Source organism: Lynx canadensis, chromosome B2 (assembly GCF_007474595.2).
Source record: "Lynx canadensis isolate LIC74 chromosome B2, mLynCan4.pri.v2, whole genome shotgun sequence".
NCBI lineage: Eukaryota > Metazoa > Chordata > Mammalia > Carnivora > Felidae > Lynx > Lynx canadensis.
The window spans coordinates 113963785-114252142 of record NC_044307.1 but is presented as its reverse complement, the minus strand read 5'-3'; the positions used below and the strand labels follow the sequence as shown (position 1 = coordinate 114252142).

Here is a 288358-nt window from a genome sequence, read left to right as displayed (position 1 = left end):
CTCTCTGCCCCTCCTCCTCTCATGCTCTGTGTGTCTCTCTCTCAAAAATAAATAAACATTAAAAAAATCTTCTCAATTAAATGTTTCATATTTTGATTTGCCATTCGATTTCTTGATTTCTTATTTGGGCCATTGTGCAGTAGTGTGTTGTTTAATATTTACATATTAAATATTTAATATTTTTAAAAAGTATTAAATGTTTAATAATATTATTAATATACTAATAAAATAATAAATTTTCCAACTCAGCAAGCATTTTTTGAACATGTACTAAGTTCAAGACATTCTATTAGGCACTGTGGAATATACAGGCAAGAACACAAGTATGTGACTAACAGAAATAAGAGTGTTTTCTTTTCAGAATAAGTGCTGAATATAACTACTGGGCTTCCCTGTCCTATGTTATGGCTTCTACATCTATATGAGGATCAGACTCAGAGGGATGCTTTGCATCCTGAAGAACAGCATTAGTTCTTCTTCAGAGCTCCCCAGAAACAGAAAATCCCCACCAATGCTTCAGGCAAAGCAGATCCCACTCAAACTGGAAGGGACAAAGAAATAAATATTTTTCTTAGCTGAGATCCCAGCAGACGCTATTAGATATAACACAGTGGTTCCTAAACCTTCACTGAACTAGGTACAGGAGATTCATGGAAAAAAGACACTAAATAGTGCTCACGTCACATAGCTGGCTAGCATTGAGCTGGGGCTGCAAGTCAGACTCGAATTTTGGTACATGTCCCAGCAGCAACAGCAGCATCACCTGAGAACTTGTCGGCAGTGCAAATCTCAGCCCCATCAAGACCTACTAAGTCAGAAAGTCTGGCCCAGGGCCCGACAATCTGAGCTGATACATGCTGAGGTTTGAGGAGCACTGATATGCCATGACATGGAGAATTTTAGCTAAGACGGGATTTTCCCAGCTGCAGCCATTATGTACTGAACCTGCCCCGATGCTATGGCTTAATACTGAAAGCCAATTATAGTGTGACTTCTAAGCCTATATATTTTCCCCTGACTCTTAGAAAAGCTCACTTTAGTTTCTGAGAAAAAAAAAAAATTCTCCTTCACTGATCAGTATGCCAGCTTTTATTCTTAGAACCAGGCCTGCATTGAATTATTTGCAAAGATCTCAAAGATCTTTAATATCCTACCAACACATGGGAAAAGAAACCACTGACAATGTGTCAATGCTTTTTTTTTTTTTTTTTTTTTTTTTTTTTTTTTTTTGCTTTGCTTTTCTGTGATTGAGTAACTGAAAACAATTCATAGCTTTTGCAATCCTGAGCTCTGTAGACTCACAGGAGATCTACTAAAAATGTCATAAACTCAAAGCAATTTGATACAGGAAAATAAAAATTCAAGCTATCACACGAATACCAATGGCCCATTCGGTTTATGATTAAAACATGACGTGTACTTTCATTATTTTTACAGCTAATTAGAAAGATTTATCAGCAACCAAAAGAAGCCAGAGGAAACAGCACTGCACACTGTGATTAATGATAACCAGTCCCTACTTAGAGTGGAAAACTACTACACTCCAAACACTCATGTCTGGCAATGAGAATGACTGTAGCGGCTGAAAGCAAAGAACTGATCAGAGCTGAGGACATATTAAGGCCATAAATGATACTCATTTACCCATTTCTTCCATATATCCTTCACCAGTTCAAGTCCTGTCAACCCCACAAAGCTTTCTTCGCTGGCATTTTATTTCCTTCTCTTACAACCCAAATTACCGTGGCCTGTGCGGTATGGGTAGGGCTGAATTATCAAAGTGGTGGAAGCCGGGCCAGCTTGGCCTTTCCACTTAGATGGGTGGCACTGGGCAAGATCTTAGTCTAAGCCTCGGCTTCCCTATCTGAAAAATGTGGTGAATAATACTACTAAGATCACAGAACTGTTTTAAGGATTAAATGTGACAAAAATTATAAAATGCTCAGCATGTTGTTTAAGTGAATGCTGAATGAGTGGTGGTGTTATCTTGCATTATTGTTCAAATTTGGTTTATGTGTGATGACGTCACCAACCAGAATATAAATTCCCGGAAGACAAGTACTAAGTCTATCACCTCTAGCAAAGAAGGTGGGAAGGAGAAAAGGGCAGAAGAGAAAACCATTCAAACTCTCCCACCAATTGGCCAGTTCCTAGAATTCTACCTTTAGAGCTTCATTCCTTTATTTTAGGCTTCTGACCTCATAAATCCATCTGATTTTGCAAACGTCTCTCCTTTACGACAAATGCAAGATCTGAAAGTCATTTTTTATTCAAATTTCGGACAAAGAGAACATGTGAGAGTGCCAGGTATATAAAAGGGGACAAAGAAATAAAAAGAGAGTAGGTGTCTGTGCCAAAAGGACAAACCTCACATGCTTCCAACGTTCTCTAGACCCCAACCACTAGCAGCAAACTGGAAACCAACTTTCTCTAATTCTGAGATGGGAATCCTAGACAGAAAGAAAAAGAAGTGAAAGTCCTTTCATTCTCTGATGGGAAGCACATCTCCGTCACTGTCTCCAGAGATCAGTCTCTCTTTCCTGATTAAGTTTCTTTCCAGAGAATTCAGAAAAGGAAAGGGTTGGGGCGCCTGGGTGGCGCAGTCGGTTAAGCGTCCGACTTCAGCCAGGTCACGATCTCGTAGTCCGTGAGTTCGAGCCCCGCGTCGGGCTCTGGGCTGATGGCTCAGAGCCTGGAGCCTGTTTCCCATTCTGTGTCTCCCTCTCTCTCTGCCCCTCCCCCGTTCATGCTCTGTCTCTCTCTGTCCCAAAAATAAATAAACGTTGAAAAAAAAAAAAAAAAAAAAAAAGAAAAGGAAAGGGAGTCCATGGCCACTTAATATGGCACCTGTGTGTTTGGTTTTATTTTGATTCATATGGTTCTGCTTTGTAGGACCCTCTAATTGTCCCAAATCCCCCCCAAGGAGACCAATTGGGAAGTAGCTATATCTTAACTCCTCTATTTGATTCTTTAAAAATAAAGGTAATTCGGGGTGCCTGGGTGGCTCGGTCAGGTAAGTGTCTGACTTTGGCCCAGGTCATAATTTCATGGTTCGTGAGTTCTAGCCCCACAGTGGGCTCTGTTCTGACAGCTCAGAGCCTGGAGCCTATTTTCAGATTCTCTGTTCCTTCTCTCTCTGCCACTACCCTGCTCATGCACTCTCTTTCAAAAATAAATAATTTTTTTTAATTAAAAAAAACTTAAGATAGTTCTAACAGGGCATTTTGACAGACCTTTTTGCTTCAATGAAACCAGAAAGATACCTCCTTCATCTACAGAAACCAAAAGTATCACTATTATCAATCTCTCCCCTCATGTACACAATGATAGCCTTGATAAAACAAAAGAAAAACTGTTCTTTAGAAGTCTCCAATAACCAGAGAAGATGATGCATCTGAATGCCAGCAGGTCCTGGATGACAGGTTCTGAAACAAAGACACCCTGCTGGCAACAGCAGACGGATAGTTCCCATGATGAAACTGTTAAAAAAGGGGGAGTCTGGGTAACACACAGCTTTGCAGCTTGATAGCTGTCTCCGGTTGCAGGTCTTGGACAAAGGTCCAAAGCAACTAACCCATCAAGAATACCTAGGAAAAATTCAATATTGGAGTTTTGTTGTATTATTTCAGAAGTTTGTTTCGTTTAGGAAAATAAAGAGGAACCAGAGAAACCCAAGTGATTATAGCTTTGGGGATATTTTCAGAATTCTCTCAGAAATAGTAAAGCTAAAACAAGGCACAGTCACACTTGGCATTTTAATGGCTGCTAACGGCTTTATCTCTATGGCGTCACAGACATGTCTGCTCAAAAGAAATTCCCTCTCTCTGATCACAAACTACCAAGCCATTGGTCTACTGCCGCTTTAGCACACTGCCTAATGTCACAATCTAGTCCCGCTGTGTGTTCACCTTACAGGTGGTTAGGGCAAAGCAAGGGAAGGAGAAATGTAACTCATGTGCATTTTCTGTGACTTGGCATTGTTTGGGGTAATAGAAACCCTTCACTTTTTCAGTCACCATGGAACCAGAATGACTGGATTTCTCCAGCTTCCAGGTATACACCTTGAAACCTTAAATTGCAATGACTCCAGTTTCTCCCTCCCCAAATCAGCAGACTCTTGTCTTTTCCAAAAATCCCCAGATATCCCCCAAGTGGTCCTGGAGCTCCCTTAGGTTAGGAACTCTGATGGCTCTCGAGCCTTGACAACTCTGCAACTGCTGTTGCAGAGATTGGTTCCTACAGAAGCCAGTACCAGACTGCTGCCGCGGCCATCAAAGCTGCAGTGCACTTGAACTGGGTAGACCTAGAGTACTGTCTCTCACAAAGTGAGAAGAAATCATTCTTCTGGGATTCACTTCATAAAAATGGGGGGGGGGGGAAGGGAGAATGAAAAACGTCTTCTGGCCAAAATTCTAGCAGACCTTTTTGTGGAACCTGACAAGGTGATTTAAAAACTTATAGGGAGGGGTGTCTGGGTGCCCCAATTGGTTAAGCGTCCAACTTTTGAGTTTGGCTCAGGTCACGATCTCTCAGAGCAGGGAGCTCCATGCTGGGTGTGGAGTCTGTTTAAGATTCTCCCTCTCCCTCTTCCTGCCCCACTCCAAAAAAAAAAAAAAAAAAAAGAAAGAAAAAGAAACAAAAATTATAGGGAAATGCAAAGAGTTAAGAATAGCCAAGATGCTTTTGAACAAAATGAAAAAGAAAAATAGGATGACTTTATTTTCTAGACATAAAATATCAAATCACGAAGTGCCTGGGTGGCTCAGTCGGTTGAGCGTCTGACTTCAGCTCAGATCATGATCTCACAATCTGTGAGTTCGAGCCCCGTGTTAGGCTCTGTGCTGACAGCTCGGAGCCTGGAGCCTACTTTGGATTCTTTGTCCCCCTCTCTCTGCCCCTCCCTAGCTCACGCTAGCTCATTCTCTCTCTCTCTCTCTCTCTCTCTCTCTCTCTCAAAAATAAACTTTAAAAAATTAATTAATTAATTGATTAATTAAAAATCAAATCACATTCTAAAAGTTAGTGATTAAGACAGTGTGGTATTGGCACAAACATATACGATTATGTGAACAGAATAGAATAGAAAAGAAAGCCCTAAAACAGACCCATACATAGTTACTTGATTTGTGGCAACAGTGGCACTGCAGAGCAGTGGGGAGTCGACGATGTTTTTGATAAACAGTGCTAGGAAAACTGGATATCCTCATGGAATAAACATTAAATTTGACCTCCCTAACTCACACCATACATTAAAATCACTTCCAAATGGATCAGAGATCTAAATGTCAAAGGCAAGATAACAGAGTTTCTAGAAAATAATATAGGAGAGTAATTTCATGACCTGAGGCAGGAAAACATGACATTCTTTTAACCGGACACATAAAGTTCTCACCATAAGGAAAAAAAAATTGTTTAGTTTACAACAAAAATGAAAACTTCTATTTATCAGACAGTAATATTAAACAAGTCAAGAGCCACCAATTGAAGAAAGACTCAAATTCAGAATATTTTTAAGGACTCCTATGAAGCAATAAAAAAAAAAAAAAAAGATAACCCAATAGAAAAATAAGGCAGAGACTTAAAAAGACACGTCACAAAGGAACACAAATGATCCGAAAACATGGGAAGGAGTGGTCACCTATCAGAATCAGGAAAATAAAAATTATAAACAGTATGTGATGGATACACAAGTCTGGATCCACTAAAAGCCACTGAATTATACGTTCTAAAGGAGTGACTTACCTAGTATGTGAATTATATATCAATACAACTGTTACTAAAAATTTTTTAACGCAACAAAATCAGTACACACCTACCAAAACGACTAAATATTAAAGAGTCTGTATTGGTGAGAATATGGAGCGATTAAAATTCTTAATCATGCCTGGTGGGGAACATAAATTAGTACCACCACTTTGGAAAATAATCTGGCATAATCTGTTAAAGTTAAAAATATTCATGCCTATGATGTAGCAGGTCAACTCCAAGGTATAAACCTAACCAAATGCCTGTAAATGATCACCAGGAGACTTGTAAAAGAATGTTCACAGAGGCATTATTCACAAACGCCAGAAACTGTAAATATTGCAAATGTCCATCCTCAGTAGGATTGATAAACACTGTAAACTATGGTATTATGCATACTTCCAAGCACATGAACAAACTTTAGCTACGTGCAACAATATAGATGAATCTTACCAAAACAAAGGAAGCTACTAAACTATCATGTTTAAAGATGCACTCTTAGGCAGCAACACTATAAGGTAAGAATGAAGTGGTTCCTGGAAGTCAGGATGTTGATTACACATGGCAGGCACCGTGGCAACAGTGTTGAGAAGGTGGTACATGGAGAGCTTCCTACTTGTGCAGGTTTCTCTTTCTTGTTTCAAGTGGCAGTTACATGTTTACTTTGTGACACTTTATTGAGCAATATATTTATGTTTTATGCATTTTGCTATCTATATTTTACAAAACAATATTTTCTTTAATTGAAAAAGTGAAGTTGTGAAGGGAGTTGCTCAGGCACCCCAACATTCCCACCATTAGGCAGTGCACTCTCGTTTTTGCCGTGCTGGTGTAGCTGACGTCCTGGCTGTCCAGGGAGAGGGCACCTGGAGCAAGCCTTACCCTGCTGCACCTTGCCCTCTGCCTGCCCTCGGGGCACACCTGGCAATTCATCTAGGGCTTCCAGCATCTCTAGGCCAGAGAACTGAGTATCCAGACAGCAGGATTATACTCCATCCACAAAGGCTCAAGCCTGGACCTATGATTCCCTCATAGGGTGAGGCTGGGGAGGGTGAGTTCTGGCCCCAGAGCACCCCTTCCTCACTCCAGCATAGGACAGAGGCCAGTCTTGATCCTGGCCTGCAAAGTGCACTTCTTCCAGAGGTCCTGCTGTCGCAATCTGGCTCCCTGGAGCCATCAAACAAGGAAGGGGTTCAAATCTGAGCCCACTTCCCTCAGAGGTTCCCATTCCCATGTAAATGTCAACAGCTGTACAGGCACAGGGATCTATCTCCCCAACTCTGCCCAGCAGCTGGTAAGCTCCAGCCATCCACAATCTGAGCACCTATCTTGGCATCTATCCCTTTATACCCGTGAGAAGCTCATGAAATAGGGACTATTATCCTCATTGTAAATAAAAGGAACAATTTCAGAGAAACAATGCAATTAGCTCATACTGTGTGGCTGAAGCAGAAGAGGAATTTCTATTATTTTTTTTCTTTTTTTTTCTTTCTTTTTTTTTATTTATTTTTTTATATATATATATGAAATTTATTGACAAATTGGTTTCCATACAACACCCAGTGCTCATCCCAAAAGGTGCCCTCCTCAATACCCATCACCCACCCTCCCCTCCCTCCCATCCCCCATCAACCCTCAGTTTGTTCTCAGTTTTTAACAGTCTCTTATGTTTTGGCTCTCTCCCACTCTAACCTCTTTTCTTTTTTTTTTTTTTTCCTTCCCCTCCCCCGTGGGTTCCTGTTAAGTTTCTCAGGAATTTCTATTATTATCTGTTGAATACGTACAGTGTGTCAGGCACCACTCTAAGCACTTTATTGATTTTATAATGCTCACAATAACTCTATGAGACAGGTACTTTGATTATTTCTATTTCACAGTTAAGAACACTGAGACACAGAGAGGACCAAGTAATTTTCTCAAGGTGTGAATGGAGGCGTCACATTAAACCAAATTTGCCCCAGCCTCAGTTTAGCCGGCAGGTGCCCAGAATTCAAGGGTGAGCTAACCAGTGTTCACTTTTGGAATCTTCAAATGCATCAGGAGAAGGGTGCTACCAGTGAATGAAGAAACACTAACAGGAAATGCTTTACACCACCTGATGGCTGGGCTCCATGTGGGCACCTCAGGCCAGTGGGACTCAGCTCTGCTCCCACCCTGCCTCCACGTTGGAACAGCCATGTAGCTTCCCCAGGTCCTTCACACTAGTCTAGCTAACAGATTCCCGTTATAATAGGTCATCTCGAGCTATTTATTAAACAATTAAAAAAAGAAGCTCCTGATTCAATTACTCAGTTTTTTAGAGCTCTTTTTATGGGCACATTGTTCATGTTTTTATGCATGGGATGTTGTGGGTGGTTTCTGTCTTTGCAAAGCACCCTCCCTAACCTTTTGCTTTCTCCTTCGGTATCTTCTTCCTCCTCTAATCTAAGTGATGACTCTGCACACCTCTGCTGGTGACAATCTCAGCATGAATCTAGATGCTCCTGGACTCAAAGCCGGGGCCCCATGGCTGCCTGGGGGATCAGCCTCCACTTCTAAAGTAAAAAACAAGTTCTGTTCTAGTATCAAGTAATTACAGCGAATTATCCTTTTTAGCTACCCCTGCTCTGCACCAAAAGTACTAAACAAACATAAAACTAGGCTGTTAAACAAATGATTACGAGACAGAACCTGAACCACCAGACCTCCTAACTTACATGATTTTTTTGGCCTGCAGAAACCATGTTTCTGACCTTGTGTTTGCTCTCAAAATAGAATTTGCACTTCACGGTTTATTGAGTATTATTATCTTGTCAGATACTGTCACAGCTTATTAAATACACAGTTTCAAAAGATTGCTTCTAATCATTAATTGCAACTTTTATTGTATATGGAGGCAAGTTAATTCTTTCTTATGAGACTGCCTTTCCACCTGCAGAAAGCAAGTCAATTGGGAAACGAGATCTAACAGGTTCTGCCTCAGTTTCCCCCACACAAGATCAATCCAGAAGCCCACGGCTTTGAGCTACTAGAGCAGCAGTGTACTGAAGGTATTCTCATTTCCATTTTGAGAAGAGGAAGAACTAATCCTCCTGGAACTGTTCACATGTTCTGAAAAGGGGTCCAGAGAGCTCTGGTTTAATCCAGGTATCAGCGGGCACACAAGCGGATTTTCAGGTACACCAGAGCCAAGGATCCCAGATTGTTGCATGGGCCCTTTCTCTCTCCACCGCTTGCCCACTTTTGCTCAGGGGCTAACACCAGCACTCAGACCTCACCCCGCCTTCTCCTTCCCCTCATGCTCACAGACCACAACTTCTTCCAAAGTGTCCTCCCCAGAGGCTGCCAACATTTCTCTCTTTATAATCCACTGGCTAAAGGAGACCAGCAGTGGCATCTTCAGGAAGATTATAGCAAATAATACAGTAAACAACAGTCAGGTCACGGGATGAACTCCCTCCTCCCGGGGTTCCCCCTCAGCCCACCTCCATATGCTCTGACCTGACATTCCAGCCCACTCCTACTCCTACATCTCTAACCTCTGTCCTATTCTCATGCAACATTTAAGTCCCAGACCCAGAAGGTTCCAATCCTCCCAACTTTCTGCCCTGGGCTGTAAAAGCTTTTGCTCAGCAATTAGCTACTTTTTCCTTGACTCAGAGTGATTTCTGATGTCATTAAGAATGGCAACTTCCGTGTAGAGACCTTTGCCCCTCAGAGCATGGCCCACGGACCAGCAGCATCCAGCTCCACCTGGAAACATGATAGAAACACAGAATCTCAGGCCTCATCCCAGACCCATCTGCATTTTCACAAGATCCCCAGGAGACTCCTCGGCATGTTAAAATTTGAAAAGCTCTGGTCTAGAAAACAGAAAAGTCTGTTACAAGTTCAATTTATTCTTTTTTTTAAATCCCCAACTACAGAATGTTTTTACAAAATTAAACAGAATTGTTACAGAAATCTTTTCTTAATTTAAGTTCCATTGAGTTGGGTTAATAAAAAATAAAAGCTAACAAGACTTTTCCTGCATTCTCAGGGAAATATAGTATTTCTGCATAGTATAACAAGGTTGAGTCTAGATATCTAATCTTTGACATATATTCCGATATTAATTTACACACAAAGTCCATAGAGTCTCTAATATATTTTTAACTAAAAATAACCTTTTCCATTTTTCATGTTATAAAAGCAAAACATATTTTAATAGAAAAATTAAAAAAAAACATATAGCTAGAATGAAAATAAAACAAATCAATAAAATAATGGGGCACCTGGATGGCTCAGTCAGTTGAGCATCCAACTCTTGATTTTAGCTCAGGTCATGATCCCAGGGTCGTGGGATTGAGCCCTGCACTAGGCTCCACACTGAGTGTGGAGACTGCTTGGGATTCTCTCTCTCTCTCTCTCTCTCTCTCTCTCTGTCTCTCCTTCTGCCTTCCTCTCTCTCTCTCCCAAAAATAAATAAATAAATAAATAAATAAATAAATAAGTAAGTAAGTAAATAAATAAATAAATAATCAATAAATAAAAAATACAACCACGCAGAGATGACCACTGTAAGACATTAGAATACTTGCATGTGTAAGTAATATTACTATAAATAACATAAAATGTAATCACATGGTACATACCCTTTGTTTCTCTATCGTGAATACATGCGCATTAAATATCAAGCTATAATATTTTTTTAATGGCTGAAAGGTACTGTTCACTTATTTAAGACATTAAATCAACCAGTGTTGTGTTAGAATCCATTTCTACTTTTTTTTCCAATGTCACTTTAAAAATAGAGCTATATTGTTAATTATGTCCTGGGCTTGATTTAATCAATTTTTTATAAGGCAGTATTATTTACTATTTGATCAGTCTCTATCGCCTTCAATCCTTTGTGTTCACTGATAAAATTAAGAGATTCATTTGTGGGAAAGATATGTGAATTTTTATACAGTTCTCTAATTAGATAAAACTAATCTGATAGATTGCTAAGTTATACATATGTTCTTTCTTGTCCTGGGGCTAATTTTCAACTTGCTTAGGCTGCACTAAGAGTACCTGAAGTCCTAAGTCCTAAGTTTAAAAACTAATAATACACTGAGGTTAAGGTCGAAGTTGCCACGGAAGTGGCAAAAAACTACCTGTATTCTGATAATGACTGATCACAGATACACACATATATAAGAAGTATAACAAGGCAAGGAAGAAAAATTATAAATAACATTTGAAAACCTTAAAATGTTTCATACCTGGCTACAGACACAATCCAGCCAATAAAACAGAGTGGAAGGTTGTGGTGATTCATAAGTGCCTTCTCTCCTCATTAAGAACAAAATTAGTTTTCCACAACATGAACCATATTTGGATTCCTTTGCTCAGCTGGGAGCTTGGGTTTGAATCAACAGAAAGGAACTCTGGCTACCTTGGGCAAATAAAAATAGACTCTATTATAAGAAGATGGAAGAGCGACAGAAGAAAAAGCTAAAAGCCAGGCCTCAGGCAGGACAGCAATCCAGAAGCTCTGGGATCTAGGTAGCAATGGTCCTTGCAGCTAGTATGATAGAGTAAATGAGTTCCAGCCTCACAGTCTGAGAGCATCCCATTGCTGTGGTCACATCCCGACCCCTGGTCATTGGAGGGGAGAGCACCTTGAATGACAGTCCCACTAACCTGCAAACCTCTGACAAGGAAGTTATGAAGTGAGGAGGAAGTAGGTGTCTGGGCAGGTAAAACCAACAGCTGCCCACAACAGCCACTGCCTTCCAACACTGGTACAAAGAAGGACACTAACACACTTGAGTGTCAGACTGAACTGGTAACAGGCATCCGTGGCTGAAAAAACTGACTGACCTTTAGTTCATTCTGAGAACTATGAAGCAGAAGAATAAAAAAGCCTGTGATTTACTGATGCACCATAAATGGATTCAGAGAAAGCAGACCATTTTAGTTTATATAAACAAACGATTAACCTTGATAACAAAAGTTTAGGAACTATGTTAATGACTTTGGTCATCTTTCTTCGCTGCCAGCCAACAATAGTTGTAACATGTGTGATATTAATGGAAGTGCGTTTTGAGTTTGAAGCTGTGCTTATCAAATTTTAATGACCATATTAATCACTTGGAGACCTTGTAAAGATGCAGATTCTGATTCTGCAGGACTGGTGTGGGGCCTGAGACTAGGCATTTCTAACAGGTGCTGGGGTAATTCTGATGAACAGCAAACTAGCAAAAGCTTGGGGCTCCCTGCCCCCTTGTGGATCACCCGTGGCCAAGATCTCCTCTCTTCTCACTCAATCCCTCATTCAGCCATCCCGCTTCTCCCTAGCAACAAGTAACTCTAGCTTCTCTACTCAAATACTCTAGTTTCTCTCTAGTAACAAGAGGCCACTCTTTAGGCAAATTTAGAAAGATTTAGTGAGAAAGAAGATTAAAACTGCCCACTAAAATGAGCCTTGTAGATTTCATTTATACACGTGCAGTGGGCTGAATGTTTGTGTCCCCCTAGAATTCCTATGTTGAAATCCTAACCCCCAGTGTTTATTAGGAGGTGGAGCCTTTGGGAGGTAATTAGGTTATGAGGGTGGAGCCTCACTTATGGGACTATCGCCCTTGTAAAAAGAGTCCCAGAGAGTTCCTTTGCCCCTTCTGCCATGTGAGGACAACCATCTACAAATCAGGACCAGGCTCTCACCAGACACCAAGTCAGCCAGCATCTTGATCTTGAACTTCTCAGCCTCCAGAACTATAAATAATAATAATAATAATAATTATTATTATTATTATTATTATTATAATGTCTGCTGTTTATAAGCTACCCAGTGTATGGTATTCTATTATAGGAGCCCAAACAGACTAAAACACCAAGTGGTCCCATTTCCCTGAGCACAGAAACTACACAAATAATGCATCAGTCTTCTGATCTGAATGAAAGTAGACAAGTGGTCTGTGTTGCATTCTCAAAATGCTGCTATACTCAGAAATCTAATACACTAACTTAGCCTCAGCCCTTAAAGTGGGTCATTGTCTGTCATCAGAGTTGGGGGATCTATTTCCAGTCAAAAAAAAAAGGAAAACTTTGAAACGAATCTATTGTATGCCTTCTGGACAGAGCCCAGGCCTTGTCCTCGCCCCCAGCAGTGACTGGCCACATCCTGTAAGCAGGGCCAACCCAAAACCTCTGGATGCCCTGAGGTGCTGCTATCTGCACCTTGTCACAGATGCCCTGAGTGATGGAGCAAGAAGTGAATAGCCAACCTGTTCTCCTATCTCCCTTGGCCTTTCTCGCCTAAAAGGAGAGGTGGGGTCACCGCATACACCCCCTCTGGCATTTCACTTCCCTTGGTGGACGGCTTGAGCTGGAGAGCCAGCGATAAGATAAAAGTAAAACAGAAACAGCAGATGTCGGGTCCTGGGGCAGAGCCTTATTTTTAGAGCCTGTAGGTAATAGCGTAGCTAACCTTTAGGGGGAAATAATTCCTCAAATTTTTAAATTTGAGTTCTTGACCCAAGAAATTGAATAAAAATCCTGCAACCAGGTCTAGGTTGGGTCTACAGCATTCAGAAAGGAAGAAGAAAACAAAACCTGTTCAGAAGAGTAAGAGTTACAGTGCATTTGAAATAAATCCATAGGGTTTACATAATCTTTCTCTGGTTTTTGATGGTCATTTTACGATCATTTTTACTAGAATGCTCATGAGTGGAGGACTCATGAAAAGGCTACTGTCAGCACAAACCATTCCCACATACATTTCCATTGGCCATGATTTCTTTTTCCTTCCTTTCCTCCAGATAAATTTTCTGAACACTTTTAAGAGCTGTCTTTGGACAAGACAATGTACAATTCCATGTCAATGGAGGCCTTTGTAGTTTTGTGAGAGGAGGATTTAATGCCACACAACCAGACACTATGATTAGGCACTGAGAACACCAAGAGGAAAGGGCCAGAGGTCTTATTCTGGAGACACCTACAAGAGGCAAGAGCTACTGGCTACTGACAGTAGAGTAATGGTCAGAAATGCAGACCTCATCAGTCAGATGTGGATTCAAATACTACCTCTAACATTACTCACCACTAAACTGCTCAACTTGCTTATCTCTATGAATTTCCATTTCCTTATCTGTAAAGTGACTATAATTCCTAGGGCACAGAATGGTTATATAGATTAGGTAATATGTAAAAAGCATTTATCACAATGTCAGCCTATTAAATATTTAGTATATACTGTAATTATCATCATCAATAGTATAGTTCATCGAATCCCCTTATTCCCAGCCTCTGACTTCTATTCCCTAACTGCTTTTCCTACTATTTACAAGAGCTGTCATGGCCACATAATGCCTCGTCCAAAATATATTGAGAGGATATAGATAAGCACCTTGAACAATATAATATACTCTAGGCTTACACCACCTCGGGGATCTTTCTGGGTCCAGTCTTAGAAGTGAACAGGAACTTAGAAATCTAGTAACTAGGGGCACCTGGGTGACTCAGTCAGTTAAGCATCTGACTTCGGTTCAGGTAATGATCTCACGGTTCATGCGTTCAGCCCCATTTTGGCTCTGTGTTGACAGCTCAGAGCTTGGAGCCTGCTTCAGATTCTGTGTCTCCCTCTCTGCCCCTCTCCTGCTCATTCATTCTCTCTCTCTCTCTCTCTCTCTCTCTCTCTCTCTCTCTCTCTCTCTCTCCCAAAAACAAACAAACATTAAAAACAAAACATGAAATAAATCTAGTAACTAACCCAATTGGGAGTAGAGCTATTAACTGTCCCATCTTTGGACATCGACAGGGAGACAGACTAGTATGAATAGAGAGCAGAGGTGCAGGTGCAAAGAACTGACACATCCAGGAAAGTATACAAGACACAAGGCAGGCTCCTAGAGTCACAAATTCCAGCCAGCTCAGTCCTCTGCATTAGGCCTATCTTTTTGAAATATCACTGGGGTGATGGAACTGCCCAACTAAGCCACTCAATCCTTGCCCGCCCTGTAGCAAAGATGCTCTTGTAGAAACACTTTTAAAGACAACCAAGGCAATAATAAGGAGGTAATCTCTTAGGCCATTAGGTCTTGACCTAGGTTCCTTGAGTTCCACTGTTGTCAAAAACCTAAAACCATCTCACATACAGATGGTGGGTTTGACTGACTGAAGGAAATGGTGTAAATGACATATTTGCTATGTTTTTCCTGGAGACTCATTGCTACCTGGACAGAAGGATTTTAACCATTTTAATAATTACCAAACCTAATACAAAGCTCCTGGTGCCTGTGCATTTTAAGCAACTTGTTTAACCATGCTTGTTTGGTTCATCAGTCACTGTGATTCCTCTTAGAAACCGACAAAAAAGCCACCCATCCCTTCCTGTCAGTGGAGTACTACAAACTTCTCCTCTGATAGAGAAACTAATAGAATCAGTGTCTCTACCCAGACATCCCAATATAATTCACTAAAACACACTCTTAAAAGTACCTGATTTTTCCCTGATACACGGAAGATAAGTAACTTCAAACACAACCTAAGACATAAGACTTCAATTCCCAGCATCCAAAAGTCAAGATGACCATAGACACCATTATTAGATAGTTACCTGTGGAGTAACCTTTATTTCTTGCCCCAGAAGAATGAAGAAGAGTGAAAAGGGAGAGAGGAGGCAGGAAAAGCTTGCCAATTTGGATACTCCACCTGGTTTCTTGGGGCTTTGCTTAAGCTACTTTATAAAGGAAAAACAATGCTCACAAGTTTATCATTTACTGAGTCTCTGCAAATTAATAATTGTCTCTTTAAAAAGGAAGGGCCTACAAAGGGCATAAGCTTAGGATTCCTTTGCTAAATTGCACCAGAGTTCACTGACTAGAGGACATTGGTCTTTTCCACATTACTACAGGGCTCTCTATCTGGCACCACACAAGACTCAGTGGGCCAACCAAAAATTCCTATCTGCACTAGACACAGCCTTTCCGGGGCTAGGTGTGGGCACACCCAAGTGAAAGCCTGCCTTATCTCTACTCCTTGCTTCCTATCTTCTGTGGATAAACAAGGGCTCCAGCCCCAGGCTATCAGGCCAGTTCCCCTTCACACTTGCACATTTAACTGCACATGAAGTCTGCATTCCTTCCCAAAGTACAACTTCCTCTGAGGTAAACGGCAAACTCTGCCTCCAGGACGATGTGGACATTAATCTTGAAGTAACAATCCTACAGCAGTCTTGTATGTTCTCCCAACTCACACATTTTTCAAAGTAGCCTTGACCATATCTTTCTTTGATTGGAAACCACTCTAAGAACCAGAAAGGAATCAAGCAGCCCAAAAAATAAGCCTCAGATGACCCCAAAGGTGGCAGATCAGCAGCTACAAAAAGAGCCACATTCTTTGCTTAGTTATGCATCTAGGAGAGGCCATCCCTTCAGGGAGGTGACGGGAGAACTCAACAGAGGATTTGAAAACTGACAAGAAATAAATCCACCTTTTATCCTCCCCTATTGGGCCCAGTACCCTGTTCACATACATCTCTTCATTGGAAGCTTTGAAATCAAATGAAAGAGCTTCTCAGGCAACATCCTGCATGATTCAAGTCCTTCCCCTGACAAACGTGCCTGATGGGTTTAGCTTTAGGTTTTGGGCTTTCCCTCCCCTTTGGGCACAATTTTCCCAAATGCATTATACACATCATCGCAATGGATTCTCATTCTAAGGGAGATAGCTAAGGAAACATTACTATTATTATTTTTACGTTAACAGTGAGAAATAGACACAAATGAATTAAGAGCTGTCCTGATAGGGCTGGGATAGTCCCTCTGACTCCTGGTCCTTTGTTCTTGTCATTACTCCACATGGGTGTTGCAATTATGGCTTCACATTTGGACCATCCTATGTTATCTGACATTGAGCTAAGTCATCTGTGGCAATGGTTGTCTTCAGGGCAGGGAGCTGGGCAGCTGAGGGACCCACTGAGAGGGAAAGCGGGGAGAGAAGGAAACTTTTCACTGGATATACCCTTTTGAACTGCTTTGAATCTTAAACCATGTAAATTTATTGCCTATTCACAAAATTTAAATTAAAATTTTTAAAAAGGGCTGCAGAAATTTATAGAGGAAGCATGAAAAAGATGGCTGTAGGACTTTATAGGCAGAAACACGAACATTTAAAGAAAATGGCTAAGACATGAAAAGAAATAACATGCACTAAAGGAGAAAATTTTTCAATTCCTTTAAGATTGATTACATCCCCTCACCCTGCCTCCCCACCATTCCCAACCTTGTCAGTATGTCACCCAGAGAACAGTATATTGAAAGTGTACAGTCTTGTGGGTTTTTTTTAAGGTATCAGAGACGGGGACTCAGAATAAGTATGATTGTTTTTCATAATTTAACAAAAATTCCTTTAGCCAAAGACTATGTGTAGCTTTTCAGCCTAAGAAACACACCTGTATCATCTTTGTATCCAAGGTAGTGGGTATACATCAGGTATGCAGTAAACGTTGAAGGAGAGGAAAGCAAAGAATAACAAAGGGAGAGGGTCAGAGAGGAAAGAATGACAAACAAGGGCTACAGGCATCCCATCCTTCTTTCCCTCTCGCCCTCATTATTGGTGAATTCTTTTTAAGGTCATCAGAAGATGGTGACTTAAAAAAATGCTGGATGCTCTTAAAACTTCAAGGACATGTTGAAAGGGAAGTGCAGGGGTTCTGAGCCACTTTCCTTCAGGGAACACTCTGTGTCTCAGAAGACAGAACAATGGACCTCACTGAGAAATTCTGAAATAAGCAACAGTGTTCAAATCATGAATCATTTTTTTTTTTTTAATTTATGACAGATTCTTTGAGGTTGATCAGTAAAATATCCTTTATGTATATTGCTAGGGATTTCAAAATCATGACACTTCAACAGCTCATTTGTCTTGTAGTAGAGAAGCAGCTCCTGGAGACGGGGCTTGTGTTTGTCCTTGGAAATAAGGACAAACATGAGTTGGCAGCCCACCATCCTTATTTTCGTCAGCTTGCTCTTCTGCAGACCTATACCGTCAGCACTATGTGAGGAATGAAATCAATAAAAATCGTTTCCTTCATTGCAGGAGGCCAACTGGAGACTGTTTCTTGGCTCTGGAGCAAGTATCTGTCAGTCAGGGTCAGGAAGGTTTCTGCTGCATTTATCCAGGAAATCTCTTACACAGTGTAACTGGGAACCTAAGGCGGCTTTGAGATGAGGAAACTAAGGCTCCGGGGTAGTAATACTCAGGCAGCATAAAGCATATGGCTCATCCAACTCAGTCATTAACTGAGACCCAGAACCAAGAGAAAAAACAGACCCTAGAACAGTGGCAAAGCTATAAATCCCAGGACCCTATTCTCAAGGAAGTCAAGCAGGGCACCATTTTGGAAGAAGCTAAAACTTCCTGAAGAGTCCTTGATGTCATCATCATAAGAGATCAAACATCATGGGGAGGGAGATCCTCCTATGATCAAGTCCAGACTCTGTAGCAAGGCACAGAAGTCTTATATGATCTGGCCCTCATTTTCTCTCCAGCTTCATTTCTTCTCTTCATCCAACACATTTAGCTGCAGGCATATGAGTTACTTGAATTGTATCTAAATTGTGCTTTTTCAGATGCTAACCCCTCTGCCCAGAACCCCTCCCTCCCTCACCACTGGACTTCATCTGGCAACTTCTACTCCTTCCTCAGGAGTCTACTTAGATGTCATCCTCTCTCAGAAGTCTTCCTTTACCCAATCCTCTCCCAACTATATGTTTTAAATGTAGCTTTTATAATTATTCAGGTATGGAAAGACCAACATAACAGAAGACAATTGCCACTAAAAAGACAGTTTGTTCCTTGAAGTTCACAAAAGTAGAGGGCATGCCTTGCGATGCATGACCACAAAGGGTTAGCTGGGAGACAGAGTGGGGCAAAGAGAAAATGTGGGCAAGAGCCTTTACTGGAGTTCCCATGGGAAAGGATGGGCAAGGCCGGGGAAGTAGGTTTGGGATTGACTAGTTTGAATCATTACAGTGGGCTCTGGGGTGTAGGGTCTGTCCCTAGTTGCCTGGTACCTGTGCCTGGAGTTATTAGGACAGAGGAACAGTGGCCAGAGTAGAATAGAAAGGAGATGGTAGCTTTTGGACTGCTTAATTTGCACAGGAAAGGCACTCTTGCAGGCGTCCCTTTCTACCTCTAGGAATTGGCTGGTCCTAGGGGAGCAGCCTCTCCCGGGTCATCAAGGTCCCCCAAATCAAAATATCAGAAACACACGGCTAATACATACTACCACTGTTAGAAGTGGTTAAGTTCCTCTTATACTCATCCTAGGCTTACCCTCTGAAAAGACCGACCACTATTTTAACTAACTACTTACTACCTCTTTGTTAATCACCACCCCTGGCCCCTGGACTATAAGGTCACTGAGGACAGAGGCAGTGTCCTTGTCATTGTTGAGAAAGGCAATGAAGTACACAGAGATCAGTTTTACAGTATTCAAGGTCTGGCCCTTGGCTCTGACACAGTAGGTGAGATCACCTACTGCAGGGATGAGTCTCCTGGGCCACTTACCGCTGGTGGAAATGTCAGGTCGTCCCCCCAGAAGCCTTATTCATGACACATTACTTGCCCTTCATCTTTCATTAGGAACCCACTTAGCGTCATGAAAGGTCTTCTCTTTGAGTTCAAAAAAGCCAGACTGAAGGCAAAATAAGTTCTGTTGTTTTCAGGTTCTTAATCTGTTTCTCCAAAACTACGTGAAAACAAGTTACCAAAGATAAAATATAAAAATAAATTTTTATTCATTTTAATTTATTTTGCTCCAAAAGATAAGACTGTTTGTAGAATTAAATGTCAAGGGACTTTATGACATTTCCTGGCAGAATTTCTGCGTGAGGCTTTCAACCAGTTTATTCCAAATTAGTAGGAGCTTCAGAAAAGGCTTTGGTGGGTCCACAGCTGGAAAGAGGTTTTGTCATGAACTCTGCCAAATGTATAAGGATATATAAAAAGGGGCAGGGGGAAATTAGGAGTTTTGGCTCAACATTTTTTAATAAATGAAAAAACAAACAAAACTCCCGATTTAATTAAGATTTTCCCCATATTCTGGCCTACCCTGTAATTTTTATGTCGCTGCCCAAAAGCTATTATGTAGTTACTTAAATAAGAGAAAGGAAGGGGAAGTATTTTTAATTTTAAGGGATAAGGAGAAGAGAGAAAAAACTCTGAGTTTTTCTTTTTCCACATCCTGAGTCCAAACAGTAGTTAGCCTGGGTATTTCTTTAGCAGGTTTTCATAGAGGCAACTAACAACAGCTTGTCAGCTTCTTTAAGGCCTAAATTTACCACATAATATGCTAACTTCGACAACAAATGGAGTACATCTACCCATCCAATTCGGACAGAAGCACATCACCCCAAAGCCAGTACTGTTCTCTAGAGCTTCAAGTAACGCAACAGAGTAACTTCATCTCATTAGTATTTTGAGTAGAAATTTTTTTGTAATAAACTTGGAAGTGCCTGATTCAGTCTCATGAACATTGGATTGTGCCAATTCTTTTTGCTAAACACATATATCATGCAGAGGGAAGAAATACGACAGAATGAACTTCAGAGCTGTGCGGTGTATCTTAAGTGGTTATTTGTCCCATATAGGAGTCTTCTGCTCCTCACATATGCCATCACTGTCCAACTTTCGTTGTTCATATTTCACAGCCTGCTGTGCACTTCTCCAGGTCTGTTCAATCAGCTCCTCATATTCAGTATGTCTAAACCTAAAAGTATCCTATTTCTGCCATTTTCTATTCCATTGTGTATCATGCCATCCACTGAGTCCCCCACTGGAACTCTAGACATCATCTGTTATTCCTCATCCCTGTACTCCAATCAATCACCAGGACCTGCTCATTTCACCTTCTAAATATTCTCCAATCAACCCTTCTACTGGTACTCAGTGATCTTTACATCTCTAACCTGGATGACTGCATCAACCTCCTGACTAGCATTGCAACGTCTAAGATTCTCTCTCTCCATTCCAAACCACTACCACTGAAGTGACAGTCAGACCAAGCCTGATAATACCACCTTCTCACTGAAAATCCTGAGGTAATTCCCCGTCTTTCCTCAGTGTGGCGCAGGGGCAGGGAGAATACTGAAATCCTCCTGCCACACTTTCCAGCCTTACTTTGTTGGTTCCCAGTTCACACTTCACACTTCAGTGGCTCTGAATTATATGTAGCTCCCCCACATACCACACTCTTCCTATGCCTTGGCATCAGCCAATCACCAGCAGGCAAGCCTTACAACATATATAGCAGGAAAAGTAGAGTAACACATGCAATTTGTACAGGGAACAGCAGTTACCACTAAAATAAAATAGAAATTTTGTTGTTTTTTTTTTTAAACGTTTTCTGAGATCTAGAAGAAAATGTAAAGAAAATTAAAGGTAGTAAGAGTTGGAATTTTTATTTTCTTGCTTTAACCAGAAAGAGGAATCCTTTTGGACTAGATTGTCACAGCTCCCTCTTTGGTACTGGTTGTGAAAAACTTTCCCTGCCTGAAACTCAAGTCAGTAATTACCAGAGACAACTGGTTAAGACTTTGGTGTCTGACATAGGACAAAACACTGTACTATTCAGAGCTAACTTTGGAGCAATATACTGAGCCTTTCTGAGAAGGCTTGGTCAAGGACTGCCAGAGAAAACATGGAACAAATATAGAGAAAATTTCCAAAGCTCAAAAATTCCAGATGTCTCTGGATGGCAGGGAGCATGGTAAGTCTATCAAATACCTTGACTATCAGCCCATGGTTGAGTGGCTTTTGCAATAAAAGGTATACCACCATTGTCATACCAGATGGTCCAAAAAGCCAAACACTTGATACAGATTACTTTGAAGGGCTAAAGTGGTATGGCTGGAGTCAACTGATTGGACTGGAACAGCAACACCGTAACCTGAGAAAGTGTCAACAGCAGTGACGCACAACCAATAGCTTTCTCAGAGTGGGGCAAAGATCCGAAGTAATCAATCTGCCAGGAACATGCTGGACAATACCCCATGCAATGTGGTCTCCTAAACCTCAAGGCAACCAGGTCACTTTTGGCCAGGAGTCACAAGTCTGGCACCAAATGGTAGCTCTGCATCAGAAATACAGTCCTTCATTTTATGTCCCATCTATAATGGTGGATGTGTTTGAGACAATGACAGATCCAGACAACAGTGATAGCCATTTGGTTGGTGCCACCTCAACCAATAGTTTTATTCTAGTTGGGTCTCATCAGAAAATGACCCATATAGTTCTGTTAGCAGCCACAATCTGTTTCCACTATTTGTAGCTCCTAAGAAAGGTATCTTTAATCTACCAATTTCTAGTTTTCCAACTGACAGACCAAACCAAAGGTCATTAGCAGTAGCCTAAGAGTCAATAAAAATATAACAAGGCTCAGCAAGGAGGGTAGTAACTGGAACTATGAGAACAGCTTTGTGTTCTGCCCACTGACCTGGCCAACCACATCCATTTCCATTTCTGCACATCTAGCACTGAGATTAAGCGGCCTTGGCAGCCCACTGAAGACCACTGGGCTACAGCTGAGCCAATCCAATAGTGAAAGGGGTAGCAGGTGTTTGAAGGAATCTCCTAAATGCAACCTAAATTATGAATCAAAGATGACACTGGGCCAGCACCTTTGTCTCAGGCAGTGGTAGGAGAGAGAAAGTTTTCCCCAAATGTATAGCTGCCACTTTTTCACATAAATCCAAGATGCCACTGGGGCTAAGCCAGTTGCACTTCTGAAAATACCAATTATCTGATGAGCTAGGCTTGTTGGGCCCTTCTCACCTTGGTGAGAGTCTCCTTCATCTGCTCCACAATGGAAACAGGAGGTTGATGGCTAAGGTGTTTAGTTTAGACAAAAGTACAGTAGTTTGCTAATAGTTTTTACAGAAGGGGGAGGGGCACAGGAAGTGGAGATACTATCTCTGTTTTTCAATCGTGCTCCCACATCCCCAGAGACAGTCAGTACCTCCTTAGATATATAGAGATGCAAGATACCTATGGAGAATTATCTCCCCATAAGTAGAAGTTGTAGAAAAATGAAACGCAAAAAAAAAAAAAAAAAGAGAGAGAGAGAGAGAAAGTTCTGATGTTTGTGCTGGCAGAACTCAGACTTGTGTGAGATCCTCCAGTCTGTGATTTATAAATAAATACATATTTAAGGAGCTTTCAGATTTCTAAAGCTCACCAATACTGGTTTTGACCATCTTGATCCACTTCACAAACTTATAACACATTAAATATTTGTACAGTCCATCAAAACCCAACTCAAGTACCATTTACAGTCTTCAATTCTTCACAAAATTTTCTTCACAACATTTTTTTTTTTAATTTGGCCAACTTCATACATAAGCCCAGTTAATCTTCACTGCTGAATATTAGACAAAATAGAGTTCTTCCAGGAAGGCTTGATTAAAGGAAAGATTTCAAAGTAATAGAGGTCAAAGCAGATTCCTTTTTTAGGCAATTCAGTTTGACATCACTGCAATATTATCTTAGTAGGAACATTCAAATTCTAGGAGAAAAATATACTGAATACGTCCTAATATCGCAAGAAATAAGGCTAGCAGTTACGGAAAGTGAAGCTGGCTTATCTTAACATTCATCTGTTAAGCTCCATTTTGTTTCATGACCCAGGCTTCTTAAGAAACTGCCATGACAATTTAGCCTCCATTCCCCTAAGAGCCTGTCTTCAATGGCTCAGAAGAAAGGGATAAGAGCCAAATTCCAGGTTGGTCTCAGTTATGTCTAAATGTCAATTTGCTTATCCCACACAGTGAAACATATGAACATCCTGAGGCAGACCTCTGTTAAGGGAATAGGGTCAGGTTCCCTGGTAAGCTTTTTCACCCCAAAGGATAGACAGGAATGTGCTGTCTCTATGATTCTATGGCTAGATAGAATCACAGATATGTTTATCATTCCATTACAATTCTTTACACTCTAGACCTTATGTTCTCAAACCACTCTGTTTTAGAGAAGATCTCAATGTTTTAGTAAAGTACAAACATCATCAGTCTAGTGTTATTGTGTCCATGTGTATGTTCTGGATTAAGGCACTTTTTTTTGTTTGGATTACAAACCACATTACTTGATAAATATCTGAGAAAAATGGGAGTGGGTGAGTTGGAAATGAAAGTAAGATTTCACTTATTTTATGAATACAATCCTTCTAAGAAAAAAGATTCTTACAAGTGTTTAGTTTTCTAAATAACTTTATAATGGAGCAAAACCATGCTTTTGTAAAAGGAGCCAAGGTCCTTACTCTGGTATAATTTATTCCCTTTTGGTCAAACAGGAAAATCAACAATGAGGTCACCAATTTTCTCAGCAACACTCACCTCCATTTCCACCCCTATAGTCCATTAATGAATTTATTTATTTATGCCTTGCTTCATCAACAAAGAATTTTTTCTTTTCCTAGAAGAACCATTAACATCAGCTTAGTTCCATTGTGCTTTTTTAGGGAGACTAAAATGGTGTAGAAAGATCATTTCCCCCAAAAAGTGCCACATCCAATTTTCAACACATAAACATCATGTTTAATTCCATATTTCTTTGGATTAGAAATACCTGATAACACTTCCCGCATAGGATGTCAGTTCTTCTCACTCAGAGCAACTGAGGTCTTTGATTCAAGAGCCAGATTTGCTTCTATTGGCATCTAGATAATATAACATTGATATCTAATTTCCTGATGTTAAAAAAAAAAAAGTCAACCCCCTGCCCTGCTTCTTTAATTGAATTATAATAAGAGTATCTCAAAAGTTGTTTGTAAGTCTCAAACTTTTAAAGCAAATTTTTCATCCAGTAATACAAACATATTCACTATGATGCATCTGGTAATGTTAACTCACACTCGACTTTCCCTACCATACCTAAATAAGGTTCTTTTTAGTTATAATCACTGTTTTTAAATATGAAGGGAATCTCAAATTTTAAGACAGTTTTCTCCATAAGAAAACAGTGGTAACACTGACTTACCTCCCAGAATTTCATAGAGTCTGAAATATTTTATTGCTCAATCTTTGTATTTAAAGAATTAGTCATATGGACGTTAGAGGCAAGCTGGCCAAAACCTGGGTCACAATGGGCAGGAAGTGGCTAAGAAATTTGTAGCAAAAAATTTTTTTTTTTTTTTTAATATGCTGGCCACTCTGGGTAGACAAAGACCATCTGCTCCACTATTTCCTCCCAGCTATCACAGGAAAAAAAAAAAAAAAAAAATCCCCACCAGAATGGAGAGGAAAGAGGTTACTTCTTGATGAAACACCACCAAGGTACCCATCTGGATTTTATGGATATTTAATATATACCAGAAAAAAGTTACAGATTGTGCCATATTATAAACATTAAATAGACCAGCCAAGGGACCACCTAGGGTTCATACACAGATTACACTGCAAATTCATACTACAGGACTATCCAAAATGCAGGCACTTTTCTAGGTGACATTTATGCCGGTAAGTGCATAAGGAACACACATAAAGCAAAGCACTCCTGGAGACAATCTGATAGAACTTATGCAGAAAGGAACAAGATCCTGACGCCAGAAAATGAAGTCTCTTTTTTTGGCAGAATAAGAGGAGCTGGGACCTCTGCTCTAAAATCAAAATTGGTTGAAATTTCTACTTCTGGGCACCAACTTTAAAATAACTACACACATTTAACACTCTGAGCCGAGTGACATTTCAAGAATAGGACACTGAACATGATGATAAATATGATGAAGAATTAAAGATTAGAAGACCTCCGTTAGTAGTAATAAGAAATAATTTGAAGTTTCTTTTTTTTTTTTAATGTTGGATAATTTTTAAGGACAAAGTGACTAAAATTCATGTTGTAATTTGCCAGAACTATTTGGGCTAATTTTTGTGATAAGCAAAAAAACGGGGCAAGGCTACAATCTCATGTTCCAAATTTAGTCAGCTACCAAGTTGCAAACTCACCCTCCATATAACCTCAAAAAATTTTAAATAAGATGGTTTATAACAGAAATACTGAAAATAAATTATCCTTGAATACTTTTAGATTTTCCCCAGTGTACCACAAATCACATCCAGAAACCCAAACAAAACAATCGCTGAAATGTTTGAGATCTGCTGCTGAGATTCAGGGTAGCGGGACAAGAAAAGGAGAGAGAACTACAAGAAAAGGAGAGAGAACTAAGTGGATGCCCCCCACCACCCCCCACCCCTCTGCTTGGGCAGCACTGGTCTTTTGGAGGTCCTAAGCCATGCAAATTCAAATGGGGAGTCCATAAAAGCCTGCAGTAATACTAAAGTAATAATAATAATAATAATAATAATAATAACAATAACAGCATAAATAAAAATAGGCTATGGTTAGAGGGGAGGATCAGTTTACTGTCACCCTGCTGAGGTACATTTGACCACCAAAAGCAGAAAAGCTATTAGCATCCTGAATTAATGGGTAGAGTGGTTTTCAAACAAGATATTTTCATGATGGACACACTGTAGACTCAGCAAAGTTTCTCCTTCAAGAAAAATATAGCTTCTATTTCAAAGAGCTCTGATTAGGCCTAATACCATTAGGGAACCATCAAGGATTTGTGTTGTTGTTACTGCTTTTAACTATTGGTTACTTTCTAAACCAAAAATTGTGGGTAGTTAACTTGACCAACAGTCAAGTTCTAGGAATGCAGGAGCAAGTCCAAGGTACAGACGAGCTTCAGATGTGGACAGGCCTCAAGGAGTTGGGGAGCTTTTCAGGTTGCCAGGTCTTAGCCTTTCCTCTCATCACCATTATGCTATCATTACATACTAGTCTGGAACTTATAAATAAAAATTCATTTCCTTCATCACATCCCCCTTCCCCAAAAGCACCAAATACACCACCATTTTAGGGATCCTCAGTAAACTTTATTAGTGGCACTGTAAATCAATTACAATCAGAAACCAAATTAAACAAACCTACTAAACGAATAAATTCTCAACCACGGTTAACTGCTTGTAACATATCTGGCAAGTATCTGTTTAAAAAGTCAACAGTATCAGTTCCCCTTGCAAATTAATTACCAAAAATATAACTGTTTTCAATTTCCATAATACTTGAAAGTACAAATATAAATTAAATATGGTTCCAAAGACTACATACAACAAAACAGTCTATAAAACAAAGCTAATTGTAAAAGAATTGTTCAATTTACTTTGTAGCATTTATTTCGTTATATAAAAGTATTTAAAACAGTATATGTTTTCTATATCATACATGGAAGTTCACATCCAGGTGTCTTTTCTGTTAAATCCTTACTCTTTTTCCATTGTCAGAATCTTCATTTTCACTCTTGGCTACATTTCTCTTCCTTGGCAATTCTTTTTGTTACGCCACTGAAATATTTCTCACGGAAGGAATTATGACCTTGGTATGGGAGAAAGTGATCACTTAACAGATGTGAATACTGGTCCCGGTTCTGGTTGGTTGGAAAATATAAAAAACAAAGATGTCTGAGTTATTTCTTTAGTTAGCTTGAAACCAAAGCAGCCATTTACTTTAAGCAAAATCCCGCTCTCTGGTGCATGCTTGTTTTTCTTTATTATCTGAATTAGAAATACACCACCATTCTATATCTGTATCCTGCTTGGGTATCCAACAGTGTTCTCAACTGCTTCACTTTGTGTGATCTGTACAACAATCCTCTGCACAAAGAGAGCAAATACTTTCACTGGGAAAACAGAGATCCAGGGAGGGCACAGAGAACAGCCCCAGGCAACACAAGTTCAGACAACCACATACATCTTCAGATCCACAGTTCAGCCGAAACTGAAATCACCCATGACAGTAAGAATCCTCACACATGGAAGCTTCCACTCCAGAGATATTTAACAGCAGTGATTTATGTAATGTCCTACAGATAGAGAAAACTATTTGGAGGCAAAACCATATTCAGTTCATGAAGTAAACTATTTCTGGCAACTTTACCACAGTAGATGAAGATAAAAGTTAAACAAGCGATTTCCACACTCTCAGACTTCAGAGGTAGGTAAGGACTAGCGCTCAGACTGATGTTTGGACACTGGAAATAGAAATCTGGGTCGGAAGGTTATATTTCAGCTTAGAAAATTGAGGGCTAATTAATCTTCTCATTCAATTTCACTAGTCATCTCAAACTGTGAAAAAAAATCTAATTAGAAATAAAATCTCTCTTCCTATGTACTGTAAAATCAGATTCCATTGCATGTAAATTGATGTGATTTTGACAACAGATATAAAGACATAATTAGAAAATATGAAGCCTAATTTTTTATCCTGGTTTCGGTATCAGAATGATATCTACAAATATATCTGGAATATAACAATCTTCATATATTTTTATATTTTTCCTTATTCCTGTATGAAATGAGTATCTTCATCCTTTTCTTCATACCTAATATTTAATAAAGCCTAGGTGTAGCCAAAATAAAATTATGTTGGCTGATTTGTTTATTCAGAAACTATTTTGTCACAGAATTTCTTTTTAAATCACACAAAATCCAAACTATTAAACATGTCCAGATTTCCTGATTCATTAAAAAAAAGGAAAGAAAAAAGGCCTTCATTGTGGTCCCCTTCTGCCATTCTGTGCTGCAGCCTGCAGGGTTCCATTTCACGTATCCATTGGATTCTGTACACACTCTGTTCCTAGGAATTTTGTTGGTTCATTTCTCTTGCTCTCTTTGCTGTGAGGGCTTCATTCTCTTGTGAGTGTCTTTATTATCTTTTTCATGGTCTCAGGAAGAAGGTGGGACAACCTGTATTGTCAGCCCATCGCCTTGGACTGGAACCCCTTTCCCACACTCCTGCTGTGCACACTAGCTCCCCATTTGCTGAGTACTTCAGCAAGCTCTGAAGGGGATTATTGTACAGAAAATACTACCCTATAAGATTGTAAAAAGTTACAACTTGTGCTTCTCGGCACAAGCAGAAAAACTACCATGCCTGAGGCACTTTAACTGTGTAACCCAATAAGAAGAGGTATAGGGCTACTTATGTGCAGGCACTGTTCCAAGTACTTTATATACACTGACTTATTCAATCCTTACAATAACTGTGTAAGAACAGTACTGTAATTGTCTCCATTTTACAGATAAGGAAACTGAGGCACAGAAAGGTTAACTAACCTGCCCAAGGTCACACGACTCGAGTAAAAATAAACGAGATTCAAATTTTGAGCCCTTAACCTTTATGCCTTCTTGCTTATCAAAAAAACATAAACCATAAGAATAAAGGTGGAGTACCAAATTTAGAAAATAGTAGCTACTTAAATTTTATGACACTAAGTACATTACATACTTCTGCAAGTGCATGAAAACATGCCAGTGGTTACTAACTCCAGGCTATGTAATTTGCAAAAGATGAAAGATAAAGTTTATCAGATCAACCTGTAGGTACATAATTAACGAACACCTAATGAAACGTGGCATTTACTAGATATTTATTATGGGCCACAAACTACACAAATGCTTTATATGAACTACCTAATATAAACTCATCTTCTCTAAGAGATAAGTACACTATTAACATCCCTTACAGCTGAGGAATTATAGAGTACAGGCCCAAGATAACAGAGCTGGTAAGTGGCAGAGTTAGGATTTAAACACAGGTCCATTTGACCCCTGATACCATACTCTTAACTATAACATAATGAGGTTTTCTCCAAGAGTTAACTTTTTCCTCAACTCGAGAAGGAGTATCTCTGGCAATAAATAGGCGATAAACTAAGGCTTTGATAGCTAAGCGGCCTACCCACAAAGCAATAGAACTAGATCAGAAGTACTATTAACTTCGTTCTGGCCACTAAGAGGATTATTTCAATGACACAAAATCTTTATAGCAGGAGGACAAATAAGGAGCCACGAGGATGCCTGAGGGATACTATACCCCCAGGGGCACAGTGGACTTCAGAGGAGGACTCTGGTCTGGTCCACATCTCAGGACTGTACCCGGGGCAGCAGCAATACAGAACAACGTTCCAGCATTTAACCTTGGCTTGTGCATTTCAACTTTCATCAAAAGTCTGACTGAAGGGTCATCTGAAAGGAAGGGACATGCCATTCAACTACCCTCCAACTTCTGTCCTTCTATCAAGAAAGATCGCTAGAAAACCTGTCCACTTCCTGAGCCACACTAGCTCACTCCTGGCAGAAATGTTGCTTGGCTATTTAAAACTCTGTCCAGATGTCGACATCTCCTGCTGCTTTACTCCTCCCCACAGCTCCCTGCATCACTCTCTACCTAGACATGGAAATCAGAAGCCTGGGTCAAATGCCTCTCCCTTTTCCTGTCACATTCAGTCAGTCCGAAAATCTTTGATTCTCCACCCTAAATGTCTCAAATCCACTTCTCTTCACGACAACTCCAGTACTGGCATCTAAACTTCCTCATCTCTCCTTTTTTTCCCCTCAATGGCCAGTTGCCCTCTCTCCAGTGGCTCCCTCTCCAGTCTATTTTCCATACTGAGACTAAACTCAACTTGTTAAAATGCAAATTTAATGTGCCAGCATTCCTGGTTAAAATCCACATGGGTTCGAACATTCCCCAATTCTGAGGCTTTCCCCTTAATGTCTGGGAGTTGGACTCAACTGCACATCAGTTTGCTGAACGTCCTCTCAGTTTCCTCTCCCACACAGGAGGAATCACAACACCAGCTGGCAGTGAGGTCCTTCCCAGCTCTGCCTTCTGTCTTCTCTTATCCCTGTGACACCTCCAGGCCATGCACGACCACCTCTATGTTGAAATGCACGGCAGACTACTTTGGGGAATGTTCTGGAGCACACAGTGGTGAGGAGGACAAGATAGATTCCAGCATGCGGGCTCAGCAGGCAGCTGAGGACGGGCTGGAGACTGACGCAGGCTCCACTGGTAATGGGCCTAGACAACCATGCTGCCAAGGACGCAGTGCACCTGAGGAAGCAGAGTGTACAGAACACAAAAGCTGAAACACAGTGGGAAATAGGCTTCCTCACAGACCAACGAGACAGCTTAACAAAACAGCTGGCCTTTGACCTAAAGGATATAAAAAAGACAAACTGGTGATAAAGAGCAGAGAATATGATGATCAGAGTAAGGGACTGGAAATGAACAGCAGGAGCCTGGAAGATCCCATAGCAGTAATTAAAACCTATACTAATTAATGGCTATCAAGAAAACATATACTACCTATGACATACTTATCTGGGTAGTTTAGATCACAAGATTTCCTCAGAATAGAGTAAAAGTAAAATAAGCTCCTAACAGACCTTGTGTTCAGTGGTACAGAGACCCAGTGGCAGAGAAATATGTGCGACTGGAAAAGTTAGGAACGTCTATAACCTTAGAAATGCAACCTCTGGAGGGGGGAAAAAATCCCTATTCATCTTTATCCCTCAGGGAGTAGGGAATAATTGGTATAAGGAATGTGTATGGGTCCTGTGCTGGAATGCCTCCTTCTACAAGGCTGATTGTGAAATAAAACATTTGTAACAAAAACTCCTGGAGAACCCAAAAATTCCAAATCCCTTGTGCAGTCAGAGATCTGGGAAGAGCCGTTCCAGTAGCGAGCAGCCTAAGTCCCGCTTCAGGGTAAGCGAGACACTCCAGGGACTTGGGCTACCGTTTTCACCTAAGTGGAAAAGTCATGGTTCATAAATGTTCCATATGAAACATTTAGTATATCTATAGTCTACCACATATTATATCAGACATGTAAGTATCATATACCTATGAATAATACACACTTAAAATATACCCTTTCCATAAAAAATATACTATTTGCAACTGCTGAGAATTTAAGTTACCTTGACGCTGAAGAAAACGGCAAACTCGGTAGGTTTTTTTCTTTTTTCTCTTTCATCCTATCTTTAGTTTATCAGGGCTCACACTTGAGATGATGATATTCAACTCTACATATTTTTCATCACCTTTTCATGCTCTTCTCTATTCACATTCCCTGCCCATCTCAACCAAGAATATCTGCAGATTTTTTTTCAACTCCGTATCTCGAAGGTCCAAAGTGTTTACTTAAAAGGAGAAGAGTATCCTCAAGCAACACAACCATTGATGTCCCTCATAACTCAAGCTTGCGACAGTGTCCGACTTCTGTTTTCTCTAACACTTTCAAACCTGCCTATCGCTATCAGTCATCATATCACCTAAGTAGCATAAAGTCTGAGTCCTGCCAATTTTTAGTAAGCAAGAAATGCTTCATGGAAAATTAAAACACACAAAGAATTAGGAAATGCCCAGAGAGAAAACTATGGCAGTGAATGATTACAGATTACCTTTCCCAAATTTAACTAGTAGTTAGTAGTAACCTACTAGTAGGTTAGTAGTTACAGGAGATATGAATAAATTATTAAGATTATTGATTACACTATGTTTTAGACACTCACCATTTTTAAAATTTCATTATTGAAGCACAGTGTATATACAGTATCAGGTGTTTCAGGTTTCAGGTGCATGAGTTTCAGGTGTACAACACACTGATTCAGCAATTCCATATATTACTCAATGCTCATCACAATAAGTGTAGTCACCATCAGTCACCACAAAACATTAACAATATTATTGAGTATACTCCCCACACTGTACACGTCCTCACTGCCATCTCTTACTTATATCTAGAAGTTTGTACTTCTTAATCCCCTTCACCTATTTTGCTCATCCCCCCACCCACTTCCCCTCTGGTAACCACCACTTTGTATGTTTGTTTTTTGGATTCAACGTATAAATGAAATCATCTAGCGTTTGTCTCTGACCTATTTCACTTAGCATGATACCCTCTAGGTCCATCCATGTTGTTCACAAATGGCAAGATCTCATCCTTTCTTATGGCTATCCATTGTGCATATATATCTTCTTTATTCATTCATCTATTGATGGACTCTTAGATTGCTTCCGTGTCTTGGTTATTGTAAATAATGCTACAATAAACACAGGGGTTGCATATACTTTTCAAATTTGTTTTTGTTTTCTTCAGGTAAATACCCAGTGGTGGGATTATTGGATCATACGGTATTCCTATTTTTAATTTTGTGAGGAACCTCCATATTGTTTTCCACAGTGGTTGCACCAATTTACATCCCTACCAACAGAGCACGAGGGATCCCGTTTCTCCACATCCTCGCCAACACTTGTTATTTCTTGTCTTTTTGATACTAGCCATTCTGACTCGTGTGAGGTGATATCTCATTGTGGTTTTGATTTGCATTTCCCTGAAAATTAGTGATGTTGAACATCTTTTCATGTGTCTGGTGGCCATCTGTATGTCTTCTCTGGAAAATGTGTATTCAGGTCCTCTGCCCATTTTTAATCAGATTGCTTGCGTTTTGTTTTTTTCATTTTGTTTTGTTTTGTTTTTTTGTTTTTTGGTGTTGAGCTATAGAAGTTCTTTATATACTTTGTATATTAACCCCTTATTGAACATATCATTTTTTATAACAGAGTTTCTACAGGAAAATTTGTACTAGTCTCAGATGGCTACATAATGGAAATATACTGCTTTCAGACCTATCATTTAACCCTGTAAGACAAACAGCATAAATATGACAATACACAAATTCTGATTCAAGAAAGAACTTATATTTACAACTATGTGTTTTACAAAAGTGAATTATTTTTTGCATCTTTTCCTAGAAGATTGTTATCTAAATTTTGCAGATAAGGAAATGGAGGCTGAAAGAGTTTAAATAATCTGCCACCGATAAACCAGTAAGTAGCATTTGTAGAACTGTAGCCTAGACCAGACTTCAAAGCCCATGCTTTTTCCATTACACTTCTTTTCTTAGTGGAAATTATATCAAAACAATGGCTAAAGAGTTAACTTCCCACATGGTAGATCAGTGGGTCATTCAAAATGGAATTTGACATTTAGAAGACATTCTTCACAGAACAGCAACATTATGGTAGCACATATTTCTGATCTAAACTTTTAGACAGAACCCCTTTAACCACTGTCCCACCCAGCCAATTTCCTGTCCTATCAGTACTGCTAATTCTAAACATAAACCACTTGAAGAATTTTAACACACTTGCCAAAGAAACCAAAGGAAGACTTACAACCGGTAGTGTACTTTTATGTGTACACTGCCCTCTGCTGGCTGAAGTAGGTAAATCCTTCTCTAGAGTACTTCCTAATGCGGGTAATGGCAGCTTAAAGCCCAGCTGACAGTCAGTCCCTCACTGTGAGTTCTGCTTGCTGTAAACACCTACAGTCACAGAGCACCAACATGATCGGGATGGCCATTTTACTTCAGGAAACATCAGCATTTATCCACACCGTTTCATTTTTTAAAGAATGATGTGGAAATATAGAAATACATATCCTCTTTGGTGATTCTAAAATGTATCACTTTGTCATCTATGCCCGACCTAGAACTGCAAATTATTCTCTAATAAAAGAAAGAAAAAGTACATAAACTAGACATTGTTCAAGTTAATCCTTATTCAAGTTAATTATTTTTTACAACTCTACATCAAAAGGAGTAAAATAACAAAAAAGACATTGAAAGTACTTCAGCCACTTACAATTTATTTTAATCTAAATGGGAACAAATTCTCAAGAAAACAAAATTGTATGTTTTGCAGTAACTTTTGAAATGGACACTTTAAATGGAACTAATGACACCCTGAATTATACTGAGAATACACACATGTAAGAGTATTTCTCAAACGGAGCCTCACAAACTGCTCAGACTTTAAAGGAACAAAAGTTTCTTCACTGAGAAGTCCACATAGGTAACACTACCCTTCTAGTTACTGCTTTCTCCCCGAAACTTGCCATTCTTTATTATCATCTCCTCCGCAAACAGCACGAAGGTGTAAGGATTTTCCACAATATGGTGATTCGGCTGCTTGTTTGGTTTGTTTCTTGTGAGAAATGAAGCCTAGGTACCAGGGGACTGAAATGTTTTTGTAACACTGATTTTTGAAGAGTGATGTCAGGGTAATGACAAAATCCCATGTACTTTCAAAGAGAAAACTTTTAGTTAGCCATAACTGTTCTTTCTCTTCCTTCAAATGGATGATTTAAATATTGCTGAATTGGATTGTTTTTATTCTAGAAGGGCCCCAAATAATCCCTGAACAATTACTATTCATTAAGTATTTGTTGAGTTGAGCAAAACAGGCAAGATCTGTGAATTCACAGGGCTTATATGCTAGTAGAAGACAGACATTAAAGACTGTCTACCCAAACATATACTTACAAACCGTGATTAAACACTGGGAAGAGTTACCATAATATGAGACACCCAGCTAGATGGGGTGAAGATGGGGTGAAGAGTATGGACAAAAAAAGCTTCCCTAAGGAAGGAGCATTTATCTGAGACCTAAGAGTCTCAGGTGAGAGGGGATAAGAGAGGAAACACAATGTGAGAAGACTCTGAAACTAAAAAGAGATAAATACATTCTGGGAACTGAAAACAGGCCAGTGTGGCTAACGCCTGGTACACAAAAGCGAAGGTGACACACAATGAAATGGCTGAGACAAGCCAGAAATAGATCAGGCTGGCCTTAAGGTTATGTGAAAGATTCTGAATTTTATTTTAAATTCCACAGAAAGTCATTGATGACTTTTAAGCAGGGGAGCTCCACTATCTATTTACATTCTGGAGTCAGACACACTACCAATGCGTCATGAGATCACAGGTAAGAGCTTACCTATTTACATTCTTAAAGATCCTCTGGCTACTGCATAGGAAATATAACAGCAGGAGAAATCACAGAAGCAGGGAAACCAGTTGGGAGACTATTTCAATAGCCCAGGAAAGCACTGTCCTCATGTGAAAGGGGGAAAAAAATTCAAGAAAACTATCATCCACTCATCTCAAGCCAGATTTCTGGACGCTACCTTAACTCCTGTTGCCCTCAGCCCAATTATACAATCAGTAATCAAATTCTGTCATGTCTACCTCCCTCCAAACTCTTAATTCTATTAACTCCTCTACAATCTCCGCTTCTACCCTTCTTAGTTTACAGCTTCATCATCTTTGCACCACCATGTCAGAAGCCTCTACATTGCTACCACAGGTATCTTTCCACAACTCAAACCTACCTGCATATTAAAGCCCAGGTGACTTTCATAAAGCACGAACTTCTGCCACTCTCCTAGCATCCCTCATGGGCTTGCCATCACCAAAAGGATCAACTCGAAGTTCTTTAGTATGTAAAGACCTTCAACACTAAGCATTCTTTGGTTTTCAACTTCCACTCCAACCATTCCTCCCCCAAATACTTAGTATTTCAGTCGTGCTAAAATACTTTAGGGCTCCCTGAATGGTCCACAACCCCTCTCATGCCTCTGTACCTTTGCTTAAAATGTTGGCTTCCTCTCTCTCTCTCTCTCTTTTTTTTTTTTTTTTTATGTTATTTATTTTTGAGAGAGAGAGACAGAATGAGCAGGGGAGGGCAGAGAGAGAGGGAAACAGGATCTGAAGCGGGTTCCACACTATCAGCACAGAGCCTGGCGTGGGGCTCGAACTTGCAAACCTTGAGATCATGACCTGAGCCAAAGTCGGAGCCTCCCAGGCACCCCAACTGGCTTCCTCTCTTGACAAGCACCATTTCCTCAGGTAGATGCTCTCCGGTGTTCACATAGCACCTCACACAGGTCACTACAGAACCGAACATATGAGATTGGGATGGGTTGGGTGCCCACTTCTCTCACTGTGCAAGTACTCTAAGGATAAGTACTATGACTTAGTCTCTTTAGCCTCATCACCTTACACAAATGGTCCCATAAACACAGGCTGAGTGATGAAAGCCAGGGCTTTCCCCTTAGGGAACATGTAATCAAGTCCAGAAAAGAAAACATACAAAAATATGAGAAGTACATGAATATAAAAATCATTAAAAGGCACAGTTTTCTTACTAATTTCTGACAGCACCTTTTCCAAAATTTCACCTGTCCTCAAGACCTTAGATTACTATGTTTATTCACTCCCAGCAAAAACTTAAAACCTCCTTTACAGAGAAACAATGAGTCATCAGGTATGAGTTTCTTCAACTTCCTTGCCCCACCATCCTCTACTATAAACAATCCCCTAACTTTACCTCTCACACCATCCCCATCCACATTCTGAGTAAAGCCAAAGTTCTCTCTCACTGTGTCCTTTTACTGCCAAAAGAGTTACTTTTATAGAAACCCCCAAACTTTGATGAAAATATCTGAGAGGTAATCATCAATGTATAAAATTACCATTTAAAAATAAGGGATTTCCCCTAGAAAAGTGTGAGTTTGGAGATGAAATTGCAGAAATTCTACAGCCATTCAGAAGAAATCCAAATGGCTTCTATTATAATTACAGGTTAGGTTCAAGTTGTCCTTTTACTTACTGACAGTTCCTGATAATGAGATAATGATTTCTTCTACCTCACTAGTATTAACCTTAAGCCATTTATATTCTCAGAGTGACAGTAGTTTATACAAAACAGCAGTTTCATTGCAAACAACAGAGTACAAATGGCTTATGAAACTTATTCTATGATAAGTGAAAACCAACAATGCTGTCATCATAGTGAAAGCCACCAAACTAACAATGCTCATCTGATTTTGTCAAGAAAGACTCACTCCTGTATTCCTGAAACAGATTAAAGCTATGATACACATTCTTACATAAGGTGAGAGGAAGAAGGCAAAGAGATGGAAGAGAAAAACATTGGGTAGATTTCCTTTCTTGTAATCAGTAGAGTGAAATGAAAGGTAAATGACAGTGTTGAATCTAACAGGCCTCAGTTCAGCTTCGGGGTAATTACCCATGTCCGGCTTTTGTTTAAAAATCCTGCTCCCCTTATCAAAGCTTCCCACTGTTCTACATCTGGTACTGGACAGTAGCTATAGAAACCACTTGTGCTAAAGTTATACAACTATAAACAGCACTAGGCCATTTCCAAACCAAGGACAAGCAGGTCAAAAGTCTGGCATCCAATACTATTAAGAGAAACCTCTAACATTATTCTTAATGGGAACAAGGTAAGGTTGGAAATCTTCATCCCTAAATTAGGTATTCATATATAATCTGTACTTGTAAAAAATTCCATTACTTTGCAAGATATTAAGTTACCTAAAGTCTATTAAAATACTTTAATGCATATTAAAATATTCACTGAGTTCTGAAAATGAGTAACATTTAATGATTCAACTTTGATATCCGGCACTCAACACATAACTTCTTTCTAACTGTAAAAAGACCATTATGGATATTTAAGCTATTAGGATGATACAGCCCTATAAGTACTTTTTTTATTTAAAAAAACTGTTTAATGTTTATTTATTTCTGAGACAAAGAGAGAGAGACAGAGTATGAGCAGGGGAGGGGCAGAGAGAGAGGGAGACACAGAATCCAAAGCAGGCTCCAGGCCCTGAGCTGTCAGCACAGAGCCTGACATGGGGCTCAAACTCGTGAACTGCGAGATCACAACCTGAGCCAAAGTTGGACACCTAACCAACTGAGCCACCTAGGAGGCTCTAAGTAGTTTCTACATGCCTACCACTAAAAATACATTAACTTTATAAAATTCAAAACTTAACTTCGAATGTTAAAATAATACAGGGCCAACACACCAGGTAAAAATGTTATGACAACTTACTAGTTACTATATCTAAAATACTTAATAAAAACTAAGGGGCGCCTGGGTGGCGCAGTCGGTTAAGCGTCCGACTTCAGCCAGGTCACGATCTCGCGGTCCGTGAGTTCGAGCCCCGCGTCAGGCTCTGGGCTGATGGCTCAGAGCCTGGAGCCTGTTTCCCATTCTGTGTCTCCCTCTCTCTCTGCCCCTCCCCCGTTCATGCTCTGTCTCTCTCTGTCCCAAAAATAAATAAACGTTGAAAAAAAAAAAAATTAAAAAAAAAAAAAAAAAAAAAACTAAGTAAGTCAGTAGCAAAGGATGAAAAATAGAGCAAAATATGCATTGGCATGCACACACATACTCTTCCACTTTAAACTGGAGACTATTCTTCTCCTAGTTGATTTTTTTAAATTGTCACAACCCATTATGAGAAAAATTAACAAAAATATACATGCATTTATGTAAAGATCAAAAACAAAGCAAAATTACTTGGCTTATGGATCATTTCAATACTAGTGATAGTATGATGGAAAGCAAGAAAGTGATTACCATATTAGTCAGATTAGTGGTTATACCTGCAAGCAAGGTGTTTAGGATCAGAAATAGAGGTGCTGACTGCTGTTTAACCCTAACCTTGGTGGTGGTTACACAGATGTTCACTTTATAATTATTCATTAAACTGCACACTAAGGTTTTAGGCAAAAAAATATGTTGAAAATCTCACAGTTGTATTCCTCATTGGTCATGGAAAGGGAAGAAGATGTATGTTCATGTTTGAATTTGAAAACCACTAGGAAGATAATTCTAAGTTACGCATATAATAGAGGATAAAATACACACACACACACACACACAAAATACCAACTAGAATTGCCATTCACCAATTTTAAAGGAAGCCAGAGGATCATGCAGATTCCACACATAAATTTCCCATTTCCCTAAACCATTCATACCTTAGGACTCCCAGATTGTATTTTGCAACTGATTGCTAAGATTCTATAATATAATATCAGTATGTTAAAAACTGTTTTACTGTCATAGCTTGAAAATATGATCATTACAGTCAGAGCATAATGGCAGATGCTCTACCTTTAGAGAACTGCTTTTTCCTGCAAATAAAAGAGACATATCCTAGAATCCAGATATCTTAAATGATTACCCTCCTGGAGCAGGTAGGGGATAAACTTTTGCTTTTTCTTGGTTTACCAGAAACAATTTAAAACCATTATGAGAGTATTAACAAAATATCCAATTTGTTTGGCAAAATCACTTAGTTGCAGAAGTGGAGAAGAAAAAAATCAAATGATGACCTTTAACATTTAAATTCAAGGAAAAGTACCATTAGCAACTAACGTAAGTCATTCAGAACAAGATAACATGAGACACGTAGATGACCATCGTCCTTAAAACTTAATTCAACATGACATGCAGCATCACCAGGCTTTTATCTACTTTTACAAGCCTTTTTCAAACATCAAGTCTAAACATAATTTATAGATAACCCAAATAGTTTCCTTCTGACTTACTACAAAAAATAATTTTTAAAAAGACTCTTCTTTCTTGGTCTTTCTCTCCCCACCCCCTCTCTTACATATGCATTTGATGGCAATGAACACTGTATCTTATTAATACAGACTTAAAGTTCATGTCTAACTGCCAGATTCTTACCAGATTCTAATTACCAGTGTCACCTGGTCTTATTTTTCCCACTGATAAATGAAGTAGTGTCTCCTTTCTACCAAGCATTATATGATTGAAATACTTCACACCTAATCTCTAATTTTTCATAGCTCTAATCAAAAGGAAAATATCCACTTTCCTGGCATGAGATAGGCAAAAAAAAAAAAACAAAAAAACAAAAAACTAAAGTATTTCAGAAAGAAAGGCCAGCCCGGAGAAGCCATCTTTAATTCAAAGAGCTGCCAAAACAACTAACAGCACTAATCCTGAGAACAGATAAAGCATAACAAAATATGCACAAGCATTATGTCCGCAAAACACCAGTTTATGATTAGCAACACTATTAACCATTCTAATATGTAGACTACTTATGGCAAAGACTAATTTCTTCTACGTCAAGCCATCCCTAAGTCATTTTCTCAAAGAAGTGACCTTGGTGTCTCTTCCCTTCCTTCCTCATTTAAAACATGTTATATTAATGGTTCTCTCTCCATAGCTCAAAATTTCTTGGTACTTAAGTCCCTCAGTTTTGGCCACCCTCCATTCTGATTAATGAAGCATTCATCAGCTTCCTGTTAGTGGACTCTTCATTCAATCCAAAATTTAAAAAATGAACATTAACCCTCAGCACCTGTCACTATGACCTCCCAACATTCCCTATTTTAAATCATCTGAATTACACTGGCTAACTGTAAAATTACAGCTGATATACATAACTTTAGTCTAAATTAGTGTCCATATATCTATACTTCAGTACTTCCCAAATCACTATAAGGTATCAATCATGTCAGGTAAAGAAGCCACAAAACAAACAGGGCACCTGATGGCCCATTTAGTGCAGTGGCAACTTAAGATACTCTTTTTTTTTTACACTTAAACATACTATAGAATAGACTTTAAAACCTGCATGTTTAAAAAAAGATTTCAAGGAAGTCTCAAAATGGGCTACTTGGGTACTCTTTCATCTGTCCAAGTATACTGGTAGAAAAGGCGGACAGTGTGCTGTTACAGGTGACTTTCACTGAAGATATAACTATGACACTGCTATTACACTGGTCCGCTCTGGACACGTCTGAAAATCAGCATTCTTTTCCTAATGAGTTTTGTACGAGAAAAATGTTTTATAGGAGTAGCCACTGTGACCACAACTATATATTGCAGCATCAACTACATGCTGTATCAACAGGAAAAATGAGTTCTAGTAAAACAAATCACATTCTACCATGGCCCCATGAACAGTGAGGAAAAATGATCTTTAAAAGAAACTAGAAATATGCCACTCAATAGTATTTGCCTTTTAACCTGAGCATATTCCAAAGGTAGAACCATGTTTTGGTAAAGAGGCAACATGATGCATAACAAAGGACAAAGAATTTCAAGTACAAAGAGGAGTTTTGGTCTCAACTGGGCCACTTCCCAGTCTCTAAAATTAGCAAAATAATGTGCTTAAATGGATCTGAAAGTTTTGTAAACAATAAGCAGCATAAAAGTGTTGTATATACATATGTGTTTATAGATACATGTAAGTATGTATATGTATATATATGTATATATACATACATAAGTGTATATGTACACATATATATAAACACACATATATACACACACCCTTTCAGAATATATCAACTGGTAATAATGGCTTCTCTTATCAGACATCTTCATTAATATGGGCAGCGAAAATTTTCTTCTTTGTTACTAATGCCCAATAAGCAAGTCTAAAAATTATAGTCAATAATGAAAAGACACAAAGTTTTATAAAATACCCACATTCTTTAGACAGTTTTTGCATTTATAACTTGTTTACATTCTAAAAGGGGAGGGGGAGAACACTTTATAACAAAATGTATTAAGTAGGCCAAAAGTTAAACTGAGGTTAAACCTAACAAGTGACAAACCAAAAACACAGAGAGACAGTACACAAGAGTGTAAAAATCTACAATTAAGTCTTTCATTGCCAAAATCAACAACGCTGAACAAGACTGAGAATAATTTGTTAGATGCATATGAGAACAGTTTGACAATTTTATGTCATCACTTGCATTATAAAGGACTAGGATCTTGCTGCAATTATACACAGTCCTCTTCGTACAAACAGAACGTAGAAATGAAGTGATTAATTAAAAACCAAATGATTAATTTAACATGACAAAGTATTTTCAGTTATAGTACACTGCATACGAGTTAAAACTCACTGATCAAATTTGATCTTATAAAGTGAAGACTGCTTCAAGGCACCTGAGTGGCTCAGCTGGTTAGGCATCTGACTTGATTTCGGCTCAGGTCACAAGTTCGAGCCCTGTGTCAGGGTCTGTGCTGACAGTGTGAGCCTGCTTGGGATTCTCTTTCTCCACTCCCACACTCACATGTACACATGCTCTCTCTCAAAAGAAGTAAACATTTTAAAAAATAAATAAAATGAAGACTTTCAAAAAATTACTTGAGCATTAGGCTTTTCCCTTATTTTTTAAAATAAATTTGGAAAGGACAAGAGTAAAATAATAAAAACAACCAAAAAAAATTAACACTGCCTTTATAGGTTTAAAAATATCTAAGGTGAGTGCCTTTATTTATCGTTTTTATGTAGAAGATTGTCAGAAACATCCTTAGATCATTCTTTATTTCTTCTTCCAAGCATCAAATAAACTGCTTAGAAAAATATTATAAATCTGGTAAAAAAATACTGGAAAAAAGATTTTCTTAAATAAATTAAACTTACAGGAAAGCAAATGTGACATTGTTGACAACAGGTCTCAATTTTGCCATTAAGATAGAAATGAGTGGTGGGGCACCGGGGTGGTTCAGTCGGTTAAATGGTTTCAGCTCTTGGTTTCAGCTCAGGTCATGATCTCACAGTGTGTAGGTTCAAGCCCTGCATTGGGCTCTGCACTATCACCTTAGGATTCTCTCTCTCTGCCCCTCCTCTGCTTGCTCTCTCTTTCTTTCTGTCTCAAAAATAAGTAAATAAATTTAAATAAAAGAAAAAAAAAGAAAAAGAACATTTAAAAAAAAGATAGGAATGCAAGCTGGTGCAGCCACTCTGGAAAACAGTATGGAGGTTCCTCAAAAAACTAAAAATAGAACTACCCTACGACCCAGCAATTGCACTACTAGGCATTTATCCACGGGATACAGGTGTGCTGTTTCGAAGGGACACATGCAACCCCATGTTTATAGCAGCACTATCGACAATAGCCAAAGTATGGAAAGAGCCCACATGTCCATCGATGGATGAATGGATAAAGAAGGTGTGGTATATATATACAACAGAGTATTACTCGGCAATCACAAAGAATGAAATCTTGCCATTTGCAACTACGGGGATGGAACTGGAGGGTATTATGCTAAGTCAAATTAGTCAGTCAGAGAAAGACAAAAATCACATGACTTCACTCATATGAGGGCTTTAAGAGACAAAACAGATGAACATAAGGGAAGGGAAACAAAATAATATAAAAACAGGGAGGGGAACAAGACAGAAGAGACTCATAAACATGGAGAACAAACTGAGGGTTACGGGAGGGATTGTGGAAGAGGGGATGGGCTAAATGAGTAGGGGGCACTAAGGAATCTACCCCTGAAATCATTGTTGCACTAATTTGCATTGCTAACTAATTCGAATGTAAATTTAAAAAAACAAGTCAAAATAAAAAGAAAAAAAAAGACAGAAATGACTGGTTTATTATGTGACCCCATTAATGATTAAAGAATCCTTTCTCTATATTTTCCTCTGAACAATGTTTCAGGCCATCATAACCATTATATGGTCCAAGTACTATTTATGGAGGCCAAAAAGAATGCTGATGTCATTCATTTTACTTTCTAACATCAAGACTTACAACTATAAAATCCACAGATAATATTTCTATTTTTTACATGTATTACTCATGTGCCTGGCACATAAATGTTAGTTACTATTACTATAATTAGTAACTCAAATAATTATATTAAGTGCTGTGATTTCTAAGAGCTGCAGTGTTACTAATTTATCAAATGCCTTACTTCCCTCACAATACTAAAAGACAAACATATACATGAGAACTGACTGAGACAGCATGAAAAAAGCAGACTCTAACATGCAACAGGCATTTTATTCACTGTGATAGATACTAGTAACTGTTAGTTATGGATGGAATTGTGTCCCCCCAAACTCATATACTAAAGCCCTTACTCCCAGAATAACTATAGTTGGAGACTGGGCCTTAAAGGAGATAATTAAAGTTAAAGGACATGGGAAGGGTAGGGTCCTAACCCAACAGGGCCGATGTCCCTGTAAGTAGAGACAGACACCAAGAATATACACACAGAGGATACAGCAAGAAGGAGGCTGTCTGCAGCCCAGCAAGACAGGCATCATCAGAAACCAAACCCGCTGGCACCTTGACCTCAGACTTCCAGCCTCCAGAACCGAGAAAATAAACTTCAGTTATTTAAGCCACTCAGTCTGTGGTATTCTGCTATATCAGCCCAAGCAGACTAACACATAGTTCACTGAAAAAGTTGGTAAAAGCAGGAAAAAAATAAAAATGCTCTGTAAATATACTGAATATCTTAACTTGAAAAACTGTATATTCATTTATCAATCTTTTGATATAGAATCAAAGATTTCCTACAAAGATTTCTAGTTTTGGCTTCTGTAAAATGATGCAAGAACTTAAAGACTCTTACAAAGCAATCTGGGTACAAAAACCTAGATTCGGATAGGTTTCTAACCTTTTTACTAACCTTTTATACTCATCTCACCCATTCCCAGTCCAAGAGTTTTATTTAGCAACTCACTTTATCCCATCTTTCTAAAGTATTCCACTTAGCTTTTATAGAAACGACAACTTTATTCTCACACTCACACTTCACTGGAATAACTAGCATTTAATTACATCACATAATTACCATAACAAATATAACCAGCATAAACAACTCACAAAACAAACACAACTGGCTCATAGAATACAGACAACTCAGCTGGTAGGTACAGAAGCATAAAGATATAGTAGAGATCAAGCAACTCACCAGCTGGAAGTATGCAACATGTTACAGGCATAGGTGCTGGTGTTTTAGGACAAAAATGGCCAGTATTAGACAATCAATGGAGTTTGCCATGGAGGTTGGTTAAGAGGATTTCTATTGTATATCCAAATACATTTTACCCATCAAAAACTGTCACTTCGGAATGTTGTCATTGTGCCAAACAATATGGAAACCCCTCTTTTAGAATTTCTGAATCTGCCTAATGTTTTAAATATTCAATGGTAGATCATCAATCTTGGAACAGGATTTGATTTCCAAAAAACAACAATTAGGTGATGGGTCTGCTATAAAATGTGAGCACCAAAGTCCAGTAATAAAATTCAAAGAAAAGCAGTGTCACTATATAGCAAAATAACTGTTTAATATTATTTCTTTAAATGTAAATCTAAAAATTTCAAGAATATGCTGAATAAGTACAACATAAATATAACAAGTACAAGATGCCACCCCAAGAATATCTATCATTTCAATATAAAATTCTGTTGTTTTAAAAATGACAACCACTTAGGGGCGCCTGGGTGGCTCAGTCGGTTAAGCGTCCGACTTCGGCTCAGGTCATGATCTCACGGTCCGTGAATTTGAGCCACGCGTCAGGCTCTGTGCTGACAGCTCAGAGCCTGGAGTCTGCTTTGGATTCTGCGTCTCCCTCTCTCTCTGACCCTCCCCCATTCATGCTCTGTCTCTCTCTGTCTCAAAAATAAATAAACATTAAAAAAAAAAAAAGACAACCACTTATATTAATTATATCGCATTTACCTATACATATGTATGTATGTAAACACACACATATAACCCCGTTCCTGAGTGAACACAAATCAACTATTTATATACATAAATAACTTCACTTTCTGAAATGCCCCGATACTGAAGCCTGATTGATGAAGAAACTTTATGTCACACTGAACCTTATTTAGTAATTAAAATAAATCACTAAAGTTTGTGCATAAAGAAGTAACATAATGGATGCAGTGTTTTAGAAAGTCATTTAACAGTTAAGAACTAGAGGTGTGAAAAATGGAAAAGATAATTTAGGAAACAACCAGAACAAACGAGGTATATGATAGTAAGAGTCTAAATTAGAGACAGATAGCAAATGGAAATTAAAAGGACAAAGGACAAAAACAAGAAGTCTATAATAATATATTCAAAAAGCACTTTACAAATATTAGTTTTCATTACTGTGAAAGAATCTATAAGCTGTAAATCAGATGAAAAAAATCAAATGCAGAGTAGAGGTGAGTATGACAAAATCTTCGGGCAGTAACACTGTTCTTTCCTGCTTATTGTACAGATCAAAAACAAAGATGGGACACACTCAAGGTTAGTGAATTTGGGAAAGCTGTGGTTGTCAATCCAGATAAGTATAGCTGAAGGAGCATGTTGTAGATTTAATTAAGCTTCATTATGAGGCATTATTCATATCAATTCTGATCTGGATATGAAATAACAGATGTTTTGTTCTTCTCAAGAATTGTGTATGTGTGTGTCAGAAAGAGCACATGCATTGAGTCCTAACAAATGAGAGAAAATGACTTTGTCCATTATATAAAGTGACTTTTTCTTTGCAGAATAGTCTTCAATCAAGTAGGTTCTGCTTTGGAGGAAAAACAGTAACTAGTAGATTGCTAGTTAGACAATAGTTGTTTAATTAAGTGTGCTGTTTTTCTTTGTTTAACTGCATTCGTGACAAAGATGAGAAGTTAAAGTCAACTTCTATTTCTACTCTGCTATTTAACTTCTATATCCAATTCCTACCCTCTAAATCTCACCAAATGTCACAAAACTCTTGAACTTCAAACTTAATTACAGGAAAACTAGAAAATTCTCTTTTGGATTCTTCCAAAATTTATCCAAAAAATACTAGGATAATTTACCTCAAATGTCTTCACCTTTTCCATGGTTATCAAGCGCCTTGATGTGTGACTGGAAAGCTTCTGCTCACAGTTGCTAATGAGTTGCAGGCAAGGGTGCCAGGGTACCATCTCCTCAGTGTATCTGAAGAAAGCACAGCTGACTTTTAGGAACACTCATATGTGCACCCCACACAGGATTGTCACGGGGTTATCCAGTGTGGTATGGATGTCCTCCCACTCCACGCTCTACATATTTTATTTTACATATACTGACTATATAATCCATAAACAAACATTTTACAAAGTACTTTAATATTACATCTGAAAAAAGCAGTTTAATTTTTTTTTTTTACCTGTGGCCTGAGACTAAGAGACAGTGAAAGAATGTTTTACAGAAGAACACAAAGCATTTAACAATTTGATGTTAACAAGACAAGGATTCCACCCTAAAGGGTCCCACAAGAGCACATAAGACAGAAATATATTCTGTAACAAACAATCCCTTGATATGCATGAGGGACTGACTCATCTGGAGATTTTTATGAATTCCCAAAGAATGAAGTCTACTCGGCATATATTTTCCCTATAAAATGAAGTGCTCCTGCAAAATTTTAATGGCATCTTGAGATCTCTATTACCTTTGTAAATACAGGAAAAGTTATTTGCAAGATTATTCAAATAAACTAGCAATAAAATAAGCACCACATGGTCACCTTAACCATGGAAGAAATCAAAGCCACAATAATGAGCAGTGGTGATTGCTGCTATGCAGCCCAGGTACCACGTGTATGGAGGTGATGACACCTAGAAAGCAGGATAGTCAGGCAGCAGTAGTTCTGAACCATCTGACAGGTTGTTGGCATCACTCTTGGCAGAAGAAACAGGTGACAGATGAGGGGGAAACAGCTATGGAAGAATGCTGAAGAACAGCAGGGGAGGCACTCATTAGGTATGGGTACCATTAAGAACACTGTGATGCCTAGTTTTTATTTTTCCTTTGCACATCTTTTGCCTTTCTAGATAACCTCTGCAAACATTTATTATATGGGAAATTTTCAAGTTCTGGTCCAAAGTGGGAAAGGTGCCAATTAGCACTTCCCATAAAGGACACCATCTCAGCTAGCCCATTCCAATGCATCAACATGGTCTTCACTACCACTCTTTTACTGACTTCTCTAGTCCCTCTGACCTTCAATGAGCTCTCCCTCATTACCTCAACCACATGCTCAAAACCTTCATCACCCACTTACAAAGCAACATTCATAATGCACTTCACTGTATTATCAGTGGAAGGAATTCCCTTGAAGTCATTCTCTGCATCCTTCCTTAGAGCTCTCCAGTAGGTAATGACCATTTCACATTTTGCCTGATCTAACAATTCTCTAAAGTTCACTATCTAGTCAGAAATGTTGTCTTTCTCCTAAGATTAGTTAATATCAAATTTGGGAGTCTTCATACAAAGCATTTATGATATGGAGACATACATTCTACACCATGGTTAACAGAAAAAAAAAATATAGCCTTGACCTTAAGCTTGAAAAAGCAGAGTTTGTAGATGTCTAAAATAGTATTTGTCAAACTTAGTCATGTACCTTTTTTTAAAGGAAAAAAAATCTTATTTCTTGGCAGAGTTAACTTAAAGTATTCTTATTAAAATGTAACTTAAAGATATATAAGCATAAGTTAGATATAAAGTCCATATGCTTACATTCTTTAAATACCTATAAAACCAAAACAAATTTACAAATCAAAAGTACAAAACCAATACAATTTTAACTAATACTGATGACACGAATGATGCTAAGCTTGTGAAACTAAGTCACCAGGCCTTTAGCTTAAGAGCAGAAAAACATAGTTATGTGTTTTATATTACCTTTTTGACTTGATCTTTAAGTTTAAGCATGAAAGAACGTCATTTGGGTTATCATTATCATTAACAAGCTCGTTTTTTTTAATTTTTTTTTAAGTTTATTTATTTTTGAGACAATTTGTGAGAGACAGAGTACAATCAGCAGAGGGGCAGACAGAGGGAGACACAGAATCCGAAGTGGGCTCCAAGCTCTGAGTTGTCAGCCCAGAGCCCAACGCAGGGCTTGAACCCACAAACCATGAAATCATGATCTGAGCTGAAGTCGGACTCTTAACCGACTGAGCCACTCAGGCGCCCCGCCCCATTAACAAGCTCACCTTGAATCACTACCCTATTATACTAGGACCAGTTTAGCTGTATCCTCCCAAAATACCATGCTAAGAATTTTAAAATATCAACAAAAAATTCTTTTTTTTTTAATGTTTATTTACTTATTTTGAAAGAGTGCATGTGAGCAGGGGAGGGGCAAAGAGGGACAGAGAGAACCCCAAGCAGGCTCCGTGCTGTCAGCACAGAGACTGACACAGGGCTCCATCTTATGAACCATGAGATTACAACCTGAGACAAAATCAAGAGACATTTAAACTGACTGAGCCACACAGGTACCCGCTAAAATTCTTTACTATAGATTTACTAATATATTTTATACCAACATACTTCAATGAACTGTTTGCAAAGTGTTAAATAGAAGCCATAAATCTGTACTATGCCTGGGTTATTATGATAGTATGGTATGCTATCTTCGTTTCATTTCTATTACTATACCCCTACAATCCAAACATCTATTTAAAACCTAAATCAGCCACAATAGACAAGTCCACAGAGGTAGATAAGTGGTTGCCAGGGGCAGAAATAGTGGTGACTGCTTATGTATTTGGGGTTTCTTTAGGGGTGATACAAATGTTCTGGGATTAGAAAGTGGTGATGGTTGCACAACTTTGTGGATGTACTAAAAACCATGGAGTTGTAAACTGTAAAAAGGTGACTTTCATGATATACAAATTACAACACATTATTTTTTTAAAAGCAAAACCAGGGGCGCCTGGGTGGCGCAGTCGGTTGGGCGTCCGACTTCAGCCAGGTCACGATCTCGCGGTCCGTGAGTTCGAGCCCCGCGTCGGGCTCTGGGCTGATGGCTCAGAGCCTGGAGCCTGTTTCCAATGCTGTGTCTCCCTCTCTCTCTGCCCCTCCCCCGTTCATGCTCTGTCTCTCTCTGTCCCAAAAATAAATAAACGTTGAAAAAAAAAAAATTTAAAAAAAAAAAAAAAAGCAAAACCAACTGTGCATAGGCCCCTAGCTTTTCCATAAATCATGACACTGATTTTCCTATGAATCTTCATGCCTTAAGCTATTTCCAAATGTCACTACAATTTCACTTCCCATTTGAGAAACAGATTTTGCACTGATTAGAGCACTCACTGAAAATAGCTCAAGGTATCACTTTTTCTTGTTTCCTAGTTAAGAGATGAAAAACATGTTTTCTTTGCTGCTCTGAGCCACTCCAAAACTCATTTTACTAGAGTTACTGTTTATTCCCAATATAAAGCAAGCCATCATGCTATATGCCTTAAACTTATACAGTGACATATATTAATTATTTCTTCAGTAAAACTGGGAAGAAAAATGTATCCCCAAATCCTACATTGGGGCATACTTTATAAAGCTTCTTTACTTTATCAACATTTTTATCAGAAGCATTAGCAGCGGGATTTCTATTAAAGGGCATCTTTTACAAAGAAATGCAGTTTGTGATCACCTCAAGAAAATTATCTGTGTGTAATGCCACTAAGAAAACAACACAATATGGAGACATAAAGCCTAAGCAAACAGCTGAACTCTGTAGCTTAGCAATTCCTATAATATCAAACACATGAGTTGAAGTTATGTCATCCAAACGATATTAATGACATAGATCTTCGGGGTCACTTGCAAGTAGCTGCAACTCTGAATAATAAACCCATAAATACCAACAGTTTACAGTAACTTTATGTGGTCAGTCTCTAAGAGTGATAAGAATAAACTACCGAGAGCACAGATGAAAGATTAATTCTACTAAGAAGGGTTGGAAAAGTATCACAGAGATGGTGACAGTTAAGTCAGACCTTGAAAGATTACTAGAATTTTATCAGCAGAGGAAAGAAGAAATGGTTTATCAAGCAATGGGCACAGAATAAACAAAGGTGAAAAGATACGAAGTGTACAGAGCATCTTGATGCTGGCAAAAAATCCGACATGCTAGAGTGGGGGAAAAACTATACCCAAGGAAATACAGCCAGTCTGTTGAGTAGCAATTTCTTCACTGCAAATGGAAAATCCTTTTTCAATCATCAGCTCTGACAATTCCTTGCAAATAACTAAACTTTCAAAGGTAGCACTTTATTTTTATCATGTCTTATACTTTTAAAATGCCCTGGATTTAAACAGTAATACCTGAACTTGATTATAATATGTAATTCTTATTTTTAAACTTTAATCGTGTAACAGAATTTGATTGAGTAAATGAATTCAGTAGAACTAAAAGCCTGTATTCAATAGACCAAAAATACAAACATTTTAAAATTAAGCTGTGCTCAGGGCACCTGGGTGGCTCAGTCGGTTGAGCGTCCAGCTTCAGCTCAGGTCATGATCTCACAGTTTGTGAGTTCGAGCCCCGCGTCGGGCTCTGTGCTGACAGCTCAGAGCCTGGAGCCTGCTTTGAATTCTGTGTCTCCCTCTCTCTCTGCTCCTCCCCGACTCATGCTCTGTCTCTCTCTTTCAAAAATAAATAAAAATATTAAAAAAAAAATTTTTTAATAAAAATAAAAAAAATAAAATTAAGCTGTGCTAATGTATTTTAAAATGAAATCTTTATTCTTAAAAAGCTATATTTTCAATACAATATAACCAAACAAATTCTAAATTGTTTAATTCGGAACCAAGAACATTATTTCAAACATTTCTAGATGATTTTGGTCTTAAATTCATCATAATATTGTGCTATTTTAAAAAGAACAAAGATTTTGGATGACATATAGTAAAGAAGTAAAAATAATTTATTTCCTAACACAAGACAAACTAAGTTCATTAATAAGTTAACAGTAATAATAATTAATATTTCATTAGTAAGGTCACTTTAGGCTAAAGAGAAGGAGATCTTCCTCTTCCCAGATGCTGCTTGAGGTGACCTCTGAGAATGGTTTTCTATTCACTTGACCCAAAAAACCCCTACAAAATCATGCAAATCAAGAGGTTCAAATCATCATGTTCACTTTAAGAACACATGTGAAACTTCCCAGGCCATCAAGGGTTTGCATATCTGAAAAGCCATCGAGTATTTGAAGGATGTCACTTTGCAGAAGCAATGTGTGCCATTCCATTGCTACAATGGCAGAGTGGTAGGTGTCCCCAGGCCAGAGAGTGGGGCTGCACACAGGGTCAGTGGCCTAAAAAGAGAGCCGAATTTTTATTGCACATGCTTAAAAATGCAGAGAGTAATGCTGAGTTTAAGGGTTTAGATGCAGATTTTCTGGTCATTGAGCACATCTAGCTGAACAAAGCCCCCAAGATGTGGCATGGAACTTACAGGGCTCACAGTCAGATTAACCCATACATGAGCTCTCCCTGCCACACTTTCAGTGAGATGATCTCTTTTCAGTGAGATAATCCTTACTGAAAAAGAGCAGACTGTTCCCAAACCAGAAGAGGAGGTTGCACAGAACAAAAATATACCCCAGAAGAAACTGAAGAAGGGGCACCTGGGTGGCTCAGTCAGTTAGGCAACCAACTTCGGCTCAGGTCATGATCTCATGGTTCATGAGTTCAAGCCCTGCATCGGGCTCTGTGCAGACAGCTCAGAGCCTGCAGCCTGCTTCAGATTCTGTGTCTCCCTCTTTCTCTATGCCCCATCCCCACTTGCATTCTATGTCTCTCAAAAATGAATAACATTTTTAAAAAAATTTTTTAAGAAGAAACAAAAAATTATGTCCCAGGAGTAAATTCTGCATAAAATAAATGCAAATAAAAGTAAAAATAGAAAGGAAAAAAAAGTACAGGGAGGGTAAAACAACAGAAGCCTAATTATGAACATTAGAGAACATGGACATAAATTTCTTGAGAGATAAAGTCAGGGAAGTAAATACCATAGTAGTCTTCCCATGTGTGCATCAGACACATACCTAGATGAGAGCTTTCCCTTGATAAACATCTAGGGTAAAAAAAAAAAAAAAAAGTGATAAAAGCATGTATCCCTTTTCTACTTCTAAAATATCCCTTTGGTTATATGCATTTGGAAATTTCTCATTGTTGAAAATTATTAAAATTGAGAAGTCACTGAAAAAAATATCCAATGTCCATTTGTAAGGTCTTTAGAAATATTAAAAATACTTAAAAGTACCTCCAATTTAATTTTGTATAAAGAGAAAGGAATAAATAAAAGAACTACAAAGATATTCTTAAGCACATTCAACTTGAATTATAATTAAATACAAAACAACAAAATAGTGGGCAGTCAGAAATGCCAAAAAATAATAAGTACACAAAAACTAATGGGAATATTTCAAAAGGACAGAGGAACCACCTCAAAGTAACTCCCACTGATCAAATCTGAGACAATTTGAGCAACAAAATAGTGACAATAATAAATTATAGCCCAGTGAATAATACAAGCATCCATAAAAGTATAAATTAAGCACTCCATAAAAATATAAATTAATAAATTAGTAAACAAATAGGGGAAGAAGGGAAAACTCTTCCTTACTGTAGAATGCCAACTTAGAAATGTAGAAGGAAAGATGGAACAGAAAAGTCATCATTGTGGTGGTTGTAAACAATGGAGTTGACAATGTGAATAGTGACTGGATGAACAAGATAGTGATGTAATACCGGGATATCTCCCCTGATGAAATACTAATCAAAGGAGAAAATGATGGCTCACAGTGGAGAAACCTGGCAGAGAACAACAGGACTAGATGATCAAATTTAAGATCTCTAGTAGCAGTTAACTCTGTGTGCCCCACGATGCAGTGCATGAAAAACACAGTATAATTTTTGTAGTATTCCTACCAAGATCATTACCTGAATCTGGTCCTAAAAGAAACATCAGATGGAGGGAGACATCAACAGGAAGATAGCAGCATAGGAGGACGCTGGGCTCACCTCATCCTGCTGATCCCTTAGATTCCACCCACATCTGCCTAAATAACCCAGAAAACCGCCGGAAGACTAGCAGAACGGACTCTCCGGAGCCAAGTGTAGACAAGAGGCCCATGAAAGAGGGTAGGAAGGGCAGAGAGGCGGTGCATGCTACACGGACTGATGGGAAGGAGCTGGGGCCGTGGAGAGGCAGCCCACTGGGCAAGGCAGAGCCCCCAAAGTCTGGCTTGCAAAAGCGGAGGGGCCAGAGTCTGTGAGTTCTGACAGCTAGCGGGACTTAACATCTGGAATGTTAAAAGTCAACAGCTCTGCTCGGAGAGCAGGAGGGCTAGAGGACACCGGAGGGAGAGTTGTCAACCCCGGGAGACAGAGCTCAGCTTGGCAGGGGAACAAAGGTGCTGGCAAGCGCCATTTCCCTCTCCCATCCTCCAGCTGAAATTCCAAAAGGAACCAGTTCCTGTCACCAAACTTGCTTACGCCGTGCAAATGCCCAATGCTGTGCTTCTGTGGATCCATCCCTCTGATGGGCCTGCCTCCCTCCTGGTGCTGCACGGGACCACCATCAGCAAAGCTAGCTAAACCTGCCCCTCCCGCCCCTGCGCACCTTGCAGATCCACCCCAGCTAATATGCCAGATCGCATCGAAGCAGCACCACAAGCCTGACAGTCTGCAAGTAGCCCAGACAGAGGCCACACCACTCCACAGTGAGTCCTGACCCTGGGAGAGGGGAAGATAAAGTACACACCAGTCTGACTGTGGCCCCAACGGTGGGCTGGGGGCAGACATCAGGTCTGACTGCGGACCCGCCCACCAGCACAAGTTTCTCTGGACAGCACAGGGGAAGTGCCCTGCAGTTTGGAGCTACCGCAGGAACTACCAAAAATGCTGAAACGTAAGAATTCTCCTCAAAAGAAACTCCAGGAAGTAGCGACAGCTAACGAATTGATCAAAAACAATTTAAGCAACATAATGGAACAAGAATTTAGAATAATAGTCATAAGATTAATCGCTGGGCTTGAAAAAAGCAGAGAGGACAGCAGAGAATCTATTGCTATAGAGATCAAGAGACTAAAACCTAGTCATGGGTAACTAAAAAATGCTATAAATGAGGTACAAAATAAAATGGAGGCAGCCATAGCACAGACTGAAGAGGCAGAGGAAAGAATAGGTGAATTAGAAGATGAAATTATGTGGGGCGCCTGGGTGGCTCAGTCAGTTAAGTGTCTGACTACAGCTCAGGTCATGATCTCACAGTCCGTGAGTTCAAGCCCCGTGTTGGGCTCTGTGCTGACAGCTCAGAGCTTGGAGCCTGCTTCAGATTCTGTGTCTCCCTCTCTCTCTGCCCCTCCCTTGCTCATGCTGTCTCTCTCTGTCTCAAAAATAAATAAAAACATTTTTAAAAATTTTTAAAAAAGAAGATAAAATTATGGGAAAAGAGGAAGCTGAGAAAATGAGAGATAAAAAAATCCAGGAGTATGAGGGTAGAATTTGAGAACTAAGTGATGCAATCAAATGGAACAATATCCGTATCATAGGAATTCCAGAAGAAGAAGAGAGAAAGGGGCTGAAGCTGTACTTGAACAAATCATAGCTGAGAACTTCCCTGATCTGGGGAAGGAAACAGGCATTGAAATCCAAGAGGCACAGAGAACTCCCTTCAGACGTAATTTGAATCGATCTTCTGCAGGACATATCATAGTGGAACTGGCAAAATACAAGGATAAGGAGAGAATTCTGAAAGCAGGTAGGGATAAACAGGCCCTAACTTACAAAGGTAGACACATAAAGGGCAGTAGCAGACCTATCTACTGAAACTTGGCAGGCCAGAAAGGAATGGCAGGAAATCTTCAATGTGACGAACAGAAAAAATATGCAGCCAAGAATCCTTTCTCCAGCAAGTCTGTCATTCAGAATAGAAGGAGAGATAAAGATTTTCCCAAACAAACAAAAACTGAAGGAATTCATCACCACTAAACCAGCCCTACAAGAGATCCTAAGAGGGATTCTGTGAGTGAAATGTTGCAAGGACCACAGAGTACCAGAGACATCAGTACAAGCATGAAAGCTACAGACATCACAATGACCCTAAACCCCTATCTTTCAATAATAACACGGAATGTAAATGGACTAAATGCTCCAACCAAAAGACATAGGGTATCAGAATGGATAAAAAAACAAGACCCATCTATTTGCTGTCTACAAGAGACTCATTTTAAACCTGAGGACACCTTCAGATTGAAAGTGAGGGGATGGAGAACTATCTATCATGCTACTGCAAGTCAAAAGAAAGCTGGAATAGCCATACTTATATCAGACAAACTAGACTTTAAATTAAAGGCTGTAACAAGAAATGAAAAGGGCATTATATAATAATTACAGGGTCTATCCATCAGGAAGAGCTAACAATTATAAATGCCTATGTGCCGAATATGGGAGCCCCCAAATATATAAAACAATTACTCACAAACATAAGCAATCTTATCGATAAGAATATGGTAATTGCAGGGGACTTTAATACCCCACTTACAACAATGGATAGATCATGTAGACACAGGATCAATAAACAAGGGCCCTGAATGATACATTGGATCAGATGGACTTGACAGATATATTTAGAACTCTGCATCCCAAAGCAACAGAATATACTTTCTTCTCAAGTGCACATGGAACATTCTCCAAGATAGGTCACAAACTGGGTCACAAAACAGCCCTTCATAAGTATAAAAGAATTGAGATCATACCATGCACACTTTGAGACCGCAATGCTATGAAACTTGAAATCAACCACAGGAAAAAGTCTGGAAAACCTCCAAGAGCATGGAGATTAAAGAACACCCTACTAAAGAATGAATAGGTCAACCAGGCAATTAGAGAAGAAATTAAAAATATATGGAAATAAATGAAAATGAAAATACAACAATCCAAACGCTTTGGGATGCAGCAAAGGCAATCCTGAGAGGAAAATACATTGCAATCCAGGCCTATCTCAAGAAACAAGAAAAATCCCCAATACAAAATCGAACAGCACACCTAAAGGAAATAGAGGCAGAACAGCAAAGACACCCCAAACCCAACAGAAGAAGAGAAATAATACACAATACAGAATCTAAAAAAATCTGTAGAGCAGATCAATGAAACCAAGAGTTGGTTTTTTGAAAAAATAAACAAAATTGATAAACCTCTAGCCAGGCTTCTCAAAAAGAAAAGGGAGATGACCCAAATAGATAAAATCATGAATGAAAATGGAATTATTACAACCAATCCCTCAGAAATACAAGCAATTATCAGGGAATACTATGAAAAATTATATGCCAACAAACTGGACAACCTGGAAAAAATGGACAAATTCCTAAGCATCCACACACTTCCAAAACTCAAACAGGAAGAAATAGAAAACTTGAACAGACCCATACCAGCAAAGAAATTGAATCAAGTCAATTCAAGAAATTGAATGAAGTCAAGCTTTCACTTTTTGCCGATGACATGATATTATACATGGAAAACCCGATAGACTCCACCATAAGTCTGCTAGAACGGATACATGAATTCAGCAAAGTCACAGGATATAAAATTAATGTACAAAAATCAGTTGCATTCTTATACACTAATAATGAAGCAACAGAAAGACAAAGAAACTGATCCCATTCACAATTGCACCAAGAATCATAAAATACCTAGGAATAAACCTAACCATGCTGAAAACTATAGAAAGCTTATGAAGGAAATTGAATAAGATACGAAGAAATGGAAAAACATTCCATGCTCATAGTAGAAGAATATTGTTAAAATGTCAATACTACCCAAAGCAATCTATACATTCAATGCAATCCCAATCAAAACTTCACCAGCATTCTTCTCGAAGCTAGAACAAGCAATCCTAAAATTTGTATGGAACCACAAAAGACCCCGAATAGCCAAAGTAATATTGAAGAAGAAGACCAAAGCAGGATGCATCACAATCCCAGACTTTAGCCTCTACTACAAAGCTGTAATCATCAAGACAGCATGGTATTGGCACAAAAACAGACACACAGACCAATGGAATAGAATAGAGACTCCAGATTTGGACCCACAAAAGTATGGCCAACTAATCTTTGACAAGGCAGGAAAGAATTTCCAATGGAAAAAAAGTCTCTTTAACAAATGGTGCTGGGAGAATTGCACAGCAACATGCAGAAGAATGAAACTAGACCACTTTCTTATACCACTCACAAAAATAAACTCAAAATGGATAAACGACCTGAATGTGAGACAGGAAACCATCAAAACCATCAAAACAGGAATGTGAGAGCAGGAAAAAACTCTCTGACCTCAGCGGCAGCAATTTCTTACTTGACACATCTCCAAAGGCAAGGGAATTAAAAGCAAAAATGACCTATTGGGACCTCATCAAGATAAAACCTTCTGCACTGCAAAGGAAACAATCAACAAAACTAAAAGGCAACCAACAGAATGGGAAAAGATATTTGCAAATGACATATCAGACAAAAAGCTAGTATCCAAAATCTATAAAGAACTCACCAAACTCCATGCCCAAAAAACAAATAATCCAGTGAAGAAATGGGCAGAACACTTCTCTAAAGAAGAGACTTCTCTAAAGACATCCAGATGGCCAACAGGCACATGAAAAGATGCTCAACGTCGCTCCTCATCAGGGAAATACAAATCGAAACCACACTCAGATACCACCTCATGCCAGTCAGAGTGGCTAAAATGAACAAATCAGAAGACTACAGATGCTGGAGAGGATGTGGAGAAACGGGAACCCTCTTGCACTGTTGGTGGGAATGCAAACTGGTGCAGCCACTCTGGAAAACAGTGTGGACGTTCCTCAAAAAATTAAAAATATATCTACCCTATGACCCAGCAATAGCACTGCTAGGAATTTACCCAAGGGATACAGGAGTGCTGATGCATAGGGGCACTTGTACCTCAATGTTTATAGCAGCGCTTTCAACAACAGCCAAATTATGGAAAGAGCCTAAATGTCCATCAACTGATGAATGGATAAAGAAATTGTGGTTTATATACACAATGGAATACTACCTGGCAATGAGAACAAATGAAATCTGGCCTTTTGTAGCAATGTGGATGGAACTGGAGAGTGTTATGCTAAGTGAAATAAGTCATACAGAGAAAGTCAGATACTGTATGTTTTCACTCTTATGTGGATCCTGAGAAACTTACCAGAAGACCATGGGGGAGGGGAAGGAAAAAAAAAAAAAGGGTTAGAGAGGGAGGGAGCCAAAACATAAGAGACTCTTAAATACTGAGAATAAACTGAGGGTTGACAGGGGGTGGGAGGGAGGGGAAAGTGGGTGATGGGCACTGAGGACACCTGTTGGGATGAGCACTGGGTGTTGTATGGAAACCAATTTGACAATAAATTTCATATTAAAAATAAATAAATAAATAAAAAAGAAACATCAGATGGACCCTGGTTGAGGGTCAACCTTTAGAATATACGCTGTATACTCTACAAAACTATCAAAGACACAAAAGAAAAGAATGGGGACATATCCCAGACTGGAGGAGAATGACAAGATGGGTTAATAGAGCACATTTTCTCAGATGGACTGCAACTGATGAAATGTGAATAAGGTCCATGTACTGAACAGCAGTGTTATCCATACTGATTTCCAAACTTGGAGGGTTGACTGTGGTTTGACAAGAGTGTTCTGGTTTCTGAGAAGTACAAGTGATGGGGCATTACTATCTGCAACTTCTTAATTAGTTTCAAAAAGGATGAATGACAATGGGTATGTGATTACGTAATGAATGAGAAAGGAGGATACACTAGATGACATTAATGGTTCGAAACTCTGGATGAGGGGAATTTTTTGTGCTACATTTGAAACTTCTATGTAAGTCTGAAACTATCTCAAAATAAGTTTTCTAAAAATTTACTGCTGGAATTCAGCTTATCTAAGGCAGGAACCACTTTTGTATAGAAACAAATAAATGTGTTCTTCTCTGAAAATATTAATAAAGATCTGGTACCTGAGATCTGGTAAACTGTTAAATTAAGTGAACACAGCCCTGAGAATAAGGAAACTAATTAGCTAGCTAGCTAGCTATTAACTTTAGACAAGTCACTTCACTCCTTGGAAGTAATTTTCCTTATTTTTAAAATGAAAAGATTAAATGAGACTATCACAGGTCAGTGTTAAGAAGTCTGGGCAGGAATGTATACAGTCTTATCAGCTGATAAACAAATGCATGACTTAAGTTAAGCCATGGTAACTTCCAACACATTTATAAAACAAAAACCAGCACAGCTTCCAACAGCTGAAGGACCATCCGCCATTTTGAAAAGACAGAAAGTTAACACTGTTCTAAAATGCTTTCTATATAATTATGTATAGCAGATACAGGAACTACATAATTTTTGAAAAATATTTCTATGGCAGATTGAAGAAACAGCCAAATTTTGAACCTAATTCTAAACTATCTTTGAAATCTAAAGATGCTGTCTTATTCAAGATATCTTGTGTTTCACTGTTGTTATATACAGCTGTTTATAATTAATAATTACTGAATAATAAAACCCAAACCAACAATATTGAACATAATCAGGGCTTTAAACATATGCACAACTTTTATTTTGTATTAGCTTTTAACAAAGATGTTGTGCCTGGGTGGCTCACTCAGTTGAGCATCCAACTTCAGCTCAGGTCATGATGTCACAGTTTGTGAGTCCAAGCCCCACACTGGGCTCACTGCTGTCAGCACAGAGCCTGCTTTGGGTCCTCTGTCCCTCTCTCTCTCTCTTCCCCTCCCGGCTCACGCATAAAAAAATACAATACAATACAATACAATACAATACAATACAATACAATAAAAAAGATTTATTGCAGGGAGCCTGGGTAGCTCAGTCGGTCGAGCATCTGACTCTTGATTTCAGCTCAGGTCATGATCCCAGGGTTGTGGGACTGAGCCCTGCACGGGGCTCCTCAATGAGCATGGAGCCTGCTTAAGATTCTCTCAGGGCACTTGGGTGGCTCAGTCTGTTAGGCATCTGACTCATGATTCAGCTCAAGTCATGATCTCACGGTTTGTGGGATTGAGCCCAGTATTAGGCTCTGCTCTGACAGCATGGAGCCTGATTGGGATTCTCTGTTTCCCTCTCCGCCCCTCTCTCTCTGCCTTACTCTCTCTCTCTCTCTCTCTCTCAAAAAAAAAAAAATATAAGATTCTCTCTCTCTCTGCCTCTCTCCCATGCACACATGCTCTAATTAAAAAAAAAAAAAAATTTACTGCATTTAAGGTGATCATAATAGCCAATAGATATTTAAAGCTAGCTAGTAGTAGATGAATCACTCCACTAAGCTGTTAAAAATTACCTATGTTTGTGGCCTGGCAAAACAGTTACTGAAGAGCTATGATTTATCAGACACTGAGTTAAAAACGGTATAAAACAGTGGTTGGCAAACCTTTCCTCTAAAAGGCCAGACAGTAAGTACTTTAGCCTTTGTGGACCACATATGTTTCTGTAACATGTCTTTCTTTGTTGTTGTTTTTTTACTTTTTAACAACTCTTTAAAAATGTAAGAACACAGCTCAAGTGCCTTACAAAAATAGGCTGAGGACCACATCTGGCCCACAGGCTATAGTTTGCCAACTTCTGATATAAAATAAAAAGGTTAAAGCAATTCAATAAGAGAAAAGGGCTGGTTTTATACACATATGTAGGTAAACAAAGACTGTTATAAACATTAAACACAAATATATTTACCCTGAATACAACTGGAAATAGGGGGAAAATATACTAGATATACAAATACCATAACGAAAGTGAAATTAAAAAATAAAATTATTTAACATTACATACTCTGGTGTGTATACTGGTAACCAATAGACTAGTCTTCCACCTAATACAAGGGTCTCCGCTGCAAAGTTTAACAGGTCAAAAAACATGTCACTCAGATGATAACTCAGGGAAACAGGAACATGGCTTTCTGGACTAGAAAAAGAAAACAAAATTTCAAAATCAATGAAAAATCTTAAGGCTTAAACTATGCTAATTAAAAAGAACAACATGCTCTTTTCAAAATAGTAACCTATTGCATTTAACTGTCACTTACCATTTTTCGATCCCCTTTGGTATTTCCTTCTGAGAACCTGTTCTTCTTGTAGATTCTCTGATACCATATGGGGCTAGGCAAAAAACAAGTAATGTGGCCAAAAGTCACCTAATCACCAATGAGGCGCAGATGGACATCATGGGTCTCTAGAGTGACACTCAAGGAACTCATTGCTGCCTATAAAATATTCCAGCCAAGAATACACAACACAAGGAAGATTCTACTTAAAACCGTGGGAGGGCCAGCAAACCAATGTGTTCTTCAAAAATGTCAGTGTCATAAAAAAGAAAGGCTGTGAAAGTGTGACAAACTAAAAGAGGCCTAAAAGAGATTACCAAATGTAATACCTGATACTAGACTGGATATTATTGTCCCAGAGGGAAAAATAAAGAAATATGAAGACAGTAGAGGTAGGGAGAAGACAAGGCTGACATTTTTGTGTGTGTTGATAAGTTTTGTATTTTAAGTGTAAGTGACTTTAGGGAACTAATTCTACTCCTACTTTTGTATAAAAATAAACTTACGATCAGTGATGATTGCATCAAAATATGTGCCCTTCCTCCAGGAAGGTTTAGATGCATCTGAAACCAGGACATCAAGGTAATACTTCTCTAAACCATACTGCCGAAGATTTGCCCTAATGTTTTCATCTGGTCCTCTCCATTTCTGGTTTTTCCTACTAGCCTTTCCTGAAGGGAAAGAAAAAGGAATACAGAAACTACTAAATCAAATAGAACATTCTTCTTGTCATTTAGCTAGAAGTAATTTTTAACTCCTTTACACCTATATTTACAATAAAACTTGTTCAAGTTATTAATTTTATTTACATAAACTTATTTTTATTTCCATTTACTACAAAAAATATTTTGAACAGTAAAACATACTTTCTACCTGATCTTGTTCTGTCACCTTTCAAGTGAAACTGCCTTAAAACACTCATTCAATACTTACCAAACTCAAAGCATATACAAGTAAGATACAGAGCTGAAAAGAACATGGTCCTTTTCCTGCAGGAGCAAACAGCCCCATATAGAAATAGTGATGAATCAGATAAATGATAAATGAAGAGAGCTAACTTGGGAAATATGGAGCTCTAGGACCATGTAGAGAGGAAGCAAAATGGAGACATTACAGAAGAAAAGTTAAAATGAGGATTGAAGGAAGAAGTTCAAAGTTCTGGTTTAGGCATCACAAGTGGATGATGATACTGTTGATTAAGATCAGAAAAACCAAGAGGAAAACAAGCTTAAGGGAAAAAATGAGATTTACTTGAGATGTATCAACCTTGCTTACCAGCTACCTATAGATCATTCAGAAAGAGCTATTTAGTGGGTACAGGCCAGAATATATGCACTTAAAGTTAATCCTGTAAGAATGAATGACATTTTTATTGACCTAGGTGGCAGTTATGTGTTTGTTCTATAGTTATTCTATTTTTATACACTCTTCTGCATCTTGATCTACTTCACAATAAAAACAAAATTTAGGGGCGCCTGGGTGGCGCAGTCGGTTAAGCGTCCGACTTCAGCCAGGTCACGATCTCGCGGTCCGTGAGTTCGAGCCCCGCGTCAGGCTCTGGGCTGATGGCTCGGAGCCTGGAGCCTGTTTCCGATTCTGTGTCTCCCTCTCTCTCTGCCTCTCCCCCGTTCATGCTCTGTCTCTCTCTGTCCCAAAAATAAATAAACGTTGAAAAAAAAAAATTAAAAAAAAAAAACACAAAATTTAAAAATCAAAAGAAGAAGAATGACATGACTCTGAATAACATGCACTGTGATAGGAGAAGTGGTCAAAGAGAGATGCCTGGAGAAAACAACATGTTAATACAGGTCAAAGAAAACTGCAAGGCCTTAAGGAGCCAGAGACAGAACAGTAAAGCAAGTACCACCTGATGAGATCACTGTCTAGGAAACCAAGGGAGGTTTACAAAGTTCAACACTGCCAAATGCTGTAGATCTGTGGTCCTACTAAGAGATTTCAGTAGGCACAGAAGTTAAAAAATACTGGGCAGAAGACAGTGAAAGATGAAGAAAAAGAGACAGCAAATAAATACCAGCTTTCAAGATACACTTTGGCAAAAGGAAAAGGAAAATAGTGGCAGCTAGAGGGCTCCTACAGGAATAGAAAAGGTTTTGTATTTTTAAAATAGCAGAAATTTGAGAATATTTCAGAGTATAGAAAGAGATTATAAGCATAAGAAACAAAGGGCCTATTTAACAGCATCTGGGATAAGCTCTGAAAAAATTCAACCTCAATCAGAATTCTATACAAGTAAACTGAAAGGTTATAAATAACTTTAAACATAATTTTCATAAATAAGAATTCTATTAAATTATACAGGACAATCCCCTTAAAGCAAACATATTGCTTCTACTAAAAGCTAACTGAAATAATTCTTAGCACTCTGTCTGCTCTAACATATTGCCAAGAATATCTTTTTCTGGATAGCCCATTTAGGTGAACTTAATATAACCAATTTTCCTTATGATAAATATACTAAATTCCTTATAGTCAAGTTAGGAAAAAAGACTGTTCATCAAGCACAATATGTCAAATTTTTTAGGGGGGAGAAAAGTATGGTAAATTCTTACCAATACAATAACTTGAGAATAACTGGGTGACAAACAGAAAAAGGGTGTTCAAAAGGCTGATTCTAGATACAATAATTGAATACCAACATGAACAGAATTTCAAAATCATCAGTGAAACTTGACATTTTTAGTACTATTCAGGTAATATGGAAATATTATGGAATATGGAAATATAGAAATTTTTCCAGTTTGATTCAATTCCATCCAATCACATACATACATTAGCAAAGTGTCTAGATTTCAAAATAATTTCCAAAATTGCCTCAAAAGCAAGCAAATATTTGTCTCAAGTTAACCTCAGTCTAACACAGAATCTTCTAAGTTACTATCACCTTAACTGTTGCAAAGATATTTTGGTTGGTTATGAAATTAAAATCGATATAGTATTCAAGGACTAGAAATTAATCTAGTATTCACACAATATATGATTACTGAATAAAAAAATGGTGACAATCTTTAAAAAGAAACTGTATGTTTTATTAATATGGACATGCTGATTAGAAAATGGCTTCTCTGGGGCGCCTGGGTGGCGCAGTCGGTTGAGCGTCCGACTTCAGCCAGGTCACGATCTCGCGGTCCGTGAGTTCGAGCCCCGCATCGGGCTCTGGGCTGATGGCTCAGAGCCGGGAGCCTGTTTCCGATTCTGTGTCTCCCTCTCTCTCTGCCCCTCCCCCGTTCATGCTCTGTCTCTCTCTGTCCCAAAAATAAATAAACGTTGGGAAAAAAAAAAAAAAAAGAAAAAGGCTTGTTTTGGGCGCTCGGGTGGGCTCAGTTAGTCAAGCATCTGACTTCGGCCCAGATCATGATCTCATGGCTCATCAGTTCAAGTCCCACATCAGATGAGCTTGAACCCTGCTTCAGGTGAGCACAAGCCCCGCTTAGGGTGAGCCCTGCTTCTCTCTAGCTCTTCCCTCTCTCTTTCTCTCTCTCTCTCTGTCCCTTGCTCACTTGTGCCCTCTCTCTCTAAAAAATAAATAAAATGGCTAGTCCCTCTCCAACTTCTTTCCCAACTCTAAAGTTCACAGCCTTGTAGTTTGCCAACTTTTTAGAAATCTCTTACTATAAAACAAAGGGGAAAAAAATCTCTCTTAACTAAAACCATAAATACCTCTGAGGGGAGAGCTCTCCCTTAGCCATCTTTGTGTTACCCAGGAGATCACTTTGTACATACTGGATCACTTCATAAAAAGCAGATAACCAATGAAATCTTACTGTTTGGAAAAATAAGTAAAACTACATTATATCACAACACTGTATCTTAACACTAAAGATAGATGTATAATACCATATAAACCTGTTTAATTATTATAAAGGCACATTTGGTACAAGAACAAAGACTGTAACACTGTCTAGAACCTCTACTCACCTAGGCCATGAACTGTATTGTAGTCTATGTCTGTCCCACATACATATGCACCAAAATGAGCAGATGCTATCAGAAGGCCACCTGAAAAAATCACACAATTATGGTCTTTTAACCAGAAAGTCCCAGACTGTTGTTTCTTCCCCTATTTAATTTGATCCAGAGTCTTACTGACTAGCTGTAGGCAGAGTACCATAGAGTAACACTGGTCCTGACTATATTTAGCAGGCCTCAGAACTAAAGAAACAAACCCCAAAGCTGTGCTCATTACAATGGTCACAACATAGGGAATTAATGCATGTCCTGGGATCATTATTACTCTAAATGCACTACTTAGGGAAAATTACTTTTTGATCAAAATAATGGATGTTTAGACATCTTCATCTGACTTTGAGACGTCTATACAAAGCATCTTGATCCTTGCTTACAAATGAGCACAAAAGGCTGCTACATAAAGAGTTGGCAATAAATAAATTCTGACATTTGGGCTCAATTCCCACTGAAATCAGGGTTTCAAATAACTAAATAGGGCATAATTAATATGTAAGACATTAATCCCTACAAAAATTAAAATGTTAGGACAAGAAATAGTTATTCCTGTAACCAGTGAAGCGATAATCTCTTTTTTTAAACTGTAAAAATGAATTTCTGAATAACTATTATCAAGCATACACATAAATAATACAACTTTTCTGTTTACTTCGTGCTGTGATCAAAGTCAGAACAAATATCCCAATGCAATTTGACCGGACTAAATAACTTGTTAGCTGTGACCAGCTCACATACGAAGAAAATCCTAATAAAGATTTAAAAATTAACGGAAGTCTTTAAAAAGTAATAACATTTTTAAATTGTTTAAGAAAAAAGTCACAAAGTTAAATATTTTAGTAACTGTACTTCTCATTGAACTTTACTTTTTAATCATCCAACGTAAAATGCTCTTTGTCCTAATAGCTATACTGTAGAAAGGCGTGTCAGTAAAACGGACATCAGAAATATATTCTTAAACTATGCACCAACTCAGATAAGGGAAAATAACTATGTATTTTCCCTTATATCCTTTACAAAGGTCATCTCTAACACGAGGATGGGTAGTGCCTCCAGAGGGTCAAGATCTATAATTGAATGGTGTTCCTTCCATAGCCATTTAAAACACAGTCTGGGAACATGTACTTAAATATACTTTGCTTGTGAAAAATACTGTAACTGACTGCTATTATTGAAGTCCATGAAGAAGAGAAATGAAGGACTAAAAGTACAGCAGAAACCAAAACCTAGGTTCCCTCATACTAACTACCAGAAGCATTTGCGTGAGAGGTAAGCTATGACCTTACTACTCTTGCTCTATAAATGGAACCGTCCATATTTAGGAAAGATACTGTATTGTGATGGCTTGGAATTCTCACAAAATCACCTCACCCAAATTATGAGGAATTACTACAATTCTGCCAATTAAGGCAGATACTCACCTAGAAGAACTAGTTGCCAAGGGGAACAGAAAAGCTTTCCTGTGCTTCCTTAAACAGAACCTTATCCATTTGGTTAGAGTGTGTTTTGAGAAGAGCCAATTTAGAGCACACTGCTGGAAGGAGATGGATAATCCGTTAGACGGCATCTGTTAACTCCATGCCCTTTAAGCTTTCAAATTTTAAATAAAATCATTATAAATTAGTTTCTCTGAACTGGTCACTGGGTAATCACTGTTAATCATCTAGTTGTTTTCTCAATTAAATTGAAGCTTTTTTTTTTTTTTTTTTTTTTTTTTTTTTTTTTTTTTGCATTTAGTTCTAGTCCAGTTGGAGTTTCCTTGATGCTTTCTGGTGGAAGGGGTGATAAAGGAGGGGTGAAGTGGTGAGGGAGCAGGTAATATGACTCACCCAATTTCTTACTATGCTATCAAGTGTACAAATACCACAAACTCAGTGTTTTAATATTTGCTTTCTTAAACTGTAACCACTTTAAGGTTAGGACAATATCTTATAGGCAAAAGGACACAATAAGTGGAACTTCTTTATAATACAGAAACTAATGTATGACTTTCATCGTTAGAGATTTAAGTGAAAAGCCTCATAAAAGTGTAGAAATGAGAAATTGGGATTTGGTTTTGCTGAAAGAAAAGGAGAGAAGGAGGAAAAATGAAGTGCAATTATATCTACTTTATCCTTTTTAAAATAGAACTCAAGTCACACCAGCTGCCTGAGCAAAAGGATATCGCTAGAAAATAAAAATTTTACTAGGTGAGCTATTCAGTCTACAAGGAAAAGGAAAAGGAGACTACAAAGTGTTGTGGACAAAAATGAGAAGGAAGCAGAGACTCTTCCACAGGTTTATAGGGATCAATTATCTCTTCCCTCCTTGTCTCTTCCCATGACCAGGACAGTCAGTTTCCCAACACCTGGGACCTGTGTCTATCATTCTGCAACGATGAAATTCCAAAAGGAGCTACACCCCTTTCCCTATACTATGGGCTATCTGAAGGTAGAAGCAGCCAAGGAATACTTAATAGTCTCTTGGCTATATTCTCAATTACCATAACAGCTGACTTACTTGAGATGGAGGAGAAAAGGAATCAAAAGTGTATCTATGAAGCTCCATCCTAAAATCACACCACAGCTACCTAGAACAACCGGCAGACACTTGTACCAATTATTTTCATTACAAAGAATTAGATGTTCGTGATTTTAACTCACTTTCCTTGCCTGTTGTCACAATTGTCAACAGTTGCAAATTATGAGTATCTTGGAAATTAGCCAAAGAAGGGAATAGAAAATGAGCTCATGGCCAAATTGTTTATCATCACCATTCAATACTGGCTATATCTAACATCTTTCACCAAACAGGCATCCATGCTTCTAACAAAATAATAATTTAAAAATAGTGATAACCATTACAGTTCACTGAGTGTCTACATACATCAGGCAACTTCCTAAGAATTCCATATACATGTATTATCTCACTTAACCTCACAATGTATTACTATTACCATTTTATCAATGATGGAACTGAGGCTCAGACAAGTAAAGAATGCTGCCCAAAGTGACATAATGACTGATAGAGTAAAGATTTAAACTCATCCTATTTGCTTTCTCTATGCCATTTAATTTCCTTTGGGGTCAGCACCAATTGAAATGACATATACACTTAGCTTACCAATTAGATAAACAAAATTAAATTTGTTATCAAACAAATTAAGTAAGTAAAGGGGCACACTCAGTTAATATGACTTGCATACCATTCACAACTCTTATATATCACAGGCAGGCTGGTACCATTATAGTACTCAACATATTCATTCTCATCCATCCTGTAGCTGTGCTCATATTAGAACAACAGGACTTCCTAACTTCCTAAATACTAAGAGGATTGAGCTGGCCAATGATACATACCTTCTCTCTTGGGGAAAAAAAATGGATACACACAACTTTTAAAAAATCTTATTAAGGGGCATCTGCGTGGCTCAGTCAGTTAAGTGTCCGACTTTGGCTCAGGTCATGACCTCAGAGTTTTGTGAGTTTGAGCCCTACAGTGGGCTCTGTGCTGACAGTTCACAGCTTGGAGCCTGCTTTGGACTCTGTGTCTCCCTCTCCCTGCCCCTCCCCCCGCTCAAGCCGTCTCTCTCTCTCTCTCTGTCTCTCTCTCTCTCTCTCTCTCTCTCTCAAAAATAAATAAACAAAAAAAATTTTTAATCTTATTAAAGTTAAACTCAACATATTCACTAAAATGAAAAAATAGTGTGTTTCTGCAGTTCATACTGTCATCCTAGACAACAATAGCAGACTGTCTCAAAGAAAAAGGAAAGGCATTTAGGCAGAAAAAGATTATGCTCTCCTTTCAGTTTCCCAGAAACCTTCTACTCTGTAACCTTGAGAAAATCACAGGTCATGAGAAGTCAGTGGATAAAGCATTCGGGAGTGCAATACATTTTAATTTTGTGCTTTTAAAATGAGAAAAGATTGAATGCACTTGACTTTGTTTTTAATACTAGAAACGGAAACATAAGGATAAAATATCATCAAATACTTTGTGAAAAACTATGGCCATGGAAGAGGGCACTAGGCTACTATTTCTGCAATCCTTCAGAAGGTACTACCCATCAGTGAGACAAAGGCCCAAGAAAGAAGACAAATGATACTTAGAACTGTGTCTATTCACAGTTATGGACTATCACCAAGTTAAAAACCTAAAGCACCAAAAACTAAAGCTCGAAAATCTATGCTTAGATTACAAACACAAATTACAAAAATATATTTTAGCAGCATTTTTTGCAAAGATCTTCCTCTTTGCAAATTTCCATAATTGTCCTATGTAAACAGTCACATGACCAAGATATCCTAACCACTCTAAGGAAGCTGCTCTAAAGCAGCTTAATTAGAGGCAGGTCTCTTTGGCCTCTTAACAAACACTGAAGGTAATCAATATTTTGATTGCTGTGGCAGTTAGCATTTCATTATACACCCAAACCTCATATACATCAAGGGAAAGGAAAGAAATTTTACGTACATAGGAACTCTGTAACCTTTATGGTGTTGTCTACATATTGTATACATATTATGTACATGTATGTATCTCAAAGACTTCTCAGTTCACAGGAAAAGTTGTTAAAGTTCAAGAACAAATTAAGGATTAATAAAGGGTTTAACATTTGGAAAAAGAAATTGGATCCATTCCTCATAGTATACAAGAAAAATTCCAATAAACCAGAGATTTAAAAGAAAAAATTAAAACATAGAAGCACGAAAAGAAAACATAGCTAGATTCCTCTATATAACTTAGATGCAGGGAAAACTTCTGAATGGCAAAAAAGCAATTACTTGCAAAGTTAAATGGCAAATGGAAAGAATATATTTAATTTTGTATGTGTGTACATATATATGTATATATTTAATAATTTATACATTTTATATACATATGGAAAACAGGGGTAAATAAGGAGGGTGCCTAAGTGGCTCAGTCAGTTGAGAGACTCTTGATTTTGACTCAGGTCATGATCTCATGGTGGTGAGATGGTGACCCCCTTGCCTTGGGCTCTGAGCTGGGTGTGGAGCCTGCTTGGGATTCCCTCTCTCCCTCTTCCTCTGCCCCTCCCCCACTCGTGCCTGACACCCCTCTCTCAAAAAGAAAAAGAGAAAAAAACAAAAGCAAAACCAAAACAAAAACAAAAAACAAAACAACAGGGAGGGCTAATGTCCCCTAACATACAAAATACTTTCAAAAATAAAGAACAGGGGCGCCTGGGTGGCGCAGTCGGTTGAGCGTCCGACTTCAGCCAGGTCACGATCTCGCGGTCCGTGAGTTCGAGCCCCGCGTCAGGCTCTGGGCTGATGGCTCAGAGCCTGGAGCCTGTTTCCGATTCTGTGCCTCCCTCTCTCTCTGCCCCTCCCCCGTTCATGCTCTGTCTCTCTCTGTCCCAAAAATAAAAAAATAAACTTTGGAAAAAAAAAAAAACATATTTAAAAAAAAATAAAAAACAAAATGTCTACATAAAAATGGACAAAAGAGAGGAAAGATAATTCAAAAAAAGTTAAAAAAGTGCCCCCTAAAAAATCAAAGATTATTAGACTTCACTCATAAGAGAAATACAAAATAACACTACATCAAGATAACATTTTCATCCAACCGACTGGCAACACCTGAAAACCTGGACAATGAACCGTGCTGGTGAGGCTGTGGGAGAACAGGGACTCTCATATGCTGTTGGCAAGAATATAAAATGGCACAATGGAGAGGAATTTGGCAGCATTTAACAAAACTACACGTGCATACATTCGTCAACCCAGCAATCCTACTTTTAAGAATTTACCCTAGAGCCACATCTCCAACATTATGCGAGTATATATTCAAAAGATTATTCATTGCGGGCATGATTTATAACTGTAAAACACTGGACACTCCCCATGTCCAAGTATAGGAGACCATTTGAATAAATTATAGTACATACACCCATGGAGTACAACTATAAAAAAGAATGAAGACAATCTCTGTGAATTAACAGAAAGTGATTTCCAGGAAATACTATTAAGTGAAAAAAAGCAAAGTTGTGTAAGAAAAAAGTAGAAATAAAATGTACATATATCTGCTTATCCTTAAAAAAAAAAATGGAGAATCAACTAAAAAAGAAGTTGGTTATCTACAAGGGATTAGGCGGGGAGGAAGGTGGAAGAGATAAGGAGAGGAGTGACATCTGTCTGAGTACACCTCCTGTATAGTTGACTTTTGGAAGCAAATTGAGCTTCTACGTATTTAAAACGAAATCAACAAGAATGGAAGGAGGTAAAAATCTAAAACTGAGGGCAAACAGAAAAAATGAACTCCGAACTGATTTGTAAATGAAGGGGGAAAAGAAGCACAATATTTGACTTTACTGACAGATGAGGTAGAGAACTGAATACATACCCCAAAAACGTATCATTTTGATAGGGTTTTGTATTGTTTTGCTTTGCTTTTAGAGGTATGGACAAAGCAATTTTGAAACTATTTTAGATGCATGATAGGAATGAGCAAAAGAATAAACCTGTGCATGGTGAGCAGAAACAGGATTCTCACTGAAGAAGAAGGCACATGTAAAAATGGAATAGGGATAGGCAAGAAAGAAATCTGTCAGCATAGACCAGAATTTGCAGTGTACATGAACATGTAGGAACATGTATCTGCATACACATTTATACACATAATGTGCTCATACACACACAAGTGTCCTAGCTTCCCTGCTGAAAGAGTTGAGAAACAAAGATGTCTAGCACCCAGACCTTGGTGGTCTCTAATCCTATTTTCACTAAAAGAAACAATGGTTTCTTAGAGAAATGACTGATTCCAGGATTTGGGCAGGTAAAAAGATAAGCCAGAAAGTAAGAAAGTGCTCAAAAATAAGATAGAAACGTGTCACAAAGATCCAGTGCAAAAGGGCTCTCACTTGGCATATGTGGGACAATTTGAGCAACAAAATAAGTAATGGATTATAGACCACTAAGGAGAAATAAGGGAATCTACAAGTTTATATTAATAATAAATACATAGAAGAGAAGAAAGGGCTCTTGCTTATAATAAAATGAGTGTCAAAGGGTTATTGTGGGGGGAATGCTGTTATTGGAAATCATCCCTTTGTAACCATCAAAGTTAAGACTGGTTCAGGCAAGAATCATCAATGAGTGCTAAACGTGACAACCTGACAGGGGTGAGGGTAATTTAGATGTGGAATAGAATATTTATGCGGTTTTAACGTGTCTCCCTGAAAAAACATAAAAAGAAAACAAATAATAAAGCAAAATGAGGCCAAGCGTTAATAATAGTTTAATCTGCATCAAGTATATGCCAGTGTTCTCTGTTATATTTTTATTCTTAGATCTTTGCTATAAGTTTGGTATTATTTCCAACAACAGTTTAACAAAAAAGTGGGGAGAGGGAGCGCCTGGGTGGCTCAGTCAGTTAAGCGTCCGACTCATGATTTCAGCTCAGGTCATGATCTCACAGTCATGGGTTCAAGCCCCACATGGGGCTCTGCGCTGACAACATGGAGCCTGGAACCTGATTGGAATTCTCCTCCCCCACCCCCTATCTCTCTTCCTCCCTCCCTCCCCCCCCTCCCATGTGCTTGCTCTCTCTTTCTCTCTCAAAATAAAATAAACTTAAACAAAAAGTGGGGGGAGGCACTTAGGATAATGAAGAAAGAAACAAACAGATAATATGTTCGATGTGGGATATATGGAGACACTGGTGGAGTGGGGAAGACAGACTCACTAGCAGATTAATTCAACAACAAACACAGAAAATCATTCCAAGTTGGAAATCTCTTGACTTTGATACTATTTCTTCCTAATCACATGTGGAGACATTCTTCAAGTTAGTTTATGGTATAATAGTTGGCCGACAGATCCTAATACAGATAGGATAGCAGTCAAGGGCATGAGCTTTGGAGTCAGACTGCTTAAGTTTGAATCTCATGAAATTTATACACTGTATAACCTTAGCTAAGTCACATAACCTCTCCCTGTGCCATAATCTCCTCAGGAAGATTTTTTCTTTCTAATTCAACGTTAGCTATTGCATCAACACTGCTTCCCAAGTTTCTGATGAGGAAAGACAGCTACAGGGAGAAACTCCAACCACAAATATAATTTGTTCCTACATAATCTGAATTACAATGAATTTAGCCAGACAATCCTAAATGCTAGTATCCCCTAGGCATGAATAAGACCCAGCAAAACATGGGGTGAAGCAGGAAAATGTCTTCACAGAGCCATATGAGGTAAATTTGGAATTTTAAGTCTTCTACACACAGTTAATTATACGGACATCTAATCAAGTGTGTACAGAAAACCCAGATTGCAGCCTCAGCAGCCAGGCTCTAGCCCATCGGTAATTAGTCACTTTTCTTACTTTCACACTTACTTATAGACCTCTATAAACCAAACCAAAGATAAGACACATTACCCATTTTTTTCCATGTAAATATATGGTTATCGATTTTAAATGATGAACACATTTTTTTGTCTTGTCACTCAAGTCTTTTTTCCACCCAAGAGTTCTCCTACTTAAATAAACTATATAGTTGCAAAACACTTCCACAGTGCATGGTATTGCAGTGGACAGTATGCTTCTCCACCTAGTGGCTTACCTGGGGAAAAAGTTCACAAAATTGTATCAGCATTATCTTTGAAGTGGTGAAAGTGTTACATACAGGGCTATTACACAAATATGTGGTTGTCTCTTAGCCACTGTCTTATGATAATTATGATTATTGTCCAAATGTACTAATCTTTTAGCAAAAATATTACTATGACCTTGACTAATATAGACAAGTAACATCTATGCACTATTTTAACAGTTAAATAAAAATACCTGTTCCAACAAACGGATCAAAGACAATATCATTTTCTTTCACTTTTCCATGGTTGGCCATGATAAATGATAAACCAGCATCCATGCTTGTATTTCCAATAAAGTGTCTCTTTTTAACACTGTATGACTCAATAAGCTCTCTCTGTCCATCTGCAATCTAGATCAGAGATTCTTCAAATTAGTGTAACTGCATAACAGAGTTAAGATCATTATTCACAATAAAACCACAGGATCTGAATGATAAGAACTTCTTTCCACTTACCATTGCTCTAAACTTGTTCCTTTAAAAACTGTGACTGAAGTGATTATGGACAATTACCTTGTATTTCATAATGGTTGCAAATGACTTCGACTTTTCAAACTAAATTTGCATTGAATTTGAATGCAATAATTCCAGGGGTTGATGGTGAATAAACTTTAGCCACCTCTTTTTTTTCTGCTAAATAACAATATTCTGTAACATAAGGCTCAGCTTCCATTACCCACTTACAGCCTTAGGGGAAGTGGGCAGAACTGCTCTGCTGTAATCTCATTTCTTTTCAGTAGGCAAGCTCAAATTCGAGAGCTCCACAAAGGAGATCCCTCAGCTATCACAGCACTCTGCCTTCTCTCTGCTTAAAAAGCAATTCAGACTTTCAGACAAGTCTTACATTATTTTTTCCCCCATATACCATCTCCTACCTAGACCCTGTATCTAACAAGCCTCTTGCACTTCACAGGAATCTCTGAAAAAACAAACAGAACACATAACCACATATTTCCCACCGATTTTAATTCACACAGTAGTTCTGAACCTTCGAAGGTCGAACATTAAGCTTTTAAAGAAACGATCTGAAATAGGTAACAAGAACACCTGCTTACCCATCTACCAAAATAAATATTATGTGGATTCTCAGGGATGCAGTTTGGGTCCAAGCCATAATCCTCCAATATAGAGAATATATGCTGTGGCTTCTTTAAATTCACTTTTCCTTCAAATGGCAGAAATTCAAGTGCCTAAAAAATAAAAGTAATTCTCATGTCTCATTAGAATAGTAAAGGAAAAATAGTGCTTACAGAATAATACCTATCTTGTAAGTTTGGTATCAGCATTAAGACAAAACATGAAAATGACCTAGCACACAGTGTACTACAAAACAAGCACTTAGCAGAGCTGAGTACTATCAACTATCAACAGCAGCCAGACTACATTTGATTTTGATTTTAGCTAAATTCACTTACATCTATTCGTTTGACTTTTTCTTCTTGTGACAATGTTTTATTAAATGTGTGAATCTTTATTTTATATGTAGAATCTGAATGTAGGAATGGAACCTAAAATAAAAGCAGATAAATTCTTTTAAGTTTAGTAGTTCTACAGTATATGTAAATATACCTATATAAAACCGCATTTCACTACGTACCATCTTCTCCGCAGGGTAGTTTTTAAGAGAACTATACAGCTCCTCCGGAGATTTTCCATGACCCCATAGTTCAAATATGGACCTAGGAAATAAATGATTAGTACTAAATTCAGTAAAGAAATCAGCTCGTGCAGTAATATATAACAATTACTCCCCTAGTTCGTTATGCTTGCTCCACTAATACAATACAGTAATACTATCACCTGTATTTTCTAAGCTAGAAATAATGTGTCCTAAAAATCAACATAGCTTTAGTTCAAATTACACAGAGAAGTTTCACTTTACACAGAAGGAGGGAAATTTAACATGAGTCAAGATTTTTCCAGGTTTTCATCATTGTATTCTTATACTAGAATACAAATCATGCAGTAACATCATTTATTTTAGTGAAACAGGTGAAAAGGTGCAGTAAATCCAATTTTCCCAAAGTCTTCTCCATAAGACAAAAAGAAAAAAGACCAGCTAAAATGTTACTATTAATAATACTTAGCTAATACTAACATTTAGTAACTAGTAGTTACTCTCCTAACGATTACAAAAAGCAAATTACTATAAAAAAAAAAAAAAATCCAGGGCACCTCGGTGGCTGTCTGACTTCATCTCAGGTCATGATCTCACGGTTTGTGGGTTCAAGCCCTGCATCAAGCTCTGTGCTGACAGCTCAGAGACTGGAGCCTACTTTGGATTCTGTGCCTCCCTCTCTCTGTGCCCCTCCCCCTCTTGCGCTCTGTGTCTGTCTATCAAAAATTAATACATGTTCAAAAAAAATTTTTTTTAATCCTAAAGCTTCCACCAATTTCCAGGAACATTTAGACAATTACAAGCAAATTTCATACAAACATTGCAAGCAAGAATTCATTGTAATGGAACTGCATTCTACATAGTAGCACAGTTTTGTGCATCTAAATTCAAACTACTTTGTAACTGTAATTAATGCTGCCATTAGGATTGAGAATATTATCCTTTGAAAACGAACTCTTCCTTTCCTTTCCACACAAGAGATGACAGTCAGGATTCTGCTAACAAATAAAATATCAAAACATATTTTATGGCAGTCCTCACTTTTTGTCATTTCAACTTGAATCAGCTCACCCAACTAAAAGCCATCTAGATTTTGTATACTTTGGTTATAATTAAATGTGGCATTTATCCTCTAAAATAACAGCATTTACATCTTATACCATATTCCTGTTTATACAGAAGTTTAAAAACATTATCCCAAAACAATTATTTATGCATTCCACCACTAAGATTCCCCCACCCTGCTTCAGCAGAGAACTCCCTGTTCTACCACCACCATCCAGTGGCAAATTCATGTAACTGCAAGCTACAGTGAGCTCCTCACAACTAACCCCTTCTATTCTCTGCCACTAGAGCAAAAAAGGACAGAGTAGTATAAGTATGGTGTACAACCTGCAGGAAAACATTATAAGTTTCTCTTACTTGGCACACACTGTCCGTTTCATTAAGTTTCTGGCAATATCTTCAGAGGGAATGCTAAGAATCCAAAAAGGAGACTGAAAAAAAATAACAATATATACAACTTACTTGTAACTGGTTTTATGGCCTCATATGCTTCTATTCAAGAAGTCAATAAGGAGAGATTCCTATCTGCAACGTCTATGTAAGAATACCTGATCTGACTCTAACCAAAATAAAAATTGCTCCAATAGTAAAAAAGTGAATTATTTTAACAGGTTATTTGTTAGGATACTAAACTACAGCATCAGAACATTTTTATAAATGACTATAAATGCAAAGATCAGCAAATACACAGTTAAGATTAATTCTGTATGTGTTCTCTTATGTATTTTGACCAAAATAATTAATGCAAAGGATGCATATTTTACCCCAAAGTATAATCTCGGAATTTTTTTATTGTTATCATTCCTTATAATGCAGCTATTTTATTTTTAACTTCTAAGTAATGTATTTCTTGAATGATCCCTCTCTTTTAGGTAGTTGTGGCCATCTGAGTGGGTAGATGAGGAACTCTGAAATAACTATGATGGAAAATCATAGGGTACGTTATTAAATTATCATTATTTATTATTTTATCTAAGGAAAACAGTTCCAGGTGCCCCAGGAGGGTTTACCAATCCCCTGTCTCAACCCTCAAGATTAAGGCACTTTTATCTCCACCCAAATAACACCTTACCAGAACACATAAACACAAAGCAGCCTCCTGACCTCAGTTCAACACTTTCACCCAATTATATCCACAATCTCCCTCTTTTCCGCCTCCCTCAATACACGAAAGTCAATCAGGAGTAAAGTCCAACCGTAGCCGACTTTCAACTAAGTTCTCTCATTTTTTGGAAGAAATCCTCCCTTCCATACCCTGTCTTTCTTCTTCCAATATTTATACTAGTCTACAGAAAAATTTCAATGGAAATATTATATAACCCTGTTAGTGATGAAGGCTACGTAGCAATACGTGCCTATTAATAATATTAATCATATGTTAATAATTAATATTAATAATATCAAGTGAAAAAGAGACTGCAGAAGTTCATAGTATTGGAACTGAAGGGGAAAAAGCATACGAAAAGAGACTGGAAGGCAGTACCCTCAAATTATAAGTCATGTGAAAGAATTGTCAATGACTTTTTTCTATTTTCCAAACTTCTCTAATACACTGATAAACTATCAAATACAAAATACAAATCTCATCAATTCACATTCTCATAAATGCACAATTTTAAATTTTTAAATAATTCTCAATATGAGTCTGAAATTCCACTAAATTCTAAATTCTAATCATACCTCATCAACGGAAAACAGCCCTTTTTTTCATTTAAGGGACAGATACCCATTATGGTACAGATGCTGAGCTAAAAATCCTAGTGAACTAAATGAATATTGAAAATAAACTTGAATGACTTTGCAAAACCACAACTTTTTTCCCCAAAAATATACTTTTTATTCAATTTCCCCTAGAAACAGATACAAGCAACTATACAAATATAAATTTAAGATTTGCAGTTTTTCTCTTCAAATACAAGGTTCTACTTATAAATATGTTGCACATGGTCTAATGAAAAATATAAATTCAACTTACCTTTCCATAAGTTTCCTGATTACTGGTGAACTGACCTCCAAAAAGTGAAAGCAAAGACTTTATTTCCTATATTGAAAATATTATAGAAAGAACACATTTTAACACAGGGAACTCAAAGCCTATTAACAGATATAGGTATAATTAGATCTTTTTAAAGAGTGGGTTGGTGATCTACCTGAAGCATTTAAGTTTCAACACCAGACAAATTACAACTCTAAGCTCTGAAAAAATTTTACAGCCACACCATGGTAAATAATTTCTGAGAAATTTTAGACAAGAGGATTGCTAAAAGACTTGGTCAGAAAATGCCCTGATTTTAGAAAATATTAGATGACAAAAACTATAGATTAGCAAATCTGACAACTGATCAATAAAATGAATTAGTAAACAAATGAGTTGAGGATTTTCAGACAAGAAGTAAGTGATTAACCAGGAAGCATCACTGTGGATTCATTAAACAGAAGTTAATAGCAAGTGAACTTCCTCTTCTCTCTGGATAAAGTTATAGAACTAGAAAGAGAACGCAGTAGCTACTTTAAAAACATCGGGAATGCAAAGCTGAAATCTGTTCAGATAGTATGTATATTCCATGAAGCAATCACTTTGTGTTGTTAAATACAAGAGGACTATACACATTTTACAATTTGTACTGCTAACAAATTTACTCTCCTCAAATAACATAAAGCAGGTAGAATCCCATTGGTCTCTGTAGGTCTTATGGAGGTAACCTAATTAGAGATGTGTCCCCTCTGCTGGGTGCCTACAGTCCCCTTTCATCCCAACTACAAGGAGCCTTGATCACCAAGCTCATCATGAGCCACAGCCACCATGAGACAGTATACCTAGACCACCTACATCCTCTACTTCAAGACCAAAAAGAATGGAAGGTTTGAGCAACTCATGCCTTTTCTGTTTTTCCTTTTGTCTATGAAATAAATCTTTTTTTTTTTTTAATTCCTGGTAGTAGAAGGAGCTAAATTCAATTGAATTATATGGAGAGACTAAGAACTAGCATAGTCTATCAGTAAATCACTGAAAGTAACCCAAAAGTCATTTTGCAACATGGGTGATACACATTTAAATAGGAGGTATCACTGGACTTGGGAGTCAGATGGGACCACAATTTTATTTTCACCTCTTCCAAATAGGGACCATGTGGTTTTATACAAGACACTTCAGTCCTCCAACTCTTAGTTTTCTCACCTGTAAAATGGGAATCATAGCTACCTCACAAAATAAGGAGGTCTGGGCAACAGGCGCACAGAAATGAGGGTGTTAGTAAAGGAATCAAGATGATGATGACCACAACACTGAAGTCCAGTACCTCAAGAAATCAAGCAAGACTGACAGTTATAATTCTTAAAAGAAAAAAAATGAAGTTCTAGATTGAGTTACTTTGATCTAGAATGATTACTGTTCATTCTATATTAAATCATATTGTGAGGTCAGCTTTACATTTTTTTTAATGTTTATTTTTGAGAGAGCGAGCAAGAAAGAGGGAGACACACAATCCGAAGCAGGCTCTAGCCTCAGAGCTGTCAGCACAGAGCCCGACGTGGGGCTCAAACTCAGACTGCAAAATCATGACCTAAGCTGAAATCAGACGCTCAACTGACTGAGCCACCCAAGCACCCCAAGATCAGCTTTACATTTAAAACATCAAAATTTGCTGCTCCTGAGATATCTTGTTAAAAATTAGTAACAGGCTGGGGTGCCTGGGTGGCTCAGTCAGTTAAGTGTTGTGAGATCATGCCCTGACTGGGGACTCTCTGTGCAGAGCCTGTTTAAGATTCTTTCCCTCTTTTTTCCTCTGCCCTCCCCTGCTTGTGTGTGCACTCTCTCAAAAAAGAAAAATAAATAAAAATTAAAATTAAAATTAAAAAAATTAAAAATAAATAAAAATAAAATAATAAAATATAAAAGTAACAGGCCAAAAACCCACAAAGGTTTTAAAAAACACTTAAAATTCCTACTTCGGAAAAAAAAAAGTGAAGGATTATTGAAGTTTAGGGCATAGCATTAGCTCTACTACCTAAAACTTAAGCAATGACTTAAAAACGAGACATGATGACCCAAGTTTCAAATTTATGAGCAAAACCTGTATTAAACTACTCAATCCACTTGGAAAAAGCAAAACACAAAATCTTTACTCTTCTTATGGCAAATTGACTTTTCTAGTTGGGAATTTTTCTCCATTAGGAACAAAAGAATTTATATCAGATATAAAAATACAGCCTGATCTGGGGCATGCCTGATGCATTAATTCATACGAGATTTTCAGTTCTTTTAACCACTCACTTTTTCATACACTTAGTTTGTTTCAGAGCCAGCAATAAAACCCAGATGTCTACTTTTAGTACAATAAGGCAGGCGCCAACTAAAATTGGCCCTGATTAACTCTACAAAGGTAAAACCGGACCACACGAACATTCCTAATCGCTCATTTTAAATCATAAAGGCAGCTACTCATTGCAGCTTTCCTTCTTAGCAGTTCTCATACAGAAGACTGACTCAAAAGTGTTGACAGCCTTTCTGATTCCCTTCCCCAAAAGGATCCTTTCACTCAATTCAATACTTACTGAAAAACTAACATGTGCAAGGCACTAAGCTATGTAAAGATAAACACACATTTTATCCTCAGAGAGCTTACAGTCTAGTAGAACAAAACATTCAACCTAGTAACTGAAATGTGAGGTGTAAAACAGTGAGTGCTCAAAAAGGTATTATGTCAGAGTTCAAGAGAGAAAAGATTACTTCAGTTTTAGAAGTTTTCACGGAAACTGACTTAAGCCCGTAATACAGGGAGAATCGGTATAAATGAAAGAGGACTTCCACTTCCACTGATGGCAAACTAGGTAATTCAGATTAAGCCTTCTGAGAAGAACTAGAGAAACCTGGCATCTGAAGGCATAGAGACGTTATAAGAATTACCAAACCAAACTTCAGGAGAAGCCAAAAATCCCAAGGTGCAGCCACTTGCTTCCTGGGGCATTTATCAATTCCAAAAGCAGCTGTGAGGGTGGAAAGTGTTTTTGACAGCTTAATGGAGCTAGAGAAACAGAAGAATATTGGGCCATCCATGGAGAAGGAAGATGGCTTGATAAACCCCTCAGTCTGGATTGAGATCCCCAAAAGCTACATACCAGAGGAGCATGTGTGAATCAGAACAGAAACAAAACTTAACACCAGAAAATGAGTTCAAGTCACTCTAGATCATTAATGTTGCTATCTTTAAGAGGATTTACATCATCCCAGTCTTCATGTTATTTCTTCAAATAACTTTACAAAGACATCTAGCATATATTTAAAAATAAGCCAGCACCCATATGAAAAAGAACCAAGAGAAACAATACACAAAGGTAGCATACCCACAGGACTCCTTTTATCATATTTAACTATGCTTTCTATATTGAAGGGGATAAAAGACATAATTAAGAATTTTATTAAAGGATAAACACCCATTAAGGAAATTGCGAATTTGAAAATGAAACAAGTAAAAAAATAAACCTAAAATAGACTAAATACGTGGGTCAATCTCAATGAATACTGACTATGTAAAATCAATAATAGATCGAACATTGAAATAGGAAAGGGCCACCAGACAAAAGTCAGCACAGACCAAAGCACAAAACTGAGGGCATCATTCAAGGAATGATAGGGATTCACTTCAGGTCTCACTGTGGTGGGGAGCAGGAGAAGTAGGAAGGAGGGGACGTGGGGAGGTGGGGGGAGACAGAGAAAAGAACCATGCAATGGTAGGCTAATGCCAGACTAAGAAGTTTCAGCCTTGGGACAATGAAAATGTAAAACAGAACTGAGCTTTTTGGGAGATTAAATTGGCACTAGGGTAAGACAATGACTAAGAATAATTTAAGAGAAAGAAAAGAGGTAAAATGTGCAAGTACTGGGGATGCTGTTAAGACTGCAGCCTAGCCACCCATTCTCACTGCACTGCCTGCCTATGGAGCACGTACCCTCCTTGGCCTCTATTTCCACTTCAGTATCCTCTAAGTGATATCCTCTGATACTCCAGAATTCTCTAAAACACCAATGATTACTGGTCACTTACTGGTTTTAAAAAGAAAAAAAAATTGTCATTTCCTGCCTTAAAAAAGAATCAATGGCTCCCCATTAAATCTAAAAATAAGATCCAAATCCCTTGTAATAGTTTCAAAACACTCCAAAATCTGGATCCTACCCATCTCTCCAGCCTCACTGCCCATTACTTCATCCCCACTCCCACACACCCCACACCACCAGCATAATCAACTCCCTCCATGCCTTTACACCTGCTTTTGTGTCTTACTGAAATGGGCTTTCTAGTCCTCTTTACCAACAAAACAACTCTTTATCAATTAATATCTATTAAAATATTACTTCCTCCATGAAGCCCTACGCCCTGCACCCCTATCTTGCCAATGCACAAGCCCAGCAAAACATCAATCCTGAATCGATGCCACAGTCTCCTTCATAATTCCTAAGGCCAGTGAATTGAGCACAACTGAAGAAAATCAGAGACTCTCAGGCACAATTATAAACACATGATCTTCACCCTCAGCTGGATTTTCAGCATTTGCTCTAACAACTGTGTTCACAATTTTTTAACCGATCAGCTCCCTATTTTGCTCTCAATGACTATTTTAAATTAAACTATTTTTCTCAACTTCTCCACTCAACTGCTTGGTCCCTAATCTCTCAAGAAATAACCCTGACTCATTCATTACCTAGAAAGCAGACCTTCTGGCAGCCACCCCACATCCAAACTAACTCTCCTTTGTAAGCTGTCTCCTTCTAGTGAAAGGCCAACACCCCCCACTGTGTCCTTATAGCCATTCTCCCCTTCTCTTCAGCCTACAAACTTTGCTTGACCCTAGGCCTCCCTCAACCTGTTAACCAATCTCTTACTTTCCCTTCTTACGCTCTAGACTGCTCTGGAGCAGTCTATCTCTTCTTTTTTCTCAGCGACCATTAAACCAAGCAATCTAGCTTACCCTCCTAAAATTCTACACAACAGCTTTAGCAAAATTCCTAAAAATTTACCCTCCTGATTTCTGTGCCCTCACAGTCTTCCTATTCTGATACTTGCCTATCCTCTTCATGACCTCCTTTTCTCACTTCCCCTCCATATCAGTGCTTTCAAGCACCTCCATTTGGCCCATCACTCTTTCGACACTGTGCTTTCTCTAAATAATTTCACTTTCCCTCCTAGTATCCATTTACTACCAGTATTCATATGCAGAAGCCTCCCAAACATTTATTACCAGTATATTGTACTCTGTGCCTACTCATATATTCACTGCCCAGTCATCTCCACTTATTACACAAACACATCAAATTTGGCATAACCAATATTTAAATCTTTTATCTGCCTGTGCTCTACCTTTTAAATGGAGAAGCTCTTATAGGCACCCCAGGAGTCATTCTTAATTGGCCCCTGTTCCCCCCTCCCCCCATATTCAATCATCAAGTCCTGATGATTTCATCACCTAAATATTTTCTCAGTCTATCCCATCCTCTTACCCCCTGCCAGTTCAGGCCTCCTTGATCTATTAATAAAACTATGCCAACAGACTCATAACTGGTCTCTGATTCTAGACTCAAATTCCTCTTAAATCTGTCCTCATTATTGCTGCCAAAGTGATTTTTAAGGAAAAATCTATTGTCACTTCCTAGCTTAAAAATTTTCAGTAAATTTCCCTTACAAGCTAAATACATTTTCTCTTCCCTTCCAGGGTTTTCAAGGCTTTGCATTTTCTGGCCCCTATTTGCCTCTCCTGCTCTCTTCTTGTCACTCTCAGCTACATATTTCATAATCCAGTAATAATAAATTGTAATCCTAATTTACTTACTTCTCTGCTTGGCCTGGCTAACTCATATTCATACTTTAGTTCCTTTCAAGTGTCAAATGGAAGCGATCTTAAAGACCAACATCCTTCACTCCACAGGTGGATTAGATTCCCCTTCTATGCTCTCATACGTCCCTAAGCATCTATCAGTGCACTTACAAATGTTATTTCATAATATGTTTTCACATCTGTTCAGCCCTTAGCCTAAACAGTAAGCTCCTTGAAGACAGAAATAGTCTTTTTCATCTTTATATCCCCAGCGTCCAGCAAGTGCAATTACAAGTACTCGGAAAATGTTTCTTGAATGAATAAAACACTTTTTCCAACTTCTCCATTATCTAACTCCTACCACCTACTACCACCATCAGCAATCCCACCCTGCCACACGGGCTCTGACCTACATATTTGCCACTTAAAACACCGCCCTGAGCATTTCTATCGGCTGTCTCTATTCTCCGCTAGACGAAGAGCTCCCGAAGCAAGAGGACCGGTCATATTCACCTAACTCCAATACCTGGCGCATGGGTAGAAGAATGAATGAAAAGATTTGGCAAGGCTGAGAGAGTGCGTCTTGGACTTCTTTCTCACACATCCTCCGCCAAGCTCAGATTCTTCCTAGGGACCGAGGGACTGGGGACCCGTGATATCCCCGACAAGCACACACCCCCGGGTCCCTGCTTGCTCAGGCTGGGACGATCGCCGCCGCCCGCACACCAACCCCCACCGTGCCGTCCTCTCCCGTCCTTAAGTTGTGGAGGTCGCTGCGGGCTCACCGGCAGGCGGAACTCCAGGTGCTCTTGAGCCATGAGCAGCAGATATCTATTCAGGGAGCACGACAGCGCCATTGCAGCCATCCAAGGTGCGCCTGCGCGGCTCGCGCAGTTTCCCACCTTTACTCCTCCCCCTTCTCACAAAGCCTTTTCCGCTGAGGCGGAGCCTGAAGGACCGGAAGCGGAAGCTGGGAGAGGTGGGCGCTGTCCCGGGGTTCCCGAACTGGTACTTTGAGCTCGACAGCTGCTGGAGGAGCAATGTCCGCTTGCGAGGTGCTTTCTGGTTGAGTGCCGGAGTACGAGTAGCTGGTGTGATGGGCCGTGTTGTGCTCAGGAGCAGGTTGTGATAACACAAGTAGTTTCCATTGATCCTCCCACCAGAAGCGAACTTTCAACCTTCTCTACAACAATTCCAATCCTCGTTCTTCGAAACTGGACTGGAATTTCACCTTATTACTTCAGACTTCTCTAACCACTCCAAGATTGGACGACCTGGACCACTCATCTAACGTGCAGTATACTTTTTGTATTTTTTCAATAACTTCTAAAGGATACATAGCATCTGCGCCAACTACAATAAGCTCTCGACCTAGACCATCTTTTATGGTTCATTCTGTACCTCCCCAGAAAACACAATGTCATCCTCAGAGGAAGTACTCAATAAGTAGGAGGTTGTGATGTTAAACTTACAGGCTCAATCCACAGCCAACTCTATATTAAAACGATGGAAATGCTTCTAACTATTCACACTGGCACAAATTTCATAGTAGCACATAAAATAAGTAGTAGCATATTCACAATTTTTTTTAATTTGCATAGTCCATGTATATGTGTATTGCTTTTGAGAGTACTGAATCCTTTGCCTTATTGAGAGCAATTTATTTTGCCTCCCACCATAACGTTGTGCATAATACAAGAGTACTGCATATCCTGAGCACCATGTGCTGGGAATATACTAGATACTTAGTAGCAGTGATTAAGAATTTAGGCTGTGGTGTCAGTCTTAGGTTCAAATCTCAACTTCACTATTTACAATCTATATGCTCTTAAGCAAATTTCTTAGCCTCCTTTGACAGCAGTTTTATCTAAATTGGAGTACTACTGCCTCTGTCAAGGGATTATTAGGATTAAGTGGAATAATGTACATAAAGTGTTTAATGTTAATACCTGGTATATTGTACAAACCAATAAATGGAATTTAAGGAGACTTTTCTCCTCTTAAAGTGTGAAAATTTTCTCTTAACAAACAATCTCTTTGCTAGGAAAATGTCTTGATAAGTCCACTTAAGTGATAAAGTGAGTCTCTGAGGAACACAGATGTCTCTTGGCTCCAAGGCCTCAGAAAAGGAATAAAAGTGCTGTGAGACATGAGAAGAGAGGTCAAGGTAGGACAGAGAACCAATGAAACATGAGGGGAATGACATGCAGTGCTTGATATGTCCCATCACCAAAACTTGTCAGAATCACCAAACATTAAATTTTGATGGGGCAACTTTTTAGGGGATATCATGCCTGGATTACGATGATGCTGTGTAGAGACAGCAAATGAGAATACACAGTCTAGGAGAACCCAGACAAATTCAAGTTTCACTGGTTCTTCACATGAATTTCCTTAGCTTCCTTTAAGCTAAATCCCCACTAATTCTCCATTCCATAAATGAGCAGACCATGTACATCATGAATCTCAAACTGTTGGGTACATGGTCTGGGAAAGTAGAAATTAACCCTGCACAGGCCAGGCCATTAGCAGTAGTGTGGAACTACTCATTAAACAGCCTTTGAGGAAGTCACACAGCTGTTCCATGTTTTTGAGCTTAGAGTCCTTAAGAAGCAGCAAGAGAGTACAGACTTTGAAAGTTGGTGTTTAAACATCTGGAGATTTGCAATTTTTTTTTTTTTAATTTGTACTGGAAGGGGCAAGAGAGTTCATAGTCTGTCTTCTGGGAACTGCTCTAAAGCTCTGTCCATGCTTCCTCTACCAGGGCAGACTTCTTAGAAACTTGGCTGCTTCTGTGAGATTACTATTGTGCAAGCATTGGAGTATGTGGTAATAAGCTGATGATGATTGGAAAACCATGGTTATTCCTGAATATTTGGGACCAGAAATTGGAGAGAAGGATCTTGAGTTCTGGTTATAACATGTTGCTATACTGCTGAGACTAGTAGGGCAGAGTCAGTGAGGAAAGGAAATGAGTAAAGAGTTCATAGGTCCCAGCAGCAGAAGTTATATGTAATGTTAAAACTGTCCATACATCTGTCTCAGGCTGAGCATCTAACCCTTGAAAAGGGATTGGGTATCACAGAGAACCGTGGAGATTTGTGTACCAGTGAGGGGTAGCAAATTTCTTTACAATATGTATTAAGACTAGAAGATTTTTGCAATGAGGAAAAAACAGTTTGAACAGTTTGGAGAATAAAGTTTTGTTGGAAGAAGTTATGTAACAACTATGGAAACTTCACTATAGTGAAGTGAAACTTCCTGACAGAGTTTCAGTTTCATGAAATGCCAGAGGGTCTCCAGCAACTTCAATCTTAATGAAGATAATCCAGGAAGAGGGTAAGAGAGAACTAACACTGGGTTCTCTTAGGAAATAAAATAGTAGGGACGAGGCACCAATTTAAACTTATGCAGCTGCAGTTGATTTAAGTATGACTCAAGATCTCCAGAAGTGGAAAAAAGTAGAGCTTGTCATCTGGTCAAAAAACTCCCCAGAACATGGGGCGCCTGGGTGGCACAGTCGGTTAAGCGTCCGACTTCAGCCAGGTCACGATCTCGCGGTCCATGAGTTCGAGCCCCGCGTCGGGCTCTGGGCTGATGGCTCAGAGCCTGGAGCCTGTTTCCGATTCTGTGTCTCCCTCTCTCTCTGCCCCTCCCCCGTTCATGCTCTGTCTCTCTCTGTCCCCAAAATAAATAAACGTTGAAAAAAAAAATTTAAAAAAAAAAAAAAACTCCCCAGAACAAACCTGAAATGCTGATTGTAAATTAGGCCTACTAATTTGCTACCTGTGAATTGTTGGTTCTGTGCACAGAAAAAAATGTGAAGGAAAATGGGCTGGAGATTCAGCCTTCTGTCCAGGTCATCCTTAAACTCTTAATGCTGCCACAATTCAAATAATCAAAAGCCATGCACTTCCAGACATATGATCGAGCTAGGCTAGAGAACAACTTTTCCCATATCTTAGCAACTGGCTGCAATAGAAACAGGTTTCCATAAGGAGCCTAACCTAGGGCCTACCAAAATTAGGGATGCCTTCCTTCCTTGGGCCAGTCCTTAATTTGGTTCTTTTGTTTGCAATGAGGTTGAGATTGTAAGATACCAAAAAACGTTTTACTCTACTTGTATTCCACTCCAAATACAAGGCAAGGCAAGACCTGGATATTATCCACACTGCACCAGGCTTCAACTTTGTAGCTTAGGTAGCTTTGCACATTTTTGAGTGGGACGCCATTTAAATACTTCTCTTGGGCAGAACTTTGTGAACCAGAGGTAATGTAAATTCACAGTGCATTTGCCAGGTTTGAGCCAGGCCTTTTGTCCTTCCTCCTTCCCTGCTTCCCACTTTCCTTCTCCCCTTCCTTCCTTCATTCCTAAAATATAAGAAGCAAACATGATTTCTAAACAAAGAAAGGCTTTTGGCAAGTAATATGCAAATATTAACATTCCTTCCTGAGAATCGACTGTAACGGCACTAGAAGGAGTTTTACGGGGCGCCTGGGTGGCGCAGTCGGTTAAGCGTCCGACTTCAGCCAGGTCACGATCTCGCGGTGCGTGAGTTCGAGCCCCGCGTCAGGCTCTGGGCTGATGGCTCAGAGCCTGGAGCCTGTTTCCGATTCTGTGCCTCCCTCTCTCTCTGCCCCTCCCCCGTTCATGCTCTGTCTCTCTCTGTCCCAAAAATAAATAAACATTGAAAAAAAAATTAAAAAAAAAAAAATAGAAGGAGTTTTACTCAGTCCTACAGGACACGGGATCTTAAAGTTGGCTGCGTGTTGGAATTACCTGAGGAATTTTCAAAAATACGGGGCCTGGACTCTATCCCTAGGGATTCAAATTGAACTTGGGGTGTGGCATGAACATATTTTTAAAAACTCCTCAGTTAATTTGATGGCAACCACCAGCAACTTCATTACTTGAGAACCACTTAGAAATGCAAAGTCCTGCCTACCCTCAAATTTGCTGAATCAGAAACTCGGGGGAAGGATCCAGCATTCTGTTTCAAACAGTCCCACCAGGTGGTCTGGTGCACACTGAAGTTTGAGAATCCTTGCCTGGGAAAGAAGAGTATGGATAGATAGGCTTTGAGTCCCAGTACTGCGTACGCCTGCTTGGGGAGAGAACTTATGTGATAAATTGGCAAAATGCTGCAAATATTTTTCTGAGAAGGTGTAACAAGAAGAAAGTATTCCTCTCTTAGCAACTTGATTGAGAATCTCAAGAGAATCTCCTTAGCTGAGACAAGGTGATTTCCTGTGGGCAATGAATGTTGGCTAGAACAAAGGCTTCAGAGACAATTTTAAAAATTCTAATGTAAAGAGAAGAGAAATATGTTCTAGTGGCGCCTGGGTGGCTCAGTTGGTTAAGTATCCGACTTCAGCTCAGGTCATGATTTTTCAGTCTGTGAGCTCGAGCCCCGCACCGGGCTCTGTGCTGACAGCTCAGAGCCTGGAGTCTGCTTTGAATTCTGTATCTTCCTCTCTCTCTTCCCTCCCCTGTTCTCTCTCTCTCTCTCAAAAATAAACATTAAAAAAAGAGAAATATGTTCTAAAGGCAAGGGGAGAAGTAGAGGAAAAGTCAGCAAGATGGCAGGAACTAGATGACCCTTTACCATTGCCTTGCCAAATTTGGTTATTAAGTGCTTGAAATGCTTGGGGTGGGTTAATTCTTCAGAAACTCAAAGAGGTTTTACACCTAAATTATAGTGGTTGTGTACACTGCCATTAAGAACATAAGGCCAGGGATATCCAGCTGATATCTAGGTTATACTCTTGATTTTTAGATTGAAAGTAGTTGAAATGAAAGTTATCATAGTACTCAATTAGATTTTGATTTGTTGTGGTAACATTTTAAGGGACTCAGAGATTAAAATAAAACATTTATTGACCAGTAATATAAATCAGTCATTGAGCTAAGGCAATGGGGGCATAAGATAAAAAATTAGATTCCCCAGCTCAAAATCCAGTGGCAAGAGATATCCTATTATTCCCCAGTTAGACTGTGTATAAGGTTCATGCTAAGAAAAAATATCATGGATTAGAGCTGAAGAACCAATACTGTGGTTGTGGATTGGAGTATTAGGGAAGACTTCCAAGAGGCAATAACCCAGTTATGAAAAGTAAACAGATTTCCAAGGGTGTGCTCAGTTTAGTTGGAATAGTAAAAATGGTTGGCATATGGGATACAAGTGCAGGAGATGAAGCTGAAAATGCTGATGAATAATTCTGAGGGAACACAGTGAGGTTTTCATAAGCAGGAAAATTGCATAATCAGGTCATAAGGTAGAAAGAACTCTGATGGAGACTGTGCTAGAAAGGAAGCCAGAGGGGGCATGGAGCCCAGTCAAGTGATTCTAGAAATGTTCAGAGCAAGAGAGGATGGATGAAAAGGCAGACAGACACTGGACACTGAGAGGAATGAGTTGATTTTTGTTTCAGGCCCCTCAAGGTAACATCATGTCTGAGGGCAAATTGTTTGGGACCAATGGGCTGAGAGAATATTCAGGCATACATGTTCTGTACACTGAATGTACAAATATGTTGAGAATACACTGGAGGGTGGACATGGACAAAAGCAGGGAGATAGTGCAGAGGCCAACTGTCATAATCCAGACAATAGATGATGAGAACTTGGCCAAGATGACAGAAGTATGAGTGGTGGGAAGTGGTCAAATTCTGAATATATTTTGGAGAATACTGCTAAGGTTTGTGAATGGGTCGGATATGAAGTATGAAAAACAGGAGTCAAGGATAACTGCAAGATTTCTGGCCTGAGCAGCTGTAAGATTGCAGTTGCCATTAACAAAGATGGGAACGATGGAGAGGAATGGGCAGGGTAGAGGGAAATAAGCTTAAGGTGCCTGTTTTATATCAGTAAAAAATATAATACATTTACCTAAAAGAAAAATTGACTTAGGGATTGGTTTTGATTGTGGATTCATCCCTACCTATGTGATTTGAAATAATCATACAAGAATCTGATTCTTATTTTTTAAATTAATTAATGTATTTTTTATTTTTGAGAGCTGGGGTAGGGCAGAGACAGAGGGAGACAGAGGATCCAATGCAGGCTCTGTGCTGTCAGTGCAGAGCCCGATGCAGGGCCTGAACTTATGAACCATGAGATCACGACCTGAGCCAAAGTTGGACACTTAACCAACTGAGCCACCCAGGTGCCCCCAGGAATCTGATTCTTCTCAATTAAAGGTAGACTTTTCAATAAGGTTATTTAAACTGAATCAGAAATACAGGGTTTTTTTGTATTTATATTGCTATAATAAAAGCTGATTCACAAGCAGATAATCAACAGGTAGCTTCATTTTAGTGAATTGGAGTAGTGGGCACTTAATGAAAGTATGGGTATCAACTTTTGTAGATGGTCTTTTGATATCAAAATCTAGAAATGTATGAGCATAGCAATAATAAAGGCTGTGCTCTTGACCTCGGATTCTTAGAAGAGGTATGTCTACAACTCTGTCAGTGGATCTTTCATATATTAGGATCAATTTATTATACATCTTTTATTTCAACCTCTGTTTTTAGTACTATTTTTAAAATTTCAGATGACTTGTTGGGACCTACCCCAAGTATCAAGGTTGGTGCAACATTCAAAAATCAACTAATGTAATCCATCACATCAACAAGCTAAAAAAAATCACATGATCGTATCAATAGAGAAAAGGCATTTGACAATGCCCAACACCTATTATGATAAAAACTTTCACTGAACTAGGACTAGAGAGGAACTTCCTCAACTTTGATAAAGAATTTCTTTAAAAAAAAAAAAAAACAAACCTACAGCTAACATCATACTTAAAGTCATAAAATCAAAGTTTGCCCACTAAAATTAGGTACAAGGCAAGGATGTCCTCTCTTACCACTCCTTTTCAGCATCATAATGTAGGATTTAGCTAGTACAATAAGACAACAAAAGAAAATAAAAGGTATATAGATTGGGAAGACATAAAACTGTTTTTGTTCACAGAGCAAATGATCATCTAGGTAGAAGATGCAAAACAGTAATTAAAAAAAAAAACTACTGAAACCAATAAGCAAATAAATAGTGAGGTTGCAGGATAAGTTAATACGCAAAAGTCAAGTGACAGTTGAAATTAAAAACACATTACCATTGACATTAGCACTCCCAAAAATGAAGTACTTAGGAATAAACCTAACAAAATATGTATAAGATCCTAACTAGGAAGACTACAAAACTCTGATGAAAAAAATCAAAGAACTCAATAAATGATAGCCCATGTTCATAGGTAGGCTCAATATTCCATATTGTTAGGATGTCCATTCTTTCCAAATTGATCCGTAAAATCAATTGGATTTGGAATGCAATCTCAATCAACAATCACAGCAAGTTATTTTGTGGATTCTGACAGAGTCTAAAGTTTATATGGAAAGGAAAAAGACCCAGAATAACCAACACAAGGTTGAAAGAGAAAAATGAGGTTGGAGAACTGACTCAACCCGACTTCAACACTTACTATGATGCTTCTAGTATAAAGACCGTGGAATTGGTGAAAACAACCAGATCAATGGAACAGAACAGACTGCTTAGCAATAGACCCATATAAATATAATCAACTAATCTTTGACAAAGCAACGTAGGCAATAAAATGGAGTAAAGATAGTCTTTTCAACATATGGTGCTGGAACAACTGCATATCCACATACAAAAAAAATGAATCTAGACACATACCTTACAAACCTCACAAAAATTAACTCAAAATTGATCACAGGCCTAAATGTAAAATGCAAAACTATAAAACTCCTAAGATATAAGAGAAAACCTAGATGACCTCAGATATGGCAAGATACAACACCAAAGTCATGATCCATTAAAGAAATAACTGATAAGCTGGACTTCATTATAATTAAAAATTGCTCCATGAAAAGACAATGTCAAGAAAATGAGAAGACAAACCACTGGCTGGGAGAATATATTTACAAAAAGGCACACCCGATAAAAGACTTTTATCCGAAATATACAAAGGGTTATAATTCAACAATAAGAAAACAACTCAATTTAAAATCAGGCCAACCCAGGGGCACCTGTGTGGCTCAGTTGGTTAAGCGGCTGACTTCGGCTCAGGTCATGATCTCACAGTTCGTGAGTTCAAGCCCTGCGTCAGGCTCTGTGCTGACAGTTCAGAGCCTGGAGCCTGCTTCGGATTCTGTGTCTCCTTCTCTCTCTGCCCTTCCCCCACTCGCACTCTGTCCTCTCTCTCTCAAAAATAAATAATCATTAAAAAAAATTAAAAACGGGCCAACCCAGACATCTCTACAAAGAAGATACACAGATGGCAAATGAGCATATGAAAACATGCTCCATATCATATGTCATCAGAGAAAAGGAACTTAAAACAATGAGATACCACTGCACACTTAGTAGAATGGCCAAATCCCAAACACTGACAATGTAAAATTCTGGCAAGGATGTGGAGCAAAAAGCTCATTCATTGCTGGTGGGACATGCAAAATGGTATGGCCACTTTGGGAGACAGTTTGGCAGTTTTTTATAAAACTAAACATATGCTTATCATACAACCCAATAATCATGTTCCCTGGTATTTACCCAAAGGCACTGAAAACTTATGTCCACACAAAAACCTGCATACAGGTGTTTACAGCAGCTTTATTCATAACTGGCAAAACTAGGAAGCAACCAAGATATCCTTCAGTAGGTGAATGGATAAACTGTAGTACATCCAGACACTGGAATACTATTCAGTGCTAAAAGGAGATGTGCTATCACACCATGAAAAGACGGGGAAGAACCTTAAATGCATATCACTAAGTGAAAGAAGCCAATATGAAAAGGCTATATACTGTGTGATTACAACTATATGACATTCTGGAAAAGGCAAAACTACACAGACAGTAAAAACATTACTGCTTTCCAGAGGTTGGTGGAGGTAGGGATGAATAGACAGAGCACAGAGGAATTTTAGGGAAGTGAACATACTCTGCATGATACCATAATGATAGGTATATGTCATTATATATTTGCCCAAACTCCTAGAATGTACCACACCAAGAGTGAACCCTAAGCTAAACAATGGACTTTGGGTAATTATATGTGTCAGTGTAGTTTCATCAATTGCAACAAATGTACCATTCTGATGGGGAATGTTAATAATGGGAGAGGCTATGCATATGTGTTGGGGGGGGAGCTATATGGGAAATCTCTGTACCTTCTGTTCAGTTTTGCTGTGAACCTACAACTGCTGTAAAAAAAATAAAATCACTAAAAAAACCCACATACATTAAAAACTCCAGAGGCAAAACTTGACATAGTATTTTCCCATATTTATTTAGCCTTCTTTTATATAAGTAAGAACAGTTTGAAACAGGTCACTAATAATTTTACAATTCTGCAATTACAAATAAGTAAAATCATAACATGCATAAATAATGCTCTAGATAGTACTTTAAACATTTTAAAAACAAGTTATGAATTAGTTTTGTGCTGAGCTAATGTTATGGATAGCTACTAAGTTATCAAATATTTTACTGAAAAGGCTCAGTGAATTTTAACTGTAGTAACCTTATTAATCTTTACAAGTAAAAGACAAATGCTGCTAAGAATATGAGGATCAATGGTTTTCCAACAAAGAAGGAAAACAACTATGAGAGGGTATAAACATACATAAATTAAATCAGTTGGCTAATCATATTTTTGAAGAGTCCATAAGGCATTTGAGAATTCCTTAAATACCTTACATGTTATTATCATCATACTGTGTCAATTATACCATTGCAAACTCACATAGTACAACATGTTGTACATGCAGAAAATTCCTTTTCTGAAAGTGGTCATATCTGATTTCTGCAAACTTGCAACTGCTTATCCGTGTAGGTGCTCAGAGAGCTACTTAACAAAGCTGTCCTGGAAACCCTGGAAATCTAATTTTGAGAGCCTATAACCCCTACTTCCACTTTCAGTGAATAAAATGGAATGTGAACATTCATTTCAATTATAAAATAAATAATAACAGAAGCAGAACTCAAGAAAAGTACATGTGGGACTCTTGGCTTAACTGAACTCTCGCTGTCTACCTGCCTAACACTGAGTCTTAAATATTCAGTTCTACTGACAACCTGCTCTCAAAATTGTATTCCTTTCCACAGCCTCTTCTGAGAACTTTATAGCACTTAACACACTACACTATGATCACTGGTTTTGTCTTCAGATTAGCATTTGAAGAAAGACTGTCCTCTCTCACTTCTCTATTTCCTGATCCTGGCAGTGTCTGGTAAATGCTAAATGCTCAACAAATGTTTGTTAAATGAATAAATGAATATTTATTTCAGATGCTGTAACTAAATAGGCCAGATGTTGTAACTAAAAATTATAATAATTATTTCATTACATAAAACTACGTTTAATATCATGCCAAAAATAAGAAAGAAAACTAATCATCACAGCCTGTTTCTAACATCAAAACTTTAATCCTTGTGTTCATTTATATTCATGCACATGGTATTATTATATGCTGGCACAATGTAGGATAAGCTTTCAGTACCTACTCTTCATTCACATTCGCTATTGTTAGTGTAGATCAGCACAATTTCTAAAGATATAGGTCTCATGAAATGATAGATCAATAATGCTAACTCTGTGCTATTAAAATAAATTTTCTCACCTAAGCTTATCTATCACTACTTTCTAATCAGGATTTCTTCACGATAAAAGCTAAGCATAACCACTTTTGAATGCTACTTTTCCTTTGGTACAATAAACAAACCATAAAACAACAGTTTCTGTCCAGTTTTAATAACATTATTATAACCACTTTGTATTTCTTCCCCATTTATGCTCTTATAGGTAAAATTCCATTACAGCGACTTCTCTTGGATAACCAAGTTGATTGTTCTTGTAAATTCACCATTAGAAATTATTTTATGTATATTATATAGCTTTCAATTTATTACAAAAACATTAGGCTTTCAGAAGTGAAAACCAGTACCCGAAATCTGAGTAAAATGGGATACATATACAATTCTTTCCAGCAACAAGAACAGAGCTCACTATGTAGTATGGTACTATTTGTTTTTAAATTTCGTGTGTAAAATTACAGAACTGTCAAGAAATGGTTACTTTTCCCCCCTTTATAATAATAAAGGCTCCAACAAAGTCGACAAAGTACTTTCTGTATCAGTTTATTCTTCATAAATAAATCATGATTATAATTGGCTACTGGAAAAATGAAAACATTTGAACTTTTAAAAAAGAAAATAGAACCCTCCCTGATTAACAGAACTTGTTTTAATGGGATATTATCTACAGTATCTTATACCTTAGACATGTAACCATTAAAACAAAGAAGTTAGTGACAAAGTATCCATGTAACTGTATCACAGATCTCAAGAAACATTCAAAAAAGATTTAAGGCTACCCAGTAATAGCCTCTCATAAAACCCAACAAACCTTACAATGGTAATTAGACTTCAAAGGGACCAAAATATTAGTTTATGTTTGAGCCAAGATTAGGAAAATCTTCCACTGTTGACATTTCATGTTCTTAGTTTTTCAATCAAACAATCAGCCTGTAATTTTGAAAACATAACATATTTTTAAATTCTAATTATTATAGCCCTACATGAAATAATTCTACTGGCATCTCTATTATATAAGTCATAGCAGAAGAGGTGGAATATGACATATTCTGTTCCTAAAAATATCTTAAAAATTTTCTCAATATAATGGTTTTATAAACTATAGTAAAAGGATTCATATTGTATATAAGTAGGCAGATTTTTATCCACATTGCATAGTTGTTAAAAAGCTTCAATAAGAAAGGGAAAATAAATATAATACTGACATCTTAAAAAGTAAACTAGATGTGCAAGAATCTTAAATGCATAATACTAAGTAAAAGAAGCCAATTTGAAAAAGGCTACATACTATATTTTTCCAGCCATAAGACATTCTACAAAAGGCTTAAAACTGTGGAGACATTAAAAAGATCAGTGGCTACACAGAGGATTTTTTAAGGCAGTGAAACTATTCTGCATTATACTATAATGGGGGATACATGTCATTACACTTTGTCCAAACCCATAAAATATACACTACCAAGAATGAACCCTAATGTAATCACGAACTGTGGGTGATAATGATGTATCACTGTATTTCATGGGTTATAACAAATGTATCCACTGTGGTATATAGGATGTCTATAGTATGGGGGGCAGAGGTTATATCGGAACTCACTGTACTTTCCATTCATCTGCTGTGAGCCTAAAACCACTCTAAAAAAAAAAGTAACCAAAGTCTTCTGATTATTATTTCAAATACTTTTCTCAAACATCTTATATATCTGAAACATCATATAAGAGATTTTGAATAAAACCTTAATATCTTTCTCTTAATTTTCTTCAAAAGTCTCATAATACATACTGACAGATTTAAGAAGAGTTCGATTCACAGGATGAACCATTACAGATCCTATAACTTACAATGTTCATTCATTTTTTTCTAACTAAAAGTCATGTAAGGAAGTATAGTTAAAAACCCTACAAGAATATATTTTAATGAGTTTTTATTATAAAGCATGGATAGTGTAGAAATCATAAATACAAATAAGGAAAAACATTCCTTTTTTAATCACACTGATTTTTTTAAAGAGACCACACCAACTGCCCTGTCAAACATCCACTTTTTAAATTTTGAACACATACACACACACATACACACACACACACACACACACACACACACACACACACACGTATCTTAAATTATTTTTAAATTAATCATCTGGACAAGTTAATTAGAGGGATAAGTTTGAAATATGAAGTTTCTAGGAATCATGCTTTTTAATTTCTTGTGTACCATGGCTATAATAATAATATGCATTAACTAACAGTGATTATTTAATTTGTAATTCAGTGATAATTTGTATATGGCAACTACAGGTCACCTTAACATCATGGACACAATAGCAACTGTATATTACTTAGTCAAGTGGCCGCGAAGACAGTTCACTTATCAACTAGGCTTGACTGTCTAGCAACAGGCCTATAATCAGCTGAATTCTATTCTACTTTTGCACTAGCAAACAGAATTCTGCATTTTTTTAGGGCTCAAAGCTTCCACCTCAGATCTGATAGGTGATGCTACTAACTGCAGTCCTTTTCTAAACTAGAAAATTACAAAAATTCATTTCTATAATAATATTGATGATAACAAAGGCAGCAGGTAATATTTACTAGCACTATTTGCAAGGTAGTTTTAAGTGCTTTACATACAAATTATTTTATCAATCCACTCATCAACTCTACAGGTAGGCAGTATTCCTTATCGGTAGGTAACAGATAAAGAACTTGGGCCTTAAAAAGTTTACGTGACTTGCACATAGTACCTCAAATAACTAATGGAGCCACAATTTCAATCCAGATTGGACCCTGGATTCTAAACTATTAATGCCATGGTTCTTTTATATCATACCCACTGCCTGCAATGGAGAGACTTAGCCATAGCTTCTCTTCCTACAGATACGATAACCTGGAAAATCCCTCAAATTAAAAATATTATTTTGCATACATTCAAGCAGTATGTTAAAAGAGATGATCAGGTCTATGAGAGCTGTAAGTGCCTAGTGTTGCCAAGAAAAGAAGATCTACAACAAAAAGGACAAATATTTTAAATACTTTTGTATGCAGCTACTACAATAGTAACACTTACTGTGATAAACCAATAGGAATTCACTTTATAAACCAATTTTGATAAGAAGCCAAGTTGATCGACAGGTGCCAGAACATGAAGGTGCAAGTGGGAAATGGAACAAAAAGGCGGCATATGGAAACCCATTCTAAAACAGAAAGGTAAGAGATACTTGGCAAATCAGTTCTACAATAGTTTAAAACTATTTTTTTTACGATAAAACACATAAACATTAAGGATGTCCCAAACAGGTTACCACTCAAGTATCTTTTACTGCCTTCTTTCTATACTTAAAAGTATTCACAATTCCTCCTCTTTTCATGAAGTTCATAGTAACAAACTCTTCATCAAGGAAGGGCTTAAAGGCATACTATGCCTCAGTAAAACCTTGATGAATTCTAATTTGGCATTATGTTTTTATCACCTTGGTCCTTACATTTTAACCTTTAATTTCCTAAGATATGGCTCTGCAATGAATCTTTAAAAAAAAAAAAAAAAAAATTACAGGACACTCAAGTAGAAGCGTTCCTTTATTCCAGGACATAGCCAGTAGATGGTGTGCTTTCTCCTTTAATAGTGATTTCCTTACCAACCAATATTTCAGTAATGAGATTAATTATACCATTATTTTAAAAATTTTATCATCACTCAAGTTTCTTAATAATGAAGATAACCTAATTATTCACAATTTATCTGCTTTATAAAAGTCATAAGAGAATTCCTTGGACTACTAACAATTTCTACTAAGAAATGGATTCTACGTCTTAAAAATAAGTTCACAGTTTTGTAAGTCCACTTAGCAATTCTGAGTGGAGCAAGGCATACCTGTAAGAATAATCCAGCCTAGGAATATTTGCCTGCTCAAATATTTGTGAGTCTCCATTAAAAAACAAACAAACAAACAAACAAAAAACTCCAGTGGGTGGAGTGTAGAGAAAGGCATGGGAGACGGGCTATGCTGCAGCAACAGTATAGCTGACAATGTGGAGTCAGATACACAAGACAGATTGAAAAGCTTCCACCACTACTGAGAAAAGGAGACTGGGTCTTCCCTCCATGAAACAGGAGCTCACAGAATATAGAATCAACTAATCTAAAAGGTAGAAGCGACTCAAGGGTTCATTCAACCCTTTCATTCAAAGATGGGGAAGCCAAAATCCAGAAAGTGGGAGACTTCCCAAGGTCCCCAGTAAGGAAGTGGTAAAGACAGGCTTGAGACTCAGGGCTCTTGACTCTCATGGTGCCGTTCATTCTTCTAGGACACACTCCTGTGACTGGAAAGGCAATGTGCTGCTTTTGGCCAAAGGGTCTCAAATACTATCTGTTCCTTGTCATTATCACTCTTGAATGGTGCTTAACAGATTTCAGAGCATTTTCTCACACGCCATCTTATTTGAGCCCATAGGTAGGCAGAGCAGGTGTTTATCTTGGAGAGGTTAAATGTCTTCAGGTAGCACAACCAGTACAAGCACAGTACTCAGCAAGTAGCACAGATAACATCAGAATTCAGATCTCTTTCACTTCCAGTTCTGATGTTAGACGTGATCTCTGCTACACCTGCCTTGCTACTCCTTTGGTCACACTAGGCAAAGTCCACAGTCTTTTAAAAAGGAAAAAAACCCACTATTTAGATTAATTAAAATAATTTGCCAAGTTGAATATTTTTATTACATGCGTTTTTGCTCAAACTTTGGCGAATGCCAGAGTTCAGTTCAGCAGAGAAAAAACTCAAGTAGTTTCACATGACAAGTATAATAATACACTTTTAAATCACATAAAATATTTTCTAAAGAAATTCAATTTACACACAATTTTATAGAAAAACACATCTTGAACAAAGAAAGGTAGACTCAACTATTTACCTATGCACTGCTTAATATACTTGTCTGTCTAAACTATGAGTGGCAATCATTAGAAAATCTTGAGACATGACAGGAAGAAGACTTATTTATTAAATTTACACTACCACTGAACATGAATGCTTCACTCTCAGGAAAACTGCATTTAAACCAGGCTCTCTGCCGCCTCTGCTCTCAGTTCCCACGAAGAAACAATATTTCAGAAAAAACAATTGCGTATATTGGTTTCTATCTGCAAGTACACATACCTCGCATTTTTGAAGTCAGTGAAATTATTCCTTTCAAGAATGCTTTTTCCAACAGTTACCATGTTCTCAACTATAAAACGGAAAAGAATGACATTACACAGCAGGAGACATTACTAGTTGTAATTAATATTAATTTTTAGGGTCCCAGTCAAAAGTTGTATCAATGGGTAAACATTTAAAACCACCTGTTTAATAGTTTTAAGTTAATGAGAAGTTTGCCCATCAGCACTGAAATGAAGGTTCAACCTATCACAAAGTTGTCATGTATAGGTGACTTTGAACAACTGTTAACGGGTACTATCAAATGACTACTTAGGACATCTGATCCTACTGAAGTCTAATTCAAATCATAAGGAGACCAAGTAATAAAAAAAATACTTGAATTAAGAAAGACAGACGGGAAAACTTTGAATTTGTCCTTTCAGTCAAAATTAGAGATATGATAGCACTTTGTGTCAGGCCACCTGTGACTAGCTAAATGTTTGTATAATTGTTTTGGCTTCCAAACTCTCTCTGCCTTACTGTCTTTATTATCTTGGTCCTTTATGGCCTTTGGATGGAAATATGCTTCCCATGAGAAAAAATTTGTAACCTGCAATGTCCAAAGCACAATGCCAAGCTTTAGACCCCTTTTATTTCTGAATGGTGTAGTCAAGTATTTAGAAGAGGAAGAAATGAGAATCTACAGAAGATGGTTATCATAAAGAGGGTTAAACATTATTGCTAATTTTTCGTCTCTAAGTCAGGCTTGAGTCCAGGAGGATGACAGTAGCATATCTCCAAAAAAGCTCATTACTTCAAGCAAGATTGTATCTTGTTTTCTTTAAATATTCCCAAGATCCTAGACAGGGGGGTAAAGAAGGTTTTTTTTTTCTTTTAATTGCTTTAAAGCATGCTTTTAACAGTACCATATTATAAGGTGTGTAGATGTAATATATATGACAACAATAACACAAAGTGTTGCAGTTACATTTTTCATGAATTGCTACAACGTGAAGTCTAAGTAGACTGTGATAATTACACATGTATATTTTAATCTCTCTAGAGCAACATTTTTTTAACATGAAGAGGAATACATGAAAAGGCACGAGATAAATTACAGTGGAATTGTAAAAAAAAATATATAGATATCTGATCAACCACAAGAATGAAGGAAAGAAACAGAGCAATACAAAAAAATGGGGCATAAAGCTCCTGGGTGGCTCTGTTGGTTTAAGGGTTCAACTCTTGATTTTGACTCAGGTCATGATCTCATAGTCATGGGATCCAGCCCCATGGCAGGCTCCATGCTGAGTGTGAAGCCTGCTTGGAATTCTCTCTCTCTCTCTGCCCCTCCCAGCTCATGCTCTCTCTCTTTCAAAATAATACATTTTTTAAAAAATGGGACAAACAGAAAACAAATGGCAAGACAGTGGACCTAAACTGAACTGTATCAATAGTGACATTAAACATTTATGAACTAAACAATTAAAAGGTCAGATTTCATATTAAATTAAAATATCATTATAAATAAGCAAGACCCAGTCTATTGCTATCTTCAAGTCTTTAAATAGTAATATGCAATTGGTTGAAAGTATAAAGATACGCAATGTGAAACAATAAGAAGTTAAAGTAGCTAAATTAATATCATACAAAATAGACTCAAGAAAGTACTCCCAGAGATCAAGAGGGACATTTACAATGATTAAAAAAGGCTCATTCATTGAGAAGGCATGACAATCATAATTACGTAGTCACTTAAAATCAAACTCAAATACATGGAGTAAAACCTATTGTCTCCTTCCATTTCACTGTTACGTCCTCTGTCCTTTCTTTATACTTGGTTTTGACTGATTCACCTTTCTAGCATCCTAAGGCAGAAACTTAGGTTATTGGTTTTAAACCTCATTTTCTAACATAAACACAGACAGCTATAAATTTCCCTGGAGGCATTGTTTTGGCAAATTCCCACAAATCTTGATATGTTGGATTTTTGTTACCAATCAATTCAATATTGTTTTCTTGACCTATTTATTTAGAAATTATTTAAAAGTATGTTAATTTAAAAATACTTAGTGCTATTCTAGATTTTATTATTTTTCTACTTTAATTCCATTGTCATCTGAGAACAGATGCTATAAGATTTCAATCATTTGAAATGTATTTAGACTTAGTTTACTGCCCGAATATGGCCTACCTTGGTGAACATGTGGTCTCAACAAATTGTGTATTCTATAGTTAAGTGGAGTTCTATAAATATCAGTTATAATCACAGTGCTCGTGACAGTGTTATTGAACTCTTCCATATGCTTATTATTTTCCCAACTTTATAAACTGTATAAAAATATTAATTGCAAGATCTTTTTTTTTTTAAGTTTATTTACTTTGAGCGAGAGAGAGAGCAAGCTGGGGAGAGCCAGAGAGAGGGGGAGGGACCTAATCCCAAGTAGGCTCCACACTGCCAGCATGGAGCTCGATCTCACAAACCACAACATCATGACCTCAGCTGAAATCCAGAGTGGGATGCTTAACAGACTGAGCAACCTAGCACCCTGAAAGACTTTTAAACTTTATTATGAACTATTAAAATATAAACAAAATCAGAAAGAACAGTGTAGTGAAACCTCAAACACCTACCATGCTGCTTCAAAATTGGTAACATTTTATTTGCAACAATTATAACAACTTCAATAAAATAGAAGAAATATTAGAAAAAGAAAACCAAGCATGAACATATTTTTCGCTCCTTAAAAACAGTATAAAAAGGAAATACTTAAGGCCTGGTAGCTGTTGCTTGATACTAAATATTGCATATATATTGGCCTTTACCTGCTGGAATGAGTATGAAATGTACTCATAGAACTTAAGATGACTAAGGCATTTGGCAATATGGAGAAGAAACAATTTAAAAACGGGTAATTCAGTAGTCTAAACACTAATGAAGTACACATCAAAGTTTTCCCTCAAAGATATTTCTTATTCACCTTCAAAAAAATCTGGCCCAGGGGCGCCTGGTGACGCAGTCAGTTGAGCATCTGACTTCAGCTCAAGTCATGATCCTGTAGTTCATGAGTTCAAGCCTCACATCAGGCTCTGTGCTGACATCTCAGAGCCTGGAGCCTGCTTCATATTCTGTATCTCTCTTTCTCTCTCTGCCTCTCCCCTGCTTTCTCTCTCTCTCTCTCTCTCCTCTCTCCTCTCTCTCCTCGTCTCTCCTTTCTCTCTCTCTCTCTCCTCAAAAATAAATAAACATTTAAAAAAATTAAAAAACAAAAAAAAAACACCAAAATAATCTGGCCCATTTATCTATTTTAATCGGCTACTTAATTACTGACCAAACTAATCCCAGACCCTGTTGCAAAGGCTATCAAAACATATATGAAGTGAACTTAGAAATGTCTTAGTAAATGATAACTGGTAACTCACAGAAATCATGAGTAGGAAAATACAGGATAATCCTATAAGGACAAGATTCAAAATCTTCTTGTCAGAAGTGAAAAATTCATTGCTAAACCTCATAACTAAATTTTGGTGTCAGTTCATCTACACCAGAAGCTTACAAGGGAGGTACCAATATGGTCTCACTCCCAGGCAATATGAGCTTCTAGGCCATATCACAACTTATTTGCTTGTTATTTTTTAAATAGCATCTTCCATTTCCAGAGTCGAGAAAAGCCATCACTTAAAAAAACATAAAGAGGCATTATCTTTTAGAGATCTTAAAGATTAAATAACATGATGTCTGGAATTTCAAATCCAGTGGGAGAAGGTTAACAGATGAAAAAGATTGGCCACGAGTTAATAAATGTTGAGCTTGGGTGATGATATATGGAGACTACATTATTCTTTATTTTGTATATAATTTGAAAATTTCACAGAGGAAATTTCGAAGAGTCATAAATGCTCCTTTTCATAATACCTGCCAGGTATTTAAATGTCACGGCCATCACTGATGCCAACTGAAAACGATATAACCAAGAAGAACACTACTGTCCTCTTACCCAGTTCTACGTGATCTTTCTTAGCTCTCTGCAGTTTTCCAATATGCTTCTTGGCACCACAAGATAATGATGAGGTGCTGCTGGTTTGATATCTTTGAAGCAAACTAGGTCTTCATTCTGAAGGAGAAAACATATCATTGGTTAGTGGATTTTTTTTTTAAGAACTTCCTAATGCTGTTCTGGCATGTCTTGAATACCATAAATCCTCAGTCTGATAGGGAAATAGTACTTACGTTACAACTAGCCCACCTGGGCATTTTGTGACTATGCATTTAGTCCACAACGACAAGCCTTACTGCCCTTCATGACATGCTCATTTATTCCAGAAAATGAGAAGATTTATATAAAGCTAATTTCAGGAAAAAAATTATCAATGAAGTTAATTAAAACTTCATTACCACAATGATAGAGTTTTAATTTTCATAGATATTTCTCCATCTCTACCTACCTAAGGGTCTTTCACTCTTAATATGTACTTCTAAGTTTGACTACAGAAACATAGCGAGATTGATAAATTCTTTTTCACATACAATTTTTTTACAAAATAGATATTCCTCAATTATAACAAGAAAATCATCTAGCATCTACAGAGATTACCTTTTAAACATTTTTCCATAAACTGTATATAAATACATTTTATTTTATTTGCAACATTAAAAAGCCTTTGAAATGCTAAAACAAACTCCAGTTATATGGTACTAAGTGTCCGATCCATTATATCAGAAGGTAAATTAGCGCAATTACTGTGGAAAACAGCATGGAGTTTCCTCAAAACATTAAAAACAGAAATATCATATGGCCCACCAGTTCCACTGCTGTGTATTTACCAAAAGAAAATGAAAACACTAATTCAAAAACATATATGCACCTCTGTGTTTAGTAGAGCATTATTTACAATAGCTAAGATATGCAGGCAACCCAGGAATCCGTCATAGATGAATGAATAAGAAGATGATGTATACACACAATACATTCAGACATTAAAAAAAGGACATTTGTGACAACATGGATGCACCCAGAGGGCGTTCTTATGCTAAGAACAAATTGGTGGTTGCTAGAAGAAAGGGGGGGGGGGGCAAAATAGGTGAAGGAAATTAAGAGGTACAAAGTTCCAGTTATAAAATAAGTTATGGAGATGAAAAGTACAGCATAGGGAATATACTCAATAATATAATAATGTTATATGGTGACTACACTTACCATGGTGAGCACTGGTAATGATAGAAATTACTGAATTATTATTTGTACAGCTGAAATTGTCATTGTGTGTCAACTACATTTCAGTAATTTTTTTAAGTCAAAATTAAAATCACTATCAATCAGTATATCAACAAGTTTCCCTCAGAAAAATTCCCAGAATACACTGTTGCTCATTAGTTCTCTGTTTCAAGATCAAAAATTCAATTTAATGAGGGCCTCATATCCTTACCAGTAATCTTGGTTTCAATGAGAACATTGTGAAAGTCCATTGTACATATTATACCATGAACTTCCTTATCAGGAGCCATACTGCTCATCACCTAAGGTTCAGGGGACTGACAAGTCAACTTTTGATAAGACCACACTTCAGAAAATGAGACTTTTTTGTCTACTTTAGTCCTCAGGAGAGCCATGATTGAAATGGAAGGCAGCAAAAACAGGGTATTATGTGTCCCTTTCCTATCTCAAAATTTCTATAAAATGCCCACAACATCATGTTATTAAAACAGTGTTTGGGGTGCCTGGGTGGCTGAGCTGGTTAAGCGTCTGACTCTTGATTTTGGCTCAGGTCATGACCTCACAGTTCATGAGTTCGAGCCCTGTGTTGGGCTCTGCGCTGATAGCATGGAACCTGCTTGGGGTTCTCTGTCTCCCTCTCTCTCTGACACACCCCTGCTCGCAATCTCTCTCTCTTTCAAAAATAAACATTTAAATAATAATACTAATAATGTTTAATTATTGACTTTGTTGCTGTCCTCACTTAACGTACCTTCAACTCAGATTTGCAAAAACGAATAGGCACAACAACATGAAAATCTTGAATATTATCCAGCTTTTAAGAGTAACTTGTCTATGTATCCCTTTGAATTAGCATTTTTGTATTCTTTGGATAAATACCTAGTAGTACAATTGCTGGATCACAGGGTAGTTCCTTCTCTTTTTAACTTTTTGAGGAAACTCCATACTGCTTTTCAGAGTGGCTGCGCCAGTTTACATTCCCACCAACAGTGCAAGAGTACCCCAATGTCTATAGCAGCATTATCTATAATAGCCAAATTACAGAAACAGCCCAACTGTCCACTGACTGATAAATGGATAAAGAAGACGTAGGGCGTGTGTGTGTGTGTGATATATATATTATATATATAATGGAATATTACTCAGCCAAATCTTGCCATTTGCAATGATGTGGATAGAGCTAGAAAGTATTATGCTAGCAAAATAAGTCAGAGAAAGACAAATACCATATCCTTTCACTCATATGTGCAATTTAAGAAACAAAACAAATGAGTAAAGGGGTAAAAGGAAGAGAGAGGCAAACCAAGGAACACATTAACTATAGAGATCAAACTGATGGTTACCAGAGAGGAGGTGGGTGAGAGGATGGGTTAAATAGGTGATGGAGATTAAGGAGGGCACTTGCTGTGATGAGCACCGGGTGATGTATGGAAGTGCTGAATCACTATATTGCATACCTGAAATTACTATTATACTGTATGCTAACTAACTGGAATTTAAATAAAATCTTTTTATTTTTTTTAAAGAGTAACTTGTCGGGGCACAAGGGTGACTCAGTTGGTTAAGTGTCCAACTTCAGCTCAGGTCATGATCTCACAGCTTGTGAGTTTCGAGCCCTGCATCAGGCTCTGTACTAATAGCTCAGAGCCTGGAGCCTGCTTTGGATTCTGTGTCTCCCTCTCTCTCTGCCCCTCCCCTGCTCATGCTCTGTCTCTCCTGTCTCAAAACTAAATAAACATTAAAAAAAATTTTTTAAGTGTAATTTGTCTATAAGATGAGGATGGGGAGGAGGGGGAAATGGTTACTTTTAAGATCCTGTAGTAAACTTAGCCTATGCAATCAATGATTGAATTAGATTTCCATCAAGCTTTCTAAAATATTGAAATTGGCCCTCTGATGTTACCCTCTCTCCCACTGCTACTACTGAACCAGCCATTATTTAGACTTTTTTTTTTTTTTGAGAGACAGCACAAGCAGGGGAGGGACAGAGAGAGAGGGAGAGAGAGAGAATCCCAAGCAGGCTCTGCCCTGTCACTTGCAGAGCCCGATGAGGGGCCCAAACTCACAAACCATGAGATCATGACCTGAGCTAATAAAATCAAGAGTCAGGCGCTTAACCAGCTGAGCCACCCAGGTGCTCCTTTTAGACTCTTCATTTTAAGAAAAACTTTCTCCCATTACAAAGATACAATGACAAAAAAGTATGAAATGATGCATGTACAAAGCTATCCTTTACAGCATGATTTGTGATAGAAAAAGAAAGAAAGAAAGAAAGAAAGAAAGAAAGAAAGAAAGAAAGAAAGAAAGAAAGAAAGAAAGAAAGAAAGAAAGAAAGAAAGAAAGAAAGAAAGAAAGAAAGAAACAGGAAAGAAAGAAAGAAAGAAAGAAAGAAGAAAGAAAGAAAGAAAAAGAAAAAAAGAAGAAATAACCCAAGGGTCCATAATTCAACTAGGAGACTGGTTGAATAAATTATAGTAAATACATACAATAAAGTAATATATAGCTATAAAATGGAATGATGATCTTTATATACTTGTGAAATGATTGCTGAAAAATATTTTTTTTTGAGAGAGAGAGAGAGAGAGACAGCATGCATGCGCAGGGTAGGGACAAAAGGAGAGAGAGAATCTTAAGCAGGCTCCGCACTCAGTATGCAGCCCAACGCAGGGCTCAATCCCATGACCCTGGCATTGTGACCTGAGTAGAAATCATGAATCAGAAGCTCAACCGACTAAGCCACCAGGAGTCCCTGAAATATACTTCTAAGTTAAAAAAATAAATAAATAAAGCAAGAAGCAGGAGAATTGTTAGGCCATCTCTCATGTAAGAAAGAAGAATACAAAATTAAACATACACATACATATTCTCACAATGGAAGAAGGATAAACCAAAAATATGTTTTTTAGTTTCTTGTGAAGGAAGAGCAACAGGGTAAAAATGACAAGAGAATGGATGCTACATTTTTCCGAATGTACTTTTCTTTACAATTTTGACTTTAAAACATGAATATTTAACATACTTTTTGGACTTAAACAGAAAAAAAAAGGTAATCCCTAAAAACTGAAAACAAACAGAAACAAATAATCCTAACTGTTTGCCATGTTGATAACACAACTACACAAAGAAAAGATATTTCAAGTAACTCTAAAACAGAATTTTGATTCTCCATTACTGACAACCACTAAGTGAGAAGTTTTCCTTTATGCTTTCTTTTTTTTTTAAAGTTTTTTTTATTTTTGACAGGGAGAGAAGACAGAACATGAGTGGGAGAGGGGCAGAGAGAGGGAGACACAGAATCAGAAGCAGGCTCCAGGCTCTGAGCTGTCAACACAGAGCCCGATGCGGGGCTCGAACTCACGGACTGCAAGATCATAACCTGAGCCGAAGTCAGATGCTCAACCGACTGAACCATCCACGCGCCCCTTCCTTTATGCTTTCAACGCAGATCACAGCGAGCTTGTCAAGTATAGGACATGCCATGTTTATCCTTGAACTTCAAGTGAATAACACATAGTAAGCCTGAAAAACTGTTTAATAAATAAATGTGAATAAATGACAGAAGCTTAAATACAAAGATAAAGCTATCAATGTTCCCTCCTCTAATCCTCGGAAGAAAGAAAGAAGAAAAAAAAAAGAAAAGAAAAGAAGAGAAAAGAAAAGAAAGGAAGAGAAGAGAAAAGAAAAGAAAAGAAAAGAAAAGAAAAGAAAAGAAAAGAAAAGAAAAGAAAAGAAAAGAAAAGAAAATGGTGTGGGGGCACTTGAGTGGCTCAGGTGGTTGAGTGTCTGACTTTAGCTCAGATCGTGATCTCGCGGTTCTTCAAACTGATCCTCACATCGGGCTTGCTGCTGTCAGTGCAGAGCCCACTTTGGATCTTCTGTCCACTCTCTCTCTGCCCCTACCCTGCTTGCTGTCTATCAAAAATAAATAAACATTAAAAAAATTTTTTTTAATGATGTCATTATAATTTTTACATACTTTTCCAATAAGAGATGGACTTTCCATGATCTTTCAGTCTGTCCTTGCAAAACACCTTAAGTTGGAATTTTGGCCACTGTTTGATTTTAACAGTGTTTCTCAGCCTTTTTGCATTATCATCCCCCTAAGGAAACTTTATAGATTTTTTTTTTCTAATTGCTCCCCTCCTCTGATATTTTAGAACCACAGCCATTCGGACATCCGTTTATATCCTATATGCTATGCCCGTATTTCATATATATAAATAATAAGCTTTTTGCCCCTGCCCCAGGCAAAAACATCAATTTTTAACACTTTTGAGAATGCACAGATTAGACAAACAGCTAGTCTCTCTTGACCTCATTATACCACTGAATCTAAGCAATGTAGGCTAAGCAGCCACTTACATACAACAAATAAACTGCGGTGAACAGGGTAGGTAGGTACTCAACCTCCACTGCAAATACTTCTGTGTCTTTAGTACTTCAGAAATTTTCAAAAGCCAAAATCCCCAGATGGAACTCAGCTCTTGCCAATTAGATGTACTTCAGACCTAGGTGCTTTGACGAGCTAACCTGAAGCAAAGCCATCTTTCTGTTGCTTCGGCTAGTTCCAGCCGGCGAACTGATCAGCTGTAGGACTACCCAGTTTCCTTTTTCTTCCTTTCCCCTCCCATTCCAATGTCTAGTCAACAGTTTCCTGGGAGTCAAGAGACACACAGGAGATACCCCTTGTTTTGTCGCCATGGCCTACCGGTGTGGAGCTAGCAGGTGCAGTAGAGCTCTGCCGCTGTGTTGTTGCTCAAAGAAGAGTAGAAATACGTAGGTGCTACTGGCCTTCGTTGTCCAGAGGTCAGAAATGCAAAACATCCTGCAAGAGGCGGAACAGCCGTGCACAACGAAGCAGAATCCAGCCCAAACTGCCAACAGTGCTCTCACTGGAGACACCGCTCAACAGTGGCAGTCACACTGCTTCCTCACCTCTGGGTCACACCTCAAGAGACCTCTTCCTGACGTCTCAGCTCCAATGGCAGTCACCTTCCTGACTGTGGCACAGGAAATGGCTCCTCAGGGCTCCAGTTCTGCAAATGCTGTTCTGGATGTCATTCTTGAAGGCTTTTCTAGATCCTGTTCCTTCAGCCCTTGCAACGACTTTTTTAGCAACTAATTCCCTATATTAAATCCATTTCTGCTTTAAATAACTAGTTTTTATTTCCGCAACTGACCCCTAATATCTAAAGCAAATTAAGAAGAAATAACATTTGAAGGAACATTTCAGTACCCTGCCATCTGAGGTTTGATTTAAGAAGGGGGAGGACATCAAAGTTAAACTAGTATTTCCTCAGTGTGGTCTCAAGCCAAGGTGAAAATAAACATCTAGCCTTGTGTTTCTCAACCATTTCTTCACTGTCACCCCTCAAAAGACATTCTTAAGACTTTTTTTCCTGATTCCACTGTCATGATAGTTTAATACCGCAGATTACGCTTTTTCTGTTTGTGTTCACTATGTCTATCTTTGCCTCATACAAAAAGAGTAAGATACCGCACCCCAAAACCAACTTTTATCCTCTCAGAAGTGATATCTCCCCCACTGAGAATGTGTGGTCTAGTATTTGTTTAGTCTCTTCAGTATACAACAAGAAAACACTATATGGATGCTTATGGAGTGAGGAACCTTCTCTAGCTTTTGCCAGAAAGGTTTCCCAGACTGACCCACACATTATGCTAGTACCTCCAATGATTCCAAATCAATGTTCTCCTCTGTACTTAATTATAAATCTACTCTACTTTATATAAACCCAATAGTTTCTAAATATTTATTTCTAAAAATAAACATATGAATTAATATAGGAATATAATGTGTATAATACAAAATACATAGGCTAAAGATTAGGTTCTCTTTTTAAAAACATAAATCTTTAACATTTAATGAACTCTGATATATCAAATCATTCTAGATTCAATTGTAAAAAGATCTGCACCTTTTTGAGGCACTATTGTACAAGCATGTGCATCTTGCTTATGTTCTGTATTGCATGGACTAATGTCTATATTCATCGTGTGCCCCCTAGATAGGGTATAAAAGTAAAAAGTGTTTATTTGTCTAATTTCCTCTATAAAAATTCCCCAGGCTTTTCACATAATTTTCTCTGAAAATGTTCTTCACAAAGAAAAAACCCTGACCTTTGGCCAAGAAAAACAACAACAACAAAACCTGTGATACAAGTTTGGGCCATCCCACTCCCCCCCCCCCCAACTATTTGTAGACAAACTTTTTACACTACTAGTATCTATTATCTCCTAGTTTTCCTCAACATCGGTGCTGGAGTGTGCAAAATTTAAAAGCAGTCTCTGGAAATCTACGAAATACTGAATTCTGTGAAGTTAAGAACCTCACTTTACCTCTTGCTAGCCTAGTTTTAAATTTAGTAAAATAAGGAGTGAATGAAGGAGGAGAGTTTGGTGGTCCCTGCTGACTCTATGGATCAGCTCAAGAGGCCTACTTGGCAGACAACTGACTACTGGGTCTTCCCCCCAGTCAGCTGCTGCCTGTCTTCACTCCTTCCCCCATTCAGCACAGATGTCAAGGTCCATCACTTCAGCCCTCTGTCCAGCCATAATTTCTTACGTTTGTTCCACTGCCCTTCCGTAACACCCACAGAGCCAGACCCAACCCTGGGATGACACAACTGACCACCTTGTCTAAAACTAGATTGGGGCTGTGGCTGGCGGGATCAAACCGAACCAAACCCACAGCTCAGCAAAATACTGCAAGCGGCAGAACCACCTCACCAAGCACAGAGCACTGTCATCAGTTGTCTCCTCCGTATTCATGCCACCCTTTAGATTACAAGAGCTGAACACTGACTATCCTTTATCCTATTCGCCAGTGAATCTCCGACACTAGGTGCTTAGAACAGATTCCAGTTCACTTTTAACGAATGCATTAATGATTACTAAAAAGATACCAGAATCTCTGGAGCTGATCCTCTCCAAAGGCTGCTTCTTTAAAGGCAAGTAGAACCGGTAGAAGAAAACGTGTAGCAGGTATCTGTGTGCAAGCATCTGAGCAAAATCTTAGTGCTCTGAAAATCTGCATACATTCCAAATGTCGACACCTGTAGGAACTGTACCCTGCAGTGGAAATCTGCGCCGGCTAAGAAATAGTTCGACCTCTGCCCCGCTCCCCGCCACCCCCAGCCTAATTCCAGTCTCACAAAGAAGCTTTCCCCAATTACCATTGTCTCTTTCCCACCAGTTTGCTCCTCAGTAGCAGTAGCAGACTGCGCAGAATTTAAAAGCAGTGTCCAGAAAGGCAGGCGGTAGGGGACACGGCGGAGGAATCCCTCAATTAAAAACAGATCACAAATGCTATTTTCTGCCAAATACCTGGTATCAGCAGACAGAAGCCGAAGTGTTCGGCTTTATCACTACAATGTCCTCCCTTCGGCACAGCAAGGATACTGCTGGAGACAGTCCCCACTCCGAAAGAAGTCCGTCATTAACAACCACGACACCCAGCCTCCCCAATCCCGGTCCACACCTGCGAAGCCTCCCTCCTTCCCGGGAGCCTGACACGACCGCACCACGGTCCGCCACGCGAGGCCTCGGACCCGGGGCTCCCGCACCCACGCCCCGTCCGCTTCGCAGCCCACCTCACAGTCCAGGAGCTCGGTGCCCGGTTCCTGCCGCCCCGCGATCCGGCAGAACACGCACTTGCTACTGTAGTCCTCGGGCTTCGACGGTCTTGAGACAACTTCGGCGGTCTTCGATGAAGACACCTTAGGTTCCGCAGTCGCCGCTGCCTCAGAGCAAGGCTCGGACCCCACGCTGTCGCACCTCTGATCCTCCGCCATCGCACCCGCTCCGGGTGGCCAAGAGCTATGACGGCTCGGGCACCACTGGCCCTGCGCAGAGTCCGCCTCCTGCACCTCCTCAGTTTTACCTGGAGGCGTCGCCCTTCGCCTGGCGCAGAGAAAGGCAGGGAGTTGGGCGCACGCGCTGACCCAGGGTGACGATAGACAAAGGGCGACGCAGGGATGGTCCTCAAAGCCAGGAAACACGAGGGGGCGTGCGAGTACGCACATGGGTGCTAGCGGGAAGAGCCGATGGTGGCTACGGGAGTCGCCCCGCCCCCTGCGTCTCATTGGTAAAGACGCAACACGTCCTTCGAGACGCAGGAGCGCGTACCGTCGCGATGACGTCACCTGCGCGCCCTCATGTCTGGCCAAAAGGAACTTGGTGGGTACGTTGGACTTTCTTTTCCGAAGGTGGAAGTTCGCTTTATTTTGAAGAAAAAAAGAAAAAGAAAAAAAAAAAAAGAGAGAAAGAAAAAAGCGTTAAAAATTGCGTACGTTTTAAACGAATGAGCACAATTTCTAGAGCTTGCTTTTCAACATAGATTATGTTTGATCTTTTCTTTCGTGTGTGCATTTTCAGCCACGATGGTTTGCTAAAGCTCAGAATATCCAAAACTGAACTTCATATCTCTGTCTACTTTTTTGTTGTTTACAGCACCAGCTAGATCAAAATAGCGGCTTTTATTTCACATTCCTCAATACACAGGTAAATGTGGAGTCTTGTAGTTTATAGTCTGTAATAGTCCAGAAATTCATTGCTCCTGCTTCATGCTTTCATGCTACAGTAACCCTCTAATTAGTTTCCCTCCTCCATTCTCCTGTTACTCAGTAATTATCGCGCCCCCCCCCCCAAAAAGCCCCAATTTGTTAATTTGATACTCAGGGTGGACTCTGATTTGACCTAAGCTTTTCATTTTGTAATACTTGGCATTTACTGAACGTCTAAGATGTGCCATATATTTCTCTAATTGTTAAAATAAACAAGGTTGGTTTAGACCACTAAGATAAAAGTTGGTCTAACTCAGGAATCCACCAGAATTTATTTTTAATTTTTTAATGTTTATTTATTTTTGAGAGAGAAAGAGAGTGAGCTGGGAAGGGGCGGAGAGAGAGAGGGAGATACAGAATCCGAAGCAGTCTCCTGACTCTGAGCTGTCAGCACAGAGCCTGATGTGGGGCTTGAATTCACGGAGAGACCATGACCTGATCTGAAGCTGGATGCTGAACCGACTGAGCCACCCAGGTGCCCCCACCAACCTTTTGAACACAGAACTCCTTTATTCACACTGAAAAATTTCTTAGACTAGCTTGTTATAGTAACCTTGTTATTTGTTGGCTTAGAAAATACGTAATACCAAAGCCCTATTGTGAATGCAGTCGTTTTTGAATGATTTCTGTTGTATTATTTGAAGACATTTAGGGGTACCTGGGTGGCTCAGTCAGTTAAGCCTCTGAATCTTGATTTCAGCTCACGTCAGAAAATCACGGTTGGTGGGTTCAAGACCCCCATGGGGCTCTACAGAGCCTGCTTGGGATTCTCTCTCCCCCTCTCTCTCTCTCTGCTTTTCTCCTGCTCACTCTCTCTCTCAAAAATAAGTAAACTTAAAATATATATATATATATATTTTTAAGTAGTTGTACATATGTGTTCAAGATATTTTTCATTCCTTTTGCAGTTTTCCAATGGTTTGGGGGACCACTATAATAGCTTCCTAGCCTCTCTCGGGAGTCCAAGGCAAAGTTCAGAATCGATGCACTACTTTGCCTTACTTAAGTATCCACTATTTTCATGCACTGTAATATACACTTTGATATACACTTTCACATCACTTTGTTTTTATCCACACTTTTCCCTCTGAAATATCTTAGTTTCCATCTCTGCACATCCACTTTCCAATCCATTCCTCAAATGCTACTGTGGTAGCTACTGTGGTCCCCTCCCTAAGGAAAGAAAAAAAAAAACAAAAAAAAAAAAACCTCAAGGCAACCTGGCTATATATATGCCTACGTGACAGCATGCCTCACAACCTTGTAACATGAGACCACTTAATCAGGCTGCATGTTTGTGTGTTACCATATACGGGAAACCAAGAAGTAAAAAATAGATAAAAAAACTATGCCACATGGCATTGGGGGCTCAGTTCTTTGTGTACAAACCCAACTGAGTGGTGCTGGCAGGAATAAAGTTGCTTCCTGGAAAGAAAAGCCTTAGTGTCATGACTCCCTGTGTGAGAATCCTGCTACACTACCTCCTTCATGACATTTTTCTTTAAATTAACCAAACTGAAAATAAGTACTTCCTCTTGTGAATTCACATAGCAGTTTTTCAATACTTCTCTTGTAGAACTAAACACTTTGTATTGTATACTATTTATGTAGATATCTTTTTTCTTACTAGAAATTATGTTCCTTGATAAAAAGAACAAGTGTCTGAATCTACTGTAGTGCCTCCTATAGCCCTTTGCTTGTAGGTAGACACTTAACAATTGTCTAATGAATAAAAGTGTCTAGGAATAAGGTTGCTGCATGGAAGTGTTCAGATTGCACACTGTACAAGTGTACCATAAATGCAAATGTGTTAATTTGCATCATAGATAAATATCCTCTAAAATCACAGGCAGGCCTAAGAGTTCCAGAGCAGTGGAGAGCTGGCTCCTACAAACACCCACATTGGGGGGCGCCTGGGTGGCTCAGTCGGTTGAGCATCTGGCTTCGGCTCGGGTCATGATCTCACAGTTTGTGGGTTCGAGCCCCGCATAGGCCTCTGTGCTGACAGCTTAGACTGGAGCCTGCTTCAAATTCTGTGTCTCCCTCTCCGTCTGCTCCTTCCCCCACTCATACTCTGTCTCTCTCTCCTTCAAAAATAAATAAAAACATTAAAAAAAATGTTTTTTAAACCCACATATGACCACACACACACTCAGGAGACCATTCACCTGCACACTGGCACATACCTGCACAAGGTGCACCTATCCTGTCTTAGTGACACCTGTGATTGGTCCCTCCCCTACCTGGCAATTTTGAAGACTCCCTTCCCATTCTCCAACTTTGAGCTTGATAGAGGTGTCTGCCATGGAAGTGGGAGAAGCAACACAAACTATTTAAAACTTGTCTGCAGTCTTGGTGTGGGATCACGCAAAAGCATAGGCAGTTGTGTGCACACAGAGCTGCTACCAGTTGGTGCTCTGGTTAGCCCCCCTGGGAATCAGCCATTTGGGTTTTGTGACAATAACTACATTTTACTTGTGGAAATGGAGTGTTTTCTGATTTCACAAGGGCACCATATGGGCTAGTAGCAGCCTGGCTTCAATCATGCTCTGGAGTCAGAAAATTCTCCAACTTACCATCTGTGAAGATGTAGGCTAAGTTATTTATCTTTCTGTGTCAAGGCTTTCTTCATTTATAAAATGAGGATAATAATGTTTAATGCAAACATTATTTTGAGAACTAAAGCCTGGAAGCCTGGCACAAAACTCTCAATAAATGACTCTTAAAAGTCATTACCAATAAATAGGTAGTGATGGTAAGGGATCATATGGTTTACTTGCATTTAAATATAGAAGGTTCAGTGCTCCTATTTAACATAGAAACTGAATTAGACTTTTGTAACATCGTTTCCTCTCCCCCATTTTCCCCTCCCCTCCTTTGTCTCCCCCTGACATACAAAAAGCTGTACATATTTACTAAGGTTCTTCTTTTTGGCTACGCTCACCCCCTTGGTAATCTCGCGTCTGTGGTTGTGAACACATGTATGCCAGTGACTCCCAAATTTAAATCTCTAGTACAGACCTCTTCCCTCAACTCCAGACTTGGGTAGCCAACTGCCTATTCAACTACCTTATGCACATGTATAACATATATTATAAACATGTCTGAAACTAGGCTATGGGGAAAGCTCTTTCCTTCCCAAATCTGCTACCATCTTACTTGAGGGAAAACTCCATTCTGCCATCTACTGAGGACAAAAATTTTGAGATCATATCTGATGCTTCCCTTTAACTCCATATCCAATCCATCAGGAAATTTAAAGTACATCCAGAATCTGATGTCATCACTACTGTCAACCTTGGCTGAGCTACCATCACCTCTTATGTAAATTATTCAATAACCTATATGGTCTCCCTACTTCGAACCTTCTTCCTGCCCCCTTTACTGTGTAGTCTTAACACAACAGCCAGAGTGACTCTTTTAAAATGTGAATCAGATCGTGTCACTCCTCTGTTCCACATCCTTCAATGGTTCTATATCCCACTGAGAGTAAAAGCCAAAGTACTTACTTATGAGGATCCATAAGTCTCAACATAATAAGCCACCTGCCCACCTCCTCACATTCTGACATCAGCTACCACCACCATTTCCATTGCTTACTCTACTCCAGCCACACTGGACTCCTTGTTGTTACTTATGCCAGCCAGGCATGCACCCACATCTAGGCACAATGGTTGTCCCTCTGCCCAGAACACACTCCTTTCTACTACTGGCAGTGCAGATTTCTCCTCTCACCTTTTTCAAGTCTTTGCTCAAATGTTTCTTCCCTAATGAAGTCAATTCTGACCACCTTGGCAACCTACCCCTCATTCTCACCCCCTAATTCTCCCTTTCCCTTTTTCTGTCATTTCCATCCTGCCCATTACCTTCTAGATATTTATATTTAAATATTTAAATATTTAATATTATTATATATTATTATTGTCTGTTTCATCCTCTTTGAATGTAATCTCAAAAATTCTCAGGAATTTTTATCATTTTTGTCTGTTTTTAGTTCATCGAAGTATCCTCAGGATCTGCATGTGGAGTATAGATACCAAGTGTAATCAAGGACAACTCCCAGGTTCTTAGTCCAAGAACTGGAAGGTCGAAGCTGATATTTACTGAAATGGAGAACTCTGCAAGAGCAGGTTTGGGAGCAAGGAAGCCTTGGAATTCAGTTCTGGGTATATGAATTTGAGTTGCTATATCAGGCTCTTTAGAGTAAGTCTGTTGCAGTAAACAACTCCAAAAATCTTAGTGCCTTAAAACAAAAAAGTTTATTTCTTGCTCACCTGTGTGTCTGCTGCATGTTGACTCTGGCTGTGTTGACTTCATCCCATGACCCAGGCTGAAGGAGCAGAGATGGTTCTGATTTTAGAACAGAGGGAAGAAAGAGCACAGTGGAGCCACATCATGGCCCTTAAGGCTTCTTCTCAGGCTGGCACAAGTCACTTCTACTCATATGTCATTGATCAAAGTAAGTCACCTGGCCAACTCTGACATCAAGATTAAGTATAATCCTAGGACTGTAAAAAGCAGAAGGCAAAAAATATTTCAAATAATAATACAGTACACTGCAGATGCCTATTTGACATTTAAGTGGCAATGTCACTAGGTAGTTGGATGTATGAATCTGAAGGTCAGGAGAGAAATCCAGGCTGCATATATGAATTTTAGAATCTTTAGCATGTAATATTTACATTCCTGAAGTTAGAAGAGATCACCAAAGGAGTAAGTATAAGTAGAGAAAAGTTCAGAGGACTGAGCCAGGGGCACTCTGGCAATTTAGAAATCAGAAAAGTGAGAAATAATCAACCATTACTGAGAAAGAGTGGCCCTGAAGTAAGTGGTGTGCTGGAGGTAAAGCAAAGATGATCTCGGATAAGAGGGGGTGATGAGCTCTGTCAAAGCCTGCTGATAGGATACAAAGAGGACTGGCAGTTGAGTGGAAGTTGTTGTAAAGCTGAGAAAAGCAGTTTTACTGCTGGGGTTGGGGAAGAAGCCTCATTCTAGTGGGTTTAAGAGAGAATGGTAGTAAATGAAGTAAAGGGAGCAAATGTGAACAGACCAAACAAATTATTCACAGGAAGAAAAAAGAAGGTACTGAAAGAATGCCAAAGACACAGCTACACTGGTAAAGATCAGAGAAGCAGAGATGCTGGAGTTCTGAGTACAGGAGCAGAGTGGCTGTTGCCAACTCAAATACACATCATTTAAGTGCATCTACTCAGGTGTCTCCATTCCTCACCATCTGAGGAAGCTACATCAACCCACCACCCTTTCCCGATCAATTAACTCCACCTTTATTACATTTAAAAGTTTCTTTCCTTGTACATCTTCTCTAAACCCCTGGTCTTGGAGTGCCCCAGATTTTACTCCTTGCTCTTCTTCTCTATCTGCATTCACTTCCTTGATCTTATCCAGTCTCAAAGCTTGAAACATTTATATGCCATGACTCCCACATTTCTAACTTTATTCATCCTTTTCTTCAAATCACAATCCAACTGCATACTTGGTATTTCCATTTGGGTGTCCAATAGATTGAACTGCTGCTGATAACCCTACTATAAACCTCTTATTCACAGACCTCTGACCTCGGCTGATGGCATTCTGATCCTTCCACTTCTAGATTCTGTGACTCCTCTGCTCAAAACCTCCAATCCCATAGGCAGAATGATTAAGAAACTTGCCCAGTGTCATCCCATTAATCAATGACAGAGGTGAGACCCCAACTCAAGCAGCTTGATGGGAACCTGTGCTCTGCACCACAGTACTTTGACACATGCATATGCTCAGTAGGTTACACGATGTTACGTCTAGTATGAGTCCCTGTTATATAGACATATGGATTTGTAAGAAAATGCGAAAAGGATATATACCAATATATTTGCACTGTGATCTCTGGATGGATAAGTTATGGTTTGATGTTTTTCCTTGATTTTGTTTATGTGTATTTTTTACATCTTCAACAATGAAAATATATTACATTTACCACAAGGAAAATATCCTTACAGATTTTTTTAAAATTCAGGATTCCAGATGAACTTCATTCCCTTTAATCATTCTGTTTAATAAATAAACATCTCATTCCATAAATTTTTGAGTTGCTCAACCCCGATATCAGAAAGTACAGGACATTTTCAGGCAAATTTTCGTATTTTTGGCAGAGATGGACTATAGAACTGGTACAACTATACGTCGGATACAGTATAGTGTGTCTCTTCCCTTTTCAGTGAGATAGGGAAAGTGTGTGGGTGGATTTATCTTAATCTCACACTGTGTCTCCACAGTAGACACCCTTCTCCACATCCTAAATAGAAATTTCCTAAACATAAATACAAAGACCTTCCCTGGCTTCTATTTTGTAAATGGAGATAACTTTTTGCTATTTCACCAGTGTCTCAAGAATATTTGATTTTTCGGGGTGCCTGGGTGGCGCAGTCGGTTAAGCGTCCGACTTCAGCCAGGTCACGATCTCGCGGTCCGTGAGTTTGAGCCCCGCGTCAGGCTCTGGGCTGATGGCTCGGAGCCTGGAGCCTGTTTCCGATTCTGTGTCTCCCTCTCTCTCTGCCCCTCCCTCGTTCATGCTCTGTCTCTCTCTGTCCCCAAAAAAATAAATAAACGTTGAAAAAAAAAATTAAAAAAAAAAGAATATTTGATTTTTCTTTTCTTTTAATTTTTAAAAAATATTTATTTTTGAAAGCTAGAGAGAGCATGAGTGTGAGTGACTGAGGGGCAGAGAGAGAGGGACACAGAGAATCCAAAGCAGGCTCCATGCTGTCAGTGCAAAGCCTGATGCGGGGCTTGAACCCAGGACCCACAAGATCATGACTGAGCCAAAATCAGACACTCAACTGACTGAGCCACCCAGGTGCCCTAAGAAAATTTGATTTTTCTGAAGGTAAGAGGAAAACAAGCATCAACACATTTCTCCTTCCCTAAGAAAAGCAGTATAAAAGGAAATATTTCAGGCTAAAATGGCTATTGCCTGGTACTAAATATTAGATGTGAACTGGCCTCCATCTGTTGGAATGAGTGACGTGTCAGGCAAAGGAAGGGGAGGGAGGAGTGCTTATCTGTGGGAAAGGAGAGAAATTTCCAGTTTCTGGTTACTGGGCTGCCTTACTTAAAACTCTCTTTGAATAAATATTGGCAAGTGGCCCAGAGTCCCAACTTGTGGCTGTTTGAGCTTTGCTAAAGTGCTTGAAGGAAAGTCCTGAATTGTTGTTCTTAAATGGAAACCGTGTAAGTCATTTGTAGTGGAAAGGATGACAAAAGAAAAAAAAAAAATCCCTTCTTACAACAACTTTGATTCCAGCCATTCCCCTGATGAATTATTTTGTTTATTTGTGTAGAGGTGTAATGCAAACATTTCTGCTTTTTTTCCCCCATAGTGCTTTCCTGAAAGCCACGTCTTCAAACAAATTGTTGAAAGTAATTCTTACTTTATCAGGAACAAGGTTACACTTGGACTTTGTATTTTTGATAAAGAATTCAGCATAAACAAAGTTTGATATAACCAACACCCTAATCAGTAGTACTAACTTACCTTTGTCTGGCATTTATAATTTTCTAAAGCACTTTCTTGTATGTACATTAATTTGATTCTCTGACAATGCAGAGAGGTAGATATTATTGTCCCTAGTTTAGAAGTGGATAAAATGGGACCCAGGAAGATGAACCAACCTACTCAGGATCAATTTAATTGGTGGTTGATAGAGGGGGCTATCCTCCACCCCTTCAGTAGGACCAGAGGTACTTTCTGTTGCCCCCAATGGACAGAAGACAGCTACTACGTAAATTAGCACACCCCACCATCTTGAAGTTAGTGTCAATTTTTAGTCAGATCCACACTTGCATTTCTTTATAACTTCAAGGCCAAATAACTCATCTACACCATTCATTCCTGTTCTTATTACTTACCCTCAAACTCTTTACTCGTACATAAATTGCCTATGCTTCTTTCCCCCAGCTTCTTTCCACCGCTGACCTCTTTGAAACTCTTTCCACTGCAGAAGCCACAGTTTCATCGTAAGCACTCTCTACAGCCTCAACATCCTCACAGAGCCATACCTTCACTTTCTTGCCTCAAGTGAAACCTGGCTTTTCCCCCAAAGACATCACTTCCCTTGAGCCCTGACAAACAAAAACTGCTTTTTCCCCTGCCTTTCAACATGCTGAGAGGTATGTGGATGCAGTGTTGATATTCTCCTAGCTTCTAGCTGCCAGTTCCAGGTGATTCCATTCTTACCTGTATGAAACTCCCCACTTTATGCCCCCTTTTGAGTCTCGTGCTGTAGCATGAAGTGTAATCATCATCATCCACCAGCTCAAGGTCACTCCCCCAGATTCACTGAAAGCTTCAGCACCTGGCCCACACAAATGCTGCCAGACTCCCACTGTAATCTCAGACAGCCTTTATGCCCATGATTCACAGCTCCTCAAGCACCTGGATTCCATTGCCCTTTGCCTCCATTCCTCTTTAACACAACTCATTCCTGTGGCAAAATCCTAATTTTATGTTTACTCACGTGCTCTGAAAACCAGAACTCTAGTGACCCTTCACACCTCTGCAACTTTGACACTTTCCTGACTTCTTAGTAACTTCTGTTCTTGATCTTTCTTCAATTCTTTGAGTTGCCCTCCCATCTTCACTTTCATCCTTGCCCAGCATAGACCCCAAAGGCCCATAAGTTCTCCGACTGTGGCTTCTGGGTACCCACCGTGCCCTCCCTCCATCTTTGCTATACTCCCAACCAACTCGCTCTCTTCTCTGGTTATCTGAGTGGTTAAAGGCATGGGCTGGGGAAGCCTGTTTCTATCATTTGAAGACTTTTTCCACCATGTAATAATTCTACCTTGGACAAGTCATTAATTTTTCAGGGCTTCCATTTCCTCAATTGGGAAATAGTAGTATCTTACCTCCTGACCATCATAAATTATTGTGAATATTAATTGAGAATATATGTAACATGCTTAGAATAGTACCTATCTCATAAGTACTCAATAAATGTTTAATAAACTGCTTTATGATGTTTCTTAAAAAAAATCATGTAACCAGATTAATAAGTACCAATACATGCCCAAATCTGCAAAGCAAAATGTAATCCAACAAACATCCTCTTTTTTCACTCCTTCCCTAGATACTGCCTGCTTCAGGGAGACTTTTGAGACAATACCTTTGTAGGGCCTGAGAACCTCTGATTTCATATTAATTATTTGTCCTCCTCATCAGAAGTAGATAGGATTAGCAGGCTGACTAATGTTTATTATTTGTAAGGCAGGAATAGCAAGGATTTCATGTGACCACTTCCCAGAAGACAGACTAGAAGAAACAGGCAGAAGGCATAAATAGGCATCTCACAAGAGAGAAAACATGGATGACCAAGAAACATATTAAAAGATGTTCATCCTCATTAGTAGGGAAATGCAAATTAGAACTACAATGAAATAACCTTGCACACCCTTGAAAATGGCAAAAATGAAGAAATTTAACAATATCAGATGTTGGACTAGGTATTCTTATGGTGGGCATGTAAATGATACAATTGCTTTGTGAAACATTGTGGGGTTTTGTAAACCCAGTATTCACCTACCCCAGGGACCAGCAGCTCCATCCATTGAGAGTCTTTCACATTTTGTCGACCAAAAATAACAAAAAGCACAAAGCTGCAAATAACCCTATCCACTGACAGGAGAATGGATAAATAGTGGATAAATAGTGGTATATTCACCAGAGGAATATTTAACACACACACACAGTAAAATATAGCTGCAGTAACAACATGAACGAATCTTAGAAACACCGTTGAAGGGTAAAGAAAAAACAAGTAAATGTATGTATTATAATAACACTTTAAATATATTAATCTATTTAATTCTCATAATATCTCTTTGAGGAAGGTACTATTGCTCTCATTTGACAGATAAGGAAACTGAGGCACAGAGGAAACAGTTACAGATAAGAAACCAGCTAATAAGTGGAGGTTGCAGGATCTAGTTAACATTTACTACATGCTTACATAGTATCAGACACTGTATTACCTTGCCCATACCCACATTATCTACTTTATGAAAGATGCTCTTATAAAATGTCCTTCTTCGTTGTTTTTGTATTTGCCTGATAAATCTTCCTAAATAAACATAATAAGTTAGACTAGAGAATCCAGTTTATCATTTGACTTAGCACTCTTCTCTCAATCCCATAACCTAAGTGCAAACTCAATGGATAGTTTCCTCTTCATTTAAATGGTCTTCAGAACCATTTTCTAGGATTTGCTTTTGGAAACGAAATGTAACCCCCAGCCAGTGTCCTAAATCCCTGAGGCCCTGGAATTTCCCTACAGCCTACATTTTTCAGAATGCCAATAACTAAGAGATCTACAAGTGAAGGAATTCTTCTCCCAAGGGCAACCACACATGCCACCACCATCACGACCACCACGCCCCCAAAATCTCTTCCCGTCTTCTCTCACTTATACCCTAAGACCTAAAGGAAAGTGCCTAAGGAGCTAGAGGAAGGATCATTCTTTCCTGCACCACAATCTTAAGACACATGCTTGGAAGTTTGTGATTGAATATTGTATAGGGTGGAGGAGGGGGAAGAGAGCCAGGAATCCAAAACCTGTGGTTCAGTCCCAACTCTGATGCTTAGTTGTGGAATGTTGGGCAAATCCATTAACTTCTCTGGGGCTCACTTCCTTCAGTAATGCACTTCAGTTAAACTTGACAAACATTTATTGAATGCCTCCAGGGTACCATGCACCCTGCCAAACATTGGGGTTATAAGGATAGATAAGACCTGATTGGCCATAAGAAGAGCTCCCAGCCATTAAGGAGCTTTCTGTCTAGAGTAGAGGACTGTGGATTTTGTTGCCTCAGTTGGTGAAGCAGAGTGTGGGTAACCAGGTAGTAGAGATATTGCAGAGACTATACAATGTCAGTGTACTGCTATGGTTAAGAGCTCAGCTCTGGGGTCAGTCATAACTAAACATATCCTGGCTATAACCCTCAAGAGTTCTGTGACTTCAAGCAAGATTTCTTCTCCTGAAGAATCAGTTTCTTCATCTTTAAAACAGAGGTAATAATTATACTGTCTTCATTTTGAGGATCAAATAAGATAACACATATAAAAATGGAAGGTGAGTCATGATCAGTAAATGTTACCTGTCCTCCTCATTCTTCCCTTAGCACTGTTATTACTGTTATCACATCAGTTGTTCCTTAACAAGGCATTGTGACACGGTTTGGAGATCCAGGAAGTTGTTCATCAACACTGCTCAGCTCCAGCTAACTCACTGGGGGAATAAGATGAACATTCAGTTCTTGTCCCAAAACCTTTCCTGAAGACATTGACATGCATTAACAGGATGATTACTGGCTAGTGCAAAGTGGAATTTATCTTCAAGGAGGTTATTTCTAAATATTCTGAAGTATGAGAGGGGTGTGTAATTTAGCATAGCATAAGCAAGAGGATAATTTTAGATAAGGTGAAGGATTGTGTTGATACATACTTTTGGAAGATGTTTACGTGAGGAGTGGATATCATGCTAAATAAATTTGATCTAATAAATTAGGGCCCAGAAGTTATAATGAAAGTGATTAATAAATATGACTACAAAGCAATTATAATTAAGAAACTCTTGGGGCGCCTGGGTGGCGCAGTCGGTTAAGCGTCCGACTTCAGCCAGGTCACGATCTTGCGGTCCGTGAGTTCGAGCCCCGCGTCAGGCTCTGGGCTGATGGCTCAGAGCCTGGAGCCTGTTTCCGATTCTGTGTCTCCCTCTCTCTCTGCCCCTCCCCCGTTCATGCTCTGTCTCTCTCTGTCCCAAAAATAAATAAAAACGTTGAAAAAAAAAATTAAAAAAAAAAAAAAAAGAAACTCTTCATGTATATTAAAAATATAACCCGAATGAAATATATTTTTTAACATTTATTTATTTATTCTGAGAGACCGAGCAAGCACACGAGCAGGGGAAGGGCAAAGAGAGAGGGAGAGAGAGAATCCTAAGCAGGCTTTGTCTGCACTGGCAACACAGAGCCCAACTCAGGGCTCAATCCCACAAACCGTGAGACCATGACTTGAGCTGAAATCAAGAGTCAGACGCTTAACCAACTGAGCCACCCAGGCTCCCTCTGAACAAAATATGTGTGTGTATATATATATATATATGTATATATATATGTGTGTGTGTATATATATATATAGTGTGTGTGTGTGTGTATGGCTGATTTTGTGACTATGCAAAGAATGCTTACAAATCAGTAAGATGATGAAAACTTAATAGAAAAAAATGCAAAGGACTTGGACAGAACATTCAGGAAAAACACAAAAATAGCCAATAGATGTGGGAAGATGTTCAACATCATTGATGTGAAAAAAAAGATAACATTTTAGCAAAGATTAAAAAGAGGAACATAATCAGTGTTGGTGAGAGTGTGAGGTAACTGGCATACTCATATATAGTTGGCGTAAACAAGTTAGTGTAACTTTTATGAAGGAATAATTAATAGTATCTTTTTAAACAAAAAGTGTAGTATAACTCTGACTCATTGCTAAAAATTATCTAAAACATATATCATTCATAAAGGCACTATATACACTATATAGAAGGATCTTACTCAGAATTATTTGTAATAGCCAAAAAAATTCTATCAATGACAAACTGTTTAAAAATGACAGACCCATGCAATGAAGAATGAAGTGCATATACTGATACAAAATGTTCACAGTATACTGTTAAATTTGAAAGACAACTGAAGAACAGTATGTACAGTATGCTTCTGTTAATGTGAAGAAGATATAAATAAGTATATGTGCACAGAAATGATCCAGAAGGAAACACAAGGAAGTTTGATGCTTTTTACCTCTGGGAATGTAAGGGAGAAATGTCTGCCTTTTACTGAATTGCCTTCTATACTGTTTGAAAACTTTATCATGAACATGTATTACTTTTGTAATAAAAAAAGGAAACAAAACCTTAGTAAAAATATCTAAAGAGCAAATAGGAGCCATTTCAATGTGTCTGAAAATAGTTTTCATAAGTAAGTTGCTCTCTTAGAAAATGAATTTTCCTTTGCAACTCACATCATTAGTTTTTTTTTCTCCATTTGAAGGAAGAATTCCTTTATTATTTAGTAATGATTACTTTATGCTGAGCACTATTTTGAGCGTTCTAATCATCACGGTGGTCTACAATCATGGGTGGTCATTATTATTCTCACTTAAAGAAAATGAGGCACATGAAAGTTAAATTACTTAACGAAGTTCACATAAATAGTAAGCTCTAGAGCTGAGATTCAAACCCAGAATGTTTGGCTCCAGAATCCATGCCTTAGGCACTATGCCTGCTCCTTTTGAAGTCCTTAGAAGCTTTGAGTTCTACCTGGATGATCTGATAATGGGACCTATGCCTTATACGGTGAACTCTCCCTGTGGCACCCCAGGTCAAACCTATCCACTGTTCTGACCCTTTGGAGAACCTAATAGAGAAACAAGATGCTGCAAGAGGACAAGACGAGGCCTTGTTGGGTATGGAGTAATAATGGGGCCTTTTAACAACTCTAAAGGTTGACACAATACCTCAACACAGAATATCTTTGTAGAAATATCCTTACTGTTAACTGGAGTCTTCAAAGATGAAAGGGCTGATCTTAGTCAGCTGTTACGTAAAATGCTGTTGATCCATCAGCTAGTGGAGATTGAGGTTAAGCCAATAAGGATTGCTGTAGGGAATAAAGGCTGAACTCATTGGCTGAATTCCATTGTTTTCAAAGTATGTCAAGGTAAGGAGGATTATTTTTTTAGCTGCCAAGACATGAGAAAACATGCCATGTCATCCAAGTTTATTGAATGTGAATGTGTTTCTTGGTGTTTCTTGTTTAGTGTTTTCCTCAAGGGTTACTAAGAAGCTAAATCAGGGTTCCTTTTTGTAACCCTAGAAGTGGAGTGGTTGATCAAATGATGGGCCCTTCCTTGTTGACGAATAAATAGGACAATAAGATCATCTAATGGTCTTTAATGCTTTTTGATCACCCTTCATTCTAACATGTTGATAGTGAAATTTCCTCCACATGCAAGGTTCTCTGGGTGTGCATGTTGCTAGCGGGCATCCCAGCTGGCAAGCTTAGTAAAGAAGATTGGTCACCAAATAGAACTTATTTGAGGCACTTTTTTTTTCCACCAGCCATTTTATTATTCTTTTAAATTTTTTTCTGTAACAATGGATTTTTTAATTTTTATTTTATTTTTAATTTTTGATTTTTAAAAATTTACATCCAACTTAGCATATAGTGCAACAATGATTTCAGGAGTAGATTCCTTAGTGCCCTTTACCCATTTAGCCCACCCCCCCCCCACAACCCCTCCAGTAACCCTCAGTTTGTTCTCCATATTTATGAGTCTCTTCTTTTTGGCCCTCTCCCTGTTTTTATATTTTTGTTTCCCTTCCCTTATGTTCATCTGTTTTGTCTCTTAAAGTCCTCATATGAGTGAAGTCATATGATTTTTGTCTTTCTCTAATTTCACTTAGCATAATACCCTCCCAATTCCATCCACATAGTTGCAAATGGCAAGATTTCATTCTTTTTAATTGCCGAGTAATACTCCATTGTGTGTGTGTGTGCGCGCATACACACACAACACATCTTCTTTATCCATTCATCCATCGATGGACATGTGGGCTCTTTCCATACTTTGGCTATTGATAGTGCTGCTGTAAACATGGGGGTGCATGTATCCCTTTGAAACAGCACACCTGTATCCCATGGATAAATGCCTAGTAGTGCAATTGCTAGGTCGTAGGGTAGTTCTATTTTTAGTTTTTTTGAGGAAAGTCCGTAGTGTTTTCCAGAGTGGCTGTACCATCTTGCATTCCTAATTGAGGCACTCTTGGCAGTTCATTATTCTTTGATGATTCTGATACTGGATGCACAATTCTGTGTAAGGAATAAATTGTTTTTCTTTCCTGTGGTTCATCATGCATTGTGGATGGGTGCCTGGTGAGGGATATGGCATCCTACAGGACTACCATTAGCAGTAGAATGTCCAGTGTAGGAACAAAACACATGCTGATGGCCATGGCAGAAAATCTTGATTTGAAACAAGGCCTGGGAGAGGTTTTCAGTAATCCTATAGAGATTCAAGTTTTCAGTGTGGAAGGATTCAGGGAACTCAGCTCCCTGGTTGCTCACCTAAACAGTAAGACACACACTGTTATTTTAGGTGGTGCCACACATGTAGATAATAGCATAAATGAAAGGACTCAGAACTAAAAGTTCTCTTCTGGTGAGGAAATAATAATCTGAGTTGATTGCTGATGAATTGCTGATGAAATACAATTAGGCTGTGTCAAATCTTCATCTAGAACTGTGCTGTTCAAAATGGCAGCTGCTGACCACATATGGCTAAATTTAAATGAACTAAAATTAAAAATTCAGCTCCTCAGTTACCCAAGTCCCATTTCAAGTGTTCAACACTATTAATGGTAGCTAGTGGCTACCATAAAGGACAGTGAAAAATTTACCTCACTGTAGGATGTTCTATTGAGCAGCACTGATCTAGAAAATAAACAATAGATCCTCAAAGATATTTTATCAAGAAACACCATTTTGGTGGTTTGATTGACCACGCCAAGGAGACCCTATCTAGTTTTTATTCTGAACCACTAGAAATTTGAATTAGAAAGGAGAGTAGTAAGACCTTAGATTTTGGTGTGAATTGTAAAGACTAATTTTCTCAGTAAAGACACTTTTGTTAGGGAATCACTATGGATAATAGTCCTAGGCAAGGAGGTGGGAGCAGAGGATGTGATGCTCTGAGGTTAGGGTTTCCTCTGAGAAAAACTGTGTGACCCAATTGGGCAGAAGGAAGTGGTCAGAGGAACTTTTGATATTTGCATAAGGGGTAAGTGTAACTGACCTAGAATTTCTGGAACTCCCTTTGGCTTAGACCTCCTTTTCTTTCTTTGTATGCTTATATTTGTAAAAATAAGTTAGGCATCTTAAAAAGAACATGAATCTTAGCTTCCCTTTCTTGTTTAAGAGACTCTCAATGCCTTCCTCAAAAGCAAGGTGTTATTTTGTTAGTCTTGTTTCACAAGGCTTTAAAACTTTAAAAGTAAATAAAGAAAAGGACATAAAATAAAGGGCAATAATACGTCTCACACTCATTCAGGATGTCCCTGGTGACTTGTAGCATGGGCATAGACCTAAACCATTTTCAACAGAGCCTAGTGAGACATTAGTTTGCCCCCTTGCACCCTAGTCTTTTGATGTAGATTCATGAACTGAGAAATTGAGAAGCAATGAAGACTGACATCTTCATCTGTAGGACCTAGGGGGCAGAGACAGGATAGCTGGGATCAAAAATAATTGATCGGAGGGTAAGATCCTTCATTGATATTAGGAAGTAGGTTAAGAGAGATGTTAAAAAGAACTATTCAAAGAACAGCTAGAAGGATTAAGAACAGAGAAACTGGTAGGTAGAGCCAAGAGTTATCTCTAGTAACTGTAACGGGTTTTCATGAGCTGATGAGAAAGTAAGAGGGTGGCTACTGGGGACAAAAAGGGACTTTCCAAGGCAGCAGTAAAACATGAATACTGGACCTTGTTTAATCTTGCATATTTCATCATCCTCTCACACAAGTAAAACTTCTAGCATCCAATAAATACCTGTTGAATGAATCCTCGGGAAAGAAAATCACACTGGATGCATAAATTCCTTTATTGAAAATATTGGGCTAGCACTGCATTACATATACTCAATATCCATAAATGAAGGGCCACACATTTCTGATTGGACAATACTGTTTTAAATAGAGAACACAGCATCTGGATATGCTCTCACAAGTATAATATCATGGACTAAACTAGGTAGGAGTGAACTATATGCAAAATGACCATTTTGTTCATTAATAGCATATGGTTGCAAATGGCATAAATGGTAAACTTGATCATCATGAGACATTCCTGATATCTCACACCAACACATCATTTAACGAGCAGATTAAGGTTAAACTGTCAATATGTTGTTAATCAAGAGTTCTCAATAAGAGAACCTGGGTGAAAGCACACCAGGCTATATATTTAAGATTTAATAGAATTCATTTCAACTTGCATGGAATGTGAGTAGGGTAAAATAATTGCTGATCTGACAGGAGGCCACTTGGCATTTGTTCTCTTTTGTAAATATTCTAATAAGAGAATAATCTAAATTAGGAAATATTATGCCAGCTTAAGGCTACATTCTAAAGATGGTTTCATTTTTTTTAAATGCAGGTATATAAATACTACTTGTTATTTATGTTCCCTTTCAAAGATCACAGGGGGTGTAATTTATGACAGACCACTTCTCAGCTTTGGCTATTATTTAGAAATTTTTTCCATTAGCAGTCTTTGGCTTTCATAAAAGTTTGGCAATCAGTAATATTGTTTAGTTTTTACCAAGGCTTTATTAGCATTTTTAACAAAGAATATTTTATGATGTGAAAATGGGTTGATGTTAGAAATAGTTTTTACTTTTTATTCCAATTTTTGTAAGAATGCATTTCTTTGCATTGCTTTTTCTCAAATGAAAGAGTCTAGAAACCAAGACAATTGGGCTAATTTGACATTTTTCATTTGGTATAAAATATGCAGAAATGAAAACATTCAGTCTCTTTGAAAACAGAGGCCTGTTCATTAATTTAAGAACTTGGGGGAAATTATGCACAAAACACTATGAAAATAAAGTTTTTGTTATTAACACACATGATATTATAAGAAGCAAAACACTTTCTGTTCAAAGCAGGGTTTGTTCTAAGTCTAGATTCAGAAAGGTATCCATTTCTGTAAATATCAATTTACAACTGTGAGAAATGGCTTCTTCTTTACAACAATTATGTTCAGAGTAAGTAAAAATGTATCTTTTTAATGGCTAAATGGAAAGATGGCCTACAATAGTCAAATCAATAAACATTGGTAATGAGTTTTTAAAAATTCAGAATATGCTGCTTAAGACCTATCACCCTAAACAATCAGGGCAAAAGAAAATTCAATATAAAACTATATAAATCAAATGGGTTTGTTGCCAAAACAGCACAAAATGTATACATTTCTTTATTTCAAGATTTGACACATTAAAAGAAAAACTGCCAACACATTTTAGACAATATTCTAGAAATAATAAATAAGACAATTAAAAAAATCATATATTCCCTTTAAGTGCTGAGCACTTCCAATTTTTCTAAGTGAAACTAAGCTTTTCCATGGCAAACAATAGTATGCTGTACATTTTGGTAATGAAAATTATGTTGATAAATACACAAGGCATGTATATATTTCCACAGTATCTTTTTTTTTTCACAGTTACCAAAAATAAAAATAGCATTCAACTCATACATCTATAAATATTTTGATTCCTCACTGCATGGATTTGAAGGAAGTGGGAGCATAAAGTCTTTCAACAATCCGGACTTCAAAATTCTTTCTTTGTTGTCTGCCCTCCACATGGACCTTTCAGAAACTCTCTGCAATGTGACCATGCTCTGAGATGATGGCAGAAAGAAAGCGTTATGGTGCGATGAAGCAGTCTGGGCTGCGGCTAGGTCTTCCAGCCAGCTTTAGGAGGGCTGATGGAACCCAATCTTTTTAATGTGGTATTTTAAGGCAGTCTGAATTTCACTCGAATGTCCATACCTCGAGGTCTTGAACTATGAAGTCTTCCTTTTTGGAAAGAATATCATTATTGAAAGTGCTGCAGGAGTTGCTTCGTCCATGGTATAAATCAGCATCTAGCCATAAACCAAATCGTCCCCTGAAAAGATCAAAAATACAACAAAGGTGAAAACATTTCAATCTCACGTGGCATACCTTCTACCCTCCCTTGCCTCATCTTTCCTTTATGCTGTAGACAGACAAAACCCTAAACTGCTTGTAAAACAAAGTCTACATTTCCTTTATTTCATTTAAATGACCCATCTTTCCCAAAAGACAAGTGATAGTAGTCCATCATTTAGACACATAAATCATTTCATCTCTGATTCTTAGCATCCTATGTTAGGCCACTGTCCTAATTACTCTAAGCACATGGCCTAGCTAAAATCACCGACACAAGGTTTTGGTTATCTGGGTCAAAACAGACTCTCACAGGTCAGGTGGTAAATAAATAACAACAACAAAAACCTTACCCTCCACCACCAAGTTCCAAAGAACTTATGTCTCCATTAATAAAGTATGAGTTTTCTCCACTCCACTTAAAGACCTTAGGATAGAAACACAAGACAGAGAACAGACATTTCAATCTGGAGAATCAGTGAAGAGGGAATTATTAGGATAATACCTCTGTAGAGAAGGAAGCTGCCCACTAGCTGAGGAAGTTCCTAATTGGCAGATCTTTCCTACACCAGGATGAGAGCTTAAAAGGGGTTATGAGAGGAAAGACCTCTCAAGCACATGTTGGCTCTGACTTGCTATCCCTCCCTGGGTCCCAGAACATGCACAAGAGCAGTTTCCAAGGCCCAATGAGGGGCCCTAAAAGCACTTTGTGTGCTACAACCATGAAAAGCTGACCCAGGCTAGAGCGAGTCCAAATGAGGTTATGGGACAGCTGCTGCTCCCATGATAGTCCCCCACCTCCAACCCCATCCAGACTCCTGACACCGGGACATTAGGAATTTAGGTATTTCTCTCATTTACATACCTTGAAATTGGGGCTAAATGTGTAGAGAAAAGTTTCGCCTGTGCCGTAATAGTGGTCACTGAATTTGAAAGGATGAGTTGCATATGCTCCAAAAATCTGTCAAAAGAAAACAGAAACATTATCTACTTTCAAACCTAAACGTCCCAAAGAGTGGCGTTCTGAAATATTTTAACATAATCCTGCTCTAAGATATCATTAACCCTCTTTCAGCAAAGACCATTACTAAATTTGAGTTCTTAAATAAAAAGCTCACCCCCAACAAGCAGATAAATAAAATATCCCTAGTTCTAATCGAAACTCAAGTGGCTCAAGGGAAACTTATTTGACAAAGGCCAACGATTATTCCAATTTTAAAGGACTTCCAAAGTCTACTATGGGGTCAAATTTCCTTTAGTGAATATGGATGACATACTGGGAACATTAAACAACAACAAGCACCTTGCACACTGAAATGAGTGGTTGAAAGAACAAAATCATGTGTCTTAAGTGTTTTATAAGTGGATTCAAGGCCAGATATTTACCCAGAAATAATAAATGTCTTCTCTTTTGATTTATAAAAATTAGTTCTCAATATGCTTATTAAAACTGTATCCTTAACATAAGTGATCTAATATCTCTCAGCTGAAATGCCTTTTAAGAAAAAAATAATTCCATAATACAATGGGCTTTAGGGGTGATTTAGATGTATTTGAACCAATAATTTGTCCATTTTTCCTTACTGAGGGTTTGAATAAGCAGTGTTTTCAGGATTATGTGGGCCCACTGTCCCAGCTTCCTATCCTCCTCACATCCTGAGCAGTGCTTGCAAGGGTGAGAGCTGGCAAGAGTGAACATTATATTTTGAAAATGTCCCTAAGTGATTCTGATACCTTCTACTTCAAAACCCACTTGGGAATCACTGCTTCAAATGGAGGCTGTGTTAGCACAATGCACTCTAGTTCCATCCATGTTGTTGCAAATGGCAAGATTTCATTCTTTTTTGATTGCCAAGTAATAATATTCCATTGCATATATATACCACATCTTTTTAAAAAATTTTTAAGTGTTTGTTTTTGATAGAGACAGAGCATGAGCAGGGGTGGGGGGGGCGCACAGAGAGAGAGGGAGACATACAGAATCTGAAGCAGACTCCAGGCTCCAAGCTGTGAGCACAGAGCCTGATGCGAGGCTCGAACTCACAAATGGTGAGATTATGACCTGAGTCAAAGTCCGATGCTTAACTGACTGAGCCACCCAGGGGCCCCACAGACCACATCTTCTTTATCCATTTATTAGTCAATGGAGATTTGGGCTCTTTCTGTAATTTGGCTATTGTTGATAATGTTGCTATAAATATTGGGGTACATATGTGCCCCTTCAAATCAGCACTTTTGTATCCTTTGGATAAATACCTAGTAGAGTAATTGCTGGGTAGTTCTACTTTTAGTTTTTTGAGGAATCTCCATACTGTTTTCCAAAGTGGCTGCACCAGTTTGCATTCCCACCAACAGTGCCAAAGTGCTCCCCTTTCTCTGCATCCTCACCAATATCTGTTGTTTCCTGAGTTGCTAATTTGAGCCATTCTGAAAGGTGTGAGGTGATATCTCACTGTGGTTTTGATCTGTATTTCTCTGATGATGAATGATATTTAGCATCTTTTCATGTGTCTGTTAGCCAGCTGGATGTCTTCTTTGGAAAAGTGTCCATTCATGCCTTCTGCCTGTTTCCTCACTGGATTATTTACTTTTTGGGTGTTGAGTTTGGTAAGTTCTTTATAGATTTTGGATATTAACCCTGTATCTGATATGTCATCTGCAAGTATCTTCTCCCATTCCTCTGGTTGTCTTTTAGTTTTGTTGATTGTTTCCTTCACTGTGCAGAAGCTTTTTATCTTGAGGAGATAAACAGTTCATTTTTGCTTTTATTTCCATTGCCTCCAGAGGCATGCCCAGTAAAAAGCTGCTGCAGCCAAGGTCAAAGAGGTTGCTGCCCATTTTTTCTTCTAGTATTTTCATGGTTTCCTGTCTTACACGTAGATCTTTCACCCATTTTGAGCTTATTTTTGTGTATGGTTTAAGGAAGTGGTCCAGTTTCATTCTTCTGCATGTTACTGTCATTTTCCCAGCATTTGCTGAAGAAACTGTCTTTTTTGCCATTGGATACTCTTTCCTGCTTTGTCAAAGATTAGTCAGCGATACATTTGTGGGTCCATTTCGGTTCTCTATTCTATTCCACTGATCTATGTGTCCGTTTTTGTGCCAATACCATATTGTCTTGATGATTACAGCTTTGTAATACAGCTTGAAGTACGGAATTGTGATGCCTCCAGGTCTGGTTTCCTTTTTCAACATTACTTTGGCTATTTGGGGTCTTTTCTGGTTCCATAAAAATTTTAGGATTGTTTGTTCTAGCTCTGTGAAGAATGCTAAGTAAAATCAATCAGAGAAAGACAAATATCATAGGATTTCACTCATTAAATTTAAAACAAATTTAAGAAACAAAACAGATGAACATAGAGGAAGGGAAGGAAAAATAAGATAAAAACAGAGAGGGACGCCAACCTAAGAGACTCTTAAATATAGAGAAAAAACTGAGGGTTGCTGGAGGGGAACTGGGAGGGGGAATGTGCTAAATGGGTGATGGCCATTAAGGAGGGCACTCTGTAAGTGATGAATCACTAGGTTTTACTCCTAATACCAATACTACATTGTATGTGAAGTAACTTGAAGTTAAATAAGTAAATTAAAAAAAATAATAAATGGGGGTTATCTGAAAAATGTCTTATAACTTTTCAAATTATTATAATTGGATTACAGTCATTGTGAAATCTCTTCTTTACCAATTACACGTAGTTCCTGGCAACTTGAAATACTAAAAATTAGACAGGGTAGAAGTCTAGAAACTCTTTCTAACCAATGTTCTTCATACTCCCTACTACCAAACCTTTCCCTAGAGCTGCTAAGAACAAACAAAACAGTAACAAAAACATCAAAAATCCACTTCCCTTCTTCTGGTGATATTTCAGTGAAAGAACTAAAGTATAGCTGTGATAGGCATCTTTTTTTAAAAGCATGGGCTTAAAATAGGACAAGAAGGGCAATGGCCAGAAGTAGAAGAAAGTTATTCCTTTTCTGATCAATGAATAGGAAAAGCCACCTTACCCACTCACCTTCTCAGGATTCTAATTATATTTTTTCTTAGCTAACATTTCTTAGCAATCATGGAAACCTACTTAAGGACCAGAGATTGGATGATACTAAGGAATTACTGTTTTGTTAGGTATATAGCATTGTGGCTATATAAGAAAATGTCTATTTTCTTTTTTCTATTAATTTATTTAGAAAGGAATTGTATTAATATGTATATATGATATTGTTGGGTCTGAACCATTAAAAATGTAATACATTTGGCAATAATGGAACAAAGGAATCCTTGGGGAAAAAATTAAGACAACCAAAAGTGGTAAAAAAAAAAAAAAAAAAAAAAAAAAAAAAAAGGTTAACATAACAAAATTTATAAATGTATATTTGCTCTCCTTTCTTTTCTCAGCTTTTAAAAAAATTTTTTTTTTAACATTTATTTATTATTGAGAGACAGAGCATGAGCCGGGGAAGGGCCGAGAGATGGGGAGACACAGAATCCAAAGCAGACTCCAGGCTCTGAGCTGTCGGCACAGAGCCCAACGTGGGGCTCGAACTCACAAACTGCGAGATAATGACCTGAGCCAAAGTCGGACGGACGCCTAACCGATGGAGCCACCCAGGCGCCCCCTCTCAGCTTCTTTAGTAGAAAAATTTATATGAAGTAATAATCATAACTATTTTTGGGTTTTTAATATATATCAGTGTAGTATATATAACAAAATTACCACAAAAATTGAGAAATTTAATTGAGCAATAAGGGAGTAACATTTCTGCACCTCACTGGAATTAAGCTAGTATAAATCAGACTTTATCAATTGTCTGATGATCGCTCTATTTTCCACAATGCCTTATGGCGTATATTTCTCCACAGTCTAACTTGACTAAAACTGAGCCCCTTTGCCCCAAAGGTTTCTTTGAACAGTTTATGAAGTTTACCCTGACTCCAGGAAGGCCCTCATTAGTGGTCTCTTTTCCTGGTTCTCTCTGGTAGACTAGATGGTCTTCAGTTTGGCTTGTTGTCTGCATGCAGATGCCAACCTCCTCTTAATTGTTTACCACCAAAGTTTTCATCATTTTCTAGAGTATCCTTTGGCTTGAACTTCTCCATACTCTTCTAAATAAAGTCAGTTCCTTTGGGAAAGCTTCAAAACTCTGTGTACCCTCCATCCTTTCTTTTTACATATTCATAAAGAGTTAAATTTTTTTTTATTGAGATTAAGTTGATAATGTAATATTACGTGAGCTTCAGATGTACATTATAATTTGACATCTGTATTCATTACAAAGTGACCATCTCCATAGATCCAGTTACCACCCATCAACCATACTTTTGACCCCTTCTTTCCACTTTGCATACAACCTGCTGCCCTTTCCCTTTAACCATCAATCTGTTGTGTCTAAGTTTTTGTTTTTATTTATTTTTTTGTAGTTTTAGACTCCACGTGAGTGAAATCATACTGTTTCTTTTTCCTGACTTATTTCATTTAACATAATACCCTCAGGATCCATCCATGTTGTCACAAATGACAAGATTTCAATCAATTTTATGGTTTAGTAGTATTCCAGTATGCATATCCACTCATGTATATATATGCCACATCTTCTTTATCCATGCATTCATAGATAGACATTTAGGTTGTTTCCATATCTTAGCTACTTACTGTAAATAGTGCTGCTATGAACACTGGGATGCATATATTTTTTTGAATTAATGTTTTTATTTTCTTTGAGTAAATACCCAGTAGAGGAATAGTTGGATAGCATGGTAATTCTACTCTTAACATTTTGAAGGATCTCCATACTGTTTTTCATAGTGGCTGCACCAATTTACATTCTTACCAACAGTGTGTGAGGGTTCCCTTTTCTCTACATCCCCACCAACACTTGTTATTTCTTGTGTTTTTGATGTAACCATCCCAACCAGTGTGAGATGATATCTCATTGTAGTTTTGATTTTCATTTGCTTAATAATTAATGATGTTGGAACATCTTTTCATGGGCCTGTTGGCCATTTGTAACTCTTCATTAGAAAAATGTCTGTGCAGATCCTCCACCTATTTTTTAACCAATTGTTTGATTTTTTTTGGTAAAGTTGTATGGGTTCTTTATATATTTTGGATATTAATCCTGTGTTAGATATGTGATTTGCAAATATCTTCTCCCATTTAGTAGGTTCCCTATCCTTTGCAGTGCAGAAGCTTTTCAGTTCGATGTCCCATTTGTTTACTTTAGCTTTTGTTTCCTTGGTCTTTGGATTAAGATTCACAAAAACATCACTAAAATAGATGTCACAGAGTTTACCTACTATGTTTTCTTCCATGAAACTTATGGTTTCAGTTATTGTGTCCAAAACTTTAATCCATTTTGAATTAATTTTTGTACGTGATGTAAGACAGTGGTCCAATTTCATTCTTTTGCATGTGGCTGTCCAGTTTTCCCGGCATCATTTACGGAAAACATTGTCATTTCTCCGCTGTATGTTCTAAGCCCCTTTGTCATAAATCATCCATATATGTGCGGATATATGTTGCATTGATCTGTGTGTCTGTTTTTATGCTAATGCCATACTGTTTTAACTACTAAAGCTTTGTAATATAGTTTGAGTCAGGGAGTATAATACTTCCAGTTTTGTTCTACTTCCTCAAGATCGCTTTGGCTATTTGGGATCTTTTGTAGTTTCATACAATTTTTTAAAATTATTTTTTCTAGTTCTGTGAAAAATACCACTGGAATTTTGACAGGGATTGCATTGAATCTGTATAAACTCTGGGTAGTATGGACATTTTAACACTATTGATTCTTTGAACTCATATTTTCCATTTGTGTCTTGTTCAATTTCCTTCACCAGAGTCTTATGGTTCTCTGTGGACAGGTCTTTCACCTCCTTGGTTAAATTTATTCTTAGTTATTTTACTGTTTTTGATATAATTGTAAAAAGGACTGTTTTCTTAATTTTTCTGATAATTCATTATTAGTGCATAGAAATGCCGTTGATTTCTGTAGATTGATTTTGTATCCTGGAACTTTACTGAATTATTAGCAGTTCTAACAGGTTTTTGGTGGAGTCTTCAGAGTTTTCTATATAAAGTATGATATCATCAGCAAATAGTGACTGTTTTACTTCTTCCTTTCCAATTTGGATGCCTTTTATTTCTTTTTCTTGTCTAAGTGCTCTGGCCAGGAATTCCAATAATATGTTCAATAAAAGTGGAGAGAGTGGGCATCCTTGTCTGTGACCTTAGAGGAAAAGCTTTCAGCTTTTCACCAGTGAGTATGTTAGCTGTGGATTTGTTATATGGACTTTATTATGTTGAGGTACATTCCCTCTACACTTATTTTGTTGAGAGTATCATAAATGGATGTTGAATTTTATCAAATGCTTTTTCTGTACCTATTCAGATGATCATTATGATTTTTAACTTACACTTTGTTAATGTGGCATATCACATTGATTGATTTGCAAATATTGAACCATCCTTGCATTCCTGGAATAAATCCCATTTGATCATGGTGTATAAGTTTTTTAATGTATTGTTGAATTTGGTTTGCTACCATTTTTTTTTTTGAGGATTTTTACATCTATGTTCATTAATGATAATGGCCTGTAATTTTCTTTTTTTTCCTCTTTTGTCTGGTATTGGATATCAGGCTAATGCTGGCCTCATAAAATGAGTTTGGAATTGAAACCAACATTGTACTATATGTTAACTAATCAGAATTTAAGAATAAAAAATATAAAATAACAAAAAAAAATAAAAAATAAAATAACAAAAATACAAAATATTAAAAAATGAACTAAAATATAAAATATAATGTAAAATAAAAATAAAATAATTCAGTTTGGAAGTGTTACATCCTCTTCAATTTTTTGGAAGAGTTTGAGAAGAATACGTATTAAATCTGCTTTGAATGTCTGATAAAATTTACCAGTGCAGCCATCTGGTCCTGGACTTTTGTTTGTTGGGAAGTTTTTGATTACTGATTCAATCTCCTTACTAATAATCAGTCTGTTTAGATTTTCTATTTCTTCATGATTCAGTCTTGGAAGATTGTATGTTTCCAAGAACTTGTCCATTTCTTCTAGGGTGTTCAATTTCCTGGTATATAACTGTTCATAGTAGTCTCTTATAATTCTTTATATTTCTGTGATATCAGTTGTTAACTTCTCTTTTGTTTCTGATTTTATTTGGGCCCTCTTTTTTTCTGGTGAATCTAGCTAAAAGTTTGCCAAATTTGTTTTATCTTTGCAAAGAACCAGTTCCTAGTTTCACTGATCTTTTCTATTTCTTATGAAAAAAAATTTTTATTTTATTTTTTTCCTCTCTGATCTTTATTGTTTCATTCCTTCTACTAATTTTGGGCTTGTTCTTCCCCCCCCCCCCCCGCCCCCCCCTAGTTTCTTTAGGTGTAAAGTTAAATTACTTGAGATTTTTCTTGTTTCTTCAGACAGGCCTATATTGCCATGTACCTTCTCTTTTAGAACTGCTTTTGCTGCATCTCGTAGATTCTGGTATGTGGTATTTCTGTTTTCATTTTTCTCTATGTATGTTTAAAATTTCTTCTTTCATTTTTTCAATGGCCTATTGGTAATTCAGTAATTGATTTTTAGTTTCATACCACTGTGTACAGAGAAGATGCTTGATATAATTTTAGTATTACTGAATTTACTGAGACTTGTTTTGTGGCCTAACATGTGATCTTTCCTAGAGAATGTTCTATGTACACATGAGTAGAATATGTATTCTGCTGGTTTTGGATGGGATGTTCTGTATATATCTATTCAAAGTTCATCTGGTTTAATGTGTCATTTAAGGTCAGTGTTTTCTTATTGATTTTCTCTCTCTCTCTCTCTCTCTCTCTCTCTCTCTCCACACACACACACAGACACACACACACTACTTAGTTTCTTATCTTTACTTTTTTGTCTTTTGACCTCATACCTGCTTTTGTAAGTACCGCCAGGTCTGGAGGAGGCCAGAGGTAGGCTGCTTTTCACATCTGGTGGGGCAAGGGCTGAGGGGATCTCTGCCATGGACAGGGGCCAGGCCGGGGCAAGTTTGCCCACTGTGTCTAGCAGGACAGTGGTTGTGGCAGATAAGCACAGGCTGGGGTGACCATGTGCAAGGGATCTGACGAGGGCCACAGTGGACAAGTGGATGAGTGCAGGGCTGGGGAGAGTCTGTGGTGGATGAGCACAGGGCTAGAGCTAGCCTAAGTGCCTGGTGTGGCAGGGTAGAGGCTGAGCTGGATGAGCACTGGGCCAGCCTGGTGGGGTGGGGTTACAGGGGAACACAGGGTAAGCCTGTAGCACTAGCAAGGGAAAATGACAGCACCAAAAACACCACCCACCAGCACTAGGGTAGCAAGGAAGTAGTGTAAAAAAATGGCACCCTCCAGTGCCTGTATCCACAGAGAGATCTCCATCAGACTCCTGCCCCTCTGGTATACTTTCTATAACTAGTCGACAGATCTTCCTCACATGTGGTCCAGGTGCTTCTCAAGCTACTGCCTCTGTGTTGAGACTCAAAGCAAATGAGTCCGTGTGTGGCCCCTCAATGATGGAATTTCCCTTTCCTACAGCCCTTGTACTCTCCTGAAAATTAGCCTCAGGTTTTCAAAGACAGTTATTTTGGGGGTCTGCCTCTCTGGTGCAGGTCCCATGGACCAGTGTGTCTAATGTGGGACCTGAACCCCTAGATTCTCAGAGAGAGGCTGCATGTTTTGGGATCTCTCTCCCTCTTGTGGGTCGCTAGGGGGGTGGGGTGGGTTCCTGTCAAGACTGCTTTTCTGCCCCTTCTACCCATCTTGATGTGGCTTCTTTTTGTCTTTTTTTTTTCTTTTTTTTTCTGTCCTGTGTTATAGAAGATCTGTTCTGCTAGTATTCAGGTCTTTTTCAGAGAGAACTGTTCTACAATTCTAACTTGGGTGTGTCCATTGGAGGAGGTTAGCAGAGCTCTGTGTCTTATGATCCGCCTTTTCTCCTAGAGCTAGGAGCCAGGGGTTCTGGTGGGTGAAGCAGCAGCCACTGGTCTTGGCTTGCCTCAGCTGGCATGGAATGTCTGCTCTAAGAGCTGAGGCAAGGGCTTTATACTCCTATTTTCTCCTATGCCTAAGGTAGAGCATCTCCCCTATGAATAGAGGTTGGGTAGAAGAAAAGAATCCTCTACCTCTAAGCCATACTTGCCTGGAATTTAGCCTCTGAAACACCAATCTTGGGTAGGTTATAAGAAGTGCTGGGGACCTGCCCCTAGAAAGTATATCATAGCCCTTGCATGGGAGCTGGGGGAAGTGGGAACCCCATCTTCTTGTCCACACAGGAGCTTCCATCAGTCTGAACTGAGGGCTGCAGGGAAGGAAGCAGGTTGTGCTTCAGATGCCACAGAATCTCACTAGTACTAGTGATTTATTAGATTTTCTTAAATAAATGTTTCTTCACTTGCTGTATGCCCTTAGGACAATTTTCAGAGACTTTAAGTGATTATTGTTTTTATAATTTCTACCAGTTATGGCTGTTTCACTGACGACGGATTCTGCAGAGCTCCTTACTGCTACCATTCTGCATATGTAATTCTTTTATATTAGAATTTTCCATAATTCATTCCCAGACATATTTACAGGTGTTGTTCTATCATGTCCTCAAACACAGCAAAGCCACATTCTTGCCTTGGGGGTGAATGGGGTGTGGAAAGCAGAGTTGGTATCCAGGTGTTTTCAAACACAAGCGCCTCCAGGGTACGAGATTCAGTAAGACTACATCTCCTGATGAATAGAGGAGCCTTCAGGTACAGGCCTCCTTTACATGCCTGCTGACAGGAAGCTTGATGGAATTGTGCTGCACACCTGCTCTGTGTTGCCAACACCTTCCCCAACAAATGTGGTATCTTTTGGTAAACTAGTACGAGAACTAATCTACTTATGGTGAGGGTTTGTGTGTGGTCTAAAGCCATCTAGCCATATCTCATCTAAAACATAGCATCCAAGATCTCAAACATTTCACTGAATCCCTGAGTAATTCCATTTTACACGTACTTTGTTATTATTACTTTTTAAATTTTTTAAAGTTTATTTATTTATTGAGAGAGAGAGAGAGAGAGAGAGAGAGAGAGAGAGATTACACAAGCAGGGGAGAGGCACAGAGAGGCAGAGAGAGAGAGAGAGAAAGAGAGAAAGAGAGAAAGAGAAAGAGAGAGAGAGAGAGAGAGAGAGAGAGAATCCCAAGCAGGCTCTGCACCACCAGCACAGAGCCTTACATGGGGCTCTAACCCACAAACCACAAGGTCATGACCTGAGCTAAAGTCTGACACTTAATGGACTGAGCCACCCAGGTGACCCAACCTTTGTTATTAATTTTTTACCTTGACTGTACCCAGCTGGATCATGATTAAATAAAGTATCATCAATCAAGTAATAATAACAGTAACCATGATAATAAACTTCTCCCCATACTTCTTTATCTATAGTAACACAGCAATAAAGTCCCAGAAAAGATCACAGTTGAGAAAGACAGTGCCTTCAGTACTCCCATGTCTCCACTAATTTCTCCCAAGACAAATTATGATAGCAAAGATCTATTCCCCTAAAATGATGCCAATTATATAGCTTCACAGCAAGCTCCCCAGGGCTTAATAGTGCCCCATATGTAACAGGCACTCATACATTTTCTGAACATATGAATAAATGAAAGACTGTTGAATAAAACCTGCTTCCATGACAGAAAGAGAAAAGAATGACATCTATATCTTACAAATGTAAAGGAATTTCATCTTGATATAACACAGACCAGACCAAAGTGAATAAATAGCAGATGAGACGTCTTCCTTTTGTGGAGCAAATGCCTGACTAGGTAGTATATGAAAGAAACCTATAAACATTCCACTCATACCCCAAGCTGACTGACAGAAGCACTAGTGAAGGTACATGGGGGTAATATCTAGAATTCTCCTCTGCCTCCAAGACCCACTACAGCACAGGTGAAAGGGCAATGAGCAATGGTACAGAGCATTCTTTGCTATTTCATAACAATCGGGCCCCTCAGGTCAAACACACCCTGGCTCTGAATGGCTCTCCGTCTCAGCAACCGTGCCGGCACGGTTTGTGGGTACTACCTCAGCTCCTGGAAAGAGTTCTGATATGGCACGAGAGCTTTCTGTAACTATCTCCCTTTCCAGACTTAACTGTTCTCCAACTTTTCAGGCTTTAGGCTGTGGAATATCAACATTGCTTCCTACTGTATGGTGAGCACAGGAAAAAAAAAATTCTGTAGAATATGACTGTATTTGGAGATACGCTTCATTTTCCTTTTTGAGATGCATTCTGAAGTATGTAGGGGTGAAATGACATAATAATTGGGATGTACTTCAAAATACTTCAGTGAAGATAAACCAACAAAGAAAGACAGATGAAGCATATGGGGCAAAATCATGCTAAGTGTAAATCTGGCTGATGCGGAATTCTTGTACTGGTCTCTCTCCTGTTGTGTAAGTTTGAAAATCTTCATCAAAACAAATGTTTTCTATGAGGGCTGCCTAGGTGGCTCAGTTGGTTGGGCATCTGGCTCTTGAATCTGGCTCAGGTCATGACCTCAAAGTTCATGAGTTTGAGCCTCACTGGCAGTGCAGAGCCTGCTTAAGATTCTCTCTCTCTCTGCCCTTCCCTCTCTCTCTGTCCCTTCCCCCCTCTCTCAAAATAAATAAATTATTTTTGTTTTTCTATGAAAGAACAAGCCTCACCTGATTATCCATATCTTTGATGACCAACAGGACAGGACTATCTAGCGATGCTGACTTCCGATAAAGAGTTTTCAAACTGGTCCCATGCTCTAATGTGCTATATGCAAGTCTCCATGGATACCCTTGTACCCTTGCTGGAAGGCGTCGGGCCAGCTGCAAATCCAAAGATGGAGATGTAAATATACAATTTGCCCACAAATCCCTCATAAGCTTACAGCACAAAGCAAGAACCTGAGGCTCAAACTCAAAATCACACTTACTCACATGTTGTTCCTCTTTACTCTGGCAAATATTTGTCACTATAAACCAAGAAAGAGAAGCGAGAATCACTGCTTGATGGTGTTGACCTTGGTAGGGATGCCAGCCAGAGCACACATTCCCTTTCAGGGTCATGAACGAGGGGTCACTATGCAACTATGCATTTGAAGATACAGCACCCAGCTTGATATGAATTAGACACGAGCTCTCCCTTTTACACTTCAACCTGACCTTCAGCAAACAGTTCATGGTTCTCCGATGGTTCTTTCTAAATGCTCATAGGCTCAGAACTACTACTGATATTGGCAGCTTCTCACAGAAGTGAGAACAAGAAAACATAGGTGTTTTATGCTAGTAGTCAAATAAATGCAGTCTGTCCTCATCTTGCTTGTATCTTTCACCTACATTAACATTTAGCTTGAACTGGGCTGCCATAAATACCAATAATGCATATCTCTTCAAAACTACTGACAAAGGAGGCTATGAAGTAAGGAAGTTTTCAGAATGCTTAACATCAGTTCTAATATCAGCATGAACTCCATCTCCATAACTGCTTGCTCAAGTCTCCTGGCTTTCCTGAGCCTTCACAGGCTCATCTGCAAATTGAGAGATTGAACTCGATTCTTTAATGTCTCTGAAATGCAGATTTCTGAGTTGGCTAGTGGGAGAAATGCAAGAGATTCCTTACTCAAGTTCAAACGCAGCACATGATAGTATTTCATAAGAATTGAAGAGATTTTCAGAAAATATAAAGTGAACAAGGAAAATTACAGAAAAAAAGGAAAATTACTCCTAGTGGTAGGTAGTTTTCATAAAGCTAGGGAAGTGTATTTGCTATATGACTTTAATTGAACCCAAAAAGTTGAAAAACCATTAGAACTCTGCAGAAATCACCAGGATAAATTTAAATCCTCTTGTGAGTGTTAGGAATATGCACAGGACTGTGGTAGGACAATTTAAAAACTGTTTTGAAGACATGAAGTGGCTTTTCATTCAGGTTTAGGAGATGGATGTAAAGCGGAGAAAGGACACGGACATTGGTTGGGCTGCTGGTGTTCTTTCTTTAAACCCTGGCCCTTCCTTCACCCCCAGTGAGAGGAGCAAATGCAGTCAGGGATGGAAAATGCCTTTTTCAGGCCTGGAAGCCCCGCCCTATGTCCCAGGGGAGAGCCCACCTGCTCGATGTGCATGTTCTCCAGGAGTGCGCTATGGGGCTGCAGGACTGGTAGGGCCACTTCATCCTCCTCTTCATAGTAGCTGCAGGTGCTCTTCCTGCGCTTTGCCTCCTCAACGGTGATGATCTGAAACGGAGAAGACAAAGCCCCCAAAACCTGATATGCTTGCTTTTCTGTCGCCTGCTAAAAACGGCCTCAGGTACACGGTTGCCCAGAACAGGTGGAGTTTTAGCAGTAAGACGTAAACTGAACCAGGACTCTGGGAAAAGGGCTAATTTCAACTTCAATTTCTGAACAAATGCAGAATTTAACACAGTTCAGCTGAGGTACTTAATACGTACAAATTAAAGTCATAGGGTTTCCACCTTTACTACGGCTGCCAAGTGCTCATTGAGGGTGCATCATTATGCATAACTCTATAGGTGACATACCCTGCATCTAAATTTGAATTGTTAAGGGACAAATCAGGAATCATTCTGTAAGTCTTCTATAAACAGGATAATTGGTAAGTAAGATTAGTTTTTTTTAAATTTTTTTAAAATTTATTTTTGAGACAGAGAGAGACAGAGCATGAGCAGGGGAGGGGCAGAAAGAGAGGGAGACACAGAATCCAAAGCAGGCTCCAGGCTCTGAGCTGTCAGCACAGAGCCCAATTCCGGGCTGAAACCCACAGACTGAGATCATGACCTGAGCTGAAGTCGGACACTTAACCGACTGAGCCACCCAAGCCACCAGATAAGGATAGTTTTTAAATCAAGACTCCTACGAATGTTTTCTCTCAAGGCTATGGCACATAGCAACAAACGCTGAAGAAATAACAAATGGTAACATCCACTAGAAGCAACAATACAAAGAGACACAAAACTAAATTTAGTCTAAATTACAATTAGGTTACAATTCTTTATGTATGATTTAGAAACTATCAAAATATTTTTTCCTTCAAAACTGAGAAACATGATTTTATACACATTTATTATTTCACTGTAACTTGCTTATGAACAACCAAAGTCCATTTCAATTTAAAATCTATTTTGGGGGGGGGGGTGCCTGGGTGGCTCAGTCTGTTAAGCATCTGACTCTTGATTTTGGCTAAGGTCATGATCTCAGGGGCTCCTGTGCTGACTGACAGGGCAGAGCCTGCTTGGGATTCTCTCTCTCTGCTCCCTCCCCTCCTTGCGCTTGTGGTCTCTCTCTCTTTCTCTCTCAAAATAAACTTAAAAAAATTTTTTAATCTATTTTTTGCCCCTCCTAACGTCTGGATAAATCACTAAATTATTTTGAAACTGAATGATACAGATAGGGTGATTAGTTCAGCAGAATACCTGGGTACTATATTTAGTCACTTTTGCATCATAGAGAAACAACATTTAAGTTACATTTAGTCAAAGTTGTCAGATAATGCACTACTCCATTTCCAATATGCACAGTGATAGTTACCTGCCACTATCTGAACTAGATTTATAGGTAAGGAAATTGGCTAACAAATTTTACTATCTTCTCATGGGAGATTTACTTAAAAAACAAAAACAAAACAAAAACACTGTCAAAGAATCACAAACCCAGCATTTTAAATGTATTAAATAAAGCGCACTTTTTTTGTGAACTCCACATTTAATACAGGTACAAAGAAGGCTATGGAATGAAAAAGAATAAAATAGGGGCTTTTGAAGGGGCAAACCACATCATATCCATCTCCCAAACATTCTGCTGAAATGTCAGCACAATCCTTTCTCATTAGAAAGCATCTGAAAACATACTGAGTTGCAGATCTCTGAGGATTCACTGACATCTTAGTAGCTCCCAGGGACTCCAGCATACCTTCACAAAAGGCTCTTGGTCCGGTCTGGCACAATAGAAAATCTGAATGTCCAAGGGCAACCTTCGGTCTCGCATCCTGATGGGGGAGAACCTTCTGCTTGCTTTCTAACGAGGAACAGCTTTTTTCTCTGCCTTCACACCACTGTTGCTTACGGCCACGCTGAGCTACAACTGTTTTTGCAGTATCTAGTTTCCTGCATGATTGAGTTTCTGTTTCCCTTAGGAGAGGGCTCAACATTTCTACAGGAACACACCCAAATTAGGATTTAGAGCAAACACACACTTCCTGTCAGGCATTGCTGTGAGGCTGTAAAATGACACTTTCACCTTTGAAACGGTAGTTTCCTAACTGCAACAAAACTCCATTGTTGTTTTGTTTCTTTTTTTCCCCTTTTCTTCTTATACTTTTCTTCCTAATAGTCCTCTGGCTAAGCTAGCTCTTCTAGTCCTGCCTCTTCAGAGTTTTTTCCCAGCACCTTCTCTAAAGCTAAATTTCCATTTTTAAACTTCATGTATGTTCCTGACATAGGTTTGAATCTCAAAGGAGCCTTTACCCAAGGTAGGTATATTACACTTACAACAAGGGCATTTCACCTCGATGACACATTATGTTTGTCGGATATGCGGACCTTAAAAGAATGGGAGAACATCCTGGTTTATACGAGGCTGAGAAGAAGGCTACTTTACATTCAGTGTTTCAAAAGAGCTGACAAAGGAACATTTACCTCCTTACCTTTTAGAGTACTCATCTTAATGACTAATAAGCATGATGAGTTCTCCTCTACTTCCCAGATCAGATGACAGGGGGTTGGGAAAACATGTAGATGACCACTGCATCAATTTTCAGTGATCGTTCTGTGACTCTTCCAGATCCAAATGGCTTTTGTTTTTGGGTACTGCTGAGCACATCAGAGTGCTATTGTACAGCTCAAGCTGGGGTGTGTTCTCATGAGAATTCTGGCAGATAACTCCATGACCAGACCCAGGTCAGCTGGAACTGATTTTCAATGCACCAACCGGGACACAAATTGGGGCAGAATCACTTGGATTTTGTGCCAGTGAGACAGCACTGGCACTCTCTTCAGTTCCTGGCACTTCACAACAGCTAGCATTTACTGATCTCTCTCTCGATGATGGCACGTATCAGGTACTTGGCCAGGCTTGGGGACACAAAGCAGTCCACAGTCTCGAGAGTGTGAAGAGACATCAGAGAGACATTTATAAATAATATGAATGCCACTCCATGTAATACAAATGCTAATAGTAGCAACTCAAAGGTGGGGGCACCTAGAGCCTTGGGAGATGGCTTATTCAGAGCGGATGGGGCTTCAGTTTGAGAGCAGAGGGTGCAGTGTGGAGAGATGTCGGGGTGGAGGGTACAGAAGGAAAACAGGTATGTTTGTTCTAGGTTCACTATGGCTTGGGAATAGAAAGGAAGACAAGTAGAGATGAAGCTGGGGAAGGACGGAAGTGGAGAAAACCAAGAATCTTAATGCCATGAAGAAGCTGAGAACTTATCCTAGGGGCCACTGTGTCTAAAACCTGGCTATTCTTCAAAATCTAGGAGCTTTAAAAAACACAGATTCTGACAATCCTCTCCCAGACCTACTAAATTTCTGTCTCCAGTGGTAAAGGTCTAAGAGTCAGTTAAAGGAAAACAAATCACCAAGTGTTGGTCTGATGATTGGCCAGGTGGGTAATGATAACCGTAGGCAATGGAGAGTCCCTGAGTATATGATCATATGTGTGATTTAAACAAGTTAAGTAGATAGCGCAGAACATATATGAGACCTTTAAATATGATGAAGGAAACATCAGAAACCATTAAGTAGTGTTGGAAAAAATTACCTATTAAAAATATTACCTATCATGTATCAATAAATCAACTGCAGACTGAGTGGGGTTTAAATTTTTACTACAGGGCCACCCATACCTAAAAACACTATAGGGGGAAAAAAAAACAAAAACAAAAACAAAAACAAAAACAAAAACAAAAAAAAATCCAGCCCTTCCCCTGCTCACACACATGCTTCTGCACACATGTGCTATCTCTTTCTCAAGAAAAAATAGAGGAGAGGGGCACCTGGGCAACTCAGTCCGTTGAGTGACTGACTTCAGCTCAGGTCATGATCTTGCAGTTTGTGAGTTTGAGCCCTGCATCTGGCTTGCTGTTGTCAGCACAGAGCCTACTTCAGATCATCTGTCTCCCCCTCTCTGCCCCTCCCTTGCTCTTGCTCTCTCTCAAAAATAAATAAATATTAAAAAAAGAGGAGACAAAAAATTAGTATCATTTAATCATAAAGAGTTCAGTATTAAGATTCTTCTAGAAAAATGAGCAAAGGAAATGAGTGGGAATCACACACATACATACACACACACACACACACACGTGTTTTTCATCTATTCTTTCCTCAACCAAGGAAATAAAAATTAAAATATATCATTTTTATGCTTCCAAATTAGCAGAATTTTGGGGGGAATAACAGTAATAATCCTTGCTGCTGGAATAAACACAGTGAGAGGGGTATTCCTCACATTGCTGGCAAGTTAAGTTGCCATATATATATAAAAAAAATAGGATCCTTTAATACTCTTCTATCAACTAATACCACTCCTAGGAAACTAAGGGAACAGTAAGGGTTAAAGATCATTTCACCCTTGTGAAAAACTTGAACCAACACAATGATTCCTAAAAGTGGGGAATTGTTAAAAAAATTATAATTGAGATTTTAAATGTCATGCAACCATTAAAATGAGGCTTAAAAATCTTTAAGATGACACAATTCCCACAAGATGTTAGGTGGGAAAACCAGATGCAGAACTATACTTAAAACATGATTGCCCTTTGCAAAACTAAAAAGACTCCCTACCCCAAAACCCCTAAGAAAACATCCTAAAATAAATGAGAAAAAAGGGAACTGAATAAAATGCACAAAACTGTTAAGGGTGGTCACATATTTTTAAATGTTCTGCATTGTACTTTTCTGTAGTTTCCAAATTTCCTACAATAAGCAGGTGTTACTTATATAAAATTAGGACATAAAGCTTACTTAAAGAGTCTGTGTATGGGAGAACAGACTGGTGGTTGGGTTGGGTCTGGAGGTGCCCTTGGGAGTCCAAGTGAAGGATGCAGACAGGCTGACTGGGGCACGTTTGATGGAGGGAAGCAGAGGTCTCTGTACCATATAAGATCACAATCAATAAAACTCTGACTAGATATGATGAAGGAAAAGAATCTAGGATGATATCCAGGTTTCTAGCTTGGACCACCACCAATTGAGATGGGAATACGTGAGCATAAGCAAGTTTGGGGGCATGAGGAGTTGTTTTGGACATGCCGAGGATCAGACACCTGCTAGCTTCCAGGGGAGTGACAGTCCCCCTCCGGTCCCCCTTCCCAAAGGAGCAGCAATGCTGTTGCAGTGGCTTGGCTTGACGGTAATGCTAGTACGTGGGGCCTGCTCCTGCATGCGAGGGAGTGTGGCAAGCATTCTGCTGCTCGTTGCCCTTTTGGACTCTCTCTGCCATGTGGCCAGAAAACAGGGATAAGGCAGCCTGACCAGTCTAGCCACTTCTCTCTCCAGTTATGAGCACAAGTATTAGCATAAGCACGAGGAGCTTGGAATAGGCCAACCAAGTTCTTCCTCCTTCTCCATCCCTTCTTCTTTTCCTCCTCTTCCACCACAGATCTAGAGTAGTTTCTTAGAGGGATTTTCCCTCTCTTTCATTCTCCTCAGTGGCTCAGTCTGAGAAGGCCTGGGGCAGACTGCCCAGGCCCACACTAGATCTTGAAGCAGACCTTTCTCTCCCTGTATACCTCTTTAGCTCCTTTCCCTCTGGTACTGGTAGATGTGGCCTCTCTCTCCTCCCACTGGGGTTAGCAAGAGCTGAGATTCAAGGATGGGATTAGTGGAGAGAGGCAGAACAGTCCTTCAAAGGGGCTGCTCCCACTCAGGATATTCAGGCCTCATCAGGCAAGGATTAACCGCCTTACCCCCGAGCCGCCCCCCCCCCCCACCATGTTATCTAACCTTCTCTCTGGACCTCCATATTGGAGCAAGAGGCCACAGTCTCAGTAAGAAAATGAACACTTCAGGGTTGCCTGGGTGGCTCAGTCAGTTGAGCATCCTACTCTTGGTTTAGGCTCAGGTCACGATCTCACAATTTTGAGAGTTTGAGCCCCACGTCAGGCTCTGCACTGACAGTTCAGAGCCTGCTTAGGAGTCTCTCTCTCTCTCCCTTTCTTTCTGCCCATCCCCCACTTGTGCTGTCTCTCTCAAAAATAAACTTAAAAATAAAAAAGAAAATGTACATTTCCTGGCTTTGCTTCCTTTGTGCACATATCTTATGGGGCCTCTTAGAGCTGATTAAGTGAGGACAGAACTTGATATTCTTGGGTGCCTTGGCCAGAATGTCAGTATCACACCACCTCTGCCTCATGGGCACTTGCAGCTGTGCCTGGGGGGCGGCTATGAACTCTAAAGTAGCAGCTCGGGAGAAAGAGGTATGTGGTGTAGGCAGATGTGGGAGTAGGCAGCATAAGCTACAAGAGTTGATGAGCTCATCCAAGGAAGATATAACAGATGAGAAGAGGGCCAAAGACAAACTCCCAGAGACAGCATGAGAAAAAGGACCGGCAAAGTTGACTTGGAAAGACTGGCCAGAGACAGGAGCAACAAAAGAAAAGAAAAAAAAATCAGAATTTATATAAAAAGACAAGGAAGAAAGAGCCTGAAAGGCTTAAACAGCTTCAAACAGTAGTTTCAAATAAGGAGCTTTGTGAACTATGGGGAGACATAACAAGCAAATAAATTTGGGGATAATATGCTACAGAGCTATCAGGCAGTGAGACAGGAAGTGAGTACAAGCACACATATGAGAGAACCTGGCATTCCAGAAGTTATCAGACCTAAGGGGCAGGTTCATTACCCTTACTCGTCCCAATCTGGCAAGGTTCCAACCTTGGAAGGATCCGACTGTGCACTTGATGAATCTAAAACCAGGCTGGGATTCCTGGAGAAAAATCATCCCTCACTGTAGCCTGGGGCTACTATAAACATGGCAGACCCAACAGGGCTCTCCATACCAGACAGCTACCCCATGGCAGTCCTTCACATTTATCCTAGTCTTGAGGCTATTTCATATCTTCTCCATATTTCTCTAACTCCTCCTTCACTTCAGGAGATCCCCTTCCACTGCAAAGAAACCATCGGATGAAAAATGCCACAATTTACCACCACTCAATCGGCATTTTATTTGCACACATCCTATTCTTTTCTACTGCCCACCCACTTGTCTAAAACCAATCCTATCCCTATCCCCACTTCTCTGCCAATTCTCAGACATCTGCTCTCCTGATGAGTTCTTTCCTCATTCCCATCTTCTGACCTTCTACCCTGGGTTCCTAATGACCTCATCCAAAAGGTTAAAGTCTCTCTCACAAGAGGGAAAACCTTCCCAACCTCACTTATTCTTCCAGTTCACCACGTCATTTTTATTCTCCAGAACCAAATTTGAATTGTTTGCCCACCTTTACTAGTTCAACTTACTTATCTCCCACTCATTCTTTGAACCACTAGAATCTAAATTTTGAACTTACCACTTTAATGAGACTGCTCTTGTCAAAGTCACCAACTACCTCCTTGGTTTTAAGTCCAAGAGACATACCTCAGTTCTTATCTTCTGACTTTTCTGCAGCATAAGTCATTTTGACCATGACTCCCCTCTCGAAACATTCTCTTCCCTTGGTCTCTAAGACATGACTTTCCTTGTTTTCTACCTTCTTTCCTGGCTGCCTTTGTGGTCTCTACTGCCTTTGGCCCCTTTAAATGCAGGTATCCCTAAGGGTTCTAGTTTGAGCCCTGTTCCCTTTCCACTGTAAATACTCTCCTAGGATGACTTCATCTATACTCATAACTTCAACTTTGCCACTGATTGCCAAATCATGTCTTTAGATATTTCTCCTAAGTTTTATTCTGTCTCTCGAACATTCCACAGACACCTCAAATTTAGATTAAAACCAGAATGCAGAGCATTTTCTACTAAATCTAATACTCTTGCTATGCTCCTATCTCAGCAAAAGGCAGGTACCACTGCCCCTTCAGTTCCCACTCTAAAAACAAAGAGTTCAATCTCCATATATTCCTTACTTTCCACATATAATTAATTACTCACAAAATACTGTGTATTCCAGTTTCTAATTATCCTTCAAAAGCACTCAATTTTCTCCACCCCCACTGCCACTCTTGCAGCAACCATTATCTCTTGACATTGATCCTGCACAGGCCTCCTAATGGGTCTCTGAGCCTCAAGTGTTGTCCAACTCCTCCAATCTCTTGAACGTCTGCCAGAAAGACAGAGCTCTCTGAAATGCATATGTGTGTACACTTCTCCAGACTCAAAACAGTTCAGTGCCTTCCCACTGTCTTTAGGAAGATAGACATGATCCATGTCTTTAGGAAGATAGACATGATAGGTCCTTTGTGATGTGTCCTTACTTTCTTTTCCTGCTTCATTTCTTGCCCCTCCTTCAGCTTTGCACCCTATGGTCCAGCCACACTGAACCTGTTAGTTTATCAAATGTCCCACATCCTGTTTCTCCCTCTGTCATTCCTCTGTACAGATTTTCCTCTCTGGCCAGAACATGGCCCATGTCCTATTCTACCCCAACTGCCTGAACTCCCCCTTCTGATGTTTGTTCAGATCACTCCTTCTGGGCAGCTTTAACTGATCCCCCTGGCTCCATTCAGATGCCTGGCCCCATGCTCCTACAGCACTTGGCACTTCCCCTATAATGGCAATTATCTCATTATATTATAACGATTCATCTGTACTCCTTGATGCTAAATTCTGCTTCTCTCATCCATTGTGCCATTGAGAAGGGCTTGGTAAGTGCTCAAAAAAATTATGAAGGGCTTTTCAGACCACATTAAGGAGCCTGAATTTCATCCTGTACATAAAGGGGACCCATTAGCAGTTTTTAAAAAGGAAAGTGAAATGGCCTGGCAGCGGTAATAGTGGTGGTATTTACGTGACACATACAACTGGCTCAAACAGAGGAATAAAGTTATTTCCCTCTATAACTTCAAAAGTGCACAGGAAATCTAACTTCTTGCCAGCCGAGCAGTTCTTGGTATCTGGACACAAGAAAATTTTGATTGCATAGTGTAATTTAATGGCCACAACAGTCTAGCCCCTCTTGAGTGCTCACCTCCCAGCTCTTGGTGGTTGGCTCACTGAAGAAGTTGTCGATCATATTCAGTTCTTCCTTTTCCACGACCACAAAGCCTTGCTCTTTGGCATCTTTCCCATAGACATCAGGAGACCACTGAACAAAGAACGTGTACAAGTGATCCACCCTGAAAAATACATTCGTCATAGGAGTTAACACCAAATCTACTTTCCTGGCAGGCAGAAGTAGGAAGTTGGGCACTTGCAACCATCCTTTTCCTGCTTGGCAAATCTGTTTTGCTAATTGGGAAATTTCGCACTGTGAAGATGACCTCTACGAGCGCATTCCAAATTTGGAAAATAAGTCAACTAGTGAAAATAGAAGCCCACAGACACTGAGAACCTGTCTCAATCTGAGGAAAAGATCAAGAGAGGGGACGTAAAATTGAAACACATAATGGAATCTTTACACCAAATATTTTCTCCTTGTTGGGTCTTCATTTATTGGACACCTGTATTCAATGGGAAAAAAAAAAAACTGATCTGAACATTTAACTGGAAAAGATAAACAATACTTCAGTGGGTTTTTATGTAACTGAAGCACTGTTACCATTTTAACAAAACACCTTTAATAGCTACAAAGTAAATAATACTAATTGTTGTTTTAATATTAGAAAGAGACCTGATTTATTGACATGGAAATGTGGTTGGCTTCCTATTTCTCTGTTCTCTTACACATATTTAACACCTGGAGGTACTGTAGCATCTTACCAAACTAAATCAATAGAGAGATGGCTAATTCCCAAGCAGAGAATAAGAACTCTGATCCCAGCACCTGCAATATCCCCCCAGGTATGAGAATCACAGGCTCTCTAACCTTCGATTCTACTCCCACATCCATCACAGTGGGTGGAGAGAGTGACAGGTATGATCAGATGATTCTTAAAGTCTTTTCTAATTACAAAATGGGAATTTCAATGTAAGCCTACTGTCTGGGGCAATATTAACTTATTGCTAATTTTTAAAAAGTTGTGATTGTAAAAATATTATAACATCGCTATAGCTTGAATGTTTGTATCCCCCCCCAAATTCATATGTTGAAGCTTAACCCCAAATGTGATGGTATTTAGATATAGGACCTTTGAGAAGTGCTTGGGTCATGAGCCCTCATGATTGGGATTAGTGCCCTTATAAAAAGAGGCCTCTTTTCACCATGTGACACAGTGAAAGGATAATTGTCTATGAACAAGGAAGTGGGCCTTCACCAGACAAATCCGCCAGCACCTTGATCTTAGACTTCCCGGCCTTTAGAACTGTGAGGAATACCTTTCTGTCATTTATAAGCCACCCAGTCTTATGGCATTCTGGTATAGCAGCACAAATTGACTAAGACAAATATTAAGAGAATTAAAACAAAAAAGAAATGACCCCCACAATTCTGAAATCCCAATGCAGCAAAAGGTTTTTAGGTTTCTATACTCCTATCTGCTCTTGTCCACATGCATATAGTTTTCATTGTCACCTCAGGACCAAAATATAATTGTTTGCTATACATAACATTAAATCACGCACATTTGCCATGTTGCTAGTCTTTGTACGGATTCATATTGGCTAATTTCATCAAAGTACTAGGTCATAAATAACCTGAATTCCTGTGTTGTCAGGATATTTAGCTTCTTCCCAAGTTCACATTACAGTGAACATCCTCAGGCTCTATGCCTTTCACCATCTTTTGCATTATTTCCTCAAGGTGAGTTCCCAGAAACAGGATTACTGAGTCAAAGGGCATGATTTTATATCTTGTGATTCATCCTGCCAGGTGGCTTTTGAAAGGCTCACTAGTTTACTCTTGACACCAGCAATTTAGTTTGCATTAAAGTTCCATAACAATCTTGCTTATGCTTTTTCTAGAAAAAGAATTTAATACATATTTAAGTTTTACCTTATGCACTCGGCATTTCTCTGAGTGTTGATGCACTGAACAAGTTTCAAATGTTTTCTTACTGGCTATAGCTTTTCTTTCATGAATTAGCTCTTTGTGGCTGTGAAGCCAGTATTTTCCTTTTCAATTTGTGGAAACTTTTATAGAATGTAAACACGAACCACTACCAAAGTGGTTTCAAAGCTGTTGTTTTCCTTTTTATATTAATCATATCCTTCCTGTCATAATACAGGATTATCAATTTTCATATACTTTAAGAGTATATTTCCTTTGAGATTTCTCCTACTCTGCATGGAGAGTTGGCATCCAAGACAAGGTGTGCATCTATGTCCATGATATACTATCATTTCTATTCTTTTAAAAAAACAGATATAGATATAATTGTACATTGATGTGATGGTTAATTGTATATGACATCAACTTGGCCATTTTTTGGTCAAACACTGGTGTAGATGTTGCTGTGAAGGTGTTTTTTAGAAGTGATTAACATTTAAATCAGCAGACTTTCAGGAAAGCAGATTACCCTCCATAATGTGAGTGGGCCTCATGCAATCAGTTGAAGGCCTTAAGAGAAAAAGACTGAGGACCCCTGAATAAGAAGGAATTCTGTCTCTAAATAGCCTTCAGACGTGAGACTACAATCCAAGTTCTCCCTGGGTCTCCAGCCTATCAGCCTCCCCTTGTAGATTTCAGACTTGCTAGCTCCCACAACCACGTAAACCAATTCCTTCAAACAAATCCTTCTTTCTATATGTATTTATATATACATATCCTTTTGGTTCTGTTTCTCTGGAGCTCCTGGACTAGTTAGCTAGTACAATGGACTATTCTGAAAGGGTATATAAGAAACTGATCGAAATGGTTACCTCTGGAGAATGGAATGGCGTGGGAGAAAGACATATTTTATATCATACGGATCTTTAAGTTAATTTTTGGAATAGGCAGGACATTTTCCTGATTCTAGCATCAAAACTGTATTTTAAAAAGCAAATAATGAGAAGTTTCCTTCTCACCCACATCGCTGTCCACCAAATTCTGTGCTCACCCTTTTCCTTTATAGGTGATCACTTTATTCATTTCCTGTATATTTTTGTAATGTTATATAGATATAAATATAAATATATATTCTTTTTGTCTTCCATTTCTACAGAAGATTGCACTATTCTCTGTCTTGCTGTCTTTATTTAACAATACATCCTATTATCTTTCCACATCAATATATGGCTTCCTCATTCTTTCTTTTACAGCCACACAGTACTTTACTCTGTGGATTAGCCAGCGCTTATATAATCATCCTCTATAGATGGACGCTTGGGTGGTTTCCAAGACTGTGTTGTTACAAATAATGCTGTGACGAATAACTTCACATGTGAGTCACTTCACACGTGTACAGGTATAGTTGTAGGATATATTCCCAGAAGTGGGACTGTGTTGTCAGAGGAGCAATTCCCTTCTAAACTTGCTATGTAAAAACGATATTGCCCTTTTTAGGAATGATATCATTGTTTGTCTTCCCATCAGCAATACACACACACACACACACACACACACTCTCTCTCTCTCTCTCTCTCTCTCTCTTTTGAATAGCAGCATTCAAAAGCATTTATACCATGCAGTATACATTCTCCTATGAAAAATTAACTTAGAAAATATTAATCACCACCCCAGAGAAATTTGATGAGTATACAATGATAACTCCTTCAGTTTCCTAACACTTATAGTGTTAAATATATATATTAAATATATAAATATAAATATATAAATAAATATTATATCATATATTATATCATATATTATAATATAATATATGATATAATATATATTATTATATATCATTATATAATATAATATGATATAATATATATTATTATATATCATTATATAATATAATATATGATATAATATATATTATTATATATCATATTATATTACATATATTTTATATATTAATATATAAAATATATAAATATATTAAATATATTTATTAAATATAACATATATAAATATATATTAAACATAAATATATTTTTATATAAGTAAATATAAATATATATTAAATATATTATAGTGTTAAATATATTTTATATATATATATAGAGAGAGAGAGAGAGAGAGAGAGAGAGTCCATCTCAACTATATTTTGTAATAGAGACACAAATATGCTTCACTCTAACTCTTGGAAAGGAAGATATTTACTATGCTCATATCTACAATGAATAAAAGGATTTCCTAATTATTTGTTCGCTAGTTTTCCTGTGAGAAAGGAAAAAGCAGTCCCTGATACCTGCCAGCTAGCCTGGGCCTATCAGCCAGGCCCAAGTGTTGTTAAAAGCTGGCGTGGCACTCACAGCGAGGTCCTCATATTCTCCTGTTGAACATAAACAATTTCACAAAACATCAACATCTGACAAGACCTCTCTTTGACCATGATGAATCACGACAAAAACAAGACCCCTCTGAGGTCTCATATCTGAACACAAACTAAAAACATGAACATTGTCCAGCCACAAAAATGACCAACAGCCCTCTAATCTGGGTGATGAGTGACTCTGCTGCTTTACTAATTATAGCATTGAGCTCTTTAGTCTACTCCTTCCTTCCTTCTTTCCTCTTAGATAAGACTTGTAAGATATCCAATCATAGAATGACCTCTGCTTCCTGATAGCATCTAATCTAGACCAAATGTCCACTCCCCTAAGTCCTCCCCTGAATCACCTAACACAAATCTAAATCCTGCCCTCCTTTCTAGCACCCTCTTTCTGAGATGGCCCACAGTCCCATGGTGTGCATTCACTCTCACAGCAATGAATCAACCCAACTCATTCAACTTCAGTAGGTTTCTGGTGGTCTCTGGCCAGAGGGCACTGCTTCCTTCAACTCCCAGTATTGCCCTCATAGAGATTACCTTCAGGAATATTAGAGCTGATGGGGATATTGGTTTTATTTAATTCAACTAGCTCTCCTTAAATATGAGAGAATGGGGGCTCTGAAGTCTACCATCAGCATCACAGCCAGGGCTAGATCTTCTGAGGTGACAATTAGGGTTCTTTCAATCATACTAGAAAGCCCTCCCCTTATTCCACACTGATTTCTAAATTGCTTCCCAGTTAACTTCCTGGTTCTGACACCAGACACATTTTTGTCACTTTTTGGACCTACTTTCCATGAAGGACTGCTCATTTGTTCTCCAATATTTGACCCTCATAGGGAAAGTCACTGTGTAAGTATGGACACGGAAGAAGCACGATAAAAGCTCATGCTGACACATATCCCTGTGCAAGACTGCAAGGGAATGAGGAGGGAGGTGCAGATTTGGAATTAAGATTTCATTCTTTCTTTTTAAAAAATTACATTTGAGAGAGAGACAGAGACAGAGAGAGAGCGAGCATGAATGGGGGAAGGGCAGAGAGAGAGGGAGCCACAGAACCTGAAGCAGGCTCCAGGCTCTGAACTGTCAGCACAGAGCCCGACACAGGGCTCAAACACACGAACTGCAAGATTGTGACCCAAGCCGAAGTCAGACGCTTAACCAACTGAGCACCCAGGCGCACCCCCCACCCCCCACCCCCCAGGCATATTTCATTCCTTCTTAGACATAATAAAAAAATATAAATTGTGCAAACTGTGGGCCAATAAAGATTTTAATGAGAGATCCTATCCTAGAAATTGCCAGTCACTTCCCTTTTTGGTGACGAAGACATTAAGTTGCTTGAGGAGACCCTTTGAGCGGTCCTTTTAATTATGTAGATGTGAGGGTGAGTAGGATTTATTATTGTGGAGGAAGGTATAATTGGACATTCCGTACTTGATGAAGACAACTTTTTCTTACAATCCACTTGGAGGGGGATGGGTTAGAAGGTGAGAGAGAGGGAAGATTTGTATAAAGTCCAAAAGATTTCCTGGGAAGGAGGAATCCTGTGCCTAATACCCTCCCTTTTGAAGTTCAGATTAAAGCATCTCTGATTAATTAAGGTGTTCCAAATAGAGGTAAACCCATAGAAAAAGGCAATATCCTTTTCCCCACCCACCTTCTTGAAAAGAAACTCTTCAAGGTAGTGGAGGGAATGGTTTAGACTGATAACCTGGGATCCTTATGAATGCCATGATTATTTTGGGAATAGGTCAATTTGGGCAGAGTGTGCTGATGGTAAAACTTAGACCAAATTACCTGCCACACTGGGCATACCAGGGAAGGAAATGGCTACTTATGTCATATGTGTAAGTTTCTCAGAAGCTATAACAAGGTGTAGGGGTGGGGACAAGGTCAATGTTGGCATAAAGCATTCTTGCCTGCCAGTGCCATTCTCTCTACAATAAATATCTCAGTCTGGGGCAGGAATCTGGGATGACCTGATAAAAGGGCCTCTTCTCCCAAACCTCTTCCCTTGGGACTGCTGGGTTTCCAGTGAGTGGTGAATCAAGCCTCTGAATTTGTTTGTTGCCAGAGTGTCCTATTCTGGAACAGCCTGTAGTGTGTCAAAGAGCAGCCAGAGCAGCCCTTTACACTGGGTGAAGCATTTTGGACTTACCATAGAAAACAGGATCTAGAAAGGAGGGAAGGGGTACTCTCAAAGTATCACAGAAAAGAGGGCCAGAGTAATAAAAATTTTTAATATTAAACAGAGAAGTGAGCTTATGTTTTAAGCAATACTGATGACATAATCAGTGACCTAAAAAGATGTGATTCCCTCTCTCAAGGACGTTACACTGTACAGCAGCTCTAAGAGGCCAAGTATTACCATGCCCAACTTAAAGATCAGGAAATTGAGGCTTAGCACATTCAATAATGTGCTCAAACACACCCTCTCTGGAAATGTTCCAGCTAGTCTAAGCTAACTGCCTCTTCTTTTATGAATTCTCTACTGCAAGGAAGACAGTACATTTTTGTACCTGTCCACAGATGTCTCATAGTATAGGTCAACTACTTCCTTGGCTTTGGGTTTCATTAATGAAGCTTAAGTAATATTAGTGAGGTGCCTTAGGTGGCCCTTAGGGCACATGCTGCCCTCTAGCTCTTCTTCCTCCTATACCTTCTGTCAATAGGCTCACAGCACTGCCAAGACTCTGTTCCATGCTTGGGCAACATCACAGAACAGCCGCCTCACCTCAGCCATGCTTCTAGGAATGCTTCTCCACTGGCTGAAATGGACAAGAGAGAAGCCCTGAATAGCCTCCTTCTGGTTTGAGGGGGTAGGCTCTATCTCTGCCACCAACAAAGTCACTCCAACCTTGGGAAGCCTCAGGTAAGCTGAGATGAGAAACCTCAAAAGTACGTTCCGCAAATGGAGCATCCTAATGGAAAATGTTCATGTCCCTTCTCTCAGATATGTTCAGGGCACCAGGACACCCTAATTTCCCTCAACAACAGCCTCTCACATAAAAACTCATTTTCTGACATGGACATGGCCCTCATACTATGCTTCTGAAGGAAAAGCAAAAGGAATGAAGAACTAAAATGGCCTGTGCCACAAGAGAACATTAAAGTTCATTTGGAACCAATCTGATTACTTAATTCTTCGGCCTCTGGAGACCAAATGGAAGGAATCAATGTCCCTCTTTCTAGTTCTACTTCTGCTCAATTCTCTACCCTTTGTTTATTTTTTACAACTTAATTGGGGGAGGGGGGGCAAGGAAGAGGATATGACCTCATCTTTTTTCCTTCTATATTAGAGTGACTGTAAGTTTATTTAACCTAATTCCTGGAATGGTTCTTTTTGGCTAACTGGGTTTTCCTGGTCATTAGTTCTCAGAAGTCAACCCTGACCTCTGAAGACAGGCCTCAAAGTTCTGGAAATTCCCTCCTTGTCCCTTTGCAGACCTCCCCTTCACCCACTCCTCCTCCTTTCCGTTCCAGCTCTGCTTTCACCTTGACCCCCACTCTTCCTCTCTCCCCATCAGCCCCTCCTGGATTCACATACTTCAGGCCAATCTTTCCATTTCATCCTCACTGGCATGCCCTAGAAGTTCAGCTTTGATCCTCCTACTGCACCTGCCCTTCCAAACACCTTCTCACAGAAACAATCACCTTGCTGACTCCTCTCTTGGGACGATGGATGTTGCTGGGTTTTCTTATTTGTGCTTAATGGATTCACTACAAATCAAAGACACCTAACCTTGGCTAAGAAAACCCTCCCTCCCTCATGGGGCTCCCTACTGACCCCTAACTCATTTCCTTTACTCTCTAAGCAGTAGCTATGCCAGACCTCTGCTTTTGCAAGCCCTCTACCTTGCTCTCCTACCTGCCTTCCTCTCTGAACAGAGGACTCTCCATTATACCATCCCAATAATGCACTCCCCTCCACCTTCCCTCTTAGCATCTTTCTCTTCAGAAGAAGGAACTTCTCTTTTACCCATTTTAACCCTCTCGTCTGTACTTTCGACAGTCCTGATGCTTGGTGAACTTCCTCCATTACTTCCACCCTACCTCTCCATGCCTTCATTTCCTTCATCTTAATCCACAAACCTACTTGCATTTCCCCATCCATCAATATAAAAGCCTCTGGATTTTGTTTCTCCCTAAAACTCCCTTCCTGTATGCAATCTTCCCTTCAGAGCATATTGTTAGCATTTGGGTTAGCATATCTTCCAACTTCTTTTCATTCTGGAATTCTTCTATTCTGATTTTATTAACCTTTTAGCATATGCCCTTTGTTAAACCTGCCTCAGATACTCTCTGGATGGAGGCAGAGTTTTTAACCTTGTTGACTCCCTCCCTACTTCAGTGAAGCTGATTTTTTCAAAAGTGATCTACTGTCAATTTCAACAGTCATCGTTTGTCTTGACTTCTCAAAGCCTGTTGACGGTTTTTTTTGAAACCCACTCAGGAACTTACCTGTGGTTTCTGATGAGTCACTGAACTTCCCTGGCCTTGGCTGCCTAAGGATACCTCTGGTCAAGGCAATACAATTACCAGTAATTACGTCCACACTGACCAGTATCAGGTAGCAGTGGGCGTGGTAACATACGTGAACAGGGAATGAGGTCAAGTGCTAGATCCTACAGAGCCAAATATTTAAGGGGGAAGCAAGAGTAGTAGTCCTGGAAGGAAGCCAGGAAGAAACGACAGGAAGGCAGAAGTGATCTTATAAAATGCAAATCTGATCACTTTCACCCAGCTGTATAAAATCCTTCCAAAGTCTCCCTGTAGGTTTAAGGACAAATTCAAACTCCTTGGGGGTGCCTGAGAGCTTTGTTTTGTGCCAATCTCCAAAATGTGCTCTTTCCTCCAGCAAGAAGCTCTTGTACCTTTGCTCTAACATCCATTCTTATGCTGCTGCCTCTTTCCTTTATTATTCTTATTTTTTAAAAAAGAGTGATGACAAGGATAAGCCTAGAGAAGAATCCTCTCAGGCTGGGATCAGAGGCCAGGGGCCATGGTTACTCTGACTGCTGAGGGAGGGGAAATGGCATTCTACTGCAGGGAACATGTGCAAAAGGACATGGCATTTAAGAGCAGGGTGATGCTAGAAGGAGGGCACAGTGGACACAATAGAAAGAAGGGCAATGTAGTCAGGTCGCGGATGACTTCTAATTGAGGATTTTGTAATGAGGACAGGGCCATGGAGATGCAGCAGACCCAGGCTCTGCCCTAGAGGACTCAGGTTAAAGGAGCAAACAAAAAATCCAAACAGTTCCAACAACACAGGGACAGAAGACATTTGCCATCTGAGCAGGGAGGTGCAGAGCAGGAATTCCTGAGGGGTGGAATGAAAGAGCAAGAGGGAGTCTTTGCTCAATGGAATGGCCGGAAAGGAGAATGAAAAAGCCAGAGGGGCTGGGTAACTGGGTGGGTCACAGAAAGTGCTGAGCACAAGATAAACTGCTTGGATTTTACCCTGAGGTTACTGTTCTCCAAAGTGTATTAGGAGTGGCTCCAGTGACTTCAGATGGTACACAGAGGAACATATTTTAATAGCTACAGTTTTACTTAAAGAATACTAGTAGTAAATACAGCTGGCACATTAAACTTCTGATTTCACAGATATTACTGCTCAGGAAAAGGCTAAGTAAAAACATAACTGACAAAAATTTTCTAAAGACAACTATTAAGTAAACAGTAGGACAGATGGTATGCAGACATGGGAATCTTGGTGAAGGAATGTGTGAGTGACTGAAGCTTGAGAAAGCATCACTGTGGACACTGTGGAGGCAACAGCCAGGGCTTTAGTAGGAAGTGGCCTGGCCAGATTTATAGTTTAGAAAGACCACTGTGGAGCCAAGTAGAGAAGGTCAGGAAAAGATGGGACTAGAAACAAAGGCTCTGTTGAGAAGGCTACATTAGTGATCCAGCCAAGAGATCAAGACCAGAGCCCAGACATGGCAGCAGACACAGGAGAAGCTTGCCCACATTCTCCTCCAGGCACAAAACCAGCGCCAACTCATCCAGCAGCAGCCAGTATACCAAAACCTGGTACTCAGGCTTTGTGTAGGTTTTCTGTCTAGTTACAAATTGGAGCTCAGTTACATTTCTTCATAAACTTCAAAGATCCTTATCACCACAACGCTCCTTTAGGGATTCACTCCAAAGAAGCCATCATATTCAAGTTACAAATCCCCGTTTAGCAGATAAAATTGTCATCTGTGAAAAAGAAATTCAAAGAAGGTAAATTATATAAGTTCTTGGAAGGCAGCAGCCTTACCTCAGAGGCAGCAAAGCATTAAGAGAAGTAATAGTAAGGGTAGTGGCATAAATAACTTTAAGTGCATTGACAAGTTCATTTTTTCCCTCATAATAACCCCATGAGGTAGCCAGTATAATTATCATTTCTGTTTAACATAAGAAGAAAGAGATGCTCAAAGAGATTAACTTGACCAACACCACATAGTTTGTTATGGGTAGATCTGGGATCAACCTTAGGTCAGTTCATGGTCTCAAGCAATATGCTTCACCATTTCCTTTATGGTTAGTCTCACTGTTGTTTCCTTAAAACTCTGTAACTGACAAAACTAGAGGGTTGAGGGATATAAAACATGATGAAAAATCTGAGTTGATGTATGTGGAACTTGAGAAACTTAACAGAAGACCATGGGAGAAGGGAAGGGGAAAAAGTAGTTTCAAACATAGAGGCAGGCAAACACATAAGAGACTCTTAAATACACAGAACAAACCGAGGGTTGATGGGGGTGTGGAGGAGGGGGGGAAATAGGTGATGGGCACTGAGGAAGGCACTTGCTGAGATGAACGTTGGGTGTTGTATGTAAGCGATGAATCATGGGAGTCTACCCCCAAAGCCAAGAGCACACTATATACACTGTATGTTAGCCAACTTGACAATAAATTGTATTAAAAAAAAAAAAAATCTGAGTTGATGCTTGGAACAAAATATTACTATTCATACTTTAGGTATATGGGCTTTAGGTACAATTACGATGTATTTTCTTAAAATCAGCTATGGTGGGATTTTAGTCACTGTTACCTTTTTTTCCCTTATTTATTTATTTATTTATTTAAACATAGTTATGAGGTAAAGTAAAAAAGCACACATATCTAAGGTAAAGAAAGACCTGAACTCCCGAACTGGTTTCATTTGTTACTAGCTGGAGGCTTTGGGAAAGTTCCCTAATCTCTCTGAGCTTCTAAAATGAAGATAAGAAAACCTAGCTCCTCATAATAGGTGTCTGAAACATTAAATGTACAAGGAAGTTCTATCTACTTTCAGACAGACATTTTACAAAGTCCCTTCCATGTGATTATCTAAAATCTTGCTACCACATAGACCAACAAACTTGACCAAAATGACCTAGAAGCAGTTAAGGCATTCTTGTCTTATCAAGGGCCACTCACCAGTAGGAAAAGAAATACACAGCAAGATATAATCCCTCAACCACCTGATTTAAAAATTATAAGCAGGAACCATCAAACAATTTACTAGCTACGCATTAGAAACACATGTTATGGCACAGAGAATGGGAAATAATAAGACAAGGAAAGGGAAGAAGAGAGTAAGAATGTGACCCAGAGAGTAAGGAAATATACATGTATGCAGTCCTCTCATTCACTTGTATTGTTGATTATAAATTACAGATAGTCCAGTGCACTTCAATCTAAAACCTCCCCAGACCCCATTCTGAATACAGCCAGGGAAGCCCAAGAACGCAAAGCACTGCGGATCACAGAGGTTGTGTACTAAGAAACTACCACCTCTGAAAACCTACCTCAATGGCCTGACCCAAGGTCCTTGTATGAAAAAGGTCATTCTCCTTGCCCTGTAAGGTCCCTTTCAGATTCAATATTCTACAATTCCAAATGAAACCAATGGTTAGTACTTCCCTGGTGTAATGCTCATTCTCAAAGGTCTTAGTGTATTCATAAAAAGAAAATTTATTTACAAAATACCAACTAAATATGCTTCATTGTCCTAGTTCATCAAAAATAATACGAAAGTTCTTCTGAGAATCATTGATTGGAACAATTACAGTTATAAAAAGGATCACTTAAAAATAAGAAGAAATTGGGTGCCTGGTGGCTTAGTCGTTAAGCATCTGACTTCAGCTCAGGTCATGATCTCATAGTTCATGAGTTTGAGTCCCACATCAGGTGAGCACGAACTCCACTTCGGGTGAGCCCTGCTTCTCTCTCTCTCTGTACTTTGTGGGATTCTTTCCTCCCTCCCTTGCTCCTGCCCCATACTTCCATCCTCTCTCTCTCTCAAAAAAGAAAAAAGAAAAAATTAAAAGTTTATATTAATATCAACACTGGAGGCCTCAGGATGGTGGCCCATACCTTGGACTCAGCATCTGTACTTTTTTATTTAAAACACTGGCTAATACTTAAAAATTGGGGAAATTTGACACACATATTCAACTCCTTTTGAAAAAGATGGGAAGGCCAAGCAACCCAAGGCTCACATTCCCACACAGCAGCATTCCGCTGGAGGTACAAAGGCACACAGGTACGCAACAGCTGGTCCCTAGAGCTGGTGACTAACACTAGCCCCCCAAGCTTCCCTCCCACCACTCCTCCCCCTGGCTCCTGCAGGCCTTTCAGCTTGCAATAATTACTTCCTACATACTTACTCCCAAACAGTGTGTGCAGCACCCATTGGCATGAACTATTCTGCAGCGGAAACAGGCGACGATCTACACTCCAAAGTGCTGGTGTTCACTCCTGCGTCAGAAAACACAGCCACCCCAGCGAAGAGCTCCTACAAAGGGGGTTATGTTTCCATGAACTTAGGTCTGGCTATACAGTCACTGATTAACTTGACGCTTTTGCCAAAGCTGGTTACTGAAATTACTGAAGGGTGGCTGACTAATAGTGCTTCTAGAAGGTGATGATGAATTTCTAGAACTTTAAGTTAATAAAAGCAAAAGGTAAAGTGATCAGAAAAAGAACAGGAGGAAGCAACATCACTTCAAAACATTTGAAGGCATTAAAAGAAAAGAACATTGACATAAGTGACTAATGATTCTATAACTTGCATTCGTTTAGCAGTTTTCCAGAACTTAAACTTGTGTTAAATACAAAGAGAGAAAGATAATTTCTTTAGGGATAGCTTTAGAGACTTTTTTTTTTTTTTTAGTAATAACACTTCTTTCTTTTTTTTTCAACGTTTTGTTGTTTTTTTTTTTTTGTTTTGTTTTTTTTGTTTTTTTTTAATTTATTTTTGGGACAGAGAGAGACAGAGCATGAACGGGGGAGGGGCAGAGAGAGAGGGAGACACAGAATCGGAAACAGGCTCCAGGCTCTGAGCCATCAGCCCAGAGCCCGACGCGGGGCTCGAACTCACGGACCGCGAGATCGTGACCTGGCTGAAGTCGGACGCTTAACCGACTGCGCCATCCAGGCGCCCCAATAACACTTTTATCTTTAAACATCACAACAAGAATATAGAATGATACAATTGCATGTTATACCTGAAAATTACAGGGTTTGTATTCTGAAATATACCTGTTTGGGCTAAGTAGGGCCTAAGCTGCTCTAGTGAGATTATTTAACATCATAATCTTACTGGCACCGACAGTCATCAAAGATTTCAATTTAACCTTGAACCTGTTAAAAGCAAGAGGATTTTTGGTCAGAAAATTCAGCACTAACTATGGTTAAAGATTTCATACTAGAAAACTAGGTTAGTGTTTGATTCCTTTAATTCATCCTTTTTTCTCCAAGGAAAATGCTCTTGAGAGGATTTTGCTTAGTCTTCATGAGGGTCCTTAGGATTTGGAAATCTTTCTGTTGTAAATCTAGTTTAAGAGGAGAATGAATTCTCATTTTTATGATTTTACCTCTTATTGGAAAAGTAATGCATGCTTACTAAATGCACACTCAATATTTAGTGGCAAAGAAAGATACATGTAAGTAAAAGCAGTTTACATAATACCATTTACACACACATACACATCCAATTATCATATACATACAGATACACACATACTATCATTATATTAATTCATACACAGAAAAAAGGCCAAAAGTCTACAAAAATAAAAATAAATTGTAGTTGGCTTGGTGTAACAAATTACAAGCTTTTTCCTCCTTTTTGCTTTTTTGTAGTTTTCTAAATATTATATAAAGTCTATGCATTATTTTAGTTTTAAGGAATAAGGTATTTAAATATTTTTATCTATGAGACTATAGGCTAATTTATTCATGCATCCATCCAATTAACACTTAGAAGTATGTTACATACTAGATCCTATGCTGTTTTTAGGACACAATATTAAAGACACAGTGCCAAAAGCCCCAAGTAGTCCACATCTGTAGAAGACTGTAGTTAAATGCTATGACAGAGGTGGGGGTACAATACACCTTAACTAGACAGGGAACATTTCTTAGAGGAGACATTTGAACTAAAACATGCATTTAAGGTGGGAGAGTAATGGGGCTGGGGGTGGGGAGGGGAAGCTGGATATCCCAAGCAAGCCAGCCAATAAGTCTTGTTCACATTTCCTACAATCGAAACATCATCAGTTGTCCACAGAAGAGTCAGCAAGGGAGGAAGAGATCCTAGTGATATCAAATGGATAGAATAAGCTGGAGGTAGTGCAGACCAGTGTGGGAAGATGACTGAGAAGCAAGATTATGTCCACATTCTGGCTTTGGGGACTGGGTGGGTGGTGGTATCAGTTACTGTGATGGAGAAAATAGGAAGCAGGAGTTGTAGGGAAAGTGACAGGGACAATGGTGGAAATAAGAAACCCAGTTTAGGGCACGATCTGCCTTGAATTTTTCTGATCCAGGGATGATCCGAATATTGAAAACTATTAGGTATATATGTTTTGGGGGCCCAGTAGAAAGTTCTAGACCGAAGACAGCTGGACATGATTGGTATATAAGACAGAATTAATTAGGTGCAGGCAATTGTATATATAATGAGAAACACAGAAGGTCTTTTCTTTTTTTAATATATGAGATTTATTGTCAAATTGGTTTCCAACAGAAGGTCTTTAAAGGGGTAACATTTAATGAAGAAACAAAGGAGAAAGACTGGGAAGGAATGATAGAACGAAAGAGGGTGTCAAAGAAATGGGTGATGGTCAATGGTATCAAAAGCTATAGAACATTGAAGCAAAATAAGAACACAATTATCTTCCTTTGTTTATCACAATACGTACAGAGGATGCCTAGCGATTCTAGCATTCCATTCTAAATCCAAAGCTGCAGGATGTTCAGGGAAGGACCTAGGTCTGTTTGTTTAAAGGCTTCCAGATGGCTTTATTACAAAGCTAAGTTTGGTACCCATTGATTTAAGCCATGAATTCCTTGTTAACTCTATATAGTTTCATCTCTATGACACAGAACACATTCCTTCACTGGCTTTAGTCCTCAATATTTCTGAAGTTAGAAACTTATAGGAGATTGCTCCTATAAGAGGAAAAGGTGTTAAACTTCCATTCCTTCCCCCAGTGCCTCTGTGCCTGTGGGTTATTCACCGGTCAAGTGTAGACAGAGAAAAAGATGGTTACTGCCAGTTTAAGGAGAAATCATTGTGGGGGGTACTGTTTTGAGAAACAAAGGATCTGCAAAGGTAGAGAAGAGAGAAGAACGACCCAAGTTTAGGAATACAATATTTTTTTTTTTTAATTTGAGAGAGAGAGAGAGAGAGAGAGAGAGAGAGAGAGAGAGAGAGAGAGAGAAAACAAGTGAATGGGGGAGGGGCAGAGGGAGAGAAAGAGAGAATCCTAAGCAGGCTTGCTGATGCAGGGCTTGGGCCCAGAACCTTGGAATCAAGTGAACCGAAATCAAGTGTGGGACTCTCAACTGACTGAACCACCCAGCCAGCCGCCCCAGGAATACAGTATTTTTAAAAGGTGCCAAGCTAGAAAGGTCCTAGGCCTAGCAGGCAAAACCCATACAGTGACCAATCTCAGTAAGCCACAGATTCAGGCAAATGAAGAAAAAGTCGGGAAGGTAGGCCAGTCTATAAAAAGCTTTAAAAAGCAAACAAGGGGTTTTAGGGCATGTGGGTGGCTCAGTTAGCTAAGCATCTGAGTCTTGGTTTAGGCTCAAATCATGATCTCACGGTTTCATGGGTCCAAGCCCCATCTTGGGGCAGAGCCTCTCATGGAGAGCCTGCTTGGGATTCTCTGTCTCCCTCTCTCTCTGCCTGTCCCCCATTCACACTGTCTCTATCTCTCCAAAAATAAATAAATAAACTTAAAGTAAAACAAACAAAGAAACAAATAAAATGACATGGGGGTTTGGACTTTAATTCTGAAGGCTTAGGATATTTTTTTTGTGGCAATGTGACAAGATCAAAAAACCTTCTGAGGAGATCATTTTGACTATAAGGTAACAAAATAGATTCTCAAGGGAACTGTAATAGAGAACGGGAAACTGTAGTTTAAGTATAAGGCACTGTGTTCACAATAAGATTCATGTAAAATAAGGTAACTGGATCTTGTGATACTAGCTTCAAAGGAAGGAATATTGTCGGGTTTTGTTTGTTTGGGGCCAGATAGCCACTGTAGCACATGAAAGTTCATTCTAATAATGAGCCAATACTAGAAGCAGCCTGCACCTTAACCCACTGCAAGTTATACTCTCTAACCTTAGAGAAGGGACGTTTTAGTCAAGCTCTTCACTTTTATTCAATGTTCTGACAAGATCACCTCAATTCAATTAATGAGCACCTGTGAAGTATCATCCATAAAATATCAGTCACTTCCTCTCCTCGTAATTACCAAGACACATCTCCTCAGATGGAGGGCACTTCGGCAAGGTCCGAGGATATGAACAAATTTGGGGATGCTGCAAATTTTCATCACCTCACTAGTCAAGACAGGACTTTGAACGTTTGTGGTATTTCCCATTTGTGTTTCAGTGAATTGTCAACCAAAATAAAGGACATAATTAATGCAGTCTCAGCTGCCTGCTGCAGTGTCTGGTTATAAGAATGGGACTGAAATCAAATGGATTTGAGTATGAATCACAGATTTGGTATTTGCCAGTTTGTCGAAAACCTGTTATGTCCCACTTTCCTCATTTGTAAAATGAGGAATCACACTACATGCCTCACAAAACTCTCATGAGTTTTAAGTGAAATCACCCATGCAAAGGACCATCCAGAGTCCCGTGCTGGGAAAGAGTCAAGGAGGGCACGGACTGAGCACACTGCCTGCCCTCACAGCCCTCTCGCAACTGGGGAAAGTGAAAGTGTGCTCATGGGTGCATTATGCACTTTAATTCTGAAAGGATTACAAAACTGAGCTTTTATGAAGTGCTTGGGAACATCAGTTGCTCTTTATAGAAGAAAGTATCACGCTTTCTAAAACAGAATCGACTTAACTTATACATGAGGAGTTTATTCTAAATGTGGACAGGCACAAAATACAACTCTCATATAAATCGAAGTGCTTGATGACCTTAATTAGAGGCTGATCAGAGAATATGGTATTTTAGAATAATTATTAAATATGTATTTGCATATCAAGGTATAAGTAAATTTTTACTATTAAAGGAGTCACCTAAAATAAACAGCCTCAAGCCACTACTGACCTTACTTTATATCAAACGAATGTCAAATAACAAGCACCCACTCAACTTTAAAACAGTTTTAAAGCTGCATTTTCTTCCTTACCAAACTGACAGAAATAAAGAATCCTATGACTCAGATTTCCCATCATGTGGGGAAAAGGGTACTCTCATGCTGTTGGTGTATAAGTGGTCATACACTCTCATGTGCCCTAGACATAGACTTTGACTTGGTAAGAGTATCTGAAGGACTTTATGAAGATGTTCAATGTAGCACTGCTTATAATGGCAAAAAATTTGGAAAAACCTAATATCCAAAGCAGGAGCATGATTAAATCATCCTGGGAAGGTAATGGAGGGGTGCTAACTATATTTTTAATATAATATAGTATCTCATGTAGAAAATGTACATATTAAGTGGGAAAAAAGCAGACTGCAAAATAGATTCTGCTTCCCCAAACTTATCTGTATGTTCAAATGTTGCTAAGATTACCTTAGCACAATTGTTTTCAAGTTTAAAAAAATTTTTAAATACCCACAGGCTCTCTCCTTTTCTCCTATTAGCTTACTTATTACATGAATCACACTAACCAATTAATTCAGCTTGGGTTTAACATTTATGCATGACTTCACAAATTGTGCACAATTCCTGTTATTTGATTCCATTTCCATCGTATTTTAAAAGTTGGATTATATGAAATCAATTATTATAATACACTTCAGAGATTGAGACCATAAGTAACTGGGAAGAAAAAAGAAGTTTCAATCTGAACAGGAATTATTGGTTCTTTCTAAAAAAGGAAATAATCTCTTAGTATTAAGAGAAAAAAAGACCATTATATTTTTTACCTAGAACAGTATCCAAATCTATGGAATACAATCATATCAAGTCTCTAAAAATTCTAGGAACTGTTTCAAGAGCTTTTCACAAGCTTCTCAAGGTACACTCCTGGTCTTATTTACCTAGAACCAGACCAATACCTGCCAGGTCCTATGCACTCAGTAAGTGTTTGTTCAAACAATACTTAACTGCTTAACGCTCACAAATGACCCATTTTTCAAACTAAGAAACTATGTTTCAAATGGATAAAGTATCTCATGCTCAGGCACAGTATTCCTAGGGATTCTCATTCATCACTGCCTGATTGGGTGACTCATTATCTCACTGGCCAGAGCAGGGCAGCCCAACTCCATACCTCTCTAAGGGCAGGGCATGAGACTTCCTATACTTCAGACACCTTTTAGCACAGGCTTGTGCAAAGTAAAGGGGCAAAAAAATAAATGTTTGTCAATACCATCAACCTTAATGTTTGTAGTATTCTATCAATGTAGGAATTCCCTCCAGATAAATTATTTCTTTAGAAAAAAAAAAGTGTTGTTGTTATAGATATGAAACAATAGATTAATAACAAAGTTAAAATTTTTTGATGAAATCTCTGCAAAAAAGAATTAGGGTTGAGTAAAGGAAACAAAGTACATGCAGATGACTAAATTACTGTGAATACAATGGCGTATAATCAAGTTTTAAGTAATCGAATCCCTAAATTATTTGGCTATTATGGTTCATAATCACTTTCAGAATGGCGTATAGGATTGGTCTGATAGTCTAACACTTGACCAGTGGTTCTCAGTGTGAGGTTATTTTGTCCTTCGGGCAATTTCTTCCCTCAGGCAATGTCGGGAGACACTTTTGGTTGTCACAGCTGGGAAGTACTACTGGCATCTCACGGGTAGAGGCCACCGATGCTGCTAAACATCCTATAATGCAAAGCACATCCCCTTAAATAATCAAGCAGCTCCAAATGTCAGGAGGGGCAAGGTTGAGAAATACTGTAGTAGACGATTTATACAAGGTGAAACTCTCCACTGTCCTCAAGTTTAAATTAGCACCGAGAGTAAGAGTAGGAAAAGCCTGGATGCCCCAGGTTCTGGACACTGCAACTTTCCCAAGCACACTACTGTCATCTGCAGCCAATTCAAGAGAAGTAGGTGATTCTGCAAGCTGCAGTGGAGACATGGAGGTAAGGTAAAACGTGACATGCACTTTAACCTTCAGTGAATGTGCACATGTCTCCAGTAGCAGCATTCAGGAGTGCAAGAAGAAAGTACCAGCTTTCCTGGGTCCCCAGGGGTCCTAGATCTTCTGACAATTTCTGCCAAGTTAAATAAAGTTATTATTAAAATTATTATTAGATAGTTTTGTATCTAAAATTTAGTAACAAGGATTCCAAGAAAACCCATCCCAAACAAAGATAAATACAGACTATATGTAGCTTTCCCATCCCTGCTTCCCCTGCCTCCCGCCCTCCCCATTTTCTTACTTGGTAGATTATTCATTTGTTGATGGCATTATGGAAGCCATAGAACACATTGTAATCAAAGAAGGGACTATTTTGGTAGAGTTATTTCCTAGTAATAATAACAAAAGGGGAAAAAACAAACGTGTTTTAGAAGTATCAGGAACAATAAAGAGGAGTGAAACGTTTGTGAAGCTACGTCAATATCAAAATTATTAACCTCCTGTGACAAGGAGCTTCGAATGCTGGAGGAGTCAAAGAGACCTCCCATGAGAAAACTGCTGTTGAAACTCCAACACATGAAAGAGTCTATTAAATAAAAAAGCACATAGAAATGCCCAGCTTGATGTAACAAGGGAATCCAGAAGTTATCATCAGAGAGAGGGAAGCATTGCATGCCACGTCTTAGCTCCTTAAGGACTCTGATGATCCTGAAGTCTAAAACAAACATGGCTTTTTCTTATTTCTTATGTGCACTTGGAGTTCTAGGTGGGTATTAACTATAGAACTGCTCTGTCTTTCCTAGACTTAAACTAAAATGTGGCTTCCTAGAGGGTAGGTAGATAGGGAAACACATAAAAGAACAATTAAAACAAAAATTTCCTAACATCTATACAAAGCAATCCATCATTAACACAGTGAGATATAACGCCTCCCAGAAAATGTTTGGTTAATGAATAATTAGTTCAAGAAAGAACATTAAGTGTATCAGGTTAGCCAAAGACAAGTAAGTCACAGACACTATAAAATACAACATAATGGAATTTAAGAAGGACCCTAGTCTAAAAAGCCCACAAAACCCACCTGTGTAAGAGGTCAAAGTATTTCAGCATTACAGATTTCTTATGGATTAAAAAAATGACAGTAATATAAGAACTACATGTGTGGGCCTGCTATACTTATTCTAGAAGAGTCCTTGGTACAGTTTCATTAAAGATAAAATAGGAAAAACATCCAAATTTCCTTATGTTAGAAACAGTACATTTTCAAAGAAAAAGTGATATGTATAATTGACAATTTTTCTGGTAGACCCTGAAGGTCCACAGCACCAAAAATGTGGCTGCAAGCTTCAGTGCCTTGCTTTCCTCATCTATACAATCAGGAGTTGGCCTAAATCTCTAAGGTACAGTCAAGTGTGAAATTTGATTTTAGAACTTTAATTTTAACAGGGCTTTAGAAATTACATTGCTTCTATTGAAACATTAAAAAAAAAATTAACGTTTATTTATTTTTCAGACAGAGAGAGATAGAGTGCAAGCTGGGGAGAGGCAGAGAGAGAGGAAGACAGAATCTGAAGCAGGCTCCAGGCTCCACGTTGTCAACACAGAGTCCAACGTGGGGCTTGAACCCACAAACCATGAGATCATGACCTGAGCCTAAGTCGGACGCTTAACTGACTGAGCCACCCAGGCGCCCCTGATGAAACATTTTTTTAATAGTGTTTTTTAATGTTTACTCACTTTTGAGAGAGAGCGTGAGTGGGAGAGGGGCAGAGAGACAGGGAGATGCAGAATCCGAAGCAGGCTCCAGGCTCTGAGCTGTCAGCACAGAGCTCAATGTGGGGCTCAAACCCACGACCTGAGCCCAAGTCAGACACTTAACCGACTGAACCACCCAGGTGCCCTGAAACATTTTTAAATAATAAAAGACGATAATTTTCTTTTCATCTCCCTAACATTCTGAAAGTTTCAGTGAAACACTCTAGGGGGTGCAAGCATAGGTAGAAAAGTATAATACATAAACATAAAAATTACGTTGAATGTCCGTGTTAACATGGGTTTGTGTCTAAGACAAGAAACAGATATTGGCAAATTCACTAATTAAAATCCTATTAACTATTTTTCATGTTAAACTATAATTTATTAAAACAGGACAACTCCCTTGATGAGAATTATTCTGGATACTGATCAACCAGAAGGTGTGCCCTTGCTTGGAATTTTATTTTCCTTTATTAAGAATTCATGCTTAAGGAAGCTGAAGGCAGGTGTGTTAGCCAAGAGGTCTGCCCAGGTGATAATGTTAATGACTAGGTAGGAACAGGAAAAATGTGTGAGTTTTACAATTTTATTTTATTTTATTTTTAAAAAAATTTTTTAATGTTTGTTTATTTTTGAGAGAGAGAGAGAGAGAGAGAAAGCAGGGGATGGGCAGAGAGAGAGGGAGACACAGAATCCAAAGCAGGCTCTAGGCTCTGAGCTGTCGGCACAGAGCCGAACATGGGGCTCGAACTCACAGACTGTGAGATCATGACCTGAGCCGAAGTCGGGCGCTTAACCAACCGCCTGAGCACCTAGGTGCCCCGAGTTTTACAATTTTAAAAAACTGACTGGAAGACCTTTGTAAAGACATTTTTATTCTACCACATATACAAAAGGAAAACAATTTTTTCCAAAGATAGTATCTCCTAATTATTTTTATTATAAAGATGTCCTTAGTGATGGACTGCCAAAAAATTTCAATGCCACTATCCCTGTTGGCCTAGACTGTCACATAACCGGTAAAATATCTCCTTTAGCAATTTAAAAATACCAATCTCTCTAGAGGTGTACAGTCAGCTCCTTGAACCCACCCAAGGGACCTCACATCACACTTCTCATGCTGCTGTGTCACAAATACTCTCTCCTTAAGGCCAGAGCAAGCTTTAGTTCCCTAGAATAATAAGCACTTTAAGAACTACAACCATGCCTCTCTACTGTCCTTAGGTTTAGATCTGCTCCACGGTATCCTTGTATTCTTAACAGAATTGCACTTCTAATTAGCAGCACTCGAGAATACCTAAATCTTCCTTCATTTAAAATTCAACTGGGTAGAAAGTTATAAAAGTGTTTCAGCACACAGTACTTATGATGACCTCAAATTTGCTGAATTGAAACCACTCATTAGCAGAAAACTATTCAAAAAATATCCTTCTAGAAATTCTAACATATGCAATCAGGAGAAATCTCTTATTCAAGAATAAGGTTAACTACTTTAAGATTAAAAAAAAAAATCAAGACGCAGTTAGAATCTAATGGACCAACATTTTCCATTTGAGCCCACACTTACCTCTCCCGAGGAACAGCAAACCAGTACTCTGGCTGCTTTCTTCGTTTGCCATACTGCTGGACCATGGCTGCAGTGTGAGTGGCAAAGGATTTTCTCATTGGTTTTCCTACTTTAATGCACAGAAACATGGGTGGGGTCTTGCTTTTCTCTTCTTTTGAAGGAAGTATATCTGAATCACATATGAAAAAAAACTTCCTCAATACTGACAGTATTAGTGAAAGTCAAACCCTTCAAATTACAAAGAAGAGTGCCTGATCCCCTCTTAGTGATAGAAAATCAAAACATAGGGAAAAAAAAACCCACTAAATTAGAACTAATCACATTTTTCAGACCTTCTTTAACACAAAAGGAAAAAGCGTTGGATGTTTCAGGTTGGTCTATATCATATAAGATGCTACCTACTGGGAATATGCATAAAAACCAACACAACATGACAATTCACAAGAATATATAGCCATGAAGGGTACTGAGGACCCACTTACACCAGAAGGCAATTTAGTTTAGAATTGAAAGATCTTCAAAAACACTTCAAACCCCTGGGTCACCTGGGTGGCTGTCGGCTAAGCGTCCAACTCTTGATTTCGGCTCAGCTGGCAGTTTGAGAGTTTGAGGCCCGCATTGGGCTCTCCACCGACAGTGTGGAACCTGCTTGGGATTCTCCCTCTCACTCTGCCCCTCCCCCCGACAAAAATAAATAAACTCAAAAATTTATAAAAAAATTTCAAACCCTTTATATTTGGAAATTCAAGGTAAAAAGGAAAGTTACTTGAATTTTTTTTTTTTTTTAAAGCAAACTACTTTTGAACTAGAAATCTAGGTCACAGTTCAAGGCCCAAAATAGATACTATTATACTGATGCTAAGTTTTTTCTCAATTAATGTATAAGTACAGATAAGCTCTATCCAGAAAAAGTTCTCAAATAATTATTCTAATTTTGCTTGCATTTGCAAGTTTCAGAAAGCCAACTATACAACAGAATATAAAGATACTTTAAACAAAAATGGCTTACCTTCAATGGGTACCTGAATTCTCTTTAACAGCCACAACTGAATTTCGGACTTATTATCCATTTGTGCGCCTTGGCAGCTGTTGTCCAGAGTAGATTCTGAAGAGATGTCTAGAGACTCTTTATTCATATTTTCTTCTGTGGAAGACGCCAGTTGCAGTGGGAGGGACACTCTCTCTTTCATCCAGGTTTTATCTGGCTCCTTACTGTCCTCAGTTGGGGGACCACCTACCTGGGGAAGAGAACTACTAAGGGTGATATCTATTCCCACTGGCTCAATACTTTTGCCATCACTTAATTCTGCCTTCTGCAAGTTTTCAGAGAACTGCGACCCTTCTTTGTTCTTATTAAGGTAATATTCAATGAGTTTAACTTTATCTAGATCTTCATGTATGTTCAGTGTGTTTTCCACCTGGCTTTCTGGGGAACCAGACTGCTTGTCCACCTCTGGCATTATATCTTGCTTCTCACAGGTTTCTAAATCTAGGGCCCCCTTCAGCTCAGCATCACTATCTGTTCCGGAAAAGCTCAGGGCTGACTGCACCTGCATTTTTGTAGTAGAACTGATTATTTGTGACTTAGCCTTCCTTAGCTCTTCTGGATCAAGAGTAAGGCACTCCTTTGAGGTGTCTCTTTTGTCCATTCCACTATCAGTTTGAGAAGAAAGTTCTTCCAAGTCAACAAAGTCATCATCTTCCCCTAAAAGGGAATTTTCTTTGGCTATAGATTCAAATGCAGCACGAGTGTCAGAAGGTTCCTTGCTGACCCTAGTCATTGTGGTAGATCCACTGGTTGCCTCTGTGGAAGATTCCAGGGTCTTTAGTTTTCCTGACACAGAGCTATCTGAGGGTTTTATGTGTGTGTATTCTGTTGACTTCTCCAGAGGTCTTGTTGATTTGGAATCTGAAGTGATGGTTCTCTCTCCATTCTGCTGCCGTTTTTCCTTGTTGAGAGATTTGAACTTACTGAATGGGTTGATATCTTTTTCTGAAGCCAGGTCTTCCCATTCTCCAGGCCTGTACAGAGGACAAAGATCCTGAGGTAGGTCACTGTCGGGGGAAAAATGGTGGGTGCACATGGAATGTTAAAAACAAAACCAAAAACAAAATGGAGGAAAGGCAAAAACTAAAACATAAATATACCACAACTTAAATTTATGTGTAAATGATTTCAGAATAAGGAAATGAAATCAAGAAATTGACTTCAAAATGAAACAAATAAACTATAAGAAGGGGTAAAACAAAGGACCATGAGAGTCGCATATCCTACTAGAAGGACATGAATGATTTTTGAGGTCATTTATGAACATGGAGATGTCACCCACCAGATTTTTAATGATGAAATAATATTTCTGATATTCGTGAAGGAAAGGACAAAGGAAATGTTTTAGTACAATGACTTAAATTCCTTAACTATGCAAAGCTTTTCCTTTTTATAAGATAGCATATAAACCAACTACATTAATTCTTAATGGTTCACTGACTGAGTAGCTACTCATTTAACTGTTGTAGAAATTACCAGCCCCAAACCCTAATTCTGAGTTTCATGACAAAGGATCTGATGTTTCCAATAACAGACATCCTTCTCTTCCTGAGGGAGATGCAAGAAGCTTATAGCACCTGCTCCATTTTACACTTTAAAAATTTATAGAAAAGTAAACCAAATAAGTTCTTACTTATGATACTAAGTTTAAAATTCTTAATTTCTTTACTCATAACAATATCATTTTACTTTATGGTGATGGACACTAGTTTATCATCTGAAACATACTGTCCCTTAACAACAGACGCTTTTCTACCCAGGTTTGAATGACACAAAAATATTGATTAAATATGTTCTCCAAAGTTGAAAATAAATGGTCAAGAAACATAATTTTTAAGCTATGACTGGAAAAATTTTGAGTAACCTGTATTTTCACTTACCTTAGTATTAACACTGGGTTAAAACACAGATATATAAAACCCTCCTAAAAAATAACATTGTTAGATTTCAGAAATAATTTCTAAAAAGGCTAGATCATATTTAGGTAATACTTTCTTTTTTTAAAATTTACTGTCAAATTGGCTAACATACAGTGCATACAGTGTGCTCTTGGTTTTGGGGGTAGATCCCCATGATTCATCAATACTCTATCTATTTTTCTGTCTTTGAAATAATTATGGCTATAAACCAACAGAGTACCAGGAAGTTCTCAAGTTATAAGACTATCTCCCCAAAGTTATTTCATAAATCACACACATGGAACATCCATGCTTTTTCTAATACAAATAAAAGCCTCCATAATTGTTAGGCTTTCATAAATGCTTTAAAAAAACTTCTTTAATTCATAATTCATTTCAATTCAATAAGCATTCATTGAGCTGCTAAATGCCATATGCTAAAGGACGATTTTGACCATGTGTTTGTTCTGCAGGAACCTGCATGCACAAAAATGTTCTGCCCAACACTAGCATCCCGGGAGACATTAAAGATGCTTCAGTCCTAGAGTCAGATAAGTAGTGTGACGTGTCATAATTTCCATTTTAGGACCCCAAATTTAATTTGGCATATTAGAGGTTATAAGAAGTCTTGCAACAAAGAAACCCAGTTCTTCACATACTTGGTTAATAAGCAAAACTTTCTTCCATGAACACCCAAGACCCTTTCTCATCTCTTCCTGATCTAGCTTGACCCCCATGAATAGATGTGACTACATTCTGCTCAGCCTCTTACTTTACCTTGTCTACCCCTCCCTTTTTGTTCATCTACCTAATCCAAGTGGGGATTAACTTGTTTTTTTTGGCACCGTAGCTGCCAAGCACTGCTGGGGCAAAGTACACAGTGGTGTCAACTGTCTCTACTGTTAATGTTTTCCAGACTCAGCCAGACACCTAATGTTGATCAATAATCCCTTCAGTTGTTCCCTTCCTATTCTCTGCGGCTACAAAATGTCCTACACAAAAAATACAAAGCCTGAAGTAGAGGGTGGGGAGATTTCACTCACACTCACACACACACACACACACACTTTTAAAAACTATTTGCACATTGCAGTTACAGAATTTATACATGCTTTATCATACAATTTTTGGTAATAATGACATTTTAAGATATTTCTAACTTTTAAACAATTGATGGAGTTCTGAAGTCGATACGAATTTTATATCACACCAATTTCACTCACACATTCTATTTTGCCCATTGATGCACATATTGTTCACTAGACTGAAAAGTCTTCACATACTTGCGTTCAAGGTGAGAATCAGTGAACATAGTAGGAGCCAATTCTTAATTCTTCTCTTTCCCTCCAGCTATAGCATTAACTTCGTATTCCAGATCATTAAAAATCTCACAATGAGAGAAATCTTTCTGTAAAGACATACCTTCCTTTCCTAATATTAAAAAGAATACTTAACATCCTAAGCTGAAGATGTACAATAGTATTATCCCATTAGAAACCATCATTGGGCAAGAAATGCCCCCATTTGCCTGGTCATTCACTTCTAAACTTAACTATTTCTTTACTTATCTTCTTTATTCTTGTCACAGAGAACCTAACGTTCATTCCTTATTTCTAAAACTAGCTCCTCATGTCCTCCTTTCTGCCTCCATCTAAGATCCCAAGGTAGCGGGACACTCCCTCACGAGGGTTTTCATGGAATGCCATGTGCAGTTCTATATGGTGCCATTTCATTACCACATTTCTCCATCTGTCTGTTGCACCCAGTAGACTATAAGCTCCTCAAGGGAAGAGGCCATGACCCACTCATCTTCACATCCTTGTCACACAAGAGGCATGCACTAAGATGAACTAAAAGCCTCGACTACATGGACAAGATTCCCCAGAACAATGAACAGAGTTTCAGATATGAATTAAAGGTTCATATAACAGCTATACTTAAAAGGTATCAGGCTATTTTCTAAGAGTTTTAGTATATCAATACATTGAGTTCTTAAAACAGACTTATAAGCTGAAGAACACTCTTCATTCAACAGATAAGAAAACTGAGGCTTGGGACTGAGCAACTCATGCAGGTCATGGGGCTGTCAGTGGCTGAACCAGGACAACCCAGGCGGTGTGGCTCCAGAATTAATTCATCACGCAGAACTGCCTGGCCTGAAACACTGCCTCCTACTTCTCACTTGGATACTTCGGGCAGAATTTAGAAACTACCTCAGTGCCCATGCTCTGCACTGGCTTCAGTGGCTTGGAGCTGAGTAAGGGCCAAGTGGGTCTGATGCCAAGGACTATGAGAGTCCAGGGAGACCTGCTGGTATAAATTCCTAAGGACGATGTGTGTGGGTTAGTTCTCTAGCTGTCTGCCCTTCTTTTCATAAGTCCCAAGGGCTAGTTTCTCTTTGCACAATTAGGACCCACCGCTTTCCCTCTACCTTCCTATCATGGAGGTTTCTGAAGAATTTTACTACTAGGAGATCTAGAGAAACAGAAACATTGACAAAGTGACAGTAGGAATCATATTATCCCTTAAATGAATTGATACCCTGAGCTTTCTTAACCCTCTTTCTCTTTCTTCATGGGAAGCTTCCTTTTCTCTCTTTTACAAAACAAAAACAAAACAAAAAAAACCCTCAGTTTTATAAGGCAAAAATAATCAAGACTAAGATAATATTCATCTACGTTTCAGAAACAAACAGATCAGTATTGCTCCGTCTTCATACCACTTAGGGTGGTCCGGCTACGGCCGCAGCGGCCTCAGCACTCTCCACTCAGAGCTCTCTCTGCAGGATTTAGGGAACACCTGAGTTAGGAAGCCTGCCTACCCTAGAATTTGAATGAGAACAAAATTCAACTAAACTAAAGAAAAATACTATTCTCTTACTGGGAACCAGACTAAAATTCTTTCGGAGAAACTATTTCTTATTTCATTGATTCATTAAGAACATGCACTGCTTTTCAGAAAAATAAGCCAAGAAATGCCATTTTTATGTGTTGGCTTTTTTGCTTTTCTCCTTTCGTTTTTATATGTGCAGCTTTTCCCTTCATCTCCATTCCCTCTCCTTTCTCTATTCTTTAAAAAATTTACTGCACAAATCTTCCACCTTCAAATTCACCTCTATACAATCTCCCACTGCTGCCAACTCCCTCACTTTTTAATTGCATTTAATTCTCCAAACACCGGAATTCTGTTTGTTTTTGGTAAACAAAGAAATATCTCTTACGATGGCAAGGCATCTTTGATCTTCATGTGGGAAATGTCGTTGTAGAGGGCAATGGAAACCACCTCTTCCATGGGGCAAATGAGGCCATACTCCTCACAACCATTTTCAATGACCAGGGGATCAGACTTGTGAGGGTCAAACATGATGTTGTTTGGAGTAACAATCATGACGCCTCCGACCACACCCTACAGGAGAAAGGGACAGGACAGAATCACCACGGGCAGAAATCCAACCACGGCAGCTTTAATGGACTCGTGTTAACATTCTGTTGACTCTGGCGTACCATGGTATCCCATCACACCCCCTTTAAGAGCAGGAGAACAACAGGCTGAAGAAATGCAAAGTTGGGTACCGTGTGGCGAGGCAGAGAAAACAGAGCTGCCTCACTAAAGCAGTCAACCGAGCCTGGTTCTGGAACAGCTGCTGCCATAGTACTATTGTGGTGGGATCTTGGGCTGCACATCCATGCCTCGCACTCCCCAGTCCCCTGTAAAATGGGAGGGCTGTCCCAAGTGCTTTCCCAATTGAGAACTGGGTGTTTTACAATCTACTCAGCACATGTTCACTATGTGTCCAACCAGTATATGGTACCGTACATGGTACACGGCATCTGTCTCAGAGCCATGGTGCAAATTAGAGTCCTAGTATTTTTCTCTCAAATGTTTAGAAAGGTCACATTCTATTTGTGCCAGCAAAATTCGACACAAAAGGAGTATGAAATATTTTGCAGCCAGAGATGAATATAGCTAAACTATGGAGGCTAATAGTAAACAAACAGTAATTTGGTGGGAACTTTTGTCCGTAACTTGGTCAGTTTACTGTTTTATAGATGGCAACAGGGATATTATCTACCAGAGACAGCAGGACACAGAGGACTCCCCATAGGTAGATTATTTACCTTGGTCCTCTTCGTGAGTTAACTGATCATCTTTGTGAAACATTTTGCATTTCAGGCATTACTTATTCTTGGTTGCAAAAGTTAAAATGCCTATCAATAGTGTATTTTCCTACCATTTGGAACCTGGCATGAAGTCTCTACTCTGCACACAGGAATTGACTTTACATCAACATAACCCCTTCTTCAGAGGCTCACTGAAAGTTGGATTTGTTCTTTGTAAATCACACCAACCACCAAAAAACTAAATACACAACACAGCAGACATTATTTTTTAATACCAGCATCTCCAGCAGCAAATGGGTTGAGAATTGAACATTTCCGAAGTTAGGTACTAAGGTCTTTACATCAATTATCCCTTTTAATTACCACCCCCTACAGAGTCAATTTTATTATAGTTCCTATTTCATAGGTGAGGAAAATGGAAGCTTTGGCAACTTAAATACCCTGCCTATAGTCTCAGAGCAAGCAGACAGCAGAGTTGGATTTTATTTTATTTTTTAATTTTTTTAATGTTTATTTATCTTTGAGAGAAAGAGAGAGAGAAAGAGAGAGAGAGAGAAAGAGAGAGAGAGAGAGAAAGAGAGAGAATGCAAGTGGGGGAGGGGCAGAGAGAAAGGGAGACACAGAATCTGAAGCAGGCTCCAGACTCTGAGCTGTCAGCACAGAGCCCAGACGCGGGGCTCAAACTCATGAAGGGCAAGATCATGACCTGAGCCAAAGTAGGATGCTTGACTGAAGGAGCCACCCAGGCGCCCCAGCAGAGTTGGATTTTAAATTCACTAACTCCAGTCTTTACTGTTAAGCATATACTATATTGTCTCCCTAGCAATTTATAAGCCGAGAATTGAAAGATAAAATGATAAGTCCTAGATCACAAAGAATCGTATTTCTCCTAATATATAAAATGCTAGGGATCCAACAGGGGAAAACAAATGGACACTTATGAAATCTTAAGCTGAAACTTTGGGAAAGATATTTTAATGTCTCCTATCTTCAGTAATTTGAAACCTAAGTTAGTTTTCCATGGAGTTCAAGAAAAGGAAACAAATGACACTGCCATATACCTTTCCATCAGTGAAGTATCGACAATTCATTTTTAGAAATTTTACCACGCCTGGCTCATCTTCTTCAGAAGTGGATGATAAGACTCTTTCAATGGGTTTTAAGGCCTTTCTTGCTAAGTCAGCATCCTTTAAGAAAGCAAAATTCCCAAAATCAAATGGAAGCCCTTTTTAAACAGATTATTTCTATAAATCAAGCCACATAAGTTTCCTATAAGGAACCTGTTTCTATTCACCTTGAACATGAAAAAGAGCCAAATATGCTTCATTCTCCAAGAATTATCACAAATACAATTAAGTATCCAAATCAAACTAAGATTTAAACAACAACAACAGTAAGGGTGTATGTATGAACTCATAAAAATGGCTCATCAAATGTCTTTAGAAAATAACCTAAATGAAATAATTCATATTTGACTCATGGTTCGATTTCTCTAGAAAAAGGAGTAAAAGCAGTACAAATCAACTATCTGTCTCATCCAGAGTTTAATTGCATACTTTTACATATAAAAGGTGTGCATTTTTCCCTCTGAGACCTTAAATATGAAATAGGTTTCTTTTTGATAGGACATATTCTCTCAACTAAGACAAATCCTTAACCCTACCCCCTTTGGGGAAATTTCAGATGAAATCCTGTGAAAAACAACACATAAAATTCTACAACTCAAAAAATTATTTGATAAATATGAATGTTAGTTCACGAATGACATACATACAGGCAGTTTATCATATTCTGCATCTGATGATGAAGGAGACACAGTAGCACCAGGACTGGATGATGATAATCTTAAGGTACTGGAAGGAAAGTTAGCATCTGGCACGAAAAGGACCTGAGAATGGGAAAGACAAGTGAAGTGAATATCGAGATCAGGCAAACACTGGACAGTGTTTAGGGCATTACTTTCTGTACAGAATCATGCGAAGTACATGACTAAGACTTGGTTGGGGGGCACCTGGGTGTCTCAGTCGGTTAAGTGTATGACTTTGGCTCAGGTCATGATCTCACAGTTCCTGAGTTCAAGCCCCGCAATGGGCTCACTGCTGTCAGCACAGAGCCCGCTTCGGATCCTCTGATCCCCTCTCTCTCTGCCCCATCCCAACTCATGTGCTCTCTCTCTCCCTCAAAAATAAAGTAGACATTAAAAAAAAAAGTCTGTTCTCTTAAAAAAAAAAAAAAAAAAAAGACCTAGTTGGCCTTCCCAAAACTTCTAAGTACCTTGGAGGCTTCTGGACTAATCCATGAAACAATTACTCATAATATGAATGCCTTCAGTGCAAAAGGTATGGAACATACCCACAGACACTGCAGGAGCTCACAGAGGGGAGCACAAGGTGGGTGAGTACTCTGGGCATGTCAAATAAAGCAAGTGGGTCCAACTGAGGCTTTGAACAGCATAGAAGATTTAGAGAGGAAAGAAGATTCCAGGGAGGGGCACTAAGGACAGGGAAGAAAGGAAAGAGTAGCATGGCATGCTTCTAAACCCAACACCTGTATCAGGAAGAAATGGAACAAATTCACGCTTGCTAACTCTCAACAGGCCCTGAGTACTAACGTAAGATCGTTACAAGTTGTACAAGGTAATATCAATAATCTCAATAATTTCTATCACCATCAACTTATCTAAAAACAAAAATTGAAATCTCCCACAGTGTACAAAATAGCCTCTTTCCGCAAAATGTACTGGTGCCTGAAATGTTATTATGATCTCATCACTCAACACTCTTACAGTGAGACATGCAACATTTTGGCATATATCATATACAGTCTTAAAATGATGTCCTTTAGGGCTGCCTGGGTGGCTCAGTCGGTTGAGCGTCCGACTTCAGCCCAGGTCATGATCTCGTGGTCCGTGAGTTCGAGCCCCGCGTCGGGCTCTGTGCTGACAGCTCGGAGCCCAGAGCCTGTTTCAGATTCTGTGTCTCCCTCTCTCTCTGACCCTCCCCTGTTCATGCTCTGTCTCTCTCTGTCTCAAAAATAAATACACATAAAAAAAATTTTTAAATGATGTCCTTTAATGTTATAAAACAGAATTCAGCACTAATTGTATAACAACTGTTCACACTTTCCCATCCTATCTCTGTTTTAACTTTAGTTATTTAAATCTCTCTTCAATCCAGAAAAAAAGGTGAGACAACAACAAAAGACACATTCTGATAAAGGTAGGAAAACCAGTATCAAGGAGAATAACATGAGGACTAATTACTACTGAAAGTATGTACTCCAAAATTACCAAACACTCTTTGAGGGGTGGGCCATAAAACGGGTTCTGAGTTTCCAAATAACCAATGCAAAGGGACAGACATCATTAGTCAGCAGAATTCAACGTCTATAAGATAAAAACAAATCAGTCTTGGGGTGCCTGGGTGGCTCAGTCATTTAAGCATCTGACTCTTGGTTTCGGCTCAAGTCACGATCTCGTGGCTTTGTGGGTCTGAGCCCCACATTGGGCTCTGCGCTGGCAGTGAGGAGCCTGCTTGGGATTCTCTCTCTCTCTCTCTCTCTCTCTCTCTCTCAATCTCTCTCTCTCTCTCTCTCAATCTCTCTCTCTCTCTCTGCCCCTCCCCCACTTGCATCTCTCTCTCTCTCTCTCTCTCTCTCTCTCTCTCTCAAAATAAATAAACTTAAAAAAAAAACCCAGTCTCTCATAAGTAGAAGTATTTTCTCATTAAGTCTCATGAAGAGTATCCCAGTCTGAACTACTTGTCTTTGATGACACACTGACAATTAATACAATAACCAGTTTGGGAGGACTGTTCTTTTTTTTTTTTTTTTTTTTTAATTTTTTTTTTCAACGTTTATTTATTTTTTTGGGACAGAGAGAGACAGAGCATCAACGGGGGAGGGGCAGAGAGAGAGGGAGACACAGAATCGGAAACAGGCTCCAGGCTCCGAGCCATCAGCCCAGAGCCTGACGCGGGGCTTGAACTCACGGACCGCGAGATCGTGACCTGGCTGAAGTCGGACGCTTAACCGACTGCGCCACCCAGGCGCCCCAGGACTGTTCTTAATAACATCTGCGATGTAGATCAATGGCAAATGCTAAAGTGTAGAGTTCTACAAATGTACCTTACAGAGGGCTAAAATTTTATGCTCTCTTATCTCATGTATCTGGACAAGAGGAATGAACGGATAACATTTCTTCCAAGCAATTCTCCATTAACAGTTTTTTGTATCTGAGTTTTGACAAGTGTTAGGCAACACAGGTTAAGATTCTATTATCTGGCATGTTTTAAATGTCCAATCAAAAGGATAATTCCTGTGCTTAAACAGTTCATTACAGTGTAGAGGTGACAGTTGGATGCTGGGACACTCAGTCAGAAGATGTGCTACCTCAACATGGAGGTGAGCCAGGAACATGGGAAGGGGTAAGGGCGGTTTACCTACTGACTGCAGAAAACAATTCTGCTCCAACACACAGGCATAACTGTCAAATTTTTCAAAGCATGTGTAGCCAAGGTGCTCGATGAATATAACAACAGCTTAAACCTATATCTGCAAGGTAACTTCTGAGTGTGCTTAAGATAAACTACTTGAAAAAGTATATTCTTTGTACATGTCCTGAAATTTGATGTAAGTATCCAAACTAATAGCCAAACTCAGGACCTTCTAAAACTATTGTTTAGGCCTCAGTTGTTTACATTTATCTGCTATTGTTTTTGGTCTTTTAAGCAACAAAAGAGTCTACAGTTTTAAGATTTAAAAGCTTCAGGTAACTGCCTCTGAAAATTACTTCTTACATGTAGTCACTTACCTAGCCAGACCAGTTTCCTTTCCTACCTCACGGTGACCATCAAATCAGTCTCTAGAAGAGTGAAGCTCACATTTTTTGGAGCCAGAGCAGACAAAAATAGTCTTGAATGATCAGATCTACTGAGATGAAAGCAATACCTACCCCACTCAGAGTATTTAAAAATCCTTGAAAACAAAAAGTTGTCTACAGTTTTTGAAAACCCCTTGATTTCACTCTTCTTGATTTCTTATCTTTGTCAACAAAATCCTAATTCTATCTGGGTCCTGGGACAACCAACAGCATACAACTGTTTATTCATATGAGGGCTGGACTGCATAGCAAATGCTAGAAAAGCCATCAGAGATAACGTGGCCCAACACCTAACTTCAGGGATTAGGAAACTGAGGTCCAAAAAAGGAAGGGACTCACCCACATCAAACAGTTACTACAAGGCCAGTCAGAAACAAAGTGTTAGAGATCCTACTTTGGTATTTTTGCCATTATAATAGGCATATTAAAACAGTCCATTGGTTACTGGACCTTAACCTAGTACCAATATTTTGTTTATGGACATAGTAAAAAAAATAAGGAATTGCTCTAAATTATTTTCCTACATTCTAGTGACTACAGTCTCTGTTTTTTTTTTAATGTTTTATTTATTTTTGAGAGAGTGTAAGCAGGGGAGGGACAAAGAGAGAAGGGCAGAAGATCTGAAGCAGGCTCTGCACTGACAGCAGTGAGCCCGACATGGGGCTTGAACTCACAAACCATGAGAACATGACCTGTGCCAAAGTCAGATGCTCAAATGACTGAGCCACCCAGGTGCCCCTAGTGACTATAGACTTTAGCCTTGAATTAGTAAATACACGTCTAGGTTCTCTGCTATGGGTCAGTTACATAATACACAGTAATACTTCAGATTATAAGAAATCCCCAAAAGGAGAGATCTACTGTTAGTTTTCTTAGAAATAAATTTTCATTAATTTTTGAGAAGTTTTAATGCATATCTCCCTTCAATTACCTGGTGCTGGAAGTATGCTAATTTCTCCTTTTAACAAGAACATAAATACTAAAAGTACCATAATATAAACTGGCCAGCTTATGGCCTGTTGGCTTCATGTGCTGCCCTTGAATAAAACGCAAAGAACAATCTCACTGTTACCTCAATAAAGTTGTCTTTAAAAGTAATAGTATCTATTCTGGAAGAATTAAAGGTCACTATAATGTAGAGATGCAGAAAAATGCTCAAGTCAGTCCACAACTAAAACCAGAATGTGCTCACGGCAACCAGACAGTTCTATGGATAGGAATGGAAACGTGGCCTCAGCTAGGACCTGCCAATGACGGGGTCATTTATATCTATTGGCTAAATGTAGTTTTAAAGTAGTAATAAAAGAATATCTCATTAAATATGTGGAAGGCACTAAAAAAACTGGCTAGATTAACCAAGAGTGGCAAAATTACACAATTAGCTAATTCCATTCAGTTTAATAAATAAAGTATTAATTTAAAAACCTGGGGAAGAAATGGTGTGGCTTTTTCTTGATAGTCCTGCTGAATGTCTCTGCCTCTGGCTATTTTTGCCAGGTATCATATAAACACAAAAATGAAAAAAAAATTTGCTTAATTTAAAGTCAAATGATGGCCATAATGTATCCCAGGAGTGGAATAAACTGAAACGTGCACTTCTAAATTAAACATTCTGAGAACATTTGAGTTACATTCTACAGAAGAAAAAGTCAAATTTAACTTCTCTTGATGCCCTACAGGACATCCAAAACATAAACTAATGATAGTTAAGTAAACTGTTAATCATCTGCAAGGCATTCATTTCTGAAGTTCCTAAGTTCTACAATGCTTTCAGAATTCTTGGATCTAATGGAAAGACTGTACCAATGCACATTATCAACGATGATAATCTCATGACACTAAGAGTGAAGCATTAAAAATGGCAATAAAAGATAAATGCAAAATTTCTAAAAAGTAATACCCAACAAGTAAAGAATTACCTGGCCTGGAACAATAGTATGTGTGAAAAGTTTATTCAGTTCCACTAATTTATTGGGAGTGATGTTAAACTTCAGGGCTATGGAGTTTAGGGTGTCCTGGCTTCCAGCCTAGAATAATCAAACAAACAAGATTCAAAATATAAAGCAAAAACAACAAACAAACAAAACCCTCCCTTTTAGTAAACAACATTAATCTATTTCTGATCTGAGTGGATGAAAAGTAGTTCTTTCCAGATATATTCTGAAAAAGAAAGTAAATACATTCTCCATTCTTAATAAAACCATAGAAAAAGAAAGTCTTACATGCAATTCATTTCTGGGCTCCCTTATCTTCAAATTTCAGTGTCCACTAATAGATTTCTAAATCTACTTTGGCACAACCTAGCTGTGTGGAGTAGAAGTTCACAACGTACAATAAAAACTGTTAAGAAGAGAAGAAATAAAACACACCCAATAGAGGAGGGCTACTTCCTCTATTCTCAATGTTCTGTCTTCTTCCCGTCTGTTCACTGCACTAAAGGCTCCTGCATGGTGACCTGTTAATGGCTGATAACGTCAGTGTCAGCACAGTGCCCAACACACAGAAGATACTCAAATGTTTGACAAATGAATATGACAGAAGGCAAGTAAATCATTATGAAATTCAGATTAGCTACCAATAACTGTTCACAGTCATTAAAATGACAACTTCTGATAGTCAGCCAGATTAGTGTTATTCTCCAAATCTGTGAAACTTGCGATTCATGCCCCACATGTGTGTGTCTTTCTTTCTCTAACAAAGGGTTATAGGCCTAAAGAGGGCAATGAGAGGATGTGAAACTTCACAGTAAATAGCTCCACCCACAAAAAGTCTGCTGCCCCTGGTCAGGCCAATATCCCAGACTTCTTGTCTAGGGTCACTGGATAGAACTTGTTAGTGGGAGGCCACTCTGGTGTGTGTCACTAAGAAGTTCCCATATACAGCCTTGGATCAAGACAGGTGACTGTCCCTATATTCAAATTTGGCTCCACCAGGTGAGCCCTGACCGAGGTGGCAATGTGAGGTGGCTGCAGGAGGTCGTGGACTACTGAAGATACAGATGTAGAATTAAATTCACCAGTCCTTAGCATCAAAACTCCACCAATTAGATGAACAGTCTCAGACTAATCAAGGTCATAGTTACAAATTACACCAAAATGACCTCAAAGCATTTCTGGAACAAGTCAGTATATAAATACATGTATTTTAAAAAAATCATTTAAAAATTAGCAATATATGGCCCTACCTCTACCTTGGGCAAAACCAGCCTTACTAAAAATGAAAAAGAAAAAAGACGTTTTACCTAACATATTCAAATCCAGGGGTTTTGGGGGTTTAAAGTCAGTATGAGACACACTGAGAATGGAGACTACAGCCAGACTGCTGGATCTGAATTCTAGACCTGCCACTTGCTAGCTGTGTGACGTTGGGTCATTTACTTCTCTGCATTTCAGGTTCTTGATCCATCAAACAGATAATTGTAATTTCTGCTTCACAGCACTTACTTCATGGCAAGTGATCAAAAAATTTACTTCGTATTTTTAAGAAAAGACTTATAGAAATATACTGTGCATAGGGAGTTCAGGAAAGAGAAAAAACCTTAACAATCTGGAATTATTACATAACGACAAGACATAAATACAGCATCAAGCCACAGACCCTGGGATGGATATGGGAATCATTAAATGTTTAAAACTAAACAGAATGCGAACATCCACAGCTTTGGAGCAATATAAGCAATCCATTAAGTGCTAGCATGGTTCTCTAAACATGAAGTTATGAATCACCTTTTATTTCCAATGACAAGTACAAACAATAACTTGCCAAGTAAAACTAATCCCCGTAACCTACAAATCAAACAGGCAGACATATCTGCATTGCTAATTTGATCACCTGTTTATAAGAGTTAATGTGGGGGTTGATACTTACTCTCACTGCACCATTTAGTATATACTATGGGAAACGTCTCCTAGAAAACACCCCTTGTCATTTCTTTGGAGGGGCTTGTGCATAATACTGCTGGATACACACATGGCTTTAGAGTTAATATTGTTACTAATGATAAATAATCCAACACTTCTTGAGTACCTACTATCAGGTAAGGCACTGTGCTAGGTGTTATGGGGATCGATAACCTATTGTGGACCATGGTAAAGTGAAATAATCACCCCAAGTCCCTCTGGAAAGGACCAGGCCTATAACTCACAGAAAGATGCCTAGAGACGTTCACCGAGCACTGAGCATGAAATGCCTGTGCCAGGACTCCTCAGTGTAACTCTGGAAAGGCTTGCAAACAATTTACCATTCCAAAATAAATGTCAGGGAAGGATCAGGTCTTGCTACTTGCCTGTACAGAGCCTGGCATAGCACATGAATAATGAGTAGAAAAAAAATGCACATGAGAAAATCACAACCAGGTAATGGCAACAGCATTTAATTTCTTATTACAAGTCAGAGAACACTCCTCAACAATGCTACTTCAAAGTGAATTAAAACAAATCTATAACTGAGTGCTCACTTTGTAACAGACCTGGGATAAATAGACACAGCTCCTGGCCCCCAGGAGTTCACGCTGCAGGAGAGAAATAAACACACCGCACATATGCGGAGGTGCCGTAACGGACACATACATAGCATTATTCATCTACTAACTCAACAGAATGGAGGCCTATACCCTGTGAGCACCAGAAATACAATGGTGACCAAAAAAAAGGATCTCTCTCCATGGATACATGAATTAAGGCACAAGATAGACATTAAAACAATCACATCAGTGAATCAATAGTGTTAAACTGAGGTACATTATGTAAAGGAACATGAATCTATGAGACTGAAATGAAGAGATCTGCCTGGATAGTCACAGAAGGTAAGAATGAACATGAGGAGTCATGGGAAGAGGATGTCAAGGGCAAAGTTCTGGCTTGTAGAAATGTACAGCTTATGGAGCCATTGCTTCTTGAAAAAATACCAGCCCTGGAGGTCTAAGTGGATAGGCTGAGTAGGAAAGTGATCTGTGATTATGGAACTCAGAAAGCACAACCAACCAGCTGTCATTGGCATATTGAAGATAATTCAAGTCATAGGTTTACATGAGATTACCCAGAGAGAAAACATAAAGGGAAAAGAAATGACCTAGAACAGGTCTTAAGAAGCTTCCTTAATTAATGGGCACATAAAAGGAATGCAGCTAAGAGGATGTGTCAGGGAGAAACATCATGCAAATCCAGTGGTCTTAACAAGTGTTCATACCTCCTGTTCATACTTACAGTGTATTCCATAGTACCATGGGGCTTCTGAACCACCATCTTCTTCTCTTTTTTATCATGTGTTTTGTTTTGATTGTCATCTGAAGAATAAAATGTATGTAAATGAATAATTTCATTTTCAGGAATGGAGGATAAGACACTCAGGAGTATATCAAAACTACTTTCAAACGGACTAAAAAAATAAAGCAGACACTACTAGGAAAATGGACTACGGGCACAAATAGACCATACTCTTAAAAAAAAAAATACTATTCATCAGTGAACACCTGAACAAATGACTTCTGTTAACTATAATTAAATAGTGCAAATAACAAATATTTTATAGTTATTAAAGGAATAGTATAAATATTACACAATGAAGTTAAAACTAGTATAGTTATGATATAAATGACGCATAATGGAAATCAATCCTACCCTTTTAGTTTTTTTTTCTATTTTTTCAAGCAAAGCATAATTAAAATAACATAGTAAATTGACAATTTTATACATTACTCAATGCTCACCATTCAATGTTATTACACTATTATTGATTACATTCCCTATGTTATACTTTTTGTAAACTTTTTTTATTTAAAAATTTTTTTTAATGTTTATTTATTTTTGATAGAGAGAGACAGAGCATGAGCGGGGGAGGGGCAGAGAGAGAGGGAGACACAGAATCTGAAGCAGGCTCCAGGCTCTGAACCATCAGCACAAAGCCTGACGCGGGGCTCGAACTCACAGACCATGAGATCATGACATGAGTGGAGGTTGGATGCTCAACCGACTGAGCCACCCAGGTGCCCCATCTGTTATACTTTTCATCTCTGTCATTCATCTTATAACTGGAATTTTGCACCTCTTAATCCCCTTCGCCTTTTTCATCCATCCCCTCATGGACTCCCCTCTGGCAATCACCAGTTTGTTGTCTGTATTTAAGAGTCCATTTTTTTGTTTATTCATGTGTTTTTTCAATTCCACATTTAAGTGAAATCATATGGTATTTGTCTTTGATTTATTTCACTTAGCATAATACCCTCTAGGTCTATCCATGTTGTCACAAATGGCAAGATTTCATTACTTTTTATAGCCAAGCAATGTTCCACTATATATATATATATATATATATATATATATATATATATATGTATATATATATGTATATGTATGTATATGTATATATATATATATATGTATGTATATGTATATACCACATCTTCTTTACCCATTCATCTATCAATAGACACTAAGGTTGCTTCTATATCCTGGCTACTGTAAACAGTCAATATATCTTTTCAATTTAGTGTTTTCATTTCTTTCAGTAAATACTCAGAAGTGGAATTACCAGATCGTATGGTATTTCTATTTTTAATTTTTTGAGAAACCTCCATATCGTTTTCCATAATGGTTGCACCAATTTACATTCCCACCAACAGTGCGCAAGGATTCCCAGCCCTTTTAGAAAGTGATTTGTTAATATGTAACAATAGTCATAAAAATGTTCATTCTTTGGTTCCGTAATCCTTCCCTAGGGGATTCATCCTAAGGCAAAATTCAAAAGAAGAAAACTGCCATATATCATAGCATATGGTTAGTGTGATATTAGTGATAATACTGAAAACTTGAGATGACCAAAATGCCGGAGAACATATTATAAGTTGGGCCATAGACTTTGCTGTTTTTACAGGCCAGAACTGGTCAGCCCAGAAATCTAGCAGCTGCATTATGATTCAAATTAATTCTCATTTAAATGCATCTTAATATAATCAACCCCGATACTGAAAACACAGACAGCCATACTGCAGTGAATAAAAATTTAAATGACGAAAAATATAAAATTGAATTAACTGTGAAAAGATGCTCTAACTTGCATGTGATCTGAAAAATGCAAATTAAGACAATGCATCATTTTACATCTATTAGCATGGCAAAAATCAGAAAGCTGGAAAATTCTAGTGTTGGCAGAGATGTGAACTGTTAGAAGGAATGTAAACTGGTATAGCCATTCCAGCAAATTAAATATATATAGCCCATATGACTCAGCAATCTAACCGACAGGCCTCCTCTCCCAGGAGGTACATACTTTATATATATCATAAAGTCACTTGGCTTGAGGATGTACATAACCGCATCATCTGTGGCAGGGGAAAGCTGGAGGGTAAGTAAAATGTAGGAGATATGCTCTGGTATTCTAGGCAGTAATGAGAAATAACAAGCCTGAGCTATACACTGCAGCATGTTTATGTCAAGAGAAAAAGAATGGGATGTACAGAACAACACCATTAGGTAAATTTAAAATAGATGCACACAGAGCAACTATACATTTTTCAAGGCCACATCCAAATAAAAGCCTACTCACTGAATGCAGGAGAATGGTATGCAGTGGGAAGAGAAATGGGAGTGAGGAATGAGGATATAAGGAAATTAATGAATAAATAACAAGGAGCCCAGCTCTGACCAGTGATGACATGTCACCAACTAAGAAGTGTGATTAGCTCAGCGCTCTACACCTGAGGTCCTACAACATCCTATGCCCCACTCTTAGATCAACAGTATCATCACATCCACATGACGAATATGGGTGTACTTACTGAGTGAGAACTCAGAAGGTAACGCAGAAACATGAAAATAGTTAATTTACGTGGGATTTATCTGCCTTTTAAATCGTTCCTTTATATTATTTAATGTTAACAACCAAGAAAAAAGTCATAGATGCTGTACCTAGAGTCCCTTTCCAGTCATCTGTATGTTCAATCAGATCCACTCATAGAACCAAAGAGACCTTGGAAATCCCTCCAGACTATAAAAAAAAAAAAAAAAAAAAGCGACCTCCCTACCTTCAGGTGACCACATCTAAACTACTTCAGGAAGAAGAGACTGTGTTTTTTAGATCTCTAGATTCTCTAGATAGGGAGATTTTACATGGCCTGTTGAAAAACCCCATCATACTACTTTACAACTCTCACAATCTGGTATTCTATCACGTCAGCTCTGCTCTCTCTGTCCACACTCCTGCCCTTCTCCTTGTCACCATAAACAATTGTCATTGTAGGTAATCTTGCTTTCAGAACAGGCTTTTCACATCCTTTTGTAAGTGCTTCCTATTTCTAGAACCTAAGCTTCCTCTTCCCATCTGTGGCAACTTCTGATCCACACCTGTCCAGAAAACTGTGCATAATTATTTCTGGTCCCAGTGGAATCACTGCTATAAGCCACCAAACCCTGAGTTTCCATATTGCTCACCTGCAAAAGAAAAACAGGTGCTAGCTGAGCCTTTCAGGATAAAGTTAACTTGTGTACCTGAATTAGTACGAAAATTACTTCTCCTTTGTCAGAGGTGGGTAGGCCAGAAAAATGTCAAACATAGTAACATTATAAATAAGCGAGGGGGAGCTTTCCCTCCAGAATCTAAGATTCTGAAATTCTTGAGGTGAAGGCCATGATGTGTACCATCTTTGAACATCTTGTGCCTTACAACGATACCTGGTATATATGTTTGAATGAACTTCCCAATATAGGTCAATGAACCTGATACACTTGATTGTGGGCAACATTTTCACTGATAGAACATCACAACAGGAATATCATATAAACCTATCAAAGCTAGGGGCACCTGGGTGGCTCAGTTGGTTAAGTGTCCAACTTCAGCTCAGGTCATGATCTCGCAGTTTGTGGGTTCAAGCCCCGCATAGGGCTCTGTGCTGACAGTTCAGAGCCTGGAGCTGCTTCGGATTCTGTCTCTCTCTCTCTCTCTCTCTCTCTGCCCCTTCCCCTGCTCATGCTCTGTCTCTCTCTCAGAAATAAAACATTAAAAAAAAAAAAAAAAACTATCAAAGCCACAAGTCAAACACTAGGTTTTACTGTTGAGTCAATATAAAAAGCAAAGAACTGGCAAATTCTTAGAACCTAATTCGATGGTCTTGATATCATTATAGCACAAGTTAAAACTTCAGATGGATTCTTAATTTTTTTTTCTTTTGCATTACGTTTTAAAGATGGCCAGCTACGTGTCTCCATAAGTGAAGTCCTGTATATCTTACCTAGACATAGTCTGCAGCACAAAGTCCATGAAGCACTGGAGAGGCTTCTGGCCTTGGAGAGAGCCCAGAAGAGACGGGAGCTGCCTCGGGCGAGGACGGCTCTGCCACGCTTCAGGATGGGGTTCCACCTCCAGCGTTTCAGGTGGGGACCCATGACCATCTCCAAGGGTAGAACTATCTCCCAGTGATACTGACACCTTTATTTCCAGCTTCAGCCTCCTCAGACCCTTATATGTACACAATTCAGACCCTCCCCCTGCTTAGGAAAACCTGGAGCAAATGATGTAAGAGTATCTACTGCCAGAGGGGAAACAGGGCCAGATGTCCCTCAGGAGCCATTCAGAGCAGAGCAACTGAACCTCCTATTTGCCCCGCCTCTGAAAAAAGTTTTCAGAGCCAGTTTTTTCCAGCCTAATAAGGAAATAACTGTGGCAAAACTGACAAGACCCCTAGAGGAAAGAAACATGGCACAGCCCATCTCATTTCTCATAAGCCCTGGATGTGGGGACACCTGTGTTGACCCCCCACCCAGGTGGATCTGGTGCCCTGCCCCCAAGTCATGGCTCCCCCTTCCCACCCCAGGCGTCCGCAACACAAGGCTCTTGGCTCCTGCATCTGAGGATGTCCTAGATATGAGTGTACAGACAGAAGACTCCTCTCGCTCCATGCACTGGGGCTGAATGAAGTTGATGTTCAGGAACAAGTCCAGGGCCTGGAGGAGCATGAAGGCTGGATGAGAAGGAATCCCTTGCAGTGGTGGTCTGTAAAGTCTTGGATGAGGTTACAACTGATGAAGGAATACATTTTAAGAAGATCTGTGGTTTGAGGACAGAACCTAAGGAAGGCTTAGAGGTGGGGAGTGAAAAGAAGTGTGGCTGATGGGGGGTGGCGAGTAAAAGGGGAAGAAGAGGAGTGACCTAGGCCAAAGTCAGATGCTTAACTGACTGAGCCCCTAGAGACTCTTAAATACAGAGAATAAACAGAGGGTTTCTGGAGGGGAGGTGGGTGCAGGGATGGGTTAGATGGGTGATGGGCATTAAGGAGGGCACTTGATAGGATGAGCACTGGGTGTTATATGCAAGTGATGGACCACTAAATTCTACTCCTGAAACCAATACTACACTATATGTTAACTTGAATCTAAATAAATAAAGAAAAATAAAACTACCAAGGTTCTAATAATACAAACATTGAAAGAAGCAGTAAGGGTCCACCCAGGGGTGGGGTCTAATCATCAGAGTGACAGACCATGTGTGGAATAAGCAAATACTGTGCTGAAACAGCCACCTGTGGGGTGTAGGAGCCCCAAGTAGGGCAGTGAGGCCAGGGCAGTGGTAAGGGAGGGGCCCTAGGATGCTGGAGTGAGGAGAACTGCATGATGTATTGGCTTCCTTCTGCTACTGTAACAAATTATCACAAATGTTGTGCCTCCACCTCAAAAATAAACACGGGGCGCCTGGGTGGCTCAGACGGTTAAGCATCGGACTCCTGATCTCGGCTCAGGTCGTGATCTCACCGTTCATGAAATCAAGCTCCCTGTGCAGCTCTATGCTGATAGGGCGGAGCCTGCTTGGGATTCTCTCTCTCCTCTCTCTGTCCCTCCCCCACTCATGCTCGCTGTTGCTCTCAAAATAAATAAATAAACATTTAAAAACATAAAAATAAATACAAAGTTAGTACCTTACAGTTTTGTAGGTTCCAAGTCTGACATGAGTCTCAATGGGCTAAAATCACAGTGCCTACAAATTCCAGGGAAAGACTGATTTCTTTGCCTCCTCCAACACCTAGAAGCAGGCTGCTTTCCTTGGCTCAAGGTCCCTTCCTCCACCTGCAAAGCCAGCAAAACCCAACCGAGTCCTCTCACGTGCCATTTCCTAACTCTTCCTCCCCTTCTGCTGCCCTTGTTCACTTTTAAAGACCCTTGAGTTTATACTGGCCACACCTGGACAAGCCAGGATGTTTTCCCTAAGGTCAGCTGATTAGCAAACTTAATTCCATCTATAACTTTAATGGGTTTTGGATTTTAGGACACAGACATCTTTGGTAAGGGGCATCATTCTGCCTACCAAGGATGCAGAACAGGTACAGGAAAAGATAAGAAAAGAGGTTCAGATTCACAGAGGGAATTTTGGTGGATTCAAGGAGCGATCTCAGCTGTGAGTGTGCTGGGGGATGTGACGGAATGCAGCACTGGCTAGATGTTCTGGTTCTGAGGAAAAAACAGCACGAATAAAACAATACTGATGTCGTTTAAACCTGGCTGCAGTCACAGACCATTGGGAACCGGGTGAAGTCAGGACAGTAGACTTTGTTCACTACTGTCCTTGAAAACAGAAACAAAAGGCAACTGTGAATTCCTTGGATCTTGATTCCATAACCTCTATGACAGATATTGGAAGGACAGAAAAGACAGTATGTGGACTTTTTTTCTGTCATCCATTGTCTGAAGAAGCACAAATAGAATTTGAAAAGTATCAGGACCAATTCTGTACTGGCCTGACTCAGTGTGCACATCTTCTTTTTTTACTTTCCTTGAACAATGAATGCTCTCTCTTCCTTCCGTCTCCATCATAAGACCAACTGAATGGGGTACATGAGCTGGCAGCAAGAACACTCAACACCTTGTCGAAAGAGGGACGAGAGTTTTCCACAGCATCCAAATGAGGGGGATTTGTAGAGGCAAAAATTGTCTATGTCTCTCTAGATCTTTCTAAGAAAGAGGTACCCTGATTTATTTATTTACAAAAATTTTTTTAATGTTTTTATTTTATTTTTGAGACAGAGACAGAGCATGAGCGGGGGGGGGGGGGGGGGGCGCAGAGAGAGGGAGACACAGAATCCAAGCAGGCTCCAGGCTCTGAGCTGTCAGCACAGAACCTGACGCGGGGCTCGAACTCACAGACTGTGAAATCATGACCTGAGCTGAAGTAGGACACCCAACAGACTGAGCCACCCAGGCACCCCTAATTTAAATTCAAGTTGGGGCTCCTGGGGGGCAGCTGAGCATCTGACTTCGGCGAAGGTCATGATCTCACAGTTTGTGAGTCAAGCCCCGAGTCAGGCTCTGTGCTGACAGCTCAGAGCCTGGAACCTGCTTCAGATTCTGTGCCTCCCTCTCTCTCTGCCCCTCCCCCACTCAGGCGTGCACACTCTCTCTTTCTCAAAAATAAATAAAGATTAAAAAAAAAATTTAAATTCAAGTTAGTTAACATATAATGTCATATTGGTTTCAGGAATACAGTTTAGTGACTCATAACTTACATTTAACACCCAGTGCTCATGTCAACAAGTGCCCTCCTTAAGGTCCATCACCCATTTAGCCATTCCCCTACCCATCTCCCCACCAGCAACTCTCAGTTTGTTCTCTGTATTTAAGAGTCTCTTATGGTTTTCTTTCCTCTCTGTTTTTCTTATTTTATCCTTTCTTCCCTTCCCCTATGTTCACCTATTTGTTTCCTAAATTCTACACGAGTGAAATCATATGGTATTTGTCTTTCTCTGACTTATTGTGCTCAGCATAATACACTCTAGTTCCATCCATGTTGTTGCAAATGGCAAGATTTTTGATCACCAAGTAATATTCCACACACCGCGTCTTCTTTATCCATTCATCAGCTGATTGACATTTGGGTTCTTTCCATATTTGGCTTCTATTGATAGTGTGCTATTAACATTGGGGTGCATGGGGCCACCCTGATTTATAAATAGAATCTACTTACAATGACAGGCATTTCCTTGACCTGGGGACTGATGTATTTGGCTGTGACAGTTTGACGATATTAACCATAAAATCAAGTCATGTGTCATCTCCCTTATGTCACCAAACATTTTTTCTGATTACAATTTGGTTATGGGGTCAAAAATGAACTGAGTTCAACTAGCAGTGCTGACACTTTCTCATAGCTGTGTGATGTTAACCAAGTTACCTGAAATCTTTGTGTCTCCATTTCCTTACCTGTAAAATGAAGAACTATCTCATAATGTTGTTCAGAAGATTAAATGAGATAACAAAGACAGTGTTCATCTCAGAGCCCAGCACAGAATAAGCGCTTAGCAAATGCTACTATTATTATAATATGCAGTCAACATTAAGTAATAGCAATTTGAATAGAGTAGGGTATTAAAAGAATTATCAACCTTAAGCAAAAAGCTTTCATTCCCAAAATACAGGAGTCATAGAAAATTAATATGATAGATTATTATAAATTATTTAAAAAAGAAGAACTACATCTGATCACTTTGATACATGCCAAAGAAGCCTTGGATGAATGAATCAGCCACTATCTTTTCTTAAAAGGAAAAAAAAAAAAAACTGTTAGAAAACTAAGAATAGGAGTGAACTTCCTTAACATGATGAAGAATTTTTACTCTTTGATATTAAAAATCTGCATCTGAAAAAAATCAGTGGATCCCTAAAAGTCGTTAAACAAAAGCACTTTCCCTGTGAGAACGTTCACTTCCTGGTCTGTAGTGGCTTGTTCATTACCTGAACACACCCTGAACTCAGGCACCAGTGAGGCCTCCACCCCAGCTTTCTAGAAGAGAGACTCCAAGGTGTGCAGCGGGGGAGAAATACCCGCAGGCACTGCGTGAGCTCCACCCCATTCCTTTCATCCCTTTGTTTTGTGGGAGACACGTGCTTAAGAGCAATTCCAGCAAAGCTTTTAAGGCTTTGGGGCATAATGTCTCCCACTCTGCTAAAAGAGGCTAACCTAAAGTGATGCAAGTCTAAACCTCAAGAACTTAAGGTCATAAAAATGAACTCTGTAGTGGAGATGAAAGCAGCGACACTACAAACATCACAGAGACAGACCCTCTGGAGCTCCCAAGGATGAAGACGGAAAGTCTGCCATTCTTTGGAGGCCACCTTTCACAGCACTGCAAGACAACACCTGTGGACCATACTCCAGGCAGCTGCCGGTTGGCCAGTGAGCTCTTCAGAAATTAAGTGCTAGTCGAAACTCTCTTAAAGCATATCTGAGGCAACCAAGATGAGTTCTATCAGAAACGGAAAGCAAATACTAACACACTAACCAGTGTAAATGTAAGAATTCCTACTATCGTGGTTTATACTCAACTTTGTTTTGGAATCTCTAATCAAAGGAAAAGATCAAAGTTTTACATACTGAAAAGAAAGAAATGAAATCTTCATGATTAGCAGATGAGTTAATTGTCTACCTAAAGAACCAACATCATGAAAATATCCAGAAATCATAAAATTGTTCAGCAAGGTGGCCAGATATAATAGTCTTTTATATTTGTGACAGAAGGGTATTTTGAAAAGTCCCAGACATTATAGTATGAAACTAGAAAATGTCTAGGAATAATTAAAATGAGATAATGGGAAGATACATATAAAGAAAATTCAAAAGGTTAACTAAAGTATGTATATGGAAGCTTGAATAAAGGGAACTACATATAATGTTCCTAAATTGGAAATCTCATTCTTGTAAAAATTTCACTTTCTCTTCAAATTACTGTTTAAATGAAATGCAATTTAAATAAAAAAAAAAATTTGGAGAAGGGAAACATGCCGAATTGATCATCATATTTCTGTAAGCATAAATACATCATAAGACTATCCAAAATTATCTTTAAAAGAAAAATGACAGTAGGAACACTGTATTGTTGAAACAAATGATAATAAAACCATGGCAATCAAAACACTATTGTGAAATATCAAAATTCAGAACTATATTGAAGTAATTTAATGTAATATATAAATGCCTTTAGGGGTGCCTGGGTTTCTCCATTAGTTGAGTGTGGGACTCCTGGTTTGGGCTCAGGCCATGATCTTGCAAACCGTGAGACTGAGCCCCACACCAGGCTCTGTGCTGACAGCGGGGAGCCTGCTTTGTATTCTCTCTTCTCTCTGCCCTTCCCATGCTCTCTCCTCCCTCCCCTCAAAATAAATAAATAAACTTTAAAATAAAATGCTTGTATAAGCCAGTAAGAAAAGGCTGGCTTTTCCCATAAATGTCATGTAGCTTCACATTAGAGGGGAGGCTTTGGTATCAGACAGACTCAATGACAGCCCTGGTCTGCCCCTAGCTCACTGTATAAGTAACTTCACTTAATCAAAGACAGTTCCCCAGCATGTAAATTGGGGATATAGAGACACCTGGCTGGCTCAGTGAGTGGAGCATGTGACTCTTGATTTCAGAATCCTGACTTCAAGCCCCATGTTGGGTGTGGAGCCTGCTTTAAAAAAATAAATAAATAAAAATAAAAATATAAAATAAAATAAAATAAAGTGGGGATACCAACTGGACTCCCACAGAGAGTTGCTGTAAGGATTACATAAGGCAATTCGATTAAGGTAAAGCACTCCACAATGCATGAAAAAGGACTCAGGAAACCTTAAGAATTACTATTAAATGAGGTTGGATGAACACCAGCTAAGACTTGGAGAAAAATTCAGATCACTCTCAAATCAGTACAGGAAGATTCAAGATTTAATAGTTTAAAAAGTTAAGTTAGAAATTAACTTCTTCTTGAAGTTAGGGTGGCTGGTTGGCTCAGTCGACTGAGTGTCCAACTCTTGATTTTGGCTCAGGTCATGATCCCAGGGTCGTGGGATCGAGCCCTGCCATGTCTAGCTCTGTGATGAGCATGGCGCTTGAGATCCTCTCTCTCTCCCTCTCTCTTTCTCTCTCCCTCCTTCTGCCCCTCGCCCCTGCTCACACACTCTCTCTTTCTAAAATAAAGGTTTAAGAAAATGTCCTTGAATAAAAATACAGGATTTGTAATTGTTTAAAGAAACGTGTTCCCTATCGGTGATAAAACATTTCTGACATTGTTGGCCTGACTCTGTCAAGAGTGCAATGAAAATGGGGCGCCTGGGTGGCTCAGTCGGTTAAGCGGCCGACTTCAGCTCAGGTCTCATTGTTCATGGGTTCGAGCCCTGCGTCGGGCCTGGGGCTGATGGCTCGGAGCCTGGAGCCTGCTTCCGATTCTGTGTCTCCCTCTCTCTCTGCCCCTCCCCCGTTCATGCTCTGTCTCTCTCTGTCTCAAAAATAAATCAACGTTAAAAAAAAATTAAAAAAAAAAAGAGTGCAATGAAAATATTAAATGTTATATTTAATATGTTTATAATATTATGGAATACCTGAATTATAAGCTGTTACAATACAATTTTTAAAAGGCGTGTCATGAGGAACCTCATCTCCTGAGGATGGAGAAGGCAGGCATGTGAGGAAGAATTCACTATACTAAATATGAACTCCAGATTTTATCCTCTCTTGACACAAAGGGAAATGCCCTGCAGACCTTATTTTCCTTCCTTCAAGCATGTCACAGGCAATACAGTCCTTGACTAAAATGAGTCATGCTGATGGAAAATCTAGAAAGCAAGAAGGGTGGGGGAGTTGTTTAAATTCTTTACCTCAGAGCCTAGTGGCGGCCCTCAGCAGGGAGCAGGCCCTCAAGTATTTGTGGAATGAGTTAACTAATCTCCTATCTAAGTGAACAGTTTATTTCAGTTGTTGAGTCAGCTTTTGACATAGTAGCCATAAAACCAAGAGCGTTTCAACGTCACACATAGATGACACACATATATGATGAGCTCAGGTAGTTAGCCCAGACAGAAATCTCAACCTTATCAGCACTCACATTATAGCTCAGGGGAAATGGAAACTCCACGTATAATCAACTTTTTCTCCTTACTAAGAAACAACAATGTCCCTCGGGCTGTGGAGAAGACACTAAAAATTTTACTTAACTTTTGCCTTATTTCTCTCTCAGAGTTCACTCGGGGTAGCAGAATGATGTACAATGGCTTTGCTAGGGTGTCTGTGCCAGAGGACTGGGCTTAAATTCCTGCTTTACGCTGATCCACAGTGGGGCCTTAGGGGAGTTACACAGGTTCTAGGTGTTTTCATTTATAAAATAGGCTACTACCACCTGCATTAGATCATGATGAGTATTCAATTAAATAATGAAATAAAGCATCTAACTACAGGAGACACTCATCCAAAATAAGCTCTTTCTGCTCTTCCTTGTGCCTACAGCTGCTTCTACTCTCCTTCCTACTCTTTCGTACCATCCGAAAATTCAAGGTCGCTTTTGTTTTTTCAATAAGTGAATCAAAAACTTAGTTGGGTAAATTTAAAATTTAGAAGAAACTATGAAATATAAAAATTCTGTATGAATCAAAACTATACAGTCATTAAAACATAGAGTTGAATAAGAGAAGGAAATACAAATAACCCATTTATCCCCATTCAGAAAGAACCAATGCTTACATTCTCATGAACAGAATTCCAGCAGTTCTCCATCTCTCTTTCTGTATGTATACAGGTGAGTTATTTTTTTTTCACAAAAATGAATCATACTCTATATACTGTTGGCAACCTGCTTTCCTACTGTAAATTTTTTTGTGTGTGAAAAGTTCCCACATCTTTTTTCTACATCATTTTTAAATGGCACATAGTCTTCCATTTTATGTCATTTATGTTATTTTTATTTTTCCATTATTTAAAGCAATGCAGTGAATAAGACGTGGTATATTTACACAATGGAGTATTATTCAGCCATAAAAAAGAATGAAATCTTGCCATTTGCAATGGCATGTATGGAGACCGAGATTATAATGCTAAGAGAGACAAGTCAGACAGAGAAACACAAATACCATGATTCACTCATATATGCAATTTAAAAAACAAAACAAACAAGCAGAGAAAAAAAACAGAGGGGAGGGGCCAGAGAATGGGTTAGGTAGATGATGGGGATTAAGGAATGCACTTGAGGTGAGCACAGAGTGATATATGGAAGTGTTAAATTACTATATTGTGCACCTGAAACTAATGTAACACTGTAGTTACCTGAAATTAAAAACTTAAAGTAAGAACAAAGTAACAAAATAATAAAACAATGCAATATTAGTCACTGTAGTTAAATCTTCTAATATGCACATGACTGGTTCCTTAGGGTGAATTTCTACAACACAGTTGTTGGGCCAAAGAGTATGGAAATGGTAAGTCTCTTGATAAAAATGGTTATTGCCTTCCAGAAAGATGTGACCATATTACTCTCCCACTATCAATGTATTAGAGCATTTTTCTTTTGCACCTCCCCCAGTACACTCCTAATTTGATTTTTCTAAATCACTTAAGCTGAAAAAAATCACTGACCATATGTAATCTGATCTATTGTCCTTTTCTCAGCCCAAATCACAGTTGGATATTTCTCTTACATTGAGATTTCTCCTAATACAAATGTGATATTACAGATCAATTAGGGAACAAGATGTAGACTAAACAGATTATAACAGGACTAGACTCAGCTTTAGCTCCTAGTACAACAGGTTTTTTTAAAACACAGCTGCTTGGTTCAGTGATTATACTTTTTGCTTCAACAACAACAAGAATTGATTATAATATACTACGTTAATGGGAGTGTTGGAGTTGTGAGAGGAAAAGGAAGGAGTGTCCCTTGATCACTGTCAGGTTTAAGAGCTCGGGGATTGGCGGAAATGGGTAAATGTTGACCAAAGAATGCAAACTTCCAGTTTGGTGATCATAGTTAATAATACTATACTGTGTATCTGAAAGTTGCTGAGAGTGGATCTTAAATGTTCTCACCACAAAAACGAAATGGTAATTATGTGACCTATGGAGGTGTTAGCTAAAGCTATAGTGGCAATAGTCTTGCAATATATACACACACGCATCAAGTCAACACTCCGTATACTTTAAATTTATACAAAGTTACGTCAATTTTGTCTCATAAAGCTGAAAAAAATATACCTTTTTATATTCATGCTTTATTTTTTTTAAGTTTTTATATTTATGCTTTTAACTATATTTGCAACGGTTATATCTTTTCAATTTTATGTTTAATTAGTTGTAATGTCACCACCAATTCTTTCATAAAATGACTTTCATTCTTGAGGACTAGATTGTGATAGAGTCCTCAGGGGGAAAAAAAAAGTCTCTCCCACTCAGTAACTCCGTTTAGGAAAGGTATGACATAAATGGTATGTTTCTCAGATTTAGTATGCCTGAGAATGTCCTGTTGTCTTTGAGCTTGAAAAACAGCTTTTACTGCACAACTACGAAGATTTCATTCCTTTGGTGTTCACCGCTGTGAAGTCTGTGCCTGACTCTCTTTGTTCCTTTGTAGGTAACATTTTTTATAAAGGTTGTTTTTACCATTTATGTGTGACCTGTGAACATCTGCCATAGTTTCTCTACATGCTGAATACTCCTTCCTCATTCTGCCTAAATATGGTGAGCTCTTTTGATTTCTAAAGTCAGGTATGAAAGCATTCTTCTTTCACTGTGTTGGATTACTGCTTCTTTTCCCATTGTTTTGATTCTTCACCAAGAACACCTTTGATTGTTAGACTCTTTGCTCAAACCTCGCCCCTGTCATCTGCCCTCATCATTTACATTCCTTCCTCAACAACTTGTGCACTCTGGGGGCATTTGTCAGGTTTGTCCTGTGCACCTAGGTTTTCATGGTATGACTTCACTTAAACATTAATCTAACTTCCCTGATGGGCCCAAGAAGCACAGGCCTAATTACTTCCATCCTAATAATATCAATTTATTTTATACCCAAGTCCCTTAAGTCTCTATATTCTGCCTGATTAAAAACAAACAAACACATTATTTCTTGACATCCTCTTTCCACATTAAAGTCCATTTTAATCCTTTATTGTGTGATTCTTTGGGCTCTAACCTACCAGAATGATCATTACCTTGGAATAGAAGGCAACACTATTAAATGTTGCGGCTTGACCTACTTTTATATTTGGAAATTCATTTCTCATAATAACATAACTTTGGCTTTCAGAACTTGTTACATGAAACAAAGAGAAATGACATACAGGAAATATTCATACATGTGGTTAGAAAAAGTCTACAAAAACGTAATCTGTGTCAGGAAATGTGTCAGGATTGAATTGTGGGAAATAATTCAGCAATTGCTAATGTTCATGTTGTAGCAAAACCCAAAAACATTTAAAAAGGAAAAGTAGAGGGGCGCCTGGGTGGCGCAGTCGGTTAAGCGTCCGACTTCAGCCAGGTCACGATCTCGCGGTCCGTGAGTTCGAGCCCCGCGTCCGGCTCTGGGCTGATGGCTCGGAGCCTGGAGCCTGTTTCCGATTCTGTGTCTCCCTCTCTCTCTGCCCCTCCCCCGCTCATGCTCTGTCTCTCTCTGTCCCAAAAATGAATAAACGTTGAAAAAAAAAAAAAATTTAAAAAAATAAAAAAAAAAAGGAAAAGTAGAAAGTTTCACTCATTATTTTATTCTTATTAAGTTTCTTTTTAATTCAGGAGGAAAAACTATGATTTGAATGATTAACATACAAACATGACAGATTTCTTATTGAAAGCTAGATTGATTCTCAACACTGCAGGTTCTCTCTGAATAAATCTTCGACCATGCAATCACAAAAGTGCCTATAGTCTTACTTAAGTGTTTTCTTTTTGCTAAAATAACTTCTCAATTCTCTTAAAATATCTATTTCACTGCAGTATTTTTAAAAATTAAACTTTTATGCTAAAACACTACAAAATTACGAAAATATACTTTATTCCAATTTAGGCTTGCCTCCCATATTTGTAAAATTTCTCCATCTTTTTCAAATTTTACATCTGCATACCTGTGTTTCAGTTAAAGAACTTTCCTACTGAGGATATTACCCACTTTGAATATTCCCATTCCTATCTCCACTTTCACAGAAGCAAGGATGTGCATTATCCTAAGACTAAAGAATAACGTATTCCTTTAATATAGAAGAACTTAATGATATAATTCATGCCATCAAATATATTTTGATACTGTAATATGGACCAGACAAAAGATACATATGTACACATCTAATAAGATGCATGATTATCAAACAATTCCTTAAGAGTTCACATAAATAAATATAAGTTTAAAAAGAGTCACGTGCATCAGCAAATATAAGTGCAAGCACAGAAGAGTTGACTTCATATATTCTAGAAGCTTTGGGGCAGTATTTTTTTTTGGATGTTGACCCTGTGCCATGTGCTACACTGGGTACTGGATCTAGATTTATCTGATACCATCTGCCTCAATGTAATTAATTCACTTCCTTCTCCAACTCCCCTCTGAGAAACAAAACAGTTTTAGAATTTGCACCAATTTGTTACAATGGGGCAACTACAATGACTCAATCTTTCCATAACATCTTTTATAGGAATCTAACTGTTGCATTCTTGTAACTGTCAGGGGATAGCAATGAATTGTTACCCAAGGCTCACATGAGGCATAGATAAATCTAATATAACAAAAAATAACATTATTTTGTCAAAATATGCTTCCTTATTAGGTAGATGTTAGCAATGTAGAGATACCTACAGAAAGTTACTATTTTCCTTCTTTATTGATTATAGGACTTCAAATTTGTCTAATGTTCTTTTTGCAAAGCCCTTGGGTTTACTCTATTATATTATTCAGTTTCTATATTTTATTACTAACACTAAAAATAAATATAAAATGTGTAATACGTAAAAAAAATTAAGAAAACAAAACTCTCTTGCAACTTTTGTACTCAGAGAAAATGATTATCAACATACTGTTTATAGGTCCTTCCACTCTGTTTATTATTTGTCATCCATTAACTTTTTGTGTTGACTCTGTATGTTCCCTGTTAACTTCTGTGACATGTGTGGGTTATGTTACACCTGTGAGTAGCAAATTACAGGCTTTTCACCTGAAATCTAGGCCCGTCTAGACAAATCCACTTGGTACCTCAAAAACATCTCCAAATAGGGGCGCCTGGGTGGCGCAGTCGGTTAAGCGTCCGACTTCAGCCAGGTCACGATCTCGCGGCCCGTGGGTTCGAGCCCCGCGTCGGGCTCTGGGCTGATGGCTCAGAGCCTGGAGCCTGTTTCCGATTCTGTGTCTCCCTCTCTCTCTGCCCCTCCCCCGTTCATGCTCTGTCTCTCTCTGTCCCAAAAATAAATAAATAAACGTTGAAAAAAAAAAATTGAAAAAAAAAAAAAAAATCTCCAAACACAAACACACTGAGTTCTTTTTTCCTTCGTAAATTTTCCAGTTTGTCTGTTCTGGACTCTGTTGTTCTTCTCCTTCACACACTAGAATGATCACCAAATACTGCTGATTCTATGAGCAAAATATCTCCTTAAGGGGCCCTTTCCCCTCTGCCCCAGTCTCTAGCCAGTATTACTTGTCTTCAGGCTCATTTCTACCCAATGTCCTCAGATTTATCATCTTAAAACACACAATTGGGGAGTTCCCCCAATAGCTCCCTACTGATTACAGAAAAGTCCAAATCCTTAGTGTAGCTGACAAGAACCCATTCTAGTGTCTGTTCTCCCCAGGCGAGAGCCACCAGAAGAAGTAGAAATGGGATTACTCTTGATTTGAGACCTACTGCTCCACCTAGTGGTACAGAATAACATCTAGGGATGGGAGTCTAGGGAATATGCCAGGTCAGCCCTATGAGATCAAGCAAACCTGCCAACATGGGTGTTTGTCTTCTAGAAACTGATGTGAAAAGGGACAAAGAACTCTGGAATTCAATGGCCATCTAGTGGTTTTCTGTTAGCACTGAATTCTCCTAGGGAAATGCCCCAAACCTCCAAACCAGTTATCATTACCATTCTTAAGAGAAAATGAAAAGCCATGATTGCATCTCTTTACTTATTGCTACCAAATAAAAGCACAGAATAATTCTGACCCAACTATTGCACTGCCACCTATATCCTTCCAGAATTTTCATGAACTCAAACTGAAACAGTATACATTCATTTATGTATTAATTCACACACTCCATGCAAATTTAAAGACCACCTGTAACTCAGATACTACACAAAGCTAATGACACAGGGTCAAAGTGACGATAGCCTATAAATAGGAAATCAGATAAATAAATCCATGACAAGAGTGCCGAACGAGAGTCTAAGCTGGCCACGGACAGGTAGGGCTTCCTGAGGTGATTTTGTGGTCAAGTGAGAGTTGGTTAGGTAAAGAGCAGAGTGAAGGGTACTGTTTCAGATTTAAAGGATTACACATGCAACAGAGAGCAGCACATTAAAAGCTGTCCCAGCACAGCATCCACAGCACAGCATCATGACTAAAAGAAACCTCAATCAATAGGAATCCACCAGCCTCTTTCAGGGAAACCCTACAAAGCAAAATGTCTCTGCTTGAAAAAACTTCTTAAGCAACTGCATTTACAATAAAGATGAAAAAAGATAATATTTAAGCTGCACAACTATTTAAAGCCACACATTTTCAAGTGTCCATTTTGCATGAGTCATATGTAAAAGAAGATGAGAAATGCAATTTCTCTTAATCCTCTTCCTCTTTTTGGAAATAAGGGATAATACTCAACACTTTAAATTTAAAAGGGAAGTCTACTAGTCACAAATAAGTTTATTCAATAGGTGACGTGCTTTTTATAAAATCCTAAATGGCTAGAGATTAAAAGCATCCATTAAGCTATGTAATACATGATATAATGAGATTATAATCAATACATGATAGAATCACATGTGGCCTGCTACAAACCACATACTTTGCACTGCAGATACCTCATCTGTCTCTGTTGGAGAAATGTCTGCCCAGTCACATTTATTACCACTGTAAAGGGAGCCCCTTATATCTTTGATGAGCACAGCCAGAAAGTTATATTAAGATGGAGACAAGATATGCCTCCCAGAAACTTTGGCATTAATTGTGACCAAATTTGGGGCCCTTGGGAGAAGTCTCTGCTACAAGAGCACATTTCATATAGTGTAATGCACCCCGTTCTCAGAGACCCCATCGTCTCTCTCTCTTAGCCTAGCAGTCTTACCTACCCTGTAACCTGTATGCCACATCAAGTTTTGGCTCTCAGTTCCCTTTCTTTTCGGAACATACCCCAGGCCTGCATGTGTGAGATGGGTGATCCCGGTAAAGCGGGATTATCACCTCCATCACGCTAAAGTGGGATTATCACCTCCATTACGCTGGCTATGCTACTTTTGTTGACGCAGTTTCAGATGCAATGAATATTCTGAGAAACTCTATAATATTGCAGACTCATTTTAACATTCCCCTTACCTAAAGGTGCCTGTTTGGCTCAGCTGGTGAAGCATGCAAGTCTTGATCTTGGGGTCATGAATTCAAGCCCCACACTGGGCATAGGTTACTTAAAAAAAAAATCCCCTCAACTAAAACTAAGTCATGGTCTTTTTTTTTTTTTTTTTTTTTTTTTAAACTGATGGATGCTAGACCACGTCTCCACCATTTTCTATTGCCCAGCTGATGCCACATAGTACAGGCATGTCTAGCAACACATTTAAGGATATGTTTATATACCTTAAGAAAAGCATTTCCCATACAAGGTAAGTGACCAGCCATTAGATAGATACTTATTAGGGCACACTAGGTGCTGGAGGCTGGGAACCCAAAGTTAAATGAGACACATCAACATTATGCCACTGTCATCCTTTACCCAAGATTATGTATATAAAACAAGGGTGAACGGCACCTTGTAGCTCTCAATAAACTGTTATTTATTAACAGTTAACAATAAACTGTTATTATTAGGATGACAATCATCAGTTATATGTCAATATTCTTTTATTTAAAAAAAATTTTTTTTAATGTTTATTTATTTTTGAGAGAGAGAGAGTGAGACAGAGCGTGAGCGGGGGAGGGGCGGAGAGAGAGAGAGACAGAATCCGAAGCAGGCTCCAGGCTCTGAGCTGTCAGCACAGAGCCAGATGTGGGGTTCAAACCATGAACCACGAGAATATGACCTGAGCCGAAGTCGAATGCCCAACCGACTGAGCCACCCAGGCGCCCCTATCAATATTCTTTTAAAAACTATGACAGACTTTTAAAATGAAAATACTGGGGCGCCTGGGTGGCTCAGTCGGTTGAGCGTCCGACTTCGGCTCAGGTCATGATCTCACAGCTCGTGAGTCCCAGCCCCCTGTTGGGCTCTGTGCTGACGGCTCAGAGCCTGGAGGCTGCTTCGGATTCTGTGTCTCCCTCTCTCCCTGCCCCTAACCACTTGCATTCTGTCTCCATCTCTTTCAAAAATAAATAAACATTAAAAATTTTAAAAATAAAATAAAATAATGAAAATGAAGATACTACCAGATTGCCACCAATACTCACCAGTACTATAATATCTCTTCAGTTCTGTACGCCTGATCTCCTTTAACTGATTATTTTTTCTCTTTTTTTTCTCATCAGTAATATATTCCTCTTCCACAGCAATGTTGCATTTGTCTTGTTCTAAAATGACTGCTTTCGCATCCTCTTTTCCAGTGTGGGTCCTTGTGGCAATAGCTGAGGCTGTCTCTGCATTTTGTTTGGCCTGTTTTTTCTTTTTCAATCTAGGAATGAGGGAAAAAAGGAAAAACACTGAAGAAAGAAATGATTTTCTAGGAGAAATTATATTAGTTTCATTCTGTTGGGCTTTGAAAAACTACTTAACTGATACAGAAAACACTTTACATTTCTGTTAATCACATTTTCCTCTTACTGTCTTCTTTTCTAATCACTTAAAAATTCTTATTACATGGAGTCCTGGAGTATTTCCTCAATCTTATATCCTCGGTACTTACATCTCAGAAAATTATTAGGAAATCCTCTAGGCCTGGGGGAAGACTAGATTCTAAATGTTGAACATTTTTTTAAATCAAAATATACAGCTGCCATGTTTGAAGTGTTACATTAAAAAAAGAGAGAGACGGGACGGGCCCCCTGGGTGGCTCAGTCGATTGAGCGTCCGACTTCGGCTCAGGTCATGATCTCAGGGTCCATGGGTCTGAGCCCTGTGTTGGGCTCTGTGCTGACAGCTTGGAGCCTGGAGCCTGCTTTGGCTTCTGTGTTTCCCTCTCTCTTTGACCCTCCCCCAATTCATGCTCTGTCTCTCTCTTTCCCCCAAAAATAAATAAACATTAAAAAAAATTTTTTTAATTACAAAAATAAATAGAGAGAGGAGAGTTTCAGGTTTTCAATGGTACCTTTGGACTGATGGGCAAACACATTTGTAAGAATAAATCCTTTATAACTGATTCACACACTGAGTGTAGAACTTTGGCAAGCTGGCTCAGGTCCGAGCAATTCTTTTCCTTTATACATAGATGCTAGTGGTACCGAAGAAAGAGCTGCATTTCCAGAGACAGAAAATGCCATAATGACAATATATATAGTTATCATTATCATTACTAATATCAGAGCTGAGTGATACATTAGTTAACATATTTGATGTTTTCAATTCCTTACTAACTCAAAGATGTGTAAGAGATGAAGTTTATCATAATTTGCTGAGATCCAATAACTCAAAATATTTTCCAACTGAGGTATCACTGTAATTAATTGATATGTCACTCTGTACTTACCAGGCCTTCTGAAGAATGCTTTTACCTTACCAGAATATAAAGAACAAGGGTCCTGGCCTCTACTATACATGGCAGTCTGCTCCAGTGTAAATATTTTTAATTAGGACTCTTTTTGCTCCCTTTCTGTTTACACACAGTCACTATCTCTGACACATACATGTCTATTTCCTTTGCTATCTGGAGCACTTATACAATTCAATGTTGGGCAAGGATAAAGAAATGTTTTGGGAGAAAAATGAAATACCCGCAGGAATAATACAGGGACTAAGGTTAGATTTTATGCTTCTTTGCTTTGTGACATCGAACAAATCCATTTAACAGTTTGGAGAGGTCCCTCACTGAGGCCTCACTATTTAATTGGGTCTGATTGAGAGAATATGTGTCAACATGCAACACAAATAAACAAACAGAAATAGTAAAATATCCCCTCACATCATCACATAATGACATGAGAACTAAGCATGGTAAGATACATAATACATTCAGCTTTTGAGATAAACTCTCATATTCCAAGAAAATATTTCAACTAGGCTGTAATTCATTGAACACTTAGCAAGCAGTCATGTCCTTAGACTCTAGCTGGCTAATAAATAAGCATATGGCCTAGGAGAAAGGAGAGCTGGGCAAAAATCACAGATGCACATACTCCCCATCTCTTAGTTTAGCTATCTTTTTATGTTTACTTGTTAAACAAACCACAAACAAAACCAAACTGGAGATTCATAAAAAGGAGTTCTATTCAGTAGACATGTTTTTATTTTCTAACTTCAGATTCTAAATTTTTTTTTTCTGGTAAGAGCCAGTAGTTCTTCACAATGTTGAGTCAGATAATGTTCCTAATAAAACAATTTCTCTCTCGATCAAGATTATTATATGTGAGGCTGAAATTAGTATGCAGTAACCTAGACATCATGAAGAGATTAGCACTTTGCTTAGGGAGGTCTATGCAAAGAGCTGATCTCTGTATCCAAAAAGCTGGCTATGAATGGGCTGATCTTCTTCTGATATACTGGCTTCTCAAAAACATGCTTGAGATGAACCTTACTGACACTTCCAAGAATCATTCCTTCCAGGAGGAGAGAAAAGAGGTGTTAAAAATTAATTCTACACAGCCTGAGATATGTTGCTTGTTCCTCTTCTGGATTTTTCCACTTTAGGTTGATGTAAATGTCCTCATTTCACAGTCCCCATGATAATTAAACTCACTCAGATCTAGGGCACATGTTTTGATGAACAGCAGCACTCTTTGGGGACATCTCATTAGAGACTGATTTTCACACATGGAAATAACAAAATGGGATACACTGTTTTATTCATTTGCCCCTTTTCTGCACAGACCATTAATGTCAACACATAGAGCCAAAAGTAATTGTTTAAAGAAAAAATGCTAGGAAACAGCAATACCAAACTTGTTTAACAGAAAACAGAATACAATTTAATACTTCACCAGTTTTACAATCAGCTACATCTTTTGTTTTGACTAGAGTACTCATGAGAATTTATTTCTCTGGAGTTTATCAACATGGTTAGAACATTCTGATCTTATAACTGGAAATCGGATGTGAGTTTGGGAAGCCCACTGTAAATTCTTTCTTCAAAGCATGGAAGTACATTTTTAACCCCGTGCCTAAGAGGGAAAAACTGCCATCCGATGTCTGTGGTACAGTTAATACTCTTCCAACGTTCCTGTTTAGGCCTTCTCTGTTATTCTGCAGGTCAATATCCTATCATGGTAAGACATGCTCACAATAGGGTTTTGTTATCACTAAATTAAACTGAAAACAGAAGGTTACACAAGAACATAAACGAAGCTTTTTTTAATGACACCAAATGTACAGTTATTCATTTTGTGGACGAAAAAAAAAATACTTAGCAAATCATCTTTTATTTTTTTAAAGATTTGTGGGGTTTCTAAAAAAAATGTTTGCTTATTTATTTATTTTGAGAGAGAGAGCGCATGCATGCAAGGTGGGTATGGGCAGAGAGAGAGAATCTGAAGCAGGCTCCGAGCTGCTGTGGGGCTTCAACCCCAGGAACCAAGAGATCATGGCCTGAGCTGAGATCAAGAGTTGGATACCTAACCCACTGAGCCACCCTAGAGCCGCACTTGGCAAATCATCTTAAGCATATGAATGACTGTAAACAATGAGACATATTTAAATTTGATGGCTGTGAATATGAGTCCAAAACCCCACTTTTATTTTGTTATGCTGCAATTATCTTTCTTTAAAGAGATCATAATTACATAAAACAAAAATTTTTTAATGTTTATTTTTGAGAGAGAGAGATACAGAGCGTGAGTGGGGGAGGGGCAGACAGAGAGGGAGACACAGAATCTGAAGCAGGTACCAGGCTCTGAGCTGTCAGCACAGAGCCCCACGCAGGGCTTGAACCCACAAACCATGAGATCATGACCTGAGCTGAAGTCAGATGGTTAACTGACTGAGCCACTCAGATGCCCCGCATAAAACAAATTTTACTACTCAGTCTCCTCCCACTACTAAAACCAAGCCCTGTCAATTCTGTTTCCTAAATCTTTCCTTCTCAAATTCATCTTCTCTTCTTGATCTCTGCTCCCACTAAATCATTTCAGGTTTCCATCATCTCTCTGGACTATTTTTGACAAGATAATTATTCTTTGTTTTATTGTAAAAATTATACTTGTTCATATTCAAAAATATTAAAAATGCAGAAAGGTAAAAAAGAATAAAACTTAAATGAAATGTTACCACTAAGAAGCAACCACTGTTTGGGAGAGATAACAGCAAATCCAGAAGCTGGAGAAATCACACCTTCCCCGAGGGCAGAAGAATGAGGCAGTATGGCTCCGCTGTCTTGACCCTGAGCTCTTCTTTGTACCTTCCCTACCATAAAGGAATATTAAAGGACTTATTCTGGAATCTCTTGGCTTTTTTTTTTATTAAAATTGTGTGCACCTGTAGGGCACATGCACACCTCACTTTTCCCTGCTAGCACCCAACCCAGAGTTAGCAGACTTAAGAAATAAACAAGGTGATATTGCTAAAGAAAGCATTTTTAGTAGCTGGATTAAAAAACTGTTTTCTCTGAAGCATTTTCCTTTACTAAAGGAAGTAAGCTCAGGGTTCTGGCAACAATCAGAGGCAGGGCCTTGAGCAAGTTCCTTGCTTTGTCTCTGCAGGGCTCCTCTGTCGCTTGCCCACATCCAGTGGAATGAAACAAAAAGGCATGGAATGATGAGAGAGGGCTTTCTTTAGCACCAGAGTGGAAGCTTCACAAAGGCAGGGATGTGTCTAAGTTTTGTTAAAATGCCAAACTCCCAGGGCCTCTCCATGGTACACATTAGGTGCTCAGTAAGTATTTCTTGAATGGATGAACAAACTTGAATACGTTCTGATTTGGTTGAGATCTGCTTTCCTAGGAACATGCCATTTCACAGTCTTCTTAATTAGCAGCATGTCGTCAAAAGTAAACTCACATCTCCTTATTAACCTCACTTGATTTAAAAACAAAATACAGGGGCTCTTGAATGGCTCAGTCAGTTAGGCATCCGAATTCGGCTCAGGTCATGATCTCATGGTTCATGGGTTCGGGCCCCACTGTCGGGCTCTGTGCTGACAGCTCAGAGCCTGGAGCCTGTTTCAGATGCTGTGTCTCCCTCTCTCTCTGCTACTCCCCCACTCATGTTCTCTCTCTCTCTTTCTCTCTCTCTCTCTCTCTCTCTCAAAACCAAAAATAAACATTAAAAGAAAAATAAAAAAAATAAAAGAAAATACATTAGCCACATATAATTTAAAATGTATTAAACTGTGCTCGCTTCGGCAGCACATATACTAAAATTGGAACGATACAGAGAAGATTAGCATGGCCCCTGCGCAAGGATGACACGTAAAATGTATTAAACTATAGGGGCACCCAGGTGGCTCAGTGGGTTAAGCGTCTGACTCTTGGTTTCAGCTCAGGTCATGATTTCGCGATTCGTGTGTTCAAGCCCCCATTTTGGGCTCTGCGCTAACAGTGTGGAGCCTGCTTAAGATACTCTCTCTGTCTCTCTCTCTCTCTCTCTCTCCCCTACACTCTCTCGCTTCCTTGCTCTCTCTCTTGTGAGTGCTCTCTCCCTCTCAAAATAAATAAACTTTAAAAATAACTAACTAAAGTGTATTAAACTATAGAGTTCTTTAATTAATATTAAATTAGTTCTATCTGACTCTTTCCCTAATTCCACAGTTCCAGGTCCATGTGCTTCTGTGGTAAGTGCCATAGACATAAATATCTAGCACTGCATTGTCCAATATGGTAACTATGAGCCAGCCACTTGTGATTATTAGTTTAATTAAAATTAAATAAAAATTTAAGATTCAGTTCTTTAGTTGCAAGAGCCACATTTCAAGAGCTTAACAGACTAGTGGGTACTGTAGTGAGTGATAAACATATAGAACATTTCTATCATCACAGAAAGTATTGGATAGTACTGACTTACAACTACTGATTCAACAGTCAGCCCTATTAGCAAGAGACTAAGGAAAGAGCGAAGATAGATATCATTTAATATTTAGACATTTAGTATATGCATAGGGCATGTCAACAAGGGTACACATAAAAAAACCAGTAAAGTGAGTTTCTGGCAAGAGTTAGTGGCTGGGGGGAAAGAGAGTAAGAAAAATTACTTTTCATTGTGTTCTGTTTTGTACCTTTTGGATTTTACACTGTGTATAATAGTCAGAAAAATATATTTTTTAAGTATTTAGTTTTTGAAGTCTCTTCCCTATGATAAGAATAGTTTAACCCATACTGCCAAATTTTAAAAATCAAGTTTTACTTTTTTAAGAAGACTATTACAGAAAGTTTGAAAGAGGTTTATCTAACAGAAACTACTACTGAGTTGACTAATGAACGAGACACCGTGCTATGTACTTTATAAATATCATCCCAGCCTCACAAAAGCCCAACGAGGCAGGCAATCTTATCTCCCTGTTACACAGAAGAAAAGGAAGGCTATGGAAACTTAGGGCCATTTCCCAAGGTCACAGGGCACAGTTAACTGGTAAAGCAGGAATTCACAAAGCCAGATGTGAGTCAATTAACCTCAGGGCCTCCCCAGTCCACTCCTACAATGCTAAGGCACCTACGTATATCTTGACTTCAAAATAAAATTCACTGGGTTTTGGAAATTCTATGAACCATTTGAGGGAGAAGTGCCTGGCAATCTGGTGGGCTGAGAACATGCTTGCAGGAAGGAAAGATTTCAATTCTGGGCTTGGCTCTCCATGTAATCTGCTATGACCTTCTTTGAAAATATGATAAACCCTCTAGCACTCTTCTAAAGTAAAACAAAAGCAAGAGGCTGATGACATGATTTTCAAGCTTTGGTCTGACTCCTACAGTTTACATTTAGCTGAGATTAAGAAATGTGCTAAAGCAGTTTTGAGGTTAAAAAAATCTTTTAGGGGCGTCTGGGTGGCTCAGTTGGTTAAGCGTCCGACTTCGACTCAGGTCACGATCTCAGTTTGTGAGTTCGAGCCTCGTGTCGGGCTCTGTGCTGACACCTCAGAGCCTGGAGCCTGCTTTGGACTCTGTGTCTCCTTCTGTCTCTGCCCCTACCCCACTCATGCTCTGTCTCTCTCTGTCTCTCAAAAAGAAATAAATATTTAAAATAAAAAATCCTTTTGAATCTAAGCTGAACCTTCCCAAGACTCTGCACTCCTCTGTGCTCCCTCACAACTGAGTACATTTTCCTTCCACTGCAGCTTCCATCCTGGGAAAGTCCAGAGGCCAAGTTAGAACCACTGATATGTGAAATCACTGTATATGAACCATTCACATAAAAAGAATATTAAAAAAAAAAAAAAGGTTCAAAAAAACCATAAGGGCAGTATAGTTGTCTTTTTGCTTTTTTTAAAAAAAATTTTTTTGTTTTGTTTTGGTTTTATTTCTTTGAGCACACACCTTAGTGTATCATTTCATTCAGTTACAGCTTAAGAGGGAATGAGATTTGGTGTGTGAACTCCAGAGAATTAATGAAGAAAAGGAAGCCATACAGGAATAAAGGTTAATTCAGTATAACTTTCTAACCAAGCAATCCAATAATGGAACTGGCTGCTTCATAAAGTAGTGTTCCCCATCATTAGAAGTATTCAAGCAGGTCAGGTCCAAGTTCTGACCTCCAAAACCAAATGGGACTGCCCTGCCTATTTTTTTTTTTCCAGATACAATTGACATAAACATATTAGTTTCAGGTGAACAACATAATGATTCGATATTAGTATATGCTGTGAAATGATCACCACAATAAGTCTAGTTAACATCCGTCACCTCACTGATGTAACATCTGTCACATCATTACAAAATTTTTTCTTGTGATTAGAACTTTTAAGATGTACTCTCTTAACAACTTTCAAATATGCAATACAGTACTATTAACTATAGTTACCATACTGTAGATTACATACCAGGATTTATTTATTTTATGACTGGAAGTCTGTACCACTTTCACCCATTTTGCCCACCTTCCAAAATACAGTTGACCCTTGACAACACAAGGGTTAGGGCCACTGACCCCCACACAGCCAAAAATCCACATACAACTTTTGAATCCCCCAAAACCTAACTGTTAATAGCCTACTATTTACTGGAAGCCTTACTGATAACATAAACAGTCAATTAACATATTTTATATATGTATTATATACTGTATTCTTACAATAGAGAAAAGAAAATGTTATTAAGAAAATCATAAGGAAGAGAAAATACACTTACAGTACTGTACATATTTATTGAAAGAAGTCCATGGGGGTGGCTGAGTGGTTCAAGTTGGTTACGTGTCCTACTCTTGATTTTGTCTCAGGCCATGGTCTCACAGTTTGTAGTTTTGTGATTTCGAGCCCCTACGTTGGGCTCCACACTGACAGGGCAAAGCCTGCTTGGGATTCTCTCTCTCTCTCTCTCTGCCCCTGCCCTGCTCATGCTCTCTCTCTCAAAAATAAAGGAAGGAAAGAAAGAAAGAAAAGAAAGAAAAAAGAAAGGAAAGGAAAGGAAAGGAAAGGAAAGGAAAGGAAAGGAAAGGAAAGGAAAGGAAAGGAAGAAAGGGGGAGGGAGGGAGGGAAGAAGGAAGGAAGGAAGGAAGGAAGGAAGGAAGGAAGGAAGGAAGGAAGGAAGGAAGGAAGGAAGAGAGGGAAAGAATGGCCTCAGATGGTTTTTTGAGATGATTAAATTGAATGTGTTTTCATAAAAGGAAGGTCAGTTTTCACTTTCCACTGCAAATTTCCAACTGTGATATATGCCAAATAATATCCAACTTAAAGTCAGAGGGGGAAGACAGTTAAAAAACAAACAAACAAACAAACAAACAAACAAACAAAAGCACTCACTTAATGAAAGGTCTCTCTTAGAATTATGATCAAATAAAACCAATAAGCTTAGGGGTAATCACCGGAAAAATATGTAGATGTACCTAATTCTAGTGCCACCCTTTGAGATAAACATTCTTTTTCCTCACTTTGTCTAATTTTGCCAATGAGATTCACCCCCCCCCCAAGAAAATTCATCAGTTAAAGTGGAAGTATTCTGGTTGGAAAAACCAATACAGTTAGAAAAAGAGATCCTTCAGCTCTGCGTTCAGTAACTAGAGATATATCGTTACAGGTGAACACATATCCACATAATGGAATTTTTCTTGGCATCAAAAAAGAAACGCATTCTAATAAAGATTCATAAATAGAATGCCAATCAGGGACAAACCACAAAAGTTACCCTTTCTAGGATTTCTTTGGGCTATTAAAACAAGATGGGATCAGGAGATCTTCGGGGACTCTGCTAATCAAAGTGCAGGTGCCAGGAATGGATGCAAATTGTCACACTTTCAGAGGAGACTTAGGGTGGGTTCTTAAGGGACATTCAGAGAACCTTATACGCCCCCTCTCAGTACCGGGATGACAATGGCACTGCCACAAAATGAATGTTTACTGTGTAGAATGTTTGCCTTGTGTTTATGAAACAAGACAGGCTTTTGTTGCATATATAGATTGCCGTGTGGGAGTCTAGTTCCTTTTTCTAAGAGTCAGGATGCTGAGTCACAGCCTGAAAAAGTTACAGGGAAACCAGTGGCACTGACAACGGTAATATATAACTCGGCTATAAACTGAGGAAGGGGAGCAGAAATGGGAACGTGCTTCAGGTGATAACTGTGTGGTGCGAAGAATAATCAGCAAAGTCCTGTAAATATGGTATTTAAGTCTCAGGGATTTTACTGCTTATCAATCAAGAATAAGCTGATAAATACAGCAACAAAGAACTGCACCCAAACCTGCAAATAGAAATGTTAAGTGACAAAATATAGGGGCGCCTGGGTGGCTCCGCCGGTTAAGTGTCGACTTGATTTCAGCTCAGATTATAATTACACGGTTCATGAGTTTGACCCATGTCAAGCCGCCTCATGTAGGGCTTCACTGGGAGCTTGCTTGGTATTACCTCTCCCTCTCTCTCTGCCCTTCTTCTGCTTACACGTGCACATGCACACCCTCTCAAAATAAAGAAGTGACAAAGCATAAATTTTTAAATTTCTTTTGCTTTACAGTGGTATTATATATGCTTTATTTAACTTAATTTGGTTAAACTAACTGGCTGCATTAGTTCCCTATGTCTGCTCTAACAAATTACCACAAACTCAGGGGCTTAAAATAACACACATTTATTCTGACAGCTCTGGAGGTCAGAAGTCCAAAATCAGCTATAGGACTGCATTCCCCACAAAGGCACTTTCCCTGCCTCTTCCAGCTTCTGGAAGCTACATTCCTTGTGGCCCCTTCCTCCAGCTTCAAAAGTCAGCAGCACAGTCTCTGGCTTACTGAATATCACCACTGCCTGCTCTGTAGTCAAATCTCCCTCTGCCTCTTTCTTAAGTGGACACTGAGACTGAATTTCAAAGCCCACCCAGATAATCCAGGATAATCCTCCTATCTTAAAATCTTTAACTTTTTCATTATCTTCAAGGTCTCTGTTGCTATGCAAGGTGACACTTACAAATCCAGGCATTAGGCCCTGGCTATCTTTGGTGGTGATCACTCAAGTCTACCTCACTGACTAAATTCACATTTGTAATATGAATTATTGTAAACTCATCATTATATCCCACGTCCAAATCATTAGTAGATCTAAGAAAAGTTCACAGCTGGCAATGAGTGGTTAATAAACATGGATTTCTAAAGCAAAACCAAAAAGTTTACTCAAGACTCCTGAAACCTCAAGGTGCAATGGAAATATCACAGACATGAGCTTTCATTTTATGTTGGGTGACCTCAAAACAGCCTCTTGGAGATACGGATATTGGAAGGAAAATTTTAACAGGCAGGATTTCTAAAGGGTTAAATCCCATTTTCATATCTGATCACTTCAATCATTACTGAAATCAGCCTTTCACTGTTTATAATCACCTACAAAGCTGAAGAAGTCTTCCAAATATCTTCTTCTTTTATTGGAGCTTCTTAGTGTGCCCAGAAATCTTTTTAAGTCAATATTTTTAAAAATATATGTATATTTTTACTCAAAACAAATCATATGGTCAGACTCCCCAGTGATGGCACTGGGATATATTTCAACGACATACTGAAATTTCAGCATAGCAGCAATATATTTCAAGGACACGATTCCTCTAGAAAAACAGAAAAATTTTGATTTCTTGCAGCTATTTCAGCAAAACAAGCAATTAATTAAAGCAGAGCTACTTGAAGTTTTCCAAGCAGAAATACAGTGATAACAGGGGTTTTGTTCTCAGATTTTAACCTAACTCCCTGCTAACTGCTTAAACTATAGAAACATGGAGGAAAAGAAAAACTAAAAAATTACAGTCCTAAAAATAATCATTTTAGTATAAAAACTAATGCTTTCCAAAAAGCCTCATGAGTGAAACATAACATTTATAATCAGCAGAAATGTCTCGTTAAAGAAAACGATTTTGAGTGGCATAAAATTAGAATATGCTCTAACTCGACTTCTCACCCTCCTTCCAACTTTTAAAATATATTCTAATAATTTTCAACTACCTCTGAATAATTTTAGACACACACATATACTTACTCTCTTATGATAATGCTATTTCAACGTTATAAATTAGAGGTGGCCTCATAACACTTCCTGTCATTATAGGTAATTTCAGAAAGAATAATGTAAATCAGGTAAAAAATCTGAAAACTTATTTTGGCAGATGCTTTCAGTTTAGTTGGTTTTCATTCAATATGCCCAATTTCTTTGAAATATTTTTTCTGATTGGTGTGAACTGTCCATATCCTTGGGAAATGACATTGTTCAAAAATAGGATTCAGGGGGTGGAAGACTAGTAATACCTACTTTGAAATGTTTCCCTTCTAAAATTAGTGTTGAACTTTGAGGTTATTCATTCAACATGTAAGGGCAAACCGAAAATGGATTTTTAAAGAAAAATCTTGGCCTTGTTTCATTTTTCTGAGGGCCAATCTGGGGCGATAACCTTCTAAACTACATGGTAGTCTTGGCTGGGCTTTTCAAAAAGCTCAACTAGTGGTCGTATCTAAAGTATACCAGTCTGCTCTTAATCATCCAAAAAGAACATCTGTGTTGTAATAACAAATAAATGCTTGGTCTTTGTCCCTCTCTGGTCTAGCACTGAACTCCTAAAAGACTTAGAATCTCCGAGCTAAGAGTATCTTTTGTATGTTAATAAAGGACTCCTTCTGTTTGTGTGGGGAACTAAGATAGGATAGGGGCTGGTCACCACGATTAGAAGGGTGGACATTTCAGCCCCACCTCCAGCCTTCTGGGGAGGAGAGAAGGGCTGGAGATTGAGTTCAATCACCCAGGCCAATAATGTAATCAATCGTGTCTATACAATGAAACTTCTGTAAAAACCTTTCGATGACGAGTTGGAGAGCTTGGTTTGATGAACACACTGAGATGCTAGGAGGCTGGCACTCCCAGAGAGAGCAGGGAAGCTCTGTACCATCTACTCCCACACCTTGCCCTATGCATTCTCCTCCATTGGGCAGTTTCTATGTTATACCCTTTTTAATAAACTGGTAAATGTAAACAAAGCGTTTTCCTGAGTTCGGTGAGTTGTCCTAGTGAATTGTCAAACCTGAGGAGGGATCATGGGAACTCCCAAATTTGTAGCCAAGTTGGTCAGAAGTAGGGGTTGACTGGGGATTCAGGACTTATGAATGGCATCCAAAGTGAGGGCAGTCTTGAGGGACTGAGACCTCAAACCAGTGGAGTCAGACACTAACTCAGGGAAGTTAGTGTCAGAATTGAATTAAACAGTTGGATACCTAGTTGATGTTGAGAATCAGAGAATGCCAGACTCTAGACTTTGCCAATCTTGATGTGCCAATTGAGGACCAATGTTGAGCACATCAGAGAAGATGAAAGTGAGACTGACAGTCTTGTACAAAAAACATGCAGGCTACCCTTTTCTCTGAGCAGAGATGGATGACTCAGCCTGTTAGCATGTTCTGCTTGGCCCACAAGCACTTTTTAAGACTCCAACTGGCTAAATGATGAGCATTCAAAACGGGGACATTTCACATAAAAATCTGGATTTCAGGCTCATCTTGAAGAATTAGCAGACATAACAGCACATCTCTGGGGCTCCACATGGCAAAACTGGAGCAGAGCAATAGTAGCTTCCCTCCTTGGAAAAGGCATGTGCTGTCTCCTTGCACCAGCCTTCCTTCCCTACAGTGCACTGGCACCGGAGCCTGGTGATGATCACCTATCCACTCATTTACATCACTGCTTTGGTCCCTCAGGTCAACGTTTGTATGTTTTGCTCCAGACAGCATAAAGTTTTATTCTTGGGTCAATTCAGATCATCAGAGAGCTGCAGTCTTGGACCACACTGTGCTGGCCCACTGCAAAGTATCTTTTACTGAGTCATATGCTGGCATCATGCCCTCCCTCAGTACTTTCGCTGTAATAAACTGCCTTTATGAATGTTAATAACAGACATCCACATCTTTTTAGTGTTCCTTTTATGTAGGCTGTGAGGTCCTACATAATTTTAGACTTAAGGGTGAGGAAGGGTTTTGACACCTGGGGAACCAGTATGTGCTATACTCATGAGTAGGGAGAACTATGGGAAGGAGTCCTATTTATTTATTTATTTATTTATTTATTTATTTATTTATTTATAATGCTTATTTATTTTGAGAGAGAGAGAGAGAGAGAGACAGAGAGAGAGAGAGAGAGAGAGGAGCAGACAGAGAGGGAGACACAGAATCCGAAGCAGGCTCCAGGCCCTGAGCCGTCAGCACAGAGCCCGACGCAGGGCTCAAACCCATGAACCGTGAGATCATGACCTGAGCCAAAGTCAGATGCTTAACCAACTGAGCCACCCAGGCGCCCCAGTATTCATTCATTCATACATTCATTCATTCATTCATTCATTCATTTATTTTAAGTGATCTCTACACCCAGCATGAGGCTCAAACTTACCACCCCAGGATCAAGAGTCGCACATTCTTCCCAATTAGCCAGGGAGGAGCCCCAGAAAGGAGTGTCTTTGTAACACTGACCATGGAAGTAGTTCTAAGTCAACTACACAACTAATAGCATGTACTTTAGGGTCAAGAAGGAAAGAGTTTGGTGAAATAGCCGACAGCCATGTAAAAGGTCAGAGAAATAGGGAAAGAGGTTTTTTGTTTGTTTGTTTCATTATTATAGGGGCGCCTGGGTGGCTCAGTCAGTTAAGTGTCTGACTTTGGCTCAGGTCATGATCTCATGGTCTGTTTTTTTGAGCCCCGTGTCTGGCTCTGTGCTGACAGTTCAGAGCCTGGATCCTGCTTCGGATTCTGTGTCTCCCTCTCTCTCTCTGCCCCTCTCCTGCTCTTTCTCAAAAGTAAACATTTAAAAAAAAAAAACAGTTCCATCATATATAATGCATTTACTCCCTCTTGGAAGTTTCCTGAGAGGTAAAGTAAACATTTGATTTATTTTCAATTATTTTGTCTACTGTACTTATTTATTTGAATGTGACTTAATGCTCAGAGTGGACCAAAACAAAGCTGGTTGCATGTGGGTCACATATGTGTAGTTTGTATGAGGCATCTCAGATCCTTCTAGGATAAGGTGCGGCAGGAATGAATGAATACAGAAACAAACAAGGAAATGAACAAACATCAGTCCTGGAATAATGGATGAGGCAGGCTAATGACAGGCTGAGTTTTATCTCAATTGCATAAATTGATAAAACCCCTGAATCTGACTATGTCACATAGACTAAAAGGGACTCCATCTCAAGGGAAGTTGTTCTACACCCTTACAATGACAGAAATCAAACTCCACCCAACACGAATCTACTAATTCAACAAATAATATATTTTGAGGGGCAAGACCTAACAATTCCTCCCTCCTGCCCCTTAACCCCAAATAAAGAAAACTCGACTTTCTTATTAATTCTTCTTTGCACCTAATACATCACTCGGCACACAGAGGTGAAAAAGAGTTCATTATATGCCATTAACTGAGTCATCAAGTCACCCTCTCCAACAGCAGTTTTCTACCAAGACACTTACCCTTGGATTTTACTGCACTTGTGTTGTTGTTTTTTTGTTTTTTTTTAAATATTGTTAATAAAAGGTAATTTCTCATAGATTTGCATTTATTTGTATAGCTTTAAGCATTCTGATCTCATGAATTCCTTTTAATTTTCATACACAGTATAAAACTTTTTAAACCCTTATAATATTGGAGAAAGGGTCATCCAAATTTCCTGTGGATTTCCATGTTCCCACATTAAGCCATAAGAAAACTCAGCTGGACTGTATTTTGGCAGAGATTAAAGAAGACTTCTGAAGAAAATCAAAATGTAATAACAACAATATTGCATAAGATGGGAGGAAAATAAATGTGCTTTTAACTATTGTGGAGACTCTCTGCAGGGATTAGCCACAGTTCAAAAGAAAGTCAAATAAAGAAAAGTTTCAGTTCTGTTTGTATGGATTAGGCAATGCAGCTCCAATCAATAAAAAGGAAGGTTCAATTTTTAACCCATATACACATTACAATTGCACAGTGACATGGGCAAAAACTAAAATTCAGCATATATCAAGAATTACATCTTTAGTGAGACTGACTACCATACACCCAAAACAGAAGGTGCTGTTCATCAGTATACTAATTCTTCTATATTCAGATATTGTTTTAGGGGAATTACATACAATGTTAAAGAAAGCATTGAACTGAGGTATTTTTTTTAATTTTATTTTTTATTTTTTTTAATTTACATCCAAATTAGTTAGCATATAGTGCAACAATGATTTCAGGACTAGATTCCTTAGTGCCCCTTACCCATTTAGCCCATCCCCCCTCCCACACCCCCTCCAGTAACCCTCAGTTTGTTCTCCAGCACTGAATTGAGTTTTCAGAATTCTACATAAAGCTGTCACAATATTAAAAATTCTATATAGATAAAATAATTACCTAAGCTAATGAACAAACTGTCTTTTCCATTTTGTTTTCCAAGAAGCATAATTCATAAAATCTCATGTAGGAAAGTTCCTTAAAATGTATTTCATCCATTTACCCAATGATGGAATTAAGTACCATATATACAGGCCAGAAGATATTACCAGAAACTCACTGAGACACCACATATATCATTCTTTTTAAAAACTTTAACTGCAGCATCTAGTTCAGTGTCTATCACCTTAAAGATGCATTGTAGTAGACTTTTGTTGGCCTCCCTACAGTCTTTTTTTCTCCTTGTTTTGACATCAAGTTTCAATTTTCAGTAAATACACCCTCCTCTGCCCCACCCCCTTTTAATAGCATATCTGGGTAGGGCCCCACCCCAGCTACAGGGATGAAATACTTGACCCCAGCCAATGAAAGCAGCTGCCCAGCGGCAGTGACTCCAAGAACCAGCACTTGGCCTAGGCTGGTCCAATCGCAGTGAATCTTGTATGCACCACTGGCAAACACACTTGCTTTGCCTGATGTTGCACAAGGGAGATCCTGAGTTGGCAGTGTTCATCAAGGAAAATCCAAGACGACAAAAGAGTGGAAGAGCTTGGATACAGAGAAACTGAGTCATGATAATACTATTCAGGCATTTCTGAAGTCAAATCTAAAATTTAACCTGGACTTTTAACCAATGTGTGTCAGTAAATCCCCTAATGCCTTCTTTCCTTCCCTAAGTTAGTTTGATTTGTTTTCTGTTACTTGGGATGCTCTCCTCCTGCCCCCAACAAAGGGGGAAGAGAGTCCTATTATGGAAATTTACAAAAGAAGTAAGGTTGTTTCAGGACCCCAGGTGACTCAGTCGGTTAAGCGTCCAACTCTTGATTTCAGCTTAGGTCATGATCTCACAGGTTGTGGGTTTGAGCCCCACATCTGGCTCTGTGCTGACAGTGTGGAGCCTGCTTGGGATTCTCTCTCTCTCTCTCTCTCTCTCTCTCTCTCTCTCTGCTCCTCCCTTGCTCATGTTCTCTCTCAAAATAAATAAATAAACTTTAAAAAGTATTTAAGAAAATTAAAGAAGTAAGGTTGTGAAGGACCCCAAAATGTGGACTGGCTGAGCTGGGGATGGAGGACAGCTGGGAAGTTGGCCTGCTTTGTCATGTGACAACAAAATGGATGCCTCTTGTACCTTAAAACCACATTGTGGGTCTATCAGGATGCACTATTAGAGGACTTAAGAGAATTTTTAGGATTCTAAAGTAAATTGTCCATTTCTTTCAGTCTTCAGTAAGATCTTTACAAGAAATAGACAAGCGTAGGCTTTAATTTATCCACTGAAAGTAGAGCCGGATGAAAACATATTTCTGCTAAGAGAAAAATTTTTTTGTGTGGCTTGCAACAGTTGAAAGCCTGGTGACCAGGAGTCTTGTGGAGGTGGAAAAGCAAAATTAGCTGCCCCAAACTAAAGTTAGTGCAAAAAAGTAGGGGACGCTGCTGTACTAAGGATCTGTAAGCAGCTCTCTTCTTCAGGCCCCTCCCAAATACCACCACTTATTCCCTCTGCCAGACACACAGGATGGTGGCCAGACCGCACTGATGCAGCTAGAATACAGTCCAGGGCTCCTCAGAAGCAAATAGTCCTCCCCAACTCAGGCCACGGGTTTTTACTGCCTGGAAGCAAAGCCCCAGAGGGTAGTGCTACTCTGAAGGCTCAGGAGATGGGCTAACAGCCCACTGCTGAGAGACCAAAATTCCTGAGCCAGTTCTATCTGCATCCAAAGTCCACGGTTCTAGTTACCAGCCGAGGGAGTTTGGCCAATGAAAACAGAATTAAAGCCTGCAAAAATTTTAAATGAATTGTACTGCCAGAGAAATCCCGAATTTATCAGACATAAGAACTTATAAATGCTCAGCGCCAAAGTCATCCCTGGGTCCCCAAATCTATGCCACCAGAAAAAGGGCTACTGGGGAAGTCCAGCTCCCAGGCGGGCTCCTCCTCAGTGTTGTGGGGAAAATGGACAAGAGCAAGCTACTCTGAGCAGAACTTGTGGCTGCCCCAAGGCGGACCAGGGAACTGGCCCACTGCCAGAGCAAGGAAAACCTGCTGTTCCTGTTCAGCCAGACCAGGAAGTGCAGCAGACCACTGGCCACTGCGCTCCCCACCTGCTCCCTTTCCCAAAGGGGTGTTTTCACTTTGGTCCAGTCAGGGTGACTGTGAGCTGGACAACTGAATGAGCCACCAGGAAGCACTCCTGCCCTTTCCTACCCAGGAAGATAGGAGGCTGGCAGTCTTCCTGTCACTGTATAACGAGGGTCCAGACCCACCCCACGAGTAAAGAGCTGAGAGACGGGCAGCATGCAGCGCACAAACCCAGAAGTCTACCACTCTTAATGCCACGCCTTCTCTCTCAGGCTTTTGTTGCCACTTGCATCAAAAGGAGCACTAACTTACGGAGAAAACAATATTACTTATAAATCAGTAAATAATATTTACAAGGTTCTTCGTTATGCTGGATGCCAGAATCTGCTTCTGAAGTTTCCAGCCATCCGTCTGATTTCTTCTTCCCTTGTATCGGAGAACTGAGTCTTCTCCTCAAGGTGGGCCTTTTCAAGATGTGAAAGCAGATAGCATGCCCACCCAGCAAGTTTTCTTCTTCTTTAGGCTAGATATCTCCAGTACCTTCCATCTCTCTTCATATAAGATATGTCTGTACTCCTATTATATTTGTTGCTCTCAAATGAATATTCAGTTCGGTGCCTGCAGTATCTCAGCAGGTGCCTGAGCAGGGAGGCACTAAACTCCATTATCCCTTCCTTTAAGATGATAATCAGTTGCTTAGGGCTGTTAAGCACGCTGTCCTAGGTGGAGTAGCCTCTTCATAAATACTGATGACTGAATGAATGGAAAAAACAAAGGGAGGAAGAGAGGGAACAAGGGAGAAAAAGGTGGAAGGGGAAACAAGAACAGAAAGGAGGGAAAGAAGAAAAATAAGAAAGGAAGACAGAAAAATAAGGAAAGATAAAAAGACAGGAAATGGGAAGGAAGAAAGGAAGAACGAAAAACTGATGTAGACCAAGACAACCCCAAAGTAGCAACCTTTTAAAAGTACGTGTCTACAGCAAAATGGTACATCCCACCAAAAACACTATTTGTACAAATGCAAGCTGGGACATAATTCTTGGGGGGCAATTTGGAATAACTATCTAAAAATTAACTGTACACAAACCTGTAAGTGTGTGTGTGTGTGTGTGTGTGTGTGTGTATAAATTGTGTACATAAACATAATGCAATTCAATGCAACACTGTCATAGCAAAAAATATGGAATCACCATAAAAATACGTCTACGTATAACATTAAGTAAAAACAAAAGAAGTTGAAGAGCAACAATAGGAATCTATGGGCATGGAGGAGGAAACATAATTATATATGCATGAATATTTATAACAGGATCGATATGATCCTATCACCCAGGTGACCTCTGGGGAAAGGAAATTGCAGGACAGAAAAGGAGAAAAGGTCAGAAGCCTTTAAAAATCATTTATTTACACTACACTCTTTTACAGTTTGAATTTATTATTATCGCTTACTGTTGCTTTAAATCATGAAAAAATGGGTGAACCCTGCAATCAGTAAAAACTGTTTTCTTTCTCATTTATCGTCTGTCCCTCTAGTCTCTATTTTCTATTTTAATGAGAACAATGCTTCACTGTGCTGTTCCCTTGACCAGTTAGGATTCCAAACTCCTTGGTGGCACGGAATGACACACTCACGCCAAGGCGCTGCAGTCACAGAGCAGGTGGCTTCAGGAAATGCCCCATACAGGGTGCCGCAGGAATAGAGAGAGCCACGAGCAGGGGCTAGCAGAGCAAGGGCTAGCAGGCCTTGGTGGACATTTTCCAACTCTGATCTCACTTGACCCTTCAGCTGTGATCAACACTACCAACCAGACATTTTCTGGCTTTGTGGACACCAAACCACACCCTCCTGGTGTTTGTGTGCCATCTCAATCCCCCTGGGTTTCTGTTCAAGAAGGAAGACCACTGGGAGGTGGTGCCCAGGTGAACACTGATAAGATCAGAGGAGTAGGCAGGGGCTGACATGTGCAGGCTTTGTACCAAAGTGAAGAGTTTAGATTTTATTTCAAGGGCCACAAGAAACATTTAATCCAGAGGATGAGATGATCTGATGTGTATTTTAAAAGTTTTGGGGCGCCTGGGTGGCTCAGTCGGTTAAGCGTCCGACTTCGGCTCAGGTCATGATCTCGCGGTCCGTGGGTTCGAGCCCCGCGTCGGGCTCTGTGCTGACAGCTCAGAGCCTGGAGCCTGTTTCAGATTCTGTGTCTCCCTCTTTCTCTGACCCTCCCCTGTTCATGTTCTCTCTCTGTCTCAAAAATAAATAAATGTTAAAAAAAAATTAAAAAAAAAGTTTTTCTCTAGTTTCTATGTGAAGAATGGATTGCAAAGGGCAAGAGTAGAAGCTAGGAGACCAGCTGAAGGTTACAGCAGCTATCCAGGAAAGAGGAGATGAGGAGATGAAGTGAACAAATTTAGCTTATGTTCTGGAAGTGAAGCCAACAGAGTTTGTTAATGAATTAGGCATGGAAGGTGAGGGAAAGAAGATTAAAACCAACTCATATTTTTCAGTTTAAGCCAAGGGGTAGATGTACCCATAGTGATGGGGAAGATTAGGGATGGGGCAGGGTTGGGAGTTCTCTCTTCACACTCTCTTAGAAGACCCATGGTCATGGCTTCCATTTTTATTTTTAAACTGATGCCTCTCAACTTTACACTTCCCAGTCCAAAACTGTGCTCTGAGCTTCTCCCCTTTGTATACAATCACCTGTTCCACAAAACCCTACCCTTCCCAGAGGCACACCAAATTTAAGATGACCCAGACCAAGCCTGCCATTTGCCTCCCCAAACCTGGTTTCCTTGAGGTGTCTCGTACCTTACTGGAAAACCACTGTCCACTCAGCTGTTTTAAGTAGAAACCTGGACCCTAGATCCCGCTCCATTTCAATCTCCACATTCCAGCAGTGTTATTTCCTATTGAGTTTACCTTCTGGCCTTTATACATGCAGCTTCCTCTGCCAAAAATGCATCCCATCACCCTTCAACTGGTTCATTCCTACCATCCCTCAGAGATCAGGTCAAATGTTACTTCCTCATCAGCTTCTTCCCTGATCCTCAGAATTGGTCAGGTCTTCCTGCGAAAGTCTCTATGCTGCCATTAATTTTTCTTTGTAGCACTTATCAACAGTCTAATGGAATCATCACTACTGTAATTAGCTGTTCAATATCTGGCTCTCCCCATAGAATATAAGCTCCCTGAGGGAAGGGACAGTGTCTGTCTTAGTTATACATCACTATATACTCAGTGCTTAGCACAGCATTCAGGATACACAGCAGAAGCAAAATACACATGGTGAATGAATGTTTAAGTGATGCCCTAATTAGCCACTAACTAACACCAGTTAAATAACCACCTCTGAAGGCTCAGTAACTACCGAGAAATTAGCTTAAGTAGTTTTTAACATACTTTCTAGCATTAAATTCCATAAAAATAAACAACTAAGAAATCTAAATCATATGAGTATTGATTATTCAGAGAACAAAATTCTTCATTATTTTAAATAAAATTTCTGGGGCACCTTGGGTGGCTCAGTTAAGCATCCGACTTCGACTCAGGTCACGATCTCAGAGTTTGTGGGTTTGAGCCCCGTGTTGGGCTCTGTGCTGACAGCTCAGAGCCTGGAGCCTGTTTTGGATTCTGTGTCTCCCTCTCTCTCTGCTCCTCCCCCACTCACGCTCTCTCTTAAAAATAAACAAACATTAAAAAAAATTTATTTAAGTTAAAAATAAATAAAAATTTCTTACAATATTCTTATAGGTGCAGAGGACTATATTATGTCCACATGTATTTAATAAGTATTATTTATATTTTTAAGTCACTTTAGTTTTACCTAGTGGCGATTTCAAACACACAAATAAGTATTTCATGAGAGTTTTCCATGGTTAGTCAAACATTTGCGTTTACTAAAAACAAAAACGAAAATAAGCCACCCACATGTTTCTTTTAATACTTCTCTGTGGATCAAATTACACATTATTTTAAAAGTTTTTTTTATCATTTCTTGCTTATCTGCCTACAAAAACATTTTTTGCATGCAGTATGATTTTTAAAATATAGTGACAACTTCACATGCCATTTTTTTAAAAAGTTCCATTATTATTTTTCAGAGGAAACAATTTTGTAGAGCCAACAAAAAGGAAGGAAGACACAGAGGCAAGAAGGCCTTTCTTAAACTAGTGGCCAGTCTATAATTTCTCCAAGAGGAAGTAAGGGACAGAACTGAGATCTGGAGGGGTTAGGGAAAGTTCTGGGCCTTGCCTTAAAGCTGCATCTACTAAGCAAGTATACCTTTTTTTTTTTTTTTTTTTTTTTTTTTTTAAATCAGGACTGCTTGTTTATTGGGGGTGGCATGTGGGGAGTGCTGACCACAATGGCACTGGGAGAAGGGACTAAGGCCCCCAAAGCAACTTCCTGCCTCCATCCTGATGGACATAAAAGACCAGCCCTGCTTATTTCTTCTGAGAATTTTAGTTGTCTGCCTAATCAACTAAATTGTTTTGTGTGTATGTATGTGACCTTCACTAGAAGCACATTTATCTTTCCTGGTTTCTGATTTTTTTCCCCTTTATTTCTTATTTTCCCTTCAATGAGGTTAAACTATGAGAATCACTTAACATTGTGACCTCAAATGAGCAAATCGCCAGATTTCTACAGCCAACAGTTTGACTCTATGGTAACACCGACTGGAGCAGAAACTTCATTTTGGAAAACATAAATGTTGCCTTAAACAGAATTTCCAGAATTGGAAAATAATTGGTAAGACACAAGAAAGAAAACTATTCCAAAGCTCCAGAGAGAACGGAAACCAGTAACAGAATTCTGGCAGGTGGGACACGTGGCGGGGAGAAAGAAGGATCGGGGTCATGCTGGGGTACAACAACGTGACGGCGTCCCACGGATGTCAGATCTGCCCCAGAGGCCGTGGAAAATAAGGGCACCTGAGAGATCCTAGCAGTCCCTCATAAGACCTGCCAAAGAACTTCCCACTCACAGTAGCACTTCCCCAGGAAGTAAACTTGGTGCTGAGTTTCACTATAAATTGACTGTGATTTCGAGCAGCCTACCCACCAAAGCTGATAAGAAGTTGTGAACTCTGAGCATCCTTGCTGTGTTGACCCTCATGGGCCATAAATGAGGGATCTTTACTGAGGAATGGAAAATGGGACCGGCCAGAGCCAAACGTTTGTGGGCTTATGGAACTCATTCCTACTATCCAGGGTGCAAACTTCAGTCCTTAGGTAGCACAACCAAATAACTGGTGTGTGTGTGTGCTTGCCCGGGAAGTAATAAAATTAATTTAGTAATTATTTTGCTGATCCTTTTCATAGTTAAAAGAGTTAGGTATTAGGCAGCTCCTTGTTTGGGGGAATAAAAGCAACAAAAATTCACCCTGGTAGAATTAGGTTTAGCACAGAAATTAACAAAGTGGCAAAAAAACATCCTAAGGATTATCAAAACCACCAGTCAAGAAAGAGTAACTGATCCAGTTACTGGTCAAGGGACTGAGCCCCAATAGAAGAAATATGAAAATGACTCTCTAGGACTTTGAAGTTCTAGGTAGAAATCTTATAGATTTGGGTCAACAATATTTTCCCCTTACCTTCCAGTTGAAGATTATGACTGTAAGTCAGAGGGAAGATATGGGAGTATACAGCAGACAGTGAGAAAGAACTGACTCAAATGATAGGCTGCTCTTAAAGAATATGAGGACTTTCTCTCAGTGTCCCAGTCACAGGTAAATTCCATGTATTTTCATGTGATCATGCATCCATACACAGTCTCCCCTCTGTGTGAAACTTCCCTCCTTCATTCTGTCTTCATGGCATCTGAAGACAGCACAATGTCACCTCCTTTATGATGATGCCCAGGCTCTTCTGGACAGTCACTTTCTCTGTTCCATACTCTTAGCACTTGGCAGTCACCTTATCCGGTACTTATCCCATTGTTACTTCTTTTATAAGCATCCTGTTATTATACCAGACCGTATATTCCTACAAATATGTTTTTTTTAATGTTTTAATGTGCATATAGTTACACACAATGTGACATTAGTTTTAGGAGTACAACACAGTGATGCAACTTCTCTATGTTATGCTACCCTCCCCACCAGTGTAGCTGCCATCTGTCACCATACACGTTATTACAATATCATTGACTATATTTCCCAGCTGTGCCTTTTATTCCCATGACTTATTCACTTCATAACTGGAAGCCAGTATCTCCCACTCCTCTTCACCCATTTTGCCCTGCCCTTCACCGTCCTCCCCTCTGGCAACCAACCATAACCAACCATACAGATGTTCTCTGTATTTACAGGTCTGATTCTGCTTTTGGTTTGTTTATTCATTTGTTTTGTTTTTTAGATCCAACATACGGGTGAATCCACAAATGTCTGCTGAAGGAAAGGGCAGACAAGTATGATCTCATGGGCAGATTCTAAAAGGAAAATGGTTCAAGGGTGATATGTTCTTCTAAAACAAATTCTGTCAACTCCATCACAAATGGGTCTGTTGAAGAGGCAAAGCAGAAAGCATCTCAAGAAACAAATGTGTCCCAATGAACTCAAGTTTTCAGTGGGCACGTACAAAAGATGGCAGAGAGGCACAAAATGCAACAAGCAAAACAAAAGCAACAAGCAAAAGACAGAAAACTGTAAGAACAACAATGGAAATCTGAAGCCCAGAATGAGCTGATGTTTGTAATCAGTGCAAAGGAAAAATTCACAAGGAAATTTTAGGGATGTTGAGAGAATGAGGCTGCAAGAAGCAATACAGCCATTGGCCACGGCACGCTGGATGAAGTTAACTTAGAAGAGAGAGAAAGTAGATCTAGTCCACTCCAATGCTGCAGCTCTATCAAAGAGACTAAGTGAAAAACTAAAAAGGATAAAGCATCACAGCTAAGAAAATGAAATCCTGGATGAAGTCTCTAGCCCTATAAGAAACAACTCCCTGAGTTGTGGAACCATTGCCAGTAATCTCTGAAGAATCATAGAGAAAGACTGGAATTGGGAAAAAAAAAATTCTGGTTTTCAAAAGAAAAAAAAAACATTCTAGAAATAGTACACTGAGCAGCTTGGTAACGACTCCCTGAAAAATAAACTGACAGATATTAGACAAATCATCTGTGATTAATTGAAGATAAATTGTTGACTGTCGGGAACCACCATGGGTATACGAAAATGAGTGAAAACTAACATAATTCTCTTTTTTTTAACAGTATTGCTAGATTTGGCATGTCAATGGGCATGACACAAGGTACAGTATATCAAGATTTCACTAAGGCCCTTGAAAATGTCTGACACTACCTTATTAAAAGATGGAAACAGAGAATTCAGTTAAGTGAACTTATGCAAGTTGATTTATAGCAAGTTGAAAGACTTAAAGATAATTATTTAATCCACCAATGATACTAATGTGCCATAATGCACACAGCTTTCCAATTCAGCATTTTCATCAAACACTTGGATAAGGACACAGAAAGCATGCTGTTCAGGTTGTATATCCGATCCAAGATAGGAAGGACAGGAAATATGTTTGATGTAAAAAATCAGCCTTCAAAATTTCTGGAAAATTAGAATAATGGCTGGAAAACAAACAAGATAAAATTAAAACTCTAATTCACAAGGGAAAGAACTTTTTTCCCTCAGTGTGAATACAACTGTTGTCAACAAACTAATACAATATAATGCTATATTAACAAAAATAAAAGGATAACAAGTAATATTCCTATCAATGCATTAATCAGACCAAACCGAGGTAGTAAAGAATCGAAAACCTGTCTTAGATGGAGAGATTTAAAAACTCAGAATATTTAGCACGGAAAAGAGAAGGTTCAGGAAGAAAATGATGTTACCTTCAAACATATACAATGATAATATATAAAAAGAGGATTTTATTTATTGTGTGGATCCTAAGTAATTGACAATAAGTAGAATAAGTTGAAAAAATAAATTTTAACTAAAAATTTGAAAACAAATTTCTACTAACAAAAACTTTTCAATCAAGAAATGAGTAGCCTTGGGAGTCCTTGGGACACCCCCATTGCTGGAAAAGTTCAAATCCAGGTTTGAAAAGGCCTATTTGTCAGATGCAGTGGAGATTCTGTCCTTGGCATGGTGGCCCCGATGACCTTAGCCCTTCAGCAAAAAAGATTTTATGCTTCTGAAATTAGAAATGATGCCCATATCAAGAAGATGAGTAGAAGAAAAATGACATGTCAGGCCAACATGAATTGACATTTACTAAAGAAAATGCTCTTTTCTTTCTATTCTCTCCATCACTTCTTCCAGGCTCCCCGGGCATTACCTAATGACTATATTACCTAGTTCCTCTACACCCCACACCCACTGCTAGAGAGGGACTAAAGTTCCTCATATGATGTGCCTATAAAATTAAGTCATTGTGAAACACTGCACTCAAAAAAGGTCTTGGAGACCGTCGTTAGAATTCTGATTGCAGGAAAAGAAATTTAACAGCTGTTATCAGAGCTGTGCAGACATAACCACTCCGCTGCACAATGTTTACTTGAAAATGCAGGAAGATTTGCTAATGGCTTGCTTTCTGTGCAGAGAAGAGGATACTACAACAGGCAACTCCAGAACAGTAGCTGTTCTCATCACACATACTGCGCATCAAGTTCCTATACAGATGTCATTTCCCACAGCATTAAGATTAGCATTCTTCATTTAAAATAGACATGAACGATTAATGCTCACCTATAACAGAAAAGTTATATTAAAACACCAGTATTTATTTATTTTTTTATTTTAGAGAGAGAGAGAGAACGTGCACGTGAGCAGGGAAGCAGGGCGGGGGGGGGAGAGAATTTTTTTTAAATTTTTTTTTTAACGTTTATTTTATTTTTTTTTCTAATTTTTTTTTCAACGTTTTTTATTTATTTTTGGGACAGAGAGAGACAGAGCATGAACGGGGGAGGGGCAGAGAGAGAGGGAGACACAGAATCGGAAACAGGCTCCAGGCTCTGAGCCATCAGCCCAGAGCCCGACGCGGGGCTCGAACTCACGGACCGCGAGATCGTGACGTGGCTGAAGTCGGACGCTTAACCGACTGCGCCACCAGGCGCCCCACGTTTATTTATTTTTGAGACAGGGAGAGACAGAGCATGAACGGGGGAGGGTCAGAGAGAGGGAGACACAGAATCTGAAGCAGGCTCCAGGCTCTGAGCTGTCAGCACAGAGCCCAACATGGGGCTCGAACTCACAAAACGTGAGATCATGACCTGAGCCGAAGTCGGCCGCTTAACCGACTGAGCCACCCAGGCGCCCCGTGAGAGAGAGAATCTTAAGCAGGCTCCATGTTCAGTGAGGAGCCTGATGCAGGGCTTGATCCCACAACCCCTGGGATCACGACTTGAGCTGATGTCAGGAGTTGGACACTTGACCGACTGGGCCACCCAGGTGCCCCAAAAGGCCAATATTTTATTTTTAAGGATTTTTTATACGTTTATTTATTTTGAGAGAGAGAGAGAGAGAGAGAGAGAGAGCGAGCATGAGTGGGGTAGGGGCAGAGAGAGAGGGAGAGAAAATTCCAAGCAGGCTCTGAGCCGCCAGCACAGAGCCCCATGTGCGCTCGAATTCATGCACTGTGAAATCATGACCTGAGACGAGATCAAGAATAAGATGCTTAACTGACTGAGCCACCCAGGTGCCCCACAAAACAGCAATCTTTTAAAACCCAGTCACTTATAGTTTCTTTTTTAAATTCATATCAGTAAAGAAAAAGCCTTAAACACTGAAGAATTCTCCAACTACCCTTTGACCTATATTACAAAAGAGGACACATTACTGTTAAAAAAAATTATGACAAAATTTCTACAAACTTCTAAATGAATATACTACAATTGAAATTTTCTAATATAGAATAGAATTATTCTAATTATTTTTATACTATTGGAAGGCAGTATAGAAGTAGTAGTTAATAAAGGCCTAAGAGTTAAACACAGAAGGAAGAAATCCTGACTCCATTACTGATTAGCTGTGTACCTTGTGGAGTTGCTAGAACACTCTAAGCCTGTTCTCTTTCCTGTCAAATAGGAAAATACCACCATCCACCTCATGGGTTATTATGGCGATTAAGTGAGGTCATATTTGTAAACCTCCTGGCATAGAGTGAGGAATCAGCAAAGAAGAGGGTAGAACCACCAATATATACAAGTGTAACTTTCAACATGTTATAGACCCTGGATGGACAGTGTATAGGCAATCTGGCCTGGCTCATCTCCTACTTTATTGCTTTGTTAATGTCCTCATGACTTTACATAAGGGTCACACATCAAGCTGGCCTGAGGGATCCCCCTCTCCACCTCTGATGGACCATCCCCATTAACTGACAAAATGCTTTACTTCTCTTCCTCCTCCATCTTTATAAACTTGCTGTTCTTGACCTCCACATCTCCCTCTTGCCATGATCCTAATTTTTGGCTTCCTTTCCCAGCCAAGTCCCCAGAAGAATTGCCTAGAAGCTCTATGTCCATTCCCTTACTTCCCATTTATATTACACTGGCTTCCCTCACTACTGCACTGAAACTGTTTTCATTCAATCAATGATGTCCAAGTGGCCAAACCTAATGGATACTTTTCAGTCCTCATCTCAATTTACCTCTCAACTCTCATGACCATTCTCCCTTTCTTGAAATGCTTGCTCTTTGCTCCTGGCTGCTGTAATTCTGTCTCTTTTGGATTTCATCCTACTAGACCACTAAATGTTGGAGTTCCTCAATTCTGTTCCCCATTCCTAAATTCTGTTCTCTTTTCATGTTAGATTCTTTTCCTATATGATCTCACCCATTCACCTGCTGGCTGGGGCCAAGAACTCCTCAATTTCTATCTCAGCCCAGACCACTCTGTTTTCATTCCAGGTACACATACCCAACTATACACTTACTGGTTCCACTTGGATGTCTCATAGGCATCTCAAAATTAACACATCCAAACTTAAATTCTTGAGATTCCCACTCAAAGTTGTTATTTTCCCAGTTTTCCCATTTCATTTAACAGCATCTCTATTCCTCTAGTTGCTTAATCCCAGTTCCCAAACTTGGCCAACAACCCCCCGCATGACTTGCCCCACTTTTCCACCCTTTTTGTGCAATCCTCCCCTAAAGCACTCTGTTCCAGCCACATTGGCCTTGTTGCAGACCCAGGAATCTGCCATGCCTTCTCCCCACTTAAGGTTTTTGAATCTAAGTGTTTCCTGTACTTAAAACAGTCCCCTCCATTTGTTTTTCCCCAGCCCTTCTCTTAAACACACATTTCATCTGACAAATCCTGCCCATACCAAGATCAGCTCAAATATCATTATTCTCTAGAAGTCTTCCTTGAATATCACTCCTATCTAAAATGGATACTGCCCTTAAAATTCTTTGGAACATCCTGTTGTTTTCCCTCATGGCAAACTCTGAAATTTCTAATGACATATGCATTTATATTTCCATATTTAATGTCTATGCGAAAAGTAATCTCTGTAAGAACAAGCCCGACGTGGGGCGCCTGGGTGGCGCAGTCGGTTAAGCGTCCGACTTCAGCCAGGTCACGATCTCACGGTCCGGGAGTTCGAGCCCCGCATCGGGCTCTGGGCTGATGGCTCGGAGCCTGGAGCCTGTTTCCAATTCTGTGTCTCCCTCTCTCTCTGCCCCTCCCCCGTTCATGCTCTGTCTCTCTCTGTCCCAAAAATAAATAAACGTTGAAAAAAAAAAAAAATTTAAAAAAAAAAAAAAAAAAAAAAAAAAAAAGCCCGACGTTTGTTATGTTCATTATGTTCACCACACTACCCCCTGGGCTTAACTCGTGTAGGCACATAAGGTCTTTCTGAATATAAGCCATGCACAAGTTTCTCCCCATAACACAATATATTTCAAACCCAAGGATAAACATTATATGACTCTAATAAAGTCTCACATTTGAGTAAGTCAAAGAACTGAGACATATCTTAGGTATCTACTTGCATCAGATAATATAAAAACCAAAATGAGCACTTATTCAAACTTAGAAAAAGGTTTTTCTGTGCATTAAAAATAAACAGGAAGAAAGTCAAGATTATGTAGAATACGTTCATAACTCAATTAATTTTATAATATTAAGTTTTCAGTGACCTGTTAAGACAGCACAAATTGAGCTTAGATTAAATGTGTGTGTTTATAACTAATTTTTATGTTTAAAAAAATCCATATATTCTTATAAAAGAAAAATAGTTATATGTTGACATATATAGTATGTATATGTTACTTGTTTTTACTTTTAAAATACATTTATAAAGGAAAAATGTTCTGAAATCCTGATAATATACACTCAGGACTGTGGTTAAAAAAAATTAAATTTCTCTCATTATCAAGTAAAAATAGTTGATTTAGCAAAGTAAAAGGAAACATCCCCCACAACACACACTTAAAAAAAAAAAATGATGGAGCCATTGAAATGGAGATGACTCAGTCCCCAGTGACCTCACCAGCATCTGCTTCAATTACCTCTGAAAATGAAATAACCAAATTACCATTTAGCTTTCTGCTGTGCTAACAAAATTAATCTGGAATATCAAAATTCATCTGCTTTAAATTATATATTATACAACTTCTAAACCAAAACCTCTTCTAGCACTAAATTGTGAAGAATACGCACCATGGATGTCATAATCGACAGTAACATAGTCCCAGAGACACAGGAAAAATTAATAAAATGATTAATGACTTAGCTCTAGCCATCCTTGACAGTGATTTAAATCATGCCACCTATTCGAAATTGGAATCAATTTTAAGTCTGTCCTACTTTGTATGATACATGTGTTCTTGAAAATACATATGCAAACTATATTTTAAATGCTGTAGAGTGATTCAGAAATATAACCAGTTTTTTGGTTTTTGTTTTGTTTGTAGTATAGAAAAGAATATCTAAAGCATGAATAACTCGTCTGTAACTTAGGTGCTTCCTAAGTTCACATGATCATATTTTGGTCATCTAGTCTGTCAAGTATTCCATAAATACACACTAATAAATACCATTTTAAAAGTCAGACATATCACAAGGGGCGCCTGGGTGGCTCAGTTGGTTAAGCGTCTGCCTTCAGCTCAGGTCATGATCTTATGGTTCATGAGTTCAAGCCCCACATCTGGCCCTGCACTGACAGTGCGGAGTCTGCTTGGGATTGCCCCTCCCCTTGCTCGTGCTTTCTCTCTCTCTCTCAAAATAAATAAACTTTAAAAATAAAATAATAGATGTAATCCATTTTCTTGTTCTCTTGTTCTTCTGTATCTTCTTCATATGCTATGTTCACACCTAAACAATTTGTCTCACAACCATCAAGCTACATTTCTCATTTCAGTCCATGTTAGCCCCACCTCAAAGTCATCTTTGATTCTTTTTCCAAGTGAAATAAGGTACACCATTCTAGTAACGGAACCACCGAGGAAAGACCTCCTTTTTGCTCTCCACTAATTTCTGCTTCAATGGAAGCTAAATCCTGCCTTACTTTGGGAGGAGACCTAGGGTTCTCCCAATCCGACTAACTCATCTTCCCTTTTTGTTTCAAGGACACTTGGATTCATCCTCAATGGTACTGACACACTGGTCTGCTTCATTTGCTGCTGGATCACACTGCAAACCGTGAACCATGTGTCTTGCTTGGTCTCTTCTGAAACTTGGCCTGTTTACCCTTTTTGCTACCAATTTCATTTAAGTGTGGGAAAGAAAAAGCTAGAACAAGTAGACAGGGCTGCTACAAATTCACTGGTATATCACTAAATGAGTTAAAAAATATATAGGGCATCAACTATTTTGTTTATGCAAACTTTACTCGAACCAGTCAATGAAGGAAAAGGGAAGTAAAAACGCATAAACACATGACCCATGGCTTAAGCACCACGCATCTTTACAACAAAAGGGCTCAAGCAAAGAGCATCTCAGCTTGTTAGGACCTCTAACTATGCATCTAGAGAGGAAATAATAGGGGACTTCTTGCCACATCCCCAAAAATAGAAAGGTCAGGAGATTGGTGACATTTTTGTCGGTACGTAGAGATTTTCAAAGTTCCCTTGAAAGACCAGAGATTCCCTAGTTTGTTCCAAAGTTCCTAAAAACAATTTTGCATTGAAAATCCCCAAAAATAACAGTTTAGGGCATCTGGGTGGCTCAGTCGGTTGAGCGCTTGACTCTTGGTTTCGGCTTAGGTTATGATCTCACAGTTCGTTGAGATTGAGTCCCATGTCAGGCTCTGTGCTGAGAGCACTGAGCCTGCTTGGGATTCTCTCTCCTCTCTGCTCCTCCCCCACTTGCTCTCCCTCTCTCTTAAAATAAATAAATAAACTTGAAACAAAAAGAAAAAAGAAAATTCCACTTTAGTACTTTAATATATTTAATCTTTAAATCAGTCTCACTTATCCTCCCATGGATAACTGATAAAATTCTATAAATTCAATTCAACATAGTTTAATGAAGAATATGGTATAATGATTATAGGTATGGGCTGTGAGGTCTAGCACAACAGGGTTGAGTCCTGGATCCTATGTGACCTGGGTCCTATGTGACTGTGGGCAAATTCCGCAACATCTATAATAAAGCTTAGCAACTTTATCTGTGATTAGAATGATAACAGGACCTACCTCATGGAGTAATCAGAAGATTACATGAATACACAAATGTGTCTCTGTTACACAGTTCAACAAATGCTAGCTATCATTCACAGTGAATGACTGTTAGATGCAGGGCATAAAGCTAGACCTTGTCAGGAATATAAAAATGAAAAAGAATGGACAAAAACAACAAATAAAGTAGAGAAGATGACAGCGTTATGGGTACATACAAAGACAGACTGTACGAAGAACGTCAACAGAAGGCATTAGGAGGCCTAACAATGCCCTCTGAGTCCAGCGGCAGGGGAGGGCACATCTACGTGTGTGTGTGTGGGGGGGGGGGGGGGGGGGGGGTTAAGAATTAAATGAAATAGGAAAAGCGTCAAGGAGACAGTGTCACAATTACAGATGGGTTTGCTGTCACTACATATAGGGAGAAGATGGTGATAACAAAGTTTATTACACAAATGTGTAAGACATGTACAGAAAATCAAAGTAGGACATAAAGACAGAAAGGTAGGAATGAGCCATATGGTCTCGAAGTTGAGAGACGAATTTGAGATTCAGAAGTGACACATCTGAACTGTGTCTCAGGAAGACTAATCTGGGAAGATGTGTGGGAAGATACGTACTTAGCATTTGATTTATGAGGGTAGAAGGGGTGACTGCTGGAATTTTCAGATACGAGTTTCAGGGGAAAAGAAAGAAAAATTCCTACTAAAATAACTGACAACTGGAGTCCAGGCATGAGCTAGGAAGCTCCAGAGCGGCGAGCAAAAAGCATTTTCTGGTTCAGAACTCAATTTTTGCACACTGAAGAGTCACTGTACCAGCAATAATGAAAGTTTTCAAAGGCCTGTGCCAAACTGTCTCAAGCTGAGACAGTGCCAAATTTCAGACAAATTCAGAAATTAGTTCAGTTGAAGTCTTCCCCAACTGTCAGCAACATTAAAAAATGAGGCGGACAGCTTAAATCATTTACTTTTTCGAGGACTTTGGTCTTATCTGTGTCTAGAGTCTTGGGTCTTTCACTGAAGGCTGTGGCCACAGCATATTTATGGACAAGTTTCAAGGGACATATAAACTCCCTGAAAATTTAAGCCTGTGTATTAATTCTTTCCTTTTCTCATTTATTCCTATATTCCTCATTAAGACAGCGTGCTCTGATATTATTAGGTCTTATTTTTCACTGGAACTTATTCTAAAGACTTTATATATGTATTTTAATTCAGTAGGTCCTCCAACAATATCATGAGGTAGGTACTACTGTTATTATTCTCATTTTAGAGAAAACTATACCCAAGGCCACACAGCCAGTAAATAGTTCTACAGAGGAGAAACCTACCGGAGGCCCACAAACAAAAGTTCCCCAGGCTTCATAATCAAAATAGTTCCATTTGGTGGTTTTGTTAGGCTACAGCTTCACTGGGTCTCACTCCAGAATCTAGGACAATCCAGATCAGCCTGAGATTTCAAGGAAGAGGACACATGCTTTTTTTTTTTTTTTTTTTTAATTTTTTTTTTTTTTCCAACGTTTATTTATTTTTGGGACAGAGAGAGACAGAGCATGAACGGGGGAGGGGCAGAGAGAGAGGGAGACACAGAATCGGAAACAGGCTCCAGGCTCTGAGCCATCAGCCCAGAGCCCGACGCGGGGCTCGAACTCACGGACCGCGAGATCGTGACCTGGCTGAAGTCGGACGCTTAACCGACTGCGCCACCCAGGCGCCCCGACACATGCTTTTTTGTCACTGATCCTTGAAATTAGTTTTATAGGGAGCCATTACACTGCACTAGGGGGAAATATATTTATGTAACAGGTACTTTACGTACAGCTGTCTTTAAATAATTAGCTAATATGTATTAGATCAACAATTTTCAAAGAAATCTGTTGTTCAAAGAGGAAAAATAACCTCACTCTCAGGATACTAACCTCCAAAGACCCTTCTAAAACAATGAGTTCTTTTGATCCCACAGATCTTTTGGCCCACAATAAAAAATAATTGTAAACTGTGATTCAAGATATATGTATACTTGTATATATTTAAAAGAAAATTTTCATAAAATATTATTGATTCTGACTACCTACAATGCACTCTGACATTTTATATTCAGTCTAGCATTAGTCCAGACTAATCTATTCTCTTCCATTCCATTAAAAAAAAATGCTGGGCGCCTGGGTGGCGCAGTCGGTTAAGCGTCCGACTTCAGCCACGTCACGATCTCGCGGTCCGTCAGTTCGAGCCCCGCGTCAGGCTCTGGGCTGATGGCTCAGAGCCTGGAGCCTGTTTCCCATTCTGTGTCTCCCTCTCTCTCTGCCCCTCCCCCGTTCATGCTCTGTTTCTCTCTGTCCCAAAAATAAATAAACGTTGAAAAAAAAATTAAAAAAAAAAAAAAAACGCTGGTTCTCATCCACTAAACTGATTTCAGGATGCCCCGATGGGCTGTAACCTACAGCCTGAAAAGCAGTATACTACATGGAATTAAATCAAGTAACTGCCTATTCCTTAAAAACAAGGCAAAACAGCATGACTCTATCTGTTAATGTCTAAATGTTCATAAGCCTTTTCTTTAATCTGTAGAAAAAAGTTAATGATTTCCTAAAAACATCAGCAGCTCAAACTTGACCATGGATATTTTTCCCATTAATGCATGACAAGCGATATGTAAATGTTCTCTTAAGAGCTGCTTGATCTGAACTCAAACAAAATAATAGGAAACATAAGCCTTAAACAACATTACAGCTCATTCAAGAGTTTAATTGGTAATTAGTAATATTTTCAAATAAGGAACAAGCTGCTCTTTTATACAAAATGTTTAAAAATATTCTTAATCTTTAAGATTAATAAAATTGCTGAATACTAAAAAATCTATAGTAATAAAAATTAAGGCTCACAAACCACTTAGGTTCTACATTAAAAAAGCCGTTTTAAATATTCTCAGTCTTTCAGTTGGTCAAAAAAGACTTAACAAACTTGCTACATGCCAACCACTATTTATTTAACAATGTAACATGGAAGGAGCACTGACCTATAGCAGAGTCCCACCCTTCCAGATGGCTCATTTGGGGGGAGACTGAGTGCAAACACATAAACAAGAGCTATGGATATCACACACGGAAAGTGTTCCTGGGCAGTGCTGTGGATCACTACAGGCACTAATGGCAACAGACATCTTGGATGGTTCTTAGAAACTGAAATCAAATATGGTTTCCAGTAAAACCAACTAAAACACTTCCAAACCCATGTACAATTTTCCCTACTTACCACATCATGATGCTAATAACACGTTCTAATCCCCCCTCTCAAAGTACAAATTAATGCTTAAGGCAATGTAAACTGAGAAATATGGAATAAAGAAAAACAATCAGTGATACAGACAAAGTAGACTGGGATTCAGGGCTCAGATCGTCGATTTAAAGGCTAAGTGATTTGAGGCAAGGTATTTAACCTCCCAAACAACAGATCCATCATCTGCATTTATATCTACTCATATGATCATTGTGAAGATAAAGTGAGAGAATGCACATGAAGGTACTTTGTAAAGTGCCAAAAAATGTTATTATTATTAACTTTTATTAGATCACTAGACAGAGAGAAACTGAGAGAATAAAATATTAACCAAATATTAAGCCAGTACAGAATTAACACTTACCAACACTTAAAACAGTTCTATTTGCTTTTCATGTACCAACTCAATTAAAACCTGCATTATGACTGAATATCTGAATCTAACTACTGGTAATAACAAAGTTTCTCCTCAAATCTTGGACACACTAAGGTTCTACTCCAATGGTCCTTGGCCAGCAGGAAAAAACAATCTACAGACTGTTAATTAAAGGAAGGGCAAGAGTTCACATCACACCACTCCACCCATGTGGTATATTCATTCTTACTTAGCACAGGCATACCACAAAGTGGCAGCTCTTTCCTCGAGTTCAAAGACAGCCTTTGTGGGGCTAGAGAGGGGGAGCCCTCTCTGTATCCTCAGCAGTGCTGCAGATCAACCAACCAGACCCATCCAGCTGACACCTACCACTGGATCTTAGACTCTACTTGCCCAAAAGGGCCTTCTGGGTTTTTCTGTCCAAATGTATTTCTGCATTCATTTCTATCATAGGCAACTACTCTTTTTAGATAAGAGCAAACCTAGCGAGTAACGTGGATATCTGCAATGTAAAACCCTGACTTACATGGGTGGGATATCCAGACTACATGTTTCCTACTGCCCTAGTTGGTTAATACTCTGATGTTAAACTTGACAAGATGTAGTATGGGATGTCCTCAAGCCATAAACAAGTTTTGTTTTGTTTTTTTAAAGGTCATTTGGGGCAGCGTGGGTGGCTCAGTCATTCGAGTGTTCAACTCTTGATTTTGGCTCAGGTCACGATCTTGCGGTTCTTCAGACTGAGCCTTGTGTCGGGTTCCTCACTAACAATACAGAGCCCTCTGGAGATTCTCTCTCTCTCAAAATAAATAAACACAAACTTCTTAAAAAGTTTTTAAAAAGGTCACTTAGAACTTAGGATGTACTTCTGCACATTAATTCACAATGCTGTGAACTGACCTGTGTTCTACAGGGCCCAACGTACCACTAAGTTGCCACACTGCCAAGGGCAGTATTGCAGAGCGTAAGCTGTGGTTGAAGAAGGACAGAGCTGGGCTCCAATCCTGCCTCACCTGCCTGTTGTATAATCTCACTAAAATTTATTCAACTTCTCTGAGTCTAAATTTCCATAGCAGGCAAATCATATTTGGGTATGAAAATTATGTATCAGAGGCTTGGTGTGAAGGTAACGTGGACCAGTTTTCCCAACCTTTTTCACAGGAAAGCATGCACAGAAGAGGACAGTACTCACACTGCACCCTGGAGTAAGATGCTACTCATGGCGAAAGGTGACCAGCCTATGTGGTCCTGCGTAGCCGGCCACTCTAAAGGCTGAGGGGTTGGGGTCTGTGGCACGTACGCCTGAGACATGAGTGTGTCAAACCCAAGTGGTGAGGCTCTGATTACCAGTAAATATACATAAAGTGGTCTGCTGTGAGCCCAGCAGATCACTGACAATTTCCCCTCATGGGCTTGGGCTCCTACTCTGAAATAAAGAGAGTGCCTTAGAATTCTCAAAGCCCTTTGGACTATGTAATTCCACTTTATACTATTTCAGAACCTGGCTGTGCTGAGAACAACGTACGTTTGTGTGATTCCACTGTGGACCGTTATGATTCCTCCTGCCTCCCCAATTTGAACAACAAGAGCAGCTCATGGGATGAGTGGGGTATCAAGAAGAGGATTTCTGGGTGAAGATGAAGGTGCAGGTAAGCACAGAAGCTGGAGTCAGAGGTGACTGAGTACTCACTGTGCCCAGCATTCTGCATATGTTACTTTAATCTTCACAGCTATCTTGGTTTGGTTTGGTTTGGTTTGGTTTGGAAGAAGGAGCCACACAACTTATTATGTATATTTAATAAGAAGACTATCCAGTGGGTTCCAATATCAGACTCCAAATCCTCCCCCCTAGAAGAAGGGGTCAACCTCAATCAGTGTAGACAAGGACCAGACCTGATTCAACTGTGGTCCTCCTCCTTTGGACTTCATCTCCTTGGTTCAGGCTGGGAAGTTTCCTTCTATCAAAGCCATTTTGTTAGTGGATTATTATTAGCCACACTTAACAACAAGAAATGCAGGGTGAAATTTAGAAAACTTGGCCAAGGTTATTTACTAGACTGGTTTTCAAACGCTAGGTGTTCTGCTGATGGGTCAGAGGTTCAAGGATGAAGAACCACCAGGGTAGAGGTTGGGGATGGAAGCCAGAGGTGTCAGAGGAGTGGGGGTCGGAGTTCGCTCGGCATTCTGCACCCTTCAGGGTTTGGGGTGGGAGAGTGAGGCAGAAAGAAGAGTGCCATTCCCCTCTGTGCTTCACACCACTGGCTCTGAAGGTGGTGGGTTAGAAGACAGCAGGTGGCAACAGGATCTCTGCCTCTCCTGAGAAGCAGGAAAGAGTGGGAAGAGGCCAGCAAGTCTAGGGAAGAGGGACCTGTATGAACAACACAGAGTCTACTGGTCTCTACCGCTCAGTGCCAATTCACAGGGCCTGTCAGACCTTATCAGAGGGGAAAAGTAAATCTACAAAATACCACTTCAGGTTAACTGAAAGTAGATTGTTGATATCCTAAATTAACCCTCAATCCTGAAAGCTAGGTTTTTAAAAAGTGTTCAAACACACAAAGAACATAAAAGGACCTGCACAAAAATCAATAAATGGGTTCTAAATTCTGCAAAAGCTAACTAACGTCAAAGACAATGTGGAAGAGTTCTGTGTGGCACTACTGAAGAAAATACCTACATTCTAACTCGAAGGGGAAGGGAGAACAGAGGCCACAGTGAATAATGATGACTCCACATAACACAGGGAGTATAATTTGCTTTAATAATTCATTTGCTTTCAAGATATGTCATGTATCAAGGAATTAATACACACAAATATAATATACCAATTTTGTATACACAAATTCTTTGCAGAAGCATGGCGAAAGGTCTCATGAATCATTCGATCTGGAATAGACAACTGGTATAAAACACCACCAAAGATCTGAAAACTAGGTGGGTCCGGGCCAGGAGATCCTGAAAACTCCTTGGTACTCATCCAGAATAAATCTACCTACTAGTGATGCTAATTCACCCTTCCATTTAGAGAGTTAAATAGGCACATTTCAAGATAAATTATAAAAAAGGAAGTAATGGGTGATCCTCAAATCACTAATTTCAGTCTAAAATTATTAAAATATGGTCTGTTAAACTTAACTTTGTTTTGATGCTAAATTCAGAGAGAGGGAGAGGTACATCAACAAAGGAGGTAGAGTAAGGATTATTTACCAAACACAACCATACAACGTTTATGAAATGATATGGTTAAATAGTACACCAAGAAAACAGAAAACAGAGGCTATTTAATTACATGGAAGGGAAAAGGGATGAGGGAGGGGAACAGAGTTTAACATTTAAAATTTAAAATTTTTAGGGTTTCAGAAACATACTATGGTAATAGATAGAAATAAGACAAATCTTCCTTTTGATAACCGCTGCACACTAGTAGAGATTTGTGTAAGGTAGTGTGAGTTCATCAATTCAGCCCTACCCTTGGTCTGACTTTACAGTCTGCTGTGGAAATCTTGCCTGGACTGCCCATAGGCACACCGCTCCAGAGAAATCAGCCCTATGTTGTCAGAAACTGACTTTCAAGTGGGTCCTGTTGGGAATTCCACATTATGGCAATTCCACAGTTCAGTCAGAAAGCATTTGAAAAGATTTATAACTTTGGTTGCCTCTTTTCTGATAATGGAGGGCTATTTGGTTTGCCTTTTGCCTTTAATAGCTTGACCATTTTTGGCCACCAAAGCATTGTAACAACTGAACTATAGTTTGTTTGTTCTCTCTCTCATTTCCTAGTAACTAATCATGTTAATGTGCTGTTAGAATAGCATCCCTGACTTTTTGTTCTTGGCCTGTTATCCTTACGCTCTGAAGGTCATACTTAATTTTTGGCTATGTTTTCCTTTCATTGTTAGAATACTTCTCACAAGAGGTCAAGGCAAGCATGACAATTAAATTTTACATTTCTGAGCTGAAAAAACTGTGCTGTTCTTCCAGAAGGGTTTCATCTTGCATTGTAATGAGAGGTGGCTAACATTGAGCAGATTGCTTGTGAGCCACTAGTTACCCTCATCGTTGGAATCAGTTTAGATTTAAACTTAGAAGTCACTACAGCTTTGAAATCACTACATAGGGTATCCATAGGCAGAAAAATAAAAAAAAGAACTTTGAATCAAACTCATATCCCATATAAAAATTAATTCAAAATGGATGGCTGAGGGGATGCCTGGGTGGCTCAGTCGATTAACTGTCAGACTCTTGATTTCGGCTCAAGTCATGATCTCACGGTTCATCAGTTCAAGTCCCACACTGGGATTCTCTGCCTCCTCTCTCTCTGCCCCCTCCCCTGCTTTTTCTCTCTCTCAAAAATAAATAAATTTAAAAAAATGGATGACCAACAAATATAAAACATAACACTATAAAACTTTAAGAAAAAAAAGACAAAAGAAAATCTTCAGGACCTATGACTGGGTAAAGAATTAGACTTGATACCAAAAGCTGAATCCATAAAAGGAAACACTAATAAATTGAATCGCATCAAAAGTAAAAACTGATGCTCTCCAACAGAGGCTGCTAAGATGAAAACAAAAGCTATAGACTGGGAGAAAATACCTATAAACCATCCATCAAAGGACTAGTATTTAGAATGCATAAAGAACTCTCAAAACTTAATAAGAAAACAGGCAAAAGAAATGAAAAGACATTGCACTGATGACAGAGAGATAACTAATAAGCACACAAAAAGATGTTCAGCTTCTTCAGTCACTAAAGAAATGCAAATTAAACCACGAGATACCACTACACATCTATCAGAATGGTTAAAATAAGAAAGAGTGACAATACCAAATGCTGATGAGGCTGTGGAGAAACTGGGTCATTTACGCAATGCTGATGGGAAGGCAGGTAAAGTGGTACAGACACTCTGGAAAAGAGTATATGGCAGTTTCTTACAAAATTAAATATGCACATCACATCTGACCCAGCAATTCCACTCTTGGGCATTTATCCCAGAAAAATTAAAACCTATATTTACACAAAAACTTGCACACAAATTATCTCAGCAGCTTTAGTTGTAATAGCTCCAAACTGGAAATAAACCAAATGTCCTTCAGTGGGTGAATAGTCAGAAAATTATGAGATATGCATACCATGGAATACTACTCAGCAATAAAAACAAACAAATTATTGATACATGCAACATCTTGGACAGATCTCAAGTCTGAAAGTCTGTGTACCCTCAAAATTTGTATGTTCAAACCTAATGCCAAACGTGATGGTGTTAGGAGGTGGAGCCTTTTGGGGGTGATTAAGTCATGAGGATAGAGCCTTCACAGATGGGATTAGTGCCCTTATAAAAAGGGTATGAGAAGGCTCCTTGCTCCATCTGCCATGTGAGGTTAGAGCAAGAAGATGGCCTTGTATGAACCATAGAGAGGGCTCTCACCAGACGTAGAACCTGGAACCCTGGTCTTAGACTTCCAACTGCCAGAACTCTGAGAAATAAATTTCTGTTATTTGTAAGTCACCCAGTCTGTGCTGCTTTGTTATAGCAGTCTTAATGGGGTATAAAACATAAGAATTGCACTAAGCGAAAAAAAATCTAATCTCAAAACATTACATATTATGATTCCATTTATATAATATTTTCAAAACAACAAATTACAGCAACTGAGGACAGATCAGTGGTTGTCAGGGGTAGCAAGTATAGGGAAGGAAGTGAATACAGCTATAGAAGGGTAGCACATGAGATCTTTTTGATCAGTATCTTGATCGTTGATGTGGCCACAGAAATCTATACATATGATGAAATTACATGAACTAAATACACACAAATACACAAACGAATGCTTGTAAACCTGGTGACATCTGAATAAAGTTGGTGGAGTGCATCAATGTCAATTTCCTAGTTGTGATACCATAGGATAGTTACATAAAGTGTTAACCATTGTAGAAACTGGATAAAGCGCACAGGATATCTCTCTGTAGTATAGCCTACAACTATATGTGAATCTACAATTATCTCAAAATAACACATTTTTAAAAATTGCTATATAGTTCTTATTTATTCTAAGTGCCCTCTTTTTTTTTTTTTTAATTTTTTTTTTTTTCAACGTTTATTTATTTTTGGGACAGAGAGAGACAGAGCATGAACGGGGGAGGGGCAGAGAGAGAGGGAGACACAGCATCGGAAACAGGCTCCAGGCTCCGAGCCATCAGCCCAGAGCCCGACGCGGGGCTCGAACTCACGGACCGCGAGATCGTGACCTGGCTGAAGTCGGACGCTTAACCGACTGCGCCACCCAGGCGCCCCTAAGTGCCCTCTTTTTAATGTTTCACTCATTAGATACCTGATTTCTTCCTTCCCCTATCTTGCTACTCTCTGTATTCTTAATAGTGGAAAACATTTCACTGCAATTAGTCATTTAACTCTTGCCTTCCAAAAACTCTTATTCATACTTTACTATTACTAACTGGAGTACACCTTTTGGGAACAATGCTATACTTGAATAGTAACTCTTCGATGCATGAAATGGTCAAAATACTTTCCGAGTCTTGGTTACTCCATTGGTAAAATAGGGGGAAACCTAGGTTAGGTTTCCTGTGAAGAAAAACAAAATAGTAAGTAAAGTACTTTGCACATAGTAGTTCCTTAAATGTTCATCGCCTTTATTTTCCTATTAACAATCTAAAACCTAGCTTAGGGGTGCCTGGCTGGCTCAGTCGATAGAGCATGTGACCCTCGATTTCAGGGTTGTGAGTTCGAGGCCCTTTCTTAAAATAAGTAAGTAAGTAAATGAATAAAGTAAAACCTAGCTTAATTTCTGGGTTAAAAACCTAACAAAAACTGTTTTTCAGTTTCCAAGGCTTACATTTGGAAAATAAGAAATGCCTCTTTAACAAGCACAGACAGAGGATGTGGTGAGGCTGAATTCAGTTCTTAAAAAATATTTCAACTTAGGAGACCATAATGATAATTAAAAAAATAGTTTTATATTTATTTATTTTTGAGAGAGAGAGACAGAGCGTGAGCAGGGGAGGGGCAGAGAGAGAGGGAGACACAGAATTTGAAGCAGGCTCCCAGCTCTGAGCTGTCAGCACAGAGCATGATGCGGGGCTCAAACCCACAAATGGCGAGATCATGACCTGAGCCCAAGTCAGACACTTAACCAACTGAGCTACCCAGGTGTCCTAACCATAATGATAATTTTAAACCTATGTGTTCTCACTTTGAGTGAGACTCACTTTGAAAACATTCTTTCTGTCAAAATGGTGTTTTAGCATATCATTCATTTTATTATGAAGAGTAGCTGCCCAATATATGGTTAAATCTATAAAGAGTAACTGATCATAAAAACCAGATTATATCTATTCACAAACCAACGACTGTATATTAGATGAGTTCAGCTTTAATAATGACACAAACTCCAATGGTGGAAATTCATCCATTCCATCTACCCACAAGAATACTTTTTAGTAACAGACTCCTAACAAGGCAACAAGCTTTCAAGATGTCATAGATTTTCAGTTACTAAACCAATCAAGCTACCAAGCAGCAGGAACTAAGCATTTAGGATCTAAAATTCAATATAGGATGCTAAATATGGGGATTCTGAGCAATGTGCAGCTCAGTGCATAATGACAGCTAGATTCTCTGAGCAACAGTGGCCTGAGAGAACCGTCAAAGGCAGAAAGACAAGAACCAAATGTTACTCCTCTACTGTAAGCAAGTAAAAGGATGACACAAAGCATATTTAACTTCTATTGGCTGCCTGCTTTGTTTATGAACACTTACAAAACACAGAATGCCAAGTCATACTTGAGGACAAAGTCTTCCCTCAAACATTTTCTTAAAGTACTGATAATTTTGCAAAGCAATGCTTACCGAGCAAAATAACTTTGTTTTCGTTCCTTCTTCTCTTCCTTGGTATCCATAATATACAATCAAAATGCAAAGTATTTGGAAAAGTCCTTCTTTTTAATCAGTGAGTCATAACCCTACAATAAAAAAAAAAAAGTGACTATAAATTAAGAAGTTTGTAATAGCCAGTATGAAGAAGAAAGCAGAGTGAAGATACATGGCCCCACCACAAACAGAAGATATACTTTAAGCCATAAAATGCAGTCACGTTAGTAATACACGAAATGCAAATACTCATGGAGGGTAATAAAAGCCCACAATTAGAATGGAGGTGTTAAAGTAAAATAAAAGGTAGCTAGGAAAATAAACTGAAGTATTTTCCTCATAATCAAGAATTATTTCAAAATGTGCTAAAAGGAAAACCACTGATTTTTGAAGATTTTAGGCTGCCTCTGCAGAATCTAATTATTTTTTTTTATTTACAAACTCATAATCATTTTTTACAAGTAATTAATAATGAATATGTCTCATACATAATTTTGAAAAATGGATCACTTAGGTGTTTTACAAGAATGTTCTTTCTTTAAAAATAACATCAGTGTTCCATTTTATTTTCGGAAACATGCCAGTGACTACATCCCACTTGAGCAAATGTGGAAATGAAAGTACAAAGCCTCAGGAAGTTATTCTTCAAAATGGCTTTAAATGCTTGCTCTGCCTCTCCCTCTCCCTACCCTGCTATCCTCACCTATGCTTCCCAGGAGCGGCTTAAACCTATAATAAAAGGTTGTCTCCAGATCAATCTTCCTTAAACACCACTTTCATCATGCCACTCCTCTGCTCAAAATTTCCAATGTCTACTTACTGCCTGATTCACAAACCTAAATGTTTTGCAAAGCATTAACATTTCCTAAAATCTGTCCCCTCATCCTAAGGGGTATCAAAGTTAAAGCAAAGAATGTTCATCGATCAAAATTACTTGCTAATTCATTTCAATCCAATGAACAATTTTCTTTAAGATTTCATTTTTAAGTAATCTCTGCACCCAATGTGGGGCTCAAATCCACGACCCCGAGATCAAAAGTCACATGCTCCACTACGTCAGCCAGGGGCCCCTTCAATGACAACTTAATTCACATACATACTCGATGGAAGGCACTGTGATAAAAATCAGAGGCCACAGATACATAAGCCACGATATTTGCCCTAACAGAGTTTATTGTCTTACAAGGGAGATGCTTACGATGTCAAGTCAATGGGACACCGACGGCTATGGCGGTGGCACAGGTGCTCCTAGAGCCCAGAGGAAGAATACTCAGCCTTATGCAGGCCCCCCACACACACTCCCCATGCACCCCAAGATTTGAAGGATGAGTATGGGTTTCCTACTTGAAGGGTTTCCTGTGTTGTTCCTAGTAGGACACATATTTCCTTGCTGCTCCAGGATTAAATGTGAAGCAGGGCAATGGTGGGGTGAGGACGAAGACATGGGCAGGATTAGGGTCATGGCAGGCCTTTTTATGTCACACTAAAGAGCTTGATCTTAATCCTAGCTATGAATTGTGTGCTGCCCACCCTTTGCTGCTCCTATGTCAGACGTCACGAAGCAAATCGTGCTGCGCTCGCTACAGACATTACTGAATTGATCAACATGAGATAAAAGCAATTTTCTCATCCCTGATGTACATGAAAGAAGTTGCCAGAGCATTCTACATGAGGGAGTGTGATATACCCAGGCTGTAAGGATGGACTTGAGAGGGTTGAGAACAGCATGAAATAGATCTGTTGGGAAGAAATGACAGACGGTACAATAGTTCAAAGAGGAGGACCCACACTTAGGCAGCAGAATCCAACACAGAAAGACGGGGGAATGCATTCAAGAAATATTTAGGAGGCAAATGAGTCAAGACCTGGTGACTCATTCAGCGTAGACAACATGACAGAGGCAAGATGAAAAATGCCCTCCAAATATGTGCTTCAGGGGCCAGGTGGAGGGTGACACCACAGATATGATACGATGGACGTGAAGCGGGCCGGCTGGGTGTGGGCTGGGGGCATGGAAACAGATAAAAGATCAATTTGGGACACGTTGCCTTTGAGGTGCCTGTGGGATAGTCAGCTGGAGACATTCACCAGACGTTTGATTATGTTTAAAGTACACGAGTGCAGTGAGGGAAAATGCATTTAGAAATTATCAGCATATGGTTGTGGTTAAATAAAAAAAAAAAAAAAAAAAAAGAACGACAGCAAGCAAGCGAGCAACAGTATGATGATGATAACACTCTGCGAACACGTCGCTACACCTAAAGCCCTGAATGGAAACAACAGGGCTGCGCTCTCCACTCCTACTGTCTTACCTCCATGTCCCTGGCATGTACCTTGCCCTCAAGGACTTTGTCAACCGGTAAGGAAAATAAGATAAAAATATGTGTGCAATAATAAATAGATATGTGTGCAAATAACTAGAATAACAGGTAGTAACCTGGAGCTGTCCAAAGAAGTAAGCATACAAAAGACGCAAAGTTCCATTTTGATGGAGGTAATAAAGTAAGGCAGGGCAGTGAAAATTTGAACAGGTAAAGAGAAGGGAGAGACAGCATTCCAGAAAGAGAGATCAGCTGGGCATAGGTATGTACAGGAAAAGAAAGACACAGTCAGGTAAGGACTGAGTAGCTACCAGATAAGAAAAGGGAAGCAATCCTAATGCCTGCCTACTGCAAGTCACTTACTTCAACATATCAGGCGCACGTTCTCTCTTCTAATCCTTACAACCATACTGTGAGTTTGGTATCCTTATTTCCACTAAACAGAGGCTGAGAGATACTAACTTCCCTAGCACCAGCTGTGGCAGAGCAGGGACTTAAAGCCAGTTTGGCGCACACTTCAATGCCTTTCAATAACCTGTGGAGCTAGAAACCTTGAGAGATGAGAAAAAGCAGTCTGGAATCAACAGAGTCCAATGCCTCAGCACAGATTCCGCAGGTTAGAACAAATGGACCTGGGCCTTGGGGAAGGGGGTCACTGAGATCTCCAGCAGGACCGTGTCAGCTCAGTGGTGGGAGTAGAAGCCATACCTCAAGGAATGAGCATTCATTCAAGAAGCTGGGTGATGACAGCAGAGAAAGGAAAGACAGTGGTGTCCAACGCTCCTGAGGTCAGTCTCACACTGTGGGCTGAACCCACTGGGGTCCCCTCCCTGCCCCCAACTCTGTACCTTAATCCCTATCCTTTCTCCAGCTTCAAGTGACTTGCCTACACTCCTCTGTGTGACCAGATCCCGCATAAGGCCCAGCTCTGCTCTAACGCCTTCCCTGACCTCTCGTGTGCTCTCTCTCTTCCTTAGGAGCTTAGTTCACTCGCCACTCAACACTCACCGTGAGGCACTTAGTCATTCACTGTGTGATGATGCCACTTCACTTAGCCTCCTCGGCCACAAACAAACCAAAAGCCCCTTCAAGTCAAAAACCACCAGGTTTCACAACTTCCTTTTACTTCCCTAAATACCTAACACAGAACCAAGCAGAAAAAAAATCCACATAAAAGCTAAGCAATCAATCCAGGATTGGAGCAAGGTCAATTATATGGCAAACAAATAAAAATCCAAGAACCACCGCCTGCCCCCCCCCAATTAATAATTACTTGGGGGCAAGGGGTATAGATGCAAGCCAGTCTCTCTCTCTCAGACTCCAGGAAGGATGAGAATCCCAGCTCTCCGACCTGCTCTGGGCCAGGTGGTTTATTTTAAAGTTCCTCTCCTGCACGCTGCCACATGTGATGCTCCCTGTTTATTAGATTTCTCCTCATGAATAAAAATGAAGTCATAACAATCTAATTGGAAAATTTTTATATTGCAAGCTGAGCCAGAAACTAATATTTGGTTCTAGTGGAAAAATATTGACAAAAATAAGCGCAAGAGAGAAAGATTAAATGATCCAAGAACTGACATCTGGTGCCGCTGTGTCTGTTTAGAACTTGCAAAGCTTCCCTTTTTTTAATATTCTATTTGATAAATAAAAAACATACTAATCTCTGATTTCTTTTAAATTTCTGGGTATTTTTCTATTCCTTAAACAAGACATACGCAGTCCTTTCAGGTCAAGACACACCAACAGATTACCCAGGAAGAGAGCAGCAAAGGTGCCGTAAAAATGATTTGCACAGAGCACCATACAGCAGCCTTCATGCTTCACTGAGGAACCAGAGCTCCTTAAATCAATCTCTAATGGGAACTACATTTTCCATTATAAGTGGTTATAATGGGCTTCTTAAAAGCCCTTCTTTCATTTAATGTTGACTCTTCTTCACATCAATAAACTCGAGACTCATCCAAACACTGAATTACAAGACTCTCCTGCATTTACGGCACATTACAGACCAAAAAAGAATTTCATGAGGGAAGCACAGACGAATCTTCTATCTAAATATTTCTGCTCCTGATCTTAAGTCAGGAGAGACAATTTAAATCTAAATTCAGTTCATTATGAAAATAAAAAAGGCACGTGCAAAATCCTTACCTCGTAAGAACTGCGTTGAAGACAGAATATTTACTGTATTACCAGCAAAGTGCTCCCTGTTTGAGACCGTGGCACCACTCAGAAAGAATTTAAGCACAGAGCTACAGGAGACTCCCCAAGCACAATAAACCAGTGTGGACCCACACAGCCCAGGGTGGCTTTCTGACTTTGCATCTGATAGCTTGCAGCTCCTTGCACATTCAAGTATAACCAGCCCAGACTAGAAAAACACCAGTGTACCTATCATGGCCATAAACTGTTTTCCCAACAACATGTTTCCTATTATACAAATGAAATAATGGCTAGAACATGCTTTGAGGCTTGGTCACGCTAAGTTGGCCACTTAAGGAACAGACTAAACTGAACCTTTCTAATGCAGATACTTCCTTCTAGAAAATGCTTACACTTCTACAGAAATAGAGTAGGCATTCAGTCGTTCTCAAAGCTACACATCTAAACAAAGGAAGGATGTTCAAATTTCAGCATTAACCAAGGTCAGATTTGAATACTCTCTTTAACAAAAAATCTGGGAAGATGTAGAAATAGATACAAAAGGGTGCCACAAACATGTAAGGGGAGCATCAAGGAGATAACACCCCCAAGTAAACAAATGTGTGTCAGAAAACCAAAACTATAGAAAACAGAACCTAACAGCAACCCAAAGCAAAAAAGTTATGCCTGAATCAAGGTGATGATCAAGGACAGGCCAATGGTCTGCTACTTGGAAAAATGGGACAAAGCCAACAGATGGCAAAATAAATGGAGAACTCATCAACTCTTATTCCATTACTCTTTGCCTAGGGAACTGAAATTAGAGCCATAAAGAATTAAACAAATGTGAGTTTCATTGAAGAGAAGTAGGGAGAGGGGTGCCTGGCTGGGCCGTCAGTGGAGCATGCAACTCTTGATCTTGGGGTCCTGAGTTCAAGCCTCATGCTGTGTGTAGAGTTTATAAAAGGAGCAAAGTAGAGAGATTTTATCAAAGCTCCTACTTTAAATGAAGACCCATCTCTAGGCTAGCTAGATCATTCTGTACGTTCCATCTAAGAGAATGTACAAATGAGATTTCTAAAAAGTCACTGGCAAGGTCAGGGATTGTCAAAGGTGTGAAGAGTGCCAGCAGCATAACAGTGCACAAATACATTTTTTTTAATTTTTTTATTTTAGACACTGATAAAAATTTTTTTTTATTTTTTATTTTTTTCATATAATTTATTGTCAAGTTAGCTAACATACGGTGTAGTCTTGGCTTTGGGAGTAGATCCCTGTGATCCAACACTTACATACAAATTGTTGGGCAATTCCATTTTAATTTTCAACAAAAGTAAGCAAAGGGATTGTGCAAATTACACACTGCACACCATTGCATAGATTCCCAGCAAAACATTAGAAATGATCACTACAGGCAGGTTAGCCAGGACTTGGAACAGGAGGCAGTGAAACCTGGGATACAGAATATTTACAGAAAACCAATGATTCAGCAGAAAAACAACAAATGAGCAGACCCCTTTCTGAAGCCTGTACCTTGGACCAAATACCCTACTGGAGACACATGATGAAGACAGCATTCATGGGCCAGGAAGTTCAGGTGGAACAGGCAACCAAAACCCACTGGCTCGTAAGACAAATGGCAAGTCCTCTGATGTGGGCAGAGCACGGAGGGGAAGCAACTAAAGCAACTAACTCTGCTAAGAGCTTCCCCAATGATGCACGCAGAAGAGAGGTTGGGCTCATTAGGCAGACTGAGGATGTGCAAGCTGTCATCAGAGAATGTATGATGATCAGGGAATCCTGAGTGGTCTGGGATGGCTGGAGTACAGATCCAGTGGAGGGGAGGAATGATGGCTTATTCAAATTACACTGACCTAATTTCCCTCTTGGACACAGATACTGTTCTCATACATTAAGGAAATGAGGTAAACACAGTGTAACTACTTAAAGGCATTTGATAAGTTTCTTTTGATCCGCTTATCGATAAGATGGAGAAATGTGGGCTGGACATGGGTGGATGCTTCTATGATTAGACCCATAAAGGAAAGCACTGAACCACTGTGCCAAGAACTATGTGCTGACCAGCCCAGAGCAGGGAGCTGACCTCTAACTTCAGCCTGGAGGGAGGATGCTAATAGCTTAATGCAGTATTTGTTCTTAGCCTCCATCCTCATCAGTAAATTTACCACTGACTTGGATGAAAATAGGGGCCTCCTCGTTAAACTTTTGGAAGAGGGGTAAATACCAACTCAGATAATAGTATTTGGATTCAGACAGATCTCAACAGTCTGTAAGAAGGTAGAATTTACCCCATATGAACCTGAGGTTTCACATATGGGTAAAGAACTAAGGAATGAAAGAGACAGAGTTTAGCATTAGCACAAGTGAATATGATCTGCACTTTTAGGTGATAATAAGCTCCATACACCCAGCAGTGTGATTCTACTGCCCTTCCCTTCAAAGCAAACAGAACAATCCCACTTAATCAGCCCAGAATAAAAAAGATTATGATGGTCTGTGCCACCCTTCTTGAGGATTAGAATATATTAAAATGACTGCATTTAACACTAGGTCTTACGCTATAGGAGAAATACTAGGAGAGTGGAGGAACCAGGATGGTTAAGTGATGTAAAACTAAGTTTTAAGATTAATAGTCAAGGGAGCTCATCAGGTTTAGCCTGAAAAGAGTTGGGAGAACTTGACAGCTACTTCAAACATCTGAAAGATCTTACCTGGTTTCAGATTTAGGCTTGTACCCATAGATCTTCAAGGGGAATAGGAATACCTAGGACCAAGCATAAGATACGGAGGGAGAGGGGTCTTGGCTTAACATAAGGAAGAACTATCTCACAGACAGATGCAAAGAGCCGCCTCCAGACAGGTTGGCTTCCTAATCTCCAAACGTGACTAAGCACAAGGTGAACAACCGCTTCAAGAGATCGCTGCAGACCAGCAGCTCTCAACCTTATCAAATCAACACCCTTCATCTAAATAAATGTGTATTTTATAATATGCCCCTTATAACACTGAAATGAAGTTCATAGCTAATATAACCTAGGTACACAGTTAATTGTATGAAATCAATAAAATGCCCAAAGGAAAGTGATTTATAACAAGTATTTCAATAAGTAAATTCTCAGCCACAAGTTCACTAAAAGACATAATGAAATACTCAGATGCTTGCACCTACTTCTATAGGGCAAATTTAGCTATAGGAGAAATGGGATCAGAAACAATTTCATTACAAATGAAAATAGGAAAATGAAAAGCAGAGGTGAGGGGGATAAGAAGGGGTGGATAATGGGGCTGGGGTGCAGTGCATAGAACATTAAAATAAAAACTAGTGCCATAAATAATAACTGGGTATTTCTTTCTTTTTTTTTTTTTTCCTGAATATTCACTTATTTTGGAGGGGGGGGAGAGAAAAAGAGTGAGCAAGTGCACGAGTCAGGGAGGGGCAGAGAGAGAGAGGGGGGCAGAGAGAGAGAGGGAGACAGAGGATCCCAAGCAGTCTCCTTGCTGAGAGCAGAGAGCCCATGCAGGGTTGAACCCAGGAACCATGAGATCATGACCTGAGCCGAAGTGGGATGCTTAACCGATTGAGCCACCCAATCACCCCAATAACTGGGTATTTGCAAACCTAGTAATTTAGAACTCTTTTCTTTAGAATGTCCCAATAAATATTCACATAGGTCCTACAGAAGATACAAAATTCCTGAGTGTAAGGGACAACCGCTTGTTGTCTAGAACTGTCCCACTCATTACAGGGCATTTGGCACCTCTACCGCTCCCCAAGTAAATGCCCGTAGTGCCCCCCATTCTGATAACCATGGGGAACCAAGTGTGCCCTGCAGGGGATACGGCACTCATCGAGAACTACCTGTTACGGCAGAAAATCACACTCTGTGGGTAAACTAACATTTAAAACTTTTTTAACTAAATTTTTTTAATTTCAAAAGTTCCTTCAAAGCTGAGATTGTATAAACTCCACACACGAGAAGTTATGTCTTCAAGACGCTCTGTGCTTCATCTGACCTCTTTGACCTATGTTATTAAGGCACCACAGCACCTCCGAAACAGGACAGGCCTGGTTAATATTCAGACTCCAGGATCTCCAAAGTCTAATTGTGGGCAAGTTACTCCATTTCTCTGGCCCTCAGCTTCTTCATCTGTAAAGGGCTGTTTACAGATTAAATGGGTCCAAAAGGTGTCTATAGAATCTAGTGTCCAGTGGGAACAGAAAATTATATTCAGCGAACCCAAATATTCAAGTATTCAGGAAAATTATACCCACCTTCAACATCACCTGAAGAGCTAGATTCAAATTTGCCCCAAACAGAAAAATCCCATAGTAAACTAAGTCAAGCTAGACAGCTCTCGTGAATACAAAGCTGACAGCAATCAGCAACAGTTCACTGTTTACTGAACCTTAACCACATGCACCAAGGGTTTGCTGAATGCTGTTACACACAGCGTTTAATCTTTATGACTGTATGAGGGAGTTAATATTCGTAATCCTTTTCAGATAAAGAATCTGAAGTTTAGAAGGGTTAAAGAACTTATTCAAGGTCAAATAGCCATATGAGTGAGAGCCAGAATAATCAGCTTTGCCTGATGCCGAAGTCAAAAGCACTAATAATGGCCTCTAATGCGAGGGTAGATCACCACACAGAATTTTCACATCAACTGCCTAGTTCTTCTTGAATTCACCCACCGCCAAAAAGAACAAGAGTGTGAACACCAACTTTTTGGCCAATTGTCTTTTAGGATGTAAGTCTTGAACTGTATGCAGGCTAGTTATTATTATTCATTAATGAATGCACTGCAGTGACTATGCCAATGCATTCAATAAGTATTTACTGCACTGAATGAGATTTTTAAAGAGCTAACTAGAGAGCATATTCCCTTGATCCACTAAACTAAATGAATTACCTCTTTAGTCTTAAGATCTGAAATAATGTCATAACTTTGAATATGCCAGAAATATTTAACAGCCGACCACTCTTCTGTTGTTTGGAAATGCAGTCCTCTGACTATCCAATTATTTTTCGACTAAAAATCAGTAAAAGCAAGGAATCAGAATCAGAAAATGGAATTTTCACCTTTTTAAAATAACATTTCTTTATTGATTTTGTTATAAAAGTCCTTTTTTTTCTAGAGACTAAAATTGTAGGTCCTTTTAGAGCTAAAAATTATGATTCTATAAAAATTTTACCAGAGGTTTTTAATGTATTACATGAACTCCTCCGTTAATACTCACAATAATATAAGAATTCAGTTTTGAACAGTTTTCCACATGCACAAAGACAGATTAGAGGGGAAAAATAGGCAGAAGGTCACGTATAAAGTTATGAGAGGCAATGAAAACAGAACACAGTTTACTCTGCCATTCTCACTTCTCATACACAGAAAAAACTTCCTCTTTCTCACCATCAATCATTATTTATTTAGTGTCCACTACAAGCATATGATTGTCTTTCACAAGAATGGGGAAAACTCTGATGCCAGCATCACCCACATAAGTGGTTTCTGGGGACACCCCCTTCCTATTGCTCCAGCACTGCAAAATCACCCTAGATGATCCCTAAAACGAATCTAAACGTGGCAGGCACGAAAGAGCATTTAAAAAACAAAAACAAAACAGGTGACATGGGAACAAAAGTTTGTCCTCGATTACTTCTGGAACTCACTTTAATATTATCAGACTTATGCTACAATCCTAGGATCTTTGGCCTTTTGAGTTCCCCCCTGCCCCCCCACCCCCTGACCTCTTCTGGCCTTGTCCCAAAAGGAATAAGCTCCACACTCTTCTGGAGTCTCTGTACTGGTACAGAACTGAAGTTCGTTCCCCAAGGCCTTGTAGAAAATAGGTGCCAATGTGGGGCGCCTGGGTGGCTCAGTCGGTTAAGCGTCCGACTCTCGGTCCCCGCTCAGGTCATGATCTCATGGTTTGTGAGTTTGAGTCCCAAATCAGGCTCCACACTGACAGCAAGGAGACTGCTTAGGATTCTCTTGCTCCCTCTCTCTCTGCCCCTCCCCACCCCCGTCTCTCTCTCAAAATAAACAAACATTAAAAAAAGAAAGAAAGAAAATAGGTGCCAATGTGAATCACCGCTCCAGCTCCCTGTACTCACAGCAAATGCTATCACTACTGCATGGGTTGTGGCCTTATGCCATGCCCCGAGTCCTTCCATTTCAGAACAGAAATAAAAGTGAGCAGTGGTTACTACTAATTTACTACCACTACCACTAATTTCTTATTGTTGCTTTTAGATCATTTATTGGGAGGGTCTATTTGATAGATCTGAATTAGAATTAATTGATGCAAACAAAACCAATAAAATTTAATGGATAAAAGAGGTCATAAATGGAATGCCTTTACAAAGAACATACAATTTATGGGCTTCAAACACTAGTTTTCAACAATTCAATCTGGGTGTCTTTTGAGACTACCAAGAGACATAAAAGTTCCCTTTGCCAGGTAAACCACTTCCCTAAGGAAAAGGCAATGTGCTTCTTTGTTCTCTTATGGAGAGTATCTGCAGTTGCACGCATTTTCAAAATACACTGGCATACGCCCACACTTGTAAAAATGTAAACTAAAAAATAATTGAATTATCATTCTTTTTAATGTACTTTCAGTATATTTATTTACAATGGAGAGTACAAGAGGCAAAAGACAATTTACACTTATTCCAAAATAGTGCCTTGTCACACATACGTATTCAATCTCTTCAATTCAGTAAGCATTTGCTAAAAACTTGTTTTATTTCTACCACCATACTATTTATCTAAAACCTATGAATCTAAAAAGGACTCAATGGGCTCTAAGAAAACTTTGATTTTAGACAAGGACATAAAATTAACATAAATTTTTAAAAAATTAGAAAAAAAGGAGTATTATAAAAATTAATGTCTAATAAAATGTGTTATGTACAGAGAGGTGTTAACGGAAGGAAAAGGACAAGGTCACATGGGCCAGTGTTGTTAGGGAAGATGCTTGAAGCAGGACAACACTGAAAACAACCATTCATGGTTATACTTCAACAGCGGTGCACGGTCAACAATCATGTAAACCAGAAACAGTTTTACCCTTAATGAAAATGTTCTCTATCAGAGCATGTTCAACAGGACTGCAATTCTACCAGATTCTCCTCCAATGACTAATGTAAAGACGGAGAGGGTCATGTGGTGCTTTGGTCAGTACAGTCTAAAATGTGCTAAATACACAAATATGGGTTCAGGAAGAAGGCATAATGAAAAGTGTCTAACAGGAAATCTGCCCAACACAAAATTAAATCAGCATTGTGAAATACTATGACCTCTTCTTGGGAAAAAAATGTACGGTATATTCAACTACAATTTTCCAAGAGACTGGATTAAGAAACCAGGTCTGTGGTTTAAATACATTTTCTTTTAAAGGTTTAGTAAGTTGCTTCATAAAAAAGTTCTTGTAGGATTCAAAAGAAAATGGCCCTTTGCTACACTGGATTGTTCTCAATTCTGCACTTCCTCCCTGTTCCAGAAATCTACACCCATACCCTTTGCTACGCCACCTTGTGGCGCTTTGCACTACTGCGCGAAGCCTGCATCCACCCCCCCCTTGGCCATGTGGCTTGTTTGACCAACAGGTGGAGAATTAACAGTGTACCTAATTCAACTTGAGGCACTAGGAGGCCTGGCAAATTTCTGCTCTCCACTAGAAGAGCATGCTCCAGGTGGCAATCTTTGCCTCTTCAACCCTGTCCAGGATAAAAACATGTAGAATTGACCTGAACTCCTACCTTAACTTTGGAATCCAGCCCACCCCTGTCAAACTGAACCAAGAGCAGCCAAACCGCAGTCAATCTACAGATTTAGGAATATGAAATAAATAATTGTGGTTCTAAGCCACTAAGATTTGGAGGCTGTTATGCAGCTGTATCACACACACACACAAAAACAAAAATGAAAAACCAATACACCCTTAGAAATATCCTGATCCACAAATTACTTTGTGGATTTTTACCAGGAAGATCAAAGCCACATATTACATACTACTGTCTATAAGAATAACTCTACCAAGGCCTGGAATACCAAAGCCCAGAGACAGAAGCAGCCAATTAATACAAATAGCCAAGAAATCTTCCTTTCCGTCCAGTTGTCATTCATCCCTTAACCAATGTGCATGGCTATGGAAGTTTAACTGTAAGAAGGGATCACTTGACACCAAGGGTAACTCATGCACATCTTGGTATATTTACCCACAGACTTTGATGTTACTTTTTGTTATGAGGTGAACTGTGTTACCCCCTTGCCCCCGTGCCAAAGGTTTAAGTTGTATCCACAATACCACATAATGTGACTTTATTTGGAAAAAGGGTACTTGCAGATGCAATTAAGATGAGGTCATACTGGAGTACGGTGGGCCTCTTATCCAGTATGACTGGTGTCCTTAGAAGAGGAGGGCCACATGAAGACAGAGTCACACAGGAACACCACGTGATAACAGAGCAGATTACGGTGACGTAGCTGCAAGCCAAGGATTCCAAGGACAGCCAGCAAATCACCAGAAGCCGGAAGAGGCAACGGAGGATTTCTCTCAAGTTTCAGAGAGATCATGGCTCTGCCAACACCTCAATTTTAGAATTTTAACCTCCAGAACTGTAACACAATGAATTTCTGTTGTTTTAAGCTACCCAGTTTGTGCTACCTTGTCAGAGCAGCCTTAGGAAACTAATTCGCTTGTTTTAAATTGTATACACCATCACTGTTCCACAGGAACACCGCATCAAAAATGTTACTGCTTTCCCACCATGGCTGTTCCGCCACTTTCTCTTGGAATTTACACAAATGTCAGCCAGTAATTGAGAGCACTGGTAGGACTTTTTGAGTATTAGAGCAGAAAGCTTCCACAGTTAATTAACATCTGTACCTAGGAGATAATTTAAGCATAGCTATTTGAATAGGTAGACAGAGAACTGACCTGATTACCAAGAAAAATATTCTGAACATAAACAGGGTTTTGAAATATTCTGAGAACACAGCATCACCGTGTATTATGCTGCTATTATCATACTTTAGCAATTTTAGTCTAACATAAAATATAGTCTCATGCTGTTAGGTTTCCCATGCACACCTATGCTATCTTGTACCATTTTCTAATTAATCACTGATCATGCCCCATTCTTCTACTCAGGCTGTAAGCTCTCTAAAGGCAGGGAACGTGTCTTATGTTTTATGTGCATAAGCACATGCACATGCACATTACAACTCCTAGCTTAGGCTAGCATAGGATCTATGTTTATCAAGTTCATTTTTAATTTGTTATGGCTAAATACCTAATAGAAACTGACTTCGGGGTATAGAACAATAAGGTCTTGCCTTTTATTCAGATCAGTGGTCGCCATTTTATTTTTTTAAGTTTACTTATTTATTTTGAGAGAGAGAGAGAGAGAGAGAGAGAACAAGTGGGAGAGAGGGGCAGAGAGAGAGGGCAAGAGAGAGAATCCCCAGCAGGCTCTGCAACGTCAGGGCAGAGCTTGATGTGGGGCTCCATCCCACAAACCATGAAATCATGACTTGAGCCGAAATCATGTCAGACGCTTAACCAACTCAGGCACCCAGGAGCCCTGGTGGCCTCCATTTTAAAAGTTATATTCCACGTCAATAAAAGTACCTGAACATAAAATCCTAATATATATATATATATATATATATATATATATACCACATATATATATCCTAATATATATAAATATATATATATATATTTACTTCTACTTATTTATTTATTTAATTTTTTTTTAACGTTTATTTATTTCTGACACAGAAAGAGACAGAGCATGAATGGGGGAGGGTCAGAGAGAGAGGGAGACACAGAATCTGAAACAGGCTCCAGGCTCTGAGCTGTCAGCACAGAGCCCGACGTGGGGCTCGAACCCACGAACCACAAGATCATGACCTGAGCCGAAGTCGGATGCTCAACCGATTGAGCCACCCAGGTGCCCCTATATATATTTTCTTCTAAAAAACATGTCTTCTGCACTAATATATGCATTGTAAAACATGTAACAAAAATAGAAGTCATGAAAAGATGATATAGACATTCTAACAATTTCTTCCCTTACCCTCATGGGGCACGTGAACCCCAGCTGGGAAACCACTGGTCCAGCGTACAAGGGTAGACATATGAAAACATTTCCTAGGATTTTGTCCTTTCCAGGAAATGCAAGATCTATAAGAATCTAACATATTTATGAACTTTAAACACATTCTTTGGAAGATTCATTAAATTGTCTTGATGAAACAAGCAATATTTTAGAGACGATGACAGAGGTGTCCTTGCAATTAGGATTAGTTTGTATGTTACTGGACCCCAATCGTAAACCCATTGCTAATCATGGTGCTCTCTGCAACTGAGCTCTTTGGTTTTTAGGCTTTAGGAATGAAAGCATATTATCAAATTTTCAGGTAAATATCTAGAAGACTGAGAGAACCAAATGACGTAACATTCTGATTTTGAAAATAAAGGAAGGAGAAGGTTGGACAGAGGAAAGATGGAACACAAAACTCATAAATCATCTCTTAAGAATACTGTCACCACAACAACATCCAATATTCCTGTGTTCCATGTGCTAGAAAACTGACGGGCATAGAGTAATATAAAACACAACCCTATCAGCTTACTGTAAGAACAACTAAGCCATAAAACAAGCCAATATTTAATTTGTGGTACAAATAGTTAAGTGCCAAAATAACCATAATCAGGGTAGAGAAGATGTCCTGTAAAGTGTTTATGGAATTAAGTATCAACCTGGTGCAGAATATTGGCTTTAAAGGAAGAAATGTGTAGGAAATCTCCAATAAAGGGTGCAGTCAACAGCCCCAGAGGCAGGAATTACACCTGTGTGTGAGAGGGGTCCTGGAGTGCTGAGTTCATTCAGATGGGGAGCAGGAGATAAGGAGGAGTGCCCAAAATGTAGAGAAGATACAGAGCCATTATCATGGCAGCTGCATTCTCTGGCTTAAACTTCCATGAGAAAGCTACCACCACTAAAATGTCATCAATCATTTCATTTGGTCTACTTATTCTTGAAGAACTAGCCTTGGGGCTGATCTATACACAAAACAAGCAAGCTAAGTGCAAGAAAATATCAAGCAGATGGCATGTGGGTGAAAATGTTGGAGAAGTGAAATATTAGCAGATTTGAAAGGAGGAAGAGAAAGTAAAATATGTCAAAATGAATATACATTTGATAAAGAAACATCGAGAATATAAGAATCCTATGATACATTAATTTTATAATTTCTAACAAGTATCATTGTAATACATATGGATAATAAAAATGTGAAAAACAGAAATTACCTATGATCCCATCAAGGGGGGGAAAGCTTTACTATTTTGTCACTTTCCTGTCTTTTCTTCTATGCAGGTATGTTTTAAAATCAACTTAGGGTCTTTGGTATACCATCACTTAAACATGAATCCACTTTGGTATACCATCACTTAAACATGAATTTTCAAATCATCACCCTTGATAACAACTAACACTTAGAGTTGCTTACTCTGTGACTGTACCTTACATATATTAACTTATCTAATTCTCAATACAGTATGGGAGGTAGATACTATTATCTTCATTTTATAGATGATAAAATCAAGGAGAAATTAACTTGCCTAAGTTCACAGGGCCGGTAAGGGGTGGAATAGGATTCCAAGTGGGGCACCTGGCTCCAGAACCCCTCCTCTTAACCCCTCGACCATTTCACATGCCGCCCAAAGACAGTACAGTAATCACTGAAATTAAGCCTCATTCCTGAATTCCTTAGGATGCACTCTTAGGATAGAACCACTGGTGCCAAAAAATTCTATTAGCTAAACTATTGTCAATCTAAATATACCAACATAGGGGCACCTGGGTGGCTCAGTTGGTTAAGCGTCTGACTTCAGCTCAGGTCATGGTCTCATAGTTCATGACCTAGAGCCCTGCATCAGGCTTTCTGCTGTCAGCACAGAGGCTGCTTCAGATCTTCTGTCCCCCTTTCTCTCTATGCTCCTCCCCCACCCACCCACCCACACACACTCTCCCAAAAAATAAAATAAAATAATGAACATTAAAAAATAAACAAAATAAAGTATACCAACATACCTTCTCACCGCCTATGAAAAAAGGAATATGACCCAACCTCAATCTTCCCAGCACTGTCATGGACTTTTAAAATCTAATTATAATCTGCATTTCTTTGATACAATGAAGTTGAATACTTTTTCATGTCTTGGCTATCTGTAGCTACTGATTTGTGAATTTCCTATTCCTGCTATACACTGAATGACTGTGTCTCCACCACCCCCAAATTCATCTGTTGGAAAGCTAATGCCCAAGGTGATAATATCAGGTGGGGCCTTTGGGAAGTGGTTAGGTCATGAGGTCAGACTAGACCCCTCATCAATGGGATTAGTGCCCTCATAAAAGAGGTCCCAGAGAGATCCCTCGAGCCTTCTCCCATGTGAGAACACAATGGGAAGTCAGCAGCCTGCAACCTGGAAGAGGAGCTTCACCACAGCTCGACCAAGCTGGCGCCCTGATCTGGGACTTTCAGTCTCTAGAACTGGGAGCAATAAATGTTGCTGTTTACAAGTCGCCCAGTGTATGGTATTTTGTTACAGCAGTCTGAACGGACTAAAACAATTTCTTATAGAATGCTTTTAAAAGAGTTAAGACATATGGGGCGCCTGGGTGGCTCAGTTGGTTAAGCGTCTGACTTCAGCTCAGGTCATGATCTCAGGGTTTGTGGGTTCAAGCCCCATATCCGGCTCTGTGCTAACAGCTCAGAACCTGGAGTCTGCTTCAGATTCTGTCTCTCTCTCTCTCTCTCTCTCTCTGCCCCTCCTCCACTCGTGTTCAGTCTCTGTCTCTCAAAATGAATAAGCAATAAAAATTTTTTTTTAAATAAGTTAAGGCGTATTAAACAAACTATTTTGGAAAGTGCCATGATTTGAGAGATCACAGGGCTACTAATGAACTGTTTCAGTGGAACCCAGTAGACAGGCAGTGTATTAAGGGAATCACCAAGACCTAGGGAGGAGGGTTCAGATGTAAACACTGGGACCATAAGGAATAAGCAGGCCCTCCCAACAGCCTAAAATTGTGCTTTATATCATACAGCAGGGGCTATTTTTATCTGATGGCTAGAATATTCATGACTACTCCTCAGGACACCCTCAATTCCTAGCACCAACAGGTCTGAGGAAACAAATCAGTAAATCTGATGTTTGCTGAGGTGAGAATTACAGAAAGAAAATGAAAGATCTGGAAGGATCTCATAACTACAAAGTCATCTCATGATTTTTTCCTATTCTACAAGGCATACCTGATTAGTGATCAGAATCATCCACCAGCCAGGATTCCACATGAACAGTGCTGAACAAACACTATTATATTCTTACTCTCTAAATCCTCTGTTAATCAGTCAACAGCAAATTACCTCGTGCCAGGCACTTTGCAATAAAACTGAGCACACAGGACACCCTCTGATTACTTGGCTTGGAACTAAAAATACCTCCTTCACATGCTTAGGAGTCACTTCTTAGGATGGACCACTCTCTCCAGATGATTCGTGTCATCTGACAGGGTCGATGTTTAATGGCACCCTATCTGGAGGTTTTTGCCACTCTGTGTACCAATCACAAAGGCAAACCCAAGGGCGGAGGCACAAAAGACACACTCCCAGATGTGGGCCATAATAAACAAAAGTTATCTTAAAAGGTTGTTAACACAATGTTTGAGAGAGAATTAGTAAAGTAAGTCAGGGATGCTAGAGAAAATGATAGACATGTACTCTACTGGGGGTAGGGGAGAGTAGAAGAGGGATGAATGGTTAAATGAAAGCTTCAGCCTGGGCTTTTTTCTTTTTTAACTGATCATAACATGCTATCCAAAGTCATAGTTCATTTCTACTAGAAAAGCAATTTTGCTATTTATGAGAAATGCCTATTCCCAGTATGGAAACCAATTTGGGACGCTAAATTACGTGGGGAAGTCTCCATGAGTTTATGGAATCTCACCTAAGAATGCCCCCTGGAGATGACACCAGAAGTGAGTGTGTCTTGTTAAGCAAAATGGGAGCACAGAGTGTTCCAGAGGGAACAGCATGGAGAAGAAAAATCATATGCTATGCATATGCAGGAAGTGACAAGCAGTTTTATATGGTAGTAGAGATTCTTAATTTGGGATCCAAAAGAAGGATGTGCAGGCAAAATGGTGTGTGGTGTGTGATGAGATCATGAACTTTCATCGGATTGTCATAAAAGGTCTATAATTTGGGGTGAAGGGGGGAAGGGAGGGAGTCAAGAACTGCAGGCCAAATGCATGACAGGGAGGTACAAGGGGTAAAAGATGAATTCCTCCAGAGCCCAAGAGCCCAGTAAGATCTCTGCTGGACTGCTTCCTGTGTAGGATGGGAATCCTTTAGAAAGTATGAAGAGAGACGTTTAATTTTTTTAAATATTTATTTATTTTTGAGAGAGAGAGAACACAAGCAGGGGAGGGGCTGAGAGAGAGAGAGACAGAATCTGAAGCAGACTCCAAGCTCTGAGCTGTCAGCACAGAACCTGACATGGGGCCCAACCCACAAACCACAAGATCATGACCTGGCCTTAAGTTGGATGCTTGGACAACTGAACCACCCTGGTGCCCCTGAAGAGGGAAGTGTAGAAGGAAGACTGGCTGAAATGTGGAGAGTTGAAATGTAGCAGAAAGTAAAATGCAGGCAACTGTCCAAAGCATCTGAGGAGCCAAACAAGGGCAGTGGGAATGGAGAGAAGGGAATTCGAGAAATGGTTAGTAGATAAAACAAGCAGACTGAACGTTCATATTTGCTTGCAAATGCATAAAATGTCACTGGAGGATCCCAATGAACCGGTAGCATTGGTTGCCAGTAAACAGGGGAAGCAGGTAACCAGGGAAAGAGGATGAGAGAGTCCTTTTATTATATACCATCTGTACCTTTTGAATCAAAAAAGGGTGGCACCTGGGTGGCTCAATTGGTTAAGCAGCCGACTTCAGCTCAGATCATGAGTTTGAGCCCCACGTTGGGCTCTGTGCCCAACCTGCTTCAGATTCTGTCTCCCTCTCTCTCTGCCCCTCTTCTGCTTGCGCTCTGTGTCTCTCTCAAAAATAAATAAACATTAAAAAAAATTTTAAAGGTATTATCTACTATTAAAATTTTAAAAAGACATATAGGTTATTGAAATGAAATGCTTCTATGTAAAAATCTGCCCACATCTCTCTCCAAACCACTCTAATGGTTAAAGTCGTACTTTTTTGTTTGTTTTTGAGAGAGGCAGGGGGAGAGGGGCAGACGGAAAGAGAGAAAGAATCTTGAGCAGGCTCCACGCTCAGCACAAAGCCTGCGCAGGACTTGATCCCACAACCCTGGTATCAATCATGATCTGAGCCAAAATCAAGAGTCAGACACTCAACCGTCTGGGACACCCAAGCGCACCTCCAAGTGCACTTTTCAACTCAGATTATTTTTGCCCCAAAGGCTCCTGGACTGCACCTTAAGGAGGACCAATCTATCTGTTGACCTGGGTGACAAACATATCAAACTGAACTTGGCATCATATAAATGTAAATAACTACCTCGTTAAATTCAACCAACTTAACAGGTAGTTATTGAAATATCAGAATCAAGAAGGTTTGGTCAATTAACTCAGCTTGATCTTTTAAATTTTTGGTAAATAAAAGAGGCTCTAGAAGAATCTATTAATCTGATTTATTAAAACAAAGATGAATCAAATAAATTACTGATGTGAAAGAGGTCAGATTTGAGGTCCACTATGATGAGTGTTAAGCTAGTTTAGGGTAGCTCTTCGGCTAAAATAACTTTCTAAAAATTAGGAGGAATAAATCTCCTGTTCAGCCTAACAAAACACATGAGGCAGATACTCCAGAAATAACTGACTTAAATTGAATGGTTTTACCAATTTTAAATAAGTGGTAAGTGGACATGAATTTAATAGTTACAAAATAGGTGGAATTTAGTTTTGCAAAACTATGGAACATTGTTTTCCATTTGGCTATATAAACTCAAATATAAATAAGTGGAATTTTGGGGCGCCTGGGTGGCTCAGTCAGTTAAGCGACTGACTTTGGCTCAGGTCATGATCTTACGGTTTGTGGGTTTGAGCCCCACATCAGGTTCTGTGCTGACAGCTCAGAGCCTGGAGCCTGCTTTGGATTCTGTGTCTTCCTCTCTCTCTGCCCCTCCCCTGCTCATGCTCTCTCAAAAATAAATAAAAATAAATAAATAAATAAATAAATAAATGAGAGGAATTTAGTTTTGCTAAGCTAAGGCACATTGTTTTCCATTTGGCTGTATAAGCTCAAATATACTAAACTTTCAATTCTTGTTCAAATGATATTTAATGGAATTAAGTTGTTAATCAAAAACATATGTGTCCAGAGATCAATTCTGCAAATGTTTTCATTTGGTTTTGTGTGTTATGTTTTGCCTTGTTTCACAAAGGATGTGAGTCAGCTTTAAATAATAAATTCAATAAAGTGGGAAAATATAATTATATAAAAATCAGAATCAAGAGAAACAAGGTAGAACAGAAGCCCAATACCAAGGAAAAGTCAGAACATCAATATTAGGTCATAAGTTTTTACAGGGTTATTAAAATTGAGTTGCAAATTTGATTCTGCATTTGTATGTTGCCAAATCAAAAAGGGAAATATAATCAATTATGTCATCCTAGTTTTGCATGATGAAAAAAAGACATAATAATGGTGCAGGGGAAGTAAAGTTTTTCTTTGGCATTCATCACTAAATGGAACTTGCCTGGGTCTTCACACAAGAGCTGCAAAAGGAACCATGATCTTGGTAACCGCAACTCCTAAGTAACAGAACAGCAGGTTCTTGTGACTGCTGTTATTAGCAGAATCCTTCAGCATGAGCACAACCGAGGGGGCTGGGGGTGCAAAGGAAGCACAACCAAGGTAACCAAACCACCTCATTTCTGAAAATCTGGCTCGACTGCTGGTCTAACACCTAGAATTGGAATGGCATATGTGGACCTTAATGGCCTTTATTCTGCCAACCTTCTGTACGCGTCATTCTCTCCAGTTGAGATTCAGATCAAATTTTTGTGCAGACAACTGCTATTTCTTCTGGTATGTACAAAGGCATTCTATGCCATTGTTCAGAGGACATTAATAGACAACAATTATTCTTCAACCACCAGTTCCCCATATTTGAAATTCAAGGTCATACAAATTTTCTTTTCCATACTTTTTCTGCAACCATAACAATTTTGGTTCCAACATATATAAATTGGGTAGATACCACTGGATGTAAAGAACAACTACAAAAATTATCGGCTGGGATACAAAAGAACTGTGATTAAAAAAAAAAAAAAGGGACAGTCAATAACATTTTGAAAGGAAGGGATAGAAATTTTGGCAATAAAATCTTGGGAAAGATACAGAAAGATAGGAGAGAGTATACTGAGTCTTAGAATTGCATTCCAGTAGTGCATATGGGGGCAGGGTGTTGGGGGTTGACCAGATAGGGCCCTGTGAGTCATCCAATCAGAGACATTGCGCATTTGGATGCAGGACACACAGAAAAATGCCTCTCCCATTCTGAGATTAAAAACTAGCTCTTACTTGATGGTTTCAAGGCCAAGAGTGTCAGCACAGCCTAAGCACTCAATTTCTATTTGTCAAATGAACAAATAAGTGTTTATTATCTGCAACAAAGTAAAAAGGTTTAGGTAACCATAGGTGAGGGCTCTTTTGAGAAATTAAAGTGAACAAGTAAAAGCCATGTAAATTACCTGCTCAATATTCTTGATTACAAAGATATGAAATAGAATTATCTTTATTTGGGGGAGGATTTTTGCTTCCTTTTAATAAATCATAATATTTTTCATATGTTCCCTCTCACAATTGGTTCCCCCAATCTTACCATCTTTTACATAGAAATCTGATTTCCTCCCCATCTAGGAAGAGCCCAACTAGGCTGCAGAGCAATAGTAATAAACTGTGGCTTACCATAGTTTTACGAAAGTAAGCTTTTTGGGTAGTATGTAGTGAGGATAGTGATGAGGTATTAAAATGACAAAAAAAAAAAAAAAGGGGCTCCTGGCTGGCTCTTGGCCCATGCGACTCTTGATCTCAGGGTTGTGAGTTCCAGCCCCAAGCTGGGTATAGAGATTACTTAAAAATAAAATCTTACAAACATTTTTTTAAATGACAAAAAAAGTAAAGAAAAAAAAAGAAAATAAATGACTGGACTACTCCCAGATAATTGTGTTAAATAAAGTTACTGAAAAGAGGTTAATACTGACTGACTCATAAAACTTATATAACAGGAAAATAAAAACAAAATCAAAACAGGAAATTTCATAGTGAAAAAACATAGCCAATGAAATATGATACAGTTATCCTTGATTTTTCCAAGATAACACAAAATTTAAAAGCATCAAGACATGGGATCTTCAAAATCCCTGATTTCCAAAATTTGACAAATTTGGAAATCAATATGCTTATATACTGAGGAAAACCTATACCGTTGAAAATGGGTATACCATATATTTTGAAACACTTAGGAGTCACAGACACTTCTAAATGCTTTATTTTTACCTTTACCTGTAATAAAATATAATTAGATCATCCACAACAACTGAAATCAACCAGAGTTAATATGTCATTTACTAACCACATCACTGTTACCTCTGGAGTAACATAATTTTCTTTTAAACATGAAATGTATTTTTGAAATTGTATTTGAGAGTTTATTAGAAATATGTCTGATTATCAACGACATTAAAAAATCTGCAAGCTTAGAATGAAATGCACTTATATTAGGAGTGGAAGAGAATTACCTCATTTAATAACACAATTAAAGAAGGATAGCATGTGGTCCTGAGAATGCCAAAATTCATACTTAAAACTGTTAAGAGAATTTAATTTAACTCTTTGTAAAAGAGGCAATTTTTAAAATCCAGTTAAACTTCAAAAGCCACAGGACAAATACATGTAATCCTCAATTGTCCTTAGATGAAGCTTAAAACACAGTTCATTCAACAAATAACTCATGAGTGCCCATTATCCATCAGACGCATTGCATTACAGAATTGAACAAGATGAAGACTCTGTCCTCCTGGAGCTGACATCGGCTCATTTTCCAAAGCTCTAAACCTTACTTAACACGTTAATATAAAATTGGAGTTCACAACGATCTACTTTCCAAAACTCTAAAGCTTCTTGCTGAATATAAAATTATTTTTTTAAAGGACAGCCCGAGAAGAGAGAATCGTGCTCAAAGCCCTGATGTATGAACTTCACACTTGGGAGAAAAGAAAGAATTCATAAACCAAAACACAAACCGTAACACCTAGCTGGAAGCTAGGCTGCGCCCAAGACTGCCTCTGCTGGCCGCCCGGGTGCATCCTTCCAGCAGATTCTCAACTCCCGACACCTGTATCAAACTTGCCACTCTTAAAACACATCGCTTTAGGAAAGCAGGAAGCTCCTCGAGTAAGCAGCAGAATACCCCAGCCTCATCTACGTCCGGAATAATCTGACTTCTGGAATAATAATCTGACCTTCCCTAACTGGCCCTAAAATGTTGACTGTAGGGGACTGAGCCATCAATTTTATATACCAGCCAGCCAGTTCTGAAATATACAAAAATCCACCGCTACTTCTACGTGCCGCTAAAATAACGCTTTGCGTGCTTACACGTTTGGCTAAAACAGGAAGAACGCATCTGCTCATCCAGCCGAAAAAATACGGTGACATATTTTCACCTGAGCTGCTGAAAATACAACGGTACCCCCCCAGCCCCCACCGCCCAAATAAGCCACGAGCCCACCGGTCCTCCCCCCCCGCCCGCAGCCCACCGCGCCGGGGCTGGGGAAGGTGGGGGGGGTGGTAAGCGGAGAAGGGTCAAGCTCTCCTTCGCCACCATTCGGCCTTCCGAGCTCCACAAGAGGTTGTCAGGTTAACGAGGTCTGCCTTCAGCGCCATTAGCACACCTCCGAGGGCTCTGCCGAGCCCGGGCAGGAGGCAAGTTTGGCGGGTCCTGGCCCCGGCTGCCCGCCTCTCCCCAGCGGCAGCATCAGCTGCGGGCGGCTGCGAGAGCGGGTCCCCGCCTCACCCACCTACCTACAGGGCGGGGGCGCCGGCTCCGCGGGTCCGGGAGAAGGGGATCGGGCGCACGCATTTCTGGGAGCGGTGGCCTCTGCTGCTCGGCGCGGGGGAGCGCATCCTCTAGGGTGGGTGGAAGGAGGGGTCGGGGGAGGATCGTGCGGCGAGGAGGAGCAGCGACGGGAGGGAGGAGCGGCGAGGCGCGTGCCCCAGGGGACCGGCGTCCGGAGCTGATGGACTCGGGCGCCGCCAGGACTCCTCAGGCCTCTTCCCGGGCGCGGCGCCTTGCCAACCCTGCAGCTGCGCCCGCGGTCAGGGCATCGGCCGCGACAGGCTCGCGGGCCCGGCCGGAGGCGGGGAACTGCGGGTGGCGCGACGCGGTGCAGACGCCCGCCTCTAGCTCCGCCCGGCCCGCGCCACGCTCTGCGCCCCTCCGCGGCGGCGGGGGCTAGAAAGCTCGGCGGCCGGGCTCCGCGGCTCGGGCTGCGGCATCCTCCCCGCCCCGGCGACCTCGGAGCTGGAAGGCTGGGCGCCCCGGCCACCCTCGGTTGCTGCAGCCTCCGCTGCCCCGGCACAGCCCCAGTCCCGGCCGCGCGGCTCCGCCCCGGGGAGCTGCGCGCGCGGCGTCCGCAGGCCTCGGCCCATTGTGACGCCTCCGAGAGCGAGGTCGCTGCTACCCTGGAGGCCGGACGCTGGATGGTGGAGCCTGGGAGGGTCTTCTTACCTCGCCCCGGGCCGCATCCCCTACAGCTGGCCTGCCGTGGCACCGCGCTTCAAGTGAGGCTTTGAGAGCAGAGCCGAAGTTATAAAGCGTCTCCCCGGGCCTTAAAACCTTGAGTTTTCCCTTACAGCTTGGGGGTACTGGCCACAATTAATTCATCCCTTCTGTCCTTTCCGGCGTTACGGTTTCGCAAAGGGGCCCACCATCTCCTCCCCCTCCCGTTCCCGTTCCTGGTACTGCATCCCGGATGCTGCCAAATTATATCATTACAGCGGTCGGGAACGTAGCAGTTGGGCCCTCCAGGCCGACAACTTGGCAGAGACCCGAGGAGAGCCTTGGTTGGGGGGAGGATTTGCATCAGCAGCGGTGGCAGTGCCCGTGAGCTTCCCATCCCCACTTGGGAGCTGTTCTCCTCTGTGGTCCCATGACAGCACTGCACAGATGACTAGGACGATTTGATCTTGAGGATTACCCCTTGTACACACACAATAAACTCACGGCGGAGTCTGGAGCTGGCCTGATAACATTGGTGTGTCAGAGGCCGTACACACGGCTCCACTAGATAGTGGCCTCCTCTGGGTTGTTGATGCTGTTGATGCTGTATCAGCCTCTCCTCAAAGGCCGAGCCAAGCATTTAACAGTGGTGGCTTTTGGATTTCAGTTGCAAGTAGGTCATGTTATACTATCTTGCGAGAAACGGAATATATCGCCTCAATTCTGCATGAACATGTATAAAATGGGGCCTCCGGTTTTACATCTTTAGGCATTGTGTGATTTGCTAATTATGTTCAAGGGAAAATTCCACTTACACTACAAAGACTTGATTTTATTGAATCAAAAGAACATTGTTTGGGCTTTCCAGAGAAACTGAGCCACTCTCACACTTCTTTGATCGGTGCTTTTATGATTTGGAAATCTAAGGTTAATTTTTTTTTTTTTTTAATGGGCAAAGATAAGACATGTTCCATAGCAGTACAAACCGATAAAATCCGGAAGATTTCTTGAGCATGTGGAGGAGGGTAGCAGCTGAACTGCTTAGGAGTCAGGAAACACTGACACATGACTTGGCCACTTAGAGGACTTTGATCTAGAGCCCCAGTTCATATCCAAAAGATACCTATTATTGGTCATGGTATTTTGCCCCCAGATTTAGAATA

General features: G+C 39.2%; 3 protein-coding genes, 1 long non-coding RNA gene and 2 pseudogenes across 13 annotated transcripts; 2 read left to right on the top strand and 4 right to left on the bottom strand.

The window, feature by feature from the left end:
* Positions 1-26583: 26583 nt before the first annotated feature.
* TRMT11 (tRNA methyltransferase 11 homolog) lies at positions 26584-85908 on the bottom strand. 2 transcript variants are annotated; one of them, XM_030316284.1, is made up of 13 exons: positions 85798-85908; positions 79179-79244; positions 77561-77634; positions 76118-76199; positions 75936-76028; positions 75576-75710; positions 74715-74871; positions 65883-65963; positions 62453-62617; positions 61929-62001; positions 61676-61807; positions 46866-46986; positions 26584-27175 (listed from the first exon to the last, which is right to left on the bottom strand). In XM_030316284.1, exons 1-13 carry the CDS (start codon positions 85876-85878, stop codon positions 27044-27046), a joined length of 1392 nt encoding a protein of 463 aa, XP_030172144.1. In that variant the 5' UTR covers positions 85879-85908; the 3' UTR covers positions 26584-27043. The 2 variants fall into 2 exon arrangements, with proteins under 2 accessions (XP_030172144.1, XP_030172145.1); XM_030316285.1 differs by lacking the exon at positions 85798-85908 and adding an exon at positions 85539-85744.
* On the top strand, positions 51887-60278 carry LOC115514643 (annotated as a pseudogene).
* A 9394-nt stretch (positions 85909-95302) lies between the features above and the next one.
* On the bottom strand, positions 95303-114874 carry HINT3 (histidine triad nucleotide binding protein 3). Its single transcript, XM_030316283.1, is given in 6 exon segments — positions 95303-97564; positions 99705-99831; positions 101791-101860; positions 105771-105794; positions 105797-105887; positions 114599-114874. Coding segments are annotated over 6 exon segments (546 nt in total). The 5' UTR covers positions 114800-114874; the 3' UTR covers positions 95303-97531.
* A 17382-nt stretch (positions 114875-132256) lies between these two features.
* On the bottom strand, positions 132257-287569 carry NCOA7 (nuclear receptor coactivator 7). Of its 9 annotated transcripts, none has more exons than XM_030316276.1 (16): positions 287205-287569; positions 261859-261971; positions 217976-218196; positions 197850-197929; positions 194565-194672; positions 189541-189654; positions 188828-188953; positions 186866-187050; positions 181709-182754; positions 180700-180868; positions 157543-157690; positions 148515-148640; positions 147082-147234; positions 135231-135326; positions 134719-134792; positions 132257-134345 (listed from the first exon to the last, which is right to left on the bottom strand). In XM_030316276.1, the coding sequence occupies exons 2-16, from the start codon at positions 261906-261908 to the stop codon at positions 134210-134212; spliced, it is 2832 nt and encodes a 943-aa protein (XP_030172136.1). In that variant the 5' UTR covers positions 261909-261971; positions 287205-287569; the 3' UTR covers positions 132257-134209. The 9 variants fall into 9 exon arrangements, with proteins under 9 accessions (XP_030172136.1, XP_030172135.1, XP_030172138.1 ...); XM_030316275.2 differs by lacking the exon at positions 287205-287569 and adding an exon at positions 286499-286633; XM_030316278.1 differs by lacking the exon at positions 287205-287569 and adding an exon at positions 286503-286570.
* On the bottom strand, positions 166806-170577 carry LOC115514369. Its single transcript, XR_003968951.1, has 3 exons — positions 170461-170577; positions 169600-169678; positions 166806-168022 (listed from the first exon to the last, which is right to left on the bottom strand). It is a non-coding gene; the product is annotated as an uncharacterized LOC115514369 (long non-coding RNA).
* Positions 222996-223094, top strand: LOC115515068 (annotated as a pseudogene).
* Positions 287570-288358: the final 789 nt, after the last annotated feature.

Coding starts and splice junctions, on each gene's coding strand:
- TRMT11 (XM_030316284.1), bottom strand. CDS start 85,878: ATGGCTGCAATGGCGCTGTCGTGCTCCCTGAATAGATATCTGCTGCTC. Junction 76,029..76,117: donor ACTACCCTGCGGAGAAGATG/GTACGTAGTGAA, acceptor CTTTTATTTTAG/GTTCCATTCCTACATTCAGA. Junction 65,964..74,714: donor TGATCCGTTTGTTGGAACAG/GTATTTTTATTT, acceptor TGATTTTTTCAG/GTGGCCTTCTGATAGCATCT.
- NCOA7 (XM_030316276.1), bottom strand. CDS start 261,908: ATGGATACCAAGGAAGAGAAGAAGGAACGAAAACAAAGTTATTTTGCT. Junction 189,655..194,564: donor ATACTATTGTTCCAGGCCAG/GTAATTCTTTAC, acceptor TCCCATTCTCAG/GTCCTTTTCGTGCCAGATGC. Junction 157,691..180,699: donor TTTGCTGTTCCTCGGGAGAG/GTAAGTGTGGGC, acceptor TGTATTTTTCAG/GGTGGATCACTTGTACACGT.